Raw genomic sequence first — 283,825 nt, forward strand, 5'->3', positions numbered from 1 at the left:
AACTAGTTGGCCCCGCCTTTTTTTTTTGTTGAAGTGTGTACTCCAGGCCACCCAGGCTGTGAGCTTCCAGGACATTCTCTGGCTTATCTTCCATCTATAGGAGTGCCAGGGTAACAGACGTGTGCTACCACATCCATCAGGCTGTATTTTTATTATTTATTTTATTTTGAGACAAGGTTTCTCTGTAGCCCTGGCTGTCCTGGAACTCACTCTGTATACCAAGCTAGCCTTGAACTCAGAGCAATTTGACTGCATCTGCCTTCAGAGTGCTGGGATTAAAGGCATGCACCACCATTGCCTGGCTAATATTTAAAAACCTTTAATTAATGCATAGTAATTATACTTATATATGGGGTAGAGTGTGACATTTCAATGCATATATCCTATGTGTAGTGATTAGATTAGGGTGACCCACATGTCTGTCACCTCAGACACATGCCATTTCCTCCCATTGGGACTTTTTTCTTCCTTTTTAATCTCTTTTGGGGTGCTGGGGATAGAACCCAGACCCTTGTTATATGCTTTGAGCTATTAGCTAGTTTGAAATATGCAGTTGTCAACTACAGTTGTGTTATAGACCATTAGAAGTTAAGGTTCTGGGACTGGGTAGGTTGCTCTGTAGGCATGGTGCATCAGAACCTTGATTGAGGAACTGAGTTCAGATCCCCAGCACCCACGTAAAAGCCAAGTTTAATGGCAGATGTCTGTAACCCTGGTGTTAGGGTATATGCACACACAAACATGAACATGCACAAATAGACATGAACATGAGTGCTCACAGCCAAGCATTGGGGAAACCAGGGATGTTGGTCATGAACCATTGTCTCCTCGAGGGAGGGAATGAATACCTGTTTTCTGCCCAGAAGGCTGGGAGTAGATATTCTTACTTGCCTGGTGACCTTTGCTATGTGTAGAGCCAGAGCTCACCCAAATCCCCTAGCAAAACCCAAACTCTCTCTCCCTAGACCTTTATCTTTCTTTGTTTCTCAGTCAATGGAACCCATCCGAGCAGAGGTATCTCAAGTACCTTATCACCTGCTGGTTTCTATGCTGTCTCAGAGACCACACCAGATCCTAGGCCCTTAAGCTGTAGAACCAATCTTCATGGTAGAGATCACATGTAATTGGCAAAACAGTTTTGAAATTAATGCCTTAAGCTTTATTGTGCATGTGGTATTGAGATAATTGTTACCAGAAAACTTGTTTCATTATATCCTACTTAAACATGTCTAAAATAAGCTGGCCTGGTGTCAGACTCCACAGTACTAGCTAAGTCAGGCTGAACTGAGTTTTGCTTTTGGGGGGAATTTCTATCTATCTATCTATCTATCTATCTATCTATCTATCTATCTATCTATCTATTTGTTGAGACAGGCTTTCTCCGTGTAGCTTGGCTGTCCTGGAACTCGCTCTGTAGACCAGACTGGCCTCAAAATCACAGAGAGTCATCTGCCTCTGTCTCTTAAATGCTGGGATTGAAAGACGTGCGCCACCACTGCCTAGCTGAATTTTCTTTCTTATATCACCCAGATCATTTCCCTACCACCTGTGACACTTATAGGGACCCCACAAACATACACACATGGATATGCGCGTGTGTGCATACACGCGCGCACACACACACACACACACACACACACACACACACACACAGTTACTCCTCTAATCCAAGCATATTCCTCTATCCATTGAATATTCTCTCTCCATCACCATCCTTCCAAGGCTCTGGTAACCACTACTCTCTACCTTTTTGAAATCAACTTTTGCTTCCACATATAAGTGAGAACACACAGTATTCTTTTTTAGACTGATTTATTGCTCTTAATAATAATAATCCCACAATCCCACCCAAGTTGCTATAAAATGCCAGAACACTGTCCCTTTGTATTGAAACGGTATCCCATTGTGTATGTAACACACATATTCATCCATTTATAAGCTGGTGGACACTTAGGTTGTGTCTATATATTATTGCCACAAACATGGGGGTGCAGACATCTTCAATGCACAGATTGCAACTCCTTTGCATGAATATCCACTGGTGGGGTTTGGGGTCACATGGTAGCTCTGTTCTATGAAGAAGTCCCATATTGTTTCCTATGGCTGTGTGACTTACACTTCCACCAGCAGAGTGAGACTCCCCTTCTCCATGTCCTTTACAGTGTTTACTAACTTTCGTCTTTCTGTTTGGTTTGATTTTTGGCTTTTTGGGATAGGATCTAATTGTATAGTTCTGGCTGTCCTGGAACTTGCTATATAGACAAGACTGGCTTTCAATTCATAGAGCTCCTCCTGCCTCTGCCTCTTGAGTGCTAGGATCAAAGGCATTCACCATGCTTGGTCCAATTTTTGTCTTTTGGATTATAGTCATTCTGAGTAAAATGGAATAATATCTCAGAAAAGTTTTGATTTTCACTTCCCTGATTAGTGACAGTGAGTGTTTTTTTTTTCATATACTTGTTGGCTGTTTGTATATCTTTTTGAGAAATGTCTATTTAGGCCACTTGCCTGATTTCAAATTATATTTCTTGTTTGTTTTTTTGCCATTGAAGTGCTTGAGTTATTTACATATTCTGGAAAACAATAGATCGTTGGTTGTGTGAGTGCATTTTGAGTACATCTTACCCTCTGAGGTTGTCCCTACTCGAGAATGTTGGTGTCACTGTCAGGAAGACAGGGACATCTTCTCCCTCCTGAGTGCTGGAATGTGCTCCACTGTCTGGTTGTGTCATCGAGGCCCCTTATCTCATTGTAGTTTGACTGCTTCAGCAAGATGTGTTGTGGATAGTTCCTGGGCACAGCCCTGTACTGGCTGTGTGAGTCTGGGACACCAGCCTGATGCTCAGCTCCCTGGCCATCCTGCCCGTTACTTAGTTAGGTAGGAGTCAAGCTTCTGTCTCAGCAGTACCCTCCTTCCTCCCCTCCCCCTTGGCCCTGATCTTGTGCTCTGAGTGTCTGTGGTTCGCTGGGTGATGGGTAGATTTTTCCTAAACTGCCTCACTCTGGAGTGGAACATTCCGTCCTCGCAGGAGGACACACCAGGAAGTTTTAATCTCTGTTTTGCTGGCAAAGTTCTCCAAGGTCAGAATCCCAGCTTTGACAATTGTTTACTTCAGAGTGGCACCAAAATGAGGTCGCAACTTCCACTTTCCACTCAAGCTTTTGAGAAACAATCCATTGGAAGAGCTCAGTGGGTAAAGGTGCCTGTCACCTCGCCTGCGGGCCTAAGTCCTATCCCTGGGAACCTCGTGGTGGACGGAGAGAACCAACTCCTGCAGCTGTTCTCTGGCCTCCCCAGGTGCATCACGTCACACACAGGCAACACACACACACAACACACACACACACACACACAAATGCAACACACGCATGCAACACACATACTCACACAAACAAATAAAAGAAACAATCTGAGCAAAGCGAGTGTGTTCCTTTGCCCATCTCTTTCTCCAACATGATTGCCACTCAAACTTTTCTATATAGGCCCTCTGGGGTCACCCCTGGTGACATCATTAACTGAATGAGTAAAATTCACCTAGCCTTAAAAGTGAGGTTAAGAGCCAGGCATTGGTGGTGCACGCCTTTAATCCCAGCATTGGTGGTGCACGCCTTTAATCCCAGCACTCGGGAGGCAGAGGCAGGCAGATCTCTGAGTTCGAGACCAGCCTGGTCTACCAAGCAAGTTCCAGGACAGCCTCCAAAACAATACAGAGAAACCCCGTCTCGAAAACAAACAAACAAACAAAACTGAGGTTGAGAGAGAAACTTCAATTGCTTCTGCCTACAGCCAAATACCAAAAACAATTTGATCATTAACAGCGAGTGAAAATGTATTAGGCTCACTGTTGTGGGGGCTATGAAGTATGAGATGGAGGGACAGACTCTGTGAGCCAGCCCAGGCATGTGAGCAATGGAGGTGACTAAGCCCATCCTTTATCAGGAGCCTACGTCTGTGGAAACTAATATGGTAAAGAGCCTGGACCCATTCAGGAGGATGGGACCATTCAGAGTGCTCACCTCTGTCCTTGCCTGTGCTTGCTTATCTCTAGGAGCGGATCTCCTCTCAGGGGTCAGCTCACTCCTCCGGAGCTTATCTCAGTGATAACTCACTTCTGAAGTCAAAGCCCATCAGCTGCTGTCAGAACTCATAGACTGCAGGAGACATTCAAGACAAGATTACACAGCCTACCAGCAGTAAGCAGAGGAAATTCGGTTGGGTGAGAGTGAAGGAACTTAGTAAGGACAAAAACTTAGTAAGGAGGCTCAGCGGCAAGAAAAAACTTGCCTTGTGTGGTTGTGCACGTGGTTAATCCCAACATTCAGTAGGCAGAGGCAGGCAGATCTCTATGAGTTTGAGGCCCACCTGATCTACATAGAGAGTTCTAGAGACCCTATCTCACAAACAAACAAAGAACAAAATAAAACAAAAAAAACCCAACAACGGAAAAAAAATCTCCCCAGTCTCAGCTCATCAACTTTCTTCCCCGTGTGCTTGCTTCTCTCTCTCTCTCTCTCTCTCTCTCTCTCTCTCTCTCTCTCTCTCTCTCTCTCTCTCTCTCTCTCTCTCTCTCTCTCTCTCCCCCCCCTTGGTAAGAACAGGCTTGGGTGGGAATCTAAGGGGCCCATTTGGGATATATTCATGGAGACAGTGATCAGTGGCTAGAAATTTAGTTAGGAAAGACTGAGAGCGGAGTTCAGTTGGTAGAGTGCTCGCTCGGTACACATGAAGCCCCAGCACCGCATCAGTCATGTGTGACTGTGCCAAGTGGAGGCTGAGTCAGGAGAGTCAGAAGTTCAAAGTCATGCTCTGCTATGTAGCGAGTTCAAAGTCAGCCCATGGCACCCGAGACCTAGTCTTGAGGGAGAGTCAGTGTGCTGGTGCATAGCCACAATCCCAGCATTGGAGGGAGAGGCACGAAGGTAAGAGGGTTACTTACCAGGGGTTTCCAGAGAGCCAGTTAGGGCATAGCATAACCTTATGTCTAAACAAGGGAGGGGGAGAAGAAATGGGGTGAGGGAGCTGGCCTGTGACCTGAACTGGAGTTGGGCTGTTCAAGACCACAGAATTAGCTGCCAGCACAGAGGCAGTAAATGCAAATAGAGCAAAGGAGACTACGGGAGCCTAAGAAGGGATGAATAACCACACAGGAGGAAAGTGAGCAAAATGGAGTGCCTGGCATCAGGCTGCATAATGTTCCTGAAGTCACAGCCACTCAGAAGGCTAAGGTGACAGGATCACTTGAGCTGAGGCATTTTCTGTGATCTGGGCAACAGAGCCAAGTGAAACAGGTGTTTGAGGGAGGAGGAAGTGAATAACCATGCCAAAGGTCAAGTTAACTGAGGTCTAAGAATTTACTTGATAAGTGATTTGTTTATTTTGGTTTTTCCAGCCTGTGTTTCTCTGTGTAACAGCCCTAGGTGTCCTGGAACTTGCTTTGTAGACCACACTGGACTGGAACTCAGAGACCTGCCTGCCACTATCTCCTGAGTGCTCGGTTTAAAGGCGTTCGCCACCACTCCACCCTAGGAAGAATTTGTAAGGCTGGCATGGCTAGCTCCTCGAGATGGCCTCGGGAAGCAACAGATGGTTGGCTGTCGCTTCTCTGGAACTGAGCAAAGAATCTTTTGTTCTGAATGGATTTGGTCAGTTTCTGTGGCAAGCTGATGAAAGGTTCAGGACTTCGGGAAGTCTGGTTCAGGCTTGTCAAGCCTTGTGGAAGCAACACCCTTTGAGGTATATGTGCACGCTTCATGTTCCTTTAGCCCCATGGACACCGGCCCTCAAAGGCACACTGCTCACCCAGTTCTACAAAAGTGGGGGCCCATACCTTATGTAGTTCTCCCATCTCTGCCAGTCGTAGCCAATGAGCCGTCTCCCAGCCCTAACCCAGTCTTCCATTTGCTTCCTGCTTCTCTTCGGTCCTTTCCATCCCCAGCAGCTACTTGGGTACCCGTAGTGTGTTTCCTGGAGGTCATGGAAGATTTCATGCAGCTGTTGGAAATGGAGGCGGCCATGATGCAGACTGTGTGTGAGCAGCAGCTACTGAGGCTCCTCACCTGGGCCCAGCACCCAGCCACAAAGCCACGGTGAGCCAGGAATGCGGTACCTCTGCCACCGGGAACAGGGCTTTATTTGATGAGAGGAAGTTCATTGATGCCGTTGACAGGTGATCTCAGGAAATGGCATGTAGACTGTCCAACTAAGAGCAAACAAGCATTTGGAGTTAGCTGGGTAGAGTTTTTTTTTTTTTTCCGAAGAGTTTTACAAGAGAATGGGGCGGTAAAATGGGTGATGGCTGATGGGAGAGTTAGTGTCACAAGAGTGTCGAGTGTGTGTGTTTGTGAGTGCTGGGGGGATTGCAAGTACAGTACAGTGTGTGGGTCAGAAGACAACACAGAGTCGTCTTGCCTGCCCTTAAGGTTTGTGCTGACTATTTTTATGTCTACTTGACACAAGCTAGAGTCTTTTGAGGAAGAGGAATTTCCGTTAAGAAAATGCCTACACCAGATTGGCCAGTGGGCAAGACTCTGGTACATTTTCTCAATCGACGATTCATGCTAGAGGACTCAGCTCACTGTGGGTGGTGCCATCCCTGACCTACATCCCTGGATGTTGTAAGAAAGCAACCCTGAGGAGCAAGCCAGTAAGCAGCATCCCTCCACGGCCTCTGCATCAGTTCCTGACTCTCGATTCCTGCCTGGCGTTCCTGCCTTGACTTCCTCTGATGATGGAGTCTGATGTTAAGGCAGAAGCAAAATAAACCTGCAAGTTGCTTATGGTTATGGTGTTTCATTGCAGCAATAGAAACCCTAACTAAGACAGTGTGTTTAATTTTTTCCACACTCACACACATGTATGAATATATGCTGCATGTGAGTGAGTCTGTACATGGCAGGTGCCGTGGTACACGTGTGGAGGTCAGAGGACAACTCTCTGGAGTTGGCTCTCTCCTTCCACCATGTGAGTTCCTGGAATCAAACTCACATTGTCAGGCTTGGAGCAAAAGCCTTTACCACTGAGCCATCCCACCACCACTCCAATTTATTTTTTGACACAAAGTCTTTTACAGAACCTGGAGCTCGCTGATTGGCTAGACGGTCTCTGCCTTCCCAGAGCTGTGCACCTCTGCACCTGGCTGTCTGCGCTGATGCTGGGTCTCTGAATTCAGGCCCTCACACACTGGTAGCAAGCGCTTTTCCAACTAAACCACCTCCTTGTCCCATTAGAAGCTTTCTTTTCAAGAGAGGAGGTCATAGGGCTGGTGAGCTGCTCAATAATTAAAGCACTTGCCACCAAGCCTGACAACCTGAGTTCCATCCTTGAGACTCACATAGAAGCAGAGCCACCAAGCCTGACAACCTGAGTTCCATCCTTGAGACTCACATAGACGCAGAGAACTGACTCTAGCAAGCTGTCCTCTGATCTCCGCAGTAGCACATGGATGCCCCCGAATGAATAAAAGGATAAATAAATAAATAAATGTTATTAAAAAGTTAAAGAAAATGTACTCATAGCTGGGCGATGGTGGCACACACTTTTAATCCCAATACTTGGGAGGAGGCAGATCTCTGTGAGTTTGAGGCCAGTCTTACTGGTCTACAGAGTGGGTCCCAGGACAGCCAGGGCTACACAATTTGTTGAGTGCCACTGAAGGCACATTTTATTAAACTCTGGGAAGTCAGAATGCTTCATCCCAGAGATTTTTCTCAATCTCTTAGGCTTAAAATCTCTAGTCCCAAAGCTGGTGGCAATGCCAAGATTAATAAGACATTTTAGACATAAAAATGGCTTCCTGAAAATTACTGAAATCTGTTTTACAAATCTTGGCAAAATATGCCTTTAGTGGGATTCAACAAATTGAAATTATCCAACATGCACAGTTTTCTAAGAACTCCGTGTGTGTGTGTGTGTGTGTGTGTGTGTGTGTGTGTGTGTGTGTGTGTGTCACATACAATGTGAGTGTGTGAGTTCAAGAACAATTAATGGGAGTCTGGTCTCTCCTCCCATCAGGCAGGTCCTGGGTTTGAACCCAGATCATCAGCTTGGCTGCAGATATTTTTCCCTCTGAGTCGTGTTGCCAGCCCTACACTAGCTTGAAAATCTACTCTGTAGGTGCCTGCACATGGAGAGACACTGTGTTGTGGTGGGGTATCCATCAGAGAAGACAGCTCAGACGCAGGTTTAAGGCAATAGGAAGTCTTTATTAGCTAGTCACTGACTACATTGGGTGTTTGGGGTCCCAGTGTATCCCCGAGCCTTTCTCAGGGAGAGCTTTTAAGCAAAGCAAAACAAAAACAAATAAACAAACAAAAACAAAAACATTTCCTGAGTTGACATACTTCAGTTAACAAGAACAGTTAGCCGTAAGAAGAGCTACAGAAGCCAAAAAGCAAGGTTAGTACATTTAGAGACTTTCCCAGACTTTGGTGGATTAGGTCTTTGTTTTAGTATTGGCAGGTGGTACTCTCTACATGCTGAGTTTTATAGCTTGAATGTTACTTCCACCATGGAGTCAGTTGTGCTAAGGTCTCAGGGCCTACTAAGGCTTGGGGCCCTGTTACAACTGTAGTTAGTAAGTCTTGTGTATGGTATTGGAGATTGAACCCAGGGCCTTGCATATGCTAAGCAAATCACTCAACAGCCTTAGTCTCCTTGCCCCTCACCGGCTTCTTGCCCCTTTTTTGTTTGTTTTAAAAAACAAACTATTGTTAAACTCCCCAAGATGATCTTGAACTCATGCTAAAGAACTTAAATTTACAATCCTGTTCCTTCAGCCTCCCATGTGGCTGGGATTAGGGGGGGGACATGTGCCATCCAGCTTGATGGTCATTCTTTTTTTTTTTTTTTTGGTTTTACGAGACAGGGTTTCTCTGTATTGTTTTGGAGGCTGTCGGTCCAGCCCGGCCTCGAACTCACAGAGATCCGCCTGTCTCTGCCTCCTGAGTGCTGGGATTAAAGGCGTGCGCCACCACCGCCCGGCTTGATGGTCATTCTTTACTTTAAAATTTTCCTTACTCAAATTCTGGTATGTTTTTTTCTTCCTTACTGGAGACTGACAAATCAGTTGGTGTGAAACAGGAGTCCATACAGATAGCCATTTGACCCAGAAGCATTTATTGGAAAGATCATTCATCACTCCATTGCTTCTCAGTGACAATATCCTCATCCAGCAAGAGAGCACAGAATCGCTATGCTTCTAGGCTGTCCGCATGGGGACTACTTTTTTGTTTGTCTGAGCTTGTTTTTTTTTCTAAGATTTATTTATTTATTACGAATGCAACATCCTGCCTCTATGTATGTCTGCAGGCCAGGAGAGGGCACCAGATCTCATTGTGGATGGTTGTGAGCCACCATGTAGTTGCTGGGAATTGAACTCAGGACCTCTGGAAGGGCAGTCAGTGTTCTGCTCTGAGCCAAAAGGCCTCCCTGTATTTTAAAATAACTTTTAAAGACTTATTTTTTAGATTATTTATGTTCTGCCTGCATGTATGCCTGCAGGCCAGAAGAGGGCACCAGATCTCATTACAGATGGTTGTGAGCCACCATGTGGTTGCTGGGAATTGAACTCAGCACTGTGGAGCCTTGGTGGCACATGCTTTTTATCTCAGCACTTGAGAGGCAGAGGCAGGTGGATCTCTGTGAGTTTGAGACCAGCCTGGTTTATAAGAACGAGTTCCAGGACAGGCTCCAAAGTCACAGAGAAACCCTGTCTCGAAAAACAAACAAAACCACAAACAAACAAACAAACAAAAACTCAGAACCTTTGGAAGAACAGGCAGTGTTCTTATCCTCTGAGCCATCTCTCCAGCCCCCAAGATTTACTTATTTTTATTTTATGTGTGCAGGTATGTGTGTCTGTGCACCACATGAATGCTTGGTGCCTGATAAGGCTAGATGGGGCAGTTGCAGCCCCAGACACTGGTGTTACAGATAGTTGTGAGCTGCCATGTGGGTACTAAGAATTGAACCCAGAGGCTGGAGAGATGGCTCAGTGGTTAAGAGCACTGGCTGCTTTTCCAGAGGACCTGAGTTCAATTCCCAGCAACCACATGGTGGTTCACAACCATCTGTAATGAGATCTGTTGTCCTCTTCTGGCCTGCAAGGATACACGCAGACATACTACATAAATCATTAAAAAAAAAAGGCTTGAACCCAGGTTGTCTGGAAAACAGCAAGTGCTCTTTTTGCTTTGTTTTTGTTTGTTTGTTTTATGAGACATGGTTTCTCTGTGTAGTCCTGGCTATCCTAGAGCTCACTCGGCAGGCTAGGTTGGCCTCGAACTCTCAGGGCTCTTCCTGCCTCTGCATCCCAAGCGCTGGGATTAAAGGTGTGTATCACCACCGCAGGCTGCAGCAAGTGCTCTTCACTGCGAAATCTCTCCAGCCCATGCATCCACGTTGTCTCATTTTATAACGAAGCTTGGTGTCTGCTGAAGGCTATCCCCCCACTGTTTTTATTTGTTTCAAACTATGTTGGCAGCTGGGTGTGGTGGCACACACCTGTAACTCCTAGTATTTAGGAAGCCAAGGGTAAGAGGGCTTTGAGCTCAAAGTTAGCTTGGGCTTCATAGTAAGACCTCACCTAATAAGAGAAAGACGAGAAAAGCAAAATGAAACAAAAACAAAACAAAATGTGATTTAGATTTTTTTCTTTTCTTAATTTTGTGGTGCTGAGGATTGAACCCATGGCCTCACACACGTTAGGTACAACTCTACCACTGAGCTGCAGTCCAAGGCAGTTGGGCCTTTATTAATGTTTTTAGATGCTTTTAGTGTAACAACTGTAGGCTTTCTTCTTTGGCTTATTGTGAATTACATTCATATGAAAGCTCTTAGTCTATTTTGTCATTAATGTTTCTGGTATTGTGTCACAATAATTTACTTCCTGGGGTGACAATCTTCCTTCTTCCTTTCTTCCTCTTTCCTTCCTTCCCTTCCTACTTGCTTTCTGTCTATCTGCCTTTGGTACCGTGTGTGTGTGTGTGTGTGTGTGTGTGTGTGTGTGTGTGTGTGTGTGTGTTGTGTATCTGTTGTGTATGTGTGTGGTGTGTGTGTATGTGTAGTGTGTGTGTGTGCTGTGTGTGTGTGGTGTGTGCTGTGTGTGTGGTGTGTGTGTGTGTGTGTGTGTGTGTGTGTGATGCCACAGTGCATGTGTACAGGTCAAAGGACGGTTTTGTAGAGTTCGTTCACCCCTTCCATTTGTATCTGGGTTCTGGGCATTGAACTTAGGTCAACAGGCATTTGGGCCAAGAGCCTTTACCTACTGACCCATCTCACTGGCCTTGGGTCAAATAGTTCTTAATGGGTTTATGTTTTACAAGAGGAACTGGGGAATCACACAATGCTGTCTACCCTGGATGGAATCTTGAGTCACCAGCTGGCACCTTGTCCCATGATGTTGTGCCTCTGTCCCTGTGTAGAGGTCAAGACACATCAGGTGTCTTTCTCCATCACTCATCGCCTTAATTTTGAAGCAGGATCTCACACTGAAGGTGGAAATTATCAATTTAGTTAGACTGGTTGGTCAGTGAACCCCAAGATGCCCGTGTCCCCTCACTGCCCCCTGCCACTATACCCAGCTTGTCACACTGCTGATGGAGATCCAAAGTCAGTCCCTCAGACATGCACAGGTTCTTCATTGACTGGGTCATCTCTCCAGCTGCTCCTTCTGCCTTCTTTGGCCTATACGGCTTCAACTTGACGCGACTGCAGCCATCTTGTGTCACAATTGTCATGATCACCCACGGTGATTCTGGCTGTTTATCTCGAATAGTTTTCCAGCAGATCATAACTAGACAAAACCATTAGAGTGGTAGATGGAGCTGTACCTAGACTCTGGCTGCAGGAACATGCTGGACTCTTTGGTTGTCAGCTTAAGATAAACCAGGTACATTCTAATTTAGGTAAATTGCTCCTAACCACTACATATGCTCCTCCTTCAGGTTCAGATGGCAGGGATCCAACTGGTAACTCCCCATTCCCACTCCCCACTGAACTGCAATGTATGATCCAGATCTGCCTGCCTCTTCCTTTGGTCTCACAACCCCTGGAGGCCAGTTCTCACCTACTAGGATCTGTATTAACTAATGTCTCCTACATGACCACCAGCCTTCTACATGGAAACACACTAATCTCAGCTTTTTATGTTCTGTTTAAGCTCTTAGACATTTCCTTCATTTCTCATGTCCCTAATAAGTGTATAAATACTTATGTGTTTAAACTTAACATCAATGTGTTTTTGAGCAGGAGGGCTGTTTGAAATATCTAGTGAGCCACACTGCTAAGTGGCAGAAGTCTTTTTCTGCAGTATCTTCTAGAATATTATTCTATGTGACATCACCACCTTGTTCTTAAACGTTAGATACATTTTCTTAATGGAGCCGGCAGCATCATCTACTGGGGAAGTTAATGTCCAAAGCTTCCCTGCTCCAGCTGATTCTCTGGGATTCTGTAATGTGGCTTAGGGGAGAGACTAGAAGTGATGCACAACCAGAATAATATCCCCATCATCACACAAGCCAGGCCAATTCCTTGGAGCCCAAAGCAAGCTCATGTACCACAGATGCAATAAGTCCCAATAAAAGATCACCAACAGCCTAATAGGGTAATTGAGCAGCCGAAGAGCGACAGATTGAGATACAGTGATGTATTGAACTCAGGGAAATATCGCAAGGATTAACACGACATTCATTATAATTACATCGGCTATTGGTCACAGGAACTAATCCATTTGGAATGAAACATTAAAGCCCTTTAATGGTGGTGGCTATTTGTGGAAAGAGTAGAGGTATTGGAAATGACACTGGGGACAGTAGCATGTATCTGGGTGGGCAGGAGGCTGGGGGTGGGAGAAGGGGCAGTGGAGGGCTTATGTCCTATACCAGGAGCAGTCAGAAACAATTTATTCGTGACCTAGATTAAGAAATCTTTCCAGAAAGACACTGCTGTCAGGGGAATCGATCTAGCAGAAATACAGCATTTCTTACCAACAGAAGAAATAGCTTTAGGAAACTGTTGTTCCATCCTTGAGTTTTTGACTCACAAAAGCCACACAGAACTGATCAGACAAAGGCCCCTAAGCCATTTTGGATATCTTTGAAATCTTTTAGCTAGCATTTTCTCTCTGGAGGAGCCTTTTTAGTTTGGAATGCCATGTTTGCTACACCTTTGAAATGAGATCTCAAACCAGACAGGCATATCCAGTGTTACCAGTGGGACTTAACTTTAGTCTCCTTGATGCACAGAGAGACCCACACACTTGCTATGTCATTAAACACTTGAGCTGGATGTGGGGGGTGGTGTGTTTGTAATCCCAGCACTTGGCAGGTGGAGGCAGGAGGATCAAGAATTCCAGGTCAGGACTGGAGAAATGAATCAGCTGTTGAAAAACACTTGCTCCTTTGACAAAGGACTCTAGTTCAGTTCCCAGCACCAATGCTGGGCAGCTCAAAGTAAAGTGATTTTTTTCCAGACAGGGTTTCTCGTTTCTCTGTAGCTTTGGAGGCTGTCCTGGAACTTGCTCTATAGCCAAGGCTGGCCTCAAATTCACAGAGATCTCCCCGAGTTCTGGGATTAAAGGTGTGCACCACCACTGTCTGGCTATACAGGGTTTTTGTTTTTTTTATACAGGGTTTCTCTGAGTAGCCCTGGCAGTCCTGGAATTTGCTCTGTAAACCAAACTGGCCTTGAACTCAGAGATTCACCTGCCCAAAGTAAGGTTATCCTTGGCTACCTGAGACCTTGTTTAAACCAAAACAAGCCCAAATAAACAAACAAATGAAATATAGTTGCCACAACCAGAGAGTAAAATTTTTGATTAAGGATGGTTTTCTATCATAAACACACGTGTTAATTATGACATAATCAACTGAACATTTCTTGCAAAGAAATATTTACAAATATCCTTTGTGGTAGAAGCTGAGCTATTTATACTTATGGGCAAGTTGACATTACTGTTTGTTTGGAGACAAGGTTTCTCTGTGCAGTCCTGGCTGTCTTGGAACTTGCTTTATTGACCAGGGTGGCCTTGAACTCAGAGTGATGGGACTACTAGCTACTGTTAGTTCATTTAATAAGTGTTTATTGAACATTTACTATGTACCAGGTACCATTTACTATGTACTAGGTACCAGAGTTAAATGTTAACTAAAAAAGCAAAAATTCCTTCCCTCATGGAGCTCACATTCTCCTTCTCCTTCTTCTTTTGAGATAGTGTTTCTCTGTGTAACCCTGGCTGTCCTGAAACTCATTCTGCAGATTACTTAGCTCAGGCTGACCTGGGACTTGTTGTATGTAGCCAGGATAGCCTCAGACCTGTGATCATCCAACCTTAGCACCCCAGGTGCTGGGATTCCAGGCTAGTGCCATCACACCCAGATACTGACCCTTGCGTTGTTGTATGATGTTCAAGTAAGGGTACTCATCTGTTAAAGGAAAAATGATAAGAGAAAGCTTGCCTATGGTAGCCCTAGTTTGGAATTTGCCATCCTTCTGTCTCAGCTTCTAGATGAGGACCTGACTTCAATTCCTAGCACCCACGGAAAAGACAGGCATGGAGGTGCGCACCTGTAATTCCTAGGACGCAGAGATGGGAAGGTCCCTGGGGCTTACTGGCTATCCAGTCTAGCCTAATTGTTGAGCTATTGGCCCACGAGAGTCCCTGTCTCAAAGAAGGTGGATGTCACCGCTGAGGATGATGTCCAAGGTTGCCCTCTGACCTCTACATGAACACACACCCCAGCACACACACAAAACCACATACATGCATAAAAGGAAAGCTATAATTTACTTATTGTATGTTTGTGCTGAGGGTTAAATCCAGAGCCTTGACATTCCAGGCAAGCGCTCCGCCTCGGAGCCACACCTCAGCTCCAAACAGCATCTTTCTTCACTAGACAGTGAGTCTCAGTGGTGTAGGAGTTTGGGGACACTGCAAGGGAGGGGTGGGGCAGGTGCCCGGAGAGCAGATGACTGAGTGCCTGTGTGCAGCTGTCTGCAGACTGGCTTGGGGACAGAATGCTGCTGGAGAAAGTGCTGTCCAGTGCCCTGTTAGGGCAGGAGGCTCATCACCAGAGAGTCAGGGTGGAACATAGGTGAAGAGGGAGGGAAAGATATGGGATAATTAACTCTGAGAGGAGAGTAAATGGGCTAGGAAAATGAAGAGTCATCGCTAGGATGTTAAGTAGCCACTGAGGTAAATGTCATGAATTTAGAGTTTCGAAGGCAAGGGGGTGGCTTTCTTCAGCTTTGTTTTGTAGCACTGAAGCATATGGGGCAGGGCTGAGTTTCTGAGATGGACATGGTGGTGCACACCTGTGACCAGGCCTTTGGGGGATGGAGTTGGGAGGACCAGGAGTCTGAAGCCCACGAGATCTCTCAGCAGGTAGGTGTTTCCTATCAAATCTGACAGCCTGAGTTCAATCCCAGGGCACATGGGGTGGGAGGAGAGAGCCGGCTCCCCCAAAACTGTCCTCTGGCCTCCACACACACTGTGCCGTGTGAGTGCCTGCTTGCACACGCATACACACATGAAATAATTAAACAAAAATGTAATAAGATGGTAAGGTCGTTCTTTGCTACAGAGTGCGTTTGAGGCCAGCCCAGGGTACATAAGACTCTTTCTCAGAATGCCAAAATGGATAGGTAGCTAGCTGGATAGATGACAGATGATAGACATGCAGATATAGAGAGACAGATGACAGGCAGATACACAGGTAGATTGATTGATAGACTGACAGATGATAGACAGATACACAGTAAATAGATAGGTAGATAGATAGACAGATACACAGGCACGTAGAAGTAGGAGGCTCTTGGAGGCCCCTGTGCTCACAGATAAGCATTAGAAGGAAACCTGGAATGTCAGCACTCAGGTTGTTTCCTCAAGGGAAGGAGTGCAGCACTGTTGTCCATCCAGAAGGCAGGGAGTGGTCGTGTTTTCTAGTCTGGTGACTTTTTCTGGTATCTGTGTTACTGGAGACCACACCAGACTCCCAAAACCCTTATCGTAAGTCTGCTTTTCTCAATCAACCTACAGACCCTGTGTTTGTGTACAGTGTCACATGCTCTCCACAAGGAGTTTCATGGTAGTAATGTCCAATCTTTTTTTTTAGTTTTATAATAGATTTATTTTTAAAGGATAAACACTCAGACAATTTAAATACAAGTCCAACAGAACAGCTGTCAGTCAGCCATGATGCCATCGGGTGTTCTTGGAGTCCTCCTCATGAGGAAGAAAAGTCTGACACTTTATTCATATATGTCCTTCTTATCTGCAATGTAATCTACAATTTCTTGTGGACACATTAACTTCTCTGCATCTATATCAGGAATTTCAAACCCAAATTCGTCTTCCATGGCCATAGTAATCTCCACTTGGTCCAAACTGTCTAATCCCAGGTGCTTCCTAAAATGAGAATTTACTGAGAATTTTTTTGGGTCAATCTTGTCGTAGAGTTTCAAGACTCTGTCCTTGATTCCTTCTAACGTCAAAGAGGGTGTGTCACTGTACTGGTGGCACAAGTGTGTGAGCTTTCCAGGCACCTGTGTGAGCACAGAGACCCGGGCCTCCTCTGGGTTCCTTCAGAGCAGAGAGTGGTGCTGAGGGGCCGGGCCGAGGCCAGTGGGGGAAGCTGGGGCAGCGACGTGAAGGCCGCGGGCAGACGATGAACACAGGTGGAAAGGACACGAGCCGCCATGGCTACGCCTACCCAGAATGCACTGCTGTAATGTCCAATCTTTACTTAGCTTTCTTTGTTCCTCGAGGAGATTTATGCATGCTTTATTGTGCACACAGGACTGACTTAATTATCACCAGGAAAGTTTTCACTGAATTGTGCTGTTCTTAAATATTCCTAAAATAAACTACTCAGGGTCAGACTCCCAAAGTTTGAACCAACATCGCCTACTGAGTAGTGTTCCACAAAACTGTCATTTTGCTTTCCCTTGGATCATTACTCTCCTGGCTGTGCTGGTCACAGAGACCCCCACAGGTAGACAGAAAGAACTGGCTTTCTGTTTAAAAAACAAGTAATACACATTGATCTCCACCAAGGCAGGGAAACATCTGCCATGGTTGGTGATGGCTGAGTCGTGGAGGGTGTTGTCAGTCAGTTAAGGTTGAAGGATGGGGGGCTTAAGTGACAGATGTCCATCCCCTTGTAGTTTTGGAAATTGGAAATCAAGATCTAGTTACAGATGTGGGGATGGGGAGGGTGAGGGGAGGGACTTAGCTTGGGCAATAAGGCTAAAGCGCACAAGCACGGAGACCTGAGTCTGATGCCCGGCACCGGTGTAAAAAGTTGACCGTGGTGGTGTGCCTGGTGGAAGACCCCAGCCCCTGGAAGGCCGAGTCTGAGGATTCCTGGGGCTCACGGGCCAGCCAGCCTAGCTTAACCGGCCGCCCTAGGTCCCAGTTTGAGACCCTAACTCAAGACAGCAGAGTAGATAGTTCCTGGGTAATGACATGTGAGATTGCTCTCCAGCCTCCACATACATATGTACATGTATGTACTGGCCCATACAAAAAACATGCATGTGCACACATATTTATGGGCCCATACACAAAAACATGCATGTGCACAAGGCAGGACGAGGCTGAGGAAAGAGAACTCAAGGCCTGTCTGGGCCACATAATGAGTTCAAGGCCAGACTGGCAACCTGGCAACCAGAGAAGTGAGAGGTAGCCAGAGAAGAAGTTGGAGGAGAGGGAAGTGTGTGTGTGTGTGTGTGTGTGTCCTCTTCTAGAGAAGCCCATGCCCACTCTCATGTATTTACCTCTGAGCAACTCCTTTTCTCTACACCCTCATGTTTAAGCTATGTAAAAATGGCATTAAAGGCCAGAGGGATAGCCGTGGCGCAAAGGTGCCTGCTGCCAAGCCTGAAGACCTGAGTTCAGCCCCTGGACCCACATAGTGGAAGAAGACCGACTCCAGCAAGTTGTCCTTTTACCTCCTCACTCACAAAATCAATAAATTATTCATTTACTTAAAAGTGGGGTGAGGGGGATGGGTTGATTTTGGTAGTGTACACCTATACCCCCAGCACTTAGAAGCTGAGACACGTGACTTGGTAGAGAGCTTGCCTAGAATGGACAATGCCCTAGGTTCAGTGCTCAGTACCACAGAAAGTCAGTCATGGTGACCCACACCTATGTTCCCAGAACTCTGAAGATGAAGGCAGGAGGATCAGAAGTTCAATCAGGGCTAGAGAGATGGCACAGCCATTAAGAGTGCTTGCTGTGGCAGGGAGATGGCTCAGCAGTTAAGAGCACCAGGTGCTCTTCCAGAGGGACCCAGGGTCCATCCCCAGTGCTCACACGGTGGCTACCAATTGGCTGCAATTCCAGTCCCAGGGGAAATCTTATGCCCTCTTCTGGCTGCTGTGGGTACTGCATGCATGTAGTGCACAGACAACACCCATAAACATAAGATAAAAACAAAAGGTACTTTTTTTTTTTAATCAAGGAAGACAGCTGGCTAAGGTGGCATATCCCTTTATCCCAGCACTCAGGAGGCAGAGGCAGGCAAATCTCTGTTAGTTAAAAATCCCGTGTTGTTTACATAGTGAGTTCTAGGACATCCAGAGCTTAGAGAGACCTTGTCTCAAAAAACAAAGAAATTTAAGAAAGAGTGCTGCTCCATCAGCGGACCGGAGTTCAGTTCCAATCACCCATGTCACAAGGCTCGTAACTATCTGTGATTCCAGCTCTAAGGGATCTGATAAAGGAACATGCACATAAACAACACACAAACACACAGACACTTGAATAAAAATTAAAACGGGAACCTGGAGAGACGGTTCAGTAGTTAAAAGCATCTGTTGCTCTTGCAGAGGACACAGGTTTGGTTTCCAGCACACAGATGGCTCACAACTATCTGTAATCGAGTTTCCAGGGCTTCTGATGCCCTTTTCTGGCTTCCATAGGCACCAGGCATGCACAAGGCGCACAGACATTGATGTGGCCAACACACACACAAAATAAACACATCTAAGCCTCCTTCAATCCCAGCTCTCGGGAGGCAGAGACAGGTGGATCTCTGTGAGTTTGAGACCAACCTGGTCTACAAGAGCTTGTTCCAGGGCAGCCTCCAAAGCCACAGAGAAACCCTGACTCGAAAAACCAATAAATAAATAAATAAAGTACAGAAATACATCTAAAAAAGTTCAAAGTTATCTTTGGTTACACTGTAAGTTTGAGATCAGCCTTGGTTACATGAAACACTGTCAGAGAGAGAGAGAGAGAGAGAGAGAGAGAGAGAGAGAGAGAGAGAGAGAGAGAGAGAGAGCCTCTACTGAGAAAAAAAGAGTTGCATTGTAACCAAGTTCAAGTTACAGAGGGAGGTGTCTGCCATCCACAGCAACAGTAAGAGTGTCACAGCCTGGGTCTTCCAGAAGCAGGAGCTAAGACAGAATTGGAAACTGTGGGAGCCCACAGATTTGATTCAGTTCCATCTTGATTTAAGGTCAGAGAGTTCAAACCTATACTTGATCTTCAAGGTCAGATAGCAATGTGTGCTTAACAGATACCTTCATCTTCAAGATCAGATAACAGGATGCTTGATCTTAGGTGTGGTTACTAGATATTTTACTCCTCAAGGCAGGATGTTTAGCAAAGTGTGTGGTTACTGGATGCTTTGAGAATTAAGGAAGTAATCACACTTGTTTGTTCCTTGTATCACAGTAGGAAAGTCTTTGGGTATAAAAGTGCTGCAAAATAAAATTCAGGGCTGTTACAGTGTTCACTGGACGCCCTCCCGACTCTACCCTAGGCTCTTGCCTATTCCTTTCCTCAATCCTCAGTCCCCCTTTTCAGCACATTCAAACAGGTGGGCTGGTTTCTAATGGGGATTGGGCAGACTGGGCTGATGACACACTGGAATGCAAAGGCAGGTCTCAGGAGTCCCCCGCCACCAGCAAGGAACTTTGGAATGAACACTGTACATCAGAGGTGGTTTGGATAGCAAGGCCTCTGTCTCCCAGCAGCACCCTGTACCAGATACTGGACTGTTGGAAGCTGTGGCCCAGGTGCATCCGTCTGTAGATGAAAGGGATCCTATGATAACCAAAAGCTAAATGCAATCTGTTTGGTCATCCCTGCAGCAGGGCCATGATGTTCCCCTTTAGAAAAGGATCCAGCTCACCCATCCCTATCTGACAGAGAGATGGGTATTTACTTTGCATGTATAAAGAACACCAAGAAATCAATATGAACTTCTATGTTACTGAGAATAATAATGACTGCCTAAATCCGAACCTTTTCACACTCCAAACATCAGTGTAGAACAGGGGTCAACAACTTATGCCCTATGGGCCAAGCACATGTTTAAAAGATGTAATGAAAGGTCTGAGAATGTAACTCAGCGGCAGAGAGTTTGCCTAGACTGTGCAACGACCCAGGATCAATGCCCAGCACCACAAAAACAAATGCAGAAAAAGATTTATTGGAACATCAATGAGCCCACCTTTCTCTGAAGGGTTTTCATGGCTGCTTCCATGTTGCAGTAGGGGAAAAAAAAAGCCACAGATATAGACTAGAGTGCGAGCACACAAGCCAGGGTCCTTACTGTTGGAAGGCTGGAGTACAAGGTCTCATGTGTATGGAGCCCAAGTCGGTCTGAAATTTGCTATATAACCCAGACTGGCCTCCTGCCTCGGCCACCCTTGTAGGACCAAACTAAGCAACATAATGAGAAGCCATTGTTTTAAACACACACACACACACACACACACACACACACACACACACACACACACACACCCCAAATCGAGCTGATACCAGTCTTTAATCCAGAACTCTGGAGGCAGAGGCAGATGGATCTTGGTCTACATAGTAAGACCGTGCCTCAAACAACCAAAGAGGAGAGGTAGTGTGAGAGAATTAAGACAGAATAAAGGCAAGAGAGGAGAATAGGATGGCACGCAACATCTTCATATTAAGAAACTAGTCTATCAGGCAGTACCCTGGTTAGCCCAGGGTTCCATAGCCACCTGGTCTGCGCGCAGGTGCAAAGGAGTCTTTAAAAGAAAGACCTCCACCCACGTACACTCTCTTTCCCTCTCTCCTGCTGTTCCTGTGGGGCAGACGGGACTTTTCCTGTCTCCCCCTTCTCTTCCATCCTCTCTCTGTCTCTGTGTCTCTTTACCTCTTTTCTTACTTCTCCTTCAATAAAACTTTCTATCTATATTTAAAAAAGTAGTCTAAATTGAAAATAGCAATCAAGCCTTTGAGATGACATACAGTATGGACTGAAGGGGGCGCCATTGAACTAAGAATCTTGGAAGCTACCCTCATTCCAAAACCTGGCGAAACCCAGCCAAATGGCACCCATTACTATTGGAGGGGGAAGCGGGAATAAGCCCCCCTTTCCCAACCCAAAAGCGACCCCCAATTGATAATTACCCACACAGGAAAAATGTGTTCTCCAACAGAGTCTCACTGGGTATACTTAACCACACTCCAGGGCAGGCCCCAAGCCAAGCAGGAGATGGCCAACACAAAATGAACTTGACATTTTTGGAGGTTTGTTTTGTTTTGTTTTTGTCATAATCCTTTGGGGATTTTTCTTTAACTTTACTTTTATAATTCCAAAGGTCTTGTGTTTTCACGGGATTTCTCTGTGTTTATGTCTGTGTCTAAATGTGTTTCTTTTTTTTTTCCTGTTGTTTTCTAATGAGAGCACGAAAGGGTGTGGGTTTGGATGGGTAGGGAGGAGGGGAGGGTATCCCTCAGGAGTTGGGGGAGGGGGCTGTAATTGGAAATAATGAATGAAAAAAATTATTAAAAAAACGTCAAGGTGGGAAGTGGTGGCCCACGCCTTTATTCCCAGCACCCGGGAGGCAGAGGCAGGCGGATCTCTCTGTGAGTTCGAGGCCAGCCTGGTCTACAAAGGTACACAGAGAAACCCAGTCTTGAGGAGGAAAAAAAAACATAAAAAATGGTGAAATCAGATGAAATAAAAAAAATTCTTCAAGAAAGCAGAAAATGAGACTCAAAATGTCCCTGGTGATGAGTATTTCCACATCCACATTGCCAAAGATTGTGCAACCCACTGCACTGAATTGTCTGCAAACACCTGAGGGCGTGAAAGGGGAGCTGGGTGTGGTAGGCACCTTGAGATACCAGAACTTGGAAGACAAAGCAGGAAAATCAAGAGTTCAAGGTCATCCTCAGCTACACACAGATCCTGGAAACCAGCCTGGGCTACACCAGACCCTGCTGCAAAACCAAACACAAACTCTTGAAGTAGGGCTGGAGACTTTCCGGAGATGACTGGAGAGGACTCAGGGGCTTGAGAGACTGTAATCGGCTTCCGGAGGACCTGGGTTTGGTTCCCAGCCCCAGGCACACACATGCAGGCAAAGCATTCATTCACATAAAGTACAATAAAGAAATTTAAAAAGAAAAACAAAACCTGTAGAAGACAGGTTGGTGGCACATTCCTTTAATCCCAGTACCTGGGAGGCAGAGGCAGATGGACCTCTGTGAGTTTGAAGCCAGTCTGCTCTGCATAGTGAGTTCCAGGAAACTTAGGGTTATGTAGAGAGACTCTACCTCAAAACAAATAAACACACATACACAAAAACCTTTTTTTTTGTTAGTTAGTTTGTTTGTTTTTCAAAATAAGGTTTCTCTGTGTAGCTTTGGAGCCTGTCCTGGCACTCACTCTATACACCAGGCTGGTCTCGAGTGCAGAGATCCGCCTGCCTCTTCCTCCCAAGTGCTGGGATTAAAGGCGTGTAACACCACCACTTGGTCACTAAAAACCTTCTTGAAATTGATTCTCAAAAATTAAAAACAAGGGCTGGAGAGATGGCTCAGAGGTTAAGAGCACTGACTGCTCTTTCAGAGGTCCCGAGTTCAATTTCCAGCACCCACATGGTGGCTCACAGCCCTCTGTAATGAGATCTGGTGCTTTCTGCCTGGCAGGGGCACATGCAAACAGAGTGCTCATATGCATAAAATAAATAAATAAATCTTAAAAAATTAAAAACATCAAGCACCTTCAAACGAAGGGACCACGGGATGCAGTGAAGGAGAAGGAGATAGCTTGAGCTCTGGCTCTTGAGACTCTGGGGCAGGGTGATATGAATTCCAGGCCCATGTGGAGGTAGGTAGACATGGAACTGGAGAAGTAACTGAGAGCCTGCGTATGATTTAAAAGTTTCATGCAGTCAGAAAGAGAGAGAGACAGAGAGAGACTTGGAGTCTGCTTTTGAACCTTAAAGCCTATCCTGGGTGACACACCTCCTCCAACAAGGCCACACCTCCCAATCCTTCCCAAATAGTTCAACTGGGGGCTAACCAAGCATTGTAACATACGAGCCTATGGGGACCATTATGGTTCAAACCACCACAGAGAGGGAAGACTGGCACCTGGAAATAAGAGAGAGGTCTGATCTTAGAGACTGCATGAACCACTGGTACCTGGAGAAATTAAGTCAAAATAACTCCAAAATGCAGCCTCATTCTCACCAACAAGATGAAAAGTCAAGTCGGTGAAGAGCCAGTTATTTCATAAACTTATTAATTAATTTTATGTGTATAAGTGTCTTGCCTGCCTGGATATGTGTATACTATGCATCTCTTGCCCTTGGAGAGCACATTGAAAACCCATGTGCAAGGTTATTATCCCATATCTACAAGACACACTATGTGCAAGGTTATTATTATCCCATGTCTACAAGACACATGTGAAGATTACTATCCTATGTCTAGAATACACACTATGTGCAAGGTTACTATCCAAATGTGCAGAAGACACACTATGTGCAAGGTTACTATACCATGTCTAGAAGACTCACTATGTTCAAGGTTACTATCAAATGTGCAGAAGACACACTATGTGCAAGGTTACTATCCCATGTCTAGAAGGAACACCATGCACAAGGTCATTCATGGCATCACTGTAAGCAATTGTAAAATATCAGAAGGAAAAAATGGTTGTATTCATGTTGGTTTGTTCACAGAAATAAGGGAATGCAACTAAAAGAATCTCTGTACACTTATGAGATAACTTCCGTTGAAAATTTTTGCACTGGTACAGGCTCAGTGGTTAAGAAAGCTATCCTTCAGAGGACTCCAGCTCATTTCCCAGCACCCACATAGAGTGGCTCACAACCACCTGTAACTACAGCTCCAAGGGATCTATCTGACTCTTTCTTCTGGCCTCTGAGGGCACCCGTATGCATATTACTCTTACACACACACACACACACACACACACACACACACACACACACACAGAGGGAGAGAGAGAGAGAGAGAAAGAGAGAGAGAGAGAGAGAGAGAGAGAGAGAGAGAGAGAGAGAGAGAGAGAGAGAGAGAGAGAGAGAGAGAGAGAGAGAGAGAGAGAGAGGAGAGTGGAGATGGAGATGGAGAGAAGGGCCAAGGGACTCATGGCCCAGAGTATATGCTGCCCTTGCAGTATCAGCTAGAGCTCTTTACTGCCTAGCCTTTCTTCTTCCTTTCCTTTCTCAAAGGTTTTGTCGTTGTTGTTAATCTTTTCATTGTGATCCTGATAGAAAAATGTGAAGCAAAGGAAAAGGAATTCCTGGGAAAACTACCAGAGAAGAAACGAAAGACCGTTAGGAGACTGCAGGAGCAAGAGGCTCTAGAGAAGTTTAGCCTCCTGAAGCAAATGCAGAGAGAAGGGGAGAGAGTAGGTGAGAGGTGCTGGAGGAGACAAACATCATCCCAGGCAAGCAGCAGCCCAGCTGCCCTGGGCCTGGGCTGGGCGAAACCAAGAAAGACCAGGACAGAACAGGCCAGACTTCACCACAGCTCCGGGAGTCCAGGCGCCCATGCAGCCACCGCCTTTGCCGTCAGTGGAGATCTCAAAAGAATAAATAAGAATAGAATTCAGAACTGTACAAAGTCTGCTCATTGAAGCTCCCCCTTCTCATCCCCGAACTCCTTCCACCCCATCCACCTACCACAGTGTGGTCCCCAGATGCATTCCCTTCTGAACCCTTCTGCCGCTGCCACTGCCCACATTGGACAGAAGCAGGCCTCTTACTTCCTGTGCTTACATAAAAGCCAACACTCTGCACACACTCTGCACTTTTTTGGAAAATACTACATTGACTGGTTATTTAATGTGTTCAGGAATGGTGGGCAGAGGCACCCAGCCACAGGTATAATGAATAAATTTTGTTGTTTTTCAAGACAGAATTCCTCTGTGTAGACCTGAATGTCCTGGAACTGGCTCTGTAGACCAGGCTGACCTCAAACTCAGAGACCCACCTGCCTCTGCCTCCCAAGTGTTGCCTGGCTCAAAATTGTTTTAAAAGTTGCATACTCTGAGCCAAGAAAAGTGGTGCAAGTCTTTGATTCCAGCATTCACTTGGGAGGCAGAGGTAGAACAGCCAGAACTACATGGTGAGACCCTGTCCAAAACAACAAACCACTTATTTTTCTTTTGGTTTTTAGAGACGGAGTTTCTCTCTAACTTTGGAGCCTATCCTGGCACTCACTCTGTAGACCAGGCTGGCCTCGAACTCACAGAGATCCGCCTGCCTCTGCCTCCCGAGTGCTGGAATTAAAGGCATGTGCCACCAATGCCCGGCTTTAGAAATAACTTCTTACTAGCACTTTATACAAGAAATTTTTTTTTGTTTCTTTTAGGGAAAAATTGGCTTTATGTAAGCTCTCATTAGTCTCCATAAGCCAATGAATATAAAGGGCCTTGATTTTAATACTCCAGGAAGACAGAGACTATTCTAGGTGTCCACACTATGATTGAAGTTTTATTTCTCCCCAGGCTGCAGTTTCCCAGTCCCCTCCCTAATCAGCGAGGCAGAGCCACAGACACAACCTGGGTTACTGACTTTCCTTCTTCCCAAGGGACAGAAACAATAACATTAATAACAGCAACAAAAACAAGGTTTAAATATTTTTTTTTGTTTTTTGAAACAGGATTTCTCTGTATTGTTTTGGAAGCTGTCCTGGAACTCACTCTGTAGACCAGGCCGGCCTCTAACTCACAGAGATCCACCTGCCTCTGCCTCCCGAGTGCTGGGATTAAAGGCGTGTGCCACCAACGCCCAGCTAAGGTTTAAATAATTTGATAGGACAAATAATTCAAGCCACTTGTACAAGCTCTTGGAAGATCTTTGTGAGTTTCAGGTCAGCTTGGTTACATAGTGAAACTCTGTCTTGGGGAAAAAAACTTGTTAGAACTGTTGTGCCCAAGTTGCAAAGTCCCCAGAGACCACCAGGAAGACAGACCCACTAAACTGCAAAAGCAAGGTTTAATGATTGTTCATCCACCCATGACAGGGACCCCGTCTGGCTAGCTGTTGCAGCAGCCTCCGGAGGGACTGAAGTTCCCTGCCTACTGCTAGGCTTTTTTTGGGGGGGGGTTTAGAAACAGGGTTTCTCTGTATTATTTTGGAGGTTGGCCTGGAACTCACTCTGTAGACCAGGCTGGCCTCGAACTCACAGAGATCCGCCTGCCTCTGCCTCCACAGTGCTGGGATTAAAGTCGTGTGCCATCACAGCCCGGCTTCAACATTTTCTTGTTACCATTTTAAATGGGACACTTGTCACTCCTACGAGTGAATTAATATCCATAAATACCTAGAATTCCTTTGTGTGCCTCCCCTTTGGGTTTTTTCGAGACTGGGTTTCTCTGTAGTTTTGTAGAACAGGTTGGCCTCAGACTCAGTGATTCATCTGCCTCTGCCTCCTGAGTGCTAGGATTAAAGGTGTGGGCCGCCGCTGTCGCTGCCGCCGCCACCACCACAGCGACACCACCACAACACATTCCTTTGCATGTTTTAGAACTTCATAGGCCAAGGTGGTGGTGCAGACCTTTAGTCCCAGCACTCAGGAGGCAGAGTAAGGTGGAGCTCTGTGATTTTGAGGCCAGTCTACAGAGTGAGTTCCAGGACAGCCAGGACTACATAGCAAGACCTTGTCTCAAACAACAATAAATAATAACTTTCCCTAAATGATATCTCAGGGCCTGAACACCTTTGCAGCTTCTGTTCTTTGAGTTTATGTGTTTAACATCTTTTTTTTCGTGGATCTGAAGATTAAACCCATTGATTTGAATCAGAGTGGGGTCTGGCCCACCTTTAATCCCAGCTCTCAGGAGGCAGAGGCAGGCAGATCTCTGTGAGTTAAAGGCCAGCCTGGTTTACAGAGTGCCAGGACAGCCTCCAAAGCTACAGAGAAACCCTGACTCGAAAAACAAAACAAAAACAAAAACGTGGTTTGTTGTTTTAGATAGGGTCCCACCATGTAGTTCTGGCTGTCCTACCTCTGTCCTATCCTCTGTGAGTTTCAGGTCAGATTGGGTTACATAGTGAAACTCTGTCTTGGGGGAAAAATTTGTTAGAACCTGGTGGCATATGCCTTTGATCTCAGCCCTCAGGAGGCAGAGGCCAGTCTGGTCTACAGAGAGAGTTCCAGAACAACTAAAGTTACTCACAGAAACCCTGATTTAGAAAAAAAAACCCAAACCCAACAAAACAAAACAGGGTGGGCAGTGGTGGCACACACCTTTAATCCCAGTACTTGGTAGCAGGCAGATCTCCAATTTCTGAGACAGCCTAGTCTATAGAGCAAGCGCCAGGACAGCCAGAGCTACACAGAGAAACCCTTTATTGAAAAAAACAAACAAAAACCTGAACAGGGCTAGTAAGGAAAAATTGACTTTAAATTTCCTGTCTTATTGGTTCATTTCACTGATCACTCTCACACCTGGGCTCAAGTGTGTCCTGAGCCCTCTCTCTCCCTGTTCAAATCCCCAGTGAATTTATCCTTGAGGCTTCAAGTCTGAAATCTACCATTCCACCCAGATTTACTTTCTAGGCTTCTAGCCAATCCCCAACTGGATGCTGCATAGACAACCAGAACATCCTGTCCAAATAAGGAACCCATCCCCACAGAGCACCACCCTGTTAGTGTTCCCATTAAAGGGAAGGGCATTCCCAAGGACTTGGGGACATCCTTGTCGCAGCATCAACCCAGTGAAGCACTAACTTTGGCTCATGCTGTTTTAGAGTGACACACACACACACACACACACACACACACACACACACACACACACACACAGTTTTGTTTTGCTCCAATCTGTCAGAGGTCCTGTGGAAATAGCTAGGTTTTATTCTGTAGCTCACTTGTGTTTGCTTGTTTTTTTGGGGGGCAGAGACTTACCATTTAGCCTACACTGTTTCCACACTCAGGATCCTCATGTCTCTACCTCCCAAACACTCAAGTTACAGGTGTGCCACTATGCCCAGATTCAAAAGTTAAATTTTATTTTTGAGACAGAGTCTCACTGTTGTAGCCCTCACCATCAGGGAACTCAATATATAGACCAGGATAGTCTTAAACTCAGAGAACTTTCTGCCTGGTTTATTTCTCTCTAAAAAATATTTTTACATTTATTTTTGTGTTTATGAGAGCTTTGCCTGCATATGTGTGTGTACCACGTTGATACCTGGAGCTCTAGGAAATCAGAAAAGGGCATCCAGTCTCCTGGAATGGAGTTACAGAGAATCAGTGCCAACACACCACCCAAATTGTGTTGTGGGGCATCTGAACTTCAGAAAAAACAGAAGTGCCCAGTCTTAGCAGGAGCCATCCATCCTTCCCTATAAAAGCCTTCTGTTTGGGTCTGGAGAGATAGTGGCGTCCCTTCTGTCAACAGAAGCTGTGCGTTTGCCCTGCCTCTGTCACCAAGACTTTTCAGTTTCTCCACTCTGAGGTCAAAGCGACTTATTGGCTGAGTCTCAGATCGTGGTTTCTGCATCACGGCTTTGGGTTAAACAGTTGCTCAGACTGTAGGTTGGAGGATGTAGGTAAAGAAGAGCAGACACAGTGTTTTTAAAAAGTGGTAAAGTTCGCCGGGCGTTGGTGGCACACGCCTTTAATCCCAGCACTCAGGAGGCAGAGGCAGGTGGATCTCTGTGAGTTCGAGGCCAGCCTGGTCTACAAAGCGAGTTCCAGGACAGGCTCCAAAACCCTGTCTCGAAAAACCAAAAAAAAAAAAAAAAAAAAAAAAAAGTGGTAAAGTTCAGGCCGGCGGTGGTGGTTCACGCCTTTAATCCCAGCATTTGGGAGGCAGAGGCAGGTGGATCTCTGTGAGTTCAAGGTCAGCCTGGTCTACAGCACAAGTTCCAAGACAGACAGGAAAACAAAACAAAACAAAACAAAAGGCCTTCTAAGGAGTTGTGGGATTGGATGAGCGTCGAGTGGGAGGGTACTGGGTGGACGGCCTTGACTCCGCCCAGGCTCCGAAGCAATTAGAAGCTCCACGCCCCAGGGATTGTGGCGTTGAGACACTTGCCTGTGACGGCACCAGTCGGGTCAGCCTCCCCTGTGGTCTGAAGCTGGGCCTGGACCGACATGGAGCAGGAAGATAGGTGGCAGGCGGCGCACCAGTCTCCCACGGTGAGTCTGTGGTCCACCCTAGGGTGCTGCCGCGTGGTGGTGGTGGTGAAGGGTGGGGGATTTGTTTAGGGAGGTTTTTTAGTGAAGGTGGGGCGGTTCGACTCAGCCTTGCGTGCCATGGGAAGGGTGGGGAAGAAAAACGTTACTTACTGGCACCCTTTGCCAGACTCCACTGATTATAGCGTGAGTTAATTTTGCAGGGGAGAGGGGGGGTCAAAGACATTTTCTCTGTGCAGCCCTGGTTCTCCTGGAACTCATTCTATAGAGCAGGCATTTGAGTGATTGCAAAGAGGAATTTGTGTATCATGGGAAGGACGGAGAGGAAATGTATTTATTGGAGCCCTTTGCCAGACTTTACTGATTATAGTGTAATTGGGGGGTTGTTTAAAGATGGGTTATCTGTGTATCCGTGACTGTCCTGAAATTCACTCTGTAGACCAGACTGGCTTCAGACTCAGAATCCACCTGCCTCTGCCTCCCGAGTGCTGGGACTCACAATTTTTCGTGGGTTTTGGGTTTTTTGGGGTTTTTTGTTTTGTTTTGTTTTGACACAGGGTTTCCTCTGTAATGGTTCCAGCTGTCCTAGAACTTGCTTTGTAGACTAGATGAAATCTCACAGGGATTGAAGGCGTACACCACCGACCAGCCCATGTCCCACTTCAGAAAAATAATTTAATAATCTTATTTGAGACAGGGTCTCTAGACATGGGCTATGTAGAGACTAGCCTCAGACACAGAGACTGGTCTGCTTTTGCCTCCCCAGTGCTGGGATTAAGGCCACCATGCCCAGTTTATTTTTGCTTGGATTAAATGTGTGTAGGACCACACCTGTCCATAGTAACAACAACAATAACAACAAAATGAAAGCCTTTTAACTCACTCACTCAGTAGTGCTGTTAGAGAATAGGGATGCTGGCTTCAAGGCAATAATTAGAAAGCTGTCGTGAAGATCCAGGTTCGAGTTAAAATGGCGGGCACAGTTAACACACGGTAGAGAAGGAGAAACTGAACATAGGGAGTTTTGAAGACAACCAGAACTGGTGATTGTGTCTGAGGGTTCTGCAAGCACACAGCTCTTGTGGTGACACCGTATAAAATAAGTAGTCAAAAGGTGATTTAAGATATAAAGGGAAGGGCCGGGTGTTGGTGGCACACGCCTTTAATCCCAGCACTCGGGAGGCAGAGGCAGGCGGATCTCTGTGAGTTCGAGACCAGCCTGGTCTACAGAGTGAGTTCCAGGACAGCCTCCAAAGCCACAGAGAAGCCCTGTCTCGAAAAACCAAAAAAAAAAAAAAAAAGGTATAAAGGGAATTTGTACAAACTTGAAAGCAGACACTAGTTTATCCAAGGAACCTGAATATCAGTGGATGAGACCGTGGGCTCAGTTCCCTGTGGATACAAAAACACAGCTGTACTTAGATCTAGGTGGTGGGAATAGCCGAGGATAGCCCGGCAGACTTCTCACTGGCAGGTTTGGGTATGTGGAATGAGATTTTCTGAGACAGACTGGGATTGTGGTTAGGGTATCTTGAGTTTTGGACACAGGCTAGTCTACTTGAAGTGCTGTGCCTGTGACAGTAGGTGCCTGTGAAGGACTGGAAAATGAGAGGTGCAGGTACAGCCAGGCAGGGGTGGTGAACACCAAATCCATAAACACATGCCAGGCAAACAGGAGGATCTTTGAGTGTGAGGCCAGCCTGGTCTAGAGTTCAGGACAGCCAGGGCTGCACAGAAACCCTGTCAAAATAAATAATCCCCCACACATCCTTTCCTCTTCCTTCCTTCCTTTTTTTTTGAGACTATCTCTTTACATAGTCTGGCTATCCTGGACCTCAAAGAAATCAGCCTACCTCTGCCTCCCAACCACAGGGATCAAAGGCGTGTGCCACTATCCTTGGCTACCTTAAAAGGAGGTTCTTTTTTTTTGTCTTTTCGAGGGTTTCTCTGTGTAACTTTGGAGGCTGTCCTGGAACTTGCTCTGTAGACCAGGCTGGCCTCAAACTCACAGAGGCAGGCGGATCTCTTGAGTTTGAGGCCAGGCTGGTCTACAAAGCTACACAGAAAAATCATCTCAAAAAATTATTTCTGTTAGGTTATGGATGTGCCAACAATGGAATTCTCTTAAAATTTCTAATGTAACACAAATGACTAATAGTCACATTAGTATTCTGACTACACTGAAGTCCTTAATCTAACTTGAAGTTTAATTTAAAAGTATCGAGTCATTAGTATTTTGAATCGTCAATAGCAAAATCTTCACATGCATAAAAATGACTCATTCCATGCACCATTAATGAAACAGTGCTTAACAATTAGGCACAGCTAGTATTTGCTCAGATACAAAGGAGGTTTGGGATGGCTCAGCAGGTAAAGGTGCGCGCTGCCAAGCCTAATGATCCGAGTTCAATCCCTGGAACCCACGTGCAGGAAGAAAGGTTTCTATAGTTTTTAAAATTTTTGTATGTATATCATTAAGTTACAGATACTCTTGTTATTGAGCCTGGATTTACATAGGATCTGTGGGATTGAGTTTGTGTGGTAAAAGTTTTATTCACTGAAACATCTTCCCCAGCTCTGGGCTCCCCGGCTCGGTTTTTTTTTTTTTTTTTTTTTTTTTTGGTTTTACGAGACAGTGTTTCTCTGTATTGTTTTGGATGCTATTCGTCCAGCCCGGCCTCTGCCTCCCTAGTGCTGGGATTAGAGGTGTGCGCCACCACCACCCAGCCCCTCTGGTTTTTTGAGACAGGATTTCTCTGCATTGTTTTGGAGGCTGTCCTGAAACTCACAGAGATCATCCTGCCTCTGCCTCTACCTCCCTAGTGCTGGGATTAAAGGCGTGTGCCACCAATGACTGGCTAGCTCTGGGCTTAATCTTGTACCCATTCTGGAGTCCAGGAAAGCTGAGAATTGACAGTTTGACATCCCTGTTGTCATTGGAGATATGACAAGCTCCATAACCGTACAAAATTCCAATAAGATGATAAACTCTCACAGATGGAACTCCACCCTAAAAGACCCAAATATCACAATGGCCAGTAATCAAAACTAGTTTAGGTTCCTTGATGAATATACCATTTGTAAGTCTGGGATAGTAACTCATGCCTAAACCTTAGCAACAGCATGAGGCAGGGGGATTGATGGAAGTAGGCAACCCCCTCAGCTACACAGTGAATCCCAGCCAGCCTGAGGTAGAGAATGAAACAGTGGGTAACTCTTTCTCCAGTTAAAATTCTTTTGTTGACTCATGGTCAGTTCCGTGGCCCGCTTCTTGGCGTGGGGTGGAGATATGTGTGGAACTTAGAAGAGGAGCGAAGGGGGACTTCCTTTCACATGATCTTTCTTTTAGGATAATGAGACATCAACATCAATGTTGCATATGTCGATACCTTCTGGAAACAATGGAGTTCATCAGCCACTGGCCACTCAACACTTACCAAATATGTCCAGGTCTTATATGTTATCCAGGCAGAACGAGGGTGAAGGGGAGTCGCGGATCATTATGTCACTACCTGAACATGGTGCCATGTACTCCTCCCAGCTGACTCCTGCACCTTCTCAGATGTATTGTCCGCCACAGTCTAACCACCAGCCAGGGAGGGTGATGGACACAGGATCCCACATGATGTCCTTAGGGAGTCCAGGTACTCTGGGAGTGGCCATAGCCTTCAGTGAGAATATGATGCCTCATAGTGGCCTGTCAGGCTCCACTTCCAGTGGAGTCCCAGTAATGGCCCACAGCAGTGTGCCACCACTGTCATATTCTGTGCCCACGACAGTACCTGCTACCACAGGAATATTGTTGGTTCCAGGCATGCCTCCTGCTGGGACCCATGCCATGCCGCCCCCTATGGATCAGATGTTGCACTTAAACCACTGTAGCCTGGGGATGCCCCCAGCTAGGCTCCCGTCATTGCCCACTTTACAATCCCAGGACTCACTCGTGACCCAGCCAAGTGGCCAGGGAGAACCTTTTGTACGTGAACAGTCTACACCTGTTCCACAAGGGACAGAGAACCCCAGTGTTCCAGGAAGGGCGCCCGGGAAGCCATCTCCAGTTCCAAGGCCTTACCTCTGCTCGTACAGCAACTGTGGAAAAGCTTACACCAAGCGCTCTCACCTTGTGAGTCATCAACGCAAACACACAGGTAAATGAGGTTTGGGGTGGAAAAAGCTCTTTGTAGAATTGTTATAATGTGAATTGGTAATTATTGCCCTCATGTCTGTATACTACATGCATTCCTGGTGCCCATGGAGGCCAGAAGAAGGCTTGGATCCCCTGGAGCTACAGTTAAACAGATGGCTGTAAGCCACCATGTCGGTGCTGGGAATTGAACCCGAGTCCTCTGCAAGAGCAACAAATGCTCTTTACCACTGAGCCAATTGTCAGCCCCCCCCCTTGTTTTTAATGCAGGACCACTGATTTGAGATTGCTTGGGATTGACTTTCTCTCCCAAGCTTGTTGCCAAGCCTTCCTAGTCTCACTAACTTGCCATCCCATCTGGTGGTCCTGCCTCACACTGGTTCCTTTGTCTTCCCTGGTGATTTCTCAACCTTGTGGGTTCTGTCGTTAGAACTAGATCTCTTCCTTCCCACCATAGCTTTTCCTACTCAATTTAATTCTCCCTTTTTACTCCCTAGGTGAGAAGCCCTTCATATGTGAGTGGGAGGGCTGTACATGGTCTTTCTTCCGCTCTGATGAGCTTGGACGACATAGACGGATCCACACCAAAGATCGACCACATAAATGCAAAGTGTGTGGCCGACAGTTCATGAGATCCGACCATCTCAAGCAACACCAAAAAACTCATCAGCGCATGCCAGAACTCCCGATGCCTCAGGCCAACAGTGGACAGACATATGGACAGACAGCTGGTCCTCTTCCTCCTGGTCAGGGGCTTTAGCTCCCTTTCCTGGATTCTCTAACCCAAGACTCTGTTGCCCGAGACCAGGTCATCTCTGGGGCAGGTGAAAATTCAGCTGGAGACAGGAAGTGGTGGGGAAGCCCACATGAAGCTCTTGACACCATCGTGGATTCTTCAAAATCTGGTCCCTCACCTTCCAGGGATTACTGGTTTCTGCCACTTAGCCAGATGAGAAGATGGAGCCATAGATTGGCCTTAATTAGAAAGCTCTTCTATCAATCCCCAGCAGGAAACTCTCATGCCTGTTCCATGAAACCCATGATCTCTCCCTGGGTCTTCATGTTTTCCAGGGCCAGACCATGGGGAAGATATCTCAGTGCTAGAAGGTACTGGACACATCAATGCACTTCATCAGACTCTCTGGCCTTCACCACCCATACGCCTAGAGTTTCTCTTCCCAAGTCTTCGATGGAATGCCCCACTATAGAACATGACATCTGGCATTCCATGGGGCCACCAAAACCAAGGAAACTAATACTAATGGGGGAAAGAAATTTCAATGAAGGGGGGATAGGAGAGAGGCAGGCAGTGATTTCCCTCTCCTCGTTCATCCCGGTAGCACAGTGCGGGGAGACCTCCCAAGCAGCCTGCAGACACACCCTTCAAGGTTGGTCGTGAAGCAGTGCCCATCATGGAAATGTGTTGCCTTGGGCCGCATCACATGCTTCCCTTGATGTTATCCCTCCTATACCTTGGCTTTGAGTGTCCCTAATAAAAGCAGTGTTTAGGCTGTTTATGAGATGGTTTAGGGACAAATCCCACCGTAACTTCCTTAGCTGGCCCAGGGACCAGGTTGCAGATTTTTATTTATGTATTTTAAAAAGCATATTTATTGTGTACACATATGTGGAGGTCAGGGACAACTTTTGGGAGTCAGTGATCATCTTCCAGCACGTGGGTCTCTGGGATTGAACTCAGGTTGTTAGTCTTGGCAGCAAGTACCTTTCCCTCATGAACCATCTTGTTGGCATTTGTTTTGCTGTTGAGAAAGGATTTCACTGTGTAGCCCAGGCTGACTAGCACTATCTTCAGGAGTTACATATGTGAGCACCCACCTGGCTTCAGGTTGCCTTCTCTACCCTGCCCTCTGGTTTTGAGGGACAATAACTATCCTGGTAACTCATCCTGGCTGTCTAGAACTCCACTTGTGGATTCAATTGGCTATTTTACTGAGCATTAAGCTAATAGAAACTAGCTTGGCCTTAATTCATGTATTTTTGTGGGAGTCCAATAAAGGTTTATTAAATTGAAAAAAGGGAAAGATAGGCACTTGGCCAAGTCACCCAGTGGCAGAGCCAGAACCACAAATATCTGTATGCCCCCAAAGCTGGTTTCTTCCCTAAGAGCTGGCACCTTTCATAGGTGTTCTGTAGACCTAGGCCCAGTCCTGGACAGGTGACTCCATCTTACATTTAAGGGACCATGTTGGGCCTACCTAGATGCTCAGGAGTCAGCTCACAAGTCTCCACAATACAGGACATGGGGGGTGCAGGGACAGCCAAAGGACATACCAGGAAGAACAGGCCTCTCGGTGTCTGAGCCAGACCTTAACCACCGAGGCTTAGCCATGCATCATTCCTGGACATGCACTTGGTTGAGCATCCATGGCACTGAGGAGTTACAGGCAAAGTCACCCTGACTGTTAAAAAGCTTGTGAGCATGCTCAGTAAAGACAGGAGGTGCTCTGCAGACCCAGACTTATCCTGGGCCTCTGGGAAAGCCCAGTAGCTATGCCTGGCTCTGTTCTGCATGGTCACTGACTGGGCCACTAATCGCCAAAGCAGTATGAGAACAAACATTCTGTGTGGATGTTATTTTAAAAATTAAGAGGGGCTCCACTGACTAGGTCCAGGCAACTGAGTTAGGGGTACCATGTGAGTCTCTTGCTCCTGGGTAAGTGCCAGCCTCTTCTATGGAGCAAGCCATTTGGGGAACAATGGGCCAGGACTGGTGGCTTTCCCATCTTCCACACGTGGGAGACCAGAAGACCAGATTGTTAGGATGCAAGATGAGAGCTCTCTCTCTGCTAATGCTTGTCAAGGATGAACCAGAGAGCCTGTGGCCAGCCTGTGGATGTGAGAAGCCACTGTTAGAAGTGGTGTGTTAGCCTGGTGTGGTGGAAAACCGGGAAAGCCGGCACTCAGGATTTCCTCTTTATTGTGATGTCTACCGTATATGAAAATGTCTTAAATTTTTTTTGCATTTTGCCTTTATGTGTACCAGAGTGTATGAATGGAGGTCAGATGACAGCTTACAGTTTCACTCCTGTTATGTAGGCCCCAGGGATCAAATTCAGGTCTTCAGGTTTGATGGCAAGCAACTTTACTACCCACTGAATCATGTTGCAGGCCCATATATGAAAATTGTATGAACAAGGTCTTATGTGGCCAAGCTGGCTCTGAGCTCAGTATGTCACCAGGGATGACATTTAATTTATTCTATATCCAAGGATTACAGGTGTACACCAACTAACTACACAGGGATGGTGCTGGGGAGAAACCAGGACTTCAGGAATGCCAACTACTAGCACCAAGCTACACCCCAAGTGAAAGTTTATCTATGATGCACTTTAAAGAACATTTATTTCCTTTTTAAGGTCACTTGAGTTAATTCATTTGTGTTTGAGTCTTTTTTTTCTTTTAATCCTTCATAGTTGTAACCACTCTTGGATCTTGGTAAAGCTGCTGCTATTGTCTTTATTACATATGAATCCATCTCTAAGCAATACAGTGGTTGGTTCTGTATGATTATACTCTGTATGAGGTTTAATAAATTTTAATATAAGATTTCTTGTCTTACAAGTTTGGCAATTTTTTGGCTGAATTGTTTTGTCAATCCTTCTCTCTATCCCCATGGTCTGAAGGAGAATGGCCCATGCATTTGAATATTTGGTACTCAGCTGGTGGAACTCTGCGAATGATTAGGAGGTGTGTCTGTCACTCACGTGTCAAGTCCATTCCATTCCCAGTGTGCTTTCTCTCCTACCTCCTGGGGGCAGGAACTCTGGTATTGTGAGCCCCAGATTACTTTATTTTTGTTTTTTTTTTTTGAGACATGGTTTCTCTGTAGCTTTGGAGGCTGTCCTGGAACCAGCTCTTGTAGACCAGGCTGGCCTCGAACTCACAGAGATCTGCCTGCCTCTGCCTCCCAAGTGCTGGGATTAAAGGCGTGCGCCACCAATGCCTGGCTCCAGATTACTTTATAAATGTTCTTGGTCATGAGTTTATCACCGCAATAGTGATCAACCACATTTGGAGCAGGGTGGTGGTCTTGGTCATGAGTTTTTATCATGGCAATAGTGATCAATCACATTTGGAGCAGGTGTGGCACACACCTGCAATCCCAGCCCTTGAAGAAGTGAAGGTAGCAAGATCAGGTGTTCAAGATTATCCTCTGTCGCATATTTGAAGCCAGCGTGAGCCATGTGAGGCCCTGACTTCAGCAGGAGGAGATGCAGGCCTAAGTATTTTGTGTTCAGGACACTGAGATAGAGGAACATGAGTCTTCAAGTTCAATTTTCTGGGAGGGGATATGGTCTTACTATGTAGTCCAGCCTGGTCTAGAACTTGATACATAAACCATGCTGGCTTTGAACTTGAGGTAATTCTGCCTCAGTCTCCTTAGTGCTAGGATTATAGGCATGCACCACCAAACCTGGCTGGCATGGAATTTACTTTATTAGAAATTTGAGGTGTGCTTCTAATTTTTTTAATTTTGTATTTACATTCTGGTGCTGAACTGAGGGCATTGCACACACTAAGCAAGTACTCTACCATTGAGCCATATCCTCGGCTTTTTACATTTGAAATTTGAGACAGGGCCTCATTAAGTTGCCCAGGCTGGCCATTCAAGGAATAAATTCAATCACTTCTTTTTTTTTTATGAGACAGGGTTTCTCTGTTTTGGAGGCTGTCGGTCCAGCCTGGCCTCGAACTCACAGAGATCTGCCTGCCTCTGCCTCCCGAGTGCTGGGATTAAAGGCGTGTGCCACCAACGCCCGGCTTCAATCACTTCTTGCACTTTCTATATTCCTGCCTCAGTATTCCAAGAAGCAGGTCCGTGCTGCCCAGCTTGCCTTAATCTTTCTTTGTTGTTTCTTGAGTCAGGGTCTCATAAAGGAGCTCTAGATGGAACTCACTGAGTGGCCACTAACTCGGACCCGCCTGCCTCTGCCTCCAGGATACTGGATTAAAGCTGTGTGCCACGCCACACTTGACTTACTTTAATTTTTTTTTCCTTCAAGACAGGATTTCTCTATGGTTCGTGCTGTCCTGGAACTCGATTTGTAGAACAAGCTGGCCTTAAACTCACAGTGATCCATCTGCCTCTGACTTCTACATACTGAGATTAAAGGCATGTGCCACCACACCCAATTTACTTTAATCTTTTATGGACAGACCCAGAGTGAGCTTTTTAACATTTTCTTACAGTTCCCCTGCTCTGTCTAATGATTTGTATATATGTTTTCTGGCAAATGGAAGCAAAACTATTCCCAGCAGCCCTATGTGAACAAATTAATTATTCTACATACTTAAAAATTTTTTGAGACAAAGTCTCATGTATCTCAGACTGACCTTGAACTTAGTATTTAACAGAGGATGGCCTTGAACTTCTGAACCATCCTCCTATACCAGCTAGTTTCTGGGACTATAAGCGTGTATCATGCAACTTGTTTATTTGGTTCAGTGCTGGGGATTTGTGTGTGCAAGTACTCTGCCATTATCCCCATCCCCGAACTGTATTCTTACTTTTGTTGTGGTTGTTGCTTTGTTTTTCGAGACAGGGTTTCTCTGTGGTATTGGAGGCTGTCCTGGAACTAGCTCTTGTAGACCAGGCTGGCTTGAACTCACAAATTCACCTGCCTCTGCCTCCAGAGTGCTGGACTAAAGGTGTGGGCCACCACAGCCCAACTATTCTTACATTTTTGTTGTTGTTGTTGTTTTTCAAGACAGGGTTTCTCTGTATTGTTTTGGAGTGCATCCTGGAACTAGCTGGTAGACCAGGCTGGTCTCAAACTCACAGAGATCTGCCTGCCTCTGTCTCCCGAGTGCTGGGATTAAAGGTGTGCACCACCAACGCCTGGCTATTCTTACTTTTTAAGACAGGCTTTCACTATGTAATCTAGGCTGACCTAAAATTCACAATCCTCCTGTCTCAGCATCTTGAGTACTGGGATACAGGCATGCAGTACCAAGGCCAGTAGGTTAATTCTAATAGAATATGATTGTTTTCCTGTTAAGATCTGAGCTACCCTGAATACCAAGTATCTTTTTAAATTTTTTTATTCTTTTTTTGTTTTTTAAATTTATTTCTTACATCTCAATCCCAGTTTCCCCTCCTTCCTTTCCTTCTGCTCCTCCCTCACTCCTCTCATCTGCTTGGAGAGGGTAAGGCCTCCCCTAGAAGTCTAAGTCTGTCCCATCATCTCATTGAAGCAGGACCAAAGCACACCCCCATGTCTAAGCTGAGCAAGGTATCTCTCCATATAGAATGGGCTCCACTAACTCAGTTCGTGCATTAGTGTTAGATCTTGGACCTACTGCCAATGACCTCAAATAGTGCCCCAGCCACACCACTGTCACCTATATTAAGGTAGTCTAGTTCGGTCTTATGCAGGTTCCCCATTTGTCAGACAGGAGTCCGGGATTTCTCAGTAGCTCGGGCCAGCTGACCCTTTGGGTTTCCCCATCATGGTCTTGACTCCTTTGTTCATGTTATTGCTTCAGCTGCATGCAGCATGCTAAGTCGCCATGAGCCAGTTTCCAGAGGTGGCTGCTAGATTCACTAATAGGTCTTGAGTTGATGCTGAACACGAAATGTGCATTGAGGCTGAGCTTGGTGGGTTTGTAGCATGCCAGTCTATGCTGTAGCATGGTTTCCTGTGCTGTCAGTTACTTGTGTGTGTCAGAGAAGGCAGCTGGTTAGTCAGCTTGGGATGAGGTCTGTCAGGTGAGTTGTGAGCAGGTACAAGCGAGCCAGGAGGTGTCTTTGGGTGAGCAGGAGAAACTGTTGACCATGGAATTTGGAGGAGGGTCATGGGAAGTCTAGAGGGGCTGAGGGACAGGGACAGGGACAGGAGAGTTACCAGTGGTTTGGAAGTGCTAAGACGGCAGTGTCAGGCTGGGCGGTGGTTGCGCACACCTCTAATCCCAGGACTCAGGAGGCAAAGGCAGGTGACTCTCTGTGAGTTCGAGGCCAGCCTGGTCTACAAAGCGAGTTTCAGTACAGACAGGACTGTTTCACAGAGAAACCTTGTCTGGAAAAAGCAAAACAGAAAAGAAAGAAAGAAGGAAAGAAGGAAGGAAAGAAAGAAGGAAGGAAGGAAAGAAAGAAAGAAAGAGGAAAGAAAAGATTCACGTGACCAGGGACGTGAGTGGCGAAGGGGTGTTGGTGCCCAGTGCAGCTCTTGGGCTAATGCAGAAGGCCTAAGCCCCACTCTGGTTGCCTTATGTGAAGAACAGTGGATGGGAGACCAGGCAGAGAGGAGGCAGGTGATGTCTGAACAGCCACGCAGATTGTGGCCAGTGTTGTCTGTGATGGACAACTTGGATGGTGAATTTGTCCTGACTGCTCTGGGCTGCAACAGCGCCCTCTTAAGGCAACTTTCCGGGTCCAACTGGGGGCTGGAGTTCCTCTGTTGGGCTGATGTAGAACACAGCCATCCTCCACATGCTGGGGAGGCTGAGGAGACGGGGATGGCCGTCATCTGTTGAATCGATGCCTGAGTGGGTGCAGGAAAGGTGTATGCTGGACGATGGGAGAGACGGTGTGTAAGTGGCTCTTGAGAAACAGGTGCATCTATTCCAAATCCTTCAGAGACAGCAGGAAAGCACCTGGTTTTGTTTGCCTGTGCTCTGAGACCTTGTCTTCCGTAGGCCAGGCTGACCTCAAGCTTGCTGTGTAGCTGAGGATGACTTTGAACTTCTGATCCTTCTGCCTCTGCCTCCTAGGGGCTGGAATTTATAGATCACCATACCTAGCCATAACTACCCTTCTCTTTCAGGGGCTGGAGAGATGGCTCAACAGTTAAGAGCCCTTCCTGTTCTTGCAGAGGAGCCGAGTTTGGTTCCCAGAACCCACACAGCAGCTTATAACCATCCATAACTCCATTTCCAGGGGCTCTTATACCCTCCTCTTATCCTCAAAAGTGACGGGTACACACACAGCATAGAACACACACACACACATACATACATATATATGAAGGTAAAACACGCATACACACCAAAAAATTCTAGTTTTTAAAGACAATATTCTAGAAGTCTTTTCTTTCACAGCTAGGACATGATTCCATTATTATTATTATTATTATTATTATTATTATTATTATTATTATTATTTGGTTAGTTGGTTGGTTTCCTATGCTGGGATTGAACCCAAGTCTTCCTCTCTTAGAGTATACTGTATTGGAGCTGCATCTCCAGCCCTCAGAGCCTATATGTCCTTATATTGTTGGGGTATCCCGAATTGAGGAGGGTCCCCAGGCTGGATTTGTCACCCCAAGAATCAAGAGTCCACGCGCCAATTGATGCAACACGCAAGAGGCTTTAATTAGGCATCTGCAGATGGGCCTCTCGGTCAGCTTTTAGACCGATTGGCCCCGAGGTTCAGTTACAATCAGCTTTTAAAGACAAAAACCACAAGCTTTTGGGAGGGGTCCCTATCTCGTGGCGGGGGAAGGGGGTACGTGACTCCTGTCCCGGGGAAGTAGATGTCCTTCACATCAAACCTTGGCATGAGTTAATCTCCCTAAGTAAATAGTGTTATCTCCTTGTTTCCCACTAGTCTTGTTTGCCCTGGTCAGTTCTTCACAGATGGCAGCCCATAATTGGCTTTTTGTGGATTTACAGCCCTTCTGCAATTAAGGTCTCTAAACCATACATTCCATTCTGTGGTATGGCCGGTTCCTGGGATGGGGTCCTTTGTTCACTTCCCAAGTTCTCTAGTGGGGTGCCCTCCCCTGTTTAAGCTTATATTTTATTTCTATAAATTCGGGGTCTTACAATATGAATCATACTTTTGCTTGTGGTAAGTGTTAAACTGAAACCATAACATGTGTTTCTGGCATGGTGACACTTGGGAGATGAAGCCAAGAGGACAGGGAATTTAAGGTCATCCTCTGCTACATAGCCATTTGAATGTCAGCCTGGGCTACTTGAGAAAGACCCGGTGCTCCACTTCAAAAAGTTATTTTCTTTGAGTTTTTTGCCTGCTGTAATTAATGTATGTCTGTGTTCCCCATGAGGGCCTGTGCCTGGGGAGGCCAGAAGAGGATTTGGATCTCTTGGAGCTGGAGTTGACACAGAGTGAGCCACCCTGTGGGTGCCGGGAATTGAACCCAAGTCCTCTAGAAGAGCAGCCTGTGCTCTTGACCATGAGCCACCACTCCAGTCCCATTTTCTCTTCTTCCTGACCTTACTTCTCTTCGCCTCCTTCATCAGAAACAGGTTGAGCAGTTACTACAAGGCAATCATATGTAGTAGACGACTCCATGTCCTCTTGCAACCCCAGAGCCTCTCCCAGAGGTGCATGTGTGACAAAGTCTCCTTCATCGTGTCTCATCTGGAGCCATCTTTGGTTTGACCTGAAACAGATGTTTCCACCCTTCTATTCCCCTGCCCCGAATGAAAAGTTCCATGAGAACGTACCAACTCCAGCTTCAACTGCCCTAGGTGACTGCATATTTTCAAACTGCTCGCTTGCGTGACTTCCCCCTGCAACTGTTAACCAGGATGTCTTTTTCTGTGTTCTTTGACTTTAAAAGCTCCATTGTAAAATACATGGAGGCTGCTCTGTGAGAAGTGTTTCTTTCCAGGCGGTCTCTGGGTTAGTTCAGACTCACTTTGGAGTTTGATTGTGCTGGACTTACAGTGATCTTTGGGTCTGTCAGTCCCGTCCCGTTATCCCCCCCCCTCCATCCCCCAACAGTGTGCTGAGTCAGCAAGCCTCCTCCTGCGGTACCTTCGTAGCTATCACCCACACCATGAGGCTGCCGCTGCCTTCCACACTGGCCCTTCTTGGAGACTGTTTATGTCAGTCAAGCTAGAGCTACCAGAATCTCTGATTCCACTCTATGGAGTCAGTCAAAACAATGTCAATATTGAAGCTTTGTTTTGTAGGCGAGTTTATCTCAGTTGGGCTAAGTGCTTTGTTGTGCTTTGTCTTGGGTTAGACTTTGTGGCTCAGAAGGTAGGCACTTGCTTAGCACACAGGACGCCTGGGTTCCACATATACCTATCGCTTGGGAGATGGAGGAAGGTGAAAGACCCTTCAGTCTTTTGTCCCAAAGACCACCAGGGAGCCAAAGTTCACTGCAAAACGCAAGAGGATTTTTATTAAGCCGGCACGCTGGGGTTCAGCAGCCTTGGGAAGGAGTGAACCCCGAGCAGAAATTACAATGAGTTTTTAAAGCCTAAAACCGAAAATGGAATGGGGAGGGGGTACAAGGGGAGTTTGGCAATTGGTGCCAGACTTTCATGCAAACACGAATGCTTGTGGCTGTCTGGCTGACTGACTCATTATCTGTCTGTGACCTGGCTGAACTTTGTGACTGGCCTGGAACCTTGAGGTTTGAGGAATGTTCCCAAGTCCTTGAGGACTGAGGTCTGGGAAATATTTTCAAGTCCTTGAGGACCACCAGGAGAAGATGTCTATCTTTAAGTGCAGCTGCTCATGTCCAAGGATGGGATTTTCTAACTGTTGGGGGTAGGGAGTCTCTTCATTCCTCTCTCCTTCTAGTTACTAATTTCAATGCTGAATTTTATGTCTAACACTCAGTTCTAACTAAAGCATCATACTTCTGTCTAAGCATCAAAACTTGAACTGCACTCACTCTTTTTATTACAAAAGCAACTAAGCAGCCGGGTGGTGGTGGCACACACCTGTAATCCCAGCACTTGGGAGGCAGAGGCAGGCAGATCTCTGTGAGTTCGAGACCAGCCTGGTCTACAAGAGCTAGTTCTAGGACAGCCTCCAAAGCCACAGAGAAACCCTGTCTCGAAAAAAAACAAACAAACAAAAAACAAAAGCAACTAAGCGATTAAGAATGCAAGGTCCAAAGGTGAGCAAAAGGAGTAGAATAAGCAAGGAGTCCATCAGGGTGGACAACAGAGTGGTGAACCACGGTGACTTTTTTTGAGAATGGAGCTAACTCCATTCTCTCCAGTTTAACTTGCTCTTACATCCCCCCTTTTCTTATAGGCAACCCATTCTTGGGTTACTAGTGGACAATTTAAAAGACTCTGGGGAAGTTTGGGGTACAAGTTCTACTGTCATCTTGTCCCCTATGTAAGGGAGTTTTCTTTTGACTTAGCATTTCAACCAGGGAAAAGGGACAACATATTCATTCCTGTGCTACTTCCTGCTGACTTTTGGACATAGTTAGGGACCCAAGAAGGCTGAAATGCTAGTCAAAAGCAAAAGGGGAATTCAGGCAATGGGGTATCTATCAGGAGCAGCTGATTGGCAGACTGTTGAAGAGACAAGGGGTGTCCACATCGGCTGGACTGGTTCACATCCACAGCAAGTCCAGGGCTTGCAGTCTTTTGGAGCAGGCTGTAGTCAGCAACTGATGCTCAGATGTGTCTGCCAGACACATCTGTTGAGACATGTTTAAACTAGGAACAAGTTAAAATTTATGTGCTCAATCAGAACTCTTAGACTCATAGTTTTAGTGATCAGGAAGGGCAGGAGTCCCAAGACCAGGAGAGAAAATCCCATCCTTAGGAACAGACAGGTGGGAAACTTATCTGGAGTCCTTTTGACCTATGAGCTTTATGACTTTTTGATCCTCTGAAGCCTATATGAACTTTATTTTACAAGAGGGCATAAAAGTTTTAGATATATTAACATTACCAATCTGTATTGAAATCCACATCGCAGAAAAAGCAGACATTGGGTGTCTGTAATAGACTCATACCTTTAAGTCTCAACAAAACCTACAGTTCTGTACATTTTTCTTCCGTCTAGAAAGGCCAGGTATAGGTTGGACAGAGATACCTTTGGCCTGATTAGAAGCTCTTTAGGTTTATACTTAGATGACAACCAAATTAAATCCAAATTCTTGAGCTTGTGACTGAACAGCAGGTAGTCATTGCTCTATCAGCTTATCCGAACTTTATTAAAAGTTAAGATCTGAACTTTTATATCATAAAAGGGGAAAACGGTTTAAAATAATGTTTATATTTTAAATTATTTATTTTTATTTATTTTTTTATTTTTTGGTTTTTCGAGACAGGGTTTCTCTGTAGCTTTGGAGGCTGTCCTGGAACTCACTTTGTAGACCAGGCTGGCCTTGAACTCACAGAGATCCGCCTGTCTCTGCCTCCCGAGTGCTGGGATTAAAGGCGTGCGCCACCAATGCCCGGCTTTAAATTATTTTTATATCCTTGAAACTTATATGTACTTACATCCTCAGGTTTTTATTTAGGAACTATATCAAGGCTTGATCTTAATATATAAAATGAACTACCAAGCTGGCCATAACCTTATAGAAGGATCTGGCTGCCTGATGCTTGCCAAGCTAACAAAGTTAATAGCTAGCCCAACCATCAATACTATCAGAGATCTGAGAAGCATAAATTCTATTTAACTTTTGAATCTAATAAAAATGACAGGGCGTTGGTGGGGCATGCCTTTAATCCCAGCACTCAGGAGGCAGAGGCAGGCGGATTTTTGTGAGTTTGAGGTCAGCCTGGTCTACAGAGCGGGTTCCAGGACAGCTTCCAAAACAATACAGGGAAACCCCATCTCAAAAAACCAAAAAAAAAAAAAATGACAGGGACAAGTCCATGTATAGGTAGCCATACCCAAGTCTCCATAGTGTTGGAAGCAGAAGTATCAAAGAGCAGCATCTATCTTTGACAGGACCATAAGGTGAGAGGCTTTTTTCCTGTCTGTGGAAGAGAGACATGGAAAAGACTCACCTTATTTTGTCTAGGCAAAAGTGTTGCAATCAATTCTCCAGTGTCCTGTAGCTTGTCCACAGTCTGGGCCGGGTCCTGGCAGCAGGTGTTGCATTGGGGCATCTTGCCCCCTGGTCAGTATCAGAACCGGGGTGCCCATAATTTTCTTTGGAGACCTTGGGTCACTGTCAGGATCTAGGAGTCTCTGTCTGATATTATAAGCTTTGAAATTAACATTTTAAATGCCATATTTTACAAATCTCTGAAGTATTAGAGGGTTACCTAGGTAAATCTGAAAAGACAAGTTTGTTTTCAGTTACTTGTTTTGAGCTCAACTTTTGAAAACATATACAGGGGACAAAGTAAGATTTGTGCCTGTAATTAATCATATTAATATTTAACATGACTACAATCAACAAACTTAATCATTTATAAGGATGGCTCTTAACTTGTATTATTTTTTAACATTTTACAATACAATTAGCAGCTTTTATAAGACTAGGACTTTACATTGTCTGGTTTAGCTTTTAAAAATGTTTTGACCTTTTAAAGGAGTTTCTCATGTTGTGGTGATTTTGTTACTACAAAGTTTTCCTGTTATTATAAATGCAAACATCTGACATGCAGGTGGTCCTAGGCTACCCTTATGAAAAGTTTTTTCAACCCCAAAAGGATTGAGACTCGTGGGCTTAGAAGCTACTCCAAGCTCTTTTTCCAGTCATAGGTCATTGTCTTACTGTATCTCAAGAAATAAACATCTCAACTTTTAGTAAGCATATAGTGCTTATAGCTATGATCTTAAAATTTAGCTTTCAAGCCGGGCAGTGGTGGCGCATGCCTTTAATCCCAGCACTCGGGAGGCAGAGGCAGGCGGATCTCTGTGAGTTCGAGGCTGGGCTGGATCGACAGCCTCCAAAACAATACAGAGAAACCCTGTCTCGTAAAACCCAAAAAAAATTTTTTTAGCTTTCAAATTTAAGTACACTATTAACAATAAAAACATTTTATGAGCACAAATATCCCATAGTCTCATAAATTTAATTTAAAATCTCTCAATGTCTTTTTACAATATCAAAAGTAAAATACCCTTTATGCCTTTAAAACCATTGTCACCTGGGTGACTATTAAATCACAAAGTTTAGCATTCTTGTGTATAGAGGTATACACCAGAAAACATAGACAACCTTTTGACAAATCCACATAATTTTCTTGAGAAACAATCTTTTTAACCAGAATTAACCCAATATGGTTAAAATTTTTACTTATTACCAATTTTTAAAATTTAGTATTTGCAAGAATGAGAAACCATAGCAAACATAGTTCACACTTTCCTCTGACCTTCGACGACTTTCCTGTTAACTTCGACGACTTTCCTCTGACTTTTCCTCTGACCTTCGACAACTTTTCCTCTGACCTTCAACGACTTTTACTCTGACCTTCAACGACTTTTACTGACCTTCGACGATTTTTACTCTGACCTTCGACGACTTTTACTCTGACCTTCAATGACTTTTACTCTGACCTTCAATGACTTTTACTCTGACCTTCAACGACTTTTACTCTGACCTTCAACGACTTTTACTCTGACCTTCAACGACTTTTACTCTGACCTTCAACGACTTTTACTCTGACCTTCAACGACTTTTACTCTGACCTTCAACGACTTTTACTCTGACCTTCAACGACTTTTACTCTGACCTTCAACGACTTTTACTCTGACCTTCAACGACTTTTACTCTGACCTTCAACGACTTTTACTCTGACCTTCAACGACTTTTACTCTGACCTTCAACGACTTTTACTCTGACCTTCAACGACTTTTACTCTGACCTTCAGTGACTTTTACTCTGACCTTCAACGACTTTTACTCTGACCTTCAACGACTTTTACTCTGACCTTCAACGACTTTTACTCTGACCTTCAATGACTTTTACTCTGACCTTCAATGACTTTTACTCTGACCTTCAACGACTTTTACTCTGACCTTCAACGACTTTTACTCTGACCTTCAACGACTTTTACTCTGACCTTCAACGACTTTTACTCTGACCTTCGACAACTTTCCTGTGAACTTCGATGACTTTCTTTGACCCTCTATGACTTTCTATATTACCTTCAGTCTCTTTTTCTTACTTTAGATAAATTTCTCTTTCCCTTTCCCTCTTTATTACTTTAGTCTCCTACCTTTTCTTTCATTTCTCAACATGAAAACTCTTACCAAAGTTCTTCTTGTGGTTTTAATAACTCTAAACTTGTATCAACATATTAAATCCTGTACCCGTGTGAAACATCTTAAATGATGACAAGCAAATATAACCCATTAGATTTAAATGACTAAAATCCATATATTTTTCTTTTCCTGTGGAAACAAAAGCATACGTTTTTTCAAACATAATGTATATTTGTCTTTTATTTTAAAGTCAAAGCTTCCCACAGTATATAGACTGGCATAATTTAACATTTTAGTTTTCCAAGCAGAATCAGGACAGAGAAGGAGTAAGGTGAGAAGCTGCTGGCCAGCAGAAGAGACCTTGACTGTTACCACAGTGAAGAATTTGGTTTAGGAGGGAAGGGAGGAGGGAAGCAGCACTGGGCATAGCGTCCTTGGCTGCCAGTGTTCCTGAAAGAAAAAAATTTTCCCAACATTTTTAACTACAATCCCAGAGTCTCTGTTTTACGTCCTTCCAATGAGTCAGCCAGAGACCCATATTACCAGTCGGGGGGTCGAGGAAATACAGACAGAGACTCACAAACAACATATAGACAAGAACAAAACAGACAAGCATACAATGACCTCGCAAAACAGAAATAGAATCTGATGGCTGGCCTACCGATACAGATCGGAGGGTCCGTTTTACTTCCAACCGCCTCACTGGGGCGTCCCCCAGGATGTCTGATGGCTGGCCTACCGATACAGATCGGAGGGTCAGTTTTACTTCCAACAGCCTCACTGGGGCGTCCCCCAGGATGAATACTGACTTTCCCGTACTCAGAGAAACTGACATTGCTTCCCTGCACCCCTTGGGGATACTGATACTGATCCCCGTACCACTTGGGGATACCGATTTCAGAATTCAGAAACAGATAAAAAGACAGACTCACCAAACCGAAAGTAAAAGCAGGGAAAAGGGGTGGAAGGTTTTCTTCAAGCGTTCGTTGAGGTTCCTCGGAACTTGGGGGTCCAGGGGTCTTGGGGGCGCAGGGAAATACCAGACAAGCCCCCAAAATGAAAGACCCTTCAGTCTTTCTCTCAGGACCCTCTCCCCAAAGACCACCAGGGAGCCAAAGTTCACTGCAAAACGCAAGAGGATTTTTATTAAGCCGGCACGCTGGGGTTCAGCAGCCTTGGGAAGGAGTGAACCCCGAGCAGAAATTAACAATGAGTTTTTAAAGCCTAAAACTGAAAACAAGGGGAGTTTGGCAATCGGTGCCAGACCTTTATGCAAACACGAATGCTTGTGGCTGTCTGGCTGACTGGCTCATTATCTGTCTGTGACTTGGCTGAACTTTGTGACTGGCCTGGAACCTTGAGGTCTGGGAAATATTTTCAAGTCCTTGAGGAACCACCAGGAGAAGATGTCTATCTTTAAGTGCAGCTGCTCATGTCCAAGGACAGGACAGCTTAGTAATTTTCTAACCGTTGGGGGTATGGGGTCTCTTCACAGGTGAGTCTCATACTTGTAACCCTTCTACCTCAGCCTCCTGAGTGCTGGAATTACAGGTGCCCCTTACCACATCAGGCTTCATCACCTTTATTAGTATTAGTATTATTATTTTATGGCTTCTGAAACTGAGTCATAGCTAGAAACCTTTTTCTAAATTCTTATTTAGAGGAATTTCTTCTTTCCCCTAAGACTTGTGGAACTACATATTTACTTTTACTATTTTTAAACTTTGTTTTTAAAATAACATTTATTTTTATTTTATATGCATTGGTGTTATGCCTACATGTATGTCTATGTAAGGGTGTCAGATTCCCTGGAACTGGAGTCGCAGACAGTTGTGAGCTACCAAGTGAATGCTGGGAATTGAACCCAGGTCCTCTGGAAGAAGAGTCAGCATTCTTAATCACTGAGTCATCTCTCCAGCCTGTCTTTTGTCTTTGTTGTTGTTTTTCTAATTCTAAGTATGTTTTGGAGAAGATACAGTTTCACAAGAAAACACTCCCCCACCCCCCCACCCCCGTCTTGTTGGTTCACATCCCAGCACTATGAGGCCTGGTATCATGGAGTAGAAGTATACACCTTTTAATCCCATCTCTGGGAAGGTAGATGCAAGATTTCAGAGCTCAAGATTACTTTGGGCTACAGAGCATAGAGGTATACACCTTTTAATCCCATCTCTGGAAAAGCAGGTGCAGGATTGCAGAGTTCAAGATTAGATCGGGCTATACAGCCAGACTCTGTTTCATACAAACAAACAAACAAACAAACAAACATTATCTGAATTCTGCAGTCTTAGATGAAAACTTTGCTAAGATAACACTGGACCAATTCTTACCGGAGAAGCCAGAAATAGAAGTGACCTTTGAGAAGTTCATGGATCCCCATAATGTCTCTTTTCTACTTCTGTAAGGTGCCAAATGGGCTGCCTCCGTTTACCAGTGGGAACTTACTGGCAGACAAAGACTCCAGGCCAGAACATCTCCTTAAAGGCCACAGTTCTTTAAGGAATGTGCAGAACTCCTGATGCCCCAGAAGTCTTGGCCGGATGCTGCCCTTTGCTGCACGTTTCTGTTCAGCCTTGTCCACTCTGCAGACAGATTCTTTAATGTGCTGGCAGATTCATGGCACAGCTTCTAAATCCTTCTTGGTCAGGATTCTGCTCCTTCACGGACCAGGCCCCGTGGAGTGATGCTTGCTTCCTGATTCCCCAGGACCCCTAGATGAAGCCTGCCTGTGGACTCTCTGGCATGTGTGTTGGCCTGAGGCTCATCCACTGACGAAGCAACCTTACTTACTTTTAGGTCCATACTTGTTTTTTTTTTTTTGAGTTTGCAGATTCTGACTTTGATTAGTTGGTCAACCAGTTGTCCCTAAGCATCATTTCCTAAAGTTTGGTTTTGTTCCACTGGTATGAGTTCTCTATCTGCATGTACAACTTTATGCCAGAAGAGGGTTGTGAGCCACCATGTGGTGTCTGGGAATCTTTATGTGTATGTGTTTTACCTGCATGTCTGTATGTGCACCTCCTTTATGCAGGTCAGAAGAGGGGTCCCAGAGACAGTGTCATGTTTCCAGTTCCTTGCCCTCTCTGTTCTTACCTACCCCTATCTATCTCCCTGTGCCTTTAGTTTTGCTTCCTGTATGTCCAGCTCCGCTGTCCCTGTGGCTATGAGACAACAAACTTCTCTGCCTTCTGCAGCTGTGTGTTCCCCAGTGAGATGTGAACTCCGATCTTGGAGAGGGGCTCATTTTCCAGGTTTCTGTTTTGTATATGCTCTCAGTTCTAGGGTACTATTTAATGGTCTCTGTCCTACCCCGCACCCCCTTTTCTTTTGTTTTTTTCCTTTGAGACAGGGTCTGTACTGTAGCCCAGCAGGCTTGGAGTTCACTCCACAGCCAAGTACAACCTTGAACTCCTTCTGATCCTCTTTCCTTTACCTCCTGAGTGCTAGGTTACAAGCATGGACCACAATGTCTAGTTTATGCAGTGGTGGGGTGGAGTTCTGTAACTCCTGCAAGCTAGGCAAACACTCTGCCAGCTAAACTACATCCTCAGCCCAATACTCTCTCAATTCCCATTGTTGGTCTTGTTGTGTATTTTAAATTTGTTTTAAGACAGACTTGCTGTATAGCCCTGCCTGGGCCTGCAGGATAACTCAATGAGTAAAGGTACTTTTCACCAAGCCTGATGACCTGAGTTTGATCCCCAGACTCCAATGAGTTGGTCTCTGGCCTCTACAAGATGTCAGGTAGTACCTCCAACCACTAAATAACTCTAGCCTTAGCCAGCCTAGGACTCAATATGCAGACCAGCCTAACTTTGAACTTGCAGTGATCCTCCTGCCTCTCCTCCTTGAGTATTGGTGTTACAGATGTGAGTCACTATATCCAGTCCCCTATATTTTAAATTCTCTGTGTATCAAGCTTTGCCTGTTTATGGAGCTGGAGAAATAGCTCAGTGGTTAAGAGCATAGGACCCAGATTCGATTCCCAGCACCAACAGGACAGCTCACAACCTCCTTTAACTAACTCCAGTTCCAGGGCATCTGATGCTTCAGACCTCTATGGGGACCAGGCACACAGATAGTGAGTAGGCATACAGGCAAACCACTATTTGTGTGTGAGTGTGTGTGTGTGTGTGTGTGTGTGTGTGTGTGTGTGTGTATTAAAACAAAAAACTTGCTCTGCTTAAATCACAGCAGGGGCCTCTTTCAGCTCTTGCCTCTTTCTGTCACTCAGACTGATGCAGTCTCAGGGCACACAGGGCGATGTGGGGAGGGGGCGTGATTATCATCCAGGAACCTACCCTGCACACCGCCATGTCTGTTAACAAGTTCATTAAGTTTTAAATAAAATGTAATTAGGGGCTTTAATGCTTTAATGTGAAATATTTCATGGGTTCTTATGAGTTTTAGTGAAACTTGGGGGAAATGATTGGAATTTTAGGATGGGTTGGGAATATGTTACCATTTAAGTTTAATGGCATATAGTCTCCCTTTGTCCAAAAATTCATGATCCGGCAGATTAGATGTGGATAATGAGGGATAACTATTTTTTCTTGTATAGTTGTTGCATTTAATGTAAGACCCAAGCACAACATTTCCCTGGTCCCTTACCCCTACCTTAGAGTGTCTTGCTACTGATTTTTTGTTTCTTTGTTTCAACTGTGCTGAAAACTTTGTCTCCAATCTGAGGTGACATTGGGAGGTGAAGGAACCACTAGGGCCCAGTAGAGGGAAGTTAGACCTTTGAAGTCATGCCCCAACTTCTCCTCTCATTTCCATTCTGAGTTCCTCTGTTGAGTGCTGCCATGACAACCACAAGCTCAAAGAATGGGGCCAACAGCAAACTGTGAACCAACATATATAGTAGATAGTCCCTTCCCTTTCCTTTTTTTTTGACATGATCTCCTATAAGCCAGCCTGAGCCTGACCTCAGACATAGCCTTGAACTTTGAACTCCTGGTCCTACTGCATCTGCCTCCCAAGTATGGGATATAAATAATCTAATATAAATAAATAGTATAATAATATAAATAAACTCAGCACTATTTCATCATTTTACCTAGGACTTTTGCCAACGTGAATGAAGTGATCACATTGGTCTTATCAACACCATGAATGGATATTAGAGATAGAACAGTAAGTGGAACATAGAAAGTTCCAGAAGCCCATGCATAACTTAGCATAATATTTATAAAGCTCAAATTGGAAATTACTAATTTATTTTGCTATTTTAAGTTTTTAAAGACAGGGTTTCTCTGTGTAGCCCTGGATATCCTGGAACTTGCTCTATAGAGTTGCTCTCAGTCTTTTTGAGTCTTTGTCACTGAGTAATTGAGTTTAGAGGTCTCTTGGGGAAACACTTGCTAAGATACGGCCCCAAGATGTTGCAAACCTTGGCTGCTATGGCCCCACCACACTGTAACTGTGTTTACTATGTCTCTGCCCTCTTGTCATCGCCCCAGAGCACTGACATAAGTGTTGTGCCCAAGTTGCAAAGATCCCCAGAGACTACCAGAATGACAGACCCACCAAGATGCAAAAGCAAGGTTTTAGTGTTCATCCAACTGTAACAAGGGACCCCATCTAGCAAGCTGACAAAGCAGCCTCCAGAGGGAATGAAGTTCCCTGTCTACTGCTAGGTTTTAAAGACAAAAGTTACAGGATTACATCAATAGGTACGGGTTGGTTTCTGATTAGTTGATATTTGGGAACAATTAGGAGAATTTCTCAAAGTCGTATTTCGGCATGAAATACCCGTGTACCAATTATTTTCCTTCATCAGTGCTGAGAGGGAACATTCTGTGGTTTCTATGGCATTGTCTTGTTACTTTCAGGTGGCCTGTTGTTCATAGATACCAATAGTTTTCAGAACTATATCCTGGAGACTATAGGGAGGCTTTGGTATCCCCTGGAGTTTCTGTTGTGGCCAAACAGTTCCCACAAACCAAGTATCTAGGAGGCTGGGAGGGGTGGGAGGGTCTGGAGTTTCTTTGTGTTCAATTTTGGCCCTAGACTCTGGGAGGCCAGAGGATCTGTAGTTTCCTTGTGTCAGAGGCCTGTGTGTCTTTTCTGTAGCCTGTCATGGCTGCTAAAGCAGGGGCTGAGTGAGGGTCTGGTCCCTTTATTTCTAAATGATTACAAGTGAAACCTTTGAGTTTAGTTTACCCCTTTCAATATGGTGTGGGTCACAACTGTCTGTAACTCCAGTTTTAAGGGATCCAACAGCCTCTTTTGGCTTCTGCATGTATGTGGACAAAATACATACAGGCAGAACACTCATACACATAAAAATAAAGTTTAAAATTTAAAAAAAAAGCTGGGCGGTGGGGCACATGCCTTTAATCTCAGCACTCAGGAGGCAGAGGCAGGCAGATCTCTGTGAGTTTGAGGCTAGCCTGGTCTACAGAGCAAGTTACAGGACAGCCAGGGCTACACAGAGAAACTGTGTCTCAAAAAACAAAAACAACAACAACAAAAAAGCAAGAGTTAGGCTAAGGTTCTGTTGACCACATACAACATGGTTGTGCAATTAACACAAAGAGGGCACAAATACCCAGAATCCAGTGAGGTTTCTAAGTGTGCTGTAAAGGAGGGGCATGTTGTTCTAGAGATGGATTTCAAAGTTTTTGGCCTTGGCTGCCCCACAGTGGTGTTGGCCCATTGGTACTGCCACAGAAACCATGTAAGGATCTTCATATAACCCACCTACTAGGGTAACCAGGCACCCTGTACCTTGGAATGGGGTTTATCCACACAATGCCCAGGGCTCACCAATGGGTCACTTCTCATGGTGCCTCTGGACCCAGCCCCTCAGTCCTCCAACCGGAGCTCACGGCAGGTCCCCGACCAGAGATGACACTTGCCTTTTGAATCCAATAAGCTCCTGAAAAGGCATTGTTTACTTGACAAGACTCTTCTGATGCTTCAAATACACAGAAATTAGCTAGTAATAGTAATAGTAATACTATTAATTAATATAATTATATAAGAATATAAGTAACACATGTATATTACATATAATAATAATAAATCTGTTTCAGGTTTCTTGGTCCTGGCTGTCCTGGAACTCACGCTGTAGACCAGGCCTCTGACTTTGTTTTATTTTTGAGACAGGGTCTTTCTAGGCTGGCCTAGACTTGAAACCCTCCTGCCTTAGCTCCTTTAATTCTGGTATTATAGGCATGTGCCATCACGCCCAGGGCATAATTAGTGCAAACCGAAAACATTGCCACATTTTATTATGCAGCAGCAGCAGAACACCTCCCTAAGGATCAATTTACTCCATGTTGAGATAAAGTAGAATATCTGAAGGGTTTAGGGTCAGTGGGTACCTCTCAGATAGAGCTTTCAACTAGCCTCCAGACTGCTGAGGTGTGTGCCTCCAGGGTAAATCAGTTACAGATAAGCAAACAAACGAGCATTAAAAAAAGAAAGCCTGCTCAGTGAAATTCCCCAGGCACCTGACCTGTCAAGGTCCTGTGGCAGCATCAAATGGACAGAAACTGTGTTACAAGTTTCCCTACCTCTGTAGAGACAGATACTTGTTACCCCGATTGTGATCTTTTGGTAACTTTTGGTGAGCTCAGGATCCTCCTCTTCATCACCCAAATTGGTTCAGTTTTCACCTCAATTTACACCATTCCATTCTGGCTGACATCCTGTAAATTTAGGCTACCGAGCACAAGCTGGTAGTAGAAGTGCTTCCGGATACAACTGATAAAGAAAAGAAAGTAGACTTCAGAGCCCAGCTCCCAGTTCTGATTGGGACACCAGCCCCAGACAATCCTGCTGGCTTGAAGAGGCCTGAATGAAGCTGGATAGGAGGTTTACCCATTAGGGATGGGAGACTTGCCAGGGATAGCCTCACCTGAGGCTCCCTGAGCCCGGGCTTCTGTCCTGGACAGGAAGCTCACTTGCGTCATCCTTCAGAACTTAACCAGGGGCTGCAGAAGCAGGGATACCTATTTACCCCAGCCTCAGAGACTCTGCACTCAGGCTGGGCTATGACCTCACTCCTGTAGCCACTTCCAGTTCTAAGACCTGCCACTCCCTGGGTGACCTGCAGACTTGCTGTGCAAGGGACCGTGTGTTAGCACCCCAGAGCCCTCCAAGAAGGGCTTTGCACTTCGATATGTCTCATGGCTGTAATGGCTCTCAGCTAGCTTCCTGCCTCTCTCCTCGAGCTTAAACCTGTTCCTCTAAGTCCCACATGGCAATCTGTCTTAGGTTGTTTTCCATTTAAGGTTGTCAATCCTGTTGTACTCTTTGATGTCCACCTACTGTGCTCTTCTTAGAAAAGGGTTGGACAAGGCATTCAGAGACAGGAGATGGTCTCCACTGACTGACTGCCTCAGTGGAGGACACAGGATTGCTATTGGGGTTCTTTGGGCTGTGATGGTGCCTTCCCTCTTACATGCATTCTCACCATAAACTGATGGTTATTCTGTTGGGATCATCCAACTAGAAGAGTGTGTACAAACTATCTGTTCTTGGCACCCCCCTTCCCACTGACTTCCTATTGGCCAGAACCAGAGATCTGTTCAATCTCCAATTCTGCCTAAATCAGTGGAACTGGCAAACAGAAGTTCAATGAGGGGACTTAGACAGATCTCCTGACTCTCTATAGCATACTCCAGTGAGCATGTGTTTCCCCAGTTTAGCAAACATACTCCTCCAGGAAGGTCCTCATCATCCCCTTGAAAATGGCTTTGATGTGTTTTTGATATGCTGTTGCCACAGGCTCCCCTGGGTCACATCCCTTCAGTAGCTGGCTTGTTTGAGAACTGAATGAGATAATTTCTGTCTGCCTCAGGCTCTGAAGGAGCAACATGGAAAGGAAGAGTTTGGCTGCAGGCTTATCACTTAGTTCCAAGAACAGTCAAGGATGCTACTTGGAACGCCTTGAGAGCTTCAGCCCCACTCTATACTCTGTAAGCAGGGCGTTGGCTTTTCTGAAAAACCACCTGAAACCAGTGATAATGCATGCCTGCTCTGCAAAGCACATGAATTACCATCCACAGCTTAATTTAGGCAGGATCTTAGGTAGCACAGGCTAGTCTTGAACTCACTGTGTTGCCAAGGATGACTTTGAACTTCTGCTCTTCCCACCTCCATCTCTCGAGTGCTAGACTTACAGTATTTCAGGTGTATGTTACCATATCCATATCCAGTTCAGTGCTGTGCCGGGACTCAGACCCAAGAATTGTGTATAATAGACGAGGAGCATGCCACCAACTGAGCTACATCCCAGCTATGCAAAACACGTTTACTATAGAAAGGAAGAGGCAACAGAAGCCTAAAAGTTGTTGAGTTGGTTCCCTAAGCCTCAGGAAAGCTGGAGTGATTCAATCTTAATAGTGTGTGTCTCACTTGCACTGCAGCTCAGGGAACTTGGAAGCCAGACAGACCATCCTAGGGTTTATTACTTTTAAGGTCCATCTATCTGTCTGTCTGTCTATCATTATTTTATTTTATTTTATTTTGGTTTTTACGAGACATGGTTTCTTTGTATTGTTTTGGAGGCTGTCGGACCAGCCCGGCCTCGAACTCACAGAGATCCGCCTGCCTCTGCCTCCCAAGTGCTGGGATTAAAGGCGTGCGCCACCACCACTCGGCCTGTCTATCATTATTTTTGAGACAGGGTTTCTTTGTGTAGCCCTGGCTGTCTTGGAACTATCACTGTATACCAGGCTGGCCTCAAACTCTCAGAGATCCTCCTTCCTCTGCCTCCCAAGTGCTGTGCCTGGCTGTTTATTTTTAGTTGGGGGTATGTGTATGTGTCTGTATGGATATATGCCAGAATAAAATGTTGGTTCTCTGGAGCTGGAATTACAGGTAGTTATGAATTGCCCAATGGTAGTGCTGAGAATCCAACTTGGATCCTCCACAAGAGTAGCATGGGCTTGTAATGGCAGAGCCCCTACCCTGGGATTTATTCCCTGGACTCATGCTGTTTGCTAGGCTAGCAGAAGGCACTGGGACCTGTTGTGGGTTATCCACCAGAGAAGCCTGATCAAACCTGTTACATTCCCCACTGGTCTTAGTGAATGAGTCAAACCATGGACTCATCCTGCTCTAAAGAGGTGTAGATTTGCCAAGGAACATTAATTTTACTGAGCTGATACATAATTGGCCATATAGTTTAAGATGCAGGGCCCAGCTATTAAGCCACTCAGAATGAGAATTAAAGGCCCAACCAGTGCTGAGAGTAGAATAGTAGCCAGGGGGACCAAGAGAACAGGCTAATACCAATTATCTAATGATGCTTTTTCTCTTTCTCTGAGATTTCCCCCAACCATGGCAAGCTTTTCTCTAATCAATTAGTACAGAAACAAGTTTTTTTTTCCCCAAAGCCATACACAGTCCCTCTATTTCTGCTTTTGTAAGACCATTTCTATAAGGGAATCTAACTGTTGAAAACTTTTAATACCGCTATTCCTGTTCAACCTGTCTACTTAGTTTGAAAAGCATGAGAAGGGGCTCATTTACTCAAGCCGTTAGTACACACCCACCAAGTAGTCTCTGGAACTCTGCAAAATTGCTGTTGTCCGGATGAGCTAACAAGGAAGAACATCAGGCATCGGAATGAGCAGAAGTTTCAGTTAAAAGTCTCAGACCTTTCTGAGTCTCTAATGCTAACTTGGGCTTCCCCTAGTCACACTGCACTGTGTCAGTCAATGGGCTGACTGTGGTAGTTCCTATTCCTATGTAGCATAGGGGCTGGGTGTCTAAGTATAATCAGCAAGCCTGGCTGATTTCTGGTTGCCTTCCTATGGCATAGGGTCTGGGTTCTCAGGTTTTTCCTGTTTCCCAAAAGCCAGAATTTTTCTTTTTTTAAAAAATATTAATTTATTTAACTTTATTTTATATGCATTGGTGTGAAGGTATCAGATCCCCTGAAACTGGAGCTACAGACAGTTGTGAGCTGCATTGTGGGTGCCGGGAATAGAACACAGGTCCTCTGGAAAATAGTCAGTGCTCTTAACCTCTGAGCCATCTCTCCAGCCCCAGAATCTTTCTTAAGGAATTTTCCAGAAACCTTTAGTTTCACAACCCCAATTAAAAATTATTTTTCAGAATTATACCTATTTATTTACTTGGTTTTTCAAGACAGGGTTTTTCTGTAGTTTTGGAGCCTGTCCTGGTACTTGCTCTGTAGACCAGGCTGGACTCAAACTCACAGAGATCCTCTTGCCTCTGCCTCTGCCTCTGCCTCCCGAGTGATGGCATTAAAGGCGTGTGCCACCACTGGCCCAGCTTATTTTTTTATTTGTTTTGTTCTTGTTTTTGTTTGTTTGCTAGCTTGCTTTGTTTTGTTTTGGCTTGATTTTTTAAAATTTTTCTTTGGGGGGGGATGCTGCAGGGCTGAGCAGAAGATATGGGGGACTGGGAGGTGAGAAAATTAGGATGCATGATGTGAAATTGCCAAGGAATCAATCAAGAAATTATGTTATTAAAAATAAATAAGCCGGGCATTGGTGGTGCACGCCCTTAATCCCAGGGCTCGGGAGGCAGAGGCAGGCGGATCTCTGTGAGTTCGAGGCCAGCCTGGTCTACAGAGCAGTACCAGGACAAGCTCCAAAGCCACAGAGAAACCCTGTCTTGAAAAACCAGAACCAAACAAACAAACAAAAAAACCAAAAACAAAAAATGAAAGCCTCTTTGCTTCTCCACCTTTCCTCTTCATTCGTCTTGCTGGCATTGGAAGGTGTGGTGTGTCACCTAGTATACCCTTTTGTTCAAGCAGCTTTACCAGCAAGTGTTCATTGCAATGAGTCACTGGTGTGGTTCAAGGCCTCTGGTTTCTGGTGCACCAACATCACTGGTGTGATGGTACACCATCATCATCTGGTACACATCTCTGGAACTCCATGGCCACCCCAGTCATGGAGCTTCTGTAGGTATTGTTCCACAGGACTAGTCCCTTCATGAGCTCCAGTAGGTCCCAGGTGGGGAAGGTGTTAGGGTGGACCAACCCAAGGCCTGTCTGTGGGCCTGGGTGTAAGCTGAACTGGTCAGTCCAGGTCACAGTGGTCACCCACCTCAGGCAAGGGAGTGGAGTCAGATCCCCTAAGCCCATGCTATCAGGGCTAGTCTTCCTCACCTGTGATGAGGGGTAGGGGCCATCTTTCCCAAGAGCAGGGGCCAGCTGTCTTGCTTCAGTGTCCATCGAGAGGCAGGGCCAGCTTTCCCAGGACCAGTGAAGGGGTGAGGGAGGCTTAGCATGGCCCTCTGATTTCATCAGCATGGTTCCTATGGCCCCTGAGGGTGACACAGGCCACAGACGTCAACACAGATCCCAGCTGCAGCTGAACCATGGACTCAGACATGGCCCTCAGCAGCAGCTGGGGCTCAGTCAACATCTTGGCTCTAGGTGGAAGCACTGGCCACTTAGATCTGTATGGCCCCAGCTGCAGCATAGACCCCAGATTCCAACAAGGCCACAGGCACAACCTGTAGTCTGAAGTTTCTGCCCTGCCTGGTCCTGCAGCTGGTTAGTCCCAAATAAACAGCACAGAGACTTATATTAATTATAAACGGTTTGGCTGATGGCTCAGGCTTCTTATTGGCTAGCTCTCTCTTAATTATTAACACATTTCTATCAATCTGTATATCTCCACGTGGTCTTGGCTTATCGGTCATGCCTGGGTCTCTTGCTTCCTTGGCAGTTCCATGATGTCTCCTCACTCTGCCTACCTTTCTCTATCCCTGTTTGGATTTCCCACCTGGCTTAATCCTGCCTGCTGTCCATTGGCCAAAACAGCTTCATTCATCAACCAATAAGAGAAACATATATTCACAGCATACGGAAGGACATCCTGCATCAACAAACCCAATTTTTGTAGTGGGAACACTCTTGTTCCTACAACTAGGGGACCCATCCACTAAGCATGTAAATTCTGTATTTCTATTTCAAAAGATTAACTCCCACATCATTCCTTTCTCCAATACAACCAGACATTTATAGTGGTACCAGTGAGCAAAGGTGAAGATGAATATGGATTGCTGGTCTGTAGTCACACTAGCTAATAACTCCCCGTGTGTAAAGGGAAGCCTTCCCGCTAGCCTGGTTCCAGAGCCGCATCAGTCCCAAGTAACACACAGGAGGCTATATTAATTATGAAGCTGTTGGCCTTGCTTGTTTCTTACTGGCTAGCTCTGACTTAAGTATTTATCCCATAATTGTTAATCTAAGTATTTCTCTTACCGGAGAATAGTTCTGGGCTTCCTACCCCAGGGCGTTACATCTTGACTTCTGTGTTTCTCCTTCCCAGTGTCCTCCTGGACTCCTAGTCCCACCTATCTTGGTTCCCTATTGGCCAACAGTGCTTTATTGACATATACACAGGACTTCCCCCATCACCTGTGTCTGTCTTCCTCAGTTTCCAGTCCAGGCCTGAGTGTGTTGGGGGCCGGACCATGACCCCATATTCATACCCACGGGGTAAAACACAAGATTCAGGAGGAGATAGAGGGGCGGGGAGTGGAAGGGCCTGGAACCCCAATGAAACCTTAACTTTAATGGGACCATAGTCTTGGAGACAGTCCATTTGACAGTGACATCTGTGGCTTCCACTTTCTTGACCTGGGTGTAGAGGATCCATGATGTAAAGCCAACTGTCTTCACAGTCACAGGAGTGGAGAAAGTCACGGTGTAGGGTCTGTCCTTTACAAGTTGGTTCCAGTGCCCCGTTGGCTACTAGCTTGGGCTTGGTATCACTGGGCTCAAACAGCAGAAACTGACAGCGGGTCTCAGAGGCCATCTGGGTCTGTTAGACAGTCCGATGAAGGGCATTTATGAAGGATTGGAGGAGCTGCAGGGACTTGAGGAAGGAATGGTTAGAGAGTTTTGCTGACTGCTGGTCTCTGAGCCTGGGAGGCAGTGGGGCAGGTCTTCCAAACATAACCTAATAGGAGGCCAATGCCCCCATATGGGGTGCAGCAGGCCTGAAGCAAAGAAAAGGAAGGGAGGTCTGTGTACCCTTTCTTTGCTGGGCTCTAATGAGAGTTTTGAGTTTCTTGTAACGTTCTGTTTATTTTTTTCTACCTGACCAGAACTCTGAGGTCTAGATGCACAATTGTTAAGAGAAGCTTCCCCAACACACAATGAAGTTTTCAGTCTTTGTCTAAAGCTTTAGTCTATCAGATTTTTTGAGAGGTTTTGCCTATGAAAGTAAGGCCGCTATTGGTCCCCATTTCTAGGGGAAGGCCAAATCAGGGAACCACTTCCTGAATGGGCTTTTAAGCTACTATTTGAGCAGTTTCAGTCCTGGTGGGGAACACTTCTACCCACCTGGAAAAGGTAGCTATAGAACTAACAAGTCCTTTTATCCTTTCCTGGCAGGCCCATCTCAGTGAAGTAAGTTTTCCAGAGTTCACCAGGGTGTTGGTCTGTCATTTGGACCCCTTCCTGGGTAAAGGCTCTCTGTTTTGGATTTACTTGAGCTCAAACCTGGCATCTGATTGAGACATCTTGCACTAGGCTGTCTAGGTATAACATACTCAGAAAGTTTTGTGGACCTTAGATAAGTAACCTGGTTTAGGTCAGGTCCCAGAGGACTTCCAGGGACAGAATGATCTTTCCCTCTGGTGTCCACCAATCTGTGGGTTTGAGCTGTCCAGTTCTTCTTTACCAAGGAGTCTCAGGCAGCAGCACGTGGGGCTATGCCATCATAATATCAATAGGCCCCACTGGTCCTAGGGCCGTTTATTGGGCAGCCAGGTCAGCCCAGCAGTGGGGGACAGCAATTCATAGGACATGCCAAATAGCCTCTTGGAGGGCCAAGGGCTTTTCATCCAACCTCCCTTTCTCCCTCCCTCTCTCCCTCCTTCCCTTCCCTTTCCCTCCCTTCCCTTTCTTTCTTTCCTTCTTTCTTGATTTTTTTTCAAGACAAGGTTTCCCTGAGTAACAGTATGGCTATCCTAGAACCTGCTCTATAGGCCAGGCTGGCCTCAAACTCACAGAGATTCGCCTGCCTCTGCCTCTGCCTCTGCCTCCTGAGTGCTGGGATTAGATACCACCACTACCTGGCATTTTTCTTTGTTTTTAATATCCTTTCCCTGCAGTGGTAAGAAACCATCTTTCTCTATAGATCCTACTGTAGACATGCATTGTGGTAAATGCATAGCAACTGCTCCTGTATAGGCTTCAGCCCAAATCATGGCTTCCACATACCTGGTCTCATCTTTTATCGCATGACAGGTCATGGATGAGCACCTGCAGGTTGTCATCAGGCAAGAGAGTAGCAGAATTGATGGCAGTGGGTTTCTCAAACTGGACTGACTCATGGGTGGGCCAGGAGTAAGGCCTGGTACTGGGTCACACATGCATTAGCCAGTGTTCTGGTGTTCCTCAGAAGGGGGCCACACCTGCATCATGGGACATTGTGACTATAAAAGCCTGACCCAAAGTTAACTTGCTTTTGTTATTATTAGACTAGTAATAGCCCGTGAGGCTCTTAGACAGGTGGGCCATCCTGTGGCTACAGGGTCCGATAGTTGGGACAGGTTTGTCACAGGGTGTTCCACGGCCCAAAGTTAGGATTAACACTCCTTTTGTCTTTCGTTTCATGGACAAATGGATGAAATATCTGGAAATGCTGGGGCTGGAGCCCAAGTCAGTTGTTTTTAAATCCTCAAATGCCTTTTGTTTAGTTTCAGTCCAGACTAGCGGCTCAGTGCCCCGATTTGAGCTGGTGTGTAGAGGCCTTGCTATTTCCACAAACTCTGGTATCCAGAGGCAGCAATACGTAGCCAGAACTTGGAATTCTTTTCTTTTTCTTTGCAGGGTTTCTCTGTATTGTTTTGGAGGCTGTCCTGGAACTTGCTCTGTAGACCAGGCTGGCCTAGAACTCACAGAGATTCACCTACCTCTGTGTCCCGAGTGCTGGGATTAAAGGCGTGTGCCACCAACAGTGGCAGAACTTGGAACTCTTGAACCTGTCTCTTAGTCTTTGGAGTTGTGAGCTGAAGGGTGATAGCAGCAGTCCTGCTTTGAGACAGGCTCCTTTTGCCTCCCTTCAGTCAAGATGGGTAGCCTCTGATGAACAAAGTTGGGGTTTCTCAGCCGATATTCTGTAGCCCCAGGTCTGTAAGCCTGGCAGCCACCCCTCAGTGACTCTTTTATAGTCTGTTTTCCCTGGAAACCTCTGACCCAGGGGCAGGAGGTTAGCATTCAATGTCACATCAAACAGGGTTGGAAACTTTTTAAATCCCGGGGCAACCTGGCCCATGCAAGCCACCTGCAGCAAAGACGGTTGGTTGACTCGCCTCGGCCAGTGGTAGGCTGGAGAACACACCTTTCAGGTCCAAGACTGTGTGCACCTGTTTCTCAGGAAGATCAGACTCATGAGAATCAGGTGTCCTGGATTTCTTCACAGGTGGGAGAGGTTATTCCAGGGTGACCGGCAGGGCACCAGGATGCCAAGCAATGAGGACTGTGATTTCCCTTTTTGTTTCCAGGGTTATTGGGTGTTGTTTAATCTGAACAGGGGTAGCTGAGCTGGTTAGTTGAACAATTATAGGATCTTGGAATAGGGCCAGTCCTGGGGGCTTGATTTTTGCCCATACTTTTGAGAACCTTTGGAGGCAGAACTTTTGTTATTGTTGGGTTTTTTTGTTTTTCAAGACAAAGTTTCTCTGTGTAACAGCCCTAGTTGTCCTGGAACTTGCTCTGTAGACCAGGCTCGAACTCACAGAAATCCACCTGTGGAGGCAGAACTTTCATCTAGAGGGCATTCTTTTGACAGAGGGTATCTATAAGTCTTTGTCTCATCAACAAAAGACACAGTGGCCTTCAGTTTATGCAGAAGGTCTTGTCTCTTGGTCAGTTCTCTGTTGTTAAATACCTTTTGAGCTACCTCCAACACCTGGGATCTCCTTAGACCTTAACATTTTTTTAAGTTTTATAACTTTTCCCTAGTATCTGGGGCCAACTGGGTGACAAAGGAAGTTTTTTTTTCCCCATTTATCTTCAATTTTTCTAGAAAGGATGAAAGGCTTTTAAAATCTCATTGGTCAGGGTTGGACAGAGGGAACAATCCATTTTATCTAGGCCGTATTGTCTGGCAGTGATCTCAAGCCCCTACCCCAGCCCAGGGCCAAGTTTTTGAATTTTTTTTCAGAGGGACAACCAGGGACTATGAATGGGAGGCAAGTGACAAGGCAAATGAGCATTCCAGGAGTGGCAGATTTATTCATTGATAAGAGAGATTATTGCTTGGTTTCAACAGCTTTTTTTCCAGTTTTTAAAAGGAAGATCTATCTAACAAGTTTCACTTACTACAATACATCTAAACGGAACTCACAATACAAGGTAAGATTTAGATCAAAGCCTCAGAATTCCATACAAACAACATAGCCAAACTTCTGAAGTATTGGTATTACATCTCAAAATTGTCCCAGATCTTTAAAAAAAGTGAGAGTGTATACTCACGTGCTTTAAGGATATTAAAATAAAAAGCTAGAACAAACATGTCAAATGTTGTCACTTTGAATCATAGACACAGCTCCTATATTTGATTTTTTTTTGTTTTTTTCCTTCAAGACAGGGTTTCTCTGTATTATTTTGGAGCCAGTCCTGGAACTCGCTTGGTAGCCTATATTTGATTTTTACAGAAAAGCATCTGAAGGTTTTGATGAATTGTGGTATAAGAGCAACATTTAATGTAAGCGAAACTGTTTTAAACTTAAATATGCTTACTGTTTAAGCACACTCCTACAACATAACTAACTTGAGGAAAGTTGAAAGTGGATTTAACAGTTATGGTCAATACTGAACTTGTTATTATGTCCTATATGAATATTTCAGTGTTCAAAATTGCTGAGCTTAAAGTTTGAAAACAATCTTAACTTTCACTTTACAGTAAGCATGAATCACAAGCTTGTAATGCAAAACAGTTAGTGATCAGAAGCAATTGTATTTCCCATTTGCCGATCATACTGGATATACTGGGTATCCTTCCTACTCCATCCAGTTCCTATAAATGACAGCTTTTATTCCTGGAGCTGTCTGGTGTTCCTTCTCTCCTAAGCAAGGTTTGACTGATAGTCACTTGAGTTTTCCTGAAGAACTTGGTCATATCCACTCATACTGCTCTGACCACCATAACCACAACCATAACCACCACTCAGCTGCTGGCTGTCAGGACCTCCATAACTAGACTGGTTGGATAAACCCATCCCTCCCATCATCTGGCTACCATAAACACCACAGGTTGCCCCTGCTGTAGAATTCAAAAACAGTTCTACGTAGCTATGATCGTAAGCTCCTCCGACATTCCTGAGAAACAGTAGTTAGGTCTCTTCCAAATCTATCAAACCCCAAACCATACCCATCATTATAGCCTCCATAGTCATCAGTCTCCATATCCTCCACCATAGGTACCCCGCCTCATTCTTTCAAACCCAGCGCCTCTGCCAATGCTGTTATACCCTCTTCGAGCCCCTGGCTTATCACAAGGACACAGACACTGAATAGTCATAAGCTTTCGAGGGGGCTCATAGTGGGTTCAGACTTCAGCTCTGCTACTCTTGAAGATTTCAATGTACCTGTGCCCTATTTTTTCCTTGTGTTTCTTTAAGGCCTTTTCAGCTATCTCCTGTGAAGCAAACTGCACGAAAGCCTCCCCTGTGCTCTGCCCCTGAAAGTCCACCGGCAGTGTCATCCCATTTGGCACAATTTCCAACCCTGAATAGAACTGAACAATTTCTTCCTTGCTACAGCCAAATGGGAGTCCTCTAAGCAGTACAAAACCATTATTGGCAGTATCAGGACTATTTGGATCGGTTTGCTTTAACACCCAATCCATTTCAACACTGTTGGACTTGAATACTTCAACATATCTCTGTCACATGGTTTCTCTGACTTTCTTTAAAGCCAATTTCACTTCATCTTCAGATTCAAGTTCGACAAATGCTTCACCGCTCGGTCTGCCTTCTCTGGTATACATGAAATGAACACCTGATATACCATTTTGGATTTTGCAATCAGAGAAGAGGCGCATCACTTCCTCAGCTGAGGAGGACCAGGGTTGGCCCCTGACCTTCACCACGAACCCCTCCCCACCCTCTGTGCTCAGCATCATGGTGACTGTTGGGCTCTTGGTGGCAAGCTTGGCTCAACACAATTTCAATGTGGCCTTTGACCCTGCTAGAGCTTCTTCCAGGAGACTCTGGTCGACAGAAATACTTAAAGTGTTTGCTACAGCACTCCAATGAGACTGGGGGATTACCCTCCTTCTTCCCTCAAACAGCTAAAGCAAGAGGAGACACGACGACCTGCTCACGTAAGCAATTGATCACAACCACATCCTTGAATAACTTTTTTTCTTTTCTCTTTTAGACAGGGTTATTACATAGACCAAGATAGTCTCAAACTTAGAGATTTTCTGACTCCCAAGTGCTGAGTTTAAAGGCCTTTTGCCTCTTCACCTAGTCTCAAACAACGTCTTCACATTAGAAATTTATTCTAACCTTTTCGAGACAGGGTTTCTTTGGGTAGCTTTGAGCTTTGGAACCTGTCCTGGAACTTACTCTGTAGATCAGGCAGGTCTCAGACTCCCAGAGATCCCCCTACCTCTGCTTCCTAAGTGCCTGGATTAAAGGCGTATGCTGCCAATTCCTAGTCAGAGTCTAATCCTCATTGCAAGCAGAACATTACAGCTATCCACACTTTGTATATTACAGCTATCCATGCTTTTTTATGGACTGATGGTTTCTGGTGCTGAGTGGAAACTACTTGTGCATCTTTTCATGGTTCCTTAGGTGATCTGATCGTGCAAAGTTCTTGTTGCACTTTGGACACGGGTAGGGCCTCAACCCGGTGTGCTTTCTCTTGTGTCGGTTGAGCTCGTCTGAGCGGGAGAATTTCCATGAGCATCCAGGCATGGTACATTTGTAGGGCTTCTCCCCTGAACCAGAAAGAAAGAGCGGCTTGTTACACTCAGGGAAAGGTGGGTCAGGAGTCTTGTCAGTAACCAAGGACAAGGTTAAAGGAGACAGAGAAAGAAGACTGAAGTATGAAAAGGGATAGCTGGAGAGAAAGATGAATTGGAAAGATAAGAAGTAACCTTTGGAGGGTCGGGAAGGAAGAAAAACAGCAAGAGGAGGTAAAGGAGAAGGAATGAGAAAGAAGAAAGCCAATGAAGGAATGAATAACAAACAGAAAAGGAAGAGGTCCAAGAAGAGACAGTTCCCTTCAGAGGTAGAGTGAAATGTCTGAGTTGGGCATATGCCAATAGCCCTAGATACTTGGTGGCTCAGGTGGGAGGATTTACCTGAACCATGGTGTTGAGACCAGTGTGGACAACATAGTGCAATCAAGCTTTCCAAGGGATAAAAACAAAAACAAAAAACGAAACCCAACAACAAGCCTATGAACCTCCAAAGGGACCAAAACAACACCTCACTTATCCCATCATGTAGCACAAGGGACACCACAGAAGACTGGCCCAGTCTGACACTGGCCCAGGGCCTGAACTACTAATAAACCCTCTTTATCCACCTTCAAACTTGAATACCTTCTCCAGGGTCTCCTTGCTTCCGGACTTGCAGAAGTGGCAATCATCTCAAATATCAAAGCCCTGTAAAGGCACAGCCCTGTGGCCACTTTACCCACCCCCCCTATAGACAGACCCTCACTCACCAGTGTGTTTGCGTATATGGGCTCGGAGGTGGGAAGATTTTGAGTATGCCTGTCCACAGTTCTCATAAGTGCACACGTGGGACTTCCGATTGTTCCTCTGTACCTGAGGGGTTGGAGTCTTGGGGTCCTTCTCATCCAGATTTCTTTGGACCAAAGGAAAGCTTGAAGAGCATTCTGGAGGTTGTCCTTGGGCCAAATGAGAATTTGGAATGTATGGAAATCTGTTATCATAGGATATCTGGTTTCCATAAAAGGTCTGGTCACCACAGGAAGTTGTCCTCTGACTTCTGTAGAGAGCCTGGTTACCATTGAAGGACATTGCCTGACACCCAAAGAAGACCTGGTCAACATTGGGGGCTGTCATCTGAGCCCCAGAGAAAGTCTGGTTATCATTGGGGAGTGTCATCTGAGGCCTATAGGTCACCTCATCAGTGGCAGTTGTCATCTGACCCCCGAAGAAAGTCTGGTTATCATTGGGGAGTGTCATCTGAGGCCTATAGGTCACCTCATCAGTGGCAGTTGTCATCTGAGCCCCAGAGAAAGTCTGGTTATCATTGGGGAGTGTCATCTGAGGCCTATAGGTCACCTCATCAGTGGCAGTTGTCATCTGAGCCCCAGAGAAAGTCTGGTTATCATTGGGGAGTGTCATCTGAGGCCTATAGGTCACCTCATCAGTTGCAGTTGTCATCTGAGCCCCAGAGAAAGTCTGGTTATCATTGGGGAGTGTCATCTGAGGCCTATAGGTCACCTCATCAGTGGCAGTTGTCATCTGAGCCCCAGAGAAAGTCTGGTTATCATTGGGGAGTGTCATCTGAGGCCTATAGGTCACCTCATCAGTGGCAGTTGTCATCTGACCCCCGAAGAAAGTCTGGTTATCATTGGGGAGTGTCATCTGAGGCCTATAGGTCACCTCATCAGTTGCAGTTGTCATCTGAGCCCCAGAGAAAGTCTGGTTATCATTGGGGAGTGTCATCTGAGACCTATAGGTCACCTCATCAGTGGTAGTTGTCATCTGAGCCCCAGAGAAAGTCTGGTTATCATTGGGGAGTGTCATCTGAGGCCTATAGGTCACCTCATCAGTGGCAGTTGTCATCTGACCCCCGAAGAAAGTCTGGTTATCATTGTGGAGTGTCATCTGAGGCCTATAGGTCACCTCATCAGTGGCAGTTGTCATCTGAGCCCCAGAGAAAGTCTGGTTATCATTGTGGAGTGTCATCTGAGGCCTATAGGTCACCTCATCAGTGGCAGTTGTCATCTGACCCCCAAAGAAAGTCTGGTTATCATTGGGGAGTGTCATCTGAGGCCTATAGGTCACCTCATCAGTGGCAGTTGTCATCTGACCCCCGAAGAAAGTCTGGTTATCATTGTGGAGTGTCATCTGAGGCCTATAGGTCACCTCATCAGTGGCAGTTGTCATCTGAGCCCCAGAGAAAGTCTGGTTATCATTGGGGAGTGTCATCTGAGGCCTATAGGTCACCTTATCAGTGGCAGTTGTCATCTGACCCCCGAAGAAAGTCTGGTTATCATTGGGGAGTGTCATCTGAGGCCTATAGGTCACCTCATCAGTGGTAGTTGTCATCTGAGCCCCAGAGAAAGTCTGGTTATCATTGGGGAGTGTCATCTGAGACCTATAGGTCACCTCATCAGTGGCAGTTGTCATCTGAGCCCCAGAGAAAGTCTGGTTATCATTGGGGAGTGTCATCTGAGGCCTATAGGTCACCTCATCAGTGGCAGTTGTCATCTGACCCCCGAAGAAAGTCTGGTTATCATTGGGGAGTGTCATCTGAGGCCTATAGGTCACCTCATCAGTGGCAGTTGTCATCTGAGCCCCAGAGAAAATCTGGTTATCATTGGGGAGTGTCATCTGAGGCCTATAGGTCACCTCATCAGTGGCAGTTGTCATCTGACCCCCAAAGAAAGTCTGGTTATCATTGGGGAGTGTCATCTGAGGCCTATAGGTCACCTCATCAGTGGCAGTTGTCATCTGACCCCCAAAGAAAGTCTGGTTATCATTGGGGAGTGTCATCTGAGGCCTATAGGTCACCTCATCAGTGGCAGTTGTCATCTGACCCCCAAAGAAAGTCTGGTTATCATTGGGGAGTGTCATCTGAGGCCTATAGGTCACCTCATCAGTGGCAGTTGTCATCTGACCCCCAAAGAAAGTCTGGTTATCATTGGGGAGTGTCATCTGAGACCTATAGGTCACCTCATCAGTGGCAGTTGTCATCTGAGCCCCAGAGAAAGTCTGGTTATCATTGTGGAGAGTCATCTGAGACCTATAGGTCACTTCATCAGTGGCAGTTGTCATCTGAGCCCCAGAGAAAGTCTGGTTATCATTGGGGAGTGTCATCTGAGGCCTATAGGTCACCTCATCAGTGGCAGTTGTCATCTGACCCCCGAAGAAAGTCTGGTTATCATTGGGGAGTGTCATCTGAGACCTATAGGTCACCTCATCAGTGGCAGTTGTCATCTGAGCCCCAGAGAAAGTCTGGTTATCATTGGGGAGTGTCATCTGAGACCTATAGGTCACCTCATCAGTGGCAGTTGTCATCTGACCCCCGAAGAAAGTCTGGTTATCATTGGGGAGTGTCATCTGAGGCCTATAGGTCACCTCATCAGTGGCAGTTGTCATCTGAGCCCCAGAGAAAATCTGGTTATCATTGGGGAGTGTCATCTGAGGCCTATAGGTCACCTCATCAGTGGCAGTTGTCATCTGACCCCCAAAGAAAGTCTGGTTATCATTGTGGAGAGTCATCTGAGACCTATAGGTCACCTCATCAATGGCAGTTGTCATCTGAGCCCCAGAGAAAGTCTGGTTATCATTGGGGAGTGTCATCTGAGGCCTATAGGTCACCTCATCAGTGGCAGTTGTCATCTGAGCCCCAGAGAAAGTCTGGTTATCATTGGGGAGTGTCATCTGAGGCCTATAGGTCACCTCATCAGTGGCAGTTGTCATCTGACCCCCAAAGAAAGTCTGGTTATCATTGGGGAGTGTCACCTGAGCCCCATAGTTTAGATATTCAGTGGTGGTTGTGATCTGACTCCTGTAGAGAGGCTGGTTACCACTGAGGGGTATCATTTGACCCTTATAGTAGGTTTGATTGCCACTGAGAGTTCCCATATCATCTCTGTAGACATTCTGGTCACCATTGAGGGTCATCTTCTGATTCCCATGACAATTCTGGTCAGCATTAAAGGTCATCATTTGACCCCAGTCGAAGTCTTGGTCACCCCCAGAAGTGATTGGACAGCCTTCCAATGGGGTTTGGTCACCACTGAAGTTCATCAAGTTGCCCTCGTTAGGAGTTGCTAGCTGGCTTCTGCAGGGAGGAGCTTGCTTGACACAGAGAGTGTTTATTTGACTGCCTTCGTTGGAGACTGTTACCTTGCTTTCTGTGACTGTTGTATCATTGGCATCTGTCTGCTGAGAGCTTGCTGTGGGTGTCGTTTGATCAGCAGGCACAGCTTGTTGGGATATAGGAACAGCCTTACCTTGTTTTGCAAGGGGCCTAGCAGGGGCTTTTCTACGGCGTGTTGAGTTGTGTTGAGAAAGGACCTTCTGGAGGATAGGATATTTAGAGGTCTTCTTTGTGGAACTACAGGAAGCCATGCTCTGGTCTGACTTACACAGGGCTGTGCTGTTATGACAACTGTCCTTTATGGAGTATCTGAGCGGCATACAGGTCTGAGGCTTAGCTGGGGCTTGTGCCAGTCCTTATCAGAATGAAGATTTGGAGAAACTCAAGTTCTTCGGATGTTTTGGGCGATGGAGTTGAGCTTTTTGTTGAAATAGATTTTCAGTTGTGAGGACCTAAAAAGAAAAATTAGAAAGCCAACCTAGCTCAACGCTCAGTCTTTACAGCACTCACTCTTCATCCTCACTAATGCCCTGTCAATCCACCCCACCATCGTTTCTTACTTAACAGGGTCTCACTGCCTCTCAAACAGCCTCTCTGACTCTGGAATTGACTGCCCACCGCACCCTTCATACACACACAGTCACATCCCTTAAGTATGCACCTAACAATGATGGAGCTCTATCTAAATGAAGCAAGAGTGTCCCCCAAATCCCTATGCACTAGCTGAGGCTAGCAGACTGCAGCTCCCACCCTGGCGTGGGCCTGTTTCCAGCCTGCCTTCTGGTGCCCTGCGCAGAACCACCAGAGACCTGGGGACTGCACACTGTAGATCCCATCCTGACAGGGTCCAGCCTACCTAAAGACTGCCAAGGCCCTGGTACTAAGACAGCCTCCATCCATGCAAAGAGGAGAGCCACCAGAGTATTGGACCTGCTTGCACTGTGGTCATGTACCCTCCAGGAGAGGAAGAGTCTCCTTCTGCACCCACTGGAAGAAGTGATAAGAAGGAGACAATATAAAAACACACCCAAGGAAAGGAGAGGGAACTGGGATTGACATGTGAAGCAAATTTGTTTCTAATTTAAATTTTAAAAAATGAAAAAAATAAAACCACACTCAGGAACAGAAAAACCAATATGACACCGCCAGAGTCTAGAGACTACACCAGCAAGAGGTGAACACCCCAAGGCAGATGAAACAGAAGACAATGACCTTAAAAACAACTTTATGAAAGTGATAGAGGCCCTCAAAGAGGATATGAGAAAATCCCTTAAAGAAATGGAAGAAAAAAACAAACCAAAAAATGCAAGAAATGAAAGAAAAACAAACCAAAAAATTCAAGAAAGCGAGGAAAAGACAAAGCAAAAATTGCAAGAAATAATTCAAACAGTGCAAGGGTTGAAAGCTGAAATAGAGACAATTTAAAAAAACAGTCCAGCCATGCAGTGGTGGCGCATGCCTTTAATCCCAGCACATGGGAGGCAGAAGCAGGCAGATCTCTGTGAGTTTGAGACCAGCCTGGTCTACAAGAGCTAGTTCCAGGACAGCCTCCAAAGCCACAGAGAAACCCTGTCTCGAAAAACAAAACAAACAACAAAAACAAAAACACAGTCTGAAGGAAAGCTGGAAATAGAAAAACTGGGCAAATGGTCAGGTACTACAGATGCAAGCATAACCAACAGAATACAAGAGATGGAAGAGAGAATCTCAGGTGTTGAAGATACACTAGGAGAAATAGATTCATCGACTAAAAATCTTTTTTCCCCCTTTGTTTTTTCGAGACAGGGTTTCTCTGTATTGTTTTGGAGGCTGTCCTGGAACTCTCTCTGTTGACCAGGCTGGCCTCAAACTCAGAGATCCACCTGCCTCTGCTTCCCAAGTGCTGGGATTAAAGGTGTGAGCCACCAACGCCCAGCCCAAAGAAAATCTTAAATTCAACAAATCCCTAACACAAAATATCCAGGAAATATGGGACACCATGAAAAGACCAAACCTAAGAATAATAGGTATAGAAGAAGGTGAAGAAAACCACCTCAAAGGGGCAGAACACATATTCAACAAAATCATAGAAGAAAAGTTTCCCAACCTAAAGAGAGACATGCCAATGAAGGTACAAGAAACTTACAGAACACCAAATAGAGTGGACCACAAAAAAATCCCCTCATCACATAATAAATACACCAAACATACAGAATAAAGAATATTAAGAGCAACTAAGGAAAAAGGTCAAGTAACATACAAAGCCAAACCTATCAGAATTACACCTGACTTCTCCATGGAAACTCTGAAAGCCAGAAGTCCTGGATAGATATACTACCAACACTAAGAGACCACGGACGCCAGCCCAGACTACTGTATCCAGAAAAGCTTTCAATCACTATAGATGGAGAAAACAAGATAGTCCATGACAAAACTAGATTCAAGCAATGCATATCCACTAACCCAGCCCTACAGTAAGATCTGGAAGGAAAACTCCAATCCAGGGAAGTTAACTACAACCAGAAAAACATAGGTAATAGATAATCCCACTTTACCAGCAGTCAAAAGAAAAAAGAGATGAAAATCCACACAGAATTCCAACAACAACAACAACTCCAAAACAAACAAAAATGAGCAATCAATGGTCATTAATATCCCTCAATATTAATGGCCTTAATTTGCCCATAAAAAAAGACACAAGCTAACAGAATGGATTCAAAGACAGAATTCATCCTGCTTCACAAAAGAAACACACCTCAGATTCAATGACAGACATTACCTCAGAGTTAAGGGTTGGGAAAAGATCTTTCAATCAAATGGACCCAAGAAACGAGCGGGAGTAGCAATCCTAATATCTAACATTATATTTTAAGCTAAAATCAAAAGAGATGAAGGTCTTTGCCAAACTAATATCTAACAAATTATACTTTAAGCTAAAAACAAAAGAGATGAAGGCCTTTGCCAAACTCTTTTTACAAGGCTTAAATAACCTTGATACCCAAGCCACACAAAGACTCAACTAAGAATGAGAATTTCAGATTAATATCCTCCAAGAACATTGATGCAAAAATACCCAATAAAATACTGGCAAATCGGATCCAAGAACACATCAGAAAACTCATCCACCATGATCAAGTAGGTTTCATTCCAGGGATACAGGGATGGTTCAACATATGAAAATCCATCAATGTAATCCACCATATAAACAAGCTGAGAAATAAAAATTACATGATCATCTCACTAGATGCTGAAAAAGCCTTTGACAAAATCCAACACCCCTTCATGATAAAGTCTTGGAGAGATCTGGAATAACAGGAACATAACTAAACATAATAAAAGCTATATACAGCAAACCAACAGCCAACAAACTAAATTGAGAGAAACTCAATTCGATTCTTCTAAAATCAGAAATAAGACAAGGCTGTCCACTCTCTCCATACCTCTTCAATATTGTACTTGAAGTTCTAGTTAGAGCAATAAGACAACAAAAGGAGATCAAGGGAATACAAATTGGAAAGGAAGATGATATGATAGTTTACATAAGTGATCCAAAAAACTCTACCATGGAACTCCTACAGCTGATAAATAACTTCAGCAAAGTGGCAGGATACAAGATCAACTCAAGAAAATCAGTAGCCCTACTATATACAGATGACAAAAGGGCTGAGAAAGAAATCAGAAAAGATTCTGGCTGTTGATCTCCCCAGGTACTATCATCTTGTCAGATTTGAGTCGAAATGTCCTACATCCCGGGTCACCACCAGAGTGCAAAGAGTGGAAATTCATAAGTTGTGTCAAGGTGAGAACTTAATCCTGGGCTTCAGTATTGGAGGTGGGATCGACTTTCTCGGAAGATAAAACAGACAAGGGCATTTACGTCACACGAGTATCTGAGGAAGGAGGCCCTGCTGAAATTTCTGGGCTGCAGATTGGAGACAAGATCATGCAGGTGAACGGCTGGGACATGACCATGGTCACGCATGACCAGTCTCAGAAGCGGCTCACCAAATGCTTGGAGGAGGTGGTGTGCCTGCTGGTGACCCCGCAGTCTCTGCAGAAGGTTGTACAGTAGTCCATTCTGTCTTAGCAGTCAGCCAGTCTTGACTTGTACCCACCCACCTTTTTGTATAGTGACAACACATCCATGCTCTGTATCTTGTTCTGGCTTCTGCTGTGCTCTGGGTCCCAGCTCTGAGGGGTAACAGCTGATCCCAAGGTCCAAGCCAACCTTCCTACCCCTCAACCCCCAGGCTGAGTCCGTGGGATCAGCTCTCTCTGGGATGCTGAGGACTGGAAATAAGGGCTTGGAGTAGTATCCAGTCTGAAGTTACCATAGGCTCGGCCTGAGACCCACCACTTGGCCACAACAAGGGCTGAGCAGCCAGGAAACACCTGAGAGCTGCCAAAGCTTGGAAATGCCAGGTAGGGCCATGAGTCCCCATTTGCTCTGACTGAAGGGTTTGGCCCTGTCCTTCCTCAGTGTCTCTCTCCATGCTTCCCCATCACTAGGCCCAGCCTGGGGCTGGACCCACATATGCCAGAGACTGTATGAAGGCCACCTGGATGGAAGAGGGCAGGTTCCCACTACCTTCATTTCCCTAATTGGTGCTGGCCTCTCCAGGAGCTGCCTGTTTAAACAATTTATACAAGTTTCAAGACTGACATTTCAGGGCAGCTCTCAGGATTGCCATTCTTTTTCTCTACACCCGTGAGTTTAGCTTTTGTATTTTTTAAGTCACAACTTTGATACAAAGTGTTTTTATCTTACTGTTTGGAAAAGCCAATTCTCCTTTTGAATTTAGCTTAACTAATTCACACACCTGGAAGCAGCAACTTGTAGCATGTAACTAAGCCAATTGATTACTATGGAAATGGGGCAGTATGATGCTACCCCATGCTCAACACTTGTGTCCAATAAACAATGCTGGAATTAAAAAAAAGTAAAGAAATCAGAGAAACATCACCCTTTACAATAGGCACAAACAACATAAAAAACTTTGGGGTAACGCAAACCAAACAAGTGAAAGACCTGTATTGCAAGAACTTTGGGTATTTAAAGAAAGAAATTAAAGAAGACACCAGAAAATGGAAAGATCTCCCATGCTCTTGGGTAGGTAGGATCAACATAGTAAAAATGGCAATCTTGCCTTCCAGGCCCCAAACTCCAGCAATCCCAGCCAGGTGAGCTTGGGTCTGAGGGGGAGGGGGACAGGGGACACTCCCATCCTCAGCCCCACACACATCCCTTCGATCTTTGGGGGCCACTCCTGGCATCCAGAAGACCCGCCCACACAGGAAAGACATCAGCCCTTCCAGGCCCCAAACTCCAGCGATCTCAGCTTCAGCTTCAGGAAGGAAGGAGACCAGTGGAGACAGAAAGACCCCAGCAGCACCCACTGGAAGAAGAGATGGGAAGAAGACAGAATAAGAGCTCACTCAGCAGTCAAAAGACCAACATGACTCCACCAGAATCTAGGGAACCAACGCCAGCAAGACCTGAAAAGCACTACATAGATGAAGCAGAGGAGACAGACCTTAAAAATAATTTTGTGAAGATGATAGAGACCCTCAAAAGAAGAAACGAGGAAATCCCTTAAAGAAATAGAGGAAAACCAAACAAAAAAATCCATGAAATGGGGGAAATTTTCAAGAAATAAACAAATCTCTCAAAGAATCTAAAGAGTACCAAGAAAAAACAACCAAACAAATGAAGGAAACAACTCAAACAGTTGAAGGATTGAAAGCTGAAATAGAAACAATAAAGAAAACACAGAACAAGGGGATGCTGGAAATGGAAAAGCTGGGTAAACGATCAGGAACTACAGATGCAAGTATCAACAATAGAATACAGGAGATAAAAGAGAGAATCTCAGGTGTTGAAGACTCATTAGAGGATATACAGTCGTCAACCAAAGAAAATCTCAAAACCAACAAATCCCTAACACAAAATATCCAGGAAATATGAGACACCGTGAAGAAGCCAAACCTGAGAATAATAGGTATAGAAGAAGGCGAAGAAATACAGCTCAAAGGTACAGAAAACATATTCAACAAAATCATAGACGAAAACTTCCCTAACCTAAAGAAGGATATGCCTATGAAAATACAAGAATCTTACAGAACACCAAATAGGCTGGACCAGAAAAAGAAGTCACCTCACCATATAATAATCAAAACATCAAAACTACAGAATAAAGAGAAAATATTAAGAGCAGCTAAAGAAAAAGGCCAAGTAACATATAAAGGCAGACCTATCCGAATTACACCTGACTTCTCAATGGAAACGAAAGCCAGAAGATCCTGGACAGATGTCCTACAAACGCTAAGGGAACAAGGATGCCAGCCCAGACTACTATATCCAGCAAAGCTTTAAATTACCATAGATGGAGAAAACAAACTATTCCATGACAAAGCCAGATTTAAACAATATGTATCCATGAATCCAGCTCAACAGAAAGTGCTAGAAGGAAAACCTAGATCCAAGGAAGATAACTACACTCACAAAGACACAGGCAATAAATAATCCCACTTTACAAAACACCAAAAGAAAAAGGGAGGAGAAACTACACAAAATAACTTCACTACCAATAAATCAAGCACAAACAAGAATCATCAATCAGTGGTCATTGATATCCCTCAATGTCAACGGCCTCAACTTGCCTATAAAAAGACACAGACTAGCAGACTGGATACGAAGAGAGAACCCATCCTTCTGCTGCATACAAGAAACACATCTCAACATCAAAGACAGACGGTATCTCAGAGTAAAGGGTTGGGAAAAGATTTTCTAATCAAACGGACCCAAGAAACAAGCGGGTGTAGCAATCCTAATATCTAACAAACTAGACTTCAAATTAAAATCAATCAAAGGCCGGGCGTTGGTGGTGCACGCCTTTAATCCCAGCACTTGGGAGGCAGAGGCAGGCGGATCTCTGTGAGTTCGAGACCAGCTTGGTCTACAAGAGCTAGTTCCAGGACAGCCTCCAAAGCCACAGAGAAACCCAGTCTCGAAAAACCAAAAAATAAAAAAATAAAAATAAAAACAATCAAAAGAGATAAAGAAGGACATTTCATATTCAAAGGAAAAGTCCATCAAGATGAAGTCTCAATTTTAAACATCTACGCCCCAAATACAAAGGCACCTACATTTGTGAAAGAAACATTACTAAAGCTCAAATTGCACATAAAATCTCACACACTAATAGTAGGAGACTTCAACACTCCGCTCTCACTGCTAGACAGGACCTCCAGACAGAAACTTAACAAAGAAACAAAAGAACTAATAGAAGTTATGACCCAGCTGGGTTTAACAGACGTCTATAGAACATTCCACTCAAACACAAAGGGATATACCGTCTTCTCGGCACCACATGGAACCTTCTCTAAAATTGACCACATAATAGGAAACATAGCAAATCTCCACAGATACAAAAAAAAATTGGAATAACCCCCTGTATCTTATCAGACCACCAAGCATTAAAATTAGAATTCAACAATAACACAAATCGCAGAAACCCTACAAACTCATGGAAATTGAACAATGCACAATTTCACCATCCCTGGGTAAAGGAAGAAATAAAAAAAAGAAATTAAAGACTTCCTGGAATTCAATGAGAATGAAGACACAACATACACAAACTTATGGGACACTTTGAAAGCAGTGCTGAGAGGAAATTTCATAGCACTAAGTGCCCACATGAAGAAACTGGAGAACAGTCATACTAGAGAATTAATAGCACAGCTGAACGTTCTAGAACAAAAAGAAGCAAACTCACCCAGGAGGAGCAGACGCCAGGAAATAATCAAATTGAGGGCTGAAGAAATCAATCAAGTAGAAACCAGGAAAACATTGAGAAGAATCAATGAAACAAAGAGTTGGTTCTTTGAGAAAATCAACAAAATAGACAAACCTCTGTCCAAACCAACCAAAAGACAGAGAGAGAGCATGCTAATTAACAAAATCAGAAATGAAAAAGGGGATATAACAACGGACTCTGAGGAAATCCAGAGAATCATCAGGGCACACTTTGAAAATCTGTACTCCACTAAATTTGAAAATTTAAAGTAAATGGACAATTTCCTGGATAGATATCACTTGCCAAAACTAAATCAAGAGCAAAACAATCTAAACAGACCTATAACCCTTAATGAAATAGAAGCAGTCATCAAAAGTCTCCCAAACAAAAAAAGCCCAGGCCCAGATGGCTTCAGTGCAGAATTCTACCAGAAATTCAAAGAAGAGCTAATTCTAATACTCCTCAAAGTATTCCACACAATAGAAGCAGGAGGCTCACTGCCAAACTCTTTTTACTAGGCTACAATTACCTTGATACCCAAGCCACACAAAGACACAACTAAGAAAGAGAACTATAGACCAATTTCCCTCATGAACATCGATGCAAAAATACTCAATAAAATACTAGCAAACCGGATTCAAGAACACATCAGAAAAATCATCCACCATGATCAAGTAGGCTTCATCCCAGGAATGCAGGGATGGTTCAACATTGGAAAATCTATCAATGTAATCCACCATATAAACAACCTGAAAAACAAAAACCACATGATCATCTCACTAGATGCTGAAAAAGCCTTTGACAAAATCTAGCACCCCTTCATGATAAAGGACTTGGAGAGATCTGGGATAACAGGAACATACCTAAACATAATAAAAGCAATATACAATAAACCAACAGCTAACATCAAACTAAACGGAGAAAATCAGGAACAAGACAAGGCTGTCCACTCTCTCCATATCTCTTCAATATTGTACTTGAAGTTCTAGCTACAGCAATAAGACAACAAAAGGAGATCAAGGGGATACAAATAGGAAAAGAAGAAGTCAAGCTTTCACTATTTGCAGATGATACGATAGTTTATATAAGTGACTAAAAAACTCCGCAAGGGAACTCCTAGAACTGATAAACACTTTCAGCAAAGTGGCAGGATACAAGGTAAACTCAAAAAAATTAGTGGCCCCATTATACAGACGATGAAGTGACTGAGAAAAAAATCAGAGAAACCTCACCCTTTACAATAGCCATAAACAGCATCAAATATCTGGGGATAATGTTAACCAAGGAAGTGAAAGACCTGTATATCAAGAACTTTGAGTCTTTAAAGAAAGAAATCAAAGAGGATACCAGAAAATGGAAAAATCTCCCATGCTCTTGGATTGGTAGGATCAACATAACAAAAATGGCAATCTTGCCAAAAGCAGTCTACAGATTCAATGCAATCCCTATCAAAATTCTGGCACAATTCTTCACAGACCTGGAAAGAACATTAATCAACTTTATATGGAAAAACAAAAGGCCCAGGATAGCCAAAACAACCCTATACAATAAAGGAACTTCAGGAGGCATCACTACACCTGACTTCAAGCTCTATTATAGAGCTATAGTCCTGAGAACAGCTTGGTATTGGCACAAAAATAGGCAGGTAGACCAATGGAACCGAATTGAAAACCCTGATTTTAACCCACACACCTATGAACACTTGATTTTTGACAAAGAAGCTAAAACTATACAATGGAAAAAAGAAAGCATCTTCAACAAATGGTGCTGGCATAACTGGGTACTGGTATGCAGAAGACTGCAGATAGATCCATGTTTATCGCCTAGTACAAAACTTAAGTCCAAATGGATCAAAGATCTCAACATAAATCCAGCTACACTGAAACTTTTAGAAGAGAAAGTGGGAGATACTCTTCAACGAGTTGGTACAGGAGACCACTTCCTGAACATAACACCAGTGGCACAGACACTGAGATCGACAATTAACAAATGGGACCTCATGAAACTAAAAAGCTTCTGTAAGGCAAAGGACACAGTCAACAAGACAAAAAGGCAGTCCACAGAATGGGAAAAGATACTCACTAACCCCACATCTGACAGAGGGCTGATCTCCAAAATTTACAAAGAACTCAAGAAGCAAGTCTCTAAAACACCAAAGGATCCGATTAAAAAGTGGAGTACAGAACTAAATAGAGAATTCTCAATAGGACTTTAAAATTGCTGAGAGATACTTAAAGTGCTCAACATCCCTAGCCATCAGGGAAATACAAATCAAAACAACTCTGAGATACCATCCTACTCCTGTCAGAATGGCTAAAATCTAAAACACCAATAACAGTTCATGCTGGAGAAAATGTGGAGAAAGGGGGACACTCCTCCACTGTTGGTGGGAGTGCCAACTTGTACAGCCACTTTCCCTCAGGAAAATGGGAATCAGTCTACCACAAGATCCAGCAACTCCACTCTTAGGCATATACCCAAAAGATGGACATTCATACAACAAGGACACATGTTCCACTATATTCATAGCAGCATTATTTGTAATAGCCAGAGCCTGGAAGCAACCTAGATGCCCCTCAACTGAAGAGTAGATAGAGAAAATATGGTACATTTACACAGTAGAGTACTATTCAGCAGGAAAAAAAATGGAATCTTGAAATTTGCAGGCAAATGGATGGCACTAGAAGAAACCATCCTGAGTGAAGTAACCCAGTCACAAAAAGACAAACATGGTATGTACTCACTCATATATGGATTTTAGACATGGATCAGGGGAGTGCCAGCCTACAATCCCACTGCCAAAGAGTCTGGGAGACAGAACCTTCATCCAGTGACTGATGAAAGCATAGGCAGACACCCACAGCTAAACATTGAACTGACCTCCTGGAGTCCAGTGACAGAGAGGGAGAAAAGATTAAAAAAAAACAAACTGGCAAACTTATAGATAGATGAAAAGGTATGGGGACAATAGCAAGACAGGCCAGTGGGTAAAGGTGCCCTCAGCCAAACCTGAGACCCACGTGGTGAGCAGGTGACTGGAGAAAACCTGCTCCCATAAGTTGTCCTCTGACCCACACACATGAAATATGCCAGTCAGAGGGCAGGCTTGTTATTCCAGCTACTGGAAAGGTGGAGGCAGAAGGGATTGTAAGTCCCAAGTTGGCTTGGGCAATTAAAAAAATAAAAGATGGTTGGCAGGGATGGAGATGTCTCATCAGTTAAGAGCATTGATTGCAGGCCGGGCGTTGGTGGTGCACGCCTTTAATCCCAGCACTCGGGAGGCAGAGGCAGGCGGATCTCTGCGAGTTCAAGACCAGCCTGGACTACCAAGGGAGTTCCAGGACAGCCTCCAAAGCCACAGAGAAACCCTGTCTTGAAAAACCAAAAAAAAAAAAAAAAAAAAAAAAAAGAGCATTGATTGCTTTTCCAGAGAACCCAGGTTCAATTCCTAGCACCCACATGGCTGCTAACAACTGCCTGTAACTCAAGTTCCAGGGGATCTGATGCCCTTTTCTGGCCTCTGCTGGTGTTCAGAACAGACTTTCATGAACTGATTCATGTGGTGAAGTCTATTCTGAAAGAACTGGAATAATCAGGATGACTCCTGCCCTGTAGCATGCCAGGATAGGGTAGAACAGTATCTATTACCACAGGCTCCTAGACATGAAGTGTCCTGTTAAGCTACAGAAGTGCCTGAAAAACTGTTTGAATACTCACACTAAGTTACTAGCATTTCCATTTTCCATAGAACTTAAATCTTCCTGAAAGGCTATTGACTAACTGCAGCAGTAGTTTTCCTGTTTGATGAGGGACACAGAGAGGCTGTTTAGCTATCCTGTTGATCCAGAGAGTGTCAGAAGTAGACCAGAACTAGACATGGTGGTGTGTTCATGTAATTGTAGCACTTCAGAGGAGAGAGCAGGGATGGACAGACGGATGGATACATACACACATACATACACACACACCAGGAGGTGACAGCTAGCCTGACCTAACCCTGTCTCAAGCAGGGACTAGGAGGTGACTGACTCAGGAAAGAAACATGAAGTAGACTCAGGTCCCGGTCTCATTTCAAATTATAACTCAATAGCTTTAGCAAGGTATGACCCACTCCTGAGACTGCCAGCTTGGAAAGCTGAGAAAGGTGGATAGAGTTTGAGGTCTGCCTAGGCTAAATATTTAGCAAAAACTCTGTCTCAAAAAAAAAAGGAAGAAAAGAAAAGAAAAACCTAAGAAACAAAGACTAAAGTTTTCATTCAAATTATATGAGTGACACTTTGCCTTTTTGAAATAAAATCTTTCTATCTTACTGGGAAAGAAAACAATATCAAAGGTCCAGAATGTTGTCTTGGAATTCAAAACTGTAGCTGTTGTTTCAGTCCAAACAACAAACAGGTCTTCATCACTGAAACCCTTATCCCCAACCCAGGCCCCAGGTCCTTCTGACAGGTTGAGACCAACATAAAGGATGCCAGCTCAGGGAGCTGCAGAGGACAGGTATCCGCATAGCTACCTGTATACCAACTTCAGTAAGACTGGCAGGATTAGGTTAAAATGGAATGCTGCAATATAGAAATGTGGCAAGTATTCATGTCTTTTTTTAAGCCCGGGGAATATATGTATGTGTATATGCATACAATCCTCATGTGAATGAGGGTAGCTGGCAAAAACAGTGTAAGTAAAAGACTTGCAAATGCTACACGACAAAGACCAGGCCACCCATTTACGAGCTAGGTCACAAACATTTCACCTTCTCAACAAAGTCCAAGAAAAGCCTAAGATAACCAAAACATATGTAATGCTAATGGGTGGAAACAGGGAGCAATTTGTATCTTATTATAAAGTTTTAAGTATCTTCAAAAAGAACCTTCCCAGCCAGAGGATGGTGGCGTATGCCTTTAATTCCAGTACTGGAAAGGCCGAGACAGGCGGATCTCTGTGAGTTCAAGATCAGCCTGGTCTACAAGCTCCAGGACAGCCTCCAAAGCCACAGAGAAACCCTGTCTCAAAAAAAAAAAAAAAAAAAAAAAAAAAGAATCAAGAATCATCCTAAGATTGTTTTCATACTCTCACTCAGAAAGAGGCAACCCCCTTTTTAAAATGCACTTTTTATATTAGCATAAATTCATTTGTGAAATGTTTTCATTACAACATTTACACTCAAGTTTATAATGTACTTTGATTAAATGTAAAAGAAAAATAAAACTATTTCCCATAGATAGATAGATAGATAGATAGATAGATAGACAGACAGACAGACAGACAGACAGACAGACAGACAGACACACACATAGATAAGGTAGCCAGGCATAGCGAAAAAAGGCACAATGTCCACTTAGGAAAACAAAATGAGAGCCCATTCAACTATTGAGATCATTTGGAAACAAGCAAGCCCCACCAGCTTGGTTACTACTGTTGTTTAGCTAAGAACTGGAATTCTTGCATACCGCTAGAAACGCAAAATGGCACAACTGCTGGAGGAAATGGGACAACACAGAAAATGGGATTTACTGTGCAACCCCAGCAATCCACTTCTGGGTCTACACCAAGGAAATTGACAATATATTTGTACCTTTATGTTCATATTTGTTTTTGTTTTTTTCCGAAGACAGGCTTTCTCTGTATTGTTTTGGAGGCTGTCCTGGAACTCGACCCAGGCTGGCCGCGAACTCACAGAGATCTGCCTGCCTCTGCCTCCCGAGTGCTGGGATTAAAGGCGTGTGCCACCACGCCTGGCTATGTTCATATTTGTACATATTATGGTAACCCAAACATGAAATATATCTAGGAGTCTGTTCTGTAGACCAGGCTGGCCTCAAACTCAGACATCCACCTGCTTCTGCCTCTCCAGTGCTGGAATTAAAGGCGTGTGCCACCACACCCGGCTGGTAATACTGAGATCTAGCTTACTCTAGGTCTTCTACAGAGCCACACCAGAGACTGGGGTCACCTGAGGGGCTGGGGGAGGGGAATGAAGAGTTACTGTCGAGAAAGAGGCCAAACAGAGCTACACAGGGAGACCTTATCTCAAAGCCATCAGTAAACTGAGATTAGTGATAAACGCCTTTGCCCTTAATAACCAGCACGTAGGAGGCAGAGGCAAGTGGATGTCTGTGAGTTGGAAGCCACCCTAGTCTACAGAGTAGAGTTCCAGAACAAAGACAACATAGAAAAACCCTGTCTCAAGAAACAACAAAACAAAATGGAAGGCCTAGCCACAACAAAATCAATTAAAATTGTTATTTCAGGACTCTAGAGCTGGTGGCGCACACCTTTAATCCCAGCACTGGGGAGGCAGATGCTGGCGGATCTCTGAATTCAAGACCAGCCTGGCCTACAAGAGGAGTTCCAGGACAGGCTCCAAAGCCAGAGAAACCCTGCCTTGAAAAACAAAAAACAAAACAAAAAAATTGTTAATTTCTGACCGGGCAGTGGTGGCACATACCTTTAATCCCAGCACTTGGGAAGCAGATCTCTGAGTTGAGGCCAGCCTGGTCTATGGTAGTTGAGCAAAACCTAACACCCTTTTCTAGGCTCCAGAGGCAACTACATTCATTCTCATACACAGAGACAGACATAGATGCACAAATTAAAAATACTTTTTTTCTTTTGAGACAGGGTTTCTTTGTATAGCAACTCTGACTGTACTGGAACTATCATGAGCCACCACCGTCCAGCTAAATAAAATATTTTTAAAATAAAATATTTTAAAAAATAAAAAAATTACCAGGCGTTTGGTAGTACATGCCTTTGATTCCAGCACTCGGGAGGCAGAGGCAAGTGGATCTCTGTGAGTTCAAGACAGAGTTCCAGGACAACCTCCAAAGCTGCAGAGAAACTGTCTCAAAAATTTAAAATAAATAAATAAAAAGTACATTAATATATAGACCCAGAGAGTGTCCTAATGTACTTCCTGTCCCATGAGTCCATGCTTACCTTTCTGGAAGCCCCTCTAGGCCAATAACTATTTTGTCCAAAGCAGAACCTGCCAGATCCAGATAAGAACCTGAAAAAAAAATGAAAAGGAGGACTGTCTAGTGCAACAGCTCCGGTCGCTAACCTTCAGTTTCCTGGGAATGCAAATGGGCCTGTCCCCCAGTACAGCACCATTGGGACAATCATTTTATAGGCTGGGCATGGTGGTAGTGCATCTCAGTGAGTTCCAGGCTAGCCTGATCTACTTAGTGAGATTCAGAGCAGCCATGGCTATGTAGAGAAACCCTGTCACAAAAACACAAAACTAAGGGGCTGGAGAGATGGCTCAGGCCTGGCTGCTCTTCCAGAGAACCTCAGGGCAGCTCACAACTGTAACTCCAGTTCCAGAGCATCTGGCATCATCACACAGACACACATGCAAACAAAATTCCAATTAGCACTCTCCCCTAAGGAGGAAAAAAAATTTTTTGAGACAGTGTTTGTCTACATAGTCCTGGCTGTTCTAGAGTTCACTAACTGGGTCAGACTGGTCTTGATCCCCAGTGGTGGGATTAAGGGAGTGAGCCCGGCTTTTGTTTTATTATTTTTAAACTATTATTATTATTTTGAGACAGGCGCTGGCTGACCTGAAACTCCATATGTAGATCAGGCTAGCCTCCGCGGCCTGTCTCCAAGTGCTGGGATCTGAGGTGTGTGTGAACGTGAACACTAATCCTGATGTTTATCTGCCCTTCTATACACCCTTGCATCCTGTAGGCTGTGGCTGCATCTCAGAAAGGCGGTAGTGAGGAGGCGCACCACTGTCTCCCGCACAAGCCGCGTTTGTCTGGGGGAAGGCAGGCCCTGGTGTTCAGCAAATGAGCCTCTAAATAATAGAACCTCTTCAAATACTTGTGTCTTACTACTCTGCATTAGCCGAACGACCCACTTTCTAGCATTTCTGACCTCCCCAACCTTAAGGAGTAGGTTGTGAAAGAAGACCTTTCCCAAAGAGATTTCAAATCACAGACTCACCAAAGCAGATCAGGGACGTGGATTTGGCGCCGTAAACACTGGCAGATAATAAACGATCAAGGTGGACTGAGAAGCCCACTGGGAAGAATTGACTTTTATACTGATTAGTTTTGGCACCACCCTTTGGGGGAGGAGCCTGGCTCAGCAAGTATCTACCTACCAAGCATTTGGGATCCGGGCTGGTGGGGGGGCGGGGCAGGTGTTTCTCTAGCCTTGAGCATGGTTCTCAATTTACGGATCTTGACCCCTTTGGAGAGTTGAACGACCTTTTCATGAGGGGCGCATATCAGGTATTTACATTACGATTCTTAACAGCAGCAAAATTACAGTTATGAAATAGCAACAAAAATAACTTTATGGGACAGGTGGTGATGGTGCATGCTTTTAATCCCAGCACTCAGGAGGCAGAGGCAGGCGGATCTCTGTGAGTTTGAGGCCAGCCTGGTCTACAAGAACTCGTTCCAGGACAACCACAGAGAAACCCTGTCCCGAAAAACCAAAAACCAACCGAACAACAACAAAAGACCCCAAAAGCTTTATGGCTGGAGGTCGCCACAACACGAGGAACTGTATTAAAAGGTCTCGCAGTATTAGGGACACCACGTCCCTGGGGTCTCTTCCCCCAATCTCACTGGATGCAATCATGAGAGCTGATCTGTTCCAGCCCTACTTTGTGGATTTTATGTGATCCTCTTGTGATGTGAATGAGGGTCCTAAAGAATTCCTTATAGGAGGGTGGTGATGACACACGCCTTTGATCCCAGCACTCAGGAGGCAGAGGCAGGCGGATCTCTGTGAGTTTGAGGCCAGCTTGGTCTACAGAGTGAGTTCCAGAACAGCCTCCAAAACAATACAGAGAAATCCTGTCTTGAAAAACCAAAAAAAAAGAAAAAAAGAAAAAAGAATTCCTTATAGTTTCTAGATTGGAACTCAAATGGTTTTGCTCTCATGGGATGAACCCTTAAGAAAAGAATCCTTGCTGTAATACGAAGATTCCGTCTCTTTGATAGTTGCAAATGTAATCAAACAATTAAACAATTTCTGGCTTGAAACACTGGGAATCTGTTAGGTCTCTTCAGTGATAATGCGGTAATGCAGGCTCTTGGTTGTTCCATTGATTTGCTTTTGTTTGGTTGGGTTTTGTTTGCTTTTGCTTTTGGAGACAGGATTTCCCTGTGTAGACCAGGCTGACCTTGAACTCACAGAGACCTGTCTGCCTCTGCCTCCTGAGTGCTGGGTTACCATGTGCCACGACCTGGAGAGAAGTCTGTATTTCTGTTAGTTCTATTGCTTTCGCTTCTGCCTCCCGAGTTCTGGGTTTACAGTGTGCTCCACGACCTGGAGAGAAGTCTGTATTTCTGTTAGTTCTATTGCTTTCGCTTCTGCCTCCCGAGTTCTGGGTTTACAGTGTGCTCCATGACCTGGTGAGAAATCTTATTTCTTTTTTTTTATTTAGAGATTTATTTACTTATTACATATACACCAGATTGAATTGTAGATGGTTGTGAGCCACCACGTGGTTGCTGGGAATTGAACCCAAAACCTCTGGAAGAGCAGTCAGTGCTCTTAACCTCTAAGCCATCTCTCCAGCCCCGAGAAATCTGTATTTCTGTTCTATGCTTTCGCCTCTGCCTCCCGAGTGCTGGTTTTACAGCATGTTCCACGACCTGGAGAGAAGTCTGTATTTCTGTTAGTTCTATTGTTTTCTTTCTTTACTTTTCAGGTTTGTTTTAGCCCTAAGAGAGAATCGAGTGTCATCGTCTCCAACTGCTTTTATAGTCTTATCTGTTTTTCCCTTCAATTCTTCAAGGTTTTCTTCATATATTTGGTCATTTGTTAGATACACAAATGTTTAGGATGTTTTAACCTCTGTAGCAAATTTTTCATATAATCTTCTGGACTGGAAAAATGGCTCAAGTGGCTAAAAGCACTGGCTGTTCCCTATCTTGAAAAACAAAATAAAAAACAGACAAAACAAAGTACTGACTGCTTGTCGTGAGGATTCGGGTTGGATTCTCAGCACCCTCCTAGTGGCTCATCACCCCAACCCCAGGGTATGCAGCACACCTTTCTGTCCTCTGGCATGTATAGACATGCTGGCAAAACACCCACAAACAGAACTAAAAATTAATAATAAAAAACATTCTGCTGATTTCTGATTTTGGATTAAAGAGTTTAACACATTTACATCTTAAAGTATTTACTGACAAGAAGGGTCACAATTCCATTTGTTACATTTTCTGTGTGCCTATGGCTTCTCTCTCCACATTCCTATTTTCTTTTGTGTTTAGTTGGCTTTTTGTGGCAAAAAAAATAATCCCATATACGGATATCTGGAATAGACATACACCCTATACTGTTTATTCCTATAAAATGTGTTCCTTGGGGAATTACATGTGACATCCTAGTGTTGTAACACTCTAATTTAAATTTATGGCAGCTTGACTTCACTAGCATAAAGAATCAGCTCCCACCCCCCCATCATTTTTAAGTTATATATGCCACAAAATTGCATATTTATACATTGTGTTTCAGAAATCAGGTTTCTCATTTCTAATGAGTAATTAGACTAATTTCACTGGATACAACAATGAGAGCTGGCCTGTTCTGGGCCTACCTTGTGGGTTTTATGTTTTAGGTGGTGGCGCACGCCTTTAATCTCAGCACTCGGGAGGCAGAGGCAGGCGGATACTAATTGCATGGGTCTCTTACAGTCTGAAGCTTCAAAATCCTAGCTTGCTCCCATCCCCCTTCTCCCTCCCTCCTTCTTCCTGTATTTTGGGAACTCAGGGCTCAAACTTGCTAAGCAGCTATTCTACCACTGCATTACATTCCCCGCCCTAGGAATGCTTTTTGTTGATAGTATTTGTTCTTTTGGATAAGCCGAAGTTTACTGTTTGTATGTCTAGAGATTTTCCATGATGGCGACTTTGGATCTCAGATTTCCTCCTTGCCCAGAATGATCTCCTTGTATGCAATGGTTGTACATCTATGCATATCTATTTCCCACTTTGTAATTTCTTGCTTGATTGTGCTATATAAGGTTCCTTCTATATGCTGGGTAATTTTATTTGTATTTTAAAATCATCAGTTTATTATAAAAGGGCAGCACAGAAATTGTGTACATAATGGAATAGTTTAGAAGGGCCCATGCAATGTATATCATCCCATGATACTATTTCAGCAGTGATCTTGATCCACATACTGTCCAAGAATATCACCATCTCTCTAAATAAGAAATTATCTGTGGGGGATGGAGAGATGGCTCAGTGCTTAAGAGCACTGCCTGTTCTTCCAGGGGTCCTGAGTTCAATTTCCAGTAACCACATGGTGACTCACAACCATCTGTAATGAGATCTGGCGCCCTCTTCTGGCCTGCAGGCAGACATGCAGACAGAACACTGTATACATAATAAATAGATCTTTTTAAAAAAGAAATGATCTGTGTCCACAACTACTTCGATGCCTCCGTGTTCTGGGAGAACTTGCCTCTGTTGATTGAATCCCCCCACCCTTCCTTTTAGTGCTTGACTCCATAGCCACTCCTGCAGCTTGAAATACTTTCCGAGTTTCTGTGGTAGCACAATCCTTCCTTTGGATACAGTTTCAGACTCTGCACTCAGTGCTGCCACTGCAAGATCTGGATGGCTTTCAAAGAAGCAGTTTTTAAATAGATTAATATTTATTTATTTACATACTTATTTTGAGACAGGGTCTCACTATGTAGTTAGTCCCTGCTGGTCTGGAATTCACTGCATAGACCAGGCTGGCCTCACAGTGATCCAATCCACTGTCCTGCCTCTGCTTCTTGGCTGCTGGATCAAAAATGTTGGCTACCACATCCAGGTCAACTCGATTTCATGACTGTAGTGTTTACTATTTTTATATTTATTAATTTACTTTTTCTGTAATCTTCCAATTTACTTTGGCTTTTTCCCCCCAAGACATAGTTTCTCGGTGTAACTTTGGAGCTTATCCTGGCATCCACTCTGTAGACCAGGCTAGCCTCACAGAGATCCGCCTGCCTCTACCTCCCCAGGGCTGGGACTAAAGGCATGTGCCACCAATGCCCATCGGCATTTAGTTTCTGAGTTGTGTGTTTGATCAATTTGTTTTCAAGCATTTGCTTTTACTTTCCTTTGATGTATAAATTAAGCCCTTTTCTTTTCTTTTTTTCTTTTTCTTGACACACTTTGTCTGTGTAACAGCCCTGATTTTGTAGACCAGGCTGGCTTCGAACTCAGAGATCCGCCTGCCTCTGTTTCCTGAGTGCTGGGATTAAAGGCATGGGTCACTACTGCCTGGCCCCATCTGCATTTATTGATATAATTTATGTTTGGTCTCATAATTATAATCTCAAAATAGCAGGCTTATTCTAAGTGTTGCGTCTCAGGACTGCTGAGTGAATACCATTATTGGAGAGTAGGGGAGCTGGGTTCCCAGTCTCCTGTAACTCCAGCCCTGAGGATTCAAAGCCTCTGGCCTCTGATGGCACCTGCCGCACAAATAGTAAAAGAGAATAGAGGAATCTAAAGAGGGAGGGTAAGGCTTCCAACGCAGACCCCCACCCCACCCTGGGAAAACTGCGTTTCTGTAGACAAAGAAGTGTTTGAAATGGGGGGGGGGGAGCCACAGTAGCTTGGCTTCTCTTATCAGTGTGCCCAGAATCAAACTGGGACCCCAGTTCCCCATTCCTGTGGGACCTGTGTCTGTTTGGTTCTGAGGCAATCTCAAGACTTGGCCCAGGTTCCCCAAAATTCATGATTCTGATTCAACTACCCTAGCCTACTGAGTGCTGGGATTAAATTTACGGGAGTGTGCCACCATATCTGAAGCTCACTCCAGTTGTTTTGGGGTTTTTTTAGACAGTGTCTCAGTATGTAGCTCAAGGTGACCTTAAACTTAACAGTGCCTCAGCCTCCAGCTTCACCTAGCTCTTTTTTTTTTCCGAGACAGGGTTTTTCTGTGGCTTTGGAGGCTGTCCTGGAACTCGCTTGGTAGTCCAGGCTGGTCTCGAACTTACAGAGATCTGCCTGCCTCTGCCTCCTGAGTGCTGGGATTAAAGGCGTGCGCCAACGCCCGGCTTTCACCTAGCTCTTAAAGACCTTTTTGTATTAAGTATGTGCTTAGGGAGTCAGAAGAGTGCATTGGATTCTCAGAGCTGGGGTGGTTGTAAGCTATTGTGGGTGCTGGCAACAGAACTCAGGTCCTCCACAATGGTAGCAAACACACTTAAGCCCTGAGAATTGCTCCAGCCCTAACAAGCTTTTATACGAAATGATCTAAGTGTCTCATAGTTTGCCTGTCCAGTAAGCCTGAGGTAGTTAGCTAGCTCTGCCAGCTCTGAGATTCTCCACATCTGCCTCCATTTTCATTTCCTTTAAAGTATTTGGTTAAGGAAAGGCTCCCGGGGGAGCCAACCAGTGAGGTAACAGAAGGCAGAAGTCCGGTCTGAGTGTGAGTGCAGGAGACTTTCTGGATCCCCATCCAATCCGACTCTGCCCACCCTGTTCCTGCTGAGCATCCTTGGGTAAGAAGACAAGTGTGAGCGCTTCTCAGCAGGGTATGAAGAAGCTGAAGGCAAGGAACACACTCAGCAAAAAAGGAACCCAGGGTGTGTGTGTGTGTGTGTGTGACCACTACATAGTAGCTAAATCTGCAGAAACATGTCATTCTGTGCTACATTGTACTCATTCCCAAGATCTCCTCCAAGAGCCTAGTCCCCAGTAGTTAAGTACACAGTTATACTTGGAGACAAGGTTTTCAATGAAGTTAAATGAAGTTACAGGACTGGTGCCAGGCATGGCGATGCACGCCTTTAATCCCAGCGCTTGGCAGGCAGAGGCAGGGGGATCTCTGTGAGTTTGAAGTCAGCCTGGTCTACAGAGTGAGTGCCAGGACAACCAGGGCAATATAGTGAGACCCTGTTACGAAAAAATAACAACACAACAAACAAAAAATCAAGAAGAAAGGATAAAAAGAGAAAGGAAGAACTATGACCGGTGTTGTAGGAAAAAGAAATGCGGTGTGGGTGGGTATGGAGGCAGGCTGTGAATGCGTGGAGAGAAGGTGGCCATTTGCACAGAAAGTGCCCTGGGGGAGGCCAAGGCTGTTTTCAGCACCTTGATGGGCCATTCTGCCTGCACAGCTCTGAGAAATCAAAATTCAGATGTTGAAGCCTCCCGCCTTAAGGCATCTGGAAGGATAAATGAGGTCCTTGAGTTTCTTTCAACTAAAAGCAGATGATGGTCTGTTTTGTATAATCAAATCATCTCTAAAATGAACTGTCCCTCTTTTCTGGTTTTTGGAGACAGGGTCTCACTGTGTGGCTCTGCTGGCCTGGAAACTTGATTGGCTTTAAACTTGTGTCAATCCTCTTGCCTCTGCCTCCCAAATGCTGGGGTTATGAACTGCACCTGGCTGTGACAACAAACAAATGTCTCTAATTTTTAAAATTCAAGGCCCTCCCATGTTAATAAAGCAGCGTGACCCCTAATCCGGGCCTCACAGTGTCTGACATGCTGCCTACAGCCAGACATTTCTTAGAGACTTGGGGTGAACCCTCCCTGCCGCAAGACGTGCCAGCTTCCCTAACTTGTCGAAAAGGGTTTAAAGAGAGTGTTTGCTGGGTAGCTCATTTCATCCCATTCTATTGATGAGGTGGCATTCATTCCCGCAGGAGACATCGCACAAATAAAACAACTGCTTCTCCTTTGGAGCCCACAAGAGCTGCAATGCTTTTGTAAGGTGAAAGAAGGAAAGAAGGAAGGAAGGAAGGAAAGAAAGAAAGAAAGAAAGAAAGAAAGAAAGAAAGAAAGAAAGAAAGAAAAGAGAGAAAGACTACAATTATAGAAGCCCTCTGCTTAGAGTACAGCTCTGCAGGGAGCAGCCCCCCCTCTGCCAAAACGAAGTGACTGACATGACTAAATAGTTACTGAAGTTTCACAGGTTCATTGTTGATTGAGCACAATTGGAAATTTCCCTGTTCCCTTTTATGTCTGCTAATAAAATAAACCTATGGTTAATAGGATTCCACATTAATAAAATATATTTTGGGTGTCTTTTTGCATTTCAATGAACATTATTCATAAGCATAACTGTAAAAAGCACTTTGCAAGCCTTGGGCAGTGGAGCTGCGGGAGGTGTGGATGGCATGAACTGGAAATACATCTAAATCAGAATGCATGTTTACTTTGGGAGAATGGGCATTTCAAGTTTTTGATGTAATGGACCTGAGTGTGATGTCGCCAATGGAGTAAGCCTTGCAAACTTGTAGCTGAAAGGGATGTAGTCTTGTTGAAGAAAGATGGTCATTGGGCCAGGGTGATGGATTTTGAGGGGTACAGCTTATCTTTGGCATCTGTTGCTGGCTCCCCTCCTCTTTCCTGACTGTTGGGAATGGGCAGTGCTTCCCCTCTGTATCTCTGTGCTGTGCTTCACCACAGGCCAAGAAGAAATGAAACAAGACTCCTACGAAACCAAGTCATGCGTCAAAAAAAATCAACAAAAACAAAATACCTTTCCTCCCTTAGAGATTGCCCTTGAACACACTCTAATCCACAGAGATCTGGAAATAAAGAATGCCTAGAGCAACAATTCTCAACCTTCCTGGAGTAGCAAGAGTTGTGTCCTATCAGAAGACCTTGGCATTAAATCCTTGCTGACAGGCATCTATTTTGTCACAGTTGACTAATCTGTAACATTGCTACAGATCGGGCAGTAGCAGTGGCAGCGTGAAAAGAAAAGCCATGTTTTGGTGTCCACTTTGTGAATCCATTGAGCAACACTGGAGTTATTTGAGAACACTGACACCCATAGAAGAGCTTCTGTGTGTTAAAATAACAACTGCAGACAAATGAAAGTTTGAGTAGCAGTCTGGGTGTGGAGGGGTTTGCTTGCCTGTGGTTCCAGCACTCGGAGCAAGAGGCTCATGCCTGCCTAAAAACCAAACAAAATAGACTGTTTGAGCAAGGGCGGATCTGCCAGTGGGCAGTTCTCAGAACTACAGTAGACTAAGAAATGGCCTAAAAACCATTTGTAGATAGAAAAAGTTGTATGACATGCAGACAGCAGAGAACACCTATGTCAGTGGTTCTCAACCTTCCTAAGGCTTCGACTCTTTAATACGGTTCCTCATGCTGTGGTGACCCCCCATTATAAAATCATCTCATTGCTACTTCATAACTGTAATTTTGCTTCTGTTATGAATCATTGTAATAAATATCTGATATTTAGGATATCTGATATATGATCCCTGTGAAACGGTTGTTTGACACCCTCCGAAGGGGTCAAGTCCCACAGGTTGAGAACCACTGTCCTGGAGACAAGTCAGCGTGTCTGGCATTTGTCCTGCAGAATGTGACTTGAGTAATGTGCTGCCTGTGGGTGCCTGGGGTACAGCTATGTGTTGCAAGGGCAAATTCCTGATTTGGTGTACGGGGCTTAAAATAAAATCTGTGGCAAGTTCATAAATCTCTATATACTGAGTTTTGAACATAATCTGTGGCAATTTCATACATGTCTAGGTACTGGGTTTTGAACATTTCCACACCACCCCCAATTAGACTGAAATGCTGCTTTGTCTCGACAAGCCCCTCCTACTTGGATGCCAGTTTTTTTGAACCCACTGAGTTTAATTTTGGGGATCATGAGCATCAGGGTAGGTTACTTACTAGAACACGGGCAACTTGTCAGTTGCTACACACTGCTGACTTGGGGCTTTTCTGAATACAATGCTATATTGCCCCACTTGTAGTTGGCGTCATAAAGACTCAGGTATACAGCAGCCACAGAGGCTTTCGTAGGTCAAATTTTGTTTAGTGGAACAACTTTTGATTTCTGCTACCTTTTTGTTTGGAAAACTGACCCGCACCTTTGGGTGTCAACATTCCTCTCTGTTCCACTAGAGAGGATTTATTTGGTTTCAATCTGTGTGGCATTCACAGACCATGGTGGCAGGTCAGAGGAATAACTGTTAATCTAGTCAAAGGGAGACCATTCAAGGCTTCACAGGTGGTTTATGAATGACCTGAGTGAAGGACCTCACAGGCTTGAGCATGGCAAACATGGTGTCAACAAGCTTTGCCTTTTACCTCCCCTCCCCCTTGCTAAAAACCATAGATGTACATTCACAAAGCTAGCCACCAAGATCCGTTGCCTTATTTGGCCATTGACTCTTTCCTGAGATGGAACACCAAGGTCCAACAATCAAAAGTCATTATTTGGGGACTGGAGAGATGGCTCAGCTCTTCCAGATGCCCTGGGTTCAATTTCTCAGCACCCACATGGCAGGTCACACTGTCTGTAACTTCAGGAGCTCCAATACCCTCACAGACATACATGAAGGCAAAACACTAATGCGCATAAAATGAAAATAAGTAAAATTCAAACATTCAGTATTCGGCTAACATGTTCAATCAGAATTTACCGGCTCACCTAGCACAGACTCCCTATTTTCTCCTTAAAAAAACCCACTCCTGCAAAAAGACAAAACAAAACAAAACACCTGCCTACTTACTGCTTGCACACTGCCTTTGCGGCTTCCCCACAACAGCACTAAATCGACTTTTGTGCTGAAAACTTGATGTCCTGTACAATTCCAGGAGCTACCCTCCCTTACACTAAAAGCTATGTCCCGGAAGGGATCGAGACAATCTGTATGAAAAGACTAAGACAGGGACTGAGCTCTAACTCTGGTAGACTGCTCACTCAACATTCACTGCGCAGCTGGATGTATGTCATGCCAAGTGCTTATACTCCCCGCGCTATGGAGGTGGAGGCAGAAAGATCAGAAAGTCATCCTTGGCTACAAAGTAAGTTAGAGGTCAGCTTGGGCTACATGAAGCCCTGTCTCAAAAAGGAAAAAAAAAAAAAACATCCAGCTGGTTGTGGGTTGATCTCAGTACTAGAGAGGTGAAGGCAAATGAATTTCTGTGAGTTCGAGGCCAGCCTGGTCTCCATAACAAGTTCAAGGACAGCTAGAGCTACATAGACCTTGTCTCCAAAAACAACAACAAACAAATAAATAAATAAAGTACTAAACACATAAGAAAACTCGGCCTTGCCAATCCTGCCACGACTGCCGAGGACGCTTTCTTGGAACCCTTAATTTAATTACACTTGTAAACCTGTCGTATCCTTCTTTCTCTTGAGACATTTCCTTAATGCGTTTGGTGGTGGTGTCTGAAGAAATGGCAATAGAAGCACCTTTTGGCTTCAGCTCTCTGTGAACAACTGGGAAGAGAACAGTTTGGTACCAAACACAGGTCCTCAACTTGAGCGGGAAGATTCGAGGTGACATGCTGTCCCATCGAGTGTTTCTGTTGAACACACATTTCGTCCCCCCTTTCTAAGAGTGGATCCTTCCAGTCTGAACCCCCTGAGGAAGCCATTCAAAGGACGAAATTCAAACAAAAGTGGGAGTTGGAAACGAGTGCCACCCAGTGGTGAAAAAGCAAGCTACATGAAATTTCTTGGTGTGAAACTCTGCGTATCCTCAACAAAACCTAGTGGGAAATCCAGCTGGCTGGGTTTGATATAATGTTAGCAATTACTTTCATCCATACAGGCCCCAGGTATTCCCGGAAGCACAGTATACCGATAGGTTGTATACTAGATTTTCTCTATTTGGTCGTTGTTGGATGATCAACTGGCGGGTCTTGGATAGCTTTTTAAAGCTGGTTTAGGGAAACAAGTTGCACTGGTGTTCTGCTGTCTAGAACCACTTTCCCTCTCTCTCTCTCTCTCTCTCTCTCTCTCTCTCTCTCGCTCTCTCTCTCTCTCTCTCTCTCTCTCTCTCTCTCTCTCTCTCTCACTGAAGCACCAGCAGCGGGAGTTATTTTCTAATTCCGATAGCTGGAAAAAATCACCGATTGCCCTGGTTTCATGCTAAGGGCATGACCTTTAGCCAAAGCCACTCACTGGACCCATGGATTCCGGTATGTAAAGGGAACTGTAGGGGGGCTGGAGAGACAGCTCAGTAGTTAAGAGCATTGACTGTCCTTCCAAAGGACTTGGGTTCAATTCCCAGCACCCACAGGACAGCTCACAACTCCCATTCCAGGGCATCCTCACGCTGACATATATGCACATAAAATAGATCCTTTTTAAAAGAAGAAAAGACAAATATTAACATAGCAGGAGATGATTTTCTTTTCAAGACAGGGTTTCTCTGTGTAACAGCTCTGGCTGTTCTGGAACTCACTTTGTAAACCAGGCTGTAGTGAGATACACCCCACACCCATGCCTCTGAACTAGCAAACACCACCCTAAAACCGATTTGGGACTATAAGGCTCGAGACAACTCCCAACTAGCTAGCTACAGTGGTGCACCTTCTTATTACACTCTGGCCAGAGCTTCCGATAAAAACTTCAGTCAAGCATCTCCCACCACACAGAGACCAGGTACAAATGTTACAGTTAGTCCACTCAAGACTTCTGTTACTCTAATTCTTTTTTCCTACAGGATCCCATGGAGTTATCATTGTCCCATTTCAGCAGAAAGTAATTCTATGAATACAACAACACCTTTCCCTACTGTTGACATTAAGGGGTAATATACACCTGCATAGGGTTGGTTTTTAGTTGTTTAGGGTTGGGTATGGGAGGAGGTGTTCAGACTCGGGCATTTCCTTTAGAGAAGTTTAGAGTATGGGGGCTGGAGAGATGGCTCAGAGGTTAAGAGCACTAGCTGCTCTTCCAGAGGTCCTGAGTTCTATTTCCAGAAACCACATGGTGGTTCACAACCATCTGTAATGTGATCTGGTGCCCTCTTCTGATCTGCAGGGATACATGCAGACAGAACACTATATACATAATAAATAAATAAATATTTTTTAAAAAAAAAGTTTAGAGTGTGGATGGGAAAGGTATGGTTAGGATGGGATATAAGTAGACTAACATATCTTCTTGTGAATTATCTTAGTAATTATTAGTTATAGACAACTAACATTGTTATAGATTCTCATATAATGTAACTTGTGTATAATTGAGTTTGTATTCCTTTCTTGGATAATTTGTATATTTTATTTTGTTGTATTGTGTAAGGTCTTCTTTTGTTTACAATGTTTTGTACACAAACATCCTTATCATATTCTATGTATGCATGCTTTTACATATGTTTAGGATATTTTGTATATTGGTACAATTTAAGATTTTTGTTTGTTTGTTTTTCGAGACAGGGTTTCTCTGTGGCTTTGGACCCTGTCCTGGAACTTGTAGACCAGGCTGGTCTCGAACTCACAGAGATCCGACTGCCTCTGCCTCCCGAGTGCTGGGATTAAAGGCGTGCACCATCAATGTCCAGCAATTTAAGATATTTTTATCATGTTGCACTATATAGTTCTACCTCTGGTCAAGACATTTCTATTCTACCTCTATTTTAGAGATTCACATATGTGTTTATATACAATTATATTGCTGAAATTTTGGTCCTTGCTAAATTATTTTAGAAAGTGTCAGCCATTGTACTACTAGGTTCCCAAGAATTACAGATATTTTCAGCCACATTTCTTATATCTACTAGATTAGCCAGACACAGATTTTGATCTTCAAACATTTCATAGACCTACAGAACAAGGCATTTAAATGTCTTAAAATTAGTACTCGGTCGATATGAGACACAATTGCTCCTGACAGCACCAAGTTATTCCCTGGAAAATGTTGGGCAAGGATGTCACTCCTTCTGGAGTCCATTCTCTCTTTGGCTAATGGCCTCTTGGGCTGGTTGCCCCTATGCTGCTGTGAGACCTTGGGTGTCTGTCCAGGTAACCTGCTTTTTCTGTCTTCACTGCACCTTTGGAAGTTGCTCGCCTGAACTTCCTGCCTACCCTAGTATTGTTATCCTCCTTCTCAGGTCTCTGATGAGGTTGAAGATTAGACTGTCACAATTACTGTTTTCTCTTCCTAGATAGAAATGTTAGGTACAAGACTTAAGCTTTCCAGCTTAGGACAGCTCTATAGTAATCTCTGTTATGCCTTTACCCTAGGACTGGGTATATAGTTCTTGCCATTTGCTCCAGTTGCTCTAGTCCTAGGTATGCTTGTTCTTATTTTTCCTTCTCCTTGTGTATACTTGATATTTGCTATCTTTGTATATAGTTTCATATCACTGACCACACCCAAGTGGGCATGGTCACAGGTGAGGATGTGAAGGAGGACAGGACTAGATCTGGGGTGCAGACCCCCGAGCTCTCTCTTGCTGCTGGTCAGGTCACAGGGAGCAGCTGGGAGGATCCTTGGAGCTGGAACCTGTGGCAGCCTCTTGTGTAAGTGTAATCTCTCTGAATAAACTTCATCTAGTGACTCTTGATTCCCACGTGACACCGGGCTGTCTTGGAACTCACAGAGATCCACCTGCCTCTGCCTCATGAGTGCTGGGATTAAAGGTGCGCATCACCATGCTCATTGAGGAGACAATCTTTTTATTTATTTATTTATTTGTTTGTTTTTTTGAGACAGGGTTTCTCTGTGGCTTTGGAGGCTGTCCTGGAACTCGCTTGGTAGTCCAGGCTGGTCTCGAACTCACAGAGATCTGTCTGCCTCTGCCTCCCGAGTGCTGGGATTAAAGGCGTGCGCTACCAATGCCCGGCTGAGGAGACGATCTTTTTTTAAAGATTTATTTATTATGGGCTGGAGAGGTGGCTCAGAGGTTAAGAGCGTTGACTGCTCTTCCAGAGGTCCAGAGTTCAATTCCCAGCAACCACACAGTGGCTCACAGCCATCCATAATGAGATCTCGTGTACTCTTCTGGCATGCAGACATACATGTTGTATTCATAATAAATAAATAAATCTTTTTTTTTTTTTGGTTTTACGAGACAGGGTTTCTCTGTTTTGGAGGCTGTCGGTCCAGCCTGGCCTCGAACTCACAGAGATCCACCTGCCTCTGCCTCCCGAGTGCTGGGATTAAAGGCGTGCGTCACCAACGCCCGGCAATAAATACATCTTTTTTAAAAAGATGTATTTATTATGTATACAGTGTTCTGTCTGCAGAACTCTACTACTGAGCTATACCCAGTCATTTTTTTTCATTTTCTTTTCTGTTTTCCAAGACAGGGTGTAACTATGTAGCCCTCGTTATCCTAAAATTCACTGTGTAGACCAAGCTGATCTCTAACTCACAGAGATCTACCTGCCTCTGCCTCCCACATGCTGGGAAATATGGCATACATATTTCATTATTTCTAAAAAGCTTCTTTTCATTAGGCTGTATACACATACACACAGATGTGTATATATGTATATCTATCTTCTCCCTCCCTCCCTCCCTCCCTCTCTTCCTCCCTTCCTCCCTTCATTCCTTCCTTCCTGACAGGGTCCCACATTGCCCAGACTGGCCTTGAACTCACTATGATACTGAAGATAACCTTGAACCCTTGATCCTCCTGCTGCCTCTTCCTCCTGAGTGCTGGGACTACAGGCCTGCCACTCCTGCCCTTTGTATCCTTTATAACCAGCAATAGGCAGAAGTAAAGTGTTTCCCCGAGTTTTATGAGCTGTTTAAACAAGTTATTAAACCTGAGGAGGGAACTGTAAGGACCCTTGATTAGATCTGGTTGATTGCAAGTGCAGGGGGCGGCCTGAAGGGGGCAGTCTGGTGGGGCTGCACACTTCACTTGTGGAGCCTGGCTAACCAGGTAGTTCACAAGGACAGAGTTGCAGGGTACCCAGCTGGTGTCTGGAGAGATGGAGAACTGGCTGTGTCAAAAGTCTCACGCCAGTATCTGAAGTGTTGTGAGTAAAAACGGTTCAGAGAGCCCTTAGGGAACTGTCCTGTGTTGGGGCTTAGATCCCATAAAACTGCCACGTAACAATTTACCCTTCTCATGGGAAGCATATGGGATTAACAGACTGTGACAATGGGCTTTTATTTTTCCACAATATTTTAACTTTTATCTGTTAAAAGGCTTCCAAGACCAAAGAAAGCAACTCTAGGAAAGTAATTTATATAAAATTTTATTTGATCTGACACTTGATCTTTAAAGTTCAATGGCTTCAAATGGGAAGACATATAAGGGAAGTCATACAATTTTATTATGGAAAATTGCAAACATATCAGACCTGGAGGGAATGGTATAATAAGTCTCCTGACCCTATCACAGCTTCAACAACGATCAACATTCTATTGCTCTAATTTATATGCTGTCTTCCCACCACCACTTTTAAATTTTTTGCTGGAAGTTTTTGTTTTGTTTTTGAGACAAGGTTTTGCTACATGGCCCTAGCAATGCTGTAACTTGCTACGTAGACCAGGCTGGTCTGAATTCATAGAGGTCCACCTGCCTTTATATCTGTAATTAAAAGCGTGTGCCCCCCAATTCTGGAAAAATATGTGCCTATTTATGATGTTTGTATTTGTGTATTTTTATAATGTTTCATTTAACTTAGACATATGCTTTCTCGCACATTTTTTCATATTTCAGACCAATGAGTTATCTTTCTGTTGAACATGTTAACAATATAGATTCAGAAAAAAAAGACCAAAGCCCATATGATCGTTAGACTCCTCAGATTCTTCTCTTTGCTCCTGTTTCTCAGCTGGGCCAGCAGTGAACAGCAGGGAAGATGGGGCGTGACCGTCCCCTTGCCTGCCTCCCTCCAGCTGCTGGGGCAGGTCCACCAGTGTCTGCAAAGGAGGCTTCCAGTGCTGACATAGGCCAGGGCTTTTGCAAACAAGCAGGTGGAAAAGGCTCACCATTGGCACCAGCTGCTTTAATGAGGGTATTGACCTTGTCCTCTGTGAGTGCCACCCCATCACTGTGCAGGAAGAGGGTTGAGTAGGAGCAGGCAAACAGGACAGTGGTTGGGAGGGCCTCCTCATCCCAGGCTAGTAAGGGCCTCAGAAAAACTGGACATTGTGGTGGCATCTCAGGAAACGCCACTTGTTATCTTTTGTTCTGGAAAAGATTTTTAAACTTTTCTCTAGCCCACCGGAATATGCATTAACAGCACAGGATTGTCACCTACGCAACATCAGAATTCCTTCCTTCCACAAACGAACTGATAGCCACCTGTGATGGCTTAGTGTCATATTGTCACACTGTCAGTGTGCTAGGACCTAGCATCACCAAGGAGATAAGCCTCCAGGCATGCCTGTGACGGGAACAAACCCAGGATAGAGTATCTAAAATAAAGCATAATTTCTGAGCACGAGAAAATACTGGTAGGTGCCGGCATCCTGTCTCCTGTGGTGTGCCACACGAAGCTGCTTTGCTCATAGATGCCTGGCTGCATTTCTGATACCCACGCCCGCATGACCAGATCCCACTACATCACGAGCAAAGCCAGTTTCTAGTTTTAGGATTATTGGACCAATTATAAATTTGTTCCTTCAGCAGGGTGGTGATGGCTCATGCCTTTAATCCCAGCACTCAGGAGGCAGAGGCAGGGGGATCTCTGTGAGTTCGAGGCCAGCCTGGTCTACAGAGCTAGTTCCAGGACAACCAGGGCTGTTACACAGAGAAACCCTGTCTCAAAAAGAAAATCAATAAGTAAAAAATTTCATTCCTTCAGCCTGAGGGCGGGTGCAGTGTAAGTAATGTCTGACTAGTTCTTGGTGATGGTCTTAAGAAGGAAGAACTGGAAAGGGCTCAGTGGGTAGAATGCTTGCCTAGAGTGCACAAAGCCTTGGCTTATAACCCGGCATCACATAGCACCCTCCACGGTGATGCCTGCCTGTAATCCCAGGTGTGCAAGAGGCGATGTGGGGAGGGTCAGAAGATCAGGGTCATCCCCCCATTGCTGAGTGAATTGGAGGCCAGCTTAAGCTACACAGGACTCTGTCCAAGAGAAGAGAAGAGCAAAGCCCCTTGACCTTCATCTTTGTTTTTGGTGAGACTTTAATTTCCACCCCTTTTTGTGGCATGAAATCAAGCAGTGTTGTTTGTGGGGGAGATGGACTCCTGGAATAGGGCCTTCCAGAAGACAGGTTGCCTGTCAAATTCTCCATTGCATTTTTACACAAATAAGTTTCAAAGGATAGTAACTGTTCTTGCTTCATTTAAAGATATTTAATGGCAGTGACTTTAATGTCTAGCCATTTAATACGATGTCTCCTTTTAAATTCTGAAGGAAAAAGATCCCTCTAGCCCACTATAGTCTCTTTTTACTCAGTGGTGTTTTTTTTTTTTCCCTAGAAATAAGGTTTTTGGGTGTACGTGTTTTCTCTGTTGCTACATAATACGATTATGTACTTTCAATTTTATTTTATCAGTGTGATTAATTAGATTGATGGGTTTCCTAATACTGAACTATCCTTAAGGATCTGACATAAATTCTCTTTTTAGGTTTGTTCTTAGGCCCTTAATAGTTTTTGTTGCTATTGTGAATAGAATCTTATTTCCCATTACATTTTCTAATTGGCTATTGCTGGTATATAGAAAAGCTATTGATTTTTGTACATTGATCTTGTATGTAGTCACCTTGTTGAATTCTCTTATTAGTGGTAATAGTTTGTCGATTGATTTTCTTAGGCTTTTCTGTACCCGGGAAAGCAACGCCTGCAAACCGAAGCTTCCCTCATATGTGATGCCCGAGCCTCTTACCAGTATCCTTCTCTGAAGGAATTAACAGAACACCTGGTGCCATTTTGAGCAGTAGGGATGGCCGAGGCCAGATCTGCCTGGTTTCTAACTCTAGCTGGAGGGCGTGTAATGTTCCCTGTCTCATCAGAGGACAGCTGTTCCCTTTCCAGTTTGTTGGGAGATTTCTTTTCTCCCATCAGTGGGAGTTGAATTTATCAAGACAGTCATTTTATGTTAAATTTATGCAACAAATAAGTTGATCTGTGGTGTGTGTGTGTGTGTGTGTGTGTGTGTGTGTGTGTGTGTGTGTGTGTGGTACTGGGGATTGAGCTAAACTTAGGTCCTAATGTTTTGCACAGCAAGCACATTTAACTTCACTTAAATGTTTTTGTTTTACTGAGGATTGAACCAAGTGCCTTGCAAACATTGGACAACACATACTTTCGATGCTCTATCCCTAGCCCTCTTTTCACTCTTCTGAATTTTGAGACAGGGTCTCACTAGACTTCCCAGGCTGGTCTCGATGTTGGTACCACAGAAAGGCCTGGAATTTGCCATTCTCCTGCCTCAGATTCACTAGTAACTCAGTTTACAGGCCTGGGTCACCTGTGTGTGTGTGTGTGTGTGTGTGTGTGTGTGTGTGTGTGTGTGTGTGTGTGTAAGCATGTTTCACTGTGTAGCACAAGATTTCCTGGAAATCAGCCTCCAGAGTGCTAGAATCACAGTTGTGGGTCACTGTGCCAGGCTTCCATTTGTGTCTCAGTGATGAATCACCCTGGCATTAGTGGAATATGTCCTCTTTAGCTTTGTCGGGTTGTTCTTTTAATACACTTCTTCGTTTGATTTGTTCACATTTTATTTAGGCTTTTGCTTCGTGGTTTGAATTGATTTATGCACTCTTTTCCTCTTCCTGATACTGTCTGGCTTTGGTTTCAAGAAATGGAAGGAGAATGGTCTGGGTGACTGTCTATCTCTTCTCAGTGTTTTACACAGTTAGCACAATGTGGAAATCCTTTGTTCTTCCAAGGTGTTCTTTTCTTTTCTAATCTCTGATATTGACATTGAGTGTTCTACTTTCTCAGGTTGAAACGAGAACACTTTCTGATTTATTTTATTGAGTGTGTGTACATGCATGTGCAGTGTCCTCACAGGCCAGAAGAGGACATCAGAGCCCGTGGATCTGAAGTTACAGGCTGTCTTGAGAAGCTTGAACTAGATGCTAGGAACCAAATTTGGTCCTCTGCAAAAGCGGTGGGTGCTCTTAACCAATGAGCCAGCCTCGTTTATCTGCCTGTCTATTATTTATCCCTCCCCACTTTCTCTGTTTGTCTTTCTGTCTTGAGATGGAATTAAAGGTGAGTACTACCACCACCCAGTTTAACATTTAAATATTTTAGGTGCTCTAAAAGTTAATTTATACCAGGCAGTTGTGGTGATATATTATTTATGATTTATTAAAGTCTTCCTGAGGATTCAGAATCAGAAGTCAGCCACAAGCTATGGAGGTCAAGTGGTAGTGATACACACCTTTAATCCCAGCAGCCATAGATTTAGGAGGTGGTGATACACACCTTTAATCCTAGGACTCATTAGTAAGAGGTAGACGGATCTCTGTTGAGCTTGAAGCTTGAACCCCAATATCTGTCTCTGGGTGTTTTATTTATTGTGCTACAGGCAGTGGTGGCTCACATATTTAATCCCAGCACTCTGCCAGTTCAAGGCCAACCTGGTCTACAGAGCAAGTTCTTTCTGTCTCGAAAAACCAAAAAAGAGAAAATAGGCGGATAATTGTTAAGGAAGTTGAAGTATTACTTAAACTCCCTTGTCAGAACAAAACAAGGTTCTCAGGTGACTCCTAAATATTAACAAAATACACGTATATGTGGGCTGTGGGGAAAGAAGCTGGGCAGGGAGAGGGAGGCAGAGAGGGTGGAGAGATAGATGGATGGAGAGATAGGGTTGCACCATCACTCTCTTGGCAGCTGGAGAAGCAAATTTAACTCTGCTCTGAAAGCTTAGTACAATGGTGTTGCTGGTATACAGAGACACTTAATGAGCAGAGGCAATTACCACTATTAATCCAGTTAATTAAAAAAAAATAATGTCCCCGACACTGTGCTAATGTTTTACATGGGTTATTGGTATTTTGTTTAAGTAGTTACTGCTACAGTTTCATTTTGTAAACGAAGAAGTATTTTTTTGAAACGGGCTTTGAGAAATTAAGTGACTTTCCAATGTCACAGAGCTTTTCTTTTCAGCCCAAGATACAACGGAGCGAGACAGAAGGTAAATGTTTGAGAAGCAAGCAGCGCGCACTCGTGAGAGCACAGCAGGCGAGCAACTCAGTGAGCCCAGCAGCTTACACGCTGGATTGCCAGCCGGCTCCTTTTTGTACAAGCACAGACCGGAAGTGTTTCTGACGGTCGCGTTTCCACAACGCACAGCCGGAAGTTTCTGTTCGTGTGTTCGCAGAGCTAGATAAATTGAGGAGTGGGCTGTAGCTGGAGTTTCTAGGTGTGGATCCCGGGGGATGGTGAGGCAGGGAGTGCGGTGCGACCTTAAGGGACATTCGCGCGGGGAGGCACAGAACGCAGGCAGAACTAGACCCGGTTTGGACCTTTCTCCTCGCGGCCTGCCTCTTTATCCTGCCCTCGCTTGGAGCTGGAGTGACAGGGGCCCCGCCCCCCTGACCGTGGCAAGGTCTCTCCGCAGGTACTGACCCTTGACCTCGGGGTGCTCCCCCATCTCTCAGGCGTGATGGCTACGGGCGCGGATGTACGGGACATTCTGGAACTCGGTGGTCCAGAGGGAGATGCAGCTTCTGGGACCATCAGCAAGAAGGATATCATTAACCCGGACAAGGTAGCTGGGGAACTCGAGAGCGCAGAGTGGGGGTGACGGTGAAGGTGTTGGCGAAGGAATGGGAAGGGGTGACACCAGAAGAGAGATGGCGAAGCGGTAATTCCACCATCATAAAATGCACGATAAAAGAAGTGTTACAACGGAACGAAAGGGATGCCATCCTTAGTGCGATGCAGGAGATAATGACACTGGGAGGCGGTGGGGACCAAGAGAGTGGGAAACCTCCAAGGGACGAGAAGACCAAGAGAGTGGGACACTTGCGAGTTGTTGGGAAGAGAGACCAAGGCATTGAGGTGAGGGAAGGATTTTCTTCCCTGACACATGAGACGGGAGAGGGGTGACTTGCTAATACTCCCGTGACTTTAACTCAGCATTTGTTTGGTCAGAGATTGTGCTGGGTAAGAGTTTTCAGGTAAGAGTGGGTCCAGGCTGTCCTCTTCCCTGTGGTTTTCTTCCCAGAAAAAGTCCAAAAAGTCCTCAGAGACGCTGACTTTCAAGAGGCCTGAAGGCATGCATCGGGAGGTCTATGCCCTGCTCTACTCTGACAAAAAGCAAGTATCAGGGCTCACATGGTGTACCCCCACTTCCATTTTCTCTCCCACTTGTTTCCCCAGCTCTCAGCCCCAGCCAAGGCTCCTGCAGGGCTGCTCAGGGTCTGGCTCCAGGACATGGCTGCTTGTTCAGGGTGGACGGAACTTCGTGGGCTTGGAGGTTCTCACACACCTGATTCTAACCTTTCACCTTCCTAACCTCCCCCACTGCCAGGGATGCACCCCCACTACTGCCTAGTGACACTGGTCAGGGCTATCGAACAGTAAAGGCTAAACTGGGGTCCAAGAAGGTTCGGCCTTGGAAGTGGATGCCATTTACCAACCCAGCTCGAAAGGATGGCGCTATGTTTTTCCACTGGCGACGAGCAGCCGAGGAGGGCAAGGACTACCCTTTTGCCAGGTTCAATAAGGTGAGCCGCTGACAGATACAAGCCCGGAAGTTCTGATTTATCAACGTCCCCTTCTGAGTGTCTCACAGGTAGCTCACGTCAGTGGTACCCTCGAACAGAACCTGTAATTCTTCCTCTGTTCCTGCTCGGTGAGAGGCACCGTTTCTACACAGTTGCCCGTGTTACAAACTTGGAACTCATCCTTGACTTAGCCTTAACACTCAGCTGTAAACTACGGGAGAAAGGGAGTGGAACAGGATGGCAGGCATGTGAAGAAATCAGTGGAAAGAATTCTTCCAGACGAGTGCTGCCCATATGCTAGGAGTATAGCTCGAGTGGACACAGAGTGAGACAAACAGTGCATTTATAGGAGCAGGAGAGGCCTACTTTTTATTGTTTATTTGTGTATTCATTTTTCTGTGTGAATGCACCATGCCAGCCTGCAGAAGCTTTTTCTCTGCTTTCACCACATGGGCCCAAGGAGTTAAACTCAGACAGGCTGGTCAGGGAGGGACTCCCTGAGAGAGTAGCATTTGCTTACGACACACCTCATCACTGAGTTCTGCTAATTCTGTTTCTACCACCAGTGACACCTCTGCCTGTGCTCCTCATCCCGTACGCCAGCACCCAGAATCAAGATCAGTTATGTTTTTAGTCTAGACCATTGAGACGTATCGAAAATGGGGCCTTTCAGGTCTCACCCAGTCACTGAGAGGAAGGGCTAGAGTAGGCTAGGATTGGGTGCCCATGGCTAAGGCACTGTACAGTGGCTCACAACAGTGTCGAATTAAACTTAAAACAACAAGGGATGCTGGGCAGTGGAGGTGAACAGCTTTAATCCCAGCAGAGGCAGGTGGATCTCTGTGAGTTCAAGACCAGCCTGGTTTACAGAGTGAGTTCTAGGACAGGTCCAAAGCCACAGAGAAACCCTGTCTTGGAAAAAAAAAAAAAAAAGAACAACAAGGGGTTCAAACTCAGTCTCTTCTCAGTGCAGTGTATCTCATTGTACCTGGGCCCTTCTCCTGCGTGGCTTATAGGCTTTCTCAGACTGAGTACAACCAAGTGTGACGTCTCCTCCATCCCACCATCCTTCCTATGACCCACTGGCTAGAGAAGCTGGGGACAGAAGCTTGATGAAGCTCAGTGAGAAGGGGAGGTATTTGAGGAAGGGGCTGGACGAGATAGACTGATGGTAAGAGAAAACTCAACTTTTACTGTTCCAGCAGGTTGACACCTAGACATTGAGAATAAAAATAAGTCAGACGGAGTGTCTGTCCTTAAAAAACGTCATGTTGTTGAGAGGTAGAGGAATATGGGGACAATTTCATTCTGGTAGGACACGAGCTATTGGGAAGGCTGGAGGCCATGGGAGTTTTCTTGATGATGTCACTAGGCGGTGCAGTGATCCCCCACTCCCCTTCATGTGCGGGGAACGTGGTAAGGAAAAAGAAAGTAATATAAGGCTTTTAGCTAGGCCTATGGCTGAGTTTGATTCCTGGGATCCAAATGGTGGAAGGAGAGAGCAGACACCCAAATGTTGTCCTCTGACCTCCAAATATACTCGTCTCCACACGCTTGAAAACAAAGATGTAATTTAAAAATTAAAAAGAAGCCAGGCCCTGGTGGTGCACACCTTTACTCTCAAGCAGAGGCAGCAGGATCTCTGTGAGTTCAAGGCTAGCCTGGTCTACAAAGCAAGTTCCAGGGCAGCCAGAGCTGTACACAGAGAAACACTGTCTTGAAGAACCGATAATTAATTTAAAAAGATAAAAATAGTTTTAAAGGTTCATGTGTACCAGATGGATGCTCTGGGCAGTCAGTCCACACTGATAAAGCTTAAAGCTCCTTGTAAGGTGATGTACGGGAGCAGTGGCTCAGTTGGTCAACAGAGTCCATGCCAGGTGGCCCTTGGAAGCCAGGCTTAAGAACTTGGGCCTTGCCCTCATGTCTTTGAGAATCACCCACAGGTTTTAAAGTAGAGTCGTGTCAGGATTGGATGAGTTTTGGAAAGGTATGAGTGGCTACAGAGAGTGAAACTAGAATGAATTCATGTTCTGTTACTCCATTTGCTCCTTTTAGGGTCTCACTCTCAGTCATTCTCCCTCTGCTCTTGCTCAGGCCATGAGTCCAGGAACCACTGATGGTGGCATCCTCCTTGGACCTTCATGCCCAATTCTTTGAGACAGGGTTTCTCTATGACTTTGGAGGCTGTTCTGGAACTAGCTCTTGTAGACCAGGCTGGTCTCAAACTCACAGAGATTCATCTGCCTCTGCCTCCTGAGTGCTGGGATTAAAGCATGGGCCATCACCGCTATTTTAATTATTATTATTTACTTCTTTTTTAATGTACATTGGTGTTTTGCCTCAGTTAAGTTTGTGTGAGGGTGTCAGACCTTGGAGTTACAGTTGTGAGCTGCCATGTGGGTGCTGGGGTTTGAACCCTGGTCCTCTGGAAGAGCAGTCAGTGCCCTTAACCACTGAGCCATCTCTCCAGCCCCCCACCCCATGCCCAATTATTGATTTCTTGTTACTTCAGCCTCTAGGCCATGTTTTCTCTGCTACTTTAGTTTGGGCTTATGGCTTCTCACCTCCATCACTGCTGAAGTTGGCTATTTAGTCTCATACTCTCTTTCACCCACATGTCTTCTCTGTTGCCACATGGTCTTAAATACAAGAAACAGGACCTTTAAAAAATTATTTTGTGTGTATGAATGTTTTGCCTGCATGTGTCTGTACACCACATGGGTGTAGTGCCCATGGAGGCCAGAAGAGGGTAGGACTCACTAGAACTGGAATTTTAAATGGTTGTGAGCTGCCATGTGGGTGCTGGGGATGGAACATAAGTCTAGAAATTCAGGACTTTTAGCTGTACTGGATCTTGTCACAGCCTCAGTGGATTCCAGGCTCCCGGAAAGGTGCACTCCCTGTAGTGGCTGCTTCTGCTGCCATATCAGACTCCATTCAGGCTCTTCAGCTCACTCTGTTTCCCAACCTGGTTCCAGAAGCCAGGCCCACACATTAGGGTGTTTGTTTGTTTGTAATCTCATGTTGTACTTGTGTTGTCCCCTCTGCTCTCCCTCACTAGTTCACTTCTCCTTAACCTTAAGATTTTGCGTGGTATGGTGGTGCACACTTGTAATCCCAGCGTTTGGGAGGTGGAGGCAGGAAGATCCTGAGTTCAGTGTCATCCTCAGGTACATATTGAATTCAGGGCCAACTGAATTAAAAAACAAAACAACCTGCACAGGACTGGAGAGATGACTCAGTGATTCAGAGTGTTTATTGCTCTATCAGAGGACTGAGTTTGGTTTCCAGGACCCAGGGTGGGCAGCTCATGGCCACCTCAAACTGCAGCGGCTTCTGAACATCCAATGCCTTCTGATTTCCATAGGCACCTCACTCCAACTCCACACACACGTAAAAACAATAGCAAAATAAGTAAGAAATAAAAAGAATAGGCCTGGTCAGGCAGTGGAGGCACAAGCCTTTAATCTCAGCACTCAGGAGGCACAGGCAGGCGGATCTCTGTGAGTTCAAGACCAGCCTGGTATACAGAGCGAGTTCCAGGACAGCCAGGACTACACAGAGAAACCCAGTCTCAGAAACAAAACAAACAAACAAACAAAAACAAAGGACTAGGCTTGATTTACTTTTTCTCTGACCAGCTCTGTGCCCAGCTGTACCCAGTGTCACTTGTTAATATTTATCATCTGATTCACCATATAATACCAAAATCGTTTTTTCTGTTTTTCTTTTCTCCCAGTTGGATTGCTGGCTTTGAGAGGTGACCTCTGTGAGCACTGTGTCCCCAACAAGCATAAGCTTGTTGAATGAATGAGTTAATTTGTCATTTTGAACTGATTTGAGAGTGAGACTGGCCAGAAGTCTGGGGAACTTTAAATTATCTGCTTCTAGTGGCGCACACCTTTAATGCCAGCACTCAGGGAAGCAGAGCAGGTGGATCTCTGAATTTGATGCCAGCCTGGTCTACACAGTGAGACCCCGTCACACACATACACAAATTAAATTACAAGGTAGGATATATAGCCAAGCCTGGGTAACCAGATAAATTCTTTGGAGATGATGCCTGAGAGGTCAAAAGGATGAACATGTTCTGTTGGTAGAAGGGATATAGAATTAAGATAAAGTTGAGGGCAAGATCCTGGTGTGTTCCAGACACTTAGACTAGAGAGTTGGGTCCTCAAGGACTAGTGGTTGCAGGAGGCCAGGCCACATATTTTTAATATGAGTGGCTCTTCACTGGTCCTATGGTAGGCTGAGCCCAAACAGTAAGAAATAAACTAGCTAAACTTTGCTCTAGATTTGTGAATGATCTAGAAGGCACTTTATCTTGGAGGTTAATGGAGACATGGCATGTGATCAACAACAGTACCTTTCCTAGGAAGGGGCAAGATTTTCTATTTGTAGCCCAACAGAGACTGAGAGAGATACTAGGATTTTAAGGTAATACAAGTTCATATTTATATTACATTATGGGCACACAATGACATATGCAATTGCTTCCCTGTTTCCATTCTTATTGTAGGCCAGGTGTAACAGGCTGCACTGGTCGGCCTTGTAAGTAGCATAAGGGTCACATCTGTCTGCAGCTGGAGAATGGATTGGAAGAGGACTGAAGAGAAAGTGGGAAGGTGGTTCTGTTTCTCTAATGTAGGCCAGTGATGGTGCTGTGCCAGTCTAAGTGGATTGTGGCTGTGGGGATGGAGAGGGACTCTGGAGGTGAAGTCACAGATTCAGTGCCAGATGGTATTTGCCATAACCCAGTACTGGGGAGACTGAGGCAGGAGGGCTGTTGCGAATTAGAGCCAGTTTGGTCTCCACAGAAAGTACTGTCCAGCCAAGGGCACTTGCCAAGGTTGTGTCAACACAAAACAGAAACGTAGACCATCACCAAACAGCAACTGCTGCTGGCTGTTGGTGGCAATGGTTGAGGCCTATGTTAAGGTTGGACATATGTGACCCCTGGTAGGAAGTGTCCAAGAACAACAGGAAAGTGCCTGCTGTATTTTTGAATTCATAAGAAACTTTTGTTATAGCCCATGCTGACCCCTTGTCTCTGACCTACAGACCCAGCTTATGGTGATGCTGGTAACTCTGAGAGAGACCTGGGGCAGGAGGAGGAATGTGGGCCAGGAGAGGAAGGGGCATTGGCAGTAGGATTCTCTGGAGATGCCCAACTTTGAAGTGCGCTGAGATCGGCAAGTCCCACTGTTACCACTGGGTGGCAGCAGTGCTTTAGACAAGTGGTGCACGGCTTAGGGGCACTGGGTATTTCTCTGATGGGTTTTTGACTCCACAATTGACCCTTGGGTGCCATAGAAGTGCTTACAAGTCAGATAGGAGCATGTGGCCCATCCCCAAAGATGGTAAGGTGTCCTGAAGTGAACCAGGCAGACCACTGCCCCAGAGTCATCAGACAGTTTTTCCTTCCTACAGGCTGCCCACACACAGGGGTTAGTAATAAACAAGGGGTGTGATCACATGGCCAGTCTGCTTGGACATATGACAAAGGAATGTGGTCCCATGTCTTTGTGCCAGTAGACGGTGCAGGTGCCAGTGTACTCAGAGCAGGAGTACCAACTCTACCTTCATGATGATGCATGGACTAAGGCCGAGACTGACCACCTCTTCGACCTCAGCCGCCGATTTGATCTGCGCTTTGTGGTTATTCATGATCGGTATGACCACCAGCAGTTCAAGGTGAGCCAGTGTGTGTCTGCATGAGCGTCCAGCCCTCCCGCCATCCCTGCCGTATGCTTCTGTGTTCATCCCCATGTGCCCCCATTCTCAGAAGCGCTCTGTAGAGGATTTGAAAGAGAGGTACTACCACATTTGTGCCAAGCTTGCCAACGTGAGGGCTGTCCCAGGCACAGATCTCAAAATACCAGTATTTGATGCTGGGCATGAGAGACGGAGAAAGGAGCAGTTGGAGCGGCTGTACAACCGGACCCCAGAGCAGGTCACGACCTCTTCTCCATACCTGAGACCCTTTGCCTCCCCACCCTCCATGGCCTCAACTCTCTCACCCCCAGGTCCTCCACCTTTAGCCCATTCCCGTGGTTCCCCTGTTCTTCCCCTCCCTGCAGGTTCCTTACCTCTGGTTCCCTCAGCTCCCTGGCCATCCTGCATCCACACAGCCTTCACACATGCCAAAGCATTTCTTGCTTTTGCAGGTGGCAGAGGAAGAGTACCTGCTACAGGAGCTTCGTAAGATTGAGGCCCGGAAAAAAGAGCGGGAAAAACGCAGCCAAGACCTGCAAAAGCTGATTACGGCAGCAGACACCACTGCAGAGCAGCGGCGCACAGAACGCAAGGCCCCCAAGAAAAAGCTACCCCAGAAGAAGGAGGCTGAGAAGCCGGTGTGAAGGCTGACCCAACGAGCTCAGGGTGGACGGGTCATTTGGCAGAGTCCCCAGCTTCAGTGGGTGTTCAGAGAGTACCACGTCAGTAGGTCCCTGGGCCACCCCCTATGACACCTTAGGCTCTATAACTCTTCCCCTCAGGCTGTTCCTGAGACTGCAGGCATCAAGTTTCCAGATTTTAAGTCGGCAGGTGTCACACTTCGGAGCCAGCGGGTGAGTTACCTCCTTCAATGTTTGCACCCTGGGCTCCAAATGTCCTAAGTGCTACAGCTGCTGAGGCTAGAGCAGTAGGAGGGGCTGTGGAAAGAGGAGGGCTCACCAGGGTCTCATGACACGGCCAGGCTGAGTTGCTTTACTGTTCCCACTTCTCAGCTTGTTCCATTTGCGCCATAGCTACTTGCAGAGGTTCCCTGTGAGCCTCCCTGTTTAACCCTCTCCACCCTCAGCTTCACCCAAGGGCTATAGGACTTAGCTCACTGTCATTGCAGATGAAGCTGCCAAGCTCTGTGGGTCAGAAGAAGATCAAGGCGCTGGAACAGATGCTGCTGGAGCTCGGTGTGGGTGAGTGACACTAAACCTCGTGCGATAGATAGCTCCCTCTCCCAGGGGCTGTGCAAGGGAGGGTAGTTCACACTGCAGGCCTTCAACCACAGTCCGGCCTTGTCTTGCCTGCAGAGCTGAGCCCCACCCCCACAGAGGAGCTGGTGCATATGTTCAACGAGTTGCGGAGTGACCTGGTGTTACTCTACGAGCTCAAGCAGGCCTGTGCCAACTGTGAATATGAGCTACAGATGCTGCGGCACCGGCACGAGGCCCTGGCTCGGGCAGGGGTGCTGGGGGGCCCTGCCACGCCAGCCGTGGGAACAGCCCCTGCCTCTGCTGAGCCAGCAGTGTCTGAATCTGGACTTGGCCTTGACCCTACCAAGGACACCATCATTGATGTAGTGGGTGCACCCCTCACACCCAATTCGGTAAGAGCCTGGGCAGGCCTGGGGGAGCGTGCCCTGGCTCCGGTTGCCACCGTGAGGGGACAGGCTGAGGACAAGAGTGGGCTGACTATTGGCCTCTTCTCTGAGAACAAAAGGTACTAAGCCCTGAGTCACATCTCAGAGGCCACTAACACCAACACTTTGTGTCTCTTCAGCGGAAACGACGGGAGTCCGCCTCCAGCTCATCTTCTGTGAAGAAAGCCAAGAAGCCATGAGGGGCCACTAGGGTTGGTGGTATGGTGTAAATAGAGCTGTTACGTTGGACTGGGCTGACTGATTGTTTCCTTGCCTCCTCATATCCTTGGCTGGGGTGACGGCTGACAGCTGATCACTACAGTGCGTCCCTAAAGGCCTGCTGGCGGTGCCACACTCAGCCCCTTCACCACCTCTTTGTTGCCCAGACTCTACACCTTGAACACCTGTGGTCTGTATTTAAGTTGCACACAGCAGGGGACTCAGATCAGCAGCAGCAGCTTCGGCAGGTCCTTGTGTTCAAGACAGTGTCCCCTGCTCCTAGTCTGTGCATCTTTAGTGAAGGCATGGAAGGTGCTGCAGTGCCATCAGCATGTGCTGATGGCTTTGTATGGAGATGAAGCCTGGAGCGTCAGCATAGCGACAGCCTTACACACAAGGACAGCTCCGTGCACACCAGGACCTTGTTTCCCCGACTTTATTCAGTGGCACGTTCACAGCAGGGATGGGGGTGACACAAGGTGGGGCCTGATCTGTCCTGGAGCCCTGGGGGCACCACACACCATGCACTATGGATGGGAGGGGGCACAGGGGAGACTTGGTGACCCCAGCAGAAGCCTGCATACCAGGGAGAAGGCAGTGAGTACCTGGGTTCCCCCTAGCCCAGGCCCAAAATGGCAGGGGCTAATACTGGACTGAGACTGAGGAGTGGGAGGGGGTGGGGCACAAAGTGTCTGCTCCAGAGGGGCCAAGTGGCCAAGCCCTCACCCAGGGCACAAGCCCACAGGGCATCTGGGGACACTCTGGGCGCAGAGCTGTGCCACTCTCCTTTCTCCCTCTAGCGAGGGAGAGGAGGATTCTGGTTTGGGCCAAGCAGCTACCCTGTCCTGCCCCATCCGTCCTCTGCCAATCAGAAGGGCTTTGATGTCTGCTTGAAGATGAAACCTCGGTATGCCAATGTCTTCATGATGTTGGCAATGTTCTTGCAGTCATCTAGAAAGAAGAGAAGACATTTAGACAGGGGCCAGATTCGGGAGCCATAGGCCTGAGAGGAGGACATCCCTGGCTCTGGTGGCAACATCTCCAGCCTTGGGTTGGGCTAGATGACACTGGGCCTACAGGAAGCCTGGACCCTACGCTTCTCAGTCCCATAATTCATGCTGGAAATTGGCCGCTGTGTCCCATCCCAGCCCCAGTGGTGATGTATGGGCGCCGTCGCAGTAAGAAAAAGGCAGAGTAAATGTGTAATTTCTCCCTTGACGGCCCCTGGCCGCTGGGCGATCCTTCTTGTTGCTGCCGCGTGGGGACGGCCTGTCCGCCACACTCCGTCTTCCCGCCACCCGCCTTGATGTCTCCATTTCATTACTGTGCGGCCATTCATCACACCCACAGCCAGGGTGACTTTGTCGGCACTGGGGGGGGGGGGGACTGTGGTCCAGGCCATACTCAACTGGTGACAAGGCACAAGAATTGGCACAGCTGTGCCAGAACCCTGGGAAACACCTGTTCTGGATATCTGTCTCATGTAGCTCCACACAGGCTGGGGAGGGAAGGTGCTACTAGGTGCTGTCAGCCCTACCAGACACACCCACCAGACACCCTCAGCCTGCCTCTTCCCAGTAGGCTAGATGCAGGCCACCTTTTGGGACCTTGTCTCTGCTCAAATACCAGGTTAAATAGCCTGTATGTGTGAGACCCAATCAGTTTCTCTAGTACTGGCCTCTGAAAAATTCCATGCTGTCAGCTATTGTGGTAGCCTGGAGGATTCAGGTACTCTGGGGATTTGGCCAGGACAAGACCTGATCCACAACTAGATACAGGAAAGGCAGCAACACCGAGCTTGACCTACAAGAGCAGTGGTTCTCAACCTGTGGGTCATGATCCCTTTGGGGTCACATCAGATACGCTGCATCTCAGATATTTACATCATGATTCATTACAGTAGCAAATTTAGTTATGGAGTAGCAACTTAATTTTATGGTTCGGGTCACCATATGCAGAATTATATTAAAGGGTCACAGCATTAGGAAGGTTGGAACCACTGCACTAGAGTAAATCTAGTACAGAAACTACCCATCCACCTGTTTTGTGGTTTGTTTGTTTGTGGGCTTTTTTGTTGTTGTTGTTTTTATTGTTGTTCAGCTTCCCAGAGAGTCCCCAACTGTCTGCTTTTACTCCTCTCCCACCTCCCTTCCTTGTCCATGGGCCATAGCTATGGCCTCAGCCACTACTCTACCCTCATTAGCCAGATGCTGTGATGCAGAGTACCATACACTGATGGCATAATAAAGCCAGGGGTGGTGGTGAGGTCAGGGGGCCTCTGCATCTTTCCATTCCATTGAGCCTCTATGTTTGCCCTCACCAAAACTTTGGCCTAGGAAAGGGGTCTCCGGCACCCCCTGAGTTAAGAAAGTCTCATTAGCCAAGGGCCTAGGGCAGGCCAATCAAATGAGATCCTGTCTTAGAAGAGTTCAATATATATGTACCTGCAGTGGACAGAGGTGTGGGGAGGTGAAACCTTGTTTCTCCAGGGACTCCGGAAGCCAAGAGGGCTGATCTGCTCTGAGGCAGAATGGGGAGAAGACAGATGGGTGGGTAGTGGCGGCCATGGCAACTCCAGACATGACCCATCCCCGTGGTTTATGGGCCGGACACGCGCCCCGCTCAGCTGAGGCCCTGTCATTTGTCTCTCTTAGTGAGTACGCCAGTACTGTGGGGGTAGAGGGTAGAGGGAGGCATGACAGGAAGGAGCTAGGCAGTTGGCAGGGGAATAGGACAGGAAGAAGCCTGGGGAGTTATGTAGGGCTAGATGCCATGATGGCACTGTTGAGAGTTGGGGGAACCTGGGATAGGATATTCTTCCCCAATAAACCTAGCCCTGTCAGGGCACCTCAGATCCCCCCTGTCTCCAGCACTCTGGAGACCATGGCCGCTGTGCATATTAAGAATAAGTCCCCTCGTTATCTGCAATTACCCAGCGGCCACACACCTCATTTCTTCTAGCAGAAAAGAAAATTAGTTTTCTATTGACTTCATCTGGCTCCTCCCTCATTGCTGGACAAATCACTCAATCTGCCTCCCCTGGCCCAAGTAAATGTCCTAGCCTAGATTCCTCTCCCCCACCCCCCAACCAGGCCACTAGTGAGCAAATGCTGATTTACCTTGGGAGGTGCCTGCATACCTCAGTCTTGACCTTCCCCCATGCCATACACACACTTCACTCAAATTACAAGCTCTGGCTGCTTCTAAAGGCCGCCTTCCCCAACCATGACTTCTCTCCAGTCCCACCACAAATTCAAATGTTGCAAACAGTTCTCTCCAGATAAACATACAAAACATTCTCAAATACTGAATATTCTCCCCAAGTTTCCTCTTGTGCATTCTCAAATTGGCAAATGGCACCTTTATGTAGTCCACTCAAAACTCCTAAGAGGTCAACACCCCACTCACACTGGCCAGAGCTCACCAGGCATGAAACCTGCAGATTTGGCTTCCTTATGCTAGAATCAAGCGGTTCTCAACCTGTGGGTTTTGACCAGCAGAAAACACATTTCTGATGGTCTTAGGAAATGACACACTGCTCAGCAAAATTAGTTATGAAGTAGCAATGAAAGTAATTTTATGGTTGGAGGGGTCACCACAACCTAAGGAACTGTTCTAAAGGGTCACAGCATTAGGAAGGTTGAGGACTACTGCTTAACCAAATGCTTCCATCCTCCTGCAGCCGATCACCTGTAAGTCCACGGCCTGTAATTCTTAATTCTGCTTACAACCTAGCCTGCCCCTCAGATTCACCTTCTTGTAGACCATGGGGTCTTACAAGGCAGCCCTGGGTGGCCTGGAACTCAAGAGATCTGTTTGTTTCTGCCTCTCAGTGCTTGGCTCTAAATGTGTGCACTAGCATGCTTGATTAACGTCTATGCACGCAAACACAGGTATTTTAACTGTGGGGTGTGTGTGTGTAGGTCACAGGACAACTTGTGGGAGTTGGTTCTCTGCTTCTGAGTGGGTCCTAGAGATCAAGCACAGGTCAGATGGTGACAGGCACCTTTACCCACTGAGCCATCTTGCTCATCCCATGCTTTCTCCCTTTCCTTGAATGGTTCTGGGGCATAAACCTAGGGTTCTGTGCATGCATGCATGGCAAGCACTCTACCACTGTGCTAGATCCTTAGCCTCCCATCCCCCACCCAGGCAGGATCTCAAACTTACTATAGATGAGGATAATCCAGACCTCAAACTCTTGATCCCCTGCTTCTACCTCTTGAGTGCTATGGTTACAGGGATGTGCCATCATGCCTAGCTCTCAGCCCCTTTTTTTACTTTCTGACACAGGTCTCATTAAGTCACCAAGGGAGGCTTGAACTCACTCAGTAGTCTGGCAGTTCTTGAACCACAATCCTTCTGCTTCAACTTCACTGTAGCTAGGACTACAGATCACTGTGATAAGGCCTGGAAAACTTTAATGCAGCTCAGTCGTGGCAAAAATTGATCCCTACTGCTTCTGGCCTCACCCCTGTAAACTGCCACAAATTTCTAATCTATGATCTCAAGGAGCATCTACTGTTTTCTGAAAATGTTGACGCATGCTACGGAGTCATGCAAACCCATTGCAGTCTGAAGTTCTGCAAATGCTATGTCAGGTGAGTAACTGGCAAGTGTTTTGCTTCTCTAGCCCCAGGTCCTCCACTAGGGGTGATAATAGCCACAGCACCACTGTGAACCCTGAGCAAGGTGCTACCTCCTGCATCTTTGCATAGCCAGTATGCTGGTGATCTGATGATCAATGGTGAGAAAGTGTGTGATAGATTGTGTATGGCTTAGATGACGGGAGGATCCTTTGGGTTTGCTGGCCAGCCAGTATAGCTCAATTGGGAGAATTCAGGGTTTTGGTGAGAGACCCTGTCTCATACAATAAGGCGGAGAGTGATTGATACACCCAATATCAATCTCACATGTGTATACCTACCTCCCCCACAGGACCCACAAAACAAAGCCATCCCATATTTTCAGCTATATTTTTACCATCATTATTACTTGTTTTTTAAAAGATTAATTTTTATTTTATGTGTATGGGTGTTTTGCCTTCATGTCAGTCTGTGTACCACATTCTTGCAGAGCCTGTAGAGGCCACAGGATTCCCCTGGGACTGAAGTTACAGATAGTAGGGGGTGCAGGGAACTAAACCCAGGTCCTCTGGAAGAGCAGCCAGGGCTTTTAACAGCTGAGCCAACTCTCCAGCCCATTATCTGGTTTTTGTTTTTTGTGAAGCAGGGTCTCATTATGTAGAGCAGGCTGGCCTTGTACTTATAGAGATCCACCTGCCTCTACCTCCTGAGCGCTGGGATTAAAGGCATGCGCCACCACCCCTGCTTTAACTGTATTTTCTACTTAGTTGTTTTATCTGTCTGGAAATACATTTTGTGTGTGGTAAGAAATAGCTCTAACTTTATTATTTTTCTGATACAGAACCCACTGCCCTATCAACAGGGCCTAAACTGTCCTCTTTCTGTACCCTTCTGAAATGACAACTCTATCGTATCTACATAGTGTTGGAACCAGTAAAGAGAATAAACATATAATGACCAAAGGGCAAATCAAGTTGAGAAATCAGGGTGGGAAACTGCTGACATTATTAACGAGGCAAAGAGGTAGTGTGGTCAAAGGAGAATGCGGACAGATGCCAAGGCCACCACTGTAGTCTCAGCCTCCTGTCTTCCCCCTGTCTGGTAGTCTCCAGAGACTGGTGAGGGATGGGGCAGAGGCCAGCAAAGTTGAGGCACAGGGACTGGCAGGGGCAGGAAACTGCAAGGAGCAGGACCTGTGCACGAAAAGAGGAGGCCACAAAAAGAACTCTGAGCATTGACATCCTAGAGTCTCACTGGCCTTGGGACCACATCTATCTGGACATGCAGCAGCAATGAAGTCTTGAGCAAAAGTGTTGTGGGTTAACCCTAGGCCAGTATGAAAGGACTACCAGACTATTGTCTCAGCCCAATGTGGGACATGCACTGAAAAACTACTTGTGTCAAGTATTTGACTGCTCCTTTACACGTTGAGATAGGGTTTCTCTATGTAGTCTTAGCTGTCCTGGAACTCTCTATGCAGACTAGGCTGGCCCCGAACTCAGAGATCCTGCCTTTACCTCCTGAGCACTGAGATCAAAGGTGTACACTACCATGCCTGGCTGCTCTGCATTTTTATTTTATCTTATTTTATTTACTAGGTTTGGCAACTTTGTGATGGGGGCCAGCACAGTTCAGCACCATAAGGTAGCTCAAAGGGGGCCAAGGCAGTGAATTTAGAATTTAAACAGTAGAGAGCCCTATCTATTCTCAGATTCTGAGTTTGGTCCAAACTCATCTACTTAGTAACTGAACTTCAGCAAGTTCCCAACTTTTAACTTTTCTGTGCTTTTGGTTTCTTGTCTAAAATTGGAAGAATAATTATAGCAACTACTTCTCTCAAAGGATTATTTAAAAGACACAATGAATTATCTGTCAAATGTTTATATAGTGTCTGTGTTAGTTATCAGTTCTAATTCTTATAATATTGTTATTCTAAAATAAATATCCTGATACTCACTCTATATCCCCTGAACCAGCCTTGGCCTACACAGTCTCCCGTGCCCCACCCCTATCCATGGCCACCTTGGCCAGCATGACACACTTTCCAGACATACACTCACTCTCCTCCCATTCAGCACTCTTGAAGCTTCCAACACTCCTCTAGGTAGTGTCCTTATGGACCCCGACTCTAAAGTGACCCCTTCTTTCAGCCCCTCCCCATGCCACCCTTCCACCCCACAGAGGTGCCTGGAGGTGCCACAGGGTTGATGGTGAAGGATGATGGTGTTTCTACAATAAGGAGAAAAGGCAATTTCATCTTGATTAGCAGGCGATTTCTCTCTCTGTAATAAGCGTGCTCCAAATAATTAGCGTGTTTTACGTAATAATGAAATTACAGAAATGCAGTCCACTTATTCAAACAACTCACCATTACCATATTTTTAAATATTAGACTTAATTAGAGTTTATCACTTCAGAGAAGTATGCGGACCGAAGATGTTTTTAAAAAAATCCTCATAAAGTGTTTATTAAGCGCTGGTAAAGCTAGGATAATGATGTGTTTGGAAATTAAGGCAATCAAACACTTACCGCCGCTCCTGGAGGCCGGGCATGGAAATGAGGCCATTACACGCCCATTACCCGCCAGCTCACAGCCACTTGGGGGGCGGGGTGGTGGTGGATGTGCCTGGCCGAGAGGGCATGGTGCCCGGAAATGCCTCTGCCAACCTCACAGAGATGCCTGACCAGTAAGTACAGATCAGCCGCAGTCACTTACACTGAGTTTGGCTGTCACGAGCCCAACTCAGACTTGGCCAAGCAAGTGACTGGATTGATCCCAAAAAGCAAAGAAGACAGCTCTGGTCTGACCAACTCTGATCCAGATTCCCAGGCCTGGCAGGACACATTAGCTCATTGAAACCCAATGCAAAACGGGGACAGAAGCCAGGTCAAGTGGCCAGAGAGGTCAGTGAGGTGAGGCTGGATTCCACTTGCTGGCTGCAGTCTCTGTGAGGAAGTGGCAGGCCTAGACCAAGTGATCACTTAAAAGTCTAGGCCACACAAGAAGGGGTCAGTAGAGAGGTGGCAGGAAGCAGATGAACTGAGTTTGTATCTAAAGAGAAAGACCTGAAAACAGACCCTGAGTTGGGGAAAGCAAGTGCAGGGGTGGTAGAGAGCAGGGCTGTAGGCTTCAGACCCCATTTGTCCCAGTGAATAACTAATTCCAAGTGCTGGGTTTTTGTTCCGTGGCCATTTATATCTGTGAGGGGAGGAAATGAAGAGGCAGCACGGACGCCACATCTTTCTGTGTTATTGCTTGTCTGCCATTTGCAAATCATTATTAATTGTGGGCCCTGGTGGCAGGCTGGGTGGGGGCCTGGCGGGGTACATCCACATAGCTCTTCATCAAGGACCCCAGCCGCTGCCCCAGAGAGCCAATTACCCCGCCCTGATTGGGATCAGATAAAGAGGGAATTTTTACAAATTAGGGAATAAATAGAATTTCCACACAGGGCGCGGGCAGGACCTGAGAGGCTATAATGAAAAACCATCCGTCACCATCAGCATGGCCTGGGCATAGAGCCCCGGCACTCCCTCCCTCGTGGGCCCTCCCTGGTGTTCAAGGACCTGAGCAGGCAGGTCTGTGAACACCCTAGTCCTCCAAGGGCCTGGAAACAGGAGGGAATCCCCCGGGAATATGTGTGTGGTAGGATGGGGGATGGAGGAGGATACGAAGTGTTGGAGAAGTCCAGGGTCTGGCTCAGGCACTGTCCCTGTCTCTGCTCGCCTCCCCTCAGGGTCTCAGAAAGGAGACATGCAGTACTAAGAAAGAGTAAAGTTGGGAACCACAGGCCAAGAATACATCCATGACCCCATAGCCATGGCAGCCATAAGGCAGAGCCCCAGCCCAGCCCCTCGGATCACACAGTCTGGGCTCCCATTAGTGCTCCTCCCCTTGGATCATTAAATATGTATATCTTATTACACGCCTTGTTAGAGTATCGAGCTCTATTGACTGATGATAAATCCTGAGCCTCGTCCTGGCCGTAAATTTATCTGGAGATGATGAAGACTCAATAATCTAGTCAGGCAGATAATATCATCGGGCCTTAAAAAAGATCATTACATTATATGTCAGAATTAAAAGTGAAATACGCTGTAGTAACAGGGTGCTGTTCTGGCCATTACAACAATGCCCGCCTCCCCCGGCCCATTCTCAGCCCAGGTGGAGGGGCTGGGTGGCCAGAGACTGCTACAGCTAGAGGGGGCAGAGTAGCTGAGGTGTGAAGGAACGAGTTGGCTGTCCAGGACAGCTGACCAGACCTAACTAACATTCACAACAGATTCTAACCCGAGGCTCTGCACATGGATCAGTCTTGGGACCTTCAGTGGCTCTCTAACAGGAAGATGCCAGTATTTCATCACTTCAAGACAGGGGCTTTGAAGACTCAGGAGAGATCCTTTCAAAAATGGAGGCACTGACGTACTGAGAAGTTAAGGGATGTACACTGCCCTAGACACCAGGCTTAGTGTCCCAGATCTGGACATGTGTCACTGCTTAGCTGGAGCCTTCCTGTGAGGAAGTGCTGTCAGTCCATCTCTGGCCACCTCCTTCCTTGGAGGTCTGTTGCCCAGCTTCCATCTTGACCTGAGAAACTGATGTCAGATTCTCCATTCATTGACCTTACAACATTTCTCTGTTGTGCCTTTTTATTACCCATTTCTACAGCAACAAACTTAACCTTTGAAATATCCCCACTGTTCTTTCCCTTGACATAATTCAGGTATCTCTAGACTCACCACCATATATACATTTCCTTCCCCTTAACTGGAACCTGGAACCACTTGCCCCTCTACCCTCTCTGTATATATCATCTCTCCTGAGCCTCTGGCCTATGCATTGCTGTGCCGTACTCCATACCGGCAGAATCCACTGTTCCCTGATGTGACAGGACCAACAGTATAGTGCTAGAGCTAATTTTGGTGATGCTATGATCCTTGCCAATCACTAGGTTAAAGGTGGGCAAGTGTTCTGGCTTCCGAGACACAGAGGTAAGTTCACTGGAAGGCCTTCAATGAATATTTCACACTTAGGAAGAGAAGCATGAAGGAAGATCTTTGCATTCTGTTGGATGTTTCCATCTCTGCCCATACTGTCTCGGACTGCAGAAGCCACCACATTCTGCCTACAGGGGAGTTAGCTAAGAAGACTATGCTGAATGTATAACAAAAATGGAAACGTTTCTGGATCTCTGAGGACAATCCTGGAAGGCTGGATCAGTCAGCCTGACAGTTAGTTCTCTTACCTCTAGATTCCTTTTGTTACATGACAAATCCCCCTTATTACTAAATATGTTTAAAACAGATAAATCATGGCCTATCTTTTTCTTGCAGCTGAAAGCATACAGCCATAGTTCATCTTTATTGTCAACCTGACTGAATTTGGAATCACCTAGAAGATACACCTCTGAGCATAGGGTATTTCCAGAGAAGTTTAACTGAGAAGGGAAGATCTGCCCTGAATATGAACATCACCATCCCATGGGTTAGGGTCCCCTCTAAATAAAAAGGGAAAGAAAGCAAGTCAACTGAACACTAGAATTCATCCCTGCTTCCTGACTACAGGTGCAATGTGACCGGCTGCCTCATGAGCCTGCCATCTGTCTTCTCAGCTATGATAGACTGTACCCTCAAAGTGTGAGTCAAAATGAATGTTTCTTTCCTGCCAGGTAGGATGGCACTTGAGAGGCAGAGACAGGAGGACTGTAGTGGTTAAAGGCCAGTCTGAGCTACAGAATGATACACTGTTTCTCAAAGCACTAAAGGGAACAAACAAACTTGATTTTGGCAGCTCTTTTATCAGAGCAACGAGAAAAGTAATTAATACATTGACATGAAGTATAAAGGTAAGAAAACAATGGCAGAGGATGCACTATGCATGGAAGAGATGGGCAAAAGACACTGCTACTTTAGGCTGACACCCTTATGTGCTCTTGAAACACCTAATCAGACTGTTTCTTACTGTATCTTAGGACACAGGGCATGTTACTAAAGGGGCTATGGGAATCTAGCTTTGGCTGAAACCCTTATGGAAACAGAAGAAAGTAAAAGTTAACAGAGAAGAATTGCATTCCCAGTTTGCAGGGTCAGTTGACTAGAAGCTCCCTGGCTCCACAATTTATGGAGACTCAGGTTTCCTCCTCCTTTCTGCTCTACTGTCCCCAGACTACAGTCTATCCCACTGTGTTCCAGACAAGAGGAGGAGGAATACAGGCAAGGCAAGAACAGCATTGTTCCCTGAATGGTTTCCCTTTAAGTATCACGCCTAGACTGTATTTTTATTTCACCGGCAGGGCTCAGAGACATAACCCTGCCTAACTGAATCAGACACTAAAAAAGTCTTCAGCCAGGCATGGTGGCACAGCTCTTGGGAGACCGAGTCTACAAATGCAAAGTAGGGTCCCATCTCAGACAGACAAGGAGTCTGACGGCCAAGCTGAGTACTTCTTGATGCCCTTGTTTCAAAAGGTTCCAGAAGGTTCAGAAGGATGGACTGATTCCACATGTGTACCAGGTACTTTCTACCCTAGCAACACAATGGACATCTTCCTTTATAACGTGGGCATGGCCCATCATGTCAGACTTCTTGTCCAGATCCTCAGCTCTGATCCCCCTTTCCTCGGCTATCCTGGCCTGGAAGAACCCTAGCTGCTTCTTTCGCTAGGCCTACATCTTAGCTGTGAGCAAATGGAAAAAACCATAACCTTAAAGACCAGTGTCACCATGACATCCTCTCCAGTCCCTGTGGTACATAAACGCCCCAGGCAACCCCACAAGGCTCCTGCCCAGTGAGAGCTGATACTTCTTGCATCTGGCACAAGAGGGGACCAAACCTGCTAACCCTTTTGAAGTGGATTTGTCCACCTCACCTGGAATCTAAGCCAGCATCCATACTTTCCAGAGGCCTGGACTTGAGAGCCCTTTTGCTCTCCAGCTCTGACTCATCCAAGCCCTCTTCTGGGAGCTGGCCTCCATTTAATGGCCTCTCCCAATTGGCTGGTACTCATACCCTTGTCCCTTTCAGAGGCAGATCACAGACTCCCAATGCCTGAGGTCTCCTTTCCTTGTCTCCCCTCTTACAGTTTTACCAAAGCTGTCTTCTCTAATGAACAGGGTAGACTAGTAGGGGTGGGACATCCTATGTTCGAGTTAAAATTTTATTTTTTTATGTGTTTTTGTCTATTTGTCTGTGTACCACTTGTGTACCTGGTGCTCATGGAAGCCAGAACATAGCATTGGATCCCCTGAACCTGCAGTTACAGATGGGTGTACACTGTCATATGGGTTTTAGGAACTGAACCTAGGTCTCCTAAAAGAGCAGACAGCGTTTTAACTGCTGAGCTATCTTTCCAGCCCTTTATGTCTGACTCACATTCACTCCTGGCTGTGGCTTTGGTGACGTGAGCACTTCCTTTTATGTCATCCTACTGTCTTCTGTGAGCACTTATGCTTCTGAACACTCTTCAGATGTGTTGCGCAAAGCTGCCACTGACCCTCTTCTCTTTTTCTCTCCTTAAGCAGAATTATCTACCCTATCCACCCCTGGGGTTTGAGTCGTCCATTTCCAATAATCTCTAGGTCTACATTCTTACTACCATCCTTCATTGAGGAAAGCAACACTACTGCCATTCTTTCTACAATGGTGTATTTTTTAAAAGACTTATTTATTATGTATACAGTGTTCTGTCTGCATGTATGCCTGCAGGCCAGAAGAGGATGCCAGATCTCATTTTAGATGGTTGTGAGTCACCATGTGGTTGCTGGGAATTAAACTCAGAACAGCCAGTGCTCTTAACCCCTGAGCCATCTCTCCAGCCCCTATAATGGTGTACTTTTAAACCAGGACTCTAGTAATTCCACTCTATCTTAAACCCCTCCAATGATTCTGGAGTAGAAATGGGAAATAATGGAAACCATGGTCAAACTAAAACAGGGCCTTTAGTTAACAGTACAGGGCCAATGCTACAGCTCATGCTGACAACTGTACTATGATTAAAGATGTTGACAGGAGGAAAGCTGGGTAAGTGAAATACAGAAACTTGCCTACAAAGGAGCCTAGGGATGTAATGCAGTGGAGTATTTGCCTATCACACATGAAGATCTGGGTTCAATCTACAGCATGGAATGAACCAGGTGTGGTGGCTCACATCTAAAATCCCAATACACATAAGGTAGAGACAGAAAGATTAGAATTAAGGTGTCGTTGGCTCCGTTGGGAGTTCCAGGCCAGTCAGGGCTACATAATGAGAGCCTATCTCCAGAAAGAAAAAAAAAAAAAAACCAACCAAACAAACAAACAGAAAGTAATTAAGAATGAAGGTCAGGGGTGGTGGTGGCACACACTTTTAATCCCAGCACTCGGGAGGTAGAGGTAGGTAGATCTCTGTGAGTTCAGAGGCCAACCTGGTCTACAGAGCGAGTTCTAGGACAGCCAGGGTTCTCTAGAGACCCTGTTTCAACCTACTCATGTCAAACAAAACAAAACAAGAATGAATGTCAGGCATGGAGGTGCAGAGCTGTAACCCCAGCATTTGGGAAGTGGAAGGAAATCATAAATTCAAGGGATGGGCTCTATGAAGCCTTGAAAGCAGCTACCATTTCCTCAGATGGGCACTGTCTCCCTTGCTATCCCTAGGATAGCATCAAAACTCCTTTACAAAGTTTTGGGGGTCTGGCCGTGTTTACCTCATCTCTTACTCATGTGGTACAGCCCCTTTCACATGCTCTTCTTTGTCGAGAAACCAACTTCTCATCCAGAATGCTCCTCATTCCTTGGGACTCAGGCCTGCTCATTTCCTTATGGGCTAGTTTACTTTGGCTTCACGTCTGTGTAAGAACCTTTTCTGTATGTTCCTACAATACCTAGATGAGTACCCTTATCATGACTGCTTCTGTTACCTCCTGCTAGATAATATACCACGTAAGGGGTTATTTCCACAGAGGCCCCTCAAGGAGATGGACAGAGTTGAAGGAAGGACTGGAAAAGGAAGCAGGGAAGGCATAAGCCCGTGATCACAGACGAACTTCATGCCTCACGTCTACCATCTAAAGCTTCTACATGCCAAGGCTCTGAGTGGAGGTCACAGTCCTTGTTTCCAGCTTCTAACATGCTGCAGGTGTCTGCCTCTTCCCTGCCTCTGTTTCTTCCTAGCATCTTGGTTTTCCCAAGACTATGTCAGACGACTATCTGGAAGGACCTCATCAGCAGAGTGGGAGAGGTGGTGCTGGGGGTCCCCTGTCCCAGGCAATGATGCCCTGGAGAACAGCTTAGTTGTACCTGGGGACACTGGGGAGAGGGGCTGGCCTCCTTAAGCTCAGTTCCACCTGGTAAATATTTTATCCTCAAGCTGCTCAGCTAATCCTTATTAATTTCAATACGCTGCCTTGCCTGGCTCGGCTCCCAATGCATTATTTATCCCCTTTGTTTGTTTGTCGCTAACAGGTGGGCCCCAGTGGAGGCGCTGACTGGGGACAAGCCCACTCCATCACAGTGTGGCTGTGAATTAATCATGAGGACTAATGGGAATCACCTCGGCTCCAGGCACTTCCCTAGCCACCTCTGCTTGCACTGGCACCCAGGGGTGGGCCAGGGCCATCTCAACTCCATTTAACTCAATTCAAAACAGCACATTTTATTTATTTTCCGTACACCCTTGTCACGCACTGTGCTATGCTTTGGGGATACAAGATGAAAAAACACAAGTTCTTGCCCTCAGGGAACTTATGGTCTAGTGGGAGAGAGGCATCAAGCAACTTCTGAGCCAGTGACTGTTAATTATAACGGTGATTAAATGCTGTAAAGAGGGAACACAGGGTGCTGTGGGAAAAGTACCTGGGGGAGAAGGGGATCTGGTCAAGTCTAGGAGTTAAGGAAGACTTCCCTCCAGGAAGTAAATCCAAACTGAGCTCTGAAGGATGGCCAAAAGTCAATTAGGCCAAGGGGGTGGGATGTAGAGCTGAGGGAAACAAGCACAGGTTAGAAAACTCACTGAGATGAAGTAGACAGGTGTAGGGGAGGCCTGCAGCGTGGAGGTCAGAAAGGTCAGAGTCTGGGATAGACGTTTCAGCCAGCAGAGCTGAGTGGAGCCCCTGCCATCCACGACACCAGCCTGTATCCTGCTGGATCACCAGAGTAATCCCAAACAGGATGTTCACTACCAACACCCTGATATTAACACACATTCACAACACCTGGGCTGATGTCAACAGCTTGATTCCTGACTTCGTGCTTGTGGCCTCTGTCTGCGGTATGAGGTCCCCTCCTCCCAAGGCTTTGATGTCTGCTGGCTGCTGCTTGTGCATCCTGGGGATCACTAAACTTCATTTGCATACACATCAGGGAATACAGGTGAGCACTTGGCCTGGTTCTTGTGCAGTAGCTTACGTGTACCTGTCAGCTTTGTGACGGCTGGGGAGTCCCCAGTGATGGACTGAATGGAATCCTTTAACCCTGGGAAGGTCCCAGGCACAGATCAGAACATTGAAGACTCAGCCAAAGTGCTAACCTTACCTTCCAGAGAGGACTACTCTTGTCTCTGAGGGTCAGCTTGGTGTGGACCCAGAACACAGGCAAATGTTTTCTAAATGAACTGAACAAGGTGAAAGTCTAGACATCCCCTGCAAGCACCTTTCCCCAGACACTTCCCTCAGAGACCCTCATAGAAATCTTACTAGGTAAGGGGCTAACACACTTCATGGGTTCTTAATATGTTCGAGAGCAGGGTGTCATTATCGACCCCAAGGAAGAAGAAGCAGAAGTTCTGATGGCAAGAATGACTTGCCCAGGATCACTCAACCTAGGAAAAAAAAAAAAAGCCTCAACCAGAATGGGTTTGGCTTCTTTAACACTGGACATACACTGTCTCTGTGGACATTTCCCTAGGGAATCAATCTCTCTTGATGATCAAGGACCCTAGCTCCCAAAAATAATGCTAAAAGCCCCTGGCTTATGAAGCAAACATAGCTCTGTGAATGCATGGGCCTCACTGTGCACATGCTCAGGGTTTGTAATTCTATTCAAAGTGGCCACTTGGAAAATCCATATGTCTCCAGGCTCCCCGTACATCATGGTGTCAAGTCCTGGAGCAGAGGCATCCATCAGCAGCTCCGAATGCCATGCATGGTCTGTGTACCCACACTCCTGATCCCACCCTGGAGCTCCTTGGATCTCACTGCTCTGGCTTACCCTGACCTGTTTGGGGATTCACACTAGCCCTACCCTGGTGGCTTGGCCAGCCTCCTTTGCCACTTTCAGACCCAGCCCATGGCTACCCTCACCCAGCTGCAAACTCCTTTGCTCTGCTTTGCCTGTCTCTGCTCTCTCAGAGCTAGGCAGCCAGCTTGGAGGCAGCTTCGATAACTTGCTAACGTGCTGCCCATGCTGTTCTTAAAAATTTATGACTGTGCAACATGAAAAATCCGGCTGAGGAACCATCATTAGCAGAGCCGCCTCCCTCCCCCACCAGAGCTGCCCTCGTAAATTGAGATTTATGGCTGTGGCAGGCATGGGGGGGAGGCAGATGCAGTGGTAAGGATGCTGTGGGGAAGATTGGGAGAGAGACCAATGAGGCAGCAGTGGGGCCTGGGGCTCCCCCCTGCGGCAGCTCCAGCACACCATAGGCCGCAGTGATGACACCTCCAAAGCAGGTCTGGACTGGAAGGGGAGGGGCTCAAGCCAATACTGGCTTTCTTGGGTGTGCAAGACCAGATCCTGATGTTCTAGGCACTAAGCACAGTTCCTCAGCAGGATTAGGGAGGTCAATCTAGTGATGAGCATGATCCTTGCTAGAGTCACAAGACTGGGGTCACCTTCCCCAACTAAGTACCCAGGTTGGGCTGAGTCTGTGTAGCCCACTAGAGCAGTGGTTCTGAACCTTCCTAACACTGTGACCCTTTAATACAGTTCTTCATGATGTGGTGACCCCAACCATAAAATTATTTTCAATGCAGTTTTGCTACTGTTATGAATAATAATGTAAATATCTGATATGTAAGATATCTGATATGTGGGTTGGGGAGATGGCTCAGAGGTTAAAAGCGCTGCTCTTCCACAGGTCCTGAGTTCAATTCCCAGCAACATGTTGGCTCACAACCATTTATAATGAGAGTTGGTGCCCTCTCCTGGCCTGTAGGCATACTGTATATGAGAAAGAGAGAGAGGGGGGGGGGGGAGAGGGAGGGAGGGAGGGAGGGAGGGAGGGAGGGGAGAGGAGAGAGAGGGAGGAAGGGCAGGAGGGAGGGACCCACAGGTTGAGGATCACTGCACTAAAGGATGGCAAACAGAAGGTTATGAGGGACCCTTCCTCTGTCCCACTCTCCACAAGAGAGACTGAAGGCATGTGTGTGCACAGGGCAGGCCTCACTCATACAGCCTTCTTATATAGGACAGACTGGTTGAAACAGGTCATCCCATTGCACCCACCCCCAACTCTAGGCTCTGCTGGCTCCCCCTCCCCTGCTCACTTAGCTCTGTCAGCCAGACCATTATGAAATTGGGGTTTCATTTACAGACTAATTAAACATTACAGCTTGTTCACAATTACAACGCGGGGATGAGGGAGTAACTAATTACGGAAGAAATGAGCTAACATTTATCTCTGCTCCCACCCTCCCTTTCTCCACTGGCCCCCACAATCTGGCTTCCTCTCTGTGGTCAGTACCAGCTCTGTTTATTTCCTAGGAGTGAGGAACTGGAAAAGTCTGGTTACCCACCCCACTACCCCCACAATCCAACTGCTGTTCCCAATTATCCTAGGGGTGGGACTTGGCTCCCAGGGCTCTGTGTAAGAGACTGTATGGGCATGACTAAAGCATGGAGTCTTGTGATGGCACGCGTAGCCATGACAACTGGGGTAGAGGAAGCTCTGCTTTTGGGTTGCCAGGATGATAGTACTATGAGACTCTATGTGTCTTTATCTTACCCATGAGGGTTTTGGAACGACTGCTTAGATGTGTGTGACCGCGAATGTGCACAAGTGAACCATGTTCTCACCCCCAACCCCAGAACAGGACAGAAATAACTAAGTGGCTACAGGCGGTGATGGGCAAAAGCTGGCACAGGACACGTCCTTAACAGCCTAGAGCCTATCTCTCACTGGGTAGCCCCATTCACTTTCCTAACTCCTAACTGGGAGAGAGGTGGGGCTTCTCTACTTGGGGGCTCCACTGGCCTAGGCTTGGCCTCTGGCCACATGCTCCCTCTAAGGTCTAAGGAGCCTCCTGGGGGCTTAGAGTGCCCCCTGTGGGCAGGAGTCCTGGGGCCCTGCTGGTCTGACACACAGGGTTTAATATAGTAACAGTGAGTGTAAGCGTTTCCATCCTTCCTGCCTTTGGGCAGAAGAAGAAAGGAAAGAGGAGGGAGAGGAGGGAGTGGAGGGAGCCGGCTGAAGGGAGGCTTTGAGGCCTCAGAACTCACATCAAACAGCCGGATCTGGGCCTAATTGTCTGACCCCTGCCCCTGCCTTCAATCAGCTCTGCAGCTCCTGCCCGCCCCTTGCCTAACTAGCAGCCATGTTCTCCTCATTAGGACAAGTTCCCCTTGCACACATGTCCTCGGACATGTCCCCAGCACTCCCAGCTCCCAACCCTGCCTGGTGGGAGAGCACAACAGGGATCCAATTTTGGAAGGGCCTCTGCAACAGCTATACCCTAGCTGGCCCAAGACACGCTTGGGCTACAGGACCTAGTGCCACATGTTATGACAGACTCCTGGGCTGGCTCGGTTGCTGCATACATTCTGTCCTCTGTGTGTCCTTCTTGCACTAGTCCACTATCTCAGACACAAAGTCCCCATGGACAGGGCGTATTTGGCTTTTATCCCCTTAGCCTGGAATGGGGAGATTAGCTTGGCAGGGGGTCAGAGACTAGGTCTGAGTCTATGTTCACAGGCTGGGATCTGAAGAACTCATCTGCCCACTGCCCATGACAGTTAGTTCAGTGAATCCAGTAGTGGCAGTATATTTGGTGCTGAAGAGGGGTGGTGCTCAACTCCTATAGGTGAAATCTGGGTTTAAACTCTAGCTTTCTTGTTAGGCAGCATGAGGGGAGCAACAACCTTTTTGAGACTCAGCAGGGTGAAAGCTGTCTGAGGGTACCCAGCTAATGCCAAGGTGAGAAGCACCTAGGTTGTAGCCTAATTGTGGGGACAGGGATGTCACACAGGAGTCCCAAGGTGAGGGTCAGGGCCTCAGCTTAAGGAATGCCTTATGGTCCTGGGGACAGATGAGGCAAGTCATGAGGAATGGGGCTGTTACCTGAGTACGAAGGGCTAGAGGGAGGCTGTGTAAGATGCTCTTAAGATTAATTCTCAGGGTACAGGATCTATTCAGGACTTGGAGAGGGGCTTGTCTGCTCTGGGTCCTGACATTGTCTCTCACCTTAAACCAGTGGCAATGACTTGCAAATATTGATGAAAAACGCAAACTACAGAGATTGTGTTTTTCAGGGAGTGAAGGTGGGGAGAGGGATAAGGAGGAAAATAAACTGCAATGAAGTCCAGTTATCTCCCATCTGTAGCTGTTCCTAATCCCCTAGCCCGAAGGAATCCAATGCAGCCCCTTATCTACCCTGTCAATCACTCAATCACCACCCAGTGCTTGGTGGGCACCACACTCACACACACATGCTCTCACAAACACAGGCACTCCACTGACTCTTGCTCCAACACTCCCACCCACCCCCAGCCCATTACTCTTCTGAGTAGGAGCAGCAAGCACGCACAGGTCCTGCCAGATGGATGCAATTTGCATAATATCAGCGGTGAAGGCTGCAAGATCACCAGGGGTCAGGGCGCTGACATCCCCACACAGTCTATCTGCAAGTGCTAATTTGGCCAGCATTGATCTGTCTTTCTGATTTCTTTGTCATTTACGTCTGCGATGGTCTGACAGGAGATACAGAGAGAGACAAGGGGAGGCCAAGCCAGCCTGGGGCTAAGAAGGTAGGGAACAAAGATTGTACTTTCACTACATCACCTACACGGAACGTGCATGTGCACAGACTAGAACCTTCCTCCACCCATCAACTCACCCATCTATCTATCCATTTTTCTATCAGGGACCGTCAATGAAGACTACAGCCTGAATCAGTGGCAAGAACCAGTTCTAACACACAAACATCCCTAGGGGCCCCACGGGGGATCTTGTTTAAGTAGGAAACTGCCAGTATCCCTCACTCCCAGGGACCACCCAGTAATAGGCGTAGACCCTGTTGGCACCTGGATAATGATCCTTATGGCCACCTACTTTCTGGATCTTCACTTTCTCAAGGTCATATCAGAAAGGAGATGGGCAGGGGAAAGCAATGGGGAAAGACACTCTAGTTCTGTTTTACTCTAAACATGAAGCTGGCCCTCCCAGCAATTAAGGCGGCCAAAACCAAAACAGTAGTGGTGGTAGCAGTGAGACATGTATGAGGACAGATGAGAAGAGGGACATCAAAATCTACAGCGGCCTAATACAATATTTCATGACCCTTAGGTCATTTGGAGCCTGGATACAGGGCTTTTGCTGATTCTAGAGTCCTTGAGCTCAGCCAGAAAGCTGTGTGCAATGTTTGGCCCACATATTACCTGCAGACTCCTGGGCCACAGTCCTTGCATTTCCGCATCTTGAGATGGGTTCAGGACAGAGGAAAGAACACTGGCAGGAAAGGGAGGCAAAGGCTCTTGGAAGCAGGAGTCCTCTGTAGAGGGGAACATGGTCACTGCTGAGCCAAGCAGAGGGATCCGAGCACTCTCAGGGGTGCAACACTCCCTCCCCCACCTTAGCCTCTCCCCCTTCCCTTCCTATGGTAGAGCTGGGTGATCAGAAGGAACTCCCTGCTGGGCAAGAGGAGGGGCTGGTGTCCCTGTGTGCTAATCCAGGGCCTGAGGTCTTCAGAGAGACCTGGGAAACTTCAAGGAGGGGAAGCCAAAGCTGTACTGCAGCTGAGCTCATTAGCTGGCACCCCCCTCCCCACGAGGAGGAGGGCGGGAGGCCCAGTGAGCTTGGCGGCAGAGAAAAGGCTGTCACTGTCCTTTCTTCCTTTTGGTACAAGCGTCTCCCTGAGCCTACGATTCTCCTGCAGTGACACCTCTCACGGGCACTAATGAGATCCATGCCACAGAGCTAATGCATTCTGACTGGACTCTTGATAGACACCCAACTCATGTGGGGGAGACCACAGGCTAGTACTTCCCCCCACAGAGGAGCACCCCACACACACACACACCTGCCAGCTCAGCTCTTGCCAAACTGCTGGGCAGAAAGCTCCTGAGAGTCCATTTGGTCTCTGGCCATGCCACCTGTGCCATGAGCCTCAGCAGGACCCTCCCCGGTCTCAGAGCAGAGGGGCTAAGATCACAGGGCAGGACCACCCAGCTGGGTCTCAGGGACTATTGCAGTTACTCTCCTAGCCAGCTGCAACCAGCAGCTTATGGGCTGTCACAATAGCGGGTTTGACTGGTATTTGCTGTGTAGATTTCAGAAAGAAAAGGGAAGGAACCCAGGCTCTGCTGCAGAGACCCCAGTATGGAGGACTGAGGCTTTGTGTGCATGTGTGCATGTGTTGCTACAGATTGAACCCAGGGCCTTGCTCATGCTAGGCAAGTGCTCTACCACTGAGTTGCATCCCTAGCCTAAAGGACCCAGCTATTGCCTACAACAAATGATAGCAGGATAATCTTCTGTATAGTCCTAATGTGAGGGCCTAGCGATGGGTGGGATCACCTGGACCAAGAGGTAGAGAGCAAACTGCAATCAGAGTAAGAAGTTTCAAGGGCCAGAGGTCAGCAGGTACCTTGGCTTCAGGGCAAGGTAGTTTCAACAGAATGGTGGACAGCAGTGTCTGCCTTTCTTTCTTCAGCTGTTGCTTCCCAAGCTTTGTAAAGGCCAATATGGGTCATAGGAAACTAGGGAAAGTGAGCATGCAGGCTGGGGTGAGGAGATAGTTTAGTGGCTGAGGTGCTTTCTCTCAAGCATGAGGATCTGCATTTGAAACCCAGAACCCAGGTTTGGTTTGGTTTTGTAAGTTAAAGCAGTAACAAAGTTCAACACTAAAAAGCACAGCATTCATTGGCCAGGCACAGGGATTAAGAAGTTGGGCTGTGCCCTTGGGCATTTATGTAATCCTGGCTCCTTAGTTTTCTGTTTCTTTGTCTCTAAGAAGGGAAAGTGATGCCTACCTTCATATGATTGATATGAAAATCAAATCAGTTTATGTGAAACAATAGGAACACTTTGCTGACCCTCAGAAAGGCAGACCGCACAACAGTTGGGGGTGAGGCTGTTCTGCCTTGGAGACAAGCTGACTGGGGTTCCTGATAGAGTCACGCAGCTGTGCAAGTTGGAAGATCTACATTTGGCAGCTCTGCCACTGTAGTCCCACCTTGTACATCAGGCTCCCAAGGCCAAGCCCACCTCTACCCTGCTACAATGTCCAAAGCCTTTCTGCCCAGCGCTTCAGCCTCCTTGGCCCCCCCTTAACCACCCCTAAAACTGTCATCTCCAGGCTCCAATGCCAAGCTCAGAATTCTACCTGAAATTTCTATGGGTACTGAGAACCATGCCATCTATAGCAATTCACTTGCAGCCCTGCTACAACTCTTGACATACAGTAGGTACAAGGTAAGCAGTTAATGGCTAAAAGAAAGTTTCATCTGGTTCCTTGTCCCCATTCTCATGCTGCCCTGGCTCTCGATGACCTTTTTATGCCTTTCTTTTGGCCTCCCTGCCCTGCAGACTCCCCAGCAGTCCTTCCCCTCAAACATCCCAAGATGCACAACTTGACAGGCCTTCCTTCCACCCACCCTATCTCCCTGTCCTCTTCCTGTCACCCCACCCTCCAGCAAGCCTGCCTCCTTGTACTCTGAGCACCTCCACATCATCAATGTCATATTTCCATGGCACCGTGGAAGAACCAATCAGAGCCTGGAGATCCAGCATCACCCAATGCTGCCTCCCCCACCCAACAATATACATACCATTCCCTACTCTAGTCTGGCAGCTCTCCTCACACAGTTAATTAGCACCATGTCACTGAGGACCAGCCTGAGTGGCCAGTGACAGGAGCTGACCCCTGACCCCAGGGCTGGAAAGCAGTCCACATCAAACTCTTACAGCGCGACCCTTTTAGCACGCACAGTAACTCGGGGCACCGCCAGCTGAAGCTCATTAAAGCTGTCTCTTTGGTGCGAGGGCCATTAACCTCACTGCTCAAAACCCACGCCTCCCCTCCCTGCCTCTCCCAGCCCAATTAATGCCCTCTATCCTCCCTCCCTTCCAAGCACCCTCACCCACACCTCAGAGCTAGCCAGGAGCTGGCAGAGCTGCCCTCTTCATTCAGACTGCAGAGTCCAAGTGCCAAGAAAGGCCAGTGCCCTGGCAGCCTCTGACATTGGCAAAGCCATGGAGAGGGAGCTCCCTGGGCATCTACCTTGAGAGGGCCTTACAAAGGCCTTTTCCTGGGCTTCTCACTGGCCCCTCCCACTGGCCCAGGAGGCTGGCAGCACTGCCCCTCAGCTGAGGTCTCAGGGATCTGCCCTGTAAAGCTAGAACTATTTCTGGCTTCATTGTTACTCAGAGTCGTGAGCTGCCCCATGGGCCAGAGAGAAAAAAAAAATGTTCTTCTTTAAAGGAGAGGCCACCTCAGGAGACCTAACCCAGGAGAACAGACAAGGGAGGGATCACTGAGCCTCAAGAGGCAACAAAGAGTGGTGAGAGGGGGTTGTTCTCCTCACAGATATATACCCTATTCACATATTCAGAAGCAGGACACATAGCTCAAGGTTGTGGAGGATGCCTTACCATCATCCTGTTGTACCAACCAACCAACCAACCACCAGACTTCATTGCTGCTAGCTCTCCTTCCTTGAATGAATGCAAGCCTTCTCAATGATTTCCTTAACCTTCTCCGTTTTCCATAAAATTTCCACTGATTCATTTGCTCACCAGCTTTTCATCTATCCATCTGGAAGACTTTACTGAGCAACTACTAAGAGCTAGCTCTGTGCAACACAAACTGCTGCACTAAATCTGAATCAAAGCTCTGATCACATCACTTTTTCATCTTCTAACATCACCTCTAAACCTTATTTTCGGGGAGGGAAGAATAACCTTTAACCAAGCAGTCAAGGCTCTGGTGTTTACTAAACTACTTGCAGATGCCTAAACTTGTCTTCTTAATATGCTTTCAGCTTTTCACACTTTCTTTGTATACACATTTTCCCTGCCTAAATATTCCTTTGTTTTTCTACCTAGAAAATGTATTTATCTTTCAAGGATCCCAACTCAAGTGCTTTTACCTAATAAATTTCCTGCTGAACTCTCAAAATTTATCATAAGAACAGCAGTTACAGTAGGGTACCCCAGAACCCTAGGCTTCCTTCTCCCCCTGGTCCCTAGGACCAATAAAGAGCACCTCAGGAATCACTACATGTAGATGAAATAGAAGCTACCTTGACAACTAAGAACAGGGCAGCTTTTCTGGTGGCAATCCAGATGTTTCTACCACAACAGTTGTACACCTGGCAGGCTGTCTCTTCTCGGTATGCTCAGCACCCACTGGGCACTGAGAGATAGGAATGGGTAAAGGGGACTAATTTGTAGCAAGTGGCTGGGACCTTCTACCATTCTGATGTCTCTAGCCCCTACCAATGACACCTTATCAAAAGTAATCAAGTTATAATAAGGTCATAATGCCACCCAGGCTCACCCTGGCTCCATGCCCTAGAACAATGCTGGTTACCTGTGTTCCTTGGAAGCATCTGCACACATATACACAAAATAAGAGACACAGAAAGAGACTTTCTTCTGACAGATACACACACAGGCTGGTACTTTTCCATAATCAGACACATGCTCTCAAATAAACATGGATGTATTATTAGGTAGGCACCCTTTCTAACAGACATGTACAAGGATGAACACCTTACACTCAGACATACAGGCAAGATGTCATACAGAGACACATATTCACACTGATTTATCAGAAGTTCATAGAGTTGCCAGCTATGTAGAATTGCAGCCATTCCAGTTTCTCCCAAGCAGAAATCCCTGAGTGTTACCCCACCTGTTACCCCAAGTGCCCCCCCCCCCCCAACCCAGGCACTACTCAGTGAAGGCTGCTGCTCCTGCAGGGGAGTCAATACCCAGTGGACGAAGCCATCGGTCAGAAGGACCTAGACTAATTAAAAGCTGGTGAGGTTTAAATAATTCATCTCCTTAACTCCCATTGATCGTCCAGTTTAGTGGCCACAGACTTGAAACAATATTAAACAGCCTCCTCTAGCTCCACTGGGGGTGGGAGGTGGGGGGGGGGGGTAGATAAGCTGACATATGCCCATATCCCTGAAGACACTGCCCACTAAGGACGCAGGCAATGGGGACAAGGGGACAGTACTTTGAATCTACAGCCACCTGTGATTCACTCAAAGCCTATATTCCACTCTCCTCTTCAAATGTTTTGAGAGGTCCTTTCCAATTGCCCCAATCCATAATCTCCTCAATCTGCCCACCCTACCCTTCCCCCCCTCCAGCCCATGGTGAGAACCTTCCATAGGGCTGAAGTACTTAACAACGAGACAAGGAAGTCCTCTGATTGCCAGAGGGCTGAGGCATGCAGGCAGGGGACTGACAGAGCTGCCAGGGGGATTTGTAGAGGGACTGACCAATGCCGCTGTGGGGCCGGCCTATGTGCTGCAGGCTGAGACCCTTGTTCATGTCTAGTAGTCCATTCTTGGGCCAGCAGCCCATGGCGAAGCTGTAAGCCTGGAAGACAGGAGGCAAAAGTTGTTAACAGAGGCCCTGGCCACTGGGCAAACCCCATTCACCAAGTCTCTCTCAGTCCCCACTTCTTCCCCTCAGATTGGTAATAACGACCTCATTAGAGTCCCTCACCATGTTCCTTCCCTTTCACCAAAGCTCTCCCCCACCATAAAAAGCCCTTCCTTCTACAAAGTCTTCATTCTCCTGGGTTTTCCCCTTCAGCCCCTGACATCCTTCCTGGGGAGCTCTTCTCTACAAGTCTGGCTTGCTTAGGTCTTCCCCTCATCAGAGCATTCCCATCAGCATGCACCCCTCCACAGATTCCCATCCTAGAACACCACAGCTGTGCTGGGCTCCCTCTCTTGGTATTACTAGTCACAAAGACTGTTCTCAGGTAGCATCTGGGAGATTAGTGTTCCCAAATTTCATTCCACAGACAGGAAAAATGAAACAGGAACTGGCCCAATAACATGCCTATGGTCAAGTTGCTTTTGATTCTGCACAGGCAAGGCTGTAAGTGCTGTGTGAGAGCTCAATGAAAGGGGAGTAAGGTCACCAGGTCAACTCAAGCATCAGTGAGGGAAGTACATGGTGTGTGTGTGTGTGTGTGTGTGTGTGTGTGTGTGTGTGTGTGTGTGTGTGTGTGTGTGTGTGTGTGTTCTGCTGAAGGTCAAGTGCTCACTTATGCATATTCAAAGCGGCCACCCATTGATCTGTACTTAATTGTTTTCCTGGGGCTGGGGAAGGAAGTGCTGGGGGCATCGATCTGCTCAGGTCCCCAGCAGCTCCACTGCTCCCTCCATCCTCTATCACACCATCTGGCCTCCAGCAACTTCCATCTGGGGGGAACACATGGCAGGAGACAGGATCTGCCTCCCTTCACTGGGGACAGGATCAGCAGCATCTTTCCTCACTGGCATGATAGGCCGAATGTCACAGATGAGGAAACTGAGGCCCAGAAGAAAGTGACTTTGAGCTACGTGGGTTAGACCTCTACAATGTGGCTGAGAGGAATTTCTTCCTTCTTAGCTTGCCAAAAATAAGTTCTGGGCTTCTGCCAGTGGGCCTGATACCAAATTAAGAATTTAACTATCCCTATCCCTTCACTTCTGAAGTCACTAAACACCAAGCTGACATTCTAATGGCAGGAAGGTGACAGCATGTGGGGCAGTGGCAATGGGATGAAACTTGGGTGAGTTGGGTCAGGTGACAGAACCAAAATGCCCGCTAGCCATGCTTAGATAAGCATTGCAGTGCCCACCTACTTCTGGGCCCAACAGCTCCCACACAGAGGAAAAGACCCAGCACAGGGCCGGAAACAAGATGTGTATGGGGGGAGGGGGTGTTGGTCAGTATCTGTGCCAGGGTCCAGGGACTAGGGAGGCAGAAGGCCAGTTTCTTTCCTTTCCAGCTTCAGGAACCTGGCCTACAGACACTAGAAGACTAGGAGCCAATGCAATTTAAAGCTCAGTACTTTCCAAAACCATTTTCCTTGACCAGAGGGACCAGCCAAAGCTCAACTCCAGCCAATCCTTCTCTGTCTTACCCTAGGTCACAGCAATAGCCACAAATCGGGAGGCTGAGTGTAGGACACAAGGACGGGTTTGGGAGAGAGCATGCTGGCAAAGCCAGGATATGGGCAACAAGGGGATGCATGCAGCAAGAGGATACAGACAGAGAGGGGACACAGTCAGTAGGTGGGCACAGCTGGGGGAACCGCTGAGCACAGCCAGCTGAGGCTGGAGCGCAGTGGGCCAGAGAGCAGTGGCGGCTGCCTTTCAAGTACTTTAAAATCACTTACAAAGGCCGGATTAAACGATCAGAAATTCCATTTAATAGGACAAATAAAGAAATAACAATCTACTCTATCAGCCTGGAGAAGGCGAGCTGGATGGTTTTTTTTTCCCCCTTGAAAAAGGAAAAAGGGAAGGAAGGGGGAAAAAAGAAGGATAATGTGTGTTTACTCAAGCAAAGAAAAAAATATTTAAGTGATGTCGGGGAGAAGATTGCAGTAACTAGTGAAGAATAACATCGTCTACTTTGCTGTCAAATCACACCCGAATTTCAGTAATAGATTCTCGGCTGACACTCAATTCAATTCGAAGGTGATCCTGCTTTATCCCAGCCCATCAAATATTAAACACTTGCATTAGCAGGTGCTGCCGCTTCCCGGCTTAAAGCGGCGGGCGGCAGGGCTGTGGCGGCCCCTCCACTCTGCTTGTGGCTCAGGGACAGGGCATCTTAACGTTATCTGCACGTCATCCTGAGCCTTATCACAGCTAAACGGGAAGACCACTTCAGATAACATTAGATGCTTGCCCCATACGTCACCATGATTAGATTATTACTGTAATTATGACTCCCCAAGATCTTCCCAGGCTAGGATGTGTGGAAGGGGGGTGGAGGGCCAGGCTGGACCAAGGAAAGTTGGAGCCCCAGGTGGGAGAGAGTAGCGGGCAAGGTGTGCCCTGGTCCCCCTGACAGATGCCTTTCAGGAAGGGCAGTGTAGCTTGTCAGAGCAAGGGTGAGATGAATTGGCGTCTCCAGTGTGGCTGTGGTGTCATGCTGCACAGTTTCATAGTTCTAGATAAGGCAAGATAACCAATTGCTGCTGAGACTCGGCCTCATCCAGCACTTCCTCAGGGGGTATGGGCCAGGAGGAGGGTGGCATGTGCACATGGGTCTGCCAAGCTCCTAATAAGAGGGATTTAATTTTTACAAATGCTGCTTCCAGCGGGGCCTTCACATACCAGCCAAAGTCCAAAATGATATTAAAAACGGTTAATTAAAACTGCTCTCCTTCAGCCTGGGATTCCTCCTGCTGCCCCTGCTGAGAACACTGGCACATCTCCCCCAGAGCTTAACCTTCTGACACGGCCACCAGTTTCACAGAAGCAGTGTAGGCGCAGTACCTCAAATCCGCCCCCCCCCCAAAAAAAACCTCAACCCTGTCATTTTGGAACCTATCAGGCACAGCTAGCAGTCACAGTCACAGGCAACACAGAGACACAAGATGCTCTTAAAGCAATGCAACTTGTGTTCCCATCACCATATGCTCTGGACCTCACATCTGCTGCCCTCTGCACCTGAACCCACACCTTGGTATGCCCTTGGAAGCCTCCCATCTGGGACAATATGTATCAGGGAATGGCTGACTATGTAGGTGCTCGCATGCTTCAGCCCCTCTCTCCAGTGACTGCCCATCCTGCCATTCTCTAAAGAGATCGCATCTGTAAACAGTCTTAGCAGAGCTCCTCCAGGAGTCCTGCCCAGGGCAAAGTATACCAGTTATGCTGCAAGGACCCTGGTTGGAAAGTCAAGGCTGCCACCTGGCAGTCAAACAGAGCAGGACGCTGAGCCCTGTGTGAGGCTGGAGGAGGCTAGGAAAGTCTCCTGGAGGAGTGTTACCAGAAGGCCTGAGTACAGCCCACAGGGAGCACTTCAGTCCATGCAGAAGATGCAGCCAAGACAAAGGAGAACGGCAGGAGTGGGGAGAGGCTTCTTCTTCCTGTTCCCTTCCTTCAACCTGTGGGGAAGGAGGAAGGCCCAGACACTTCCTAATCTTGACCAGTGTGGGATAGGAATCTGTCTTACGAGCTCTCTCGAAGCCTTTGTACAAGAGCTGCTTACCAATGGTGGCTGTTTCCCCATGGCACCGCTCAGTTATCAAGACCCACATAGCCATCTGTGCCGTTAGCACCTAACTCTTGGGGTTCCCAGCCAGAGGGTGGAGCATGTGGAAGGATGACTACTAAGGAGAGAAAGATGACTTCCAAGTTCTGTCCATGACAGGCACTCAAATGCTGAGCCAGGAGGACAGGTGGAGCTGGATTGAAAGATGCTGTACCCACTGAACCAACCCACCCTACCCTGTCAGGCAGGCACGCACACTTCCCTTCCCCTGGGCCGCTGTAATTTCCATGCGCAGGGAAGCAGGTGCCGAGCTGCTCCCGGCTGGCTTTCCCCTCTTGTGGCTCTGCCCGCCTTGGCTGCTGCCCCATTAGCTTAGTGGCCAGCCATCTGCGACGGGCCTGCTGCACAGCCCTGCTGTAGGCGCGGCGGGTGGCCCCCTGTGTAACAGGGAGCTTTGCCATTAGCGCCTTTAATATTCTGACACCTCAGCACAGCCTGCTATTACATGCAAACGCTGATCGCCCTGTGAAATTACATTGCTGGGCCCGCGAAATGGAATCGTGTATAATCAGCCTCCTCCATGCACTGTCAGTCCCATCACAAACACGGCGCCCGGCGGCTTACGGGGGCTTAGCAGCTGCGACAAGTGTATTGGGTTTAATAGATGAAGTAGCCCTCGACGGCAGCAGCATCAGATCCTTCAAAGGAGAGAAGAGGCATCAACAGCTGCTCCGGTGTCCCTGCCCACCCATATACTACTACCTGACAACGGGTGGACAGGGCAGGAAGGGGGTTGAGCAAAAGGCTAGAGCCTAGCTCAGACTGCAGACAAAAGTAGACTACTCAGTAACTTCCAGAACACCATGTACCAACATATTGGTTCTCTGCTGACAAGGAGAGGAGCAGGCCTTTGACACACACTTCTGGATGATTTGTCACTCTGCAGACCCAACACTGGTGAGCCCTTTCCCAAGACTAGAGACCAAATCCTGCCTGTCACAATCTTAATGCCTACCAGAGAGGAAGGTGAAGGTGTGGTTCTTCAGTATGGGAGTTGCACTACCTAAATGATCATGTCTTCTTTATATGAGGCATAAGAGACTGAAACCTAAGCCACTGAAAGCGGAAACACGCGTGCTAGCCGGGTATTCTACCACTCTGATACATTGCCGGCCTTAAGCAGCACTCAGCCAGTGAGCTGAGTATCCAGGTCACAAGCAAACACAGATTGGGTATGTGCCATGGGTACTTGGGCATATCCATCAGCCTGTGCCTTGCAGAAAGGCAGTGCATTCAGAGCTTAAATCTAAATGCAACTCCTAGGTCTGCAAGTCAGTACTATAACCTTGAGTGACTTACCAAATTTTTCTGAACCTTAGTTATCTGTACTACAAAAGAGATGATAGCACTTTCTCTGTGTGTACCTGTGGCCACCCAGGCATAATCATTTTCATCAACACCTCCAGATACTTGGAGTGTCATCACCTAAACGTTTGTGCATCATCTTTAAGAATACTAATCTTATCTTTTACAGGTTCAGCCTAACACCAATTGTGGAAAATTATGTTTTCCAAAGATGGTATATCTCCTATCCCATCATCAAAAGTTTATGTCTCCTCTTCCCTGGAAACAGGATGGGTTTTTGTGACTAATCCCACTGTAGTGTAGAAATGCTTAGGCAGATTCCACCCCAGTTGCTGGAATACTTGCCCTGGCCCTGATCGGCTATCAAGTACTGAGTCTGTCCTAGCACAGCCACATCAAGTACTGAGACTGTCCTGGGTCAGCCAAACAGTGAAAATGCCCAACAACAGTGTTTTGCCACATTGCTCTTGCAAAGGTGAGGATGTAATTATATCACTAGACCTGAGATAAATGGAAAATGGTGTTTATTGGGGACAATTACACGGAAAAACAGGAGTTTTCCTGCTCTTCCTACCGGATCTGCTGACCCACCAGAACAGAGCGCACAAAGGAAAGTCACGCCTCAAGCTTCTCTCTTTCCGCTTCTGTCCACCTGAAGCCACACCCAAATGGGTGTGCCCTCTGTTTCAGGTCCAGATGCCTACACTCTTGAGCTAAGTACTTACAAAAAGTCACACTTCTATGTAGGAAGAGAGCCAAGATCACCATCTTAGCACACATTCCATAGCACCCCAAACCCTCTTTCCTGTTTTCGCAAAAATAACTAGTCACTGGCAGAATTCCTTCACATATATATTTTCTCCTTATTTACTAGTCTTACACTTGAGCTTTACCTGTCAACACTACCCACCTCCTCAGGTTCTTGCTCCAGTCTTTCTAAATCTGCAGCTTCCAATAACAGGAGAGTATGAGGGAAGCCTACTGGAAACAAGAAGGGGTCCAGAGGGAATGGAATGGGGATGAGAGATGGTAATGGGGGAACATGGCCAACATATGTATATACACGTATAAAACTGTCAATAACTTATTGTTTTCAATAAAAAGGAAGAAAATTCTCAACCTAATCATTTATTAGCTCCTTTCCCTTTACATTGAAGCATTTGCTTAATTAAATCTCTACCATATTCACAAAGCTCTGAGTTCCATTTTCCTCTTTGAAAGATGGTAGTAGCTTCAATTCCATACAGCTGCTGTGAGGATTGAGTTAGTATATAAGGTGTTTAAATGACACCACGCTCCCTAAAATCTACACTTTTTTCTTAAACTCCCATTTATTCCCTATCTCTAATCATCTATAGCCCATCTGGTAACAACCAAACTTCTCAAAATTGTCTCCCTCACCTCCACGCATCTCCCCACAATTCCCAAACTCCCTATAATTGCTTTCCGATGCTGTTATGTCACTAAGTCTCTGCTAAGGTCAACAACCCTCGCCCTGCTGTCCTTGTCTGTGGATAGCTGCAGGTTCCTTGCTGTCTTCAGCACTCTGAAGCCTACTCCATCTTTGGAACCATGTCTCCTGTGTGTGCGAAAGTGCACACCACAGCCTTCTTTGACATTCGGCTCTCTCAGCTTCCCTAGCTCTGCCATGGTCCTCACACTCCTGTGAGACCTCTGCAGCTGGTCATCTAATATATGACATTCTGTTCTCTTTTCTTAGCTTTTCCTAGTTGCTATCACTCTCCTTAGGTGATTTCCTCAACTCCTTTGTCTTCAATTGTCTATCTTCTACATTTGTATTTCTTGTTGATACCTAAATGCCAAACACTCATTACTTACTTAGCCTTTCCATGTGGACTTCACACATTCACTTGATTCTCACTACATTCAGAACACAGCTCAATATTTATCTACACTGCTCCTTCTCCTGGGTTCTTAGAACTGAGTGTAGGTCACCACTATCACCAAACTGGTCTGCTAAGCCTGGATTCCATTATCTTCTTTACTGCCACCAAGTCCTGTGACTGTTGTTTCGTGTGTGAAAAAAAGTCCTGCCTCCCTTCTCCTTTCCTGAACTTCTCAGCTATGGGGAGTCCCATTCCACTCACTGGGCCCAGCAGAAGCTTGGCCAGCATGCCTACCTACAGTGGCAATAGGATAGGCTCTTGTGTCAGGCAACAGGAAATCAACCTCCCCAAGCCCATCCAGAAGCTCTGCTGATGCACTGTGCTCTCTGGCTACCAACACATGCCAGGGGCCTTGCAGCTGTCTCTACCTATGCCCATCAACAGAACTTGAGTAGAATAATTAGCTTCTCCATGTACTTGACCTTACACTGCCCACACCACGACAGCTGCCTCCTATATGCTAAGTCACCACCACAGCAAAGGCAAGGGTTGTACCAAAGGTCTACATTCCACAGCATTTGGTACTGACTGGAGGTCCAAGGATGGAAAGACAGATGCCAGCTCAGTTTGATACCATTAGGGTCCTGAGTACTTTTTGTGGAGTAACTTGCTGAGTCAGAGGGGACTTCGGGACACCAAGGTTTATAGGATGGGAACAAGATAAGAAGCTCCTGAGCTATGTGGCCTAGGCCCCTGCAGAGGAGGGTAGCCTGTCCAGAGCTGCCTGAGCACTGTCATTGTCTAATACAAATAGGTCAATAGGAGCCACCTGCCTGGAGTGAGAGCTACATTGTGAGTTTTCTTTGTTTTCATTACAATTTCCTCTCTCACTGTTTCTTTTTAGCCAGCCCTTTCCTCCCTGGGGTGCTGGGGATTGAATGAAACACCACCCCCGGCTCCAATAAGTGTATTTCAATTACATCTGTCACTGTATAACGATATAATGATATATCATGTGATATTAAATCCATGGTAATCATATCAGGGATTTTTTTTAATCGTGCACTAATCACATTATTACATCTCTATAATTAACAACAGGAGGTATGGAAATCCAGTTAAGGCAGTAGGCTCAATGTAGTTCCCCCACCCCCATCTCAGTTACCTCCAGATTAGGGCCAGATTAGGAGAAGGGGACTGCAGGACATTAACAAGATGAGCCAGTCGTCACCTCCCAGTGCCACTGCCATGGGCAAAAAGAACCGTCAGCATCCTGGGCTGACAGAGATAATCCAGACTGAGATCAGGATGTCCAGTTTGTAGCTACTCAGGAAAGAGGCCACACAGAGAGGCACAGCACATGACTCAGCTGAGCCTTCTAGATCTCCTAGCTGAACCTTCGGCATCAAGCCATCACCATGGGGAGGGGTGGGACCTTTCCTTCAAACTAGCAAGGCCCTCTAAGGTGCTTGGAAGTCCTGGGGCAAGTCTCTGTCTTACCCCCACAACTCCCCCTGCTCCTGTTGTACACACTCCCCTCTGACCTGGCCTCTGAGAGCTCTCTCATATTCATATATATATATATATATATCAATCAATCACAGCGTCCAGCAACTGTGAGTCTTTACCTCTTGGTCTCATCAGCCCTAACGACAACAGAAGAAATGCAACTCTCCCTGGGGTCATTCCTTTCCAGCTCTCTCTTTCTCTGAAAACTTGCCCCTCATATTACATGACAAGTGGGTTTTTGATAACCACTAGATTGTTCTCTAAACAGTGTAAGTTCTTATTCTTCCCCACCCAAGCCTAGATGGAGAGAGGAAGGGCTGGGGACTGAGCTTGAACTATGCCAAATGACCGACCCTGCCTTTCCCACCCCCTTTCCTAATACTGATCTGTTAGGGCTAATCCCCTCAGGGGTGTCAGAACCAGTCTGCAAAGCAGAATTCTGTGTTTCAAGTCCAAAGCTTTGAACCTGGCATGTAACTAGTCCTCAGTGAGGGGCAGGCATTTTGCTAAGTTTGACTCTCAGAAGTTGGACAAGCCTGAAGATAAAAGAGAAAAATCATGTCCTTTTTCCTAATAAAAAGGAGACACTAATAGCAGTCAGCACTTAGGCAAAGCACTTTAAGTTTCTAAAGTGCTTTCCAAATTAAAATATAATCCCTTATTGAGCATGTGCTACTTCCATCTGCCCACTCTTCACACACAGCACACACACCTTCACTTTCTTCCTCCACAGGAAAACAGAAGGGCTGCAAACTTCACCCCACATCCTCCTCCCTCTCCTCCGGGCTGCTCACATAGTGTTTTGTTTGTTTGGTTGGTTGCTTTTAGCAAGTACTCTGTGCTAAGCTCTGTACTGGAGATATCTAAGTCCAGTGGACCAATCCAGTGTCCTCAGAGAGCCACGAGGCAAAAGAAAAGATACTTGCAAAAAAACACAGGGATGGCCAACATCCTCCAAGAACTTTGGTGAAGAAATGAAACCTAGAGACATCACAGAGGAGGAACCGGATGGCCTTCACTAGGATATGCTAGGCGGGGTACCACACAGGTAAAGAGCACATTTTTTTTCTAATGTGAGACAAGAAGGTCCTAAGCAGCTGATTACAGACACAACTGGGCTTGGGTAAGATTGCTCAGGAAGAAGGGAAGCCTGTGGAGTCAGATGAGGCCCCCAGAGCTGGGGCCCAAAGAACCTCCTCTCTGAAACTAATCTACCATCCTAGCTGCCATATCTCCCTTGTCAAATCAGCCTGTCCTCTACCCAGGTGTAATAGAGTGGAAGGATCTAGGCTTCACAAACATACTGACCCACTGTCAACATCTTTTAGAGTCTACACCTGCCAAGTTATATGCATGCATACAGCAATAAGAGAGCTCCAATGTCAGGGAGATTCTCAAGTCTACAGGACAAGTAAAATACCAACTACAAAGCAACACAAGTGATCATTAATTTGAAGCTATAGTAAGAGCTCCAAGCTGTTGCGATGGATGAGGGCAGGAACAGCCCAACATGCCCAACACAGACTGCAGACTAAATAGTAGGAGATGTATAAGGGAACATTGAGCCAAAAACCCTGGGAAGAGGCTAGAGATTAAGTAGCAGAAAATCCAAGCTGGACTCTTATGGTTACAAAGCTAAGATAACTGAGCTGGGGATGTAGCTCAGTTGATAGAGTACTAGCATAGCATGTATGAAGCCCTGGGTTCAAACTCCAGCACTGCCTAAGCAGGGCATAGTGGTGCACAGATGTATCTCAGCACTCAGAAGGATCAGAAGTCCAAGAGCATCCTCTGCTACACACCCCATGAGACCTTGTGTGCAGACAGGTGTGTGGGGGGGGGGCAGGATATGCATGGAAATGAGTCACTGGGTAAGGGTGCCTGCTGCCAAGCCTGATGACATGAATTTGATTCCCAGGACCCATAGATGGAAAGAGGGAGAAAATTCCCAAAAGCTGCCCTCTATCTCCACAAGTGCACCATGACATGTACCCACTCCACCAAAATTTTTCTAAAGATAAAGACTGAAAGGATGCGAACAAAGCCAAAAGAGAGGAGAGAAGACAGAATCTCTTGTTCTTAGTTTTTATTTTTGAGCTAGTCTTGTTGTCTTGCAACCCCCCCCCCCACTGGACATGAATAGACAGTTCCGGTCTCAGGGCCTTAGTGCCCCCTTTCCCCATGAGGCCTTAATTACTGATTCCTTCAGTAATTACTAATTACCTCACTTCCTCCTCTTTTGTCTCACTGATCCCAGTCCATTCTAGAATGCCCAACCAAATCCTCCCAACAGCACTTTTGCGTAGCACATACCATACACAGTTTGGTACTCTGACTACGTTGGTCTAGACTCTTATCTTGCCACTCCTTGATCTCTGACTGCTATTTTAGAGGTAGGACGTAAGCGCTACCTACAGGCCCCAGAGACAGGCAGGTACTGTTCCAGTCTGAAGTCTAGGTCCCTTCCCTCTGTCCACAGTCTGAGAACTCCACAGGCCTCCACTTGAAAAGGGTGCTAAAAGCAATGATGTCTCCAAGTGTGATGGGAGATATTTGTGTCTGCTTTACCCTTGGCTTTTTGCTCCGGTTCAGGTAGGAGCGGGGTGGGCTGGCTGGCAGATCTGAGAGCGTGGCACGCCCCAGCGGACAGGGCACACAGCGCGGAGGAAGGCGCGAGTCAGTCTGGAGTGCTCCCCATTTATCAAGCTCACGCAGGCCGCCAGCCGAGCGAGTCTTTCTATCATTACACCTCTCAAAATCCGATTCATACCACTAATCCTGCCTTCATTCTCCCAGATTAATAACATCTCTTTCAACCTTCACAGTGTGATAAATAGACAAAGAGAGAACAAAAGGAGAGACAGAAGAGAGAGAGAGAGCTGGAGCAAGTCCCCATAATAGAGAGAGCCGAGAAAGAGGAGAGGGGAAAAAAGGAGAGAGAGCGTGAGCAGGCAGCGGCTAGAGATTGCAGCTACCTCAGAGAGCCGCTCTGAGGAGAGCTGACGGCTGCACCCCGCTATGCTCTGCTCTATCCCCAAAGAGAAAGAAAGGCTCGTTAACAGCTCCTTCCTGCCTGCACTTTTGTTCAAATTCTTTCCTTCCCTTCCAATCCTGTTTTAGGTCAAATTCTAGTGAAAATGAGTCTCCTGGCTTCCTGGTCTCCTCCTAGCCTCCTGATGAGGTCTAGAGAACCAGCCTGGCCTTTCCAGAGGCCGAGTCTGGATGTATGCTGGGCCAGGCAAGGGGAGAGCAAGTTTGCCCCAAGCTTCACCAAGGCTGTTCCTCCAGTCCAAACCTGAACTGTTCGCTGCTATCTTGGCAGTAAAGAGAAAGGGTCAAGAGCAAGTGAGGCCTCGGGTCTAATTCTTGCCACCTTAAGGCTCCAGGTGGCCCAAATGCAGGGCCCCTAGTCCGCAGCAGCCCAGCCAAATGGTGGATGTAGCTGGCCCTCGGGCTTGCTAAATTACAAGTATGGTCATACCTCCAAATTATGGAGGAGAAATGTGTAGGACAGCTCACTGGGCCCCAGTCCTATAATGTAATCTATCTCTGTCCCTTCTTCTCTACCTGGAAGCTTAGCTATGCATGTCTCCACAGGATACTCCCTTTTCTCTATACAGACCCCACTGAAAGGTCCTCTCCTGGATACCACTCAAGTTCTTCAAGGGTAATACAATCACTCCCTCTCATGGGCTCTGAAGGACAACACTGGTTCATCACCTTGTATGTTTCCCTCATTCAGGGGTGAGATGGAGGGTTGGGGACACTGTCTCAGTTCCTCTATACCCATGTCTAAGTTGCCCTAAGCACTTCAATTCTTTCTTTGCTTTGCCCAAACTAGCCCTAGTCTCATATGTCTTGAGCTGCCCTCTGAACTGCACAGTATTCCTAGGCTGCTGGCTGGACTAGCTTAGAGCCAGGAACAGAAGCACACCATACCAGGAAGCTCCAGGGGCACTATGCATCCCTCACCTTCACAATCCATCAGAACTGGAGGAGGGCTGCAGCCCCTCTTCCTATCATGGCAGATCTCAGTCCACTCCTGGCAATTAAGGAGCAGAGCAGGGGGTGGTGCATGCAGAGCAGAGCCCTTCCCCTGCCCTACCCAACCCAACCTTGTAGAAGGAGCCTTCTGTAACACTTAAGGCTTCTCCAAAGACAGTGGACCCAGTAGTAGCCTACAATGCCCTGAGGCAGACTGTTGGTAGAAAGCTGGTGGTTTGTATACTCAGAGAACAGTGGTCTCTAGTCCTGTATAGGGAATTTCGTCTGTCTGTCTGTCTGTCTATCTATCCATCCATCCATCCATCCATCCATCCATCCATCCATCCATCCATCCATCCATCCATCCATCTATCTATCTATCTATCTATTTGGTTTTCAAGACAGGGTTTCTCTGAAGCTTTGGAGCCTGTCCTAGAACTTGCTCTGTAGAACAGGCTGGCCTTGAACTCACAGCAATCTGACTGCCTGTGTCTCCAGAGTGCTGGGATTAAAGGTGTGCTCCACCACCCCTACTCCCACCCCCGGCTACATAGGGAATTTCTTAAAACCCTTCAGCAAGCTCCCTCTCCCCTTTCTCTGATGCTGCCACTCAAGCACAGCTCTCCTTTAGGACTCCAATGGCTGCTGTTCATATGTACCATTCATTCCTGGGGACCTCATGTAGCTCCACTTCTCCAGTTTTTCCAGTTACATTTTCATTTGAAATAACTTGAAAAGTCCGGGGAAAAACCAAACCACACCAAACAAACAAATACAAAAACCCAGCTTCACACAACCTAGAAAGAAGCCCTAAGGGAGGAATGGTGAAAAGGACAGATGGAGGATGGTGATCCCTCCACAAAAAGCATCCCATTGGCCTTCCCACAGCCTCAGAGGGCTCCTCACACTTCTCTTCCAGGCCCTGGGTCAGACACTTTCAAGGGAAGTGTGTTAGGATGATGTTCCCCAATGGGATCAAGTGTCCCAAGGAGCTGGATGAAGGGTCTGAGGAAACAGCAAGGAGGAAAGAATGCAGTGCTGATGGTGGGGATGAGTTCTCTCTACAACCTACTTAGCCTACTGGTGCCTGGCTTTCAACTGGCCATGCAGGTCCATACTTTCTTCAAATCCAAGGTCATGGCACAGTTCCAGAAACATGGCACTAGGTCCTTCCCTCCTTCCCTGAGTGACTGAACCGTCATGTGTCTGTAGTTAAAGCTCTCATCCATTAAGTAACTGAGTAGCTTCTCCGAGCTTGGAAAGGTCCTCCATCTCCTGTAGCCCCATCTCTGACAGGTGGGCAGACCAAGGCTCTAAGAAAGAAAAATCACTTCAGTCACTTTATCCTTTGCTTCTATTGCCAAACTTGGCCCCACCCTGCTTTCTCCAAGTCCTCTAGTTTCTTTGAGCCCTTTGAGCCCTCCTTCCAAAGTAAGTCATCTAAGTCTGAAGGATGAGACCCATTTCCTAAGGTGGCTTTGCTCTTCCATAGAGAAAAGGCCCTGGATGCCAGGAAATGATCTGCTGGGATCAAAAGCTGTCAGTTTGACACAGAGGGGCTCTGAGAGGTAAGAAACCAAGCCCAAATGTATTTTCTCCTTGCTCCCTCACTTCGTGTTCTAGAGCTGACTCCTCCAGGCAGCCAGTGACACAGAGCAGGGAAGGAGAAGTTGGGTCCTAATGTGTGAAAAGCTCCAGCAAAGCAAAATCATTTACTCTTTGGTGCGACTGCTCAGCAGAGCTAATAAATCTTGCATGAGCAGGGCCAATTCTAATTTCCTAATATGAAAAGGCATTTGGATTGAGAGAGAGGGGGAGATAAAAGTGATTGAATCTCCAATAGTCCAGGTTACTGACAAGAAACATCCTGCTCAGCCCTGAGAAGGATGGCAGCACCCGCCTGCTGCACACACCCATCTGTTCTGCCCCCCTCTTGGCGCGATACATCTCAGTCTCTTCTATTGACAGGACGTGGCTTTAAACACAGTTACACAAGTTATCATTTCTGCCTTCTGATCAATCTGAATTTTCAGGACAATTACCCTCTTAATCAATGATTGCTATCAGCAGCCCCGTGCCTGGACGGATTTCTCAGCAAGGTAATCATGCCGCCGGGCTGGACGGCGCGTGCATAGGCAATGAAGCTCTGGGTGGGGCCTCCTCCCTCCTTCTTGAGCCCCTACATCCCAGCATCACTGCCAGCATCGAGGACAAGGACGGCAAAGTGTGAAGGCCACTTCAAGGAGTGGTGGGAGTAGAAGAAAGGGGAGGGGGCTGAGCCACTCAGTCAGCTTTCTAAACCATCTGATTATGGAATAAACCTATTAAAACCCTAGATTTACTGCCCACCACCCTGATACATCTCCACATGCCCTCCTGCCATCATTCATACCTCCTAATTAGCCTAATAAAGTCTTATTCTAATTATAGGCTCAAACTATTAGGGTGAGTAAGTACAAAGAAAAGAGAAATACTGGCTTTACTAATCTCTCAGATGCTTCCATGGATATGCCTTGCACTGGCGACTTACTATCTGGGATGGCCAGGGCAGCCTCTTCTCCTCCTTGGAAACCAGGACATCTGGAGCTATCATAAAGTAAGTTTGGCCTTGAGCCAGAAGGCTACCCAACCCAACACCGCCCTTCCTGGGTTGTCCCACAGATTCAACCCTCTGTGCACAAAATAAGTGAGAGCCCCCCAGAAGAGGGAAGGAGAAGGAACAGGGAAATCCACTGTCCAGTTAAACAGAAGTCATATCTGCCACATTGGGGACAATTCTGAGGATGTTTTCACATTACCCATTGTTGAGCAAGAGGCAGGCCAACAGTACAACAGAAATTACTTGATGTAGGACCCTGATGAGTCCAGTTGAGATCCAGCACGGGCCCATGTGCCATTATACAATTTGCTATTACACTCTGAGGGGGGAAGAGAATTAAAATGCATTTTTCCTTTTTCCCAAGAGATTACAGAAATATGCCACCATGCTCTGATATGTATGTTTTTATTCATTGACATTTACTAAGTGCTACCCATGAGATAAATGAAGAGGATACATTAGTGACAATATAGAAGTGATTTCTACTCTCACAGACCTCAGTCTATAGCTAGAGAAAGAGAGCAAGTATGAGAGAGACAGACAGACAGACAGAAAGAGAGAGAGAGAGAGAGAGAGATGGAAAGAGTGACAAAGTCAACTTGTACATAAATATTCATGGCAAAATTATTTACAGCAGTCAAAAGGTAGGAAAGACCCAAATGTCCAATAATGAATGAATGAATGAGTAAATAAAATGTAGGCTAATTATAGTGGCATGGGCCTGTAATACAGGCATTCAGAAGGCTGAGGCAGGAGGATAACTACAAACATGGTTTACATAGTGGTTTCTAGGCTAGCCTGGGCTATAGATAAAGAACCTGCCTCAGAATAAATAAATAGGGGCTGGAGAAGTGGTTCAACAGTTAAGAGCACTTGCTGCTCTTGCAGAGGTCCAGAGTTTGGTTCCCAGCACCCAAACCAGGTAACTCGAAACTGCCTGTAACTCTAGCTGCTCCCGGGGATCTGACACCTTCTTCTGGCTTCTGTGGGCACTGCACACACATGATGCACATACAGACGAGCAAAAACATACACACATAATAAAACAGGAAGGGAGGGAGGGAGGGAAGGAGGGAGGAGGGAGGAAGGAAGGAAGGAAGGAAGGAAGGAAGGAAATGCAGCATATCTTTACAATGGAGTAATTATTTGCAGTGAAAAGAAACAGGACTGATTGATGCATTGTAAAACATGGATGAACCTTCAAAATTATGCTAAGTGAAAAAAGTTCACATAAGGCCACATACATGAATCTTGTAGAATTTTAGGTTTGCTCAAGGATAGGATGTTTGGGATAGGGGGTTGGAAATGACTGCTAGTAAAATTCCTTTTAAGAAGGACAAAAATATTCTCAATTTAAGTGTAATGATTGACAATATGACTCTGCAAAGAGAGTAAAATACAAATTATATATCTTAAACAGTTGAATTATATAATCTATGAGTTATACCTCAATAAAGCTACTTTTTAGAATGTATACTAGGGGGCTGGAGCAATGGCTCAGTGGCTAAGAGCATTGGCTGCTCTTCTTGAGGACCCAGGGTCTTGGAGGGTAAACAGAAATTTACGGGCAGGTATACAGCAAAGGCCTCTCCAGGCAAATGGAACAGATACAAACTTAGGGCTTGAACACACACGACAGAGGCAACCCTGGAGGTATACTGGAGGGTCTTCAATGACAGGCTAGAGAATTTATGTGTGGGTCCTAGGAACCAAAACTCCAGTCTTCAGGCTTGTGCAGCAAGTGCTTTAGCCACTGAGCCATCTCTCCAGTTCCCTAGAATAAATTCTTAATAACTACTGAGAGCTAGGATTTTGTCTATTCAGCTCATATTTTCTCAGTGCTTGGTGGAGTGCCTAATCCAGTAGTTGCTTAATAGTATGAATGAATGAATGATCGACCGACCGACCAACTGACTATACTGGACTCAATCTCATTTGGGAGACAGACTCAACACCTTCCATGAACCCTGGCTCTCTAGTTATATAGAGTGAGCTCTTCAATGTAAGGCCCCTGTTTGAGTTCTGTCTTCTGGCCTCTGACTTCACATAGGCTGCTTGGCACAGGGCTGATGCTCTATCTAGTTCCATCCTTTTTCTGCTCTAGGGGATCTCCTTAAGGTTCAAAACCAGAAAACATCATTGTGGTAGAAGGAGGAGGCAGCTGAGGCTGTAGAGACGAAAGGTTTCCATCAAATAAGAGGGGCAGGTGGCAGTGCTCACAGTCTTTACCTAAAGCAGCCACGGTACTCTAGAAAGCAAGCATACAATCTGAGTCATAAAGCGAGAGAACCAGAGACCATCCCACAGCCTTTCAGAACCCTCTGTGGAATGCCCTGCACCACAGGAGCAGGCTTACATGCAGGGAAGAGGCCAGGAGAGGTGAGGAAGAAACTTAATGCAAGACTTGCAGGTGGATGGGAGGGGAAGACCAGGTCTTATTTCCTGAGCACTCTGTCTCCACTTGAGATTTGACATTTCTGTCTCCCTTCTGGTCAATAGAGTCCTCAGAGCATGGTAGGAAGGGACTCCTCCATCTCCCAACCCCCAATTCCTATACCCCCCCAATCCCTTCCTTTTCTTCCCGCAGAGCTTCCCTGGAGCCATAAAAATAAAATAAAACACAAACACCCACAGTCCAGGAGGAGGGCGTCAGACAGATAATGGGCATTTTATATCTTTTTATGACACTCCCCATAGGCAGCTCAGCAATCACAGTGCAATAAAGGCAGGCATGCAGCTTGCATAGTTAAACAACTGCAGGGTAATTAGGCACAGCAAACACACCACTGGGGAGGCCTCAGGCCTGCTCTGGGATCTGCCTGCAGCCTGCCTGCCTGCTATAAGCAAGTTAAGTGCCAAGGCCAGGACTACACCAAAAGAGTGGTCGGTGCTAGAGACAGACCACTAACCGCTCCTGTAGGCAGACCAGAGCACATGCCCGTGCACTCACAAGCATGCCTGCTCCTACCAGAGCACATGCCTGCACACGCTCACAAGCATGCCTGCTCACACCTAGGAGTGCCACTCCTCTTTTCCAAATAGGGAAACCTACGGTCTCAAGACTTGAAAGTCTTTGAAGAATCACAGCAGGCAGCAGCAGGAACTAGTATTGAGGACAGCTCTTAGGACATGTGAAAGTGCAGACAGGTTTACATGGACCCTCTCCGTCTTTTGTAAACTTTGACAGTGAAAAACTTCATTAAACATAAACTAGTTGTAAAAAGAACAAACAAACAAACACAATAAATTAGCTATTAAAAACTCAGGCATGGCTGAGTAGTGATGGTACGTGCCTTTAATCCCAGCACTTGGGAAGCAAAGCAGGTATATCTCTGATCTTGAGGCCAACCTAGTGTACAGAGTTCCAGGACAGTCAGGGAGGGCTACACAGAGAAACCCTGTCTTGAAAAAAAAAAAAAGGGAGGGAAGATGACACAGGCACGTATACACATACCTTTTACCATGGTCCTCACCACTTTCATTGCCTGCGCCACCTCCCATCTGCCTACAGTCTCATTCATCTTTCCATTTGGACCAGAACCTCTGTACAGGTGGAGACTGAGTCCAGATGTCCAAACATACTTCAGAGTCCCTGGTGGCTAGTGGATTACTACAAATATGGATGTCCCTAAACAGGCAGCACATAGGCCACCGGCTACTCTAGGCTGAGATTCAAGCAAGACAGAAGTCCTCACAGAGCTGAGAGCACTTCAAACTCAGATGGGTGTCACCTAGTCAAACTTCCATACCATCTTTGCCCCAGCTCTTGACAGATATCTGGCTATATCTTACCTCTGCTGTGTCAGTTCCAAGGTTACAGCGTAAAGTAGGAAAGGGGAGAGAGAAGGCCTTCTCTGATCTGCCTTGTGCTGGCTATTTTTATGTCAAGGCAGCATAAGCTTGAGTCACTAGAGAGGAGGGATCTTCAACTGGGAAAATGTCTGTATAAGATCAGGCTATAGGCAGGCTTGTAGTACAATTTCCTAATCAGTAATTAATGGGGGAGAGCCAAGTCCACTGTGCTGGTATTCCCTGGGCTCCTGGAGGTCCTGGATTCTGTAAGAAAGCTGAGCAAGCCAGTAAGCAGCATCCTCCATGGCCTCTGCTTCATTCAGCTCCTGCCTTCACGTTCTTGTCCTGGGAGTTCATGCCTTGACTTCCTTCAGTAATGAACAGTGATGTGAAAGTATAAGTGAAAGAAACCCTTTGCTCCTAGCTTCCTTTTGGTCATGGTGTTTCATCCCAGCAATAGTAACCCTAACTAAGTCACTCTCTGTCTCTTTACTGGAGCAAAAGGAGAAACTTATGATGGCACGAATATATTTACACTGACAAGGGCAGAAGACAATATGAGAAGAAACTACCCCATCCAACACCTTTATTCATTAGCTAAGGAAACCAAAGCCTCAAGAGCAAGTGACCCAACACCAGAGAAAGTGTCTTTATCTTTCTACTTCCAGGTTTTACCCAAGCTTCTTTGTGTTGCATCATGCTGCCCTCTAGGGACAAGGGCCTCATCTGCCCATTGTCAGTACCTGGAGCCAGACCACAAACCCTTGTGTGGGCATGTGCACACTTCAGAATACACACAGATGTAGACATGATGAGGCTACTTCTCTAAACATAGACACACATGTATACCTGGGCATACCTTCTTACACACAAAGAAAACCAGTAAATAGGTATCACTCTGCAAGAACTGGACTGTGAGTCTGAACCCTACCCTTCCCCAAGCACTGACTTCACTGACTGTCTAACTAGTGGTGGTGACTGTATGGTGGTCTCCAGCCTAAATCAGGCTAGACAGCAATTGCCTTCAGGTGTTATCTGTTACTAGGCAAGAGACAAGAGGGAAACTATGGAAGGGAAGAGCCTGGTTTTCCATCTTCCTGGTCATGTGGCCTTGGGCAGGCTTCTTAACCTAAATTTCTACTTCAGCACTATAAAATAGGGACAAGCCCTTCCTTGCTGAGTAGCTGTGAGGATCCTGTATGTTGTATATTAAGCATCCAGCACTGAGGCTGGCACCAACCGGGGCCCAGTGCATTAGTGCTCTATTATTATTGACACTGACAGACATGCTCAAGTCTGTTTTAGCAGGGTGACCTGCAGGACAGTGTGACAGACAGGAGGCTGGATTGTGCCTCCTGAAGTTCCAGCCTTGACTTTTCTACAACTCCTCCCACTTCTCAGAATCCACAGTAGCAACAAAGGAAGGAAAATCAAAAATCAAACCCAAGGAGAGGGCGTTGAGGGCATTAACTAAGTGGAAGAGCACTGATCTCAGCCAATGCTCTCTCCTGTAGCTACACCCCACCTCTCCTCAACAATCCTTCACTCTTCCACAGTCTAGATGGAGAGGCTTCTGAGATTCCCCAGTGCTCCCTAGCTCTGTGAAAGGCAGAGCACATTCAGTCTGGTCCCTTTCTTCATGGGGTTCAGTCTCTCACAGTGATAGACTAGGGCACATGAAATAACCAAGACACATGGATTCAGAGTTATGCTATGCTCTGGTAACTGGCCCTGAGAATTAGAATATCAAAGTCTATGTCAGAAAGGTCCCCAAATGACTAAGCAGAACTCCCACTCTGTGCTTCAGAACAAGACCAGAATGGACTGAAAGATACAAGGAAAAGGTCTATTGTGGGATCAAGGCTAGGAGACTACCCTCAGTGGACAGGACACAGACTAAGCAGTAGACAGGAGGGGCAGCCAGGCCCAGAGGTAGGCCTGGTATGACCTGCCAGAGGACACTGCAAGAATTCTGGGGTGAGGGCCACTGCAGAGGATGTAGGGACCTTGGCAAAGACAGGCTCCTGCTGCTCTAAGCTAATTCCCTTTCCCACTCTCCCCTTGTGACCATACCCTCCAAAGACACAGAATGAGGGGACACCCAGTAGCTAGTATGACAGGGTCTGGCACCCTTCTAAGAGCTTTACAGACATGCTCAAATGACCCCCCCCAAACATAATCTCCATGCTGAGGAATGCTGCCTTTTCCCTAGCAGTCTCAAGCTGTCACTGCTGACATGTCTCAGAGCAGGTAGCTTCCTCCACACACTGCTATTCCTGGTCCAAGGGTCTCTCTCCCTGAGTGGTCATAAACACAGTAGTTTCTGAGAGCTACTGCCCTTGCTCATATGCTCTCTGTTTTCCTTGGTAAAAAAGTGCACATGACAAGCCCCCACCAGTAGCTTAAGTCCTGAAAATCTCTTGTACTTCCTTCATCTGCCAGTGGTTTTGCACCCCACAGGTCCCTTCCTGGAAGTCCCTTGAAAACTTACTCATCTTCAGAACTCACCCCAGGAGCCTTCTTACTAAAACCTTTCTAGACTTACCCTCCCACTACCTTGAGAGCTTGTTTGGAGGTTCTAGCAGGGAAGCACAACCACTCTTATACCATTGTCCTCCTCTATTGGGGAAGAGTGTCCTTTGTCTGAGCACATGTCTTCGGGAGGGACACACACCTAGCCAGCCACATCAGCCGAATCAACCCTGGCGATCCATGGGGTGACAGATGTTGCAGCCAGGTCGCTCTCACATCCATCCTCCCACTACCTAACCACCAATAAAACAACCCCTCCTTCCTTTGCTCTGGAGGCAGCAAAGCCATTAAGAGCATGGACTCTGGAGCACACGCCTACATTCATTCCAGTGCCTGCTCCCCACTGACTGCTGCTGGCCTGTGGAAGGCACATGAGCGCTTGCTCAGTGTGTCCACTCCCTCCTTTCCCTGCAGGGAAGCTGAGGACCCAAGGGGCTTGTACTAGCATTGAGAGCCACATCTGGCTTTGTTAATTATTTATTATCTCCATTTTACAAATAAGAAAACCAAAGTTCAGGGAAGGTTAAGTATCCGGTCTACAGGAAGGTGACAGAGTGTTAGCAAGCACCTAAACTGAACGTGACTCTATTCCACTAGTCAGTCAGGTATGGGACAGCAGACTGCTCCTCCATGTACTCTGAGGGCGAGACAGTGCTGACTGAGCTCCCCTTTCTCAGTATGAACCTGCTGGGGAGCTCCTCTCCACAATGCCTGCAGGCAGACTCCCACTGCATACCTAGGCTCTTGTCTCCTTGGCCTCTCCTCTTGGAGCCTGCTCATCTCTTCTGAATGTACCAAGTACAGAGGAACATGTATGCTCCTGCCTCATCCTTAGGTCAGCTCTAAGACTAGGATGCTATGTTTCTTATTTTAGAGAGGATACTGAGGCACAACGGAAGTTATGCGATTTTCCTAAAATTCCAAAACTACCAAGTATAGAACCAGGATTCTTGGCCAGCCACTTTCTGTTGGTTGATGGAGGAACTGGTTCCAGCATACAAGGTTAGTTGGCAGTGAAATTATGGAGCCTTGTCTGACACACCAGGCTCCAAAGCTCTTTCGAGCATAATGGTCTCTGGCTTAGGAGCTGCACACCTACATCCCTAGGCACCAAATGAAGGGCAAGCCTCACAGAGACAGCCAAAACAACTTTCAAACCAACTCAAGTCCTCTCGATTTTGTCTGCATGGTGTACATCTCTACCAACCTTCTAGAAGCACTGTGCCCAAGTCCTGCAGGGAAACCAAAGTTTGCGATGTGTCCAGACCTCACTGAGAATCTGTGTATTCTGTCTGCCTTATGGCTCTCCACAGTACACTGAAGTGTCCTTCCCAAGCCACTGCCCTGATAGCTGCTACGAACTCATAGTAGAGAAGTGTCTTTTGCGTGGAGTAACTGTCCAAAGGTCAACTGTAACAGAAGAAAAAATGGTTCCCTCAAAACCAGAGCCCAAGGCAAAGAGGATTCCAGTATGGGGCTCAAGGAGGATGGGGGATGAATGTCTGTCTTTCTAATATACCATTAAGCCCTCCCTGTCCACCTGTCTAAGATGCACACTTGACTCAGGATTTACCTCTTCCTGGATGTTTGCCTGGAGGAAGATGATTAATTTCCATAAATCCATTTGCTTGGCAAAATCTGACAGATCCCTGTCTATGGCAGCCCAACTCAGTATGGACTCAGTTAATACTCCGTCAGTGTCTACTGCTAGAGTCAAGGACTGGGTACTGAAAACAGAGATGGCTACATACAGACCATAAGGACCTCATGGGCTAGTAGGAAACATAAATGTGCAAGCAGAAGATACACTTAGTATAGAGTTCTAAGGAGAAGAGGTGACAGATTATTTTCTACTAGAGGGTATGTGTGTGTGCATGTGTGTATGTGTGTGTGTGATACAGGGAATCACATAGAAGAGCTCTAAAGGATGAACAGGAGTTTTTTAAATACTCTAAAGGGAGAAAATAAAATGTCAGGCAGTAGCATAAGAAACAGAGAGGTGAAACAATTATGTATATTTAAATTGTAGCAAGAAGTTTGCTATGTTATGGGAAGGAAAGAAGTCTGGACATCGGGATACTGCAATGAGCTATATAGTCCAGGATCTTGCTCTGGCGCTCAAGAGAAGGAATGGGCAAAGCCTCAATACCTACCCTCTTGGCTCCAGTGCTCTTCCTGTCAGAACAAGCACCTTGCGATCACAGTTTCCTGTGCCTTTGATTTAAGAGTTCCTCTCCTGGCCCTGACAGTAAGGCATTTCTGTCCCACAGATTATAACTCACTCTGGGCTATTATTCAGCTCCCCAGCCCTGGCCCTGCTGCAGTTAGTCCAAACATAATATCCTTCATGCATATATTATCTGTCTCCCTATTATCTGGAATCATTTCGGAATTAAATTTCAGTCCTGCAATATTGGCTTCAGGAGCGGCGCGCTTTATGGGCTAGTCAAAGGTTAGAATACCAATCAAAATAACAGTGCCGATGCAGCGAGACATTTTAATATTCCAAAACCCGGTAATTGTAAAAGGACATAATATTTTTTCCCTGATTACCCCAAAGGCAACACATGTTAACAAGGCGAGGGAAGGAGTGAAAGAAATTTCAGAGTTCAGACAGCTGTAAGACATATTTAAAGGAAAAGCCCAGGCTGAGCCCTACACCATGGGGGCAGGGAGGCAAAAAGAAAGGAGACGTACCCTATGGCTCTGGCAGCTGACACTAAACACAGTGCTGTCCCTCTTCTACTTCTGGACTAGACTTCAAGAACTTAGCCCGAGGTACACACAGTGTAGAGAGTGGATTGAGAGGAAAGAACTCACAGATTGGAGTTCTGAAGCCTGGGTTCTAGTTTCTACTTCAGGTCAGCAACCTCCTGCTTGAAGCAGCCCAGGTCCACCCACAGCAGACTTTAGCCACTCTCCACAGGCCAGCTTCTGGCATGACAGACAACTGGGCTCCAGCCTTGACTCCCAACGGATGCTATATATCCTGCACCCTGTGCTTAGTTAGCCTACTCATTAAAGACAGTCAGAGGTCTTAGGTATCCAAGCCAGTCCGCACGCTGCCAGTGGACAGTGAACTGTTTTTGGATGGTGCCAAAGACCTGGACCACAATCCCCACCTGGTTCTGACCGCAGACCTTAAGAGTCTGCCAGAAGTGCAAGCTTCCCTTTCAGAACATTGCAGGGCTTCTAGACAGTCACATCTCCTCATTTTCACTTGAGGGTTATTGTTTTGTCCAAATTAGCTGCCCATCAGTCCTAGTAGAAGGCTCCATGGCTAGCGACACTCAGCCACTCTTCTATAAACAGCCCAAAACAACAACCTGATGAACAGACTTCTGGATCACTCCTGCCTGCTGGCTTCCCAGCTGGCGCAGCCACTCACTGAAGCCTCAGATCTGCATCACCAAGACCTGCTGACCTGCCGATGGCCCCCAGCAAAGAACTTCATTAAGGCGGGGAATTTATTCCTCCATAAGCCCTTAATTTATTACTGCACTGATTGGGACTCTGAATGCTCCAAGGTCAGAAAAAGTCACACTCAATCGTAGACTCCAATGCTCTCTTCAGCACTTTCTCCTACTATCCCCTCTGAGAGGTTGGGGGAGACAGAATGTTTCTTGGAGAGACCCCCCAAAAGCTCTCTCTCCTCTTCCTTTCAGCTCTCCCTATCTGGCCCTAGGCTCACCCTTTCAGAGCACACAGACAACACAGCAGGGCATGGAGTACAGGTGGCAATGGGAAAGCAGAGCTGCGGTCTTTACGCCCTGCTTTTATCTGACTGTTCAAGTCTAGGAGGTCCCTACCCCCCAACTGCTGGGCAGGAATGGAGACCCAGCCTGCTTGCCCGACTCAGAATTCTCCTAAGGCTGCCTGCTTACTTTCCCACAAAGCCCAGAAGGAATTCCTGATAGTTATGAGTATGTGTACACATAGCTGTAGAGATTGGTCTGCATATACATGAAGTGTTTATGTATGTGTAAGTATGCATTTATACATTCATTTGTACCTATGTCCCATGCATATGCATTGAGTAAAACCCATTTTCTGTAGCCATCCAGACACATCTTTCTTCATGTATCTGAACCAACCTTTCTATTTCACAACTCTTTATTCAGAACAACATTCCTCCTATCTAACCTTACTTTAGAAACTGCAAATATCTTTGGGCTGGAGAGATGGCTCAGCGGTTAGGAACACTGGCTGCTCATCCAGAGGACCCAGGTTCAATTCCCAGCAACCACATGGCAGCTCACAACTGTCTATAACTCCAGTTCCAGGGGATCGAGCACCCTCACACAGACATACATGTAGGCAAAACACCAATGCATATAAAATAAAATTATAAAAAATATCGCATTTTTAAATCATTAAATCAAACATCCTACTTGTTTCAAAAGTCAATCTAATGTAGCCCAGGCTAGACTCAAACTTGTTATGAATTCAAAGGGTCAAGGATGACCTTCAACTCCTGATCCTCCTTGTCTTCCTCTCCCCAGCACTGGATCTACAGCTATCCAGTGCCACACTTGGCTTTTACACTGGTGCTAGGGATCTTCAGGCTTATGTGGCAAGCACTTTATCGAATGAGCTACCTCCCTAGTCCTTTGTTGTTTTTCTGAGAGTCTCACTCTATAGCCCAGGATAGCCTGGAACTCACAGCAATCCTCCTGTCTCTGCATCCAGAGTGAAAGGATTACCAGCACCAGCTACTACACCTAGCTTGACATGGCATTGTTCAATTATCTCTCCCCTTGCCATCTGGCACACTCAGCTGTGCCCTCTGCACCTGCTCCCATCTCAGCAGGACCTGACCTGCTTTGTCCATAGCCATCAGACCCTTCTTCTTTTCAATAGCCACCTTAGATCCCACAGTCTATCTTGTCAACTGCTGTCTTGACAGGATCTTTTTTTTAATCTTATCTCCACTCCAGACAAACCTTAGGCTCCCTTCTCCACACCCACAGTCAAGCTGCTGAGTTCTGCAAAGGGTCAGACCTCTGAACAGAGCAGTTCTGCTGTGCAATGTCCTTGACCTGATTGGACCCTCAACACTGCCTTGAACTCCTACTGTCCTCAAATCAGCTCCCAAAGTCTCCCAAAGGGACAACAATCCTCTCCTACTTTCTGTGAGTCCTCCCAGGCCTCCCTATTAGTTGTCAGCAAATGGTTTACTACTTGTCTCACAGGGAAAAGCAAAAAACCATCAGGCCATCAGATGGTGTTTTGTTTTGTTTTTTGTTGTGTTTTTGGTCAACTTGACACAAACCTAGACATCACGGAAAAGTGGTGATTTTAATTGAGAAAATGCCTCCATAAGATTGGCCTTTAGGCAAGTTTGTGGGACATTTTTTTAAAGATTGATGTGGGAGAGCTCAGGCAACTGCGGGAAGTGCTACCCCCTGGGCAGGTGGTTCTGAAGCATATGAGAACCCAAACTGAGCAAGGCATGCAAACAAATCAATAAGCATTGTTCCTCCATGATCTCTGCTTCGGTCCCTGCCTTGGCTTCACTCCATCAACTGTGTGACTTGCACGTGTAAGCCAAATATAAACACCTTCTTTTTCCAAGTTGCCTTTGGTCATGATCATCATCACAGCCACAGAAAGCAAATTAGGGCAGAAACTGGCACCAGGACCACGGGATACTGCTGTGATAGACCAGACCACGTTGTTTGGGGGAGGACTGTAGAAGGATTTTGGAACTTTGGACTGAAAAAAACAGAGTATTCAAAGCTCACTGACATGTTCTGTGGGAGCCTGGAAGATGTTGAGAGCAGTGCAAATGCAGAGACTTAGCTTGTTTCACACGGAATCCAAGAGCTCTTTAAAAACTTTACTAGGACCGTTTATATGATACTTCAAAAATTATTTTCCTCCCAGGGGAGGCTCTAGGCCCTGCCCTGGATAAAATGACAGACTATGGACACCCCCATGGAGGGCCTCACCCTCCCTGGGGAAATGAGGGGACATTGGAGGGGCTGGTGGGAGGGCACTGGAGGAGTGGAGGGAAAGGGAGAGGGACCTGGAATGGACATGTGAAGCAACCTTGTTTCTAATTTAAAAATAAAAAAACAAAATATAAAAAATTTTCTTGAATTACATTTATTCACTTATTTGTGCTGTACGCACATGTGCCTGTAGGGCAGCCAGAGAACAACACATAACAGATGATTCTCTCTTTCACCATGTGGGTCCTGGGGAATCAAACTGGGATAGTCAGGCTTGGCCAGAAGTGCCTTAACCCATGAGGCCATCTCATCAGCCCTGTTTATATGATACTTTGAATTGAGAATATGTAGTTCTGGTTACCAGAGGCTACAAAGCCGGTTGTGGATAAGAAGAGATGAGTGTTTGGCAGTGGTGGCACATGCCTTTAATCCCAGCACTCAGGAAGCAGAGGCAGGTGGATTTCTGTTGAGTTCTGGGCCAGCCTGGTCTACAGAGTGAGTTCTAGGACAGGCTCCAAAGCTACAGAGAAACATTGTCTCAAACAAACAAACAAACAAACAAAAAACAGAGAGAAGGACAGAAGGAGTGAGGGAGGGGAGAGAGGAATATAATATAATATAACCTTCTGACACTATTTCCTCAGGGTTAGCACACAAACACTGTGGTCCAGAGGGGCCAAAGCTGGCAGGCAAATTTGGTAATGTTTAGGGGCTGGAGAGATGGCTCAGAGGTTAAGAGCACTGACTGTTCTTCCAGAGGTCCTGAGTTCAATTCCCGGCAACCACATGGTGGCTCACAACCACCTTGAATGAGATCTGGTGCCCTCCGCTGGCATGCAGGCAGAAGACTGTATACACCCTGAAGAGAGGTCACTGGTGAAGGTACAGCCTCACCTGCAGTAGAAAGCCCAGTATATTTGAGAGGCCAGAGCTGTGAGATGAACAGGACAGGTGTGCAGTGGAGCCAGCCTGAGGCTACCAGGCTGTATGTACTTTGGACGATAGAGACAGAAATGTGGCACTGCCGAGGCCCTCTAGAGCCCAGAAGATCACGAAGCCTGGACACAAACAACTGGATACAGAGCTAATTACACCATTGCAGTTTGGTCTTGCTTTTATTGTGGCTGTGCCCTGGTTCCTCCTTCTTGAAAGGTGGAGCTTACTTTATATTTTATAGGAGCCCACAGTTAAAGAGACTCTGGATTTTTAAATAAACTGGATATTTTAAAGTGACTGCCCCCCCTTCCCGCGCCCAGTCAGTGTTTTTCTGTGTAGCCCTGGCTATCCTGGAACTAGCTATGTAGAGCAGGCTGGCCTCGAACTCACCAAGATCCACCTGCCTCTGTCTCCTGAGTGCTAGGATTAAAGGAGTGTGCCACCACCACCCGGCAAAATGACTGACTTTTAAAGTACTTAGATTTTTAAAGACTGTGACTTTTAAAAGACTTTTTTTTTAATTTACTTTTTACAATCCAATCCCAGTTCCCCCTCCCTCCTCTCCTCCCAATCTCCCCACTTCTCCCCACCCCACCTCCCATCTGCTCCTTGGAAAGGGTAAGGCCTCCTCTAGGAAGTCTACTAAGTCTGTGTCCTATTATCTAGTTGAGGCAGGACCAAGGCACCTCCCTACCCTCCACACCCCTGTGCCCAAGTTGAGCAAAGTAGCTCTCCATACAGAATGGGTTCCACTAAGTCAGTTTGTGCATTAGTATTAGATCTTGGACCCACTGCCAGTGACCTCATATATATTAAGAGAGTCTAGTTAGGTCTTAGGCAGGTTCCCCATTTGTCAGACAGGAGTCAGTGATTTCTCCGTAGCTCAGGTCAGCTGATTCTGTGGGTTTCCCCAATATGGTCTCGACTCCTTTGTTCATATTATCGATCCTCCCTCCATTCGATTGTACTCCAGGAGTTCGGCCCAATGGTTAGATGTGTTTTTCCTGTATCTACGTACATCTGTTTCTGGCAGAGGGTTCTAGCTTCTCTGGGGTTGTAGACTGTAGGCTGGGTATCTTTTGTTTTATGTCTGGTATCCACTTATGAGTCAGTATATACTATATTTCTCTTTCTAGGTCTGGGTTACCTCACTCTCACTCAGGATGGTTTTTTAAAGACCTTCTATTAGGATATTGATATAATACAAGATCTTGGGGATGAACAAGAAAGAAAAGATTATTGTTTAGTAAGTAATGGAGTTTGGGTATCAAGCTGACAAGTTGGATTGGTTGGTTTTTGTCAACCTGATACAAACTCAGACATATCTGGGAAAAAGGAATTTGAATTGAGAAAATGCCTCCATGTGGTTAGCCTGTAGGCAAGTCTGTGGAACATTTTCTTCATTAAAGATGAACACAGGAGAGCCCGCATCACTAGGGGCAGTACCATCCCTGGGGAAGTGGTCCTGCTGTGTATAAGAAAGCTGAAGGAACAAGCAGGGGGAACATGTCAGTAAGCGATGTTCCTCTATGGAACCTGCTTCAGCTCCTGCCTATAGATTCCTGCCTTGGCTTCCCTCAATGAATTGTGACTCAGGATGTAGGAGCCAAGCAAACCTTTCCCCCCAGGCTGCTTTTGATCACTGTCTTAGTCACTACTCTACTGCTGTGAAGACACAAGTCTTTTTGTTGTTGTTGTTTGGTTTTGGTTTTGGTTTGGGTTTTTTGAGACAGGGTTTCTCTGTATAGCCTTGGCTGTCTTAGAGCTCACTCTGTAGACCAGGCTGGCCTCGAACTCACAGAGATCTGCCTGTCTCTGCCTCCTGAGTGCTGGAATTAAAGGCATATGCTACCAATGCCCCAGCCCAAGGCAACTGTTTTAAGTTTGTTTTTTAAAGATTTATTTATTTATTTATTTATTTAGTATGCAGTGTTCTGTCTGCATGTGTCCCTGCAGGCCAGAAGAGAGCACCAGATCTTATTATGGATAGTAGTGAGACATCATGTGGTTTCTGGGAATTGAACTCAGGACCTCTGGAAGAGCAGCCAGTGCTCTTAACCTCTGAGCCATCTCTCCAGCCCCTGTTTGAAGTTTTTAATTTGGGGCTCGTTTGTATTTTCAGAGGTTTTAGTGCATCATCATTACGGTAGGGAACATGAGGGCAGGCAAGTGTGGGACTAGAGAAGTAGCTAACAGCCACATCCTAACTCTGTATCCTGGGGGACACAACACGGGATGGACGGTCACCGGGCCTGGCTTGCGCTTTTGAAACCTCAATGCACACCCTAGTGCCTAGTGGCATACTTCCTCCAATAAGGCCACACCTCCTAATCATTTTCAAATGACTATTCAAATACGAGCCTATGGAGGTCATTCTTATTCAAATCACCACAGACATGGTCTTCAGCACAGCAACAGGAAGCAAACTAAGCCAGATAAAAACTGCCTCAGCTTGTCATCACCAAATCAGCAAGCCTGTGGACATGGATCTGCAGTCATCTTTTCTTTTTCTCCTGTCAGGAGAAAAAGCGCATTCTATCATCTCTCCCCTTCTCCGAGTTATCCCAAATGATGCCCTTTCCTCCCTGCACCTTCAGTCTGGCTGCCTTCTTCAATTAACACCTTCCACCTCAAATCCCACCTCAGCCCCAGGATGGCCAAGTCATATTTCTGAAATCACAGCTCTGAAAACATTAAACTTCCTCTTACCTCCTTGTTTTCTTACTTGTGCCCAAACCGCCTGCTTTACGTCCATCTTTATTCTGTACTCACAAGCTCTTGACTGAGTAGGGTCCATCTGCTCACCGCTGGGCTTAAACACCTATGTCAGCCTCTAGAACACCATCCTCAGGGCTTCTCTGTCTCTGTACCATGGAGACTTGAGTGGGACTAACCACACTCCTTAGTTTTGCCACACACTTGTGTGAAAGCATTATCACTCTATGCTTAAGAGGGTTGTGAGGATTAGACAATGTAGCACAGAAGCAAAGTGTCTGGTACAAACAATGCAAATATACAAGAGAGCTGAAGTTTTATAGTGGTCACATTAAAAGTTAAAACATGGTGGGGCTGGAGAAATGGCTCAGTGGTTAAGAGCATGGGCTGCTTTTCCAGAGGACCTGGGTTTGATTCTCAGCAGCCCCCATGGTGGCTCACAACCATATGTAACTCTAGTTCTGGGGATCTGAGGCCCTCTTCTGGCTTCTGCAAGTACTGCACACACAAGGTAGACATTCATGATGCAAATACATAAAAAATAATGATAAAGGTTTCAAATAGTTTTAAATAAAACATGAGATCATTTAATAAATATGTCCAAATATCATTTTTAACATAATAGTAGTATAAAAATTATGAGATAATCTGGCCTTTCTTCAGACCAAGTCTGAAGTTATATCACATCTCAGGAAGCAAACTCTTTATCAGAAACAATGTTTTAGATTTTGTACAATTAATAGTTTAAAATGTAGCATCTCAGGTGGCCAGTGGCACACACCTTTAATCCCAGCATTCAGGAGGCAGAGGCAGGTGGATCTCTGAGTTTGAGGTCAGCATGGTCTACAGAATGAGTTCCAGGACAGCCAGGATTGTCACAGAGAAACCCTGTCTCAACAAACCAAAATAAAATAAAATGTAGCATCTCAAACTCAAGTATTTTAAACATACTCAAAAGTCTCTCAAGGAAATTTTTAATTAAAATTGATTAAATCTTAATACAAATTAAGAATTATCTCAATCATACCAAATATGTTCCAAATGATGTACTGCCACATATACCAGTGGAAACTTTAATAAGCAGCACAGATCTAATGACTAAATGTCTGCACTCCCTAAACTCCATGTTAAAATTTAACTGGGAGTTGGGGGCCTTTAGAAGACCACTAGGGCATGGGAATTACCCACAGGAATGAATCAATGCCATTCTTGCAAAAAAGGCACAGGTTTAAGGGTGGAGCTAGACCACTTGGTCTTCTGTCTCCTGTCATGTGAAGTCATCCCATGATGCAGCAAGGTTCTTACCAGATGATGCCTCTGGAGCTCAACTGTCCTAGCCTCGACCATAACTGTTAGCCACATAAATTCTATTTTTTTATAACTTACCAAGTCTGTAGTATTTTGTCAAAAGCAGCAGAAAACAGACTAAGACAATGGGTCTAGAACATAATAGGAAAACAATAAACAGCAGCTATTTCTGTTAGAGACCATTCCTTTTGACTCCTCATTTTCTATCTATCTAGTATGGTATCTCAGTGTTCTGCTCTGGGATTTCTTTTCCTTGTTCTAGATGCTCTTCTTTGGCAATACCATGTACTTCCATGGTTTCATTTGACATTGATATGTCAACAACTTGTCTGAGTCAGTACCTCCTCCCCAGAGCTCATCCTTTATTTAGCCCTAGACTTACATTCAAACCACCTCTTCAACAGTCACAGAATTGCTCAAAGACATCTAAATTTAACAGTCACATACCAAGTTTTTTTTTTTTATCTTAAGCTTCTCCTTCTACTATCACAGAAAATTAATCTAATTTATCTAGGTGTTCACTTATAAACTCTAGGGCCGTAATAGCCGCTTCCTTCACCCGTAACTCTAACAACCAATCACCATTTCCTGTCTGTCACACAGTCAGTACTGCCATAACACTCCCTTTCAAAGTACAAACCTGCCCCAATGTAACTTATGTATTAAAGAATAATTTACCATAAAGTCAATTTTTATTTGTTTCTGTCATTTTTTTCTGAATGATATACTAGATGAGTCAGATGTGGTAATGTATACCTTTAATCCCCACACTTCTGAAGTAGAGGCAGAAGAATTCTAAGTGTTATGCCAGCCTGGGCTAAATAGTGAGATTCTGACTTACAAAGATAGAGGAGATTAAGGAAGCTAAAGTTGGTTAACTCTGCCAAATCATATAAAATGCAAGCAAGCACATCTATAACACCTAACAGCCACTAAGATCATCAGACATGCTACAACCACAACCTTCTAGTTACAATTTCCCATTTGACTTAAGATAGCCCTGCCCCCCCAACACACACACACACACACACACACACACACACACACACACACAGTAATTCACCAATTACCAACTACAGCCCTTATTACAGCCATTTCTACATGCAAACTTTTTTTTAAAGTCCAAAGTAAGTGCTATATTTATTATGGCATTTATATATTTCTTACTCATTTAGCTATGAGACCATACATTATCAATTAAAGTAGACATCTATCTTTCTTCGCTAGGCTACGATGGAGTTTCTGTGTGCTGCACCGCCTAGATCATTTCTACTGCATGACTTCTCTTAGTGTAAGAGATTTTGTTGTTTAGTTTGGTTTTTGAGACAAGGTCTTACTCTGTAACCCAGATTAGTCTTTAACTCTGTAGCTCAGGCTGGCTTTGAATTAAAGGCAACTCTCCTATCTCAGCCTTCTAAATTCTAGGATTACAGGCCTGAATGGCCACAATCAGCTAGTACTGGGATTTTTTAGGAACCTGTAGGTTTGTATCCTAACAGAATTGTTTACAACATTCATCATTCTACAATCCATCCCAGTTCTCTACCTTCCACAGCTAGACATATAAACCAAGTAACTACCATGTTCCACCTGGACTATGGCAATGATCTTATTTTACAACTCTCAAACCAGCAACAGTGCTTTCCAATCCCACCCTCCATGGGCTACTGAAGATCTGTGTGTATGTGTATGTGCATTCACATATTTTTTTTTCTTTTTTTGGTTTTTCGAGACAGGGTTTCTCTGTATTGTTTTGGAGACTGTCCTGGAACTTGCTCTTTAGACCAGGCTGGCCTTGAACTCAAAGAGATCCACTTGCCTCTGCCTCCTGAGTGCTGGGATTAAAGTGTGCCACCAACGCCTGGCAAGCATGCACATATCTGGTTGTACAATTATTAGAAGAGGGTCAAAACTGGTAATCAATAAGCAGAGGCCTGAGACTCTACAATTTCAGTAATGCTATGTAAACAATGGCTTAAATGTCCCACCTACAAACACCAAACCCATTTAGAAAAACCAGTAGCTGGTCTCTTGCAATTCTCTATACTGTAGTCACAGAATCTTCTTAAAAACCCAAATGAGGTGGACATAGTGGCTCATGCCTATAATTCCAACACTGAACACTAAGGCAGGAGGAATGTCAAAAGTTCAAGTCCAATTAGGCTACAGCATAAAACTCTGTCTCAATACAAAATAAAAAAATCAAATGAGTTCAATTTTCATTTTAGTACCCTTTTAGTATCTCCTCTTTATCCTAAAGATAAAAGCCAAAATCAAAATATGCTCTACAAGCTCTGGCATCTCCTTCCAGCTTTACCTCATGCCCCTTTCCTTTTCTCACATTTCCTATGCCTTGGTAGTCATTCATTCAATAAATGGAATTAAGTCTCTCTGTACTGTGAACCATCCAAAGTGATGGAGTTAGAACACATATGTGTGTGTGTTCTGCATACATGTATATTCTCCTATCCCCTAGTAACATCTCTAATCTCCTGGAAAGAGCTGGGAGCAGAGCTTCAAGTATTCTTTAAGTTGACAGCTCAATAAAAATCTAAGATCATTTAACAACATCCCAAATGTCAGCCACAGTGGCCTTTGCCACTTTGCTACAGGGGAAGTAGGTGGAGGTAGGAGACATTAAAACACGGTTGTTGAAAAGGTATTCTTTCTGAGGCAGTTCACAGTTTCTGATGGAGAGGAGAGCTGAAAAGACATTATTCCATTTCTTTGCAGATTAGAGCCTTGGGAAAAGCAGATGCTGAGTTCATATCTAGTGACTCACATAGTCACACACCTGAAACGATATAGCTGGGAGCTTGAAAGGAAGGGACCAGAAAGACCTCTTGTTTTCCCCAAGCCTGCTTGGATTACCTCACAAGATGAAAACATAAGGTCCGATGGGAATAGAGTCCTCAGTTTCCCTTTAAACCCATTCTTTTCTTCAGTATCTTGGCAGTCCAGTAGAGAACTGATTGAAAGGGCTCAAGACGGCCTGGAGCACCAAGGTGACCCTAGTGTTACCATATGGGTCAGCTGCTCTCCTGCCCTTCTGCCTAGGAACCTAAAGGCAGAGAGCTATCACACACCAAAAAGTCAAGTCAACTTCACAGAGCAATTGTTCATGGTCAGTGCCTGCCTCGCCTGGCCGGGTCTTCACATTGCATTTGTTGAGACTGGCAAGCAACCTCAGATGAGCTTTGACAGCTGGCACACTGTTTTCCTGGACAGCATGTCTGTGCACACAGGCATGCCTTGCTCCACCCAAGACAGTCTCTATGCATCTAGTTCTCAATGAGGAGGTGGCCAGCAAGCACACATACTCCGACACTAACTGACCCCAGTCCAACCACTGAGGACACAGGCAAGAACCAGGCTCGGTCTCTGTGCTGCAGATGGACACACCTGGAAGTAAACAAGCATGGACTTGTTTCTAACTGACTAAATTGATATCCCAAGTCCAGGGAGCCTCACAGCAAGAGAAGTTCAGCAGAAATGATGTCTGAACTGCATCTTCTAGGGGGACGGAATATGCCTGATGATGATGACAAGAGGCAAGGGGCACATTTCACGAAGTGAGACAGCCAGACCAAGGCTTGGCAGTAGGACAGCCTAGCCTCCTCAGTCAAAGATGAGAAGCAGTGTCAGAGACTCAGCTATGTAAGTGATCATCAGGAGGTGGGGGGCCAGGGAGCAAAAAGTACAAAGGATGCACACCAGGCAAAAGGAAAACAAAGCATGGGACCAAGACCACATCGTCTCGGTGTGGAGCAAATACTCACAGAACAAGTCCATCCCCCACCCCTCGTTCTTCCATAACCATGTTTAGCTTTGACCACTCGCACACACCAAGAGCAGGCTGCTCTTTCTGCCTACAAGGCAGTCTCCTCCTGGCATACCCCTGCTTCCTTGGTTATCCAGTATAAGATCCCACTCTTCACAGTATCTAATGTGGTCTTGCAATAGCCTCTTTTTCCTAAGCCGACAGGGAGCTTCCATCCTGACCCTGATGTGGTTTCCCTTCTTCAAGATTCCTGATAGTCACTAAGCGGACTGGCTGCCATCAAGTATATCCTGAAGCTGCTCCAGTGCTATTTTTCTCCATCAGAATGACATGTGGGCATCATTCCACCAGAGGTCTTGGTCTTCTGGAACAGTAATTCCTCTAGAGCAAAGAACCAAGAAGCCCAATTTCTGAATCATTTCTTCTGCTTACCTAGGAAGCACAGCACATGCTAGGGGAGGCTGATTTTCTGGGTGACTCATTCTCCATCAGGGAACTATCCTTGGCTATACAGGGTACTTTAAAGGCTCATACCCCCATGCTAACTCTCCAAGGTCTACAATGATGCATTAGTGCCAAGAACCTCCTTTATGCTCCAAGGGTTCTAGCTTCCACCTGCTGTCCTCCCTTACACTAACAAGGTTCTGCTAAGGGCCAGGTGAAAGCAAAGCCATTGTAGGCAAACACCTCTTCCAAACTAGAGGTGCACAGATCACACTCAGCAGTATATAAATTAGATCAATGAGGACCATGTTTCTCCTAGTGACAACACAGCTCAGCCCACAGATTCAGGGGGGGAAAATCCCTTTAACTAGGACTTCTATGTATGTTTAGAAGACACCATTCGGACTCCACCCAGTAGCCTGACTTTCATGCAGCTCCCCATCCCCCAAAATATTGACATTTCAGTGCGTAATATCCAGGGAAGAGAAAGAAGGAATATTGAGAAAAGAAAGACACAAGAGCTGGGGGAGAGAAAGTGTCTCAAGTACACAAGAACCAAAGGCCTTGGGGACGCTCAGATGGTACCTTTTTCAGATTAATCCACTGCTTGAAGTAATCCGCCACTGGCAAGCCTAAATAATGGCACTGGCCTGGGAGCCTACAAAAAAAAGAGGAGAGAGAACAAGTTGAAAACACACATGTCCCAAGTGTGGAGTCTTAAGCTACAAAGAAAAACAAAGAAAAGTCTACAAAACAGAGACACCACAGGTCAGCACACTGGCAGACCCCAGCTCAGGAAGCTGTCCCACCATCAGCACACGGATACCAGGTCAGAGCCATTCCTCAGAACCAAATATGAGTTCCAAGAGACATTACACAGACTAAAATCAACTGTTACTACTTTCTAATTTGTTAAATTCTATTCTTTTTTTTTTTTTTTTTTTTTTTTTTGGTTTTTCAAGACAGGGTTTCTCTGTGACTTTGGAGGCTGTCCTGGAACTAGCTCTTGTAGACCAGCCCGGCCTCGAACTCACAGAGATCTGCCTGCCTCTGCCTCCCAAGTGCTGGGATTAAAGGCGTGCGCCACCAACGCCCGGCCTAAATTCTATTCTTAACACATTAGGGTTCCTACTTACATTTTCCCTCAAAGTAATCCTGTGAGGTAGGTACTGTTGTATATTGTGGTCTTCCCGTAGGTACTGTTGTATATTGTGGTCTTCCCTACTGCCCTGGGGGGGTGTGTGTGTGTTTGTTTTAGATTTATTTTTTTATTTTATATGCATGAGTGTTTTGTTTGTGCATCAAGTACGTGCCTGGCACTGTCAGAGGTCAGAAGAGGATGTCAGATCCCCTGGAACTGGAGTAACAGACGATTGTAAGCTGCCATATGGATGCTGGGAAATGAACCTGGGTCCTCTGTAAGAGCAGCCAGTGCTCTTGACCACTGAGACATCTCTCTAGCCCCTGTTTGTTTGTTTGTTTGTTTGTTTGTTTGTGATAAGATCTCACTCTATAGCCCTGGCTGGCCTGGAATTCACTGTGTAGAAAACTCAAGAGATCTGTTTCTGCTCAGTGCTGGGACTAACGGCATACACTATCACATCCAGCTCCTGGTATGTGTTTGTTTTTTGTTTTTTAAACAGGGTCCCATGTAACCACCCTGACTACAACACCCAAATAATGGAATTAGAAGCCTGTGCTACTACACTTTCAGGCAGCATTAGGGTCAAACCAGGGTGTTAGGCATGCTAGGTAAGTATTCTACCAACTGAGCTACATTCCCAGTCCTCCAAAAGGGCAGCAAGGAAAGAGCCTTCCTTTTTTAAAAACTGGTATCCCGGGTATATATCAGTAACAGAAAACTGAGTAACACAGGGTCAGAGAAGGGAAAATGAATCTTCAAAAATTATAGAAAACGTCAGACGTGGTCGACATGCCTTCAACCCCAGCACTGGGGAGGCAGAGACAAGTGTGTCTCTGAGTCTGAGTTCAAGGCCAGCCTGGTTTACACAATGAGTTCTAGGACAGTCAATGCTACCTAATGAACCCTGTCTCAAAAGAAAATAAAGGAAATTACAGAGAACAAGACTTCCACACTTTCTTCCCAGAATCTTCCTAAAGTCCGAGAGCTCAGAAAGCTTCCCTCACCTGGTATCCTTCTCCAGGCCACAGGCCTTGTGTCTCTGCACGGCTCCTAAGAAGATAATGCTTCTTGAGTCAAGACTCTCTCAACTCATCACCCCTTTTCATGTTATCAGGCACCTGAGGTCACCTATGCCCTTTGACCCCACTTCCTATTACTTGTGGTTAGCCTAAATTCTGGAAGCATGTGTCCCTTTTCCACACTGGGCTGATACTTTTGTTTGTTGTGTTTTCAAGACAGGGTTTCTTCTGTATAACAGCTCCAGCTGCCCTGGAATTTGCTTTGTAGACCAGACTAGCCTCAAACTCACAGAGATCCACCTGCCTCTGCTTCCCAAGTGCTGGGACTAAAGGCATGTGCCACCATGTCTGGCCACAGAGCTGATTCTTTTTAGCTTAAAATCAAGTTATTAATGTCAAATATTATAGAGTGGCCAAAGAAGATGAAAGATGAGAAAACTCAATGGACTTCATAATATGGAGGTCCCAAGTGATCTTGGTGAGGAGAGTGTTAACATCAGTAGGCCAGGTAAGGAATGGCAGAGGGGAGAGTCAGAGACAAGGGAATGGAGAACACAAGTACAGACTCCTTTTCCTAGGACCTTTGGCTATGAGAATCCAGTTGAAATGACAAATTCACCTCAGAAAGTTGAAGGGAAATTCAGCCTTACCTTCATCATCCTTCAACTACTTGACACACATTAACAAGAAGCTGGGCAGTATCCTGAGCATAGGAAACCTCAAAGCCTGCCCCCACAGTGACACACTTCCTCCAACAAGGCCACACATACTCCAAAAAGCCATACCTCCTAATAGAGCCACCCCTATGAGATTATGGGGGCCAATTACATTCAAACCACCACAGCCCAGCAGCAGTCCTACGTGCTTCTCTGTATTCTATATCTGACTGAAGTATGAAGGGGTAATATTAATCATATTCAGGAGCTCCATGAATGAAATTTGCAGATCCAAGGAGAAGAGTAGGGTTGCTAGTGCTCCTCTGAATATTCCAGCCCTGTGACTCCCAGCATAAGCAGTACAAATATAGCAGGGCCCAGACTCAACTTCATGAAAGATAGAATCAAGAGGTAGAACTTGAACTTCCAGGTATCTCATGGGAAGATAGCTAGACATCTTTATCACACAATCCTACTCCAGCATAGAGAGCATAAGGTGGTTAGAGTGGTCACCATCCCCTACACAAATGAGGAAACAGATTTAGTGAAGAGAAAGGATTTTTCTCAATCATGCAACATGTCAAGACTAGGACTGGAAATGGACTATGAGGCCAACTGCACATATTCTCCTAGAGACCTTGACTCCTTCCTGAGAAGGCAAAGCTTGGAACCTTGTAGTGGTGGGTAGAATGGTGGATAGTGCCCAAGGTCACATCTGTATTCAACAGTCTTAGGTGCCAGCAGATACATGGTTCCACTAATCTGGCAAAGAAAAGGGCAAGGGCTCCTGGCACAAAGGGTCCAAATGCCGAGTTTCTACCAGATACTGATCCCAAGGAAAAGAGCCACTGGCAGTGGGCCCTGAGCTAGCCTGCGGGCATAAACGTGCAGGCAAGTTTATGGTGCCCAGGTCTCCATGCAGCTGGATACACTGGGCACAAAGCTCCCCAACTACCCAAACATCATCTGGTCATGCTTATTACTGTTGCCCAATGAAATTTTATGCACCAAGTCCACAGGTGTGATTTCCCCTTCTTTATGAGGGGTCGGAATGACATCACTGATGGCCAATAGAAAAGACCCAATTATGTCCAGGCCATAAAAAGGAATGGGATTTTACCCCACCAAATCAAAACTTCCCTCAGTTTCATGAATACAAGGGGCCCCTTTTAAGGACACCCCCCACCCCCACATGTGCACACCAGTCCTGCCTGTGGGCTCTAAAGCAAGGTACATGATCACTCTTCAAATGCTGTGGGCCTAGAGCCAGAAAGAGCCCTTCCTTGGCATTTACCATGTGACCTTGCTCATAGCACACTGGCCCTTCAAGTGACCAGCACAGAAGCTCAAACTCTATGATCAGACGCTTGCCAGGCTCCTCACTTCTGGTTGGGGAAGTTAGAGAAGATGGGCTCCTTCTCAAGTTTCCTGCTGATACTTTTAGATTACAAGATGAGAGCTTCTGCTTAGAAAGAAGAGAACAATATGGGAGGATGGGGCTGTAAGAAAATGTCTCTCCCCACAGACAGACAACAAAGCAAAGGGAGCCCCACCTTTTCCACCCCAGCCCTAATTCAGGCCTACCACCTGCAACTGAGCTGTTCTGGCTTGGTCCAGACAGCCTTGATAGCAAACAGGTGTGGCTAGCTTGGCGCCAGCCAAAGCAGGAGAGTAGCTCATTAAGGGAGCCCCCATACCCCACCCCTTGCTAATGGGTATGACCAAGGTGGAACCATTGTAAGCAGGAGCTCAGCTTTGAAGATTTGGTGAGCAGAACTTAGGGGAGTGCCACTAGGTTTGAGTTGAGGAGACCACAGAGGTTTGATAGACAGACTGGCAGGCAGATACCAAAAGGCAGGTCCAGCAAGAGAGAGGGCACCTGCGCTGGAAGAAGTTGTGGACATTATTCCTTAAAGGCTTTGCTCTCTTCAAATTTTAACCAACAAACCCACCTCAGGAGTGTAACTTTTTAGCAGACTCAGGACTCATAGAAAAAGCCATGGCACCTGGATCTCAGAATGACTTGGATTGTCAGTGCTGGTGGCTAACAGCACTGAAATGTGTACACACCACTCATCTGTAGAAACCATTGTGTTCCTGTGACATGTAGACAAGGAAAGTCTCAAAGTCATCAGTGGACCATGAAGGCACAGAGGTCCAGCTTTGGAAAGGAATGGGTCAAGAGAAGACAGAGCAAAGACCCTGCAAAGCGGCACCTCTGAGGTACATGCTGCTTCCTCTATTTGCCCGTTCTAATACAAGCACTCAGAGTGTTGTCACCAGCTGTCCTACATTTCAGAACTGCCACAATTCTCTATGCTATTCTGTTAGTGAAGAGGCTGAGCCCCAGGAAGGACATCACACCCATGACACCCTGTCTAGTGGACCACCTAGTCAAGAGTGCCATAGTCTACACGACATGAGTCTGCATCCAGCATGTGCCAGACACACCAACTCGAGCAGCACTTAGCTGGGGACATGGCTCTTTGTCTCTCCTGCTTCCATTCCCCACCCAGAGGAGATAAACAGAGCTCGAGTGATGAACAGCCCGCCTTTCACCATCACTTTTGCTCAAGTTGAGGAGAGTGGCTAGTGATGGATGGGCTGGAATTTGGTTATCAGGAAGGGCTGTCAGCCAGAGGTGCCTATCTCCTCCCCCACTACGCAGGGCATCATTACACTGTGGCATGGAGGTAAAATATGACCAAGGGGAGGGAAGGAAGGAAGAGGGGAAGGCTGGGCTTACAGACGGAGCAAATTGAGCAACAATGAGAGCAGGCATGAGGCTGGAACGTTAGTTATCTGCCTGTGACACCTTTTATCTCTGCACAAATTGGTCCTTCCTCCCCCACTGCATCCTCTTATACAAACAGAGGCAGACACAATGTGTCACCACTGCAATAGCACAGCAATTTAACCCGAATTAGTAAGGGGGGTCAAGCTAGGAAATAGGGGTTTCTCATTTCAACAGGTTCCTTGTCTCAACTCTGAACCACCACATCATAGGGAGGAGGGTGGAGAAAAAGCGGACTCATAATTGAATTCACTCACCTGGCCACTGTTGATGTATAAGAAAATTAATGCTCAAACCTCCTACTTATCAAAGCTAGTTACTCTCCATCTCATTTGCATGATATGCCATGCCAAAAGAAAACACTGGCTTGCCCCAACCAGGCCTAGCACAGCAAGAACAGGGAATAAGAAAAAGGCACCCTAGCCAGAATCTGAGGGCTAGAAGTCTATAGGACAGGCTGCAGGAGAATGCTGGATGTGGAGAGTGGAAACTGTAGGATTATAGGTGCTGATCACATCAAAAGTGGTCCATGAAAGCTCAAGAACATACTTATGAGCACACCTTTAATTTCAGCACTCAAGAGGCAAAGGCAGATAGATCTCTGAGTTCAAGGTCAACCTGATCTACACAGCAAGTTCCAGGACAGCCAGGACTACACAGAGAAATCTTGTCTTGAAAAACAGACATACAAACAAACCAAACAACAACAACAAAAGAACACAGACAACCCACCCCACCCCCCAAAAAAAACCCTTCTTGCGTAGTAAGTTTTATGAGTAACCCCTCTCTGACAGACAGACCGGTCTACTGTGTCTGGAATGACTGCACTGTTGACACTAACAAAACTTGAGGAAGCAAGAGAGGAGCCTGGTCAGTTCCTCAGTGACCTCCACCATGGAGAGCTCTGGAGCTGAAAAGGCCCTCAATGGGCAAGCAGTACACCATACCACCATACCCCACCCCAATCCTGCTCTAGGGCTCTGTTGCATTAGTGTGCAACTTGATCAAGTGGTGATTGTCCTTGGGCAAGCGATGTCATCTCTACCACCTCCTAGTCTATGAGAATTAAAGGAGCCAGTCAAGGGAGACAAACTTTGAAACCAGGGACTCAGGAGAGTGTTGGATAGAAGATGAGCAGACATCAAACCTGCAATTAGGGGATGCTTCTGGGCCAGATGAGGCAAGGTAAGGAAAGACACTAGAAAAGTGATCTGGGGGTAAATGGCAAAGAGAAAGTTCAAGAATTACTTAGCAGCTTCAAAAATGGACTGAGGGGAGGAGTTATGGGTAAAAGAGGAAGCTAGGGACTCCTCTTTCAAGTTTAAAAGCAAAACACACAAATACCAGGTACAAAAGTCAAAGGCCCACTCCAGATACAAAGTAGGAGATACCTTAACTGATCACCACAGCTTTATGAGCACTGTTGAAACCTGGGATGCTCAAATCAGAAGCTACTCAAACCTGGTTCCTATATTCAGAAGCATCCAAGTCCATCTGGAAGACAAACACAGCATAAACAACTACGGAGGAAGGGCCTCCTTGTTCCTGGGGATGGAGGGCAATACCCTGTAGCACTTACAGAGACTCAGCTTCAATTCCCTGTTCAACAAGCCTGTGCACTGACCCTCCACTGTTTTCTGCCAGCCCATAGCCCTGGGAGAATGCCCTGCTGACTTATCAGCCCACCCTGCCTCCACAATTGCTCCCATCCTCTGGGATATCTGCAGGTTACAATTCCAACCACAGGCTTCAGAAAGATGATACACTTGCTAGAGCCTGCAAAGGGTCAGGAGAGAGTACTGTTTGAAATACCAACGTGACAGCTGGCTCCTTGTCTGTCTCCTCCTCCCCAAACTTGTCATGGTACAAGAAGTCTATAAGCAGCCCATCAGATTTAAATACCAGTGTGCGTGAAGCAGCAGCAAGAGAGCGAGAGAGAGTGGGAAGCAGACAGTGAGTGCCTCTGTCGCCACTGCTGTCAGGGAACACTAATGAATTTCACCACTGGCAGCCATGCTTCAGCTGGTGAGTGGGGGTGAGGTGAAGGGTGGGGAGTTTTCTTGGGAGAACTCTGTCAGTACTAAAACATCTTTTCCCAAAACCTTGTTAATATATGTTATTGAGGAACTGAGAACTATGGCCCACCCAGTACCTCAAGAGGAGGGGAGAGGAGGGCAAATCAATGTCCTCTCAAACAGGAAGAGACATACAAGTGTGAGGCTGGAGGGAGCCAGCTAAGCCCCATTAGATGGGTGACCTCTGGCATGGCTCACACCTTGGCTTAATCACCATCACCCAGGCTTATCTCCAAGGCCTTGGTCTGTTCAATTGGGAGGATGAGGAAAGGAAGGGCCCCAGGCAGAGAAAGCAACCTGGCCAATTTGTTGCCCACACCACTTCACAGCAACTGTAGCTAACTCCACAAGGAGGCCCCAAGGAACATGTTACACACTATCCTTCTGGACCTGAGGAAAATGGGGTGACAAGACTCCACACCTGTTCTATAGGTGTGCAGCTACTTCCCACAGATGTCAGGAGACAGAGATGGGGCTTATCTTCTGGAGGAGGTCATGAATGCTCTTGAGATTTTCCCAAGATTTAACAACTGATCCATGACTTGAATCCAGGTCTCTTTGCTGCCGCCAGTGTATCCTCTACTGCCAGACCCTGCCCTTCTCACTCACTCCTTCCCGCTGGTATACATGCCTCTCTGGCACGGCATAGTCCACAGCTGCCATACAGAACTAGGCTGGGCTCCAGGCCAGGGTGAATCCAGCCAGAAAGAGAAAGCTGTGGGACTGAGCCAGGCCATCACCTGGGAGTCTCCACAGCTCAGAGGACATGGATGCAGCAGAAGCCTTCCCTTGGGTGCCCTCTGCACAACTCTGATCAACAGTGTCTGATCTGGCAGCAACCTGCTGTGCAAGGGGCAGATGACATTTAATTTCCTCTTGGTTTCCCTACAGTACAGACGAAAGGCCGTCACCTGCGTCTGGGTCTGGTAGCACAGCTGGAACTGTTCCCAGACATGCTGCTAGGGAGAGTTCCCAAACAGAACCAGAATGCAGGCGGGCGCACTGGGATGTCCCTCAGGCCAGACTGCTAGTCCTCCCAGGGAAAGCAAACCTCAAGTCCCTAGAGCCAAACCATTGCTTAAAGACTTTAAACGAACTATGTGCAAAGTATTTCCCATTCCTGGCTTTTTATTAAAGAGATGAATTTATTATTTTATGCGTATGAGTATATGCACCACATGCATGCAATTCCTGAGGAGGCCAGAAGGGAGCACAGGATGCCCTGGGGCTGGAGTTATGTGGGTGCTAGGAATTGAACCCAGGTCCTCTAGAAGAGCAGCTTAACCACTTAACCACTGAGCCATCTCACCAGGAACCAGCGCTCTCAACCAATGAGATATTTCTTCAGCCCCAATAATTTATATTTTTATGGGATATTTTGCTTGCATGTATGTCCTAGGACTGGAGTTACAGAAGACTGTGAACCACCAAGTGGGTGCTGGAAATCAAAACCGAGCCCTCTGGCAGAGCAGCAGTGCTCTTAACTGCTGAGCCATCTCCCTAGCTCTGTCAGCTCCTAGTTACAGCCCACCTGCTGACTATCTCTACTCCCTTTACTCCCCGCTCAGAACCCACAGGAAGCACGAAAGTGCCACAAACACCCTGGGGAAAAGGGTAACATATACCTCTCCAGTGCTACAAATGCCCCGAAATCCTGTCACGTGTACCTCCCAGTGCCTGTCTAGGCAAAAAAATAAGGTGAGTACCTCTCCAGTGTCTGTCCCATGGCACAGTGCTCTCTTGTATGGGAAGTGCTGTAGCTGCTACCAAGACCTGGACAGACCTCCTTACCATACAGAATATATCAGGGAACAGGGTAGGGGACCAGATAGGACGCTTCTAGGGTACTTTGATCAGTGTCTTGGCTAATGGTCTGTTTTACTTTTGGCTAGGGAAACAAGGAGCTCCCTAGTAGTTTAAGCTGTCTCCAAGATACCCCACATATTCTAGTCTAGTTTCCATCTGGCCTGTGGCTATCTTGACCCTATGCCTGAACCGTGTTTGTATGGCCTACGATGCCCCCTAGAGGCTGTGAAGAGAGACATCCTCCTGTGATCAGGGTCTGGGATATAGTCCAGCCACTGCTCATATAAATGCACAAGGACACAGCTGTTACCTTTACCTCTGGCTGGTCCCCTGCCCTGATTCCAGTTCTCCTGATCCTTTCAGGATGTGCAAGCATTCTGCTTGTATGGAGCACTCTCCTGGCACAACAGCACTAGAACAAGGAAGGACTTTTAAACTGTGCTCTGGAAGTTCTAGGCCTAGGGGTTTCAGGAGAGATAAGGCTACCTTGTGGACTAGGGAAGAACAGGGCCCACTCTATCCCTACAGTGCTTCTCCCTGTTTTTGCTGTTGTCTTTACTGCATTTCAGTCTACACTGCCCTGTAATTACTTCTGATCACCTGGTGCCCCGCCCCCATCCCTGGCCTAGAGAAGGTTTCAGTGGGCTAATTTCAGGCCACTGCTGACTGTGCCTTCAGAATGTGCACACTTAACACCTTCCATGGTAGTTGCCTGAAGTACTCTTAGGGGAGAAGCACTGCAGTGGAAGGAATTGACACTTACAGGGAAATCCTGGTGGGTGGATATGGCTGATACATGCCACTCTTAAATCAACAAATGGGCACACCTGCTACTATGATCAATCATCTAAAATTGATGTCCAAAGAACCAAACAGATTGCATTTGGCCACTCTTTGAGCCAAATGCAGCATATTAAAAGAGGAAATATAACTTCCTAGATGTTTGCAAATTCTGTATGTGGGAACATGGGGACACAGAATAATCCCATCCCTGTCAAGAGTCTATCCCCTGGCCAACCCACCTAGAAAGAAGTCAAGAGTCCCACAGTCCTGGTTACAGGACTGGAAATGAGTGAAGGTTCTTGGCTCCAACCACCAAGCACATTACCTGAAACTCCTCCAGCCAGGTCTGCAAGAGGTAGAGAGGGAAGCAAGGGAGGGTGTCCTCTGGCTAAAGCCACTTGTTAACAGGCCCTGGATTCCTTTATCTCTAAGGAAAGGAAGGTAGCACTGAGCACTGCCCCCTCCCATGCCTCCCAACAGGGCCAGGGAGGACAGCCATTAGTGTGTACCTCAGCAGACAATGGGGAGGAGAAGTCTCCAGAGCAAAGGACAACTGCAGCAATTAGAATGCAGGGAGGTTCAGAAGCTATTTAACTGGGTGACCCCTGAGGTCACTGCATCTGACTCCCATCCCTGGATAAATATTGTATGAGAGGGGAGGGGGAGAGCAAGGGAGCCGAGGCATCGCAGCTCCTCCTTCCCCTCCTTTCCCACCCGACGTGCTGCCTCCAGCCACACACAACAGGAACATTATTTACAGCCCTGACAGTCAGAGCAATCACTCTGCTAACCAAGAGGGAATGGACAAAGTCGACTTACCAAAAATTGACTATGGCAATTGAGGAAGAAACCAGGGATGGTGGGGGAAGGGAGCTGAGCTAACACAGATGCAAGGCTTCCCTTGCCCCCTGGGTCCTGCTGCAGGTACTGCCACCCTTAAACCCTCAAGCATGGCAGGTGAAGCAGCTGACTAGCAGAGTGAATCAGGAAAACAGAGCACCCTGTATTCTTGGCAAAGATGGAGCCCTGGCTACCTGCCTAAAGAAACTCAGACCATCCACAAGCCACCTACAGACCCAGCTGACCCTTAGCTGACCTGACAGGCAAAGGCCAAGAACATGGAAGTAAGATACAGCAGACAGAGGCCGGGGTGGGGGAGGCCAGGAGAGCCTGAAAGCAGGCTCCACTCGGCCCTCTTTGCCACCCCTGCAGTCCTGCTCTAATGCACCCTGACATGCCTCTGAAGACAGAGAGCTGTTTGCAGTCAGCACCGTGATTTGTTAGTAATTATTTCCATGGTGTCACATTGCTGTCACTCTGTTAACAAAGAGACAGGCTGCCTCGGGCTGCCTGCAAGAAAGAATTGCAGAGAAAAAGGCCTGTCAGACTCCCGGGATTCTCTGGACTGGCTTTCTTCCCCAAACCAACATCTTTGCAGGCTTTGGAAGAATCAGTTTTACAGAACTATCAAGTCTGAGCTGTGTCACCCTTTAGCCAGGGACACTGAGAATTTATCCAACCCACTCACAGCTGCCCTTCCCAAACCTCTACAAAGCTAAGCCCCTCTACAAAGCAGAGGCCGCATGCTAACTGAAAGACAAGGCTCCCTGGCCTGCAACTCCCAAACTCCATGCTCTTCGACTCTTCTGCCTCACAGCTGTGTCTGTCCTTTGCAGGCGCTTTAGAAGCCTTACAAAAGAAATCTCATTCTGACCAGACTGACACAACCACCCTTTCAGCATGAGTGGGGTAGGAAAAACGGGATGACCAAGAATCTCCCCCTTACAAATCCACCAACTGCATTCGAGAGCAAAGCTGTTCAGGAGCCACACCTGTCTAGCCTCCATAAGCCAGAACCTCTGAGGAACAGCTGCAAGCTGACCTGTCTTTCCCAGTCCTGATCTGCTCAGAGTCTGTGAGGGAGAAATGGTGGTCTGTGTTAGTACAGAGGAATGTCTCCATTGCCTTGCTGGGAATTAGAGGACAGATTGGCAAGCACTGACCAAACAGAGGTCACTCACCTTTACAGGCACGGAAAGTTGGGAGATTAATTCTCTCCTCTCACAGAGGAAATCAAGCTGCAGTATAGTAGAAGGGAAACTCCAATACTGAGATACTCAATGCCATGCAATGGTAGCAGAGGTGACAGCAGCAGCATGAACAGAGAAGAAGAGGGCCACAAGACCCAGAGAAGCCCCGTCAAAGCCACTGCTGCCAAGTTCCTGGAGAACCCCACTAGACAGGAGAACCTGGACAGGACCAATTTTTTTGGCACAAGAGTCTAAATGGCAGAGGGCAGGCCAGTTACATACAGGGGAATGCAATCTTGATGGAGACAGGCTGTTTGAGAAGTTCTCATGTTTTGTGAACTGGTGTGCCCTCAGTTCCTAAAACAGTGCAGGGCACACTGTGGGCATCTAACATTCATCTGCTGAAAGAAGAAATAAACAAGTCAGCATGCCTCAATGCTTCTTCCATGAGCCTGGAGTCAGCATCTCCCTACCTGCACCTCAGACAGGAGGGAGACCAGGGTGAGTTCCAGAACAGAGAAGGAAGGCCAAAGACCAAAGGACTAGAAATGGGTTTGAAAAGGTGAGGGGAGTTGAAACAAGTTGATAGGCAGAGATATTTCTATATCAAAATGAACATCAATGTACTTATTCAGTTAACATATGCTAAATACCCAAAGAAGGTAGATATTTTTTAAAAAAAGAAAACAAAAGTGAAGTATTGCAAAACAATCAAGTATTAAACAACAAAAAAGGCCAAACTAATCTATACAATGACATGAATTAAACTGACATTACATTGTATAAAATACATCAGACACAGAAGAGTACATTGTGTATGACCTAGTTTCTATGAGGGTCAAGACCAGTGAAGCTAACTAGAGTAAAATAAGTCACAACAATGGTTAGCAGCAGAGGTAGGGGTGACTATCTGGGAGGGGCACACAGGGACCTTATGAGATGATTGAAAAGAGTTTTGATTGGGATGATGGTGACACAGTGTGTACTTGTATACAAACTTAACATGTTATAAATGACATGTGCTTATAGTTACAAATTCTACTATATCTATTTTATGCTTTGATTTGGGGGGTGGGGAATACTAGGGACCAAACCTAGGTTTTCAGGCACGATAAATGAGCAATCTGCCATTGAACTACGTAGCCAGACCACTTTCTACTCTTTATTTTGACATGAGTTTTCACAAAGTTGTCCAGGTTGGTCTTCAACTGCTCTGTAGCCCACCCAGGTAAGCCCTGACCTTGTGATTTCCTAACTTAACTTCCTTAGCGGCTGGGATTACAGGCCTGGGCCACAAGGCCTGTAGGCTCATATCATGTGTGTTTGTTTAAGACCAAAAAAAAAAAAAAAAAAAGCTGATATTCAAGAGCCACAAAAATAATAAGTGAAGTCTTAGAAAAGAAACACTGGCTTTAAAATAGCTCACACAAAAGAAAATATCAATATTTTCTGGGAGTACCAGTAGCTCTTGCTTAGGAGACAAGCCCCTCCAGTCTTCATTCTGACAGAGAACACACATGCCTGTGGAAATGTCAAGACTCAAGAAGATAAAAAATGTTCCACACACAGAGGAGCAGGGCCCAAATCTCGGCCTACAGGTGGTAGCTGGGAAGGAGGCCGCAATCCATGTCAGGTGAGCTCAAGGACAGACAGAGACACCACAAGCCTTAGCCATGTTCCAGATGGCTCTGAGGCCTTAAAGAACCCTAGCTGTCAGACTCTGCACTGAGAATAAAGCCAGACTTCCAGAGTCTCATATGGAGCCACGGACATAGGACCCAATTTGTCTTCCTGACAATCCAGGCATAGAGGTTTCCTGGGCTAGTCCTACTCTGGGCTAACAGGAAGGTCTCAGAGGGTCCAAGAAAAGGAGGTGCTAAGATGCTCACAGATGCTCCTTGGGGGAGCTACAGATTAAGTCCTAGGGCTAGAATTTGGGCGGCAACACTTGCTTGTAGACCATTTTTAAATAGTAAAGAACCATTCAACCATTCATTTCTGCAGCAGGCCAATGAAGCCACTATTACTTTCAATGCCTCACAGCCTGATCAATCATTAAGCAAACATCTTTATCTTTAACCGGTTTTAACTGGGCAAAACTTCCACTCAGGGGTTCCTATAATCACTACAGTGATTTAAACCCTCTGCTCATTCCCAGGGGTGAGAAGATGAGGCTGCCAATGGAGCTGTACTGTCACCCTAGCCAGAAGTGCCCAGAAAGGAGCAGCAGAGGCTCTGTCTACCAGACAACAGAGCTTCTCCTCCAGGGCCCCTCCACCCAGGAACTCCTTCCAAGGCAGACCCAAAGGAAGACTCCCAGGGAAGGTGGCGTGGTAAGAGGCCTGTTAACCTGCAGTTCTAGGACGCCATGAAGCATGCAAAAGGAGCAAAGACTGGGAACCAGGAGCTGGTCTGGCTACATTTCAGAAATGGATAGTTCCTTTAATGCTGGTTCCAGGCCCAGACCTACAGGAGGGGCCTTCAGATGTTTCTGAGTAGGCCAGCTCCAGGGGCATCTGTGCTCACAGGCCGGGGGAGGGGGAGCACCCCTCACTCCTCCAAGCCCAAGAACTCTCAGCCCAAGGAGCTGTCAGGCTAACGAGGCTACCCCACCACCACTCCATCTGAGCGTGGCAGGCTGCACTGCACGACTGGCTTCAGGTGGCTCTTCTTTAATTAATGGCATCCCAGGCTCTGCAGGGAGCTTCACCCCACAATGAATGGCCCTCTCTCATTAGAGGCGAGCCTGCCATGATGTATTCAGGGTGAGGGCCAGGATTCATTTCCCTGTCTGTGGCTTGGGGATGGGAGGGAGGAAGAGGCAGCAGGGAGATTTATATCGAGTGACTTGGATTAGCTGCAGCTGAAACATGACCCCATCAACACAAGCTGCCTTCTTGGGGCTAACCCAATGCACCTCTGATGACGAGAGTGCTCTAGGGAAACTGAAAGGAGGGCAGAAGGTCTGGTTGTCATTCTCTCTAAGCTTGGACTCCAACTCAAATGTCCAGAATTCCTATACAACCTCTGAGACATCCTCTCCCCTGCCCCCACATATCTCATGTGCTTGGAAGCCTGTGCTGACTCTGAACAATCTTTCCCATCAAGAGCCCTGTCATGACTGGGAGGCTGACCCACTAGTGCCTTATGTAAAGGATGGAGGCTCTACCCTATGGCTCTTCTGACTTGTATAGCACGTAATACACAGATCTCCTACTTCAGAAAAGGGGTCTACAACACAGCTTGCCCCTTAAACTGTTGTCTGTATAGGACCCAGGTATATTGTACCACAGGGCAGCTCTGATATCAGACCAGCTGGTACTAGAAAAAAGCAGGCATGAGTTTGTCACAAAAACATGCCAACAGCTGTCATTTCACTAGTGTGATCCACTGAGCTGAATCCCATTTCCAGTGTGGGAAGATTCTGGGCAACTCTGTTCTCTACAAGCATCTATCTTTACCTGCTGAATCAACTCACTGGCCCAACAACTCTATTCTTCTTCCTTCCACCTCTCTTGGTACCATCTTACAGGATCACAGAAGACTGAGTGGGGAACTGGGCCTCCCAGGTAAAAGGCAAAAAATTTGGGCTTTGAGATATTCCTGTTTACAGAATTGCTACACACTTAAAAGAAGGCCACACTGTACTCTGCTTGCTACTTAACTGGTAGGATCTAGAAGCAAGGTAGATTGAGTGTACACAACACACAGCCCTGTCCACTGTTTACAGAGATCCCACTAAACTCAACTTTCACTTTTGCTTGTGCATGGGGAGACAGCACACTTTAGAACTCACATTTTTTCCACTATATGGCCTTAGAATTGCAATTCACTAAGGGTTCTGGAAGATGTGCCTTCACGTGCACCTCTGAGCTAATCCAAAGGTTGCTTTGCAGGCCTGCTACAACTCTACGAGAGCCAGGGCAGGTGTCCATCATCGACACATACGCTCAGTGACTGTCAGCCATGCTTCTCCCTGGTTCATGAAGCAAGTGTTCATATACCCTTGCTTCCCTACTCAGAAAGAGATGTAATTCAGTTCCGCTTTGCTAAACCCTATTTGGCAATGTGTCTAAACACATGCAAACTTAATTAGTTCAGGAGGGGAGTCCAAGTGCTGCAGTGACAGATAAAAGTAACAGGGAAAGAGACAAGTCAAGACTGGCAGGGAGTTCTGACTGTGGCCCATTCCCCCAGCAGGCTGCTAATCAAAGGTGATGCAGCTCAGTGCTAGGGACTAACTGGCACCCTCATGGGTAAGAAGCAAGGCTCATAAGCTCAAAGTATGATGAGATGCCGTGTGTGTTTCCAAATGTAAACGTAACAATGAGGTGTCCAAAATGGCATTGGCTAAAGGCTCCTTAAAACAGAGCAGAGAATCCAAGTGTAGTGGCACACACCTATAATTCTAGTACTGAGTTAGGAGGACAGTGAGTTCAAGACCAGCTTAGGTTATAACAGTGAGACTCTGTCTCAAAATAAAAGCAACACAACAAAACAAAGCACAGATCTGAGGATTCATTTATTTGTGGCCTTGCAAGAAAGCTCTCTGGCAACCCCAAATCATCCCCTCCACATCTGCCGGCCAACCATGCCCCCATACCAAAATGAACATAAAAGTCTATTGCTCTAGCATCAGGCAAGATGATAACTTAGCCTCTGACCCTCAGAGCAAACAAGAAGATGGATATCCTACCAGATCACACAGTGTGGATGGTGAAAATGAGGACTGCAACAGATGGTCAACTGCCATGGTTCAGCACCTGGTTCTATAGCCAGAAGCTTAGTCTCAAATCCCTGCTCTCTCTGAGTCTCAGTTTCTCAACTTTTAAACATTCTTTAAAAGTGTTACAAAAAGGAATATTCAGCAAATAAAAAAAGGATCTTGTTGCCCTGCCTTACTGAGTTTGATTCCCAGAATCTCCATGAAGAAGAGAACTAACTCCCACAAGTGTCCTCCTCTGACTTCCTGGCTTCATAGCAGTACATGCACACGCACACGCAAACACAAACAGATGTAACTTTAAAAAAAATAACTTAACTGATAGGACTATGTGTAAGTGGCACAAAAAGTCACTGGTACATAGTAAGTGTTCCTTAAACAAGGCTGTGTTTATTATTCTTTGCTTTAACTCTTGCAGGAGCCCCAGCCTGCAGTCCCAGAAGCACAAACCTCTCAGATAGAGTACTTCACACTATGCCCAGAAAAAAATCTCCTTCTTCCCAGTCCAGCACTGACCCAACACCCAGAACTCTTCCCACACTGAAATTCTACAGGACCACTCAGCTATCCTTCATTCAATAAACTACTGGACTAGGTGGCATAGTTCAGTGATCAATTGTGTGCTTAGCATATGTGAAGTCTTGGGTACAGTCCCCAGCATCACCATCCCCCCCAACCCCGAAATCCCAAATATTTACCGATCTACTACTACACATTAAGCTTTGTCTGAGGATTATGTGTTTATAATCTCTGATTCCTTCATGGCTTTTTTTTTTTTTCTTTTTTTTGGTTTTTCGAGACAGGGTTTCTCTGTATTGTTTTGGAGGCTGTCGGTCCGGCCTGGCCTCAAACTCACAGAGATTCGCCTGCCTCTGCCTCCCGAATGCTGGGATTAAAGGCGTGGGCCACCACCGCCAGGCCCCTTCATGGCATTTTATTGCAGTTGCTTCTACTTGTCTGTTTCTTTTACAGAATGTAAACAGTAAAAACTAAGTAAACATGAAAGTGGGAGGGTGCAGAGCACTAAGGGAAGTAAGCAAGAGCCCTGAAGGTCCCAGAAGTATGGGCTTGACCTTGAGGGTAAGGGTGCTTTGCTAGGATGCAACAAAGGTGTGACTTGACTGGAGCTCAAGCCTAGAACAGACCACCTAGAGGAGCCTCTGGGAAGTGTGCTCAACGGGATTTGGAGACTAATTGGTTGTAGCAAGACAAAGGGTGGGTCTCAGGTTTCTGACAAGGTAGCTTAGTGATGGCACCAGGCATTATGGAAGGGCATGTGGGGAGGAAAATACAGAGTTCTCCTGGGCCTGTGGAGGGATAGGAGGCATCTAGGTACAAGGCCTGCAATTCAAGGAGCTGAGGGAGCAGATCTCTTGTCTCCAGCAGGATTATGCTGGCTCTAATTTCTCTTGGAAAAAAGACTGGAGACCTCGGCACACGGACAGGTGAAGCTCTAGCAAAAGACAAAACCACTCTGAGAGATCAAGAATGAAAATGAAAGATAAGGACATGGATCAAAGCAACACCAATATTTTAGAAACACCAACACTAACACTGGTGGAGCATACCTTTAATCCCAGAACTGTGGGGAGGGGAAGCTCATCGCAGAAGCAGGCAGTTGTCTGTGAGTTCAAGACCAAACTGGTCTACATAGCAAGTTCCAGGACAGCCAGGACTACAAAGAGAGACCCTGTCTCAAGAACAAAAATACTAACACTTAGAAAAAACTGGGGAAAGAGTAAACTACAAAAGTGACTAAGGAGGAGTCAAAGAATCAGAAGATACAAAGTTAAGACAGTTATGTCAAGATGACACAATTAGCTCTCTGAATGAGCCTAGAGGATTCAGCCTGACCCGCAGGTAGCACCCTCAGGAGAACTTCCAGCCCACAGTGCTCTCCAGGTACATGTGTCTATCACCGAGTCACTTCACTCCAGGTACCAGCAGTCTTGCTCTTCAACTTTACTACAGCCCAGTGCACACGCTCTACACCAGCAGTGAGCAGGATACGGTGAGCAAAGTCCCTCCACTCTGCAGACTTTCATAAACCTCAGGTGCTCTAGGTCCATCTCTGCAGAGTCTAGGCACAGGGCATAGCACAGACATCCCAGAAGTCATGGAGAGAAACGAAGACCAATCAATGCCAGCCCTGCATTTATATGTAGCGGGAGAGCTTCCTGTACTAAAAGTGAGCTGAGCCTCCATGAAGGTTCCCTGAACCAACTCAAGGAGGCTCCAGCCCCTCCTGAACTCAGGATAATGCTTGATCCATGAGGCCTGTGCCTCCCTCCCGCCAGCTTTGCCTCCAGTCTTGCCTTCCTCATCTTCCCCTCTTCTCAGATCAAAAGCCCACCTAGGAAGCCTCTGGTCTACTTCTCAAACACATGCTGTTCAGCTGGTAAGCCTGGAGCTTCAGGCCACAGGCTTAGAACTCAAGTTCTTCAAATGGTTGCCTGTACAGGTCTCACTCCTCACTATCCACAAACCCTACCAGCCTACCACTCCAAGGTTGGACACCCACCCCACAACTGGCTAAGCAAAGGAACAAGAAACCCCTTGGGGAGCTTCAAGGGACAAGTAAAATGAGGAGAGGTCGGTTGGGGAGGGGTGGGGAATTAAACTAAACCCTATCAAGTATATTTTCTATAAAAAGCATGGAAGAAAATGAAATCCACACCCACTAGCTAAACTCACCGTAACAGCACCCGTGGCTACAGCCTCAAGCCCTACAAATCCAGATCAGCTCATCCAGCTCTGAAGAAAGATGGACACAAAACAGTTTTGTCAGGACGAGAGCAGATCTCTTTGCTCCGGTGGGATTTCTACTGCCACTTCAGTTCCCATTTCTCAGTGCTGCACTAATCAGGCCTTTTCCCAACAAGAGAGATCGAAGCAGCTTTGAGGGCTGAAGTAACAACAGCAAGGAGAAGGAGCTGTGGCTTCCCGAAACAAGAGTGTGAAATGAAAACATTGGCTGAATTCCTCAGACTTAGTTAAATCTGGAAATGGATGTCAAAATACCAAGTCAACCACATACTAACAAGTTATGAGTGTCAATTTCACACAGCCTTGTCAGGCTCAGCAGCAGCCTTTGCCAGGCACACACACAGTACAGGGAGGCTCTGCTGAGAGCCACCTGACAGCCCCTACCAAGACTCCAGAACACCAATAAGCAGTGCACAGTCACGCAGTACTGCTTACCTTTTCTCTCTGGCTGCTTTTATTTTGTTACACATTTAATTAAGAACTTTCCCAGCAGTTATGCAGAGTCCTGCTTCTAAAAGGCAGTCACAGGTCCTCCTCCCCCACCCTGCTACCCAGAAGCTGCTGCCTCTGGCACACCCCTCTCCAGAGCCCTGACTCCCTCCCCAAACTCAAGTGCAAACCATGAAGTCTTAGAAGTCCTTTCGGTTTGGTGGAGTCTTTACCTCTGTGAGGCCCCAAGTGTTCTGTGTTATTTGTTTGCTGTGTTTATAAAAGGGAGACATCACCTCCTACCAGAGACGGTGATTAGGACCAAATGACATATGCACTTGGATTCCGCAATCCAATCCAGACATCATTTCTCATTATGACACAGAATGGCAGTGCAGCACAGGGCCCAAAGGCTAGGCTGGTGCTGTAGGCCAGAAGACGCCAGACCAAAGACAGACAGACAGCACCCGCTGAAACTGTCTCTCCATCTCATGGGGAAGCTCCAAACTGAGGAGGCCCGGCAACATGGTCTCTAGTCCCATGTACATCAAGTTCTCTGCATGCATGCTTGTACAAACCATTCACAAGTGACAGCGGCACATTCAGAAGCACCAGCACTGGGAGGATGAAGATGCCAGGGAAGAAAACACTGCCTGGAGAGGATACCTGGAGGAACTGGGCCCTCGGATGTGGTCAAAGCATCTTACATTTGGGCCACATGAACCCCAGAATCTGGGGTATCAGTCTGAGCCTGCCCCATCTGAATGATTTCTCCTGGGCTGCAGAGCCCCACACTAAGTCTCTCTAGGCTTCAAAGCTACATAGGATATACAAATGACAACAACTTTCCTAGGCTGGGGTGTAGCTCAGTTGTCTTGCATGCACAAAGCTCTGGGTTCAGTAGCCAGCATGACAAGTTCCAGGTTTTGTGGAGACAGGAGGATCAGTGGTCATCATATGTAGTGAGTTCAAGGCCAGCCTGAGTTAGTTGCCTCTAATTCACATCTGCTTCCAGACTTCTAGACCCAGCCCACATAATCTGCCTGTCGTATGGAATAAACCTAGAAGTGTGCAACTAGTGTGTGTGTATAGCCAAAGGGTGGAGCATCGAGTGCTGAGCGCCTATGTGCTCTACAAATCTAAGGTCCAACAGCAGGTGTGACACCCACATGGGGGCCTAAGCTCACCCCAATGACCAGGGTCTAAAGCACACAAGGGCTCTAGTAAGAATTCATTACCTGTTTTGTAGGAATAGCCACTGCAGTCACTATACCTCACTCCTTCTGACACCCCCACCCCCTCCCCAGAGAGAGAGGGAGGAGAAGGGAAGGAGGGAGGGAGGTAGGATGCCTGCTGCTGCTTCAGTCACAAAGAACACAGTGGTATTGATCCTATCCATCCTCAGCAAACAGTGCCCCCACCCTCTTTGGTTCCCCAGGGGCTGTCTGAAGCCAGGTGTCCATGAGGACTGACAAGAAGCACAAGTGTCAACCCAGCAAAGGAGCCTGTCTTGTCTTCCACAAGCAGACAGGACAGGATCAGAAGACAAAGGAGAAGAGGCAGTGGGGACAAAGGAGGAGAGAGGAGGGCCACTTGGGCAGCTTCCCAGAAGCAGTCCACTCACATCAGACCACCAGGCTCCCAACTGGATATCCAAGGTCTCACACAATGCAGATAATAGGGCAGCATAGAAACAGTTAAGAGAAAGGACCCTGGAGCCAACTGCAGGGTCTGAATCCTGGCTGTGTGGTCCTAGAAAAGTTACTTAACCTCTCTGTGCCTTAATTTCTTTAGCTATAAGACAGAAATAAGAACAGTAGCTACTTCACAGGATTGATGAACGAATTCTTATTTCAGAGTACTCTAAATACTAAATACCATGTATTCTATTTAAAAGGTTTTTTTTTCTCAAAAAATGAAAAACAGCTGGTATTGGCAGCACACACCTTTAATCCAAATACTTGGAAGGCAGAGGCAGGTGGATCTCTTTGAGTTTGAGGTCAGCCACAAAGTGAGTTCCAGGATAGCCAGGGCTGTTACACAGAGAAGCCCTGTCTTGATAAACCAAATATATCCCCTCCCCCCAAAATGCTCTCCTAATGCTCTCCTTCTGGGTCATTAATATGCAGGCCAACAATTAGAAGGGCTATTGTGAGCAGCAAGAACTATCAAAGGCAGGACAAACAGCAGTCCTAGCAGGACCCCTAACTTGTCCCTGCCCTGTTCCAGAGATGCCAAGAAGCCATAGCTCCCAGCCTTCCTCTAACTTAGTGGTCTCAATGGCCCAGGGACCCCTGCTGCCCAGCAGGCTTCAACATTTAAGCCCTAAAAGGCATGCCTGGTCCCCTAGATGCCAAGCCCTGCAGCAAAGACGCCCTCTGCATACTCACATGACTTTCAAGTCCCAGTCTCCGCAGGTGACAAAAATTGACTTGACGTTTGGATCTAAGAGGCCTTCCTTCGCCATCCACTCATCGACCCTCTGGAAAGTACACAAGAACAAATGAGATTGTCCTTTTTCTGAGCCTGTGAAGAGCCCAACAGTGACACTCAGATAAGCCTCTTGTAACCAGAGCAGGAGGAAGGGTAGGCTCACCCAGGGGAGCTTCGATGCGCTCTCAGCCCTGGCATGGCTCTGGACTACAGAGGCTCTTGAAGGACACCACAAGTCTGTGTGTGGTGGGAGAGGGAGCCCCTCTACTCTTCAATGTGTAACAGCCTACCCATGATCCCAACTGATAGTCCAAACACCCTTCTCTGACTTGACTGTCACACAAACGCATAGCCCAGCACAAACACAGGCTATCCTGGGCTCTAAGAGAGTAGAGAGAAGCCACAAGCAGGACTTTAACTATAGCCTTGTTCACAATCATGCTATTTCACACTGACAGTAAGTACTTACTATGTTTGTGAACTTAGTTGTTCATCAAGTGAAGGAGGAGCCCCTTTCCTTTCAAAGGAGGTCCCACTGATGGGCTGGAGACCCTCCCAGCAGTCAGTACTGCCTGCTCTACTTGCTGAAAGCCTAGAAACAGGCTCTATTTTTGCATTCCTCCTTTTCTTAGCCAAGGGTTCAAATTCAGCAGAGTATTTTGAGAACTGAGCTCAAGTGCTAGTCAGGAAAAGAAAGCATTCCTAAGAACACCTAAGTCCTTCTCTCCATGCCTCCAGCTGGTTTTACTGTTTGCACTCACACTGGAGTACAAACACGAACATTTGTATATAACAAGAGAATTATCATAAAGAATTCATGAAGCATTGCCTATTTTTCACAAGATCCCAGGCACAGAGAGGGAGTGTAGCCAATCAGATCATGGCTTCCACTTGCACAGGAGGATTATGCTTTAAGTCTCTATCATATAGTAGTTAGAAACACAGAATTGCAAGTGTCACACATCTAGGTTCCAACCCTGGGCTCTTCCTTATCCTGGCTATGTTGCTGACTGGAAGTCATTTAAAAGTCATTTAACATCACTGAGCCTCAGTTTCCTTCATCTATAAAACAGGGCAAGATGACAATCTTACTGGGTTGTTCTGAGAATTAAATGTGACAATATGTCAAATGCCTCTCCTACAATAGACAGGAGGCTGAGAGAAGAGAATGGAAAAGTGACCGGACTGCCACAGGACCAAGAGGAAAGAATACTCCGGGCAATGGTCTGGGCATGGTATAACAACTGTGTATAAGGAGTGACTGTCAGTTAAAGTCTGTCTTCTCTAGCAGACTGTAAGAATGCCAGGGAGGAGAGAGAGGTTGTGTGTGTTTGTTCTGCTTCATACACTGTCCTAATCCCAAACCCAGTCCTGGGTTTAATTCCATACAAATGTGTTGCCAGGCATGATGGCACACATCTGAAATCCCAGTGGTTTGGAAGCTGCAGTGTTGATGATCACAAGTTTGAGGCAGTTTGAGCTACACAGACAGTTCAAAACCAGTCTGAGCTATATAGCAGACCCTGTTTCAAAATAACAGATACTTGATGACTGAGAACATTAACAGATGGAAGTTTAGTGACAGCAAAACCCACAGTGCAGAAAAGGATGCAAGTCCAGTTAGACCAGACTTCAGGGGGGCTGTATGCCCATCAATAATGGAGAGCACATGTGGGCTCCAACGAGGAATGCCCCATCTAGCAGGTGTAGCTAGCTCCCCTGGCACTTCTGAGATGCTGGAGGCACCTGGAAGAGGACTACAAACTCACTCAAGTTCCATGGGAAGCCAGTACCCAGAGTGTGAGAGCTGTTCCCTGGTATACACTGTGTAGACCAGTCTCTAAACCCTCCTCATAGTCTGTATCTATGCTAAGAATCTTTCCCAGTCTAGGAACCTACTAAGCAGTGGGGATGGGTATTCCACAGCTGAAAGACTCCCTCAGCTCTCTGGCTTAATCCCCTATACAGATGTACACACATGTGCAGACACACACCATCACATCTTTACCCAAGGTCACCTAAAAAAAGACAGACTTCATTCAAGAGAAGAGATACAATACCCAGAGCTTCCTAAATCCTTAAAACTTTGTGTTAGCCTGTCGACTTTAAACACTTCAGTAAGTGTCCCATATGGTAGGATGCTAACACCCCACTCAGAGTGGGAAGCAAGGAGGACAGGTCAGGACTGTCAGAAGGACTCGGCCAGCATAACCATCTCTGCCCCAAGAGGCATTTACACTCCACCATGTGGCAGAAACCTAGTGGGCATCTTTCACAGTGAGTCTGCCCAGACACTCAGGACTGACCTCCCCTGTTCTCCCTGGCAGGGTAGTGAGTCAGGTAAGCAGCTTGCTGGCTGCTTTGTTTGGGACAAGAAATTCACATTTTAATTCTGTAACTGACTCAGGACTAACAGGAATGATATAGTACCCTTATTCTCCAGAAACTCTACTCAGATTGATGCTAGAAATCTTCCTTCCTCATCTACAAAGTCCCGGAGTGGATGACATTCAGAACATCATAAGCACTCTACTCCAGGAAGGCATCTTCTGAACACCACACCTCCCCTCAACTCAAACCATTACTTGAGTGAGCCCAGTTTGGAGCGGACCCATAACATTCTGCCAGGACCCCAGCAAGACATTCCTGAGGAATATGTCTATTATCCCTTACAGCAAGACATTCCTGAGGAATGTGTCTATTATCCCTTACAGCAAGACATTCCTGAGGAATGTGTCTATTACCCCTTACAGCAAGGCTGGTTGGGGAATGCTGTTGGCAAAGAGCAACCATACTGAGGGGCTCCCTCGATTCTAGCAATGGACTACCTCTCAAAAGGGCAGTGGTGCAGGGAGGCAAATACAAGTTACCTCATCTTACCTTCTGTTATCTACTTCAAGTGCTCTCACCATAGCTAAAACTGAGCTGACATATTCGGACCTCTACACTCCATGGATAGAGAGTACCCACTGTCACCAAAGTAAGCTGAGCCTGCCTCTCAGACCTGCTCCATCTATCCAGATGGGTCCAGGATGTTCAGGCCATAATGCTCCCCCAGGAGACAGGATTCATGGCTAAGGGGAGATGTCTCCCTTTTGATGCCACAACTCCACTTCTTCGTGGTCTACCTCGTATGTCAATGTGCCTTGCTATTCTTCTTGAACACTTGTAAGGTCTAACCTTTCAACTTATGAGTCTTACAAACAAGTAAAGCACTCAACAAAATCCACATCTGACTCCTCTACAGAGCAGGACTGGGAAAGAACCTTTTTTCTTAGAAAACCCTGAGGCTAGAGGGGTAGAGGGGAGGGAGGCTGAGACCAACCACAGCCCCTTCCTTACTCCCCCAAACTGGTGCATAGGAAGCAGCGCCTTAACCTTTCCCAGTTCCCTGAGGAGAATATCCAAGAAGTGTGGTCTCTGCCAAGAGTTCTAAAGTCTTTAATTTGATTTCCCTCACATAGGCAATTGTTGTAATTATTCTGATTAGGAATCATTACCCAGTACAGCCTCTGCACCCGGCAGGCACATCTCGTCCTGCAGCAAGCTGCAGTGGGGCAGGCAGCCGGCTGCAGCTCCTAGAGGAGCTGACAACAAACAAAAGCCATCGATGGGAGTTCTGGGTGAGTTAATGAAGTGCTCACATGCCACAAGAAGCCAACACCAAAGCTAAACAAAAACACCTCCAGTCCCTGGGGCTAATCCCGTAAGGCTGCAAAGCAGCTCCCCTGCCCCAGCCCACCCAGCACAGGCCGCTAGCACAGGGCCACAGGCCAGGCAAGGAGGGGGCTCTGCCTGACTTCTGGCAGCACTTGGACATCTTGTCAGTAACCCTGACGGGAACAGCTGGAGATGACAGATCAATGGTTCAATACTCTCAACAGCATGTCACTGATGTGACAGCAAATGTTATTCTAATCAAGCCATAATCATAGTCAAATTATACGGCTACATTCTCTGGAGGGGAGAGAAGGAAAGGCAGCAGGAAGAGGTCAGAGGTCAGGAATAAAAGGTCATTCAACCTACCTCCAGCACTTGCTGCAGCCTTGGCTGGCCATCCACCATGGCTTGAATGATCCCAGTGAGCTGTACGGAAAGAAAAACAGTCTTTGGGTGGAAAACCAAGGTGCAAGGGACTCATGCTACACAGTCCATTCCGATCCCTCGCTTCCTCCTCCCAATGTGAGGGCTGGGGCCTCACTGCTTCAAGCTCAGAGCCAGGCCAGGAGCTTGGGAATCATGTCCTAGGATACTATATGAAAATCCCCAATAGCAGCCCAGCCTGAGATGGGCCTGTGCACACAGGCTCATAACAGGGCAGGCTCCATGCTTGTTTAAACTTTTATTTGGGGGATTTTTTTCTTTTAATTTACACATGTCTTTTGTACTCAACAGGTTCAATAAATTCCCACAAATTAGTCATAAGGCACATTAGACCCCAGCTTCACAAAAGTTCCTGTGGGGCCTGGCACACTTGGGTTTGAATCTTCCCTTTCTCTGAGCCTCTGTCAGTCCAGCACTTCCCCAAACACAGAGAAAGAAGCACCTCAGAAATCTGCACACCTTGGTCCTCAATACCACCTAGCCACGCTGGAAGGCCACCTATGAGCAATGGGGAGACAGAGACGAAAAGGCCTGGCCTAGGGACTGACTCACAGGCATAGGCCATGCCAAGGTCAGGCTGAGCTTTAAGCAAGCTGGTTTGGCTTTGCTGTTTCTAGAGTAAAAATATCCCTCAAGCACAGAGTAGGCACAGACTTCTTATCAGTATCTGAGGCCTGAGGGCCTGTCCCAGACACTAGCTGGAAATCACAATGCTATCATGTCCCTGGCTATTCTCACAAAGAGTAGTATGTTGGGCTGGCTTGGAAACAACTTTTTTTGTTGAAGTGGGGGAAGGGGTTTAAAACTCCAATTAAACTATAATTACATTTATGAATACCAAATACCCAACTCACAGAAAGTGCTGGCTCTAAGAGGGAAGATCATTTTCTCACAGTGACTTACATGGAATGGTAATACACACCTTTTAGGGAAGAAATTTTCATTTTAAGAATGCTGAGTTCCTCTAGGTGGGTTTCTGTAGTTCATCAAGTCATTATTAGGTGGTATTTTAAGGAAGTGTAAGGACACAGCCACTCTATTTTATATTCCAGAAACTGTTTTTATATTAATCTGTATTTTAATTGGGTAACAGCTGCTGCCTACAGACTTCCCATGGTCTAAAAGGAAAATAAATTAGAAAGATTAACTACACTGTTGTTTCGCAAGGCTTTAACCCACAGCATGCCCACCCGGCTGGCACCTCCACACCCTTTCCTGGCTTGGGGAGACCAAAGAACTGCCCAGCAGAGGGAGGGCCTGAGTCACAGAGGAGGAAAGACTGCTCCAGCACACAGGGAGGCGATGTGCCCTGCATGGAAGGAGGTTTGAATCCAAGAACAGTGCACTCCTCTGCTCATTCTCCTAGCACCTACTATGTGCCAGAGCAGCAGGGGCCTGCACAGGAACATGAAAGTCCACCTTCTTGGAATTTGCCCTCTTCACCACAGTGCCCTCCAATGCCCGGCCTGGTTAGCACCCGGAGCCTACCCAAGCTCAGAACCACACCCAGAGCAGACAGTTGCCCTGCATTTTCTGTTCAGTACATAGGGACCAAGACTTAGACTCTTATTCTCAACTCCAGGTCCACCTCCCGGAAGACAGCCAGCTAGCCAGGGACTACAGCTGCTCACCCCAGTCTTGCTCATTCCCAATAAATTCTTCCAGGGCGGAGGGATGGGTTAGGGTCAGGGCTGTGATGGGAAAGGTCCACAGTCACTCTCACTTCTGGGTCACTCCGAGTCCAGTCGGCATTTAGTATGAGTAGTAGGGCAAGGCCAGGCCAGGCCACCTTCTCTGGCTCCACCCAGGGGAGTTCTGAGAAGCTCAGCACTGAAGGGCTTCAGAAAGTCTTTCAAGTGCAGACAAAGGCACAGAGCAAGAACCTAGGCCCAGGGAAAGCCAGGTGTGGGTAGGAAACACACTACACCTGTAGTTTGTTAGCACAGCACTTAGTATACTCAAACCCTGGGTTTAAATTTTAGGCACACACACACACACACACACACGCACGCACGCACACACGCACGCACGACACTAGAAGAGAAAGCCAGGGGCTACACAGGCCCACTTCTCCCTATCAACTGTGCTCACCTTGCTTCCTAGACGGCAAGCATTTCCACTGGTGACTGGTGGCCAGTCAGTATGGCTTACCACCGAGTTCCTTTGGGACTGAAATCAACCTCAGAGACACAGTCTCCTAAGGGAAGCTTCCTAGCCCTTAGGGGACTGAGAGAGTTCTTGGAGGGATGGATTCATCACCCAAAGAATGAGCCACCTCTTACCAGCTCTGCCAGTGTATACTGGGTGAAGAGGGCTAAAACTGAGAAAAGCTAAGTCCCTGTATTTGATATACAAAGAGACAACTGCATAAAATTAACTGGGAAGTTCTATCTTAGGCCTAACTTAAATCCTTCACGCTGCAGTTTTAAGCCTACTTAGATTAGTATATATTTGCAAAAGGCTTTCATATCCTCACAATGAAAGGTACTAGAGCAAAGCCAAGTATTTGTTAAGCTGAGAACCAGGGTTCACAGGCTAAACGGGACTGAGGCCTTAACCACTTAAGGTAGGAGAGATGGGAGGAAGAGTTAATGTTTGTTCTCTGGCTCCTTTTATTGAGGAATTACAGATTAACTCCCACTTCTCCAAATGGAAACCACAGACGGGGACTTTTGACCTGACTGTTCACACTGCTGGTTCCCAATCCCCCTACCTACATGAGGGCTTTGTGCAGGGATGAGCTGGTTTCATTGGAAACAGTAGCAACTCCAGGAAGCAGCCCAGGAAACTCAGTGCCAACAGCATGTCAGCAGCCAGGCGTTCTCTCTTCAGTTTATCTCCAACACAATCGTATTCCGACACCAAGACAGTGTGTTGATGACATAAGCACTTGTCTCTGGTGTGCAATCTGATAAGCAGACCCACTCTTTCTCTTCACACAAAGAGACCAATAAATCTCACCCTTTATAAGTACAGGTGCAAGACAAAGCCCTTTACTGGCATTTAGCAAAATGGGTATTTCTGTTATTTTATTTCATGACAGCAACAACAAAAGACTGTACATGGCCAGGGACTGCAGCAGCTTAGCTGCTGGAGCACAAGCTCACAAACAGACAGATTCCAGAGGCCACAGGAGAGAAGCACCCACCCACCTCCACTAGAGCCATGTTCAGGATGAGTGTCAATGACTGTGGCAGTACCTCAGAAGGCTGAGACCCTCCTCACAAAGCAGCATGACATCTGTGGAACTACAGACCTGCTCAGGACAAAGCCTTCTCTCTGTGGCCCAGCACTATACAAGTGTGTGCTCACAGATACATGCACATATACAGGTTAGAGGACTTGTTTGCGTGTTTTTTGAGACAAGATCACATTACCTAGCCCCAGCCCTTGGTATCACAGCTTTAAACTCACTAGGTTAATCCAGGCTGGTCTCCAACTCCCAGCCTCCGGTCTCAGCCTCCTAGGTACAAGGAATATAGGCATGAGTCATCACGCATACCTATTTGTTTGTCTACAACAGTCTCATGTAGTCCACACTGGCAGTGAACTCCTCGTCCTCCTGTTTCTGATTAAAGAGTGCTGAGATTATAGGCACATGCCTCTGCACCTTACCATACTAGGGTTCTTAAGAACTTCTTGTGCATTTGAGAAATAAGGTCTGCTAGAAAAGCTGCTTGGGTCCAATCTAGAGGTATGACACCACTGCTCCCACATTTATTAATGAGAGTTTCTGGGTAGGTTAACTCCACCCACTGCTATCTCAAAAGTGGCTGCCATCAAGGTAGATGAGGCCTCACCCTGTACCTATACTTCACTTCAAGACCTAGTCACAGCTGGTATGGGGTCAGGGCAACACTGAGGTAATGTGAGGTTTTTCCAGAGACTTTACTCACTCAAAAGGACAAGCCAGAGGCCACCAAGACAGCTCATCCAGTAAGGCCATTTGCCACCAAACCTGAGGTCCTGAATTCAATTCCTGGGAGGCACAGTGAAAGCAGAAACTGACTCTCATGAGCTGTCCTCTGTCCAAATTGCGCCAAAGCATGTGTGCATTCCCTCCCAAACACAGATAATCTATGTTTTGTTTTTTAAAAAAGCCAAATCAACAGTATAGCAGCTTTGGAGGAGATGCAGACACCACCTTGGCAAAAGCCCCTTGTTTATGAGCATGTATGGTACTAACCCTCATAATGGGACAGAAATGGATCTGCACTCTAGGTACTCATTATTGAATAGCAAAACAGATAAATAATCAAAATAGAAGCTGTCTGATCGATGTGATTTTGGAGTAAGCACAACCCAGGCTGTGCACCAAGGAAGGACACAACCATAAGCAGCCACAAAGCGCAAGAAAGTGTAGGGCACACTGCAGCAGGTGGGACACAGCAGGAGCTGGGAGTCTGGAGAGCACTGAGTTCTCACAACCACATCTTTATCTTCAGAACAGCTGCACCTCCAAGATCCCAACATCACTCCCACCACCCTCCAATTGTGAATGTTCTTGGGTAAAACTGCCAAGAAAAAAACATGCTTTCCTTATAGTCTCACAGAGCTGCAGCAGAAACTGTGCCAGAGGATACTCTCTGGGTGCCTCCCATCCCCACATTCTGGAGCACCTATCCTTGTCAAAGGCTGGGCCCAGCAGCATTCTGTCGTTCCTGAACAGGCAGCAACCACTCCCAAGATCTGGGCCTCTGGTTCACACCAGGTAGTGTGGCCTCACAACTCCATACCAGCCTAAATGCCCCCATATCTTTTGTTCCCAAAGTTAAGCTAACCAGGTTGGCCTGGTTAGTATCTGGATGGGAAGAGGGCATGACATAGCTTCCAGGCCATTTAGATGTCTTAGGTGGTGGCTAGCTAGTGTAACCTTCCACTGTTGAATGGTGACTTTCTAAAAGGGAGCAAAGGCAAATTAGCCACTCACCCTAGTGGGAGAGGCAATTTCCAGGGGAGAGGGGGAAAATGAGGAACAGCTTCATAGGAGAATGGACACCTGAACAGACAGGTACATCTCATAAAAGGCCTACCTGGGCCAGGTGGCAAATACTGGCTATGAGCTCAGGAGCTCTCAGGGCCCACTGATCCACCCACTGCATCTAAGAGGCTGTTCCCCAGCCTCTTCCACTACAAAAATCCCTCAGGAACCTCTTTCCCCTATTTCACTTATGCATAGAAAGTAGGTCTTTATATGAAGGCACAAAGGCTCAATACATCTCAGCTCCAAATTAACATTTTTCCATCACTTCTGCTCCCATGCATGCCTGACCAGGGACTCTGGCACATTATAGACAGAGCTGCTCCAGGAAGCTTCTCCAAACCATCCGTGGAGTCAACCCTCCCAGGAGCTCCTCCCCTCTGCTGAGGGCACTTCTAAACCTCAAGCAATCATCAAAATCTCAGCTATATTTTTGCAGTCTGTAAAATGGGATCTGCTAATCTGCAGACACGGTAGCCAAGTACAGTGTGAGCCTAGATAAAGACACTTGAGCTTTGACCAGCCTGTCTTCTCTGTCCTTGGCGGGAGAGCCGTGCTTTACTTTGCAGAGCAACATCAACATCTTAGGAAGCTAAGAAAGCATGAACATTACAATTCCTTCCAAGTGACTGAAACCCTCACTTCTTCCCAAAAGGCCCTATCGGAAATGGAACTGCAAAGAACCTAAGGAGTCCTATACTATTCATAGACTGACTCCAAGTGTCCAGTTGCCAGAAATTTTGGGGACAAGAAGGAAAGAGAAATGTTGGGAAATCTGGGGCAAGCAGTATCACTGCTGTCCCTGGGGACAGGTACTCAAGCAGTCACAGAATAAGAAGTCATTGCTAGGCTCTTGCCTTAACCACTGATCAGATCTAGCTTTCCCTAAGTGGCCTGCATGAACCAACAATCCCAAAGCTCCTCTCCCAGCAGCCCTTACCTCTGTACAGAAGGGGGTAAGCTGTGGGTGGACTACAGGCTGGACATACATGTGAAAGGTAGACTCGATTTCCATGGTGCGGCCATTTAACTTCAGGATGGGGAACTCAATGATTTCCTAGAATGCCAAAGAGACAGAAGAGAAGGTAAGTCATTCTTGTGATCAACCACTTCAAATAACTATGCCAGGCCATGAAAGAATGTTTCATTCCTCCTGCAGCCCAAACCCAAGTCTAGAAGGGGCGAATGTCAACAAGCCTCCCCATAGTTTTTAGGAAGGAAGACAGCAGTGCAATCTACCTACCAGTTTCCCTCACAGTGGCCATCATTTGAGCCTCTAAGAGAAAGAAAGCCTTCCCTCTCTTAGGGATGCTGTACTGAAAGGTCTGGATCTCTAGGTAAGCAAGCAGCCACCAGCACAGGCACAGATTTCCTTGTATGAAGCTTAAACATTGCCAGTGTATGTGTGTGTGTGGGGGGGGGTGTTCATTAGGTTTTTGTGAGAAAGAAAAAAAAGATAACAAACAAACCCCCCAAATAAAGCCAAAAGGGATATCAGAGAGAAGGAGAAAACAGAACACAAGTTAATAGGGGCAAATGCCTCCCACCTTTCCTTCAAGCTCTTCACACTCCCCTTTGCCTGCCCTACCCACCCAACCGCTTAGCAAGCCCTTCCCAGTCTCCTGGAAGGTAATGGAAGAGAAGGAGGAGGAGTGACAATTTGTTTGGTGTCTCTAAGATTAATTTGTCTCCGTTATTTAATAGAGATGCACAGCACCAAGGTCCTGGTGTGCAAACAGGCTTGCAGAACGCTGGCTGTGCAGCACGCCTCATACATCGTTCCTGGAAAGGGAGGGATGCACCAGAGGGGGAGAGGGCAAGAGAGAGCACGCACACCAGAAAGAAGAGGGAAACCAAGGGGAGAGAATAAAAAAATATATTGCTTTTTAATATTCAAAAACAGTTTGCAAAATTTAATCAAAGCAGAGGAAAAGCTAACATTTTTACCACTTTGACATTTTTATTAGCGCTTTCATAAATTTTTAAAACATGAATGGAATTAGTTTACAACACCCACACACACAAAAAACTGCCCTGAAAACATCTGGAAGAGACAAATAGGAAATAATAAAAAAATAAATAAAAGCAAAATCTTCGGAAGTAAAATTAGCATGTGAAAAAAGCCTCCACTGCAGACACAAAAGGGGAGTTTTGCCCACACAAGGGCCCCAACAATCAGCTCCAGGAGCATACCTACCCCAGAACCCTCATTCCAGAGAAGATCCTTCTGGCACCATCAAAACCAAGGCAAACTAGTTCTCTGCAGAAACAGCCCAAAGAAGCAATATAGAGATCACCACTGCTGACTACTGACCCCAATCAGGGATCAGTAGGTGGGAAAACAGAAAGTTGTCAATTGCCTTCATGTCCCAAGGGCTACAACTGCCATCCTTGAGAAATACATCCACTAATATTATGTACTTCGGTATAGCCTGGGCTGTCTTGGAACTCACTCTGTAGACCAGGCTGGCATGGAATTCATATCCACCTGCCTCTGCCTCCTAAGTACTAAGGTCAAAGGCATCTGCCACCACTGCCTGGCTGAACTTATTTTATTTTCAAACATTTATTTCAATTCAAAGTATAACAGTAAGGCTGAAAAACAAATCAAGGAAGTTAGATTTCACATCAGAGAAATTTAAAGGCTCTGACTGCTTGGTCCGCCTAAGTATTGGTTCTCAACCTTCCTTCCTAATGCTTTGACCCTTTAATACAGTCCCTCATGTTGTAGTGACTCTCAATCATTTCATAACTGTAATTCTGTTACTGTTACAAATCATAATGTAAATATCTGTGTTTTCCAATGGTCTTAGGTGACCCCTGTGAAAGGGTCATTTGACCACAAGGGATCACTACCTACAGGTTGTGAACCACTGCCCTAGGCTGATGCCCAAAGATGGGGAAGCTGATGGGAGTTCTCCTGGTCCCCCTGGGCAGATCCCCAGAGATGAAGAAACGTATTACCAGACACAGGAAGGGCTAAATGGCTGCAAAGCAAGGGCAAGAAAGCCCAGACTTCTGCTTAGGTCAGGTGACAGACACTCTCAGTGGAGTGAAATGCTAGGCCTTTGTTCCCACAAAACACTAAAAAGGTCAAGCAGAGAGGAGTTTTGCCCTGGAAACTAAGTTGAGCACATGCCCTTACACCATACCCATTGCTGTTCCTAAAAATTCACATATCCATGATTCCCAAGAGTCAGCTCTGAGCTGTGGCTCACAAGTCAGGCCCACTGTGACCTCTGAATTTGTAGTAAATTCTTCTACTACTAAGTAGAAGTATTTCCCCCAGAAGAAAGCTCCACTGCCTGTTGAGTTTGGCTGCCCTAGTGTCTAAGGAAACAGAGAGAGCCAGCTCCTCACTAACAATGTTAGCTAGGCCCAGAATGAGATTTAACCCGTGACACAACCGTACTTTTCATTTAAACTTTCATTTGGAAAGAAACAGTGTTTGGAGACCTGCAGTTTGTCCTGCTAATAAAGACAAGTGTTGGGACCTTTAAGGATGCCATTCATCTTTGGCTTTTATTAAATTCAATTTTCTTAAGCCTGTGATACATTATGAAATTAGGAGTTGACATTCCTCTGGAAACAAAAATATCTATCAAACATAAATAGGGGGAAAAAACCTCTATTACCAAGAATGTATGGCTTAAAGTTGATCTCTTTCTACTTTTTTACAAGCACGCGGTTTGTTTTAGATATCTGAAATGCTATTACAGATCTGGAATTTCATTAGTATTATAAAACAGAATACGCTTCAGGTCTTGCTCTGACCAGAACTCAGTCAGCTTTCTCAGCAGGCTCTGAAAATGCAGCCAAGCCTCCCACCAAAGCTTGGCATTCAAACTCTCCTGTTGCTGGTTCCTTCACTCATAGGGACATGGAGCTAGTGACCAGATTCAGTGACATACTCCTGAGACCTGTCTCAGTTCCATGAGGGAAAAGAAGAAAACAAAGAAAGAAAGCAAACAGCTCAGACACATGAGATCAGCCCATTAGCCAGACTTATTCCTCAAAACTCAAGGGGATTCACAAGAGCAGATACACAACATGGCTACTCCGGAGTCTTTCCTCAGCAGCATTAGGAGCTATGACAGCGTGACTGTACATGACCTATTCTTGTGAACCACTGAAATGCAAAGAGGAGTTCATGACAGAAGACTCTTTCAAGAATCTTTTTTTTTTTTTTATGTTTTAAATGGAGCTAGAGAGATGACTCAGTTTTTAGGAGCACATACCTGAACTCAGTTCCCAGCATTCATGGCAGGTGGCTCATGGCCACCTATGACTGACTGCTCTGACCCATCAGGACACCTGTACTTACATATACATACCCAGATACACTCGCACAAAAGAAGACCCTCTGAGAGATCAGAGCAGAAAGACCACTTAGATACTTCTTTCCTTCCCATACTGTCAAAGCCCACACCCACAGCACCAGCCCAAACAGTTCAGTCATGGGCTCACCAAGCTGGCACAGCTATGCAGCAGGTGTGCCTAAACCATACCAAACATTTCCTTGACTGATAATGGTCAAACACCCCACTCCGATACTACAGGCAGATGGCGTCAATTCCAACCCAAGGAAAGACATGCCCAAGTCTAGCTTCTAGCTCTAGCTGCTCTTAGATAATGACAACATTATCCCTGCCCCTCTTCCTTTTCCTTTGCCCAGTTTCATTATTCCCTCAGAAAGAAGAGAGTTGTTTATTTTACTCTCAGGGACAGATGAGTGCTTCTGCCCTAGAGGAAGGAAGATCCAGTCTGTATTTATAAGCCCTCTTTCTGGCCCCTAAGAATAGCTCCATAATTCCTTTGTTTTCCTATGCCACTCACATTCAATTAATCTACTAGGGGGAACTATGTAAGATAGAGTAGGACTTAAGAGATAAGTAATTTGTGCCTTGGAGAAGTGCTTGCTAGTTAGTAAGTAGAAAAAAAGACACCTGAGCAAACAAGGGACAGTAGAGGGACATACCAAGTGTTAGGCTTCTTTCCTTTCCACTCATTTTCTTATTTTATGCTTACTAATCCCGGGAGATAGGTCATGCCATCAGCACCATCGTCAGATCCTAAATCAATACTGCTAAGCACCTACTATTTAGCAGAGTCCAAGCACAGGCACATCAGTGAAATGTGGACCTCTCTCTAGCATGCTCAAGGCTGGGGAAAGGCACAAAGGAGATGGTCTCCAATACTCTTTGTCATGTGGAGAATGGAATTATCCTGTTCCTCCACTTCTTGTTTCCTCTATGGTAAAATACTCTGTTAAGTGCTAACAGAAATGATCTCAAGTCTCTAGACAACTTAGTAGGTAGAAATCATTACTGTTGCTATTTTATAAGTTAAAGCCCAGAGATGTTATGATCACAGGAAACTATGCTGCTACTAAGGGATGGAGCTGGGACTTCCAAAAGGGAAGGAAGAAAAGAGACAAGTAGGGCTGGTTGAGCAGCATATGTGGCTGCCCAGATGTAAGTCCTAGAGAAATGTTCCTAAAGAGCCTCCTCTATGCTGTAGCCAAATAGATGGTACCAGACGGAGTTCAGGAAAGGAAGGAGCCTGAGCCTTCAGTCAGCATCTCTGGCTCCTGACTCTGGTCCTGGCACTTGGTCTTCCCTCTCTCAACTTTAGTTGCATGCAGAGCCAGTATCTTTCAAGCAGAAAACACGCTGCTTTCTGGAATTTTCTACAGGATCTGGGAGGTGATCTTCCTAAGGTGACAATATAGGTAGTGGGCCACGACCAAGCCCAGACACAGCACTCCAAAGCAATGTCTACTGGATTCATCTATTCTTACATCTCTAAATGGTTTCCTTCCTCAACTGATACCAACCACTTAACCCCAGATTTGCCCAAACTGTCTAGTTTGCCTGGGACCAGTGGTTTCTAGAACATAGGACTATCAGTGCCAAAACTGAACAGGTAGTTATCCTACACCGTTCAAAAGTACCTACACCATTCAGCTGTCTGAGGGCAGAGTAAGATAATGCAGCTGGTCTGCTGATAGTGGCTGGAAACTGATCATAATTGGCAACTAAGGACAAAAAGCTCAGAATTTAGATGTGCAAAAGCTGCTGCATTTATTTACTATCTCAGTAAAACACTTGCTGCTATTTTCCCCCCAAAGGGAGGAAAAACAAAAAGGAAGCACCAAGCAAATATGCATTTGCTTTTACCTACATAAGTAAGCTGGAATGTAGGTTTTAAGACCGTTTGATTTAAAACTGATCAACTAAGAACCCCAGTGTGCCCTTAATAAACTAAGAACAAAACTGTAATATGTTTCAAGTGGAAATTCACAATCACTATTGAAGATTACAGGAAATAAATTTGTAGGTTTTGTTTTTAGGGTATGAAAACTACCTTCAGCTAAATTATCTGTAGAGTAGGTTATACTGGAAGACAGTAAGGCAACAACAAAAGACATTAAGCAGAAAGGGCTCAGCTGACTGCTGGAATTGGTGGCAAGGTTAACACAGTAGCAGTCCAGCCATTCCAAAAGCACAGATTCCTCTCTGCCTGAGCTGATGTTCTTATGGTCCCATCTGAAATAGGGACTGAGAAGATCATTTTCATGCCTTGTCCAAATTAATCTAAGAAGAACAAATGTTCATGTCCTCAATTTAGAAACAGTAAAAGTAATCTATCCCTTCCTTCTATCTCCTGTACTGAAGGTCTGATAAAAACCCAAAGGCGATCTAACCACAAATGGCAAATGTGGGGCTTAGCCAAATGCTTAGATCTGAAAGAATTCTGATATAAAGGTAACCAGCCCTTTCTTAAGAGAAAAAAAAAAAAATCAAGCCTCGTGGTCATTGGGAAAAGGGGAAGAGGGCTGGGCAGAGCGATGGCTGCACTGGACACAAATTGCTTAACAGTTTGGGGGGGGGCATTTATACACAAGGAGCTTATTTCTTAAACAAACACTAGTGGTTTTGATTTACACCACAGCCTGCTCCTAAATAATTTATGGCGGGTTAAATTTATTGCCGAGCCCTGGCTGGCTGCAAATTCGAATTGCCAAATAATTAGATTTTAGGGCAAAGCTTATAAATTACCCGTCGATTTGTCCGGACTTGTTTGTCAGTTGCTTTGTGCTTCGGGTCATCTTTGGCATTTGGCTGTTTGGGTTTTAATTGCTGATTTACACTTTGACAGATGAGAGCTGATCCTCGAAGTTTCAGACAAGGAAGGGGAAGGGGGAAAAAAACCCAGAGCTTTAAAAGGCTGATTTTTCACCTACATGTCCCCCTTCACAGATCCCCCCAAAAAAGCCATTAAAATGTAGAAACAAGGCTCAAAGTAGAAACTGCTATCCTTTAAGGAGTGGGGGTACAGAATGAGTTATAATTTACCTTTCCTAAAATCTGAAACCAAAAAACAAAAATGAACCCATAGCACCAGTAAGTAAAGGAGATCAAAGGTGTTAAAAACCACATCCTCACCCTGGAGTACACACACCTGTGTCTCTCTACATACGCACACAACTCAGAAACAGCCTCAGTTTGAGTATTTTTACACATTCCGAGTAACTTCTAGTATCAGGGCCTTGTGAAGCTAACCGTTAGGGCAACAAACAACCTAAACATATTTCTTTTATTTTTTGGTTTTTTGAGACAGTTTCTCTGCATTGTTTTGGAGGCTGTCCTGGAACTTGCTCTGAAGACCAGGCCTGCCTCTGATTCCCGAGTGCTGGGATTAAAGGTGTGCGCCACCAACGCCCGGCCTAAACATTTCTTTGAAGCTACATACATACATATATATGTCTGTCATACAATTAATAAAAACAAACCTTGGGTTATGTAAGGGAAGAGTTCCTTGGAGGTAGTTTTATGTTTGTCATGGAAATAGACCATGGTGTCAATCTCCACTTACCATTCCAGTTCGGGAAAAATAGCCTCTACCTCAGCTCTCTTTATTCCACTGCCCAGAGTCTTCATTTTGGGACTTGGACACATGCAGTCAAATCCTGTTCAGTTAGTCTGATAAACAGGGGGAAAGTCATGTAACTTGCTCAGAATTACAACATATATTAGAATTTGCTTACACCAAGACCGCTTTTTCCAGTCAATCATAAACTGCCCAAAGACTCAATAACTGGGGGTGAAGAAATGAAGGGCAACAGGCAACTGAGGCAGAACCAGGCCCACTCAGGCTACTTGGCTCAGTAATCCCATTCACAGCCCCAGGTACCACTGACGTCTGCCTAGAAGACCTCATCCCTAAGGAGTAGCTCATGGGTTCCCTGCTCTCTGTTCACAAGTGACAGGGTGACAGTTGTTCTAGCACAACATACCTAAAAGCTTAGACACCTAGTAGGCAGTATGTAGACTGACATCTTGCCCACCATGCCCGAATCCTTTCTCCCTAGATGGCTGATGATGATTCGTCTCCTTAAACTGGCAGGAATACTCCCTAGTACCTCAGACAGCATTTCTGGGCTAGATTTCTGGGCTAGCAATACAGTTCAGTGGCAGAACACTCATCTAGCTGGAGCCCTGTGTTCAAGCCCCAGCACTAAAAACAAACTAAAAAACCACCAAGAGTATTTCACTGTGCCTTGTAAGGAGTCAGTTTTTATGCCACTCAGTGGTGGCGCACGCCTTTAATCCCAGCACTCAGGAGGCAGAGGCAGGTGGATCTCTGTGAATTCGAGGCCAGCCTGGTCTACAGAGCAAGTTCTAGGACAACCTCCAAAACAATACAGAGAAACCCTGTCTCAAAAAACTAAAATAAAAAAGTCAGTTTTGTTAGTCACAGCAGAATGCTGTTCTCAGTCTTGTTTTGCTCTCCATCTTGTTTAGTTAGACTAGTGTTTTATTCTGTTATTTCTTTAAGGGAAACAAAATGATTCAGAGCAGTGGTTCTCAACCTTCCTAATGCTGGGATCCTTTAATACAGTTCCTCATGTTGTGGGGACCCCCAACCATAAAATTATTTTCTTATTTACTTACTTATTTATTATGTATACAGTGTTCTGTCTGCATGTATTCTTGCAGGCCAGAAGAGGGCATCAGATCTCATTACTGATGGTTGTGAGAGAATCATGTGGTTGCTGGGAATTGAACTCAGGACCTCTGGAAGAGCAACCAGTGCTCTCAACCTCTGAGTCATCTCTCCAGCCCATAAAATTATTTTCATTGCTGCTTCATACTGTAATTTTACTACTGTTATGAACAATAATGTAAACATCTGTATTTTTTGATGGTCTTAGGTGACCCCAGTGAAAGGGTCGTTTGACCCACCCCTGCTCAAGGGGTTTCGACCCACAGGTTCAAAACCACTGATTTACAAAAACAAAGCAAATTTCTAGCTTTCACCATAGACTTTGTGAGCCCCAAGCTTTGGTGTTAATGCCAGTAATCCTGGCTTTATGCAGCCACTCAACTGATTCTGACCCTCAATCAAGTTTGAAAACCTTTAGTCAAGCCTACAGTGGTACTTCTCACAAGGAATTGTCTGAAGATCTGTCAAACTGAGGACTCTACTTAGCTCTGGTGTAGCCTGACATGCCATTTCTAACAAGCCCACAAGAGATGGGGATGCTGCTGGCTCTCAGACCACTAGTTACACCATTTGCCAGTGAAAGACATTGCCCAAATGGTACATGTGATTCCACAAGACCCTTGCCTGCCTCTAGACTATCAATCCCTTTCAGTTGACCAGTTGCCCTTTCGATGTTGCCGGTACTCAGAGAAGTACCTAGGAATAAACAAAATTTGTTCCTGAACTAAGGAGGATGAGCTCAAGTCAGAGCTCTAAGTGTTATAGCGATTTCGGGGAGCAGGATTCCCAGCTTTCTTGCCAGGTATTACTAGCTACCTCTTCTAGTTCAATGACAAACAGTACCTCAAATATATCTCAGAGGGAGAGCTACCTACTTTACTTCAAATGAACTTATCTATAGCTGTTGTCCTGTATGTTTCCCTTGATATGGCTCTTTAACTCCACTTCTGACAGTTAAGACTGAATACACTGCTCCTTACCAAATCACTGAGCACTGAGTCCAAAGGAGCTAGAAGCTATGCAAGAGCATGGTTCTCAGGTTTGTGTCTTACCCAGCACACCTAAGGGCTATAACACATAACCTCTCTCCATTAAATAACATACTTAACAGGTTTCTCCAAGTCTACTTTTAGACCCTGGGAACATCTTTCTTTTGTTCCCATGGACTGTAGTTGCTCATTCTGTTTTGACCTTTCATTCAACAATGCATTGAAACTTCATTTCTGATTTACTTACTAACTTTGCTTTCAACCTCCCTATGCACACTGCACTATGGACCTTTTGTTTTTATTTTATTTCATTTTTTTTTAGATATGGTCTCACTATATAGATCTAGCTTTCCTGGAAGCTCTAGACCAGGCTGGCCTTGAACTCATAAAGATCCACCTGGCTCTGCCTCCTGAGTGCTGGGATTAAAGTTCTATGCTACTATGCTCAGCTTACACTATAGACTCTTTACCTGTTGTAGCAATACGGGCATTTCCAAATAAAAGTCTCTGCCACAGCTTAGCCCTCAAATGAGTGCATGGCTGGAACGGCTCCCCAGGTCTAGACTCTGACCACAGCCCCCAGAAGAAAAGCAGAGCCACCCATGTACCAGTGCTGTTCTGCTAACCAGAAATCTGCATACCTCCCATTGACCAACTATATCATTTGGGGACTGAACACAAACAGCAGACTATTCCAAGGTACCTCTTCTTCACTATCAAAGATTCTGTGATATTTGTCTCTCCCTCCAGAGACTCCTTTCTGATTCTCTCAGTGCCTAGTCTCCATTTTGCTTAGGCTGCCAGCCTTGGGGGAGGGGAAGCACTAATGTCAATCTAGGAACACTCTTGTCATAGCTTTTAGGCTATGGCTCAATTTTACAGCTGAAGCTCGGAACTCATCACGTAAATGTAATGCTGTGGGGGCTTTTTAGTATTGTGAACACCCAGGACAAGAGGATAAAAAATAATCATCCCAATGGCATCTTAATCAAAATGATGCAGAATCCTTTTTCCCAACAAGACACAGTGATGGAGAAAGCATCTCCTTGTATCAGCTTCCTAATGTCAAACCACTGAGATGAGTCTGTAGAAGAAATGTAATCAATACAGGGGAGAAGAAAAACACGACAGGGTAGAGCAGGGGATGAAAAGCCTATACACTCACTCTGAACTTTCCCCTGGCTAACACTCTCGACCCCCCCCCTTTCTCCTTGTGCTTGCCAGTCTTCTAGTCACCCTGGCTCCCCTGCCTCTTCATTCATCCTTCTTTTACATCCTCCTAATGTTAACCAAGCAGCCACTTTTCTGTCTGAAGTGCCTAAACCTCCATGGTCTATTTAAGGTGTATCCTTGCAGATCCAAATCCAAATTCCCAGAACTTTAAGTGAGAAGATGTCTTGTCAGCCTCCCAAGACTGCCTTTCCCTTGAGATACAGCATTCAATGACTTCAGTGACAGCTGACATACCAGCTGGTCTCCCAACAATGCCTCAGAGCCTCAGCCTAAGCTCCTACCACCTCACCACCATTCCTTTGCTGACTTAGTTGATTTTGTCACATCCAACAAAAACTATTTTTTCCTACTTTGATCCTCATCCTTTGTGTCCAGACCTTACAGGTTCATATTCCTAAATCTCATCTACACTTCATATATCTCACGTACAAGCATCCCAATAGGATCTTCTAACTTGAATATAAGAAATAATATGTAACTAATAGAAATAATCCAACTAACTCAACAGTCAACTATTCACTGGACTCAAATTTGTCACCTGTTCTCACTCATTTCTAACATTCTGACAAATGAGCCTAAAATCCAGACCCACACCCACCCCCCAACTAAGCCAATCCACCCAATTTTCCTCTGTTAAACCTTTATGGTTATATTGTTTGTTTTAAATACCTGCTCTAACAGTTGTGAGGCCTCAGGTCTCCATGGCCCTTTGGGTCTCCTAAATTTCTCATAACATGAAGCCTGTCTGCTCCTCCTGCATATTGTATGAGTGTACAGATGGCTCTCATCCGTTGCCCCCCACTACACCATACTTTCCTGTACTGCCGATTGGTGGTCATACATACACCCACTCTCCTTGACTCTGAGCTCCTTGAGGGTAGGGACTAGTTCTTATTCCAGCAGTTGCTATCCAAAGAGCGAAAAGAGGCTTTTTCATTGTGTCCAAGGTGGTTAAAATGAGTTCCTCCCCATTCCTTTGCTAACTTAGTTGGATTTGTCACATCCAACTCTAAGAGTCGGCTCACTGTCACTGTTATTTACAGACTCTGATTTCATTCACCATGTATCAATGCTCCTATTCTTTGGAGCTCTTTCCTACCATCAAACTTAGCCCAGTGCCTAACAACCTGCATTCCAACAGCTGTCTCAGCCCTGGGGAGACCACCGGGATAATAAGAGGCTAGGGGGGATGTTTCCTGATTTGCACTAAATTATGTGGTGATTTTGTTACCAATGACCCAGTGCTCCCCAAGGAAAATTCCTGGCCCCACCCCCAGGCAACTCCACATCATGGCAGCTTAAAGGTATAACCCCTGGGGAAGGTAGAGAAGCAATCTGAATAGAACAAATAAGCCATCTTCGATCTTGTCTCTGCTACGCCAAACACACAAGACAGCACACCACGCAGCACTGCTTCCTCCCTGAGTGTACTTCACTTCTGCACGGCTACGTCTGCTCCAAGTAAAAGGAACCCTTGGCTTTCACATGGAATTACAGACAGTGAAGCTTGTTCCTGTTCAGGGAGCACTAGTGAGGAGCCACAGGGAGTCAGGAAGAGGCCCATCCCTACAGGGGACCACAAGGAAACAACAGCCTGACAGGGTGGGGTGTGTGTGTGCCACTTTTATGGAAGCAATGACACAAGGACAAAAGGGTCTAGTGGACCACCCCATTCTCCCTACAATTACTGGCCACCAATAGTAGAATTCATTCACAGTGACCCTGGAAAGGAAATGTGTTAAAGCAGAGCTAGAACTGAAAAGAAAGGCAGTAATTGGTCTGATGGGCAGGAAAAAAATTATTCTAGAAGTCAGGAGCCTGCGCAAGAACACTTACAGCTCACATGGTCGTCATAACTCAGCCCCCTCAAGCATTTTGTGCTCTGCTTATGGTGTTAACTTTAATGTCTTAACATATAACACCATCCACACTCACACAAAATACTACACACGCCAGATGAGGCTGAGTTATAGTTGCTGGGGGAAGCATAACTTTGAATTTCCTGATTTTGACGCATTTAATCTCAACCATAATGTTACATTAACGTCGGTTTTGCATTTCATTTCCCAGTTTAGAATAGCATCAGCATCTTCGCCTGTTTGTACAGGAAAAAAAAATGCAGGCTGATTGAAGCTGAAGACAGAGGGAAAATCTAACTGAGTCCTGCTAAAAAGTGGCCTAGTCCCTCCCACTTGGAGAAGCTGTAAATAGGACAAACTAATAGGAAATGGGGAAGGGAAGGGGTCTTCTTCTATAGGGTACTTTCTTTGGGGACTGGGATGTGGGTGTCTTTTAGCATTGAAGGGAAGAGAAAGGGAATCGATATAGTTTGATTTATAGTGATCTTAACCAAATTCCTGTAAACTTTCCAAAAATCTTTCACAAAAAAAAAAAAAAACAGTAACGGTGCCAGTTCTAGGTCACACTGAAATCCTCCAAATGCTACTCCTGTATTAACTAGCCTAGTCCTCTATCACTATCAACCTTGTCCCCCACCCTTCCCTCCAAAATTAACCCAGTAACTGCACAACTTTCTGTAGACGAGAAATTCTTTTAGTCAAAATTCCAATTCAAAATGCAGATGGAGTCTCTCCTAGGTTTCTGAAAACGGAGGAGGGCAAATGGGCAAAGACTAAACAGTGGAAAACCTCAACCCCTAACATTATGGGCACTTGGATACAGATGAGAAGGAAAAGAGTAGGCAGGACTGCTTGGAGCAGAAGACCAGGGGAAGGATGGAGGCAGCAGTCAACTCCACACACACACAGAGCTGAGCCACCCCACCCTCCCACGCCATGCAGACAGCTGAGGTTACTTCATCCTCCCCACAAGCTGTGGCCTACACCTCATTTTCCTCACTTACATTTGCTCTGGTCTCCTCTGAACACTGAGGTGGTGAGAGAACTTGCCCCAAGGTTAAAGATGTACAATTAAAGAGCCACCAAAGCTTTCAGGCTGCTCTCTGGGCCCCAGGGTCACAACAACTATCACATCATGCACATCCACACCAAAATGAGCAAAGCAAACTCCTTCTAGTGAGGACAAAGGAACCACTGTTTCCTTAAACAGATAAAAATCTACTTCTGTATCAAAAAACAGTCCCTAAGACAGAACCACATTGCTGAAATTTAGAGCCTCTAAAATACTTTAAATCATCTAAATTAACATTTAAGTGGAAAAAATGTTTTTCAATGAGAAAGTTTCAAATTAAATGAATACGTATCACATTAATCTGAAGAGAAACATGTAAATCAAAGTGAGCACAAAAATCAGAACATGAAAGCCTATTACTAGCAACCTAACCACTCCAGTTTAGTTTCACTTAGCTGAACAAAGTACAAAAATAAACAGCAAAAATAAAAAATGATGACAAATGGCAAATAGCAGATGTTTTACTGTATTTATAACCAATATTGTTGCAGACCTAAGTACAATAGAGCATACCTGTTAGTTTCCCATGGAGACATTCCTTTAAGATAGTCTCAGTAAGCTGACTCAAAGTCTTTTGAAAATGAGAGACAAATGAGAGAAGTGAGCTCCACACAGAGCTGTCCTGGGTCAAACCTTGTTTCTGTCTCACACACCAAGGTGTGCCATGCTCTAAATTTTGGAGTCTAAAGGATCCAGAAGTCAGCTGGGCAGATACTAAAAGCAAAAGACCCAGTCAGGAAATTGGAGAGGAGCTGGGTGATTCTCTCCATTCTAGTCCCAGGCCCAGGCAACACATAGAGCTTCCCCATAAGAAGCTTGTCATAGAACAGCTATCTCCACTCTGAAAGAAGGCACATGATATTCCAATGCTTTCCCTCTTTCTTCTGGAGGTCCTTCCTACCACAATCTTAAGCTTTTCTCCTTCCATTTAATCTGTGTGGGTTTTTTTGGGGGGAGGGGGGCTTGTTCAAATATAGAGCAACATACTAATTGCATTTAATAAGAACAAGAAATAAGTGACCAAAACTATCTTCCATCAATTTTCTTTCTTACTAGGCTTGCTTTTTGCCTGTAGTCATTTTTGTTCCTATACTACAAGCTTTTCCGGTTCCCTCACTTCCCTTGCTGACTGGAATACCAAGACAGAGGAGCTCTGATGAGAACCTGACCCACAGCAATCTCACTAGAAGGTACTATCGTATCTGGGGCTGAAATTTTCTCTCATTCATCTTCCAAGTTTCCTCTGAATTTTATCAGGATCTTGGTACCTAGAAACCTTTAAGATTCCCCCACACACAAAGGGGGTAGAGCTTTAAGTTACAATTAATAGCAAGTCTTGGGCTCCCCATCCTTTTCTTGAGGGTGATCTAAAGATTAGTCCAGAGGACACAGATGTGTGGTCCTAAATGCACCTTTCCACCTGTTGATCACAGTCTTGCAGAGGCCTAATGAGTTGAGATGCATTACATTTATCACTTTCCCTAGATCCACTCAAATCCATCATTATGTCACAGCAAGAAGTTAGATTGATCTGACAGGATTTGCTCTTCCTTCACAAACCCATGTAAGTTATTACTGAGAATCCCACATTCTTCTAGCTGCTTGCTGATTGATTATCTGACGATCAGGTCAAGTATCTTCTCTGGAATCACAGTAAACCAACAGGTCTATAATTTCCAAGATCATTCGTATTCCCCCTCTTAAAGATAAGCAATGCCGCCTCTCTAAAGCAACAGCTAATGCTTAGTAAGAATGCACTTTAAGTGCCCTGGAATGACATCATAAGGGTTCACTGATTCTGGAGACAGTCTTTACTCAAATGCAGATCCTGGTAAACAGCACCAAGCTCTAACCCAGTGTGGGTCATGAAACCTTCATTCTAGACCAGTGGTGGTAGTGCACACCTTTAATCCCAGCACTCAGGCAAACAAATCACTGAGTTCAAGGCCAGCCTTATCTAAAAATCAAGTTCCAGGACAGCCAGGGCTACACAGAGAAACCCTGTCTGGGGGGGGGGGGGGGGGGGCGCAACACCTTTGAGCCTAAGTCTGGGAAGCAAGTTGGTAACATAGGGATTTAAATCCCTACTATAATATCTTCAGCATGACCATATACAGACAGGCAAGAAGACAGACAGATGATCACGCCCTTGAAAGAGAGGTAAAAGATGACACTGACAAGCAAACTGAGACATGAATCAGGTTCCACCCGCAAGAACTTGGCAAGATCTTCTGCAGGAAAAGCAAACAGATATGCAACTATCTGAGCTTACAATCCAAGTGGAAAACTAGGAAGCACATACACATAAGCATGGTCCAGGAAGCAGCAAATGCAGTAATGGAAGGACCAAGCACTTATGGAGATTCAGAAGAGATAAAGACGAATCACATGTAATAGAGGTGTGCTGGATCTAGAGTCATGGTCCACTAGGGCTTACTAAGGAGCTGAAAAGTATTAGGGAAATAATATGGAGCACTAGAATATGGATCCTGGATTCTCAATTCAGAAGACTCCACAACCAGAATTCCCAACCAACCACCCATGTCCACTGGCAGCAGCAGGAGGCAGAAAAGAAGTGGAGCTTGGGAGCAGCTCCCAGCAACGTCCCCTTTCATCTAAAGTCTCTTCCCTAGGACACAGTCCTTGTCTAAGCAGGCCTGATTCCAGTACTCCAGAGGCAAGCCTTGAGCAGGAAAGAGAAAGGGAAAGGCGTGTAGCGTCTGCAACAGGTAAAACCACCTACCATTCTACAGGCATACCCCTCTAGAAAAAGCTGACCATAAGAAATGAAACCAATTTCTCTTTCTGTGGTCCTGCATCCCAAGTCCCAATGTTGAGGTCTTCTCCCCTCTGGTCTCCTAATGAAAGCTATTCTCACCAAAGCAACAGGTCTGTGCATCCCAAAATTACACACTGGAACCTAAGCACTGTAGGAGGAGCTGCCATCCTAGAGCCACCCACAACTAAATCTCCACACTACAATGAACTATGGCATCCAACCATTCATCAAACACCCGGCACAGCTACCTCTCTACTGCTAATCCAAGCTTCCTGGTAGCAGTGCCTTACAAGATAAAAGGTCTTTGTATCCAGTTGGTAACTAAGGAAGAAAAGCAAGAAATTTTCCTTTCCAACAGACTGGCAGTGACACCTATTCAGGTTATCTAGTGCCACATAACAAATTATACTAAACCAGGGATGGAAGTATACACCTGTAATCCCACCACTTGGTGGGCTGAGACAAAAGGATGGCAAGTTCAAAGCCAGCCTGGGCTACAAAATGAGTTCAAGGATATCCTGGACAACACAGTGAAACACTTTATAAAAGAAAAGCAAACAAAAAAATCCCAAAATGCATGACTTAAAGCATTAAGAATCAATTGTTCAGCCAGACAGTGGTGACACATGCCTTTAATCCCAGTACTCGGGAGGCAAAGGCTGGCAGATGGATCTTTGTGAGTTCAAGGCCAGTCTGGTCTACAGAGCGAGTTCCGGGACAGGCTCAAAGCTACACAGAGAAACCCTGTCTTGAAAACACCAAAAAAAAAAAAAAATCAACTGTTCAAGCTAGGCAGTGGAGGTGGCGCACAACTTTAGCCCCAGAACTCAGGAGGCAAAGGCAGGTAGATCTCTGAGTTTGAGGCAGCCTGCTCTACATAGCAAGTTCCAGGATAACCAGAGCTACACAGAGAAAAATCAAAAAGAAAGAAAGAAAAGGAATCAGACATTCTCTGTCACAGTTCCTGTAAGTCAGGAGTGTGGCAGGTGCTGGGCTGGCAAATTTCACTTCCAAGATAGCTCACTAAAATGACTGGCAAGCTAGTGCTAGCTGTTAGATTACAGCTGTTTTTACACATGTGTCTCTGCAATACCGTTTGAGTGTCCTCATAGTGTGACAACTGGATTCTGCCAGTGTTTCTTCTAACCTAGCCTGTGACCTTAGTCACACACTGTCTTTCCTACTACATTGCATTGGAGACAGGGTTATCTATGAGTCAGTGTAGAAGTGTTAACACCAGGAGGGAAGGTCGTCTCAGGAGCTGAGTACCACAGACAGCACTCCCTCAAAAACCACAGAATCCAAGGAGAAGAGGAAGTCTGGGAAAGAATTCTTTTTATTTCCCAAAGCTGAGACTAGGGAGAAACAATGTATCCACTGTTCCACAGACTTCACAGTTCTGCCTTGCCCTGGTACACTTTAACCAACCTGCCTCGAAGGCAAGCACCTCAAAGAATTAAACTAAAAGTCAGAAGATGGGAGAAAACTCTGGTCCCAGGAAGCAAGACTCTCCTCCCTCCCTGTTGCCCACCCAACCTTTTCTGAAGCAATGATACAACAGTTACCTGAGGATGAATCTGTGGCTTGTCGCACGTGGCCTCAAAGTCCAGCACTAAAAAGTAGTGATACCTCTGGGGAGGGAAGGGCACCATTGCCGCCATTGACGCGCCAAAGCCGTGGGCCGCCAGCTTTCTGGTGGATATGGAACAGAACTCCGGAACACCACAGGGAGAAAATAAGTGGGAACCCAGCACTTTTCTTGCTCTTGAAAGTAAATACGAAGAAAATCGAGCTGCTCCAGTCTGTAAAGGTGCTAGCATTGAGCATCCAGAGGCATCTAAAACTTAGGGGGAGGAAAGTTAAAAGAAAAAAAAACAAAAAACAAACAAAACAAAACAGAGCCTGGGTTACTCCCCTCCCACTGTGGCCCAGTTCCATCCAGTCATCAGGAATATCCATGCAACCTGAGCCACACCCCACGGTTTCCTGGCCCATTTTCTGAATCACAGTTTTTGTTACTAAAGTTTAAGACCCTAACACCAGCACCTGCAGTGTTATTACTACAACTCTGTCTCCCAGATCTTTCTCAAAGCAACACACAAAACTGGCTTCATTTGTAAACAGAGCACTAGTTCAAAAGAGAGCAATGAGAGGCCTTCTGCAGTCACTTCTCAGGTGGCAATAGTTAACTTTAAAGCAAAGGGTTCCAAAGCAATTTGAGGTGAGCAACTGCACTGAGTCCTAGAAGCAGACTCACTTTCCTGGATGCTCTCTTCAGCTCTCTTCCTCATCATTCACCCGTATCTCACCTACCTGTAACTTGACATCTCCACATACCCTCTACCTTCTCCCAGCAAGAAAGTATGAAAGCCAACAAAGCCAATCCCAGGGTATTTTGCTCATCACGTTCTGATGATTCCCAACCTCCACACTGGTAAGTAGCACCCTGGGGGAACTGGAAAGTACAGCTGGCAACAGCCTCAGGCTTCTTCCTCATTTGCTGCCTTGGGCCTCACTCTCTGCTAGAGGCCCAGGATGACTGTGAGGCCTTTTAAATAGGAAAGGGGAAGAGAAAACCCAGATGTGGCAGTAATAGGAACATTTCTAAAAGTCTAGTAAAATTTTCTGAGGGAACATGTGCAAGGGGAAAAAAAAGCCTGAATCATTTTTCCTTTACATTTTCCCTTTAAATTCACACAATATCTACTCTCCTCTAAGGGCTAACTAAATATAAAAAATCAAAGCCTAAGTTTTACTCACAAATAACCTGATCTGAAAGAAGGAAACAAGGCAGAAATACAGGACCGTGTCCTTCCCCACATTAGACCCAATACTCAAATGTCCCCCAACTTTAATTCTCAAGAGATCTTACCATTTAATATAACACATTGCACTCAGTTTATGCTTCCTGATACCAAAGGCTTGCCTCTGACTAGCTATAAATAGACCATACAGGGTAGGAGGACAGCACCCTGAGAAGTATGGTGCACACTCGGGAACAATGAGGTCACTATCACCTGAACAAAAAAGTACAATGCCAAGTATGACTTCTCAGCTTTCCCCTGACTCACTGAAAAACTATAATCACTTGCCTGTGTAACTATTAGGATACACACTAGCATGGGTCCTTGGCTTCTGTATCTAAACATGAAATATCATGAGGATTGTGTGAAGACTAAAAAAGCATCTTCACGGATCTTAATACAATCACAGTACTTGATTTTATCATTGCTTTACAGTCTTCCCCAAAACTTCTAGTCCAGGGAGACAAAGGCAAGCTTGAGCTTCACTATGTAATCTCTTGTAAAAGAACCAACAACCCTTTGAAAGCCAGAATCCAAAATAAACCTAGTCTCTCACTCACTCCTCAACAGTACTGGGAAAACAAGTGACAAGATGATAATGGCTTCATTTCCCATTCTAGTTTAGATGCGAAGTCCTTCTGGATCTTAGACTTCTTCTAACCAACTAAGCCAGGAAGAAAGACTTTTGAAACTCTTAATGTGTCTATAGTATACACAGTATATAAATCAACTAGACTCTGCCCGCCAATACCACAGGCAATAGTCTTGACTAACAAGGAGTTTCTGTTTGTGATCTGACTTCAGCACCATAGGCATGCTCTGTTCTTCAATTCCCTGCCTGTAAAGTAACAATAACAGTATCTACTTTGAAGGTGAGAATGAAACAAGAACAGAGGTAAAACATCAAGAGCAGTGTCTAGCACACAAAGGCTCAGAAAGTGTCAGCTCATTAGCATTGCTACAACCATGAAGCTGGCTCTTCCCTCAGATAATAGCGTTATCTTCTACATCCCTATAAGTGTCCAGGCCGCCCAAAGGGCACAGTATATATACCCTACCTCCTCCCTTGGAAAACACACTGATAGCTAGAAGACCTCCAATCTTACAGGCTTTGTTTTCTCATTTGATTTTTATCCACATCAAGAAGGACCACTTGAAAGAAGTCTTAAGTCTTAGGAATAGATTGGAGAGATAGCCGCTCTTCCAGAGCACCTGAGTTTGTTTGTTTTTTGTTTTTGTTTTTCAAGACAGGGTTTCTCTGTATTGTTTTGGAGGCTGTTCTAGAACTCGCTCTGTAGACCTGAGTTTGATTCCCAGCATCCACATGGTGTCTCACAAGCATCTGTACCTCCAGTCCCAGGGCACTGGATGCCCTCTTCTGGCCTCTGCAGACACTGCATGCACACAGTACACAGACATACATGCAGGCAGGCAAAACACCCACATGTGTAAACATAATGAAATAGACTTGGGTCCTAAACTGCCCTCTTAACAACCAAATTCAGATCAAGTCAAAGAACAGAGGGTAATGTTTCCTCTTCCCTTCGTAAAAAACTCAATTTGAAAACCTTTAAAAATGTAACAAAGAAAAATCTTTATCAGTTGGAATTGGGAGAAACAGAGGGGTCTAAATGAAGGCTAAGAGCCAAGGCAGATGAGAAGAGCATCCACACAGAGGTAGCAAGGTGCACTGCATCATGTCAGAGCCAAGGGCAGGCACAAAGAGCATTCATGCCAAAAGGAACTTAATGAGACTAATAGACAAGATAAAAAGATCACTCCTGAGCAAGGGGTAAAGGGCCTGAAACAACAGAATAGTTACATACAAAAAGGATAAGCAAAGTGAATATATTAAGGATAATGTTTCTCACCACTGAAAAAAACAACAACAAAAACTGTTGTGTTTTAGAACTGGCAGTAAGAATCTGAATTCCTAATTTCTGGTATAGATGGACATGGATATATAAATGTAAATATAAATAAAAGTATAACAGTCAGGTGATGGTGGTGCACACCTTTAAACCCAGCTCTCGGGAGGCAGAGGCAGGTGGATCTCTGTGAGTTCAAGGCCAGCCTGGTGTATAGAGTGAGTTCCAGGACAGCTGGGACTATACAGAGAAACCCTGTCTCTAAAAAACAAAAGTATGATTACACACACAAAAATAGATATAAATTCACACTCTCGCACTGACTAAGGATGGGCTAACAGCAGTGAGCATACCTACCACACTAGTGCCTTCCAAATACCACACTGTCCACAAAATGAACCAGAGCTCCTTGGAGAAACAACAAGAAAACCTAAGATATCCTACAAGAAAGGAAAGGAATATTCAAAGAATAACAGAAACATCAAAGGGACTCAAAAGCCACATTGAGAGGATACCTGCTGGTCAAAAGAGTGATGGTGAAGGATTATAATGCAATGAATAACCAGGAAAACATGAGTCCATAAAGATGTAATAAATACAACTAAAATCTATGGAGGTATATAAAGACGGTTTCAATATATTTCTCCATAGAACCCTTACAGTTACAGTAAGAAGTAATTCTGTAATGGACAGGATGAGCAGACATCACCTTACACAACCAGTCAAAAATAAGCATCATTACTAGATGTGATGGCATGCACCTTTAATCCCAGCACTCAGGAGGCTGAGACAGGAATGAATATAAGACCAGTGAGTGAGATCCAGGTCAGCCAGGGTTACATGGAGACTCTGCCCGCCCCCCTCCAAGGCATTAATAATGAGATAAGTCAAAATCACATGCCAAAATCACATGCCACTTGACAAGATGTAATGAGAACAAAGGATCATTTCTGATATCCTGCTGAAGAGGCATAATATGAGCTCAACTATAAGAAAGTTATCAAACAAACCCTAACAGAGGAACAATACACAAAATAACCAGCCCATAATCTTCAAAAGTATCAAAGTCATGAGCGTCAAGGAAAATGTACTGAGGAAATCTAAAAAGACTACAAGCTCGATAACTAAATGCCAACCAGTAATCAACCATACCCTTTTGCTACAAAAAATATTTCTGGGACAATCAACAAAACTTGAATGAACTAGATAGAAGTTAACATATCAATGTTAATCATCTGATTTTGATAGTTATATTGTAGTTGAGTAAGAAAAGGGCCTGCTTGTAGAAAATACACATCAAACCAGGTGATGGTGGCGCACGTCTTTAATCCCAGCCCTTGAGAGGCAGAGGCAGGTGGATATCTGTGAATTTGAAACCAGCCAGGTCTACAAGAGCTAGTTCCAGGACAGGCTCCAAACCTACACAGAGAAACCCTGTCTCAAGAGAAAAGAAAAGAAAAGGATAAGACACAATACAACACATCAAGTATCCTTAATAATGGGACATCAGTTCAGGACCTTAACTCTCAAATGCTTCAGAAAAGAAATCTTTGTATTGCACTTCCAGTTTGTATGTAAATTTGGTTTGTACTTTTAAAAATCCACCTGTAGACCAGGTGCCTTAGTTCGGGGCCAGTCTGGTCTACAGCGTGAGTTCCAAGACAGTCAGGGCTACACAGAGAAATCCTGTCTCAAAACCAAATAAATAAATAAATAAATAAATAAATAAATAAATAAATAAATAAATAAAACCCAGGTATAAGGCTGAGAGTGTAGCTCTGTGGTAGGGTACTTGCCTCCTATGCATGAGGCCTTGGTTCAATCCCCAACACAGTAAGTTAAACAAATAAAATCCATGTGCAATGTACTTTTTTGTTTTTGGTTTTTTTTTGTTTGTTTGGTTGGTTTTTTTGTTGTTGTTGTTGTTGTTTGGTTTTTGGTTTTTCGAAACAGGGTTTCTCTGTATTGTTTTGAATGCTGTCCTGGAACTCACTCTGTAGACCAGACTGGCCTTGAACTCACAGGGATCCACCTGCTTCTGCCTCCCGAGTGCTGGGATTAAAGGCGTACGCCATCAATGCCCGGCTTGCAATGTAGTTTTAAAAACAAAACAGGCTATGAGGGAGAGATCTTCTCATGGTGCCTACAGTAGGTAGGCTACACAGTCTCCTCTAGCAGCAAGACCAGAGGGGCAGGGTGAGGGAAAGACAGCTCTCACAGCATCCCATCTCAGTCCTCAATGTCACTGAGTCCTCACTGGAAAACCGACCGCTCAGTACCCTTTTTGACTGCCACTCTGGCCTTACACAGCTCTCTCAGAAACATCCCACTTGCTCTTATGTGTGCTGGCAGCTTGGGGATTTCTTTTCCATTGATGTCTTTATACTTTAGTTACAAGTGTGCAGAATGTAAGTCTATAGCTCCAATATCAATTGGGATTTTGGTATCTGGTTGAGACAAAGAACTCAAACAATTTATCATTCTCTGTATTTCTGCATAACATCTTTAAATCAGAGAACAAGATTTATTCACATTTATTCTCAAACATACTTTCCTTATAGCAAATTAAAAGCAGAAAGCAGGCTACAGCAAAAGAAAAAAATGAATGACTTTCATCTCAAAATGAAGGGATCAGCTCCCCAATGGGGACGGGGAGGGGTAAACAGGGACTGCCCTGAGGCCAGCCTGATTTGGAGAAACAGGCCTGTGCCACAGCCCCTGGAGGATGGTCTCTGTGCAGAGTATTTACACAACAGACACCAATGGTTCCTCTGCAGCCATTACTGTCTATCAGGTAAATAACACATGTGCCAAGACACACATTTAATGAGGGAAATAATATGCCTTTATAAAAAGACTCAATCTGTATTTACCTGAGAGACCAAAGAAGCACCAAATCACCAGATTAGTGGAACCACAGAGGAGTCGTTCTGGTGTCTTGGGTAAATAGACATTTTATAGCCTCCATTACTGGAAAGGGAAAGGAGGGAGGGAGGGGGTCATCCTTCAACACACACTGGCTGGGGGAGCTTCAGATAGGACAAGCTGAGGAGTCCATCAGGAAACAGGTGGTCTCTTGACACTCCACCTCCTCAGCCACACACACACTTGAAATCTCTGGGAGCACACAGGTCTACATCATCCCTGGATCCAACGCACACCATTAAAAACCAGTTGGGAAGCAGGAACTACATTCCAAAGAAACTCTATGGTACTAAGTCCACCTGACTCAAGAGCTTGGACCACCAAGCTTTAACTTCCCAGTCCTGGGGTAAGACCTTTGTCCTAGGATGACTTAGCAATTCTATTCAAATACCCAAGTCATAGAAACAACAAAGATAATCTGTCTGGAACCTATTTGGTGCCAGGTTTTGACTTAGGTAGTTAAAAATAACCCAAGAAACATGTAAATAAACTTCATGCCTTCAAATGGGTGGCACATTTCTTTAATCCCAGCATTCAAGAGGCAGAGGCAAGCAGATCTCTGAGTTTGAGGCCAGCCTGGTCTACAGAGTAAGTTCCAGGACTGTCAGAGCTACATGGAGAAACTCTGTATCAAAAACAATACAAATACTCTTTAGCTTGAGCACAAAACAGCAACCGTTAGGAGAATTGGATTAAAATGACTGAAGTGCACTACAAGGACCTCCAAGCCTCTTTCCATACACAACTCCAGAGGTGTGACTCTTTCCACCTTACAGAGTGAGAAACTCTAATGAGTTAGAGGCACACTCAGCTCTTGCTCAAGTCCCCAAATGTGGCATTTCCTTCTACAAATCTGGGCCTTGGCAAATGCTGCTCCCTCTGTTTTGGAAGGCACTGCTATTTTTCACCAGCAAATTAACACTTTCTTTGAAACCCAGCTAAATCCCACCCTTTTTGTAGATTTCTCTGATACCCCATTATAAAATGAATGGCTTCCATGTGACACAGTAGCACAATTTATTCTAATGTCATGACTTTTATCTTCTCACTATATGACACACTAAGCACCTGTCTCTTCTACTACTAACAATTTTCAAAGACTCCATGAGGAAGGATAGAGGGACGCAACAGAGCTCTGCATACATGTGCATGTAAAAAGAGGCATCGTGTGTGCATAAAAAGCATATTTTGTAATTCTTTACTTTCTTGTTAGGCCCTTTCATGCATTTCAAATTTTCACACAGCTTGAAAGAGAAGCACTGAGTTTTAATCTAAATGGCACATGAGTTTTAGAAATCTGGAAACAGAGCTGGTCTCTTAAAAGCAGCAACTACATTTTATTCATTTCTTTACTCCCAGCGTATAATCAGGCACAATTAAGAAAGTAAAGGATTGCTAAATGAATTAATATGCCCAAAGCCATGATGCCAACTACTCTAGAAATAGATCATGCTAGACAGAGCACACCATACAAAGCTAGTTAGCTAGCTTCCTTCCATCCCTTTCTGCCATTCTCACATTTTTCCTCAGAGAGGAGAGAGAAAGAGACAGAGACAGAGAGAACAGAGAGAGACAGAGAGAACAGAGAGAGACAGAGACAGAGAGAGAGAATATTGCCTTGGTGCAGGAATACTATTAAAAGGATTAATTTAGGGTCCGGTGTTTGGACTGTCACATCCAATCACTGCACACAGATCTACAGCTTCCCAAATCAGACTCATGCAAAAAGGAATCAATCGCAAGGACACAGAGGGTCTGAACAGGCATACTAATGGCCTTGTGAGGTGCCAGCGGCCAGCTTTGACACTCCCATAAATTATCTGCCTTTTGATTTTACCTGTAGCTGTGGGGCACAAGGCACAATTTTGAACATATCAAAGCAATCCCTCCTAACCCAAGGTTCCCCAAAGAATGTCCCCCAAAGGAGGAAGAAGCTAAAAACAACAACCCAAAGGGAATCTGCTTCCCAACAAGTCTGCCCCTCAAAATCATCAATTAAAACCCAACAGAATCAAATAAATAAAGCAGGATTCAAACAATGTCCAGCAGAATGGATGAGGCATCATCACACTCTACAATGACTATGCATTTCTCACTCAAGGAAAGAGAAATCACAACAATCAACCTGCACAATTTCTTCTGGAGGCGAATCTGCACTAGCTTTAACAGTACCTTACACTGTGATCTTGGGCAATTCAATTCAATCTTCCTTGGCCCAGGATTCCTCACATGGTAGCAAGAAAAACAAAACTGAGCACATGACTCATTTTCCTGAGTGGGAGGGAAAAGTAACAAAAACATTCAAGAGGCACTTTACAGAGATGCAGGGCCAGTAACGTGGCAACACTATGAAATGATCCCAAACGGAGGAAGGCTAGTAACATGGCTGAGTCTTGGGAAGCTGCTTAATGCATTCACTTTACTGATGGTGTGTGGACTATAGAACTTCTACTATGTACAAATTTTCCACAGTGGGAAATCATGCCTTTAGTTATAATTGCCTCTGTAGGCCAGCTAAGATTTTACCATATGAACACAATGAAAACTGTGTGGACTCAAAGCTTAAAACGCCAAAACTCGTATCACCCAACTACTTCCTGTTTTGTGCAGATTATTAGTAGTAGCTCCTGCCTTTAATACTGGCACTTGAGAGGCAAAGGCAGACAGATCTCAATGAGATAGAGGACAGCCTGGTCTACATAGAGGGTTCCAGGCCAGCAACAGTGAGAGCCTATGTAAATATTAAAATAAGCAAAAAAAAAAAAAACAAAACAAAACAGGATCAATATACTACTAAGAGTTTCCTCTACATCATTAAAGCTTTAAACAATGCTATTAAATCCTACTATCTCCATTTTAGACAGCAAAGTGAAACTCAGAGAGGTAAGGGACTTGTCCAAGGTCACAGAAACACCACTATCAAAAATCTGTGTGCTTCCCTCCATCACTTCAAGTACACTGGGGCTCACAGAAGAGGAAGAGAGGGAGAAAGAGCAGAGTGGAATTCTGACTCTAAACTTTCTACACTCAACCAACAAATGTATTAGCCCCTGCCTGAAACACACCACCACACCTGATCTGGCAGACATTTCCACAGTCAGGCACAGGTTATCAGCCTGCTACAGGCAAGGAAAGAAGAGACCAAGACCAAATAGGACATACAGGATGAGAATGAGGACGACTGGCTGCCTAGAATGCTTAGGAACACAGGTCAGCGTCTGTGCATATAGCTGAAACAGGTCCTAGCTACTAAGCTAGGAATACTAAAATGAAGATACTTTCAAGGGCCCCATTCAGGTTATACTTCCTTCAACAAAAGATAGTTTCCAAAACATTTTGATTCATTGTATGTTGACTCTTTATCATTCCCAATGTGTGAAACAGTAGCTGGCTGACATTTCCAAGAAATTCTTTGGTAGACACATTTTAAGTGCCATTAGACAGGCAGGAAATTAGTAAAGAGAATACTAACACACACACACACACACACACACATGAACTCAGTTATACTTAGTGTGATCCTTAAGGACCACAAGACTGCCACATAAGGGGAATATTAAACTGCTCCCCCTAGACTCTTTACTGTTCTCTACACCTCCAGTTTTATCTTTCCCTTCAATCCATTCTTCACACTGACACCAAAAAAACTTTCTACAACACAAACCTCCTAATCATAATCTTCCATTTTTTCCTTGTTTTGCACAGGCTGGTCTTGAATTAGTAATCCTCTTGCCTTAGCCTCCCAATTATAAGAGTATACCACCACCCTGAGCTGCTTACAACCTTCCAGCGACTCCTTACTGTTCTGATCTACAAATCAGCAAACTATGGCCCATGGGCCAAATCCAGCTGCCACCCACATTTAGAAATAAATTTTCACTAGAACAGTCACGTTCACTTTCACACCATCCACAGCAGCTGAAATGCACACTACAAGGTGTACAGTTGTAAAAGAGTCACAAAGACTAAGTATCTACTCTTGTCCTTTCTAGAAAAGCTTGGTAACCTTTAGTCTTTTTAACTGCCCCCTCAACATGCCTCCATCTAACCAGTTTTTTGTTTTGTTTTTGTTTTTTAACCAGAGTTTCTAAGGCCCTAGCCTCTGATCACCTTTCCTGCTTCATTTCCCACCTGCCTTTTAATTACACTGAACTTCCTCAAACTCAACAAAGCTCTGATACTTGGTCCTTATTTATTGATTCTAGGTAAGGAGGTTGATTCTTCTCAGAAGTCAACCCAGAGTACAAATCCAGATTAAGGTCACTCCTGTAGTCCCAGAGAACTTAGGTCCCTTACTTTAGTTATTGGGTATATTATAATTGCTGAGTTACTACTGGTCTCTCCTATGGATCTGAAGCTTTTGGCTATCATGGGCAGTCTTGTTTGCTGCTATAATCCCAGCCAACGAGCAAAATGTCTGGGTCTTAGTTATTGAACAAATGACTCCCAAATCCCTGGGTAGCAATCATCAAAAGTCCATCTTTTTTTAGTCAGTCCAGGTAGAAGTAGGTAGGGATTAAGCCATTCAAAGGTGACACACAACTCACATCCAAATCCATCACAAGAGCCATGCAAGGTGGTCTAACTGTTGAATTAAGTATTTCTCAAAATATAGAGCTATTTTAGCTCTATTCAATTACCCTAAAACCGAGGTACTCATGAGGTATCTATTAAAGAAATCATGGCTAACCCTGGTAGTCCATCATTGTAAGTCCAGCTACTAGAGTCTGAAACAGGAGGATTACAAGTCTGAGACCCATCTGGTCAATTTAGTTAAGATCAAATATAAGTTTTAAAAAAGAAGAAAGGAAGGACAGATGGACGGACGGAGTAGAAGTATTGTTCAGTGGTGGCATGCTTGCCTAGTATGTTGGGTTCATTCCCCAGTACTGAGGAGACAAAAAAAAAAAAAGCAAATTATGACAGAACTGCAGAGTCTAGATCACTCACCTCCAACTCTTACTCTAAAGATATTGGTCAATTTCAATTTTGGTAAGTATGAGCACATGCTATCTTATCAGAAGCTATAGAAAAATGCAATCTGCACCAGCCCCCATCCCATACCCACCAAACCCAAACAGTCAGACACTAAACAAGATCATGCAACGGGATTCTCACCTCTCCTTACTTCGAAGATGCCAAGACTGGTGGCTGGAGATGCTGAAGGGTCTGTGAGAGCTGGAAAGCCCCAATGCTGTGGACAAACACACATCTCTGCAACAGGTATATTTCAGTTCAAAGGTATAAATCCTCACTAAGGGTCATTTTTAACTCAAACTTATAAATCCGAACTTTGGGATATTGCTATCTCTGTGGAAAGACAATGGCCCTACTGACCCTTCAGATGCTATTGACTGATTATATATATATATGAGTTATGGATTTCATGTTCTCTGATATACTGTTCTCCCTACGTTATCTTCTAGAAATACCACGTATTCATAATATCTGAGCCTCAACTAAGAAAGATGGTCATGAAGTGGTGCTCACTGGACAATTTCAGAATCCTATCAGACAAGGGGACAGAAGGCTAGCAATATTCAGAACTCAGGAACTGGGGCTGAGCCAGGCCTGAGGAGAAAGGTTCATTGCCACAAACTGGTAACTGGAATGGAAACACAGATCAGGAAACACTTTCAAAATACTTTCAAGTCCACCTCAAATTCTAAGAAAATCAAGATAGCCTAAACCAAATCAACATACCAAAGGAGCCAAGCATGGGTGGCACAGGCAGGAGAGGCAGGTGAGGGCTACACACCAAGACCATCTAAAACATTGCAAATTTTTTAAAGTGTCAAGGAATATTTACCACCCCCTTCAGATATTCTAAAGGACCAGAAGCCACGGACATGATCTGTTAAGCTAGTGGGGTCCTGTGCACAAGCATCTACAATTGGAACCAATATGTTCCTGTCTGCCATCCCACACACTTAAGACTTCATTCTATCCTGCTCCCCCTCCTCCCCCCCCCCGGAACAGGCCACTCCCCAACTTAGCCCACCACAGAGCAAACTTTCCAAAATGAAAGGGAATAAAAGCACTTCTATTTGGAAATTTCAAGTCTGAGGGAGAGGAGCTCTTACCTAAGCTCTATGACCTAGCTAGCTGATTATTTACAGGATCTTCGGGCAGGAATTGTTAATGAGCTTTTAATTTGGAGTGCTTAAGTTGCCAAAGTGCTCTGAGCTCCAGTGAAGCACCACGGAATCCATAAAGGAAACCTTATCAATCACTTCCCGGCAGCTCCCTTCCCCCATTCAGCACCTGCCGACAGTCAGCCAAGTGGGTTTCTAACCAAGATCACAGGCACACATTAGTGGAGTCACACTCCAAGTCACTGTTTATAAATTGGCTTTTAAATGGTAGGGGATTCAAGTATAATATACTTAAGGTCCAAGAACGAGCCCACTAAAACAAGGTCTACTGTGTATGATAAAGTCAGAATAAAGCTGAATTTGATGAAGCCAGTTTCTGGTACAAACTCTACAGTCAAAAACCATTCAGCCAATCACAACATACTTTAGTCAAATAGAGTATAGTCTTTAGCCAATGGAATTCATGTTTTGCTGCCGTTACACCAGGAAACCGATGAAATGCACTAGCAAATGCATGCCATAAAAATGGCCCCAGTCGTTGCAAAATCCCTATTTCCAGATAAGAGGCCCCATACCTAGCATCTTCCGGATCAACATTCAGCAGTAGACATTTTACAAGAACTCAACCCAAGCCATGCTTTAAGAAAACACCTGTTGCTCGGCCATTTGCAATAAAGGCAAACAAAACGCCACCCAGGTTAAGGCCCTTTCTTCATTCTGTCCACCATCGTTACCCACGGTTTGTGACTTGAAAGGAAATAAAGTGCTAACGTGTGTGCCGGGATGCAGAGGGGGTACTCTATAAATCTACTAATTCCTTAATCTGTTTCTATGTTCTCTGGTCAAATCTCTCTTCTCCAGGCCCTTTCATCAACTCATCCAAACCATCTTGCGAAACCCAACTCCACCCCCACCCCAGCCCCAGCTCCCCCTTCGTCAACAGTTAGAACATGCATCCAGGGTGAGCACACCGGCCAGTATCCCAGACTACATAAAGTGTGCGCGCCACGACCCACACCCCGCATGCATTAACCAGGGCCCAAGCGGGGGGCCCTCTCAATCTCACCCACCCCAGGGTGTTGCCCCCAGTTCGGGCCCATCCAGGTCCAAGGGAGTGTAAGGGGAGGGGCAGGGGGCCAGGAGACCAGCCCTCCTTCCCAGGGCCGCCCCCGCCCCCCGTCAGCTGCCGGAGAGGCTGTCGCCATGGCAACGCCCCCTCCTCCGGGCCAGCGCGGCAGGCTCTCTCCAGGTGCAGGCCCCGACGTCTCCCTCGGCCTCAGCAGGCGCTTGGGGCAGTTGACGGCAGCGGGCACGGCCCGCGCCGCCTGCGGCGCTGACCAGGCAGAAGCAGGGCCAGCTCCGCCCGCTCCCCACAGCCCGTTCCAGGCCGCCTCAACAGCGGCAGCCAGCACCACGAGTCCACAACACACCGACTCACCTCCGCGCACTCTGACCCCGGTCGACGCGGTGGACGGGCGGGCTCGGTAGCCAACCGCTGAGCCCGCTACTGGTGCCTTTGGCCAATGAACTACGATGAGGCGGGGCTTCTTCTCCTCAAACGCTCTCTCTCCCGCCGACATGCGCGCTAAGGTGTGTCAAGATGGTGGCCGTTGGCGCTGGGCCTTGTGGGACTTGTAGTTTGGAGGAGACACGTATTCAGAAGAGAAGGGGAGGGTCACTTCTGAACAGTGAAAGGGATTTTCTTAAAAATAAATAAATGATAAAAAATAACAAAATAAACCGAAAACTTCGTCAGGCTCAGAATAACACAGATTCTCTACTTCTTTCCCCCACCTTCAGTGTAGTCACAGTGAGTATGGGCTTAGGAGATGTTCTCTTTAGGCAACACCTTCTGTGATTCATTCGTCAACAAGTAATTATTATCTGTTTTCTGATACGGGCCTGAAGGAGAACTGGAAAGGAGGGAGACGAATTCAGCTAAGAAGAAATGCTTGGGTTTCTGAAGGGCCTCTCTAGGGAAGAAGCTACTGGCTTGTCCACGTCCCCTCAGAGGAAAGGTCAGGATTAAAAGGATTCTGGCCACAGCTGTAGGGGGGCTTCCCCAGTCTCTCCAGGCAACCGAGGAGAATTTACAGCTAAAGCGATGGGTGAGTGTCTCCATCTTAGCTATGCTTCTCTGGGAAGTCATTATACCACGTCATTAAATGAGAAGCTTCGGTCCTAACCAAGCCACTGGTGATTTTGACACCCTTTCAGTCAATCAGATCCGTTTTATGAGCCATCTTCAGTTACCAAGCCCCTCTGTCTGCCACCTGCTTTTTTCATTTAAGACAGTTGGTATCAGTCCTGGACCCTGCCACCTCTAAGATCTTAACATAATGGTTCCTGCCTGAGCTGGAAATGCCTGTAATCCCCGTATCGGGGAATGCCTTCTTTAATCTCATTCACATAATGGGTTAGGTGGTTCTACTGGGAACCTTCAGAACTGATCACAGGGCTTTATAATTGTTGTCTCCTTGCCATTTCTCTCCCGGGAATTTAAACTCGTTGAAGATAGGCATTATTTCCACATTGTTCATGCTGCATGAGTTATACCCAGAATGGTGTCAGGAATAAAGCAGCTATGCAATAAAATGTTTGTGACAAATGAGGGAACAAACAGAAGCAGAGGCAGATATCGTGCATCCCAAAATCAGGAAAGTGGAGGCGCGATTGCCGATCCCCCAATTCGGGGGGTTGAAAACGGGGCTTCTTCCTTCCACTGTTGCATAAGCATTAGCCTAGGTTGACCAGTAGTCAACATGTGTTTATAATCCAGTATTAGGCACTGTCTGTTGCTGACATTTAAATGGTAAGACATACAAAACCTGTATTCTCAAGGCGATTTTCTATTTAGAGAGGGGGCATAGGGAGGGATGGACAATGAACAAATAAATATATACAAATAAATATAAAAATTAAGTAAGACAAATAAGAGACCTTTAGATGGTGTCTTCTTTGGGGATTCAAAATACTGTGACCAGAGGGCATTGGTGGCGCACGCCTCTAATCCCAACACTTGGAGGCAGAGGCAGGCGGATCTCTGTGAGTTGTCCTGGATCTCACTCACCAGGCTGACCTCAAACTCTCACAAGCTGCCCTTTGACCTCTACAAGCACACACACACACACATACACACACACACACACACACACACACACGTTTAAGTAATTTTTTTTTCTTAAAAAGAATGAAGTAAACAAAACCAGGGGTGGTAGTTCAGACACATAGGTGGTAGTTCAGCACATAGGCTGAGGCATGAGGTTCTTGAATTCAGGAACAGCCTGGGCCCCATAGTTGTAAATTCCAAGTCAGCGAAGGTACAGCCTGAGATTATATCAAAACAAAGAGAAAGATAAGAGTCTTTTCAGACCGGGTATTGGTAGCGCATGCCTTTAATCCCACCACTTGGGAGGCAGAGATAGGCAGATTTCTGTGAGTTCAAGGCCAGCCTGGTCTACAGAGTGAGTGCCAGGATAAGCTCCAAAGCTACACAGAGAAACCCTATCTCAAAAAAAAAAAAAAAAGTCTCTTCAGGTGTGGTGGCACATGTCTTTAATCTTAGCATTTATGAGGCTGAGACAGCGTGAACTCTGTGAGTTTGAGGCAGGGCTGGTCTAAATAGCAAATTCCGGGCCAGTCTGAGCTACAAAGTGCAATTCTGTTTTAAAAAAAAGAAAAAAAAAAGGAAGGAAGGGAAAAAAGGTCATTCACCAATTTAGCAGACAAGAATGCAGGAGGGAAAACAAGGTTCCTGAAATTAAAAAGGATACAGAAAATATTGAGAGAGACAGAAAAGGGGGTGAGATCAGAGGCCATAAGATCCAGCCCAAACACCCTCCATATAGCCTTCCATATGTCCTTTGACTGTCACCCAGATTGTACCCTTTCCTTTGTGGTCTTCTAGGACTCGAATGTGCAGCTTCCAGGACAACTCCAAACCATAAACTCTCTTTGGACAAAGACCATGAAACTATTCAAATAACAGAGCACTGTAAGAACTCCTTATACATTTAGTGTTTTACAAAGCTACCCAATATAGCCTTTGGCTCTTTCAAGCCTTTGTTCTAGAACCTATAGCTCTAGAACAGGACGTCTTAAACTTTTTCCACTCATAACCCCTTTTCACTAGAGGGATTTTTTGTTGTTGTTGTTGCTGTTTTTGTTTTTGTTTTTGATGTTGCCCTTGCTGCCCTGGAACTCACTCTGTAGACCAGGCTGGGCTTGAACTCACAGAGCTCCCAAGTGCTGGGATTAAAGGAGTATGCCACCACTGCCCACCACTAGAGGGATTTTTATATGACCGTGGGATTTTTATATGACCATGAGATTTTTATATGACCTGATGGTGAAACCTGTAATTTCAGCTATGTGGAAGTCAGGAGAATTGAAAACCCAAGGCCTGTCCAGGTTACAAATCTAGTTCAAGGCCAGCACGGACTTTATCTCAAGATGACAAAGTAATAAGAGCCTCAATGGTAAATCATTTTCTAACATGTGTGAGGTCTGAGATTCAACCTCCAATAATGAAAAACTAAAATAAAAATAGGTATACACGTCAGCATTTACTGATAATAAGCCATTCAAAAATTTATTATAAAATAAGTTTTTGATATATATGTGTGTATATATATATATACATATATATAGTTAAGAACAAAAACTAGTTTCTAAGACAGACTTGTTGGGCCACGCCTTTAATCCCAGCACTTGAGAGGCAGAGTAAGATAAATCTCTGAATTCTAGTCCTGGTCTACATAGTTCCAGGACAGCCAGGGCCCTTTAGAAAGACCCTGTCTCAAAAAAACAAAACAAAACAATGACAAAAAATCCACAAACATAGTTTGTATACTACTAATTAGGTAGGTCTTTTGCTGTTGTTGTTGTTTTTTGAGACAGGGTTTTTCTGTGTAGCTCTGGCTGTCTTGGAACTTGTTCTATAGACCAAGCTGGCCAAAAGCTCACAAGAGATCTGCCTCCCACATGCTGGGATTAGAGGTGTGCAAAGGCTTAAATCTGAAGATTTGATACTACAAAACAGAGCCTCTTCAGCATTTTTAGGCTGATGGATAGTTTGATTTTATAATCATCAGTGGCATGAGCTCCTTTCTGCATAAATATGTAGCATAATATGGCAGAAATATTCTGTTCTACTTAGCTTTCTGTTGCTGTGATAAAAACCATGACCAAAAGCAACTTGGGGAGGAAAGGGTTTTTTGTTTTGTATGTGTTTCTTGCTGTTGTTGGGTATTTTTGTTTGTTTGTTTGTTTTGGTTTTGTTGTTGTTTTTGGTTTTTTGAGACAGGGTTTCTCTGTGGCTTTGGAGGCTGTCCTGGAACTAGCTCTTGTAGACCAAGCTGGTCTGGAACTCACAGAGACCGGCCTGCCTCTGCCTCTCGAGTGCCACCGCACCGCTGCCACCATCACCCGGCAAGGAAAAGATTTATTCGGTTTACAGGTGCCAATCACAGTCCATCATGAAGGGAATCCTGGGAAGGAATGCAAGGCAGTACCCTGGACACAGAAGCTGAAGCAGAGAACATGGGCAAATGCTGCTTCCTGTGGCCTGCTCAGCCACTGTGGTCGTTTGAATAGGTATGGCCCCCATAAACTCATATTTTTGAAAGGTTAGCCATAGGAAATGACACTACTGGGAAAAGTGGCCTTGTTAAGGAAGTATGTCACTATGTAGGTGGGCTTTGGAGTCTCATATATACTCAGGCCATGCCTAGTGACAGAGTTGTTTCTGCTGCCTCCAGATCAAGATTTAGCACTCTCAGTTCCTTCTCCAGCACCATGTCTGCCTGCATGCTGCCACAATAATGGGTTAACCCTCTGAAACTCTAGGCCAGTCACAAATAAATGTTTTCCTTTATAAGAGCTGCCTTGATCATGGTGTCTCTTCACAGCAATAGAAACCCTAAGGCAGCCACTTTCTTACTAACACAGGACCATCAGTCCAGAGTGGCACTGCTCCCAGTGGCTGGTTCCCGCGGGGGGGCGCGCGTCTTCTCAGTTGAGGTTCCTTTCCCAGATGATCCTGGCTTGTGTCAGGTTGATAGGAAAGCCAACAAGGATGTAATGTTTAGTACCATGAGACTGTTGAAAACTCTTTTAGTGAATTTTTTCAGGTTTTTCAAGACAGGGTTTCTCCGTAGATTTTGGAGACTGTCCTGGAACTCTCTTTGAAGACCATGCTGGCCTCAACTCACAGAGATCTGCCTGCCCCTGCCTCCTGAGTGCTGGGATTAAAGGCATGTGCCACCAATGCCCAGTGACTTGATTTTTTGCTATATACACATAAAACTCGAGTTATCAACTCAAGCAGCATTTTTTAAAATCAAACATTCTAACTCAATACAATCCAAAGACAGACAATGTTGACACTTACATGGACTAGGGAATGATATAGGAAAATAGTAAAAGTTTTTTTTCCACAATTAAAGGATCATGTTTCTATAAGTGCAGCATTCTTTACAGTAAGAACACTGCAGCTCATAACATACAGTAGTCTTGAATCTGAGCTGTGGTGTTTCACACAGCATTGGCTGGTGTTGAGTAGCGTGACAGCAAGCACTGCACAAATCTGCACATTGTGTTTTAAGGCCAAGGCTACAGTTTAGTCCTATGACACAGCATGAATGAGCATGTCCAGAAACACCCCAGACTCTTTACATATTTGATTTTGAATTAATTTCTTTGACCATTTCACATTCAGAAACTTTTTTTACTGTTGCCATTTTTTAAATGTATTCCCAAATCCCAGAAATATGTTCTATTACCCCTATTTGGGGTTATAAATGACAGTTTAAGGATCTTGGCCCTAGGGATAAAGAAATGGCTCAGTAGTTAAGAGCACTGGCTACCCTTTCAGAGGACCCAGGTTTGATTCCCAGCACCCACAAGGCAGTTCACAACCATCTGTAACTCCAGTTCAAGGAGACCTAATGTTCTCTTTAGGCATTGCATACAATGCACAGACATGCAGCAAGCAAAACATCCATACGCATTAGAAGAAGAAGGGAGAAGAAGGAGGAGGAGGAGAAGGAGGAGGAGGAGGAGGAGGAGGAGGAGGAGGAGGAGGAAGGGAGGGGAGGGGGAGGAGGAGGAGGAGGAAAGAAGGAGAAAGAAGCAGCAGCTCTAGCTGGGCCCTAGAAAACAGCAGAGCCTGTGACTAAGTTTATATACTTAGATTTAACTGGGAAGTCTTAGCCCAGGAAACAGAGTAAAGAAGAAAGAAGTGATGCTGGAAAGGCGGGGAGGAGGTTGAAAATACCAGGCAGTGTATTACCAAGTTAGCCAGGGTAGCAAAGAAAACAGTTTCTCTTATCAGATCGTATCAAAAATGGGTAACGTAAAATGATCACACTAGAAACACAGAGAAAAAGCCAGATGGTGGTGGCGCACACCTTTAATCCCAGCCCTTGAGAGGCAGAGGCAGGCGGATCTCTGAGTTCAAGGCCAACCTGGTCTACAGATCAAGTTCCAGGACAGCCAGGGCTACACAAAGAAACCCCATCTCTAAAACCCAAAAAAGAAATAAAGAAAGAAACAGGGAAAAAGAAGAAGGTTGTAGTCTCCACTGTTCGGTAGCTACATGGAGTGCCAGATCTCACACCATGGAGAACAGTTGCTCACCTGAGACTGAAAACTTCGTTAAAGCCTCCAGTTTGACCACTCGGACCCACGGCAACCCCAACACAGTGGGCACAGTGGAAGCTGTGGCAACACCGAGCCCTCACTCCCAAAGGAAGGTAAAATAGGCAGATGAGGTGATAAGAACAGCACACGGGCTATCTGCTAGCAAGAGGCCAAGGCTCTGGGGTGGAAGTTTTGATGGGGTAGCAGACGAATTGTTTACATCCTGGACAGTCTCCAGACCTCTGGGTTAATGGACTAAAGTAACATATGAGAACGAGATCCCAAGACAGGGCAAGACAGCCACCAAGGAAAACCCAGCAAAGTGGCCATCAAAAGCTGAGACCTGCTCAAGGCACTCACAGGATCAGGCTTGTTAGCATTCTTCCCACTGGAAAGATGGGGGAGGGCTCACTTGGGCCTCCCCTTTCCCAGGGCTGTAAGAGGAGTGAGCAATTGTTGTGAAGAGTCCAGTTTGGCTGTATTGCTGCTCCTAAGATGCCCTAGGGGTACTAGAGTGACATAGCTTTCCTAAGTCGTTACCCAAGCTGGGGTGTTTGGTGAGGCAGCTGCCCAAGTCATCCATATTACTTGAAGTTAACCATTCACTTACGCTTTTGTCCGTAGCCCAATAAGATACTGGTGCATCAAGCAGGGCTTGGATAGAATTGTTTCTTTTGTGTGTCATTACCCTTCGTATGTGGAGTGAACAGAAATAGACTCCAAGAAAAGTCACACAACAGATTTTACCAACCATTAACAGAGTAGAGAATGCTGACCCACAAGGTAGCTCCCAACTTGGTACAGCTAGCAGAACCTAGGCCAGATCTGAAATCACTTTATCCACAGACTGGAAAAGCTGCTGCCATCTACACCAGGGGTTCTCAACCTGTGGATCGTAACCCCTTTGAGGGTTGCATATTAGGTATCCTGCATATCAGATATTTACATTATGATTCATAACAGTAGCAAAATTACAATTATGAAGTAGCAATTAAGTAATTTTATAGTTGGGGTCAGCACAACATGAGAGACTACACTGAAGAGTCACAGCATTAGGAAGGCTGAGAATCACTGCTCTAATCTCTATAATCTGTACAGGATAGCATGGTACAGTTATAAGGACTACGGGTTTCTAGAGAGCCAGGGTTTGAGCCCTAGCTGTGGCTATGACTTTAGACAACTCAAATACCTCTCCAAGTTTCCATATTTTCATCTCCAGGATGGAGCAAGCACTAATGTCTGTTGTTAGAATTAAATCCAAGACGCACAGTTCATGGCATTGAGAACTTCGGTAAATGATGGCTTAGTACATTCTTGCCTCTCCCCCCACTTTCTCCAACTCCTGACCGCTCTGACCACACCCCCTTGCCATTTCTTCTTCCCCATGACTGTCTTCTACAGGATCATCAGTGGGGCCTGAACCTGGCTGTTCCCTCTTCTTCCCGCTCACCAGGCTTGTTCCCCTGGAGCCTGTGCCATTCATCTCCCTGGTGACCTGAATCTGAACTAAGAGATGGATGTGAGGTGGTAGAGGCCAGGGTGGTAATGTGCTCCCTTATCTCTGTGCCCCTCGCTAGGGCCCAGTTAATTTTCTCTTTGATTTTAATATAGATTTATTGAAAGTTTCAGTTATCAAAACAAACTGCAGCAGCAAATTGGTGTTCTTTGCAGGCCTACAAGTGCCTATAAAGCTGCCATGTTTGGGAACGAATGGCGCTCTCCAGGAGGTCAGTCATGGCAACAGAAAGTCCCCGGGGACACACACACTGCAGTTTAATATTTTTCTTATTAGCCTTTTTCTTCTTGGCTATCTAAGCCTCCCCCTTTAGATGGGAAACCAAATGAAGCCACCAGCCCAGGGAAACTTTGTTCCCTGAGCTGCCCCACTCCCCATGCACAATCTCGTTGTGACTCTCTGATCTCCTCCTTCCCCACGGACCTAGAAGGCTCATGATGCACATTTTCCACAGATGTGGCTCCCCAATGTCATGTGTCTCACAGTCCTGCCCCACCTATCCTATGCCTGGACTACCAAGTCACCGGTCAGAAGCAGAGGGCCCCTCGAAAAGACTGGGGTTCTAAGCTCTTTCCAGATCTGGCAGTCTAGGGGGAAAAGAGCAAAGTTTGAAGAGAAAGGAGACACTTCCGAAAGGAAATCCTGCCCTGCCAACATCTAGCGGACTAAACTGAAACAAAAAGGAGATAATGGAGTTGGAGAAATGGCTCAGCCAGTAAAATGCTCACTGTGTAAATAGGAAGACCCATGTTCCGGTTGCCAGCACCCAGTTAAAAAGCTGGGGTTTGTGGTACACATCTGTAATCCTGGAGCTGAGGAGGCAGGAGGCAGGAGGTCAGCTAATTCAGTCAAATTGATGCACTCCAGATTCAGTCAGAGACCTTATCTCAAAAAGTAAAATAGAGATGCTATTTTAAGACACCCAGTGTTGATCTCTGGCCTTCACACCCACATACATACATATACCTGCACAACACACATAACCCAGACATGCACAAGAGATGATAGATTCTGGAAAGTAGGCAAATGTGGGATATTACTTTACTATGTAACAGTGTGTTGCATTTGTTTAACTATATAAATGTGTTTCTTTGCCTGCCTAGGCATTGGCTGAATGGGACCAGGCAGTGCTCACCTTTAATCCCAGCACTAGGAAGGCAGAGGCAGGTTGATCTCTGTGAGTTCGAGGCCCACCTGCTCTACGGAGCAAGTTCCAAGTCAGCCTCCAAAACTACAGAGAAACCCTGTCTCAAAAACAAAACAAAACAAAAACAAAAAGAAACCATGCTGAATGGCCAATAGCTAGGCAGTAGAGGGATAAGTGGGGCTTGTGGGCAGAGAGATTAAGTAGGAGAAGAAATTTGATTTTTGATTCTCTGCTCTCAATCCGTCCCTAAAGAGCAATCAGGATTTTCCTACCTCCAGTGGCTCTGTGACTTACACCACAGTGCAAACCACTTAATGGTTATCTCTAGGCTATGGAATCAGTTGTATCCCAGGACTGGGTCTTCATGGCCAATCAGCTTGACAGTACCAACATTCATTTATAGGTCTGTGGTACTGCTAAGTTGCTATACCACATCCCAGTTCTCAGTGTTCTTTCCTTGTTCTTAAACAGCATCTGTCAGCAAGAACTATGACTATGACTAAGGCTCCTGACCACTGTAGCTACGCAGGCTTGAATCCTGGCTCCAATGCTTATTGATTCTGTGTCTTTGGGGAACCTCTTTGTGGTCTCATGGTATATTGTGTTTATATGTCCCCTTGTCTAAGTTTCTCTTGGAAAGATATGACTTACCTGGGTGACTTCCTCCTGCAGTATTCTGAGCTCCTCAAGGAAAAGGACTGCCTCTTCATCCTCTTCATATCCTGTGTGTATTCAGTTGATGACTAGGTAAGGACAGCCTCTCTGAGCCTGCTTCCTTAGCTATAAGATGGAGATAATACCTGCATCACCAGTAGAGTGAAGAAAGCTCCTCTCACAGTGCCAATCAACGTGGTGTAGGGACTTAGTGAATGAAGTTGCCATCATCCACTTTGCCTTGATGTTGGTCATCAGCTATCCATGTTTGCACTTTTACTTCCTCCTGTCTCATCTTCAAGTTCAGCTCTCTCCAGCTGCCGACTGGGGGTTTCCCCTCACTGGCCACACACCAGTGTTCACCCCGACCTCTTTAGAGTGGTGCTAACTTCCCGCTTCCTCCAGTCCAACCTCCCTTGTCTTTCCAAACCCATTCATGAATGGCTGCCTCCAAGTGGCTCTGTTACATGTTAAAGTCCAATTCCCTGGCTCCCTTATAGTTCACCTTCAGTGCAAATATTCACTATCTTTCAAATTCTAGGCTCCCACCTGCTCCTGGAGAAATACCAATCCCTGATGAGGTCCCTCTACTCCCAAACCTCAACTGATATCCATCACCTAGGGCATCACAGAATTGACATAGAATACTTGTGCTTGGTGTGCTCGATCTTAACGCTGCCACAAGGGCATGGCATCCTCCTGGAAAGTGATAGAATGACACTCCCTTCACTTCCCACTCAGCTCGGGTGTCATGGCACCCACAGCAACGTTATTTGAGCTTTTTCTGTTTATACCAACAATGCTTTTTCTCTTCATTGCACCCATCTACTGCCAGCAGAATAGCCAGGGATAGGATGTTTACTGGAGTCATCTACTGAACCAGGGGCATGATCTTCCTCCAACCCACACTGTCCATTCCTGAACCGGCTCACTCTGCTAAACTCCTCTTTCCTGTCTTCAGTCTCTCTCTCAAGCTATGCTGGCCCTTCTGTAACACAGTGTCCATTGGGTTGTCACTCACCCCTATCCCAGTCATGCTAGAATACATCTGATCCAGTTATAGGTTTGTTACACATTGTCACATCTGATCTTCACAAAACAGCCTCAAGGCACAGAGCAGATTATAGCCCCCATGTAAATAGATTCAAATAGACATTTGGGTCAGGAGCTGCTGCCCAGTTCTCCACACTGGATGTAGCCAGGCAAGTATGAGCTCCAGAATCACTGAGGCCCTCACGGCATCACCCAATCTCTTAGGATGTAGTGACTGGGTCCTCTTGCTCCTAGTACCTTTCCCTGCCCTCTCAGACTTGAAGGGCTTCATCCTTACACTGAACCCTTCATGATTTCAAAGTGCTTTCTGTTTGGTCCTCTATATTCAAGCTTTGCTTGTGCTTCCAAGAATTAAATCCAGGCCGTCGTTCATGCTAGTCAACCACTGAACTCTGACCCTCTTTTTACTTTTTTTTTCCTTTGAGATAGAGCCTGACAAACTTACTTGAGCTAGCTCAGAACTCTCCATAACCTAGGCAGGCTTTGAGCTTGTGATCCTCCTGCCTCAGCCTCTTGAGGCCTTGCTACCATGCTGGCTCCTCCTTGTTTCTTTTTACTTCCCTTCTAGCTGCAGGACTAGCTATTGTTCAGAAGGCACTTTCATGCCCTGCCTCCAAGCCTTTGGTGGCAGTGGTCTCTCCACTGGGAGTGTTTTCCCATCCAGGGATGCTTTCCCCATGCAGGAAGCATGACCTCCACCTCCACCTGTGCAGCACTCACTTCTCCACAGCTGGGAGCTTGCTCAGCAGTCTAACCTCGGAACAGTGGCAGAGGAAGGATTTTAGGTTATGGTAACCGCCCCCCAAGCAAAAATTATTTCGTTGCTGCTTCATTTTGCTACTGTTATGAATCCTAATGGAAACATTTGATATGCAGGACATCTGATATGCAACACCTCTGAAAGGGTCCTTTGACCCCAGAGGGGTCTCGACCCCCAGGTTGAGAAACTACTGCTTTAGATGGCGCTGTGGCTTTGGCCTGTCTTTTCTGACTATGTCCGTTCACATCAGTGGGCATGGCGCCTTTTCCTTTCTGCGTAGTCTGGTCCAAGGCTACTGTGGAGCTTAGCTTTCGCTTAGCATCTCTGTCTTATAAGCCCTTTATTAAATGTTTTTCATATTTAATATGAAGTGCCAGGTAAGGGCTCAGAGGAGTACAAAAATACATTTTTCCTGCCAAAGAGTGTTTGGTGTCATCGCACAAGGAGCCGCTTCTCCTAGGCTGCCCTCTGCCAGACCTGTCATAAACACGCTAAATGAGGCCTGTCTCAGCCAGGCTCCCTGGGGCCCAGCAGCCTCTGCAGCCCTATCCAGAGATGAGCCTGTTTATCCCTAACTGTTGTCCCTGACCTCTAAATCAATCCCCTGGTGTGAAACCTCAGTCTTCCCCTTCCCCTCCTCCCAATTCCAGGCTAGGTCAGTTTGTAACCCTGGAGGCAGTGAGCTGTGACGGTGTTATGAGCACAGGTTCTGAAATCAGACCACTTGGGTTCACAGCCCAACTCCGTGACTTGCTAGTGGGGTCACCTTGGCTAAGTGGCTTCACTTCCCTGACCTTCAGTTTTCTCATCTGGAACTTGACCAGTAACTTGGGCCTGTTTTGAGGCTCAAATATGACTAGGTATGCAGTACTTTTGTCTCATTTTAATTTGATTTAATTGGGTTTTTTTGAGACTAGTCTCAAACCCATGACCTTCCTGCCTCTTGGCCTCTCAAGCATGTACCACCACACCCAATTTACAGATAATATTAAACACTCTTTGAGACATCTGAACACTGAATTATTATTATCTGTTGTTTGTTTGTTTGTTTATGACACGGTCTCATTATATAGCCCTGGATGGCCAGAAATAGGGTATGCAAACCAAGTGGACCTCCATTTTACAGAAATCTGCCTGGCTCTGCCTCCTGAGGACTGGGATTAAAGATATGCATCACCATGCCTGGATGTACATTGGTTTTATAAATAGGAAAAATCTGTGATTACCAAAGCCATTGGATACCCTGTTCAAGTCAAGTGTACTGTCATCCCTTATACAATCACCATATATCTTAACTTGCTTGATGGTCCCCTCCCTGATCCTTGGGGGGCAGCATGAGGCTAGAGATGCTCAATGGAGGAACCTGCAGGAAGAGACAGCAGTCGGGGAGCACTTAGGAAGCAGGCTTCAGCCTTCCAGGGCTGAGACTCGGTGTGCGAGGGAGATGCTTCCCCTCCCACCTCAGCCCCACCCCACTGTGTCCCCTCTTCCCAGGGTCACCCAGGCCACCCCTCCTTCTGGCTGCAGTGAGAGGCAGCCTCAATCATTCATCTTAATGTCTCTATTAAGCAGGGTTATGACCAGGACGAGACAAGAAACAAGGTCTTTTAGTGTAAAAACACGGCTTCTAGGGCTCGGCCCCAAGGGACCTCTCCTTTAGCTTTCTACTTACACCAGGGCTACTGCTTGTGGGAGGGGACTGGGGGACCAGGCTGAACAGGATGATTCTGCCCTGAATTCCCTCTCTTCTCTCTTCATCCAAACCTTATAATGATCATCAGCTGTCATTTCCAGTGAGAAGGGCAGAGAGGCTTGGCATCTAGGAATAGCCATGAGGTCCTTGAGGCTGTCTTTGTGTTACACTGGTACCCAGACTGGGCAACACAGATCTCATTATACCCAGCAATGTGGAGGCAGCTACTTGTCCTCTCATTCCTGAGCTCTATAGGGCCTCACAGAGAGTCTACACAGACCTGAGGGGTAAGAAGAGTATCTCTGGTAAGCCCTGCCTTCCAAGCTTAGTGTAGTCCAGGAATAATCAGCCCAGATCTGGCCTCTAAGTCAGTAGCCATTGGTTTAGAGGCCTGTGCTGACTGATGCCGGTATCCCTATATGATGAGGTCTGTGGGTGGCAGCGGGGCAGGGCTGAGGTTCCTAGAAAACCATACTCAAAAGGCAGCAACTCAGAACACATTAGGAAGGCATCAAAGGGAGTCGTGTATACAAGCTTGTCCTTCAGAGGCATGGAAAGGGTGCCAAGATAACTGCCCTTCTATGTTAGTAATGTCACCATTAAACAGATATTTAACTAATGATTTGAGAGGATGATGTGGGGCGCAGGGGCACAGATATTGAAAGTGACTCAAAAGTTTACTGTCCATTCCCAGTAATCCCCAGGTCACTTCTATTCCCATTGTGTTGCTGCCTTTTTATGGGTCCTGGTTTTCCCCTCTATCTCAAGAGTCATCCTAGTGGCCAGGCAAGGTGGTTCATGCCAGTAGATCCTAACACTTGGCAAGAAGCTAAGGATGAAGGGTAATAAGTGCCAGGCTAGCAGGACCGCATAGCAAAACTCTATCTCAAAACTGTATCCTCATCATAACACCTGGGGTGGGCTGTTATGGAGGAGTGCCTAAACTGTGGATCCAGGGAGAATGGGGTTCAAATCCTGTCTATCCCTCTTCTGGTCAAAGTGACCTTAGGCAAATCATTGCTATTTCCTGGGCCTCAGTTTCCCTGAGATCTTAAGGAATGAATGAAACTACATGTGTCAGGTAAACACACTGGAAGAAGGAGAGTACTGGGGAAGGAAGTTTCTGGGCCAAGAATACATCAGGAGCTCTCTGCTACTCTCTTTGTAGGCTGTGAGTGGAGGGACCTTGACCAAGAAGGGCTTCAAGAGCAGGGGACATGGGACAGGGAGAGCGGGTGGGAGAAGTCCAGAGCCACTGAGAGCAGCACAAAGTCAGAGTGAGTTAGCGCTGGTCCCAGGGGCTGCATGAGCAGGGCAGGGCTTTACACGGATATCCAGGGAACAAAAGATACCAGCAAGGAAGTTGCCCCATTAATAAATAAGAAGGCAGAAAATTAATGATGGTCTGAAAATGGCTGAGCTACTGAACTTGTTTCTTTAAATCTGTCTTTAACAAGAAAAATAAAGAGAAGAGATCTGGCCAATTAGGAGGTAATGAAGACATTGTAGAAATAGTACCTGACAAAAATGCATGGTGGGGTGAGTAGCTGAATGAGCCTCCCATGGCCTTGACCTCCTTGAGACAGAAGAAGGGTGCCAACAGAAGGAGCCTCCTAACCCCGGTGAGTGGAGGGTCATCCTGGTCCTGGGAATGGACAGGGACAAAATAAGCATAGAGAAATTCCAAATGGTGCCTAACTGATGTTTTAAATTTTTTACGTGTGTGTGTGTGTGTGTGTGTGTGTGTGTGTGTGTGTGTGTGTGTGTGAGTGAGTGGGGGAAGGACAGTCTACTTCTCTCCTTCCACCATGTGGATCATAAGGATTAAACTCAGGTCATCAGGCTTGGCAGCAAGCACTTTGCTTCCTACCCATCTTGCTGGGCTGTGGCTGATGCTTTTTCAGAGCCTTTTGTGACCCAGGCAGTGTTCTGATGCCAACACTGTCTCTGATGAAGGCTGAGTATGAAGGCAAGGAAGAGGAGTGTAAAAACCCTAGACTATGAGCAGACAAAGGTGATGGACCAGGGCCAGCAAGATGATGGGGAAACAGCAAGAAACCTGCTTGGAATTACAAAAAGGTTTTAATCTTCTGATGTATTTGATGGTGTCCACTCTAGGAATTTATGCCTTTAATCCCAGCATTCATGAGGCAGAGGCAGGGAATCTCCTAGTTGGAGGCCAGCCTGATCTACAAAGCGAGTTCCAGGATAGCCAGGGCTACACAGAGAAACCCTGTCTTGAAAAACAAAACAAAACAAAAAGAAAAGAAAAGAAAGAAAAGCAAATAAAAAAAGGAGAGGAGGCAGAACTGAGAAAGAGATGAAGAGGAGGGACCTCAGGCTTAGAGAAGGGGAGATAGGGAGGAAAGAAAATGCAAAGGAAGGGTGATCTTCAGGGAGGACTCAGGAGTGGAACAGGAGCAGAAGATAGGAGGGAAAGGACCATGGTGCAAATCCCCAGGAAAGCTGCACTGCCTACCACCCTGGCTTAGCTCGGGCACACTATGGAGGCCCAGAAGGTCCAAAAAAGGGAACAGAAGAGAGGCCTTAGGGAGATCTTGAGGAGGATCACAAGGGAATGAGAATACTGGTCCAGTTGAAGCCTAGCCCTGTACCGACTTACACACAAGTACGCTTGACCTGCTGGCTAGCTAGAAAGGAACTCTACTCTGTTAACCTGCTTCATTCTTTCTCAGGCCATAGCTCATCATCATTCATAGCCCCTAGCTCTGTCTTTGGACTAGTCCTCTGTGAGGGAAAGCCAAGGCCCACAGCCTGCCAGGGTCAAAGGGGACTGGCCCAGGAAGCTTATCAGCTCTAGGAACTGTCTCCAAATATGGTTGCAGGATTCAGTCTAAAGTGGTTGAGCCATGCTAACACTGACAGTGTCTGCGTGGGGGGCCGGGAGGTGCAGCAGTCGGAAGGGCAGCCGGTGATGAATAGGACAGGCACAGCCTCGTTAGAGGGAATCTGGAGAGGAGGGCTGCTGCAGGGGGGTCTGATTTATCATCTTCAGAGCTGATCTGAGTGAGAGGGGTTAAGTAGCAAGTTAATGAAATCTGCAGATGCCGCTAAATGGGAAAGAGCTGGGAGCACCGAGAGCAGAGGACAGGTGGCAGGTGGAACCCTGAAGACGGGGAGTTCATCCCATACTCTAGCTGAGGAGGAATTTCCCCCTGGGCAAGCAGGGTAAGGCCTGAGTTCCTATCTCGTGGAGGACATCCCTGTTTAAACCTCTTGGCCCCCTACTCTAATCTCCATGAGCTTCCTCAACCACTAGGCTCCTGAACCGCAAGAACAAGTTGAGGAAAGGAGACCAGTCCTGGTGTCTCTTCTCTCTCAGACTGAGCAGCCAAAGGGGTAACTATGGCTCCATGGGACGAGCTGTTGAAAAACACAGAGGAGGAGCAATTGTTTCTGACGGGAAGGGCAAGGGAGGTCAGCATGACCTTAAAGCAAGGCTTGAAAAAACAAGGACTTTCGCAGGCAGAAAAGGGGAAATGCGGACTCCGGATAGAAGGAGCAGTACGTACCAAGGCTGGGGAGGCTCAAAGGAAGTGGAGAGAGAGGGAGCAGAGCCGGGGGTGGGGGTGGGGGATCTGCTCCATTGGTAGAGTAGAAAGCAGGCAAAAGCCAGAGGCCAGCCAGAGCAGCAGGCACAGGTTCACAGAGCACTGGAGGCTCAGGGAGGGAAAGGGAGGCCACAATCCTCGCTAGGCCTGCCTCTACTTGCCAAACACATCCCCTACCTCCAGCATTAGCTCAGAACTCAGTGAGAGGAAATCATTCCTGCATCGTGCTGTACTTGACGATTGGTTTGGCACACAGTAGGTGCTTCTAAGATGCACATTATTTGTCTTTCAAGGATGAGCTGAAAATCGCAAACCAGTGCTGGAGAAATGGTTCAGTGGGTAATGGCGCCTGCCCAGAAAACATGATGACCTGAGTTCAGTTCCCAGAACTCACAACAGCAGAAGAGAACCGATGCCTGAAAAGTTGTCATCTGACCTCCACAAATGCGCTGTGGCATAGGCACACTGGCACACATACCTATACAAACTAATACTAATAATACATTTAATTTAATCTCAAAAAATCCTAGGCCATAGCTAACTACACATGACTGGAGTAGTCACAGAGCAATGATGTGCAACTGTCATTTTCCTAAACCAATATAATTTCCAACTATATTATAAATATGTGCCCTCAGACCCACAGATAAGTGTTACTCCTACCCATCAAAGTAATTTCTTTTTTAGCAGACAAAGGCTATTATCGAGTTGCACAACTAGGCAAAGACCAGAGTGCCCAGCCCTAACTGGTATATCTATGATGTGACACCTACACTAAGACTGGGGGGGACACGTTGAAAAGCTTGTAAGAGCCAGAGGACCAGGATGCTTATTGTTAAATAGTATCTTCTAGATATGACTAGGAAGCTGCATCCATGAAATCTCAACAATTGGTTGCTTAAATAAGACCTGATTAAGGACAACACCAGGTGATAGGCCAGTACTGATAGGTGAAGTTTCCAAAGCCTACCTCTAAAGAGAGAGAGAGAGAGAGAGAGAGAGAGAGAGAGAGAGAGAGAGAGAGAGAATCATCTTCTTCAGAGATAGGTTTCCCAGTTCCAAGTGGTCAGCCCTAAATATGTGTATATATTAAGCAATACTACATGGGTTCAATCAGATGTATGCACTCAAATATACACTATGTGTACCCGTAAAATAATTATTATAGAAGAGGTCATGAATATGAGAGGGTGGAAATGGAAGAAGTTGAATGGAGAGAGGGAGGGGTGGGAATGATGTGAATATGTGTATGAATTCTCCAAATGTTTTTTTTTAATTAAAAAGAGCCCTAAGGCTAAGGATCTGATGACTGCAGCTCAACGAGTAGTCGGGGGATGGCGAGGGGTCAAGTGCACAAGTGCAACTTAGTAAGTATAAACTTGGGCTCATGAGGCAGGAAGTAATCATGGTGCTGGGACCAGAGACCTCTGGGAAGAAAGACCAGACAGTCCACACCTCTGAACAGACCCCAGGGGGCAGCTCTAAAAAGCAAGGAGGGAAAGCAGTTTGCATCTGAGAGGCCAGCAGCAGCAGCACCTAAGCCTTCCTCCAGGTCTCAGGAGGACAGACATATGCATTCTCCTCTACAAAGCACCCCATCTTCTCACAATCTGAGCAACAATCTCCCCTAAGGTAAGTGGGAAGACATGCTCCTTTTTAATCTGTGCCAACTAGATATTTAATGAATGTTTATTGAGTGGGGAATTGATTGAAAAAAGCCCCGATGTTCCTTAGCCCAGTACAGCACGCCATGGCCCAGGAAATCTCCTCTACTAGCTGTCCTAGACACATCTGTCTCCTCTCTAGTTCATGGAAGGCTGGCATGACGGAAATGGGTAGTAGCATGGCTGTCTAAGCCAGGCAGCCCCAGGATGAAGTCTTGAGCTTCACCGCTTAGCAAGTCCCTGCTCCCCAGGGTGTAGCCTCTCCTCCCTCTGTGCTTCCTCCTTCTGTATGATGGGTACAGTAGTAATTCCTACTTAGTGGTTCAGTGAATTTAATCAATAACACATGTAAAGGAATTAGAACAGTGCCTGGTACACGGACAGTAATTGCTATGCAGGTTGAAAAGGATTTCATAAAATCAGAACAGAAGCATATTAATTGTACCCCAACTCTGCTGTATTCCCTCAAACATGTACTTTCCCTGCTCCTACAATTTTTTAGACTTATTTTATCTGAATGAGTGTTTTGCTCACATGTATATCTGTATACCATATGTGTGCCTGGTGCCTGAGGCAGTCAGAAGAGGGTGTCAGAGCTCCTGGAACTGTAGATATGGATGTTGTGAGCTGCCATGGGGACTGGGAATTGAGCCCGGAACTTCTGTAAGAACAAGTGCTCTTAACCACTGAGCAACCTTTCCAGGCCTCCACATGTTTTTTAAAGGCAGATTATTTTATTTACATTTATTTATTTATTTGTATGGGTGGGACTTGAAGGTGTCACGTGAAGGTCAGGACAACTTCTAGGAGTCAATTTTCTACTTCTACCATGTGGGTCCCAGGGTTTGAACTCAGGTCATCAGGCTTCTAGGCCTTTACCCACTGAGTAATCTCACAAGCCTTTAAGACAGATTCTTTAAGTTTGTTCTTTAACTAAAAACTAAGTTCTTTCTGAATGGTGGTGGTGGTGCATGCCTTTAAGCCCAGTACTCAGGAGGCAGAGGCAAGAGGATTTCTGAGTTTGAGGCCAGCCTTATCTCCAGAGTGAGTTCCAGGACAGCCAGGGTTACAGAGAGAAACCCTCCCCACCCACCCCCCCAAAAATGTGTTCTTTAGCTTTGTCAGAACATGGCAAGAGTGGGCAGGCCCCCGTGACTCCCATCTTGAGATGGGAGAGACGAAAAGAGACTGAGTAGGCAGGGTTGGAGGGCAAAGCGAGTGGCAGGGGAGGTGTGCCAAGTCCTGTGTGAGTGGCCCCTGTGGTACCAGTGTCTCTGCTCACACACAGCGAGCGTCCCTCGTGATCAGGAGAGGAGGCAAAAGCCTGTGAGCCAGGCATTGGTGGCGCATGCCTTTAATCCCAACACTTGGGAGGCAGAGGCAGATGGATCTCTGTGAGTTCGAGGCCAGCCTGGTCTACAGAGCGAGTTCCAGGACAGCCTCCAAAACAATACAAAGAAACCCTGTCTCGAAAAACCAGCCATCAGCTTTACGCGCTTAGAGTATACATAGACCAACAAGCAGTGGTTGATGACTGAGCTACATAACAGGCCAGGGGCCTAAAAGGAGCAAGATTAGAAGGTCACAGACAAGGAGTTCAGGGTAGTGATAGGTGAATGGACCAGTGAACATGAGCACAAAGTATGACAGTTTCTGCAAACCAAGTTAATGCCCACCGGACAGCCATCAGTGTGGAGGAGGAACTAGACCACCACGAAGGCAAAATGAGTTAACCAGTTGACACAACTTTGCCATTGTTGGTAAAATGAATGCATAGATGAAGCCAACCAATGTGGCAGAGATGGATGGAAGTAAGTAAACTATTCATGGACACATCTGCACAGGCCCCACTTCTGTGAAGTGCTGGGTCTATCACTAGACCAGTGCAGCACCCCCAAGATGGCAAAATGCTCTTGGAAGGCAAGTTGATTGTTTGGGTCTTTATTTGTTCTGGAAGGAATAGAAACATATTGAAAAGAATAGACATATTCTAGTTATGGGACTGCCTTTTCCTCCTACAGGGCATTAGCTAGCACTGTTGGTTTGAGGTGTGCACAGAGTATTTAACCCACCAATGTGAAATGTTATGTAGTGTTCATCATGTCCCACCAATGGACCTGACTTACAGCAAAGGAGTTGCAAGAGTGAATCCATGACATGGAGCTCATTGATTAGATCACGCACACTACTGCCAGGAACTGCCAGCCTAATAGAACCATAGATGACCTGTGGCAGTCACAAGTGAATCACTAGTGAGGATTTTGTGAGAATGAGGCACCATGTTCTTTGATATGAGTTCTTAACGGAAGGCAGTTTTGTCCCCTAGGTTATATGTAGCAGTGTCCAGGGAGTGGCAGAGAAGATGGTGTGTTAATCAGGTGTCAAAGAGGCCTCATTGAGAAGACGACATTTGAGAAAACTCATAGTGAGAGAGCCAAACAACTGGAAATGTTACAGGAGTGGGCAGGAGCAAGAGCACAGATTGAAGGCAGGAGCAGTGTGTTTCAAAATCTAGCCAGGAGGACAGCGAGGCTAGTAGGAGCAAGAAACTTAATACACAGATAAGAATTGAAATTGGGAAGGGAATACCGGAGTGAAGGGTCAGGTTACAGAGGACACTAGGGGCACTTTAAAGGTGTTAGTTCTTCCTTCCTTCCTTCCTTTTCTCTCTCTCTCTCTCTCTCTCTCTCTCTCTCTCTCTCTCTCTCTCTCTCTAGGTTTTTTAAGACAGGATTTCTCTGTGTTGCCCTGGATATCCTGGAGCTAGCTCTATAGACTGGGCAGGCCTGAGAGTGATGGGATGGATTAAAGGCCTGCACCACCATGCCAAGCTACTAGCTTCAGTTTTAAGTAAAATAATATTGTAATTTGGGTCTGAAATGTCCCCCAAATCATAACTAGAATTATTATATGTTTGAACACTTGTTCCTCAGCTGGTAATGCTGTTTTGGATAGTTGCAGAACCTTTAGGAAAGGGGCTATCTGGAATAAGTGGGTCACTGTGGGGCATGGGGTAGAGCCAGGCTCTGCTTCCAGTCTGATCTCAGTATTTCTTGGTCTGCTGAGAAGTAACAATCTATATCCCAAGTTTCCTCCACCATGGACAGCCACCATGCCTTCCCGGTCTAAAACTGTATGCCCAAATGAATCTTGCCTTCCTTATTTGTTTTCTGGTAAGTATTTTGTTAAAGTGATGAAGGAATTAATACAGATAATGACTTTTCTCACCTCTTGACTCTTTGGTGCTTCTTGACCTAAAATACTAAACTGGAATTGCTGTAGATCTATCTTTATTGTTAACACCGCGTGGATACTCTGTGATGGTTTTAACACTAAGAAGTCATTGTGAAGAGAGATAAAAATAAGGAAGTCAAGACATTTGGTCAGCCATTCAGTCAGACTTCACACAGACTGTAAAAACTTATGGAACTGGACATTGTCCAAGATACAGCCCAGTTCTTTTTCCTTTCCTACTCTTTTCTCCAAGACAGAGTTTCTCTGTGTAGTCCCTGGTGTCCTGGAACTTGTTCTGTAGACCATGCTGACTTCTAACTCTGAGATCCACCTGCCTCTGCCTCCTGAGTGCTGGGATTAAAGGCGTGCAGCACTACTACCCAGCTATAGTCCAGTTCTTTAAAGTAGGTGGTTTCCTGACTGCCTTTCCTATGTTTCCACCGTTATAATCACTTAGTATTCTGTTCTTGCTTCTTAAAGCTTTATTTATTTTTATATAATGGATATAAGTGTTTACCTTGCATTTATGTATTGCACCACATACATGTCTGCTACCTGTGGAGGCAAAAAGAAGGCATGAAATGCCCTGGAGCTGGAGTTATAAATGGTTATGAGCTGCCAAGCAGATGCTGGGAACTGAACCCAGGTCCTCTGTAAAAGCAAGAACTGTTCTTACCCACAAATCCACTCCCTGTCATTACCATAGAATATGACATCTAACATGTTCATGGACTCTTGGGTGAGCCAAAAGATCAGTTGTTTTAGGTCAGGTCAGGTGGCCATCCCTGACCCAGTTAGGGGTGACTGGGGTGGTAAAGTCACTTGATACTAAACACAGTCCTCTATGCATAAGAAAGCACTCAGTCCCCTTCTCTTGGCAGGGAGCTGTAGTTGTTGCAATTATTCAGGGGCTAATAGATTCCTCTTTAGTAAAGTTTAGTACAGTGATTGGCAAGTGGAAAATATCAATCAATCTGGCCTAAAGCACAGATCTTGGCACAGAGCAGACATGGGGATTATTTGGGGGATAGAAAGCCATTGTGTTCAGCAGCATAACACAGAAGGGAGCAGTCTAGAGCAGTGGCTGTGTGTGCTGATTCTTGCATTTACTGCCTGAGTTCAAGTTCCAGCTCTGCTACTTAGCAACCATATGACCCAAGCAAGCTACTTACCTATGAGACTTATTTCCAGCATCTGTAAAATGAGGCCGCAGATAACACCCAATGTCTGAAAAATGATAGGCATATTAAATGGGACAATAGGCAGTAAGTGCTTTTATTCAGCCCCTTGGCACAGTGATGCCCCAATAGATAGCAGCATTGCTATTGTCACTCTGACACTCTAGCTGATGAGTATAAAGTACTCCATATCAAACATTGTTCAGGAAAACAAGTTGTTTTCTTGGGATATAGATTGTTACTTCTCAGCAGACCAAGAAATACTGAGATCAGACTGGAAGCAGAGCCTGGCTCTGCATGAAGAATGTGTAATGAGCTTCTTAAGGACACACTAATTCTGAGACTGGCAGGCTCATGATCAGGTAGCTGAGTCTGTTGTCAAAAGGTTGGCTGTGTTTGGGTCAGGTCAGGTTCCCATCTCTGATCCAGTTAGCTGTGGTCAGGGTGCTCCTGCCAGGTGACAAGTAGCCTGGAGGTTATCCAGAAGATCGTTGCTGACTTTAGCAAAGAAAAATACTATGTGGAGGATATATTTAAAACCTTTCTTAGTTTTCAGACTAGTGATAACATATTAGCTACTGCACAAACTGGATGCTATTCCTTCCATCTCCTGAAATGAAGGTGAAATGAGAGTGAGACAGACAGACAGGCAGGCAGGCAGGAAGGCAGACACACACACACACACACACACACACACACACACACACACACACACACACACGGGAGGTAGGGAGGGAGGGGAAACATCAATCACAGTTGAGGATTCTGTAAGATAATGTACCTCAGTGTGTACCACAGCCAATCAATATATCCTGCACAGAGAAGCCGTCTGGACTGCCTCTAAACACACAGGAGTCAGTAAAAAGGGTGGAGTTGGAGACAGATGTTCATGCATTTGTGTAGATGCAGGCAGGTATGAAGTTGAAGGATTTAGTCAGGGCAGGTGCAAGGCCTAACCCTGCCTCCTCAGCCTCTCTCTAGGCCAGTGGACAGCCTGTGACATAGGGCAGGTGGAAGGTGATGTTCTTCTTTGAGACCCACGTTAAAAAGGAAGACTTCCTAATGAAGAAGATGATGGAACAGTTTGGGGAAAGGCTACCTTGGCTTGGAGTATGGTGTGGAGGCAGGAGGGGGGAGGGGTGGGCATGGAGAAAGAATAGAGAGGACTGAGGGGAGATGGTGTCTCCTTGCAGCAAGACCCTCAGCAGACAGAGCAAAGCGCAAGGCAGTGCTGTGGTATTCTGTGCTGCGGGCAGGAGCCTGGAAAGCTTCCTTTGGGGCTTTCTGGGTCAATATGGCTCAACCTCTGGGTCCCTCCCGGTCTCTGGGTCCCTGTCCCTTGCTCACTGCCAGGGTACTCTGCTACAAAGCCTTCCCTGCTTGATGATCTCAGAAGATAATATGGCAGCACCAGCTCCCTTGATTTGCCTAGCTTGCGTAGTTTGAGACACTCTTGTCAAAGGAGAAGTTTCTATCCAGGAGACTAGTTTTCTCCTTGCCCATCATGGGACTGTGAATTTCCTTGGAGGAAATGATAGTGTCTCAGGCACCACCAGGGGGCACCAGGACCTATAGGCACCAGGGGCCAAGGAAGAAGAAACCTTCCAGCCTTTGGTCCAGGTGGAGGTTCTGGGGTTGAGTTCCCTGCAGCAGCTTCCTCAAGCAAAGCCTTGGTGCCACGGAGAGGAGAACATATTGCTGGCTTATCTAATGAGAAATGAGAGGACTGGGCCAAAGAGCCCTATTTCTGTCCAGCCCTACACTACCTGCCATAAAATTAAATGATCACAATGAGTACATTAATTACCTGACATGAATGCTTTAACATAACAAAATTATTAGCCATTCTAGATTTAGTGTTTGTACAGCACTTTATATTTGTAAGGGCATTGCAATAACTTACCCTGCTGAGGGCGCATTTCGGGGCCCTGAATGACATCCAGAAGGGTTTCTTCTGGTCAGCCAGCTGTCTGGCCCCAGCCACAGCTGGCTTCCCCAACCCCCACCGCTTCTTGCATGCCCTGACTGCTTTTCTTCTCCTCCAGCTGCTGCCTGCCATCCCCTCATGGAAGACCTTCATCTGCTCGCAAATCCTTTTTCTCCCAGAGAGCCATGGGCCCGGGTATCTACCCCGTCCTGAATCAGAACTCAAAGACTCAAGGATGCAGCCCTGAATGGGGGTTGGGGATGGTCTTGGGGCTCATCAAGTCCCTCTCTGCTCCTGCCATTTGTGGCTCCAAGTATGAATGTATGAATGTACCATAGAAGAAGTCCTAAGCCTGCGATCCAGTGCTGCTCAGGAATGAACCATGTTCTGCAATGTTCATCGCTCCTACAGCAGAGCAAGGCCTGGGCCCTTGACGAGCACGGCATTGAGTCTTGTCATTGTGCAGATTCCATTGCAGACTGGATGGGGTGGCGTAGGAGACCTCACTAGTAAAACATGTTGCAGTTGGCTTGGATGTGAAGTCTGCTTCCCGGGCAGAGAGATCAAAAGCTCAAGTTGATGGATGTCTGTGTACCCAGCTCTCCTTGCTTGCTTTCATCTTCCTTCCAGAAAGAGGAGTAAACATTCGGCTAGTGAGCACTGCAGGTGTTCCCTTAAGGAGTGTGAAGAAATATCATTGAAAGCAGACAGGACCACCAATGAAGGTGTCCATGGGGATCCCAAGGGCCTTGAGGAGGATCAAAATGAAGGGCATTTGAAGCAGCAGTTCAGAGTTTCTGTGTAAGAAGGTCTTTAGGGGAGAAGCAATTTAGCTGAAAGGCAGCTGGGGAGAAGACAGTATTTGTATAGCCTGTAGGACACAGATCAATAAGAGCCTCTGATGTGCCCAGAGACGAGCTTTCCGACAACTGAGGAAGCATCAGTTATCTATGTAACGCTGACTACCATGCCGAGTGTGGTGGTGAAGAGCTGAGCTTTGAAGGAGGATTGCTTAGGTTCAAAGGACAGTTCACCATCAGCCAGGTGATCTTCTTTCACAGGTGCCTCAGACTGACTTTAGACAAAGATGGACATCTCATGATGATTCAGTTTCCCCATTTACATATAAGATATGATAATCTGCCTCTCCAGCTTTCTATATTAAATGAGTTGTGGGGGTCTTTTTGTGTCCACTTTGAGCATTTGGGAGTATATTCCCAAGGTATTCAAAAGGAGGAAGTCAAAGACATGGAAGCCAGCCTAATTCAGACTGAGAGTGGTGTATTGGTGTTGAGATTTCTGGCCAAGTTCAGACAATTCTATCTCAAAAAGGGGTCATGGAAGGGAATGGTTGACTTCCAGGTCATCAAAAACCCTGAGTCTTAGCTAGATGTGGTGGTACACTCCTGGGAGGAGGAGGAGGAGGCTAGAGAGTCAGGAATTCAAAGCCATCAGCCGCACAGTGATGAGCTACATAACACCCTGTCTCAAGACACACAACAGAATGACCCTCAGTCCTTTAGTGTGCAGGGACATAGATGGGGCTGCCTAACATGGCCTTCGTCAGGAGCAGATGTTATAGCAACAAGTGGCAGGAGGCATAGTTACTTCTTTTGCTTTTCCAAGCAGAGTATAAGGCACACATGGAAGGGGTCGGTCACCTGCAGAAGAGGTGGGAAGGACAAGTTATTGGTTTGGTGGGAGGGTGGCACTGCACCCCTGCACTTACTTGGGCATAAGGCTTCAGCAACATTCCTTGGAGCCAAGACATGCCCCGCAGATAAATCACCTGACCCCTGGGATGGCGGGGCATGCCTCCACCCACCTTCTTCTCTGTCACCTCCTGGGTGCTCCACGTGGCTGCCACATTGGTGAAGAAGAGACAACCAGGCGCTTGGCCCTGACCCTGGTGGGCGATGGTGTAGTCATGCATCAGGCATGAGAGGAAAGCTAGCCCTTAATTGCATCTGCATAAATCCTAGCACCATAGGCTCCCCCTTCAGTGACACAAGGTCTCTCCTGAAAGTCTCTTCCCTGAACAAGTCCATTTGAGATTTCTTCTCTTCTTATGGTTGCCAACAGAAAAATATGAATGAGCAGAATTGAGTTCTAGGGCCTTAAAACTGAGAAAGACCACACTATGCTACCACACTCAGAGTAGATTCATGTACCATGCCAGTGGGCAGGAAGACCCAGAGAGTACGTGTCTTTTGGGGGGGCATGTTTTTGAGGCAGGGTTTCTCTGTGGCTTTGGAGGCTGTCCTGGAACTAGCTCTTTTAGACCAGGCTGGTCTCGAACTCAAGAGTTCCAACTGCCTCTGCCTCCTGAGTGCTGGGATTAAAGGCTAGAACATGTGTCTTAGTTTGCTTTCTATTGCTATAATAAACACTACGGGCAAAAACATCTTGGGGAGCAGGCGGATCTCTGTGAGTTCGAGGCCGGGCTGGACCGATAGCCTCCAAAACAATACAGAGAAACCCTGTTTCGTAAAAACCAAAAAAAAAAATCTTAGGGAGAAGAGGGTTTATTTGGCTTATATGTCCTGATCACACTCCATCAGAGGAAAGCCAAGCCAAGAACTCAAGCAGGACAGGAACCTGGAGGCAGGAGCTGATGCAGAGGCCATGGAAGAATGCTGCTAACTTGCTTGTTCCCCATGGCTTGCTCAGCCTGTTCTCCTGTTCTCTCTCTCTCTCTCTCTCTCTCTCTCTCTCTCTCTCTCTCTCTCTCTCTCTCTCTCTCTCTCTCTCTCTCTCTCTCTTAGAAACAAGCTTGCTTGACATGTCAATCCCAGCTCCCTCTCCCTCCCCTGCCACCCCCAGGCCCCAACACCCCACCCCATCCTCCTTCCATTTCCCAGGGAGGGTGAGGCCCTCTATGGACTTCAATAACATAAAGGCTAGTAATGAAGTTGTTCACCTGTGCCCAGAGGAATGGTTTCCTGATGATGCCAACCAACTGCAGCTGAACATCTTCCTAGAATAGACTTGACTTACAAAGATTCCTGCAAGGAGCATGAGTTGAGATAGAAACAAAATAAACAAACAAATGTAAACATAATCATCTCAACTCCTAGGAGCTCCGAGCTAGATAAGCAGATCAAAACAGCTACACGTTAATCAGATCCAATAAGAAGTCAGCAATCTTTCTGAAATTATTAAGAAAATATTGGCTGAATGGACTTCTGTGACTGGCATGCCCACTACTGTGTATAGTGTCCTGAACAAACCTATTTGCTTTCTTTAAAAAGCAGGGGAGGAAGGAGTGGGGCACACCTTTAACCCTAGCACTTGAGAGGCAGAGGCAGGCGGATCTCTGTGAGTTCGAGGCCAGCATGGTTTATATGACATAGTGGGTTTTAGGCCAGCTAGCCAAGGCTACTTAGTGAGATCCAGTCTCAAAAAGAAATTAATAAAAAAAATTAAAAAGTATGGATTTAGACATATTATAATGACTCTTCCTATGAATATGTTGTATCTTAAGTTATTAACTGATTATGGAATTTTATAAATAAATCTACATATTTAGGAAACAATATGTGTATTATTTTAACTGATAGGCAGGCTCAAGAAATTCAAAGACCACTATTGTACCTTCTCTATGGGTTGAGTTTTGTCATCATAAAAGTAAGAATAATTATTACTTTTTAGAAAAATGATACGACAATTTTTATTTCTCTGTCTTTATTTCTTCTTGGAAACAAGGTCTCATATAGCCCAGGCTGGCCTCAAATATGTACCTGAGGATAGCTTTGAACTCCTGGTCATCCTGCCTCTGCTTCCTGAGTACTGGAATTCTGGGCATGTGATGCTATGCCTGAACCACATCTCAGCATTTGTGTTATGTACCTTAACGTCTAGATTGTCATTTTCTGTCTCTGGAAAGTCTCTGAACCTCTTTGTTTACCTGTAGGTCAGTCCAGAGTCATCATCAGGATTATATGGATCCCCAATAAGCAGTTGTACTGGTACCAAGGAAAATACTACTAAACCAAGCTAATAGCATTGGTAAATTAACAAGATAAGCAATATTTTGGCCTCCAGACTTTAAGTCCCTGAAAGTACCAATTCACTTGAAAAGTATTATGCTGATTGAAATAAGCCACTCAGCATTCATCCGACACAAAGTCTGCTAGGGGTTAAGCTTCACGCTGAGGACAGAGAATCTGTTACAGGTCTAGAATTTAGAGATGGCCTTGTTGAAATGACTGTGGCCACTTCCTGCCTAGTCCACACTATTCCTGGGCTCCAGCTCTCACCAGCATGTGACTGACAAGCCCATCCCCCTCATTCCCTTCATCACTCAAGTCCAGCCCTGAAAGCCTTCAGCAACTCTCTTTTTTTGTTTCAGTAACTCTTGTACCATCAGTTTTCCATCTGTTAAATGCTGTCATGTATTAGTTAGGCCCCCTCCTCAGTCCCATTTTCTCAGATGAAACTACTATGCCATTGTGCATAACTCACCGATCTAGGTGTCCTTGAGAGAATCTAACTTAATCAACAGGTGATGAAAGGAGCTCCGAGTCTCCGGGGCCTTTGGGAATTGCTCTCTGACTCGAGGTAATGACACCTGCAAGAAAAGGATGCTTCAGCATGATCTACAGGACAACCTGGAGTCGTGGAGTAGTGAAAGGCTAAGAAATAACCATTAGCTGGCTGCATTCTGCCCATGGGAGAAAAGCCCTAAGTGGAAGGACCATGAAGATTTGAGTCATGAGTCTTAGGGCTACATTTCTTCTGGCTGATGAGATGCCCTGTCCCATGTAGGTTACACCTCTCTAGTTTAGACACCAGCATCCTTCTCATTTTGGATATGGGTGAAGTGTTTTTCTCTTTTTATTATTAATTATATAAATCCTATGAAAGTTCAAGTTCACTAATCTTTTTATTATTTTTTTAACTTTTTAAAGATTTATTTATTATGTGTAGGAGTGTGTTGTCTGCTTGTGTTTATGTGTACCACCTTCATGCCTGGTGTCTATGGAGGTCAGGTCTCCTGGGATTGGAGTTACAGATGGTTGTGAGCTGTTGAATAGGTACTGGAAATCAAGGCTGGGTCCCCTGAAAGAACAACTAGTGCTCTTACCCACAGCCAGCTCTCCAGCCCCGACCCATTTTGCTAATTTTATTTTACAGGTATCTATAGACTGAGGATGTCTTTGACTATGTCTCAAACATCCTGATCCAAAAAAAATTATCTTTATTTGACTTGTGTCTGTATTGCTCATCAGCTGGCATTCTGGTTTGCACTTTGCCTTTGTTCACTGTGAGTCTGATGATCTAACTATGTGTAATTTTTATTTCTGTGTATGTGCATATCTGCAGGTATCCATGGAAGACAGAAGAGGGCATCAGATTGCCTGGTGCTGAAGGAACAGGTGTTTGTGAGCTGCTCAACACAGGTGCTCTTTGCTGCTGAGCCATCTCTCCAGCCCCTACCCCACCCCTGTCTAAATCTTATAATATTGGTTTATAGGACCATGATAACTAAGAAAGTAATGAAAAGATGAAATTGTGAAGTAAGAGAAAATATAGAGTACATTTTAAATCTTATGGTTGAAATTCTCCTTTTTTTTGTTTTGTTTTGTTGACTTTTGAGACAGGGTTTCTTTGTGTAGACCTGCCTGTACTGGAATTTGCTCTGTAGACCAGGCTGGCCTCAAACTCACAGAGATCCTCCTGCCTCTGGCTCCCAAGTGCTGGAATTAAAGGTGAAATTCTCCTTTTATTGTAGTATCTAAATCTAAAAGTTTAACAAAACAAATTTTTAATTAAATTGTATAGTTAAAACCACAATAAACAAAATTGAAAAACAAGACAGAATGGAGTGACATATTCAAAATGTCTACGATGACTAAAGGATGAATAGTTGCAAATACAAAAGAATCTAACAATGAATAAGGAAATAATAACCTCCCCACCATGATTAAAACATAGGAATTAGGAAAGTCACAGACAATATGTCCAATATTAACATTTCCAGCAAACATTTGGAAATTTATTCATGCTCACTTTTAATTAAGGAAATGAAGTTAAAATAGCAGCAACATACACTTTCTACATGACTAAGGCTAAGGCAGCTTTACCAATGAGTGAATGTTCAGATTTGGGCTGTTATTACAAAGTGTCATGGAAGTTGGGCCAGGCGTTGGAGGCACATGCCTTAAACCCCAGCACTCAGGAGGCTGAGGCAGGCAGATCTCTGTGAGTTAAAGACCAGCCTGGTCTACAAGAGCTAGTTCCAGAACAACCTCCAAAGCCACAGAGAAACCCTGTCTTGAAAAACAAAAAAAACAAAAACAGAAGTTGAATATAACAGCCCTTGCTTGCAACCCTGGCACTCACAGAGCTAACGCAGAAGAACCGGGAATTCAAAGCCAGCCTAAGACACATGGAATTCAAGACTAACCTGGGACCTGTGCTGCATAGCAAGACCTTGCCTCAACAACTGAACAACACCCTACACTTCACTGTGGATACAGCGTCACCATAGAAACAAAGCACATCAGTTGAGTGGCTTGTTGAAGATGGAGGTTTCTGTCCCACCAGGCTGCCCTTCAGTCCCAAGTGAACACATAGAGACTTGTAACAGTTTATAAAATGTTGACCGATGTTTAGGGATTTTTACTGGCTAGCTCTGTCTTAATTACTAGCCAATTTCTATTAATCTATGTATTGCCACGAGGCTGTGGCTTACTAGTAATCCAGTATGTTACTCCTTGGACTGCACAGCGTCTCTCCACTGCCCTTCTCTACTCTCTCCTCAGCATTCTCCTCATCTCCTAGTCCCACCTATCTTCCTGCCTCTACTGGCCAATCAGTGTTTTATTCATCAACCAATAAGAGAAACATATATACAGAAGGACATCCCCCATCAGCTTGTCAATGGTAAACGACAAGAAATAATTTCTCACAGTCTGGGAGGCTGAGATCAGGGTGTGGTGTTGGTTGGGTTTGGGGGAGGGGTCTATAGAGAACAAGGCTGCAGCTACCTATGCTGCAAACAGTTGACTTCTTGTTCTGTCCTTACCTGGTGGGGAGCTAAGGTCTTTTTTATAAGTGGTTTATTACCTCCCAAAGGTAATTGTACTTCCTAATGCTAACTAGTTGAGAGTTTTTTTTGGGAGGGGTTCGAAACAGGGTTTCTCTGTGGCTTTGGAGCCTGTCCTGGTCTAGCTCTTGCAGACCAGGCTGGTCTTGAACTCACAGAGATCTGCCTGCCTCTCGAGTGCTGGGATTAAAGGTGTGCACCACCAACCGCCCGGCTTCTGGTTGAGAGTTTAACTTCAGTGTGTGATAGAGGAGGAGGAGCCGGTTACACAAGCATCCGGTCTGTAATCGAAAACTACAGTTAGCTGCAAAACTGTAATACAGTTGGTAAGGAGTATCTACCGGCTAAGCTTCCTTCAGAAAATGTTTGCAAACATTTCCAGACAACTGGGCTGAGAATATGATTCATGAGTTTTATTATCTTCCCTTCAGAACCTTGAAGTCTGTGTTTCTGATGTTGAATCCTCCCTTAGTTCCTTGGCCCCAGAATCTTCACCCCTCTCTTTGCTGGTTTGAGTTCATCTTAAGTATCCCTCCCTGAGAGAAGCAGTCATACACTTGATTTTCTAAACTCTTCTGACATCTTAAACAGATATAGTATTCTTTCCGCTTGTTTTTTTTTTAGAAACAGGGTTTCTCTGTGTAGCTCTGGTTGTCCTTGACTCACATTTTGTAGACCAAGCTGGCCTTGAAATCACAGAGATCTGCCTGCCTCTGCCTCTCTAGTGCTGGGATTAAAAGCATGAGTCATCACCACCTGGCCTAGGTACAGTATTCTTAATTTAGTACTATGGGAAGCTTGTTTTGTTTAATCAAATGTTAACAGTCTTGGTAGCTATGGGTACACTTACCCTTAGCATTCATGTTGGAGCTACTGGTGTGTGAATGGCTTCCTAGTCTACTTTCAAACTGTAGCTTTCATGGGAGACACCACCTGCTCCCCATAGAGGCTTTTGGTTCTAGCTTACCAAAGACACCCCTGTTCTGCTTACTATTTTTTACAGCCACTCAAAGGAAGTCTCCTCTACGGGGCTATTTTATGTCTTCAGAGTATTTGCCACCACTTCAGAGTATTTTTATTTGTTTGCTTGCTTGTTTAAAATTTTTCTGACTCTTAGAATGCAACCTGTAAGAGAAGGGGCCACATCTTGGTCTCTTTATTTTTCATTTGTTCCTAGCAGCAGTAACAGGGTTGTGGGACTGGAGATGGTCCCCAGCTACAGTTGTCTTATGCTCTTGTAGAGGACCTGAGTTTGGTCCCCAGAATCTGCATGAGGTGGCTCACAACCGTCTGTAACTCCAACTCCAGAGGAATCCAACACATCCGTCTTAGACTATTTATACTCTTGTGCACATAGCAGCACAAAGGTAATTAAAATATTAAAATTTAACCTTTTTTTAAAAATCAAGTCACTTTTAAAAACACTAGAGTTGTTTGGTAAATTCTATTTTGTTTATTCATATATTTGAGACAGAATCTCATGTAACGCATGAGACCTGCAAGTCACTATATGGATGACCTTGAATTCTTAATTCTCCTGCCTCCACTCCAAAGTTCTGGGTTACAGGGACGAGCTGTGTTTTGGTAAGTATTTATTTCTAATCTTATTATAAATTATGCAGTGAACATTCTTGGTACACGTCTATCTTGAATTATTTAAATCTTCAAATGTCTGGGAGTGAGATTACTATCCTAAGAAGCACACACATTTTATATTGTGCTAACCCACTGCCAAACTATTTTAAAATTTGTACTATTATCCAAAGTATCCCATTTCCTTTTACCTATGAGCAGAGTCAGTTTTTCTAATATTGCCAACACATAAATATCCAATTGTTTTGCCCATAGTTTTCCTTCTATGGTTTATGATTTTTATATGATCACTTGTAGTTCATACTTTGTAATTGTCTGTTTGTGCAGTTTGAACTCACCCTAGTGTTTGTTGGTGATTTCTCTATTGGTTATTAGAGCTTTTCAGTGAAACATTAAAAAGATCTGCTTGTTGTCCTTTGGTATAATTTATAGCCCTTGTAGTATACAAGATGTTTACATCTGTTTGTACCTAGTATTTGATATCTTCTGACTTTGGGCACATGTCTTGAAAGACTTACTTCACCTCAAGATTATATAGTATGCCGGGCGTTGGTGGCGCACGCCTTTAATCCCAGCACTTGGGAGCACTTCGAGTCCAGCCTGGTCTACAAAGTGAGTTCCAGGACAGCCTCCAAAGCTACAGAGAAACCCTGTCTCAAAAAACCAAAAAAAAATTATATAGTATTTCCACATATTTTCTCCAAGTGTTTTTGTGGTTTTCTTTTTTTCCCTTTGAGTCTAAGGAATAAAGCAGTTGGAGATCTTCCTTTCTTCTCTTTCTTTCTTTCTTCCTTTCCTTGTTGACTGGCCAGTTATTCCAAAATCATTTGCTAAATTAGTCAATGTATTTCCATTACTTACATTTAGTGACTACTTGTGTGCCTGGCACTTTCTAAATCCTTTATATACTTAATCTGGTTTGGTCCTTACATCAAGTGGTGAAAAAAATCAGATTTGCATCTTAACATACAGCAGGGGTGGGGGAGAAAAAGAGAAAAGGAGAGAGACTATCTCCCATGAGCAAAGTAGATTGGCAGGGTATACTAAATTCTCCAGGGAAATAGAACCAATAGGATATATGTATATGCATAAGGGGGAATTTGTTGTGGGAATTGATTTACATGATGATCGAGGTTGAGAAGCTCCCTGCTTTACCCTCTGCAAGCTGGAAAACCAGGATACCTACTGGTGTTTTAGTCTGAAAGCTGGAAGGCCAATGTTGTGTGTTCTCAAATGCTACATGTGAGGACCTGAAATCCTGATGTCTGAAGACAAGAGGAGATAGATGTCTCACATCAAGGAAAGAGACAGAAAAGTCACACTTCTTCCACCTTTTTGCTCCATCCAGACTGTCTGTGGATTGTGAGATGCCCCCGCACATTTTTGTGTTAGTCAGTTTTCCATTGCTATAACATAACTGAGATAAATTTATGAGAATAAAGGTTTATTTGGCTTGCAGTTTTTTAACACATTGTTGATGCCTGTAGTTTTGGGGCCAGCACCCAAAAATACATTCTGGTGAGAGAGCATGAAAGGCAAAGCTGATCACTTCATGATAGTGGAAGCAAGAGAAAGTCTGGACTGAGATCCCAATATCTCCTCCATAGGCAATCTCCCAAACGTCTTCCCATTAAACGCCCCTCTTAAAGGTTCTACAACCCCGACAGCCTCCAAAACAATACAGAGAAACCCTGTCTCGTAAAAACCAAAAAAAAAAAAAAAAAAAAAAAAGGTTCTACAACCTTCATTAGCACCAGGCTGAAGACTCAACATTCAACACATGAACCAAAGCTGTGGGGGACAGACAAGTCTTGATAAAACTATAGCACTCAACTTGCTCATTCTAATGTTAGTCTTGTCCAGAAACATTCTCACAAACACTTCCAGAGACAATGCTATACTAGCTATGTGAGCATCCTTTAGTCCAGTCAGGTTGATACGTAAAATTATCTATCACAATAGAAGAATGACTATAAGAAGACTTTGTCTGTCTATCTACCTACCTATCTATCATTTATCTCTGTCTGTCTATATCTATCTATCTATCTATCTATCATCTATCTATCTATCATCTATCTATCTACCAGTTTTTGTCTTGTAATCTAGGCTGGTCTTGAACTTGCTCTGTAGACAAAAATGACCTTTAACTCCTAAGTCTCTTGCCTCAGAATTGTATAACCATGCTGCTATACCCCCTGAAATTAGTTATTTAAATGATCCAGGCAAATGATCAGGACCTGTGGAGATGGCTCAGTACTTAAGAACATTTACTGCACTTCAGAACCTGGGTTCAGTTCCCAGCATCCATATGGTGGCTCACAACCTTCTGTAACTCCAGTTCCAGGGGATCAAAGCCATCTTCTGGCCTCTTCCAGTACCAGGCACAGACATGGTGTATATACATACAGGCAAACACTCATAAACATAAAAAAATCTTTTTAAAAAAAGAAAGGAATACTATATTCTAGAGCAGTGATGCTTAACCTGTACTTGGAGACAGCTTTGGGGGTGTAAGACCCTTTCATAGGGGTGGAATATCAGTATCCTGCTTATCAAATATTTACATTATGAATCATAACTAACAAAATGACAGTAGCAACAAAAATAATTTTATGGTTGGAGGTCACCACCACATGAGGAACTGTATTAAAGGAAGGTTAAGAACCTTAGGGTGCACAGCTCTTTGTAAGTCAGACAACACTGCCACAGTAATGTTGGTCAAAGTGACTGTGCAAGAAAACTCCAGCACCACGCTCATCAGACGGACACTCTTGGTGCAAGCGACGAATGGGGCCATCGTCACCCACCTTATAGTGCTTCAGCACAGCCAACTTAACCTTCTTCCTCTCCTGCCCATTCTTCCTGGGGATGCAGTAAGACTCTTCCTCTCCTCAGCACCACCACAGAGTCTCAGCACATGATGAATGGGGGAGGGGAGACTCCTTTTGGATGCTATAGTCAGAGTATGGCGCCTTCCAACTGCTCACCAGCAAAGAGCCATTACTGACTAGCAGGGATTCTTTCTTTATGCTGGATGGTGGCTTTGACATTGTCTATAGTGTCTGAGATTCAATCCCAAGTGTGATGGTTTCCCTATAAATATCTTTATGAAATTCTGCATCTTAATAAACGACCCACTGCAGTTAGTAGATCAGAAAGTTATTATTTTTTTGAGACAAGGTCCTGCTATGTATACCTGGCTAGTCTAGAACTCACCATATAGCCCAGGCTGGGTTTAAACTCATGGTAGTCTTCCTGCCTCCACCTCCTAAGCATTGGGATTATAGGTGTGTGCACCACAGTACCAACTTCTCTTTGTATTTAAATGATCACCAAGACTTACTAGTTTTATCTCCAAAGTATTTTTCTGTCTTTCTTTCTTTCCTTCCTTCTTTCTTTCTTTCTTTCTTTCTTTCTTTCTTTCTTTCTGTTTGTTTTTGTTTTTTGAGACAGGGTTTCTTTCTATTGCTTTGGAGTCTGTCCTGGAGATCACTCTGTAGACCAGGCTGGCTTCATACTCACAGAGATCTGCCTGCCTCTGCCTCCCGAGTTCTGGGATTAAAGGTGTACACTACCAACACCGGGCCCTCAAACTATTTTTCAATATTTTTTTCTTTCTCCATCTCTACTGCCACCACCCTGATTCAAGCCACTGTTAATTACTTTCATTCAACTCCCTACCAAGAGTGCCCTTCTGATGAGTGTGGTGCTGGAGTTTCCATGCAGTCACTTTGACAGACATTACTGTGGCAGGTGTTGTCTGACTCACTAAACCCGAAGACAAGGAGTTGTATATGAGTTAATGAAAGAGGCAGGAACTAATAAAAAGTAAAATAAAATAAGCAAATAAACCAACAAGAAGGTATTTATGGATAAATGCATAAAATATCTTCAATACTGACTGGGTAAATTTTACTGTGAAGCTTCACAACTTCTGTTTCAAATGTCAATTTGTACAACTGTATATGGGTTCATTAAGTTGTATACATTTGGGATCTGGCTAATTTTGGGGTGTGATGTTTTCATTATGTGCAAGTTTTTTATAATGAAATTTATAAAATAAAAAAAAATCAAGAGAGCTGAGCGTGGTAGCCCATGCCTTTAAATCCTAGTACTTGAGAGGTTGAGGCAAGAGGATTACCATGAGTTTGGTCTACATATCAAGTTCCAGGGCTACATACCAAAATTCCTATCTCAAGTGCATTAATAAGAAGAGAGGAGAGGGAACAATTCCAAGAAAGCTTATATTTGGGGAAGATATAGCTTTAATGGGTAATGTCAACTTTACTCCTGGACACACTGAATTGATGGTGACTTGGAGAGAACCATTTGAAGAGGCCAGGGAGTAGTTAGAGCCATCCAGAACTCCAACACAAGGTGTGACCATGAGGCACACATGCATGCTTATTGGAAAGGAGGCTATAGGAAGAGTTGCATCATATACGGAGAGGTTGCTAAATAAACAGAGATGAGCTCTTAGGACAGATCCGGAGAGAACTCCTATGTTCAAAGGTTTACTGGAAGAAGAGGGAGGGGTCACCAAAATGCCTGTGAAAGAGCTTGGGGTGCAGACCAAGAAGGAGACTTAAAGATGGGCGGGGAATGTGATGCCAGATACGCAGGGAAACGAGACAGGAAGGGGAAGAAGAAAGCAAAGGGGCCAAAGAACTGAAATTCAGATGAAATGGAAGAACAAGCGCAGGCAAACAAGTTTACTAGGGAGGGTAGACGACTGATTTTAGAAGCAGAAAAGGTAGAGTAGCTTTTGGTCCTAACAAGACCTTGGAAGTGACTGCAGGGGTAGGTGATTGAGTACCACTGTAGGAAGGCGGTGGGAACAAGATCATCAGATTGACTCTGAAGTCGATTCACAGAATGGCAGGAATTACACAGAAGACAGTAAGCCAAGTGGCGGTATCTTCTGTGAGCAATAATGAGTAACAGGAAAGTAGTTAGAGCCTGGTGTTCAACCAAGGAAAGAGGCCAGAGGGAGTTACAAACGGGTAGAAGGGTAGTGGATTCTAAGTGATACGGAGATGTATCCCCAAGTCCTGACTCCACAGAGGTATAAGAACATGAGTAGGCTTCTTTTGAGCCAGCTAAGGGACAGTGGTGGGAACAGAGCCAGATTTATTGTAGATAAGCCCAGAAGTGGAGGAACATTCAAAGACCTATTTGAAGACATGGGAAAGGGGAGATTCCGAGGAGTAGATGGAGGCTTTGGGTGGAGAGAGAGAAAATGGGAACTGACTTGAACTTACAAGTAACTTAGAAATGTTAGTTAGGGCTGGGCGGTGGTGGCGCACACCTTTAATCCCAGCACTCGGGAGGCAGAGGCAGACGGATCTCTGTGAGTTCAAGGCCGGGCTGGACCGACAGCCTCCAAATCAATACAGAGAAACCCTGTCTGGTAAAAACCAAAAAAAAAAAAAAAAAAGAAATGTTAGTTAGGAAGGCCAATTCTGCAGAAGACAAACATGGAAACCAGACTTTCCTGGTTTAGTTAACTTTGAGCCTAGAAGATAGGTGGACACAAGAGTTTAAGAAAGGCATCTGTGCTCTGGAAAGTCTTGCAAACAACTCTTCCCATGGGGAGTGTGATTGACCATAGGCAATGCCCTAGGAGACAGTCAGGGTCAGCGGGAGGCTTGAAGTTCAAAGTTCTTTAAGGAGAGTGATGAACAGTGGTCTGAAGTAGATCACACTAGGATCAGGATCCATTGGTGTGCAATTAACTAGGAGGGGTAAGTCTTGGTATTTGTAGCATGGAAGGGGTTGTATGTGAAAGGAAGAAATTAAGTGGCCCAGGGAGATTCCTTTGCTAGCCAACCTGGCTTAATGGGCAAATTCTGAAACTTGGTGACTCTGTCTCAAAAAAACAAAATAAAGCAACCAAGGAAGATGGTGCCTGGGGAGGCATGAAGCCTGAAGTTGTCTTCTAAGACACACACACACACACACACACACACACACACACACACACACACACTGACCCAGGAACCTTGAACTCAGATCTACAGACAGAAATCATCTATAATTTCTTCTTTCCATTGTGACACAATTTTTACTTTTTCCAAGCATAGAAGTTGTATCTAACTACCATTTTCAAAATATTTTACTAGGTTAAAAAGTTAAGCAATTTTGGCCACTTCCTCTAGATTTTATTTTTATTTTTAACATATTATTTATTTGCTTAATTATTAAAGCAGCTAATTAAACAGATGCGCGCACACACACACACACACACACACACACACACACACACACACACACACCATAACAAGACTGGAGGTTGTTACAGGTAAGAAGGAAAAGTATAAAGCACAGTTGTTAATTTGTGTTTCCTGTGAATGCCTTGTAGAATCAATAGAAAATGCATTAACGGGACTGGGTCAGTGTCGCACGCTGCAGCCCTCCTTCACCACAGCTGCTCCTTGTAACTTCTTGCTCCACTGAGTTTCTGAGAACCTTTTCATCTCAAAAAGTCACTTGGTACTGTTTATGGATATATTCCATTATGTTTTTGTTTTTCTTTACTGTGAAAGCTATTTTTAACCTATATGTAATCTATTGTAAGGTACATATTTTTCCACATTTTAGTAGCTCTAAAATTGAGAAGTCTTTTATAATCTGAACTGCTATCAATTTGATAAAATACTTTATTTTATTCCCTTATACTGCCTAGTTTAATCCCGATGGAGTAAACTATGAACAAGTGTTTTTTTATTGCTTCACTAGTATGCAAATTATGCAAATTAAGAAGAGGCCTTATAATTATGACTTAAATGCAATTTTTGTTTTAAATTATGTTTATTAATGTGTGTGGTGGTTTGAATGTAATTGGCCCCCATAATCTCATAGGGAGTGACTGTCACTATTAGGAGGTGTGGTTTTGTTGGAGTGGGTATGGCCTTATTAGAGGAAGTGTGTCACTATGAGGGTGGGCTTTAAGGTTTCCTATGCTCAGGATACTACCTGGTGTCTCCAAGATGTAGGACCTTCAGCTTCTCCTCCAGTACCATGTCTACCTGCATGCCACTATACTCTCTGTCATGATGATAATGGACTGAACCGCTGAAATTGGAAGTGAGCCACCCCAATTAAATGTTCTCCCTTATAAGAGTTTCTGTAGTCACCGTGTCTCTTCACAGCAAAGCAGTGTGTGTATGTATGTTATGTATATGTGTGTATATGCACTACTACAGCACAATTGTCAACGGACAACCTACAGGAGTCAATTCTCTCCCTCTGTGTGGGTCTGCGGATTGAACGCAGGTCATCAGGCTTGGCAGCAAGTGCTTTTACCAGATGAGCTGTTTCCCTGGTTTTTGTTGGAGTTAGAGTGTCATTGTAGCTCAGGTTAGCCTTAAACCCACTAGGTGGCTTAGGGTACCATGAACTTTTAATCCTCCTGCCTCTGCCATGCAAGTATTGGGGTTACAGGTATGCACCACCATGCTTTACTTCAAACTTTATTCTGATATTGCTGCTTCAAACTCTTACATTTTATTCAATGAAATTGCTAGGGCATTATCTTTCTAGAAGGGAAAGGGAGCTATGAATGGTGGCACCTGAGTGTACGTTCATCATTCTGGAGGCTAAAGCAGGGGATCTTGAATGCAAGACCAGTGACTTAGGTAGGGTTTCTATTGTGAAGAAACACCATAACCATGGCAACTCTTTTAAAGGAAAATACTTAATCAGGGCTGGCTTACAGTTTAGAGGTTTAGTCCATTATCATCATGGCAGGACATGATGTCATGCAGACAGACACGGTGGTGGAGAAGGAGCTGAAAGTTATACATCTTGATCTGCAGGCAACAGGAAGTAAACTGTCATCCTGGGCATGGCCAGAGCATACGTGAGACCTCAAAGCCTGCCTTCACAGTGACATACTTCCTCCAACAAGGCCATACTTCCTAATAGTGCTACTCCCTATAGCCGAGCATTCAAACACATGAGACCATGTGGGCCATACTTATT

General features: G+C 45.6%; 4 protein-coding genes and 2 pseudogenes across 12 annotated transcripts; 2 read left to right on the forward strand and 4 right to left on the reverse strand.

The window, feature by feature from the left end:
• Positions 1-16,154: 16,154 nt before the first annotated feature.
• LOC101834930 lies at positions 16,155-16,698 on the reverse strand (annotated as a pseudogene).
• A 12,540-nt stretch (positions 16,699-29,238) lies between these two features.
• On the forward strand, positions 29,239-37,113 carry Klf17 (Kruppel like factor 17). The gene is made up of 3 exons (XM_005083939.2): positions 29,239-29,405; positions 32,752-33,550; positions 34,044-37,113. Exons 1-3 carry the CDS (start codon positions 29,361-29,363, stop codon positions 34,304-34,306), a joined length of 1,107 nt encoding a protein of 368 aa, XP_005083996.1. The 5' UTR covers positions 29,239-29,360; the 3' UTR covers positions 34,307-37,113.
• Positions 37,114-65,568: 28,455 nt separating this feature from the next.
• Positions 65,569-67,485, reverse strand: LOC101843902 (annotated as a pseudogene).
• Positions 65,569-76,970, reverse strand: Klf18 (Kruppel like factor 18). 2 transcript variants are annotated; one of them, XM_040756841.1, is made up of 3 exons: positions 76,502-76,970; positions 69,045-72,855; positions 65,569-68,310 (listed from the first exon to the last, which is right to left on the reverse strand). In XM_040756841.1, exons 2-3 carry the CDS (start codon positions 72,721-72,723, stop codon positions 68,135-68,137), a joined length of 3,855 nt encoding a protein of 1,284 aa, XP_040612775.1. In that variant the 5' UTR covers positions 72,724-72,855; positions 76,502-76,970; the 3' UTR covers positions 65,569-68,134. The 2 variants fall into 2 exon arrangements, with proteins under 2 accessions (XP_040612775.1, XP_040612776.1); XM_040756842.1 differs by lacking the exon at positions 76,502-76,970 and adding an exon at positions 76,388-76,498.
• Positions 76,971-108,064: 31,094 nt separating this feature from the next.
• Positions 108,065-117,092, forward strand: Dmap1 (DNA methyltransferase 1 associated protein 1). Of its 2 annotated transcripts, none has more exons than XM_013123453.3 (11): positions 108,065-108,163; positions 108,362-108,511; positions 108,971-109,062; positions 109,277-109,472; positions 115,014-115,172; positions 115,264-115,431; positions 115,646-115,831; positions 115,976-116,047; positions 116,323-116,395; positions 116,510-116,805; positions 116,979-117,092. In XM_013123453.3, the coding sequence occupies exons 2-11, from the start codon at positions 108,407-108,409 to the stop codon at positions 117,036-117,038; spliced, it is 1,407 nt and encodes a 468-aa protein (XP_012978907.1). In that variant the 5' UTR covers positions 108,065-108,163; positions 108,362-108,406; the 3' UTR covers positions 117,039-117,092. The 2 variants fall into 2 exon arrangements, with proteins under 2 accessions (XP_012978907.1, XP_012978908.1); XM_013123454.3 differs by having other exon boundaries at positions 108,119-108,258.
• A 385-nt stretch (positions 117,093-117,477) lies between these two features.
• On the reverse strand, positions 117,478-242,616 carry Eri3 (ERI1 exoribonuclease family member 3). 7 transcript variants are annotated; one of them, XM_013123425.3, is made up of 9 exons: positions 242,598-242,616; positions 240,183-240,258; positions 229,033-229,310; positions 211,467-211,583; positions 205,468-205,527; positions 201,399-201,490; positions 179,369-179,441; positions 142,288-142,387; positions 117,478-118,008 (listed from the first exon to the last, which is right to left on the reverse strand). In XM_013123425.3, the coding sequence occupies exons 3-9, from the start codon at positions 229,285-229,287 to the stop codon at positions 117,926-117,928; spliced, it is 780 nt and encodes a 259-aa protein (XP_012978879.1). In that variant the 5' UTR covers positions 229,288-229,310; positions 240,183-240,258; positions 242,598-242,616; the 3' UTR covers positions 117,478-117,925. The 7 variants fall into 7 exon arrangements, with proteins under 7 accessions (XP_012978879.1, XP_012978877.1, XP_005083969.1 ...); XM_013123423.3 differs by lacking the exon at positions 242,598-242,616 and adding an exon at positions 242,230-242,583 and having other exon boundaries at positions 229,033-229,304; XM_005083912.4 differs by lacking the exon at positions 242,598-242,616 and adding an exon at positions 242,230-242,582.
• Between the last annotated feature and the right edge of the window lie 41,209 nt (positions 242,617-283,825).

The sequence above is a fragment of the Mesocricetus auratus genome, unplaced genomic scaffold (genome assembly GCF_017639785.1).
Source record: "Mesocricetus auratus isolate SY011 unplaced genomic scaffold, BCM_Maur_2.0 Super-Scaffold_100014, whole genome shotgun sequence".
Lineage (NCBI taxonomy): Eukaryota > Metazoa > Chordata > Mammalia > Rodentia > Cricetidae > Mesocricetus > Mesocricetus auratus.

What these genes read in the sequence shown, in the direction of transcription:
- Dmap1 (XM_013123453.3), top strand. Translation starts at nt 108,407, where the DNA reads ATGGCTACGGGCGCGGATGTACGGGACATTCTGGAACTCGGTGGTCCA. An exon ending in ATGACCACCAGCAGTTCAAG is followed by an intron (nt 115,173 to 115,263) that starts GTGAGCCAGTGT and finishes CCCCATTCTCAG; the next exon opens with AAGCGCTCTGTAGAGGATTT. An exon ending in TCACACTTCGGAGCCAGCGG is followed by an intron (nt 116,048 to 116,322) that starts GTGAGTTACCTC and finishes CTGTCATTGCAG; the next exon opens with ATGAAGCTGCCAAGCTCTGT.
- Eri3 (XM_005083912.4), bottom strand. Translation starts at nt 242,364, where the DNA reads ATGGCGACAGCCTCTCCGGCAGCTGACGGGGGGCGGGGGCGGCCCTGG. An exon ending in AGCCACAGATTCATCCTCAG is followed by an intron (nt 211,584 to 229,032) that starts GTAACTGTTGTA and finishes TTGGCATTCTAG; the next exon opens with GAAATCATTGAGTTCCCCAT. An exon ending in AGTGGATTAATCTGAAAAAG is followed by an intron (nt 142,388 to 179,368) that starts GTACCATCTGAG and finishes CCTGTCTTCCAG; the next exon opens with GCTTACAGCTTCGCCATGGG.
- Klf17 (XM_005083939.2), top strand. Translation starts at nt 29,361, where the DNA reads ATGGAGCAGGAAGATAGGTGGCAGGCGGCGCACCAGTCTCCCACG. An exon ending in CGGCGCACCAGTCTCCCACG is followed by an intron (nt 29,406 to 32,751) that starts GTGAGTCTGTGG and finishes TCTTTCTTTTAG; the next exon opens with GATAATGAGACATCAACATC. An exon ending in TCATCAACGCAAACACACAG is followed by an intron (nt 33,551 to 34,043) that starts GTAAATGAGGTT and finishes TTTACTCCCTAG; the next exon opens with GTGAGAAGCCCTTCATATGT.
- Klf18 (XM_040756841.1), bottom strand. Translation starts at nt 72,723, where the DNA reads ATGCCGCTCAGATACTCCATAAAGGACAGTTGTCATAACAGCACAGCC. An exon ending in CCATATACGCAAACACACTG is followed by an intron (nt 68,311 to 69,044) that starts GTGAGTGAGGGT and finishes TTTCTGGTTCAG; the next exon opens with GGGAGAAGCCCTACAAATGT.